General features: G+C 38.0%; 5 protein-coding genes across 10 annotated transcripts in view; 2 read left to right on the top strand and 3 right to left on the bottom strand.

The window, feature by feature from the left end:
* GPM6A (glycoprotein M6A) overlaps positions 1 to 19,604 on the bottom strand; it is a 194,926-nt gene extending 175,322 nt beyond the window's left edge. The window contains exon 1 of the mRNA XM_014055258.2: positions 19,468 to 19,604. Within this exon, the coding sequence (XP_013910733.1) occupies positions 19,468 to 19,471 (4 nt within the window). The 5' untranslated portion in view covers positions 19,472 to 19,604. The remainder of the gene's footprint in view (positions 1 to 19,467) is intronic.
* Positions 19,605 to 31,516: 11,912 nt separating this feature from the next.
* On the top strand, positions 31,517 to 98,772 carry WDR17 (WD repeat domain 17). 4 transcript variants are annotated; one of them, XM_014055268.2, is made up of 30 exons: positions 31,517 to 31,705; positions 44,068 to 44,196; positions 45,049 to 45,232; positions 46,220 to 46,450; positions 49,680 to 49,931; positions 50,480 to 50,602; positions 54,650 to 54,837; positions 56,278 to 56,446; positions 57,594 to 57,685; positions 62,016 to 62,098; positions 65,507 to 65,593; positions 67,900 to 68,064; positions 69,116 to 69,318; positions 69,417 to 69,566; positions 70,880 to 71,010; positions 72,249 to 72,374; positions 74,483 to 74,638; positions 75,614 to 75,678; positions 80,325 to 80,454; positions 81,062 to 81,153; positions 81,719 to 81,818; positions 84,697 to 84,836; positions 86,300 to 86,320; positions 90,092 to 90,203; positions 90,931 to 91,072; positions 91,189 to 91,291; positions 94,857 to 94,958; positions 95,927 to 96,025; positions 96,175 to 96,358; positions 97,893 to 98,772. In XM_014055268.2, exons 2-30 carry the CDS (start codon positions 44,074 to 44,076, stop codon positions 98,010 to 98,012), a joined length of 3,873 nt encoding a protein of 1,290 aa, XP_013910743.2. In that variant the 5' UTR covers positions 31,517 to 31,705; positions 44,068 to 44,073; the 3' UTR covers positions 98,013 to 98,772. The 4 variants fall into 4 exon arrangements, with proteins under 4 accessions (XP_013910743.2, XP_013910742.2, XP_087580692.1 ...); XM_014055267.2 differs by having other exon boundaries at positions 80,322 to 80,454; XM_087724567.1 differs by lacking the exon at positions 31,517 to 31,705 and adding an exon at positions 36,725 to 36,900 and having other exon boundaries at positions 80,322 to 80,454.
* Positions 98,773 to 100,667: 1,895 nt separating this feature from the next.
* On the bottom strand, positions 100,668 to 110,945 carry SPATA4 (spermatogenesis associated 4). The gene is made up of 7 exons (XM_014055265.2): positions 110,807 to 110,945; positions 109,221 to 109,387; positions 107,742 to 107,871; positions 107,243 to 107,361; positions 104,868 to 105,088; positions 103,469 to 103,585; positions 100,668 to 101,085 (listed from the first exon to the last, which is right to left on the bottom strand). Exons 2-7 carry the CDS (start codon positions 109,319 to 109,321, stop codon positions 100,907 to 100,909), a joined length of 867 nt encoding a protein of 288 aa, XP_013910740.2. The 5' UTR covers positions 109,322 to 109,387; positions 110,807 to 110,945; the 3' UTR covers positions 100,668 to 100,906.
* Positions 110,946 to 115,479: 4,534 nt separating this feature from the next.
* Positions 115,480 to 150,464, bottom strand: ASB5 (ankyrin repeat and SOCS box containing 5). 3 transcript variants are annotated; one of them, XM_014055260.2, is made up of 8 exons: positions 150,291 to 150,464; positions 142,971 to 143,264; positions 124,055 to 124,134; positions 120,753 to 120,860; positions 120,211 to 120,361; positions 119,983 to 120,117; positions 117,338 to 117,529; positions 115,480 to 116,884 (listed from the first exon to the last, which is right to left on the bottom strand). In XM_014055260.2, the coding sequence occupies exons 2-8, from the start codon at positions 143,164 to 143,166 to the stop codon at positions 116,757 to 116,759; spliced, it is 990 nt and encodes a 329-aa protein (XP_013910735.2). In that variant the 5' UTR covers positions 143,167 to 143,264; positions 150,291 to 150,464; the 3' UTR covers positions 115,480 to 116,756. The 3 variants fall into 3 exon arrangements, with proteins under 3 accessions (XP_013910735.2, XP_013910737.2, XP_013910739.2); XM_014055262.2 differs by lacking the exons at positions 142,971 to 143,264; positions 150,291 to 150,464 and adding an exon at positions 133,089 to 133,473; XM_014055264.2 differs by lacking the exons at positions 142,971 to 143,264; positions 150,291 to 150,464 and adding an exon at positions 127,841 to 127,977.
* An 877-nt stretch (positions 150,465 to 151,341) lies between these two features.
* Positions 151,342 to 158,593, top strand: SPCS3 (signal peptidase complex subunit 3). The gene is made up of 5 exons (XM_087724565.1): positions 151,342 to 151,762; positions 153,150 to 153,225; positions 154,464 to 154,538; positions 156,674 to 156,789; positions 158,182 to 158,593. Exons 1-5 carry the CDS (start codon positions 151,620 to 151,622, stop codon positions 158,312 to 158,314), a joined length of 543 nt encoding a protein of 180 aa, XP_087580691.1. The 5' UTR covers positions 151,342 to 151,619; the 3' UTR covers positions 158,315 to 158,593.
* The last annotated feature ends 116,071 nt before the right edge of the window (positions 158,594 to 274,664 follow it).

Here is a 274,664-nt window from a genome sequence, read left to right as displayed (position 1 = left end):
CACAAAAGACTAATGGGCACACCGCTAGTACCTCAGCCACATAGGATGTTACGAAACAGCCGACTAATCTGCATACATCAACTCCATCAACTAATCAAGATGTAACAACACAGCCAACCAACGCGCTTACAGCAACAAAGCCAGCACTCCACCCACCCCCCAATATTTATAGAAAGACGGCAGCTGCGATCACGCTTTGCTCGCACAAGCACGAAGCCGAAGGCCCCAGCCTGAAGATGGCGAGTGGGACCTCGTCGAAACATCACCAAGATACTCTCAATCTTACACGGGAAAAGACTCGAATACACCAAGACCTCCACATATATATGTGTGTGTGTTATAGTTACATTCCCATGCCTATTTATGCATAAAAATACTTAAACTCACATTTTCACTGCATACCTTATTCCACAATATTTGACCAGCTTTATTTAGATCCATTACATCCTTCCCTTTTTTCTCAGATTCACAATAATAAAACATACTCATTTTTTCTTTGATTTCATGTGGCAATTCAATTTCTGTATCATTTATTTTTCTTACATTTCAAGTTGCAAATGTCCATATGCCATAGTCACTGGACTTTACATATATTGAACTCTGCTTGCTATCATAGATTTAGTAAATTGATTCCTTCACAAAAATCTTGTAATAAAATACAGGAGATATAAATTGGTTTAGTAGTTTTAGTCTATCATGCCACTTGCTGCATTCTCTTCTAACAATTTTGCATATTAACAGAATAACAGAGTTGGAAGGGACATTGGAGGTCTTCTAATCCAAACCCTGCTCAAGCAGAAGACCTTATACCCGTGATGGTGAACCTATGGCATGCGTGCCACAGGTGGCAGGAGACATTTGTTAGGGCACACAAGGCATTGTTCTGCCAACTCCAGCATGCATGCATGCATGCACTGGCTAGATGACTTTAGCCTTCTTTTGAGACCATTTTTCCCCTCTGGAGGCTTTCCTGAAGCCTCTGGAGGGCGAAAAACCAGCCCTATGGCCAACCAGAAGTTCGGGAACAGACTTCTGGTTTGCTTGTATAGCCATTTTTCGCCCTCCGGAGCCTTCAGGAGGCTTCCCTGAAGTCTCTGGAGGTCAAAAAACAGCCCTACTAGCAAACTGAACTTCTGGTTTGTCCGTAGGGCCGTTTTTCGCCCTCTAGAGCCTTCAGGGAAGCCTCCTGAAGGCTCCGGAGGGCGAAAAATGGCCCTACAAGCAAATGGGAAGTCACCATTCCTGAACTTCTGGGTTCCCCGTAGGGCCATTTTTCACCCTCCTGGGCTTCTGGGAAGCCTCTGGAGCCTGGGCAGGGTGAAAGAAGTGCATCAAAAGTATGTGTGGGGGTGCTGGTTGTACATGCATGTGTGGAGGGAAGCATACACATGCACGCGCATGGCATTATGAGTTTGGCACACCCGTACATGACCCCCATCACTCCCTCCTCTTTTGGCACAAGAGCCAAAAAAGGTTAGCCATCACTGCCCTATACCGCCACAGCAACTGCAGATGTTTTGGTGTGTCTTTTTATTTGCTCACCCTTGGAGAGTTCCGTCCTCTTTTCTCCTCCTTTCCTGCCTGACTTTACAGGCACCCGCAGCTGCGGGCTGTGAAGGAGCACCGAGCCCTGTATTGATGGGGGGAGGAGGTGGGGGGAGAGAGAGGGAGGGAGGCATTTTGGCAAAATCTTTTGTGTCTCTCTTCTTTTGTTGGATTCATATTAATTGTCTTTTCTCATCTTCTAAAGAATTCCTTCCTTCCAGCCCCTCAGGAGAAATGGTTGTGCAGAAGCAGGGGCGGCCAAGAATAGGAGACGAAAAGTCCTAGACCCCGTCCTGAAGCCTCTGGAGAGAGAAAAGTAGCCCAACATTCAAACTGGAAGTTTGTTCCCGAACTTCCAGTTTGCGCGTTGGGTTGTTTTCAGCCCTCCGGAGGGGTGAAAAACGGCCAAAGATGAAGGCCAAAATCAGCTGGCCAGTGCATGCAGAGCAATGCCTCGTGTCCCCTAAGAAATGGCTCAGTGTGCCACCTGTGGCATGTGAGCCACAGGTTCGCCATCACGGATATAGGGTGGTGTTCTGTTTGAGGATCATTGAGCCAGCACTACCCAAAGAAATTTCTATGGTCATGTTGTCAGCCTAACATCACAGGGTGCTGTTATCTTTCCATTGAAGTAGTACCTATTGATCTACTTACATTTACATGCTTACAAACTGCTAGGTTGGCAGGAGTTAGGCTAAGGACAGAAAATCACCTTGCTGCATGGCATTCAGGTCTTGAACCTGGGCTGCCGACTTTCCAGCTGACAAGCCCAGTATCTTAACTGCTGATGCACTGCAGAATACCTTATTTGAGGCCGCCTTTCAAATATTAGAGGCAGCCCTTAAATAGTATAATTCAATACAAATATTGGAATACAAGTACAAGTGCAATCAAAATCCTTATTAAGTATCTCATTTGTGGTTCTTTTAAATTCAACTTTTATCCAGCATCCAAGAACTATTTATTCAGTCCTTAAGTTACCCTTCAATGAGTGCACTAGTCCCAATTCTTTATGTCCCATAGGTAAACTATCAGTTCCATTTAGATAGTCCCAGAGATTATCAAAAGCCTCTTTGCATCTCCTTTACCAATTCAATCTTCTAGCATAGCATTCAGGTAATTTAATTAATTACCTGAATTAAAATATTTAATTAAATGGCCTCCTCATTTCCATATTTAAATCTCCAGTAATCATGGGGTAGCTAAAAATAATCAAATGGATATCGTCACTGTCCTTCATATAGGTATTCCCAAATTCCTTATAATTTTTCCTTTCGTCAGCAGGTAGCATTCTCCACTTAAATTTCAGTTTACTAATCAATTGTCATTTTGGTTGTAGAACAGTTATAAAAGCAGAATAAGTTTTGCAAGTAAATAGTTCTAGCATTTTAAAATGCCTTCCCAATAGCATCTTCCCAATTTAGGAGTTCAATTTTCTGTATATTTCAAAATATATTATTTATTCCGCTGTACTTTTCATTTAATAATTATTATTTATTTTTCAGTGCACTACATATGTACAATGAGATTGGTTGATCTCCCTCAGTCTACCCCCATTAACCTTCCAAATTAGGTTAGAAATACCTATGCTAATTTCCGATTAGGTATTTTCTCAGAATGTCTCAAAATGCTTAGATGCCACTTTAACACATAGTTCTGAGAAAATAGTTCTAAATTGTTTCTTGGGGTTAGATTTAAAGTAAAAGAAAAATCCTCTCCCCCAGTTCGAGCACAGTTCACCTACTTCACTCCAGCACCAGTCTTAGTTGTTCTTTGGTTCTCCCAGCTTTGTGGCAGCCATCTTTAGGCTGTCTCTTCTTCTTGCTGTGGCTGAGAGGGAAAAACAATCCTGGGCCAGACAAAAGAGCTGTGACATTCCTTGACAACACAGAGTGCCCCTCTTTGCTTCACCACCCATACAGGGTGGCTTGGGCTCCAGTGGTGGGTTCTGGATCCCATCGCAACCGGTATTTTGCAACAGGGCTGGGTGTCCACCACGGGCACGCAAGCTGTGCACGCATGTGCACCCACCACCTGTGATGCTCCAGCTGCTCAGCAGAGCATTGCGCAGGCACCTTACGCTGTGCACATGTAGGTAAATAGCCCAGTTGGCTTAAATACCGGTAAGGAATGAGGGTGGGCGGGTGGGCCCTCCAAACCACTGTTCCGGTATGGTGGCTGCTGCTCCCAGCAGTCACCGGTACACCCGTACTGAGGCATACCTCCCGGAACCCACCACTTTTGGGGTCCCTCCAGAGCCCACAAACATGAATAATTCAGCACAGGGGATGCAAAGACCCATTCCCTGTGTCTGAAAAACACTGTGATATCAACCAGAAGCCCAGTTGTCTTATGACCTAGTTGAAATCCAGGTCATAAGTATTTAAATGTGCTTGGAATAAACAAATTAAATTACTTTTGCACTTCAGACTATGCTACTTAATATAGCAAAAACAAATTAGTTTATGAGTAACAAAATCTTAGCGTGGGATAAAGGGACCCCATGATGAAAAGCCAAAATAGATGAAATTCAACTTTTGTTTCCCCAACATGTTTTTCTTCATATAAACCCATTTATATTAAAGCACAATTGATTAAAACCAGACTGTGACTTTATAATTCTATCAAAGATTGCTGGCTAAATCTAGAATATCATGGATGGACCATTGACCTTAATAAGGCAAGGCAACTGTTAGCTCACACACGCACACAAATTTGAGAGTGAAGGTGATTTAGCAATTAAGAGAAACCCCAATTCTACTACACTTTCATCACCAGAGCTCATTGGATGATTCCCTTTAAACCCAACTTACCCTACAAGGTAATTGTGAGAAAAATGTTGGAGAAGAAAGTACTATGTAAACTAATTTGTTCCTGGACAGAAAATAAATCTAATAAATAACTAATTAAACTGAGCTAAAAGGGGAAAGGCCTGGCTGCTACCATCCATACAGGAAATCCAGATTATGTTTCTCTAGCCATCTCCTCTGCAACAAATGTGCGTTGAAACATATTATCCTTATTCAGTGAGAAAACAGACAATTAGTTGAGCAATGCTGATTGCATTTTGAATTATTGATGAAAAAGGATTTCCTTACTATGTTTCCCTGTACTTCTATTTTTTAGTATCTATAGATTTTGCATTATTAGTTTATAAGGAACTTTCTAATTATATCAGAGGTGGGTTTCAGCCAGTCTTATCTGGTACACGCATACCGGTTGAATTTAGCATGCCTTCCTATACCGGGCCACACTGCGCAATTACAGCCCTGGAGAGCGGAGTCTCTCAGGGAGAAGCCAGAGGCAGCGGGGCAGTCGGGTCCCTCGCCCTCAGAGGGAGGAAGGGCCAATTGGGAGAGGGCTTTGGTCCTGCTACCTCTGGCACACAGAACTTTATAGTCCCGCAGCAAAGATTCTGTCCCTCATCCCAGAGCCTTCGTAACGGCAGAAACTTGTTCTCACTCGCCCGGGTTTGTGCAGAGGCTTCCCTCTCCAGCCTGTAATTGTGCGTGGCATGCATGGGGGCATGGGCCGCAGCCAGAAGACAAGGAATGCGAGGGGGACAGCGGGGCATCGTCCTTCTGAAGAGGACCTATCTCCAATGAGGGCAGAACTGGTAGCATTGGTCTTGGGATGTTCTGCAGAGTCCCTCAGGGAAAAATGCCACTACCAGGTACTTTTAACATATATTTTGGTCCTATGACTGCAGAATGCTGCAAAAAAACATAAATACAGGCCAGTTGTTGAGTGTTTCAAATGTCATTGGAATACTCAACAAGGTAACCACAGTATGCATGTGTGTCTCTGTGTGTGAGAGAGAGACAGGCAGACACACACACACACACACAGAGAGAGAAACACACACACATACACAGAGGGAAGGAGGAGATAGAGACAGACAGACAGACAGACATAGAGAAAGAATGACAGAGGGAGACACAGAGGGAAGGAGGGAGAGAGAGAGACAAAGAGCCACACAGAGAGACAGACAGACAGACAAAGAGGGAGAAAGAAAGAACAAAAGAAAGAAAAAGAAAGTGGGAGAGAAGAAAGAAAGAAAAAGGGAGAGAGAGACAAAAGGAAGGAAGGAAGGAGAGAGAGAGAGAGAGAGAGAGAGAGAGAGAGAGAGAGAGAGAGAGAGAGAGGGAGGGAGGGAGGGAGGGAGAGAGAGAGAAATAACTTAGGACCACAGTTGAGGCCAAAATTTTGGTTGCTAAGCAAAAGCATTGTTAAGTGAGTTTCACATTTTCCAAGTTAGCCATGCCCACCTGGTCACATGACCGCCGAGCCAATCCCAAAAACAGGCCATACCTACAGAATAGGTTCTAAAAAAAATTGACCACTGAATTATATGCTTCTCTGTTGTGGTCCAGCAGGATCCGGTTGAGCTGCTGATGGACTCAGATAGCGAGGAACCATATGAGTCTGCCCTGGATGATGTGGAGGACCCTGGGCAGGGTTCAGACTCAGAGCAAGGACCAGAGAGACTGGTTGGCCACCAGAAGGTGCCTGAGGCATGGAGCAGTGGGGAGGATCAAAGGCAGTTTGTCCCTGATGCTTGATTGAGAAGGGCTGAGAAACGGAAGCAGCAACTCCGTAGGCAGACTCACAGAAGATGATTAAGCACAGGTGGTTGTTGATTGGCCCCTCCCAAGAGAGATTATAGGTGAGGCATAGGGAGGGGACTTTTGCAGGAAACAACTGTTGAAATTAGTAGTTAAGAAAATCTATCTGTATTCTAGTCATGTCTGTTCGTTTGGACTATCTGTGTTGCTTCGTTTGAATTATCTGGGTTGCTGCAGAGCTACTCTATTGAACGTGAGTTGCCTGGGCTCTCAGCCAAAGGAATCGTTATCTCAGTAATTGAACAGTGGCAAACAGCCAAGCCTGTGTTCTGATTTATTCACAGGCCGGGGAAGAGGGGGGGGTCAGAACACTTCTCTATGTTCAAGATTCCTTAGCTACATAGCTAGGTATTGTGTTCTAAGATTAGTACAATGTTTTCTTAACTTCTGTAACTATTTCTCTGTTTTCTTAGAGTTGGGATGGATGGTAAATCTTTGTTCTCAGAAGTTCACAAAGCACAGAAAACAATAGAAAGCATTTAGTTAACAATTGCATATGTTTATTGATTCAAACTTCCAATATAAATGTTGCTATCGCACACTTCTCCATTCCAGCACAAACATCTCAGGGATATCTTCAACAGATCATCACACTGTTTTCTCAGTGGAATAAACAGGAAGGTATGTGTCCTTATTGTGGCTGCTATCTATCCATTTCAGGAAGGCAATGTGCTCAGACTAATAGAGAAGATGAGCACTGAAAATCAACTCATGTTGACAAATGGAACACAATTATTGATCCTCAGTCATCATTTGTCACCCATTTGTGCCTTTTGTCCTGATATTACTCCTATTTGTGTAGTGCTTAAATGAAAATAAGTGAACTGGAAGAACAGGCCACAAAGTTACTCTTGTTTCTTGAATGATTACATTGCATAGTCAGTGTGGATAAGCCACCACTAAAGTTTGAGCAGAAATTCAAGGAGATTCTCTCACATGAATCATATTTATTTATATAGTTACTCTGGGAAGTTTAGTGTTTGAAACAATAAAACAGTTAAAACAAAAACAATAAGCAGCCAAGATAGTTAACCAAGTAAAGTTAAGAAATAGCACCCTTAACATATTCCAAGCCCCACCGTATAGTGAAGTTTTTAGAGCCTTGTGAAAGGCCAAGAGCGATGGAAGGATAGAAGATCTGTCTTTTACTTCCTGCCAATCAACACTCTTTGGCTGGTGGGATCTGCAACATGCCCAATTTGCTGGATCAAACTGGATGAGTGGCAGCCTGTTGTTATTAACATTTTTTACTGGGAAAACCTTCAGGAACGGTCTGCCAGAGAGCCTGTCATTTATTACCTTCTGGTTACCAACATTATGGCAATCTTAATTTATTCCCTAATTGGTAACATATCTTTGCACCTTCACTTCTGGGGTGAGGTCTCTGAAATTTCATTTAGAATATGATCTACAGCTGATATTTCCAAAAACTCCCAACATTCTAATTTCCTTTATCACATGAGTCTTATTATAATAATATAAATCTGGATTACAAAACCCTTAAATCCATATATGCCAGTCCTTTTTTGCATCTATGACATATGAAATTCACAAAGCAATTCATTGACAGTATTTACATACTTTCTATTGTTATTCTGATAGGCCTATTCTTAAAATGGAACATATACAGGTATATGAAACTAAATGAGAACAGCTCCACACAGGAACCAAACCCCTTTTTATCTGCTCACATATAAATAATACTACTTTCATTAAATGTCTCCACTCCAAAAGTACTGCTGTACCAGTTGTGGGAGTCAAAGATTTCACTACCAGTTCTGTGGGCATGGCATGGCTTGGTGGGCGTGGCAGGGAAAGGTTACTGCAAAATCCCAATTTCCTCCTGATCAGCTGTGACTTGGCAGCAGAGAATACAGGTGAAACTCGAAAAATTAGAATATCGTGCAAAAGTTCATTTATTTCAGTAATGCAACTTAAAAGATGAAACTAATATATGAGATAGACTCAATACATGCAAAGCAAGATAGTTTAAGCCGTGATTTGTCATAACTGTGATGATTATGGCTTACAGCTCATGAAAACCTCAAATCCACAATCTCAGAAAATTAGAATATTACATGCAATCAATAAAACAGGGATTGTACATAGAACAATATCAAACCTCTGAAAAGTATAAGCATGCATATGTACTCAGTACTTGGTTTGGGCCCCTTTTGCAGCAATTACTGCCTCAATGCAGTGTGGCATGGAAGCTATCAGCCTGTAGCACTGCTGAGGTGTTATGGAAGACCAGGATGCTTCAATAGCGGACTCAGTCCTTCTGCATTGTTCGGTCTCATGTCTCTCATCTTTCTCTTGGCAATGCCCCATAGATTCTCTATGGGGTTCAAGTCAGGCGAGTTTGCTGGCCAATCAAGCATAGTAATCCCATGGTCATTGAACAGGTTTTGGTGCTTCTGGCAGTGTGGGCAGGTGCCAAGTCCTGCTGGAAAATGAAGTCAGCATCCCTATAAAGCTCGTCTGCGGAAGAAAGCATGAAGTGCTCCAAAATCTCCTGGTAGACGGCTGCATTGACCCTGGACTTAATGAAGCACAATGGATCAACACCAGCAGATAACATGGCTCCCCAAATCAACACAGACTGTGGAAACTTCACATTCGACTTCAAGCATCTTGTAGTGTGCGCCTCTTCATTCTTCCTCCATACTCTGGGTCCTTGGTTTCCAAATGCAATGCAAAAGTTGCTCTCATCAGAAAAGAGGACTTTGGACCACTGAGCAACAGACCAGGTCTGTTTTTCTTTAGCCCACGTTGTTTGTTGTTCAGGAGCGGCTTGACAAGAGGAATACGACATTTGAAGCCCATGTCCAGGATCTGTCTGTGTGTGGTGGCTCTTGATGCACTGACTCCAGCCTCAGTCCACTCCTTGTGAAAGTCCCCAACACTTTTGAATGACCTTTTCCTGACAATCCTCTCCAGGCTGCGGTCATCCCTGATGCTTGTGCACCTTTTTTTTCCACACTTTTCCCTTCCACGTAACTTTCTATTAATGTGCTTTGATACAGCACTTTGGGAACATCCAACTTCTTTTGCAATTATCTTTTGAGGCTTTCACTACTTATGGAGGGTGTCAATGATGGTTTTCTGCACAACTGTCAGGTCAGCAGTCTTTCCCATGATTGTGATTCCTGCTGAACCAGACTGAGAGACCATTTAAAGCCTCAGGAACCCTTTGCAGGGGTTATGGCTTAATTAGCTGATTAGAATGGGACACTTTGAGCCTAGAATATTGCACCTTTTCACAATATTCTAATTTTCTGAGATTGTGGATTTGGGGTTTTCATGAACTGTAAGCCATAATCATCACAATTATGACAAATCACTGCTTGAACTATCTTGCTTTGCATGTAATGAGTCTATCTCATATATTAGTTTTATCTTTTAAGTTGCATTACTGAAATAAATGAACTTTTGCATGATATTCTAATTTTTTGAGTTTCACCTGTAGATGGGGGCGGGATCAGTTAGAGGTGGTATTTACTGGTTCTCTGAACTACTCAAAATGTCTGCTACCGATTCTCCAGAACTGGTCAGAACCTGTGGAATACCACCTCTGTGCTGTACCCAGGCATAAATATAACAAGAAAAACAGGGGCTTTTCATTTGAAATAAAATGGCTTTCAAAATATTATTTATTTAATTTCATTCATCTACCATCCCAGTTACATACTGTATACTTGGCAATCTACATTCATCATAAAAACATAAGAATAAAATGCTAACACGCAAAAAGGGTGCTGAGCAAGAGGCAGCTTATCTGGGCCAACAACCCAGCTTCCAAACGTTCTACCGAAAGCCTTCCTAATTTCAGCAGGGAGCTGCTCCACTGGGTCAAGACCAACACAGAGAAGGTCTACTTCCAGAACCTGGACTCACTGCTTTCATAAAGAAAGTTAATACATAGCAAATCATCCTGGCTTACATGCACAGAATGGGTTAGCGTTAGGGTTAGACACGTGAAAGGGAATATGCAATAGGAGATGAATCATCAAGGACTTTTAAGTAATGATAAATATTTTGTACTGTTCTTTGGAAAACTATTGTCAATCAATGCAATGTCTGTATCGCAGGTGTGCTTCCACTATAACTACTTTTGTCCAATAGCAGCCTTTTCTACAAACACAGTTTCAGAATAGTTGTCCAAGGAATCTCCTGATAGAGTGTACTATTAGCAAATTTTTCAAGAGGCAACTGGACTTTCTTTGGTTTTTCTTTGAAGACGTTTCATTTCTCATCCAAGAAGCTTCTTCAGCTTCAAAGGTTCAAAAAGTCTTCAAAGAAAAACCAGAAAGTCCAGTTGCCTTTTGAAAAAGCACCTTAGAGACAACCATGACCTGGATGACTGAGAATCTCCATAGATACTATTAGCAAACTTCCTATGATAGTTAAGAAATTTTCAGCAAAGTCTGCTTTTAGCTTGGGAATCAGTCCTCTGAAGCTGGGAAATATGTCACACAATCACTATTTTTTTATAAATGTATATTTTATTTGAAGTAAGATTTCTATTTTTTTATTCCAAAAACCTAACCAGTAGTGTCCACAGGGGATGGTGGGGGTGGGTGTCAAAACAAGTAAGATGGCGGTCACAGAATCATGATTGAACCCTTTTGCACATACACCAACATAACCAAGTGTAGAAAATGACATGGCTTCCCTATAATGCCAATAACTACCATATTCTATGGATTCTGTTTACCAGATCATGTAGCAATGACAAAAAATCATGATGCAAAATTAATTGAATCAGACCTGAAATAGATTTTTTTAAATGTTCCCTTAGTATTAATTTGTTATCTTTAAAGCAAAAAAAGAACATGACAAACTGTGTTTTTAAATCATGCAACTCCAGAATATGTAATTAGTAGGTAAATATATACTGCCCTCTACTGGCTGGAATGTATATATTTTTGCTTTATTATTACAACCAACATCTCACATCTATAGGAAAAATAAACTATTAAAAGAATTTCTAACCATTTTCTAGACTTATTTAATAACCACCTAGAAGTCAAATATAGGGAGAAGAGAACATGACTCACTATCTTTATCCTAAGAAGCCAGTTTTAAGTATTGTAGTATGCTTTATTAGATATACAGTATTTACTAACATCAGTTGGTTCATCTTGATTTCCATTTTCATTGGCTTAGTCAAATAAATTAAGTGGAATTTAGTGCTTGTTTCTGCTGTCTAAAATGGCCATCAGTAGAACTGTTTATTAAACTTGTATCTGTTTAACTGTTTATTAAACTTGTATGCCGCCCTATTCCCAATAGCAGTAGGCATGAAAAATGGAAAGTTGAGATTTTTACTCTTTCCTTTATTATTCACAGACTTTACAGTTGGTATCATTAGCAACAGCAATGATAGAAAACCATTACATTGCAATTGAATATGTTGAGGCCCTAGAAAATGCCCCTATTTATTAGTGATTTCTTTGCATTTATAAACGCAGCAAGTGGTAAGATTGAGGAAAGACACTTTTATAGTATTAAGGAACTGTATTTAATCTCAATTTTATCTCATCAGAAACAAACAGAAAATCTAGCAGAATTGGAATGTAGCAGAATTGGAATGAAACATCTTCAATAAATATGCTAAAAAGAGGACATATAAATAATGGAACTTCTTTATTCCAATTGTCTTTTTTCTCTGATGAGCCTTGCCTCCTGCCATAGGCTAACTAAATAAGACCTTGAAAGGCTAAAACAAGATAGGATCATGTAAACAGAACATAACATGCCTGTAGGTTACCCTGTGAAGTGAAATTTAAAAAAAAAGACTCCTAGAAAATCTCCTAAGGACATTTGATTTGATAAGTTAAACACAAAGAAGCCATGCTTTATCAGTAATGGTGCATGTTATATTTCCTATACTCTTGATTTTTAATTTTATTTTCAGCCAAAGTAATAAAAAATGATATTATTAATACTTGTGAAGATCTCATAATATTCATAATGAAATCTATAAAGTTATTGGAAAAAGTATAATACTATTAAGTAAAACACTATTAAGATTAATATATTACACGGGGAGAGGACATCTAAACTAGGGGTATCAAATTCAATCTCATTTAGGGCCACATCAAAATTGTTTTTGATCTTGGGGGATGGGGACATGGCCAGGGGGCATGGCCAGCATGACATCACTCGTGTCAGGGGGCACCTGTGGTGGCCCAAGTGCTCTGCCAGTGAAAATGGGCTTGCAAGCTCTGTTTCTGGCTGGGGCGGCCTCCTGCAACCCTCTGCCAGTGAAAATGGAGCTGGGGGGGGGGCACACATGGTCCTTGGGAGCTCCGTTTTTGGCTGTTATGGCCTTTGCAACCCTCTGCCAGCAAAAACGGAGCTTGGGGGGCCACAAGCACCCCTTGAGAACTCCATTTTCAGCTGGGATGGCCTCCTGCAGCCCTCTGCCAGTGAAATGGAGCTCTGGAGGACTTCATGCAGCCCACACAAGCTCCATTTTCACTGGCAGAAGCACCATGGGCCAGTCCTTCACTGTTTCCAGAGCACTCCCGCGGGCCAGATTCAAGCACCCCACGGGCCAGATCTAGCCTCCAGACCTAGAGTTTGATACTCCTGCTCTAAACAATATATTGCTGTGTTGTACAATAAATTCCCACCTATCATAGTTTATGAAAACCCGAGATCAAGATTAGTCACAAATCAAAGACATCAGAGTAACTGGCATTACCTTAACCATCAACCTTCAAAGAAGTAACCAATACCTTACAATGGGACTCCTCGGCCCTAATACATTTACTATAGTCTTTGTATGAGTCCCTATCTCCTACACATTGCAATAAATTTTATAGGTTAATCATACCAAACAAGACTTGAAACTTTATTCTGTGTAAAATAACTATAGACAAGACATAATGTCTCATTTTATGTAGACTTTTTTATGGTCATTCACTGTTTCTGCTGGAGGCAGTGTAAATCTTAGGTATAAGCGAAACAAGGACCTCAAAATCTGCCTTTAAACAAATTAGTTGTTGGGTTTTTGTTTTTTTTTGGCTTTTAGAATTTTATGTGTCTTTTTATTTGTATTCTATAAATAATCTATGAGAGAGATCAAACCAGCCAAATGATAAACATGTAACTGGTAAATGCATTCAAATCAAAATAATTTGTTTTTTTTCTTTAAATATCTTGCCATTAATTAATGAATAGGTATATACAGTACATTTACTATTTTTGTGGTGAACCCAAGACCTGTTTTGGCACACACCTTTCTGAAATCTTCTGGCATAATTTTCTGACAAGCTCTCTGGGCTTTACATTGTTAGGGCTCCACCAAGTCTAAATCAGGCACTGGATTGTTTTCTCCCAATTACTCTGAAAGCAGCTATTTCCCATTCCCAGTGATAGGATTTAGGTTGACTTCCAGGTGAACTTTTAATCCTAAAGGACGCATTCTTTTGCTGGCTTTTTGTTTTCTTGCAAATTCTCTCATGCTTTGGGTTTTTTTTTAAATAAATCTACTAGAATTAAAAGAAAGCTATGATCTAATCTGTAGTTTTTTAGACTGATTCATAACAAGATGGAATTGTTGTGAGGGCTGAAACTGGCAAATCATCAGCACTATAGCTGAGGTCAGGCAGAACCATTATCAAACATGGGACATGTTTTTTACATACAAAGCCGAAAAATGAGTGGCAAGAAGTCAATTACCATGTAAAAGTCAGAAACAGGTGGAAGATTTAAACTCTGCTACTGCTGTAAGTAGAGGGTTTGGCTGTTTATGTTGTAGAGCTTACGGTATCTGCAATAATTATAATTAAAAAACCTGATCTCTCTCTGAACAATGTTCTTCATTTACATTGCAAACTCCTAAATATGGTTTTAAATTTCTAGACAAAGTTTTAATAGTTAGCCCTGGGTGAAGCTCCCACTGATTAAGTCTGAGAAACAGAAGAGCAGAGTTGGAAGGGACCTTGGAGGTCTTCTAGTCCAGTGTTTTTCAACCTTTTTTGTGCAAAGGCACACTTTTTTCATGAAAAAAATCACGAGACACACCACCATTAGAAAATGTTAAAAAAATTTAACTCTGTGCCTATATTGACTATATATAAAGTAATTCTCCCATGGCACACCTTACACTATGTCATGGCACACTAGTGTGCCGCGGCACAGTGGTTGAAAAACACTGTTCTAGTCCAACCCCCTGCTCAGGCAGGAAAGCAATACCATTTCAGACAAATGGCTATCCAATCTCTTCTTGAAAACTTGGAGCATTCACAACTTCTCTAGGATTGTAACAGTAAAACCAGATCCAAGTCCCAATTCAAACATGGAACTCATTGTCAACTTTAAGTCACTTGCTTTCTCTAAATGCAAATGTTTTAAGTAGCTACTGCTTAAAATAATAATCAAATAGGCAGGACTTGCATAAACCCTTTAACCGCCAAAGATAACCTTAATTATTTGGAACCTAGCTTACCTTATTGTACAAATGCATCTACTACTACAATGCGTGACCCGTCAAAAGCGCGGACGGCAAAAGCGCGATCGACAAAATCGCGCCTTTGACGTCATCACAGCGCGACGAAAAAGATCGAAAAATTCAAATAAAAATTAATAAAAATTAAATTAAAGCAAGCCGATTCACATAAAGGTAAGGGTTAGGGTTAGGGTTAGGGTTAGGGTTAGGTTAAGGGTTAGGGTTAGCTTTAGAGCGTTAGCGTTAGCGTTAGGGTTAGGATAAGGGTTAGCGTTACGTTTTTCGTTACTTTAACGGTTAGGTTTAGGGTTAGGTTTAGGGTTAGGTTAAGAGTTAGGGTTAGGGTTAGGTTTAGGGTTAGGTTTGGGGGGGTTAGGGGAAGGTTTTAGCTTTATTTTTACATTTTTTCGATCTTTTTCGTCGCGCTGTGATGACGTCACAGCGCGCTTTTGTCGAGCGCGATTTTGTCCTACGCGCTTTTGTGGTGGAACCCTACAATGTGATCCACATATAGCCACAGACGTGAAGTATAAATAAGATGACGACTATACATCACTTTGAGGAGGCCATTTGAAAAGGAGAAATCTTGTTTAATGGATACAGCAAATGAAATACTTCTTCTATTACAGCAATGTTTCTCAACCTTGGTGACTTTAAGTCCTGTGGACCTCAACTCCCAGAATTCCCCAGCCAGCTATGCTATGCTGGCTCAGGGATTCTGGGAGTTGAAGTCCACAGGACTAAAGTCACCAAGGTTGAGAAACACTGTATTACAACATTAAATAAAAATACTACATTATTCCTATAACCAAAGGAGAAAACATATTTTCCTCATCATTCTTTGTTTAAGAAATCATAATTACACTGATTTATTGATTACATCAATTTATATAGTACTCAAGTTTTTTTTAAAGTTAGCTTAAGATTAATATACATAGCCTGTACATGACATGAGATAGGTAACTGAAAATTGTAATATCGTTATTTCAAAATATTACCTAGTAATTCGGAGAGAACACCACCAAAGGGAAGAAATTGGCCCTTTTTAGTGTACCTGTTCCCTGATTTAAATTTGCCTGTCCCATTAACTCCTGTGAAGAAAAACATCACATATAAGTAGTCCTCGACTTATGACCAGAATTGAGTCTAAAATGTATGTTACTAAGTGAGACGGTTCTTAAGTGAGTTCCACCCCATTTTGCAATCTTTCTTGCCACAGCTTTTAAGTGAACCACAGCACTTGTTAAGTTGGTAACATGGTTGTTAAGTGAATCTGGCTTACCCATAGACTTTGGTTGTCAGAAACTGGCTGGGAAGGTTACAAATAATGATCAAATAACCCCAGGAGACTGCAGCTGCCATAAATACAGGCCAGTTATCAAGCATCAAAATTTTGATCACGTTACTGTGATGACACTACAATCGTCATAAGTGTGAAAATTGTCATAAGTCACTTTTTTCAATGCTTTTGTGACTTTGAATGGTCGTAGGCTGAGGACTACCTGTAGTATACATAGTGGTTGAACTAGAAAATCTCCATGTTTCCTTCCAACCCTATGATTCCATGATTATTTACAATGTTTCCATGTTGTCACTAGCATTAACTCACATTAGTGATTTCCCAAGCCACTATAAAGTGGATAACATGAATCAGGAAATGAGATCATAGTCAAAAAACCTAATGAGGACCCTTTGAAGCAATCCAAGTTTATTCTGTTCACGCAGTAGATGATAAATTTACAAGTAAGACATGACAGCAGTAAAACTCTGCAAACCATGTTCCCTGGTTTATATTCAGTATTGCTTTTGATATAGATACTATAAATCTTACATGCCACATGAAATCTGGTCCTTAAAACTCTTTCAGTCACCTCTACAAATTATTATTCATGAATTATTCATAGATTTAAGCAGTTATTTATTCAAAGGAGAAGAAAAGCCTACGCCCTACATAATGAAGTATTGAGAAACACCTTCATCCATTCAAATCAATAGAGCAGCACGTTTCTGTAATACTAACCACATATTGGTTATCATATATTATAATATGTACTCTAGCAACAAGTATATGACAAGAAATAAACGAAGGAAAGAATTATAACTTGATAAATTGCAGTTGGTTTTTTATATCCCTTTCTTTTTTAAATGTGTTTCTGTTGCTGTTCTTTATGGAATCATCCAGAGTCCAGAGTTTATGAGAACTGTTACATGAGAAAAAGAGAGATTTTATTGTTTTATTTAGCAGTACTTGTTGCATTTCAGTAATACATTGTGACTAAGGAAATTCTTTGGAAGCAGTGAAGTGTTGCTGTGTTTCCAAAGATGGGTTGTTTATTAGTAGGAGAAAATCAAACCAAGACAAAAGACATTGTGAAACAGATATGCAAATTATTTCTCAAAACCAGCTCTGTTAATCTAAGCAAGCACTTTTTAATGTGAGAGATTCCAATTGTTACTAATACATTAGAAGCATAGAGCCATTCAAATCTAAATTAAAAGTTATTACCTAGCTAGCCCATTCGTACCCAAACTAAACAGAGCAACAGGCAGATTGTATGTAATCTATGTAAACAGAAAAATAAACTATCTATTCTATCAAAAATAATCAATCTATTGGTAATCTTCAATTTATAATCATTTTAGTGATTATTCAACGTTATAACAGCACTGAAAAAAGTGACACAACTGGCCCTCACACTTACAATCACTGCAGCATCAACAACAGTTGCTGTCCCAGATTAAGTAATTTGCCTTTGTGACTTCCCCAGCCACCTTCTGGCAAGCAAAATCAAGGGGAAAGTTGGATTCAATTAACAACTGTGTGATTCACTTAACAACTGCAGTGATTGGTTGTTTCATTGCTAAAATATTCTTATGTGACATTAGTTAAAGAATGTTTTTCAAGATCACTTTATACAATATATTTTTAAGAATACAAACCTCACAAATAAATGAGAAGGCATAAGCTTCACATGGTGAGAAAGCAGTAATTTGAGTAGCCCAACCTTTGGGCTATTATATTTATGAGAAAGAAGGATTAACTACTAATTATCGGCATTATTAACCATCATGAGGCAGACAATATAATATAATGGGGCAGAGAACATAATACCACTGTATAATATGCAGTTAACCAAGTGAAACATGAACGAAAAGGAAGAATAAAAGATGTATGTAGCAAGGTACATTCCTTGAGTTATGACCACAATTTAGCCCAAATTTATGTTGCTAAGTTAAACATTTGTTAAGTGAGTTTGCCCCATTTTATGACTTTTCTTGCCACAATTATTAAGTGAATCATTGCATTTGTTAAGTTAACAACATGGTTGTTAAGTGAATCTGGCTTCCCCATTGACTTTCCTTGTCAAAGTTGCAAATGCTGATCACATGATCTGAGGACACTACAACTTTCATAAGTATGAACCAGTTGTCAAGCATCTGAATTGTTATCATGTAACCATGGGGATGGTCCAATGGTCATGTGAAAAACAGTCATAAGTCACTTTTTTCAGTGTCCTTGTTAACTTTGAATGATCACTAAAGGAACTGTTGTAAGTTGAGGACTACTTGTACTAGGTATTAACTTCCATCAGCCTTGCTTCAGCCAAACTTTTCAAGTATTATTTTTAGACTGAGACGAACACAACTTTTGCTATGAAACAGAAATCAGAATACGGCACATGGGTTCATCTTCAAAATAAATTGGTTCCATTATAAAGGAAGTCAGTCATGTCAAACATTAAAAAAAAAACACCTGGTGAATCTTTTCCCAATATAAAGATGCCACAATTAACTAACTGTAACACTGACTACATTGAAAATGTGGAAGAGGATTTGCCAGTTATCTATACATGCATGTTTTACATTTGTTTCTTGTATTTCACTTTTCTTGTAAGAAGCTTTACATATTGGTGAATGAATGATCTCATTTGTTCAGTAACATCTAACTAACATATCATCCAAGTTAGTTCAACATAGGTTGTCCATTCTTTTTATTAGAGGTTTTAAAATTAAATAAACACCAAAGAAAACAGCAGATGTTATTTTTTTGTCAGGATTTAAAAAATACAAGGCATGAAATTTATTTAATGGGGACTTAAACTAAACACTGGTGCCAAAATTGCAACGGTGCCTGGGAGAAAAGGAATGTCTTAGCCTGAGGTCAGCCAAAATGACAACACGTGGGTGCCAGAAGAGCCTCCCTGGGGGGGCATTCCACAAACAAGACTCTGCAAAGCCAAGGGCTTCTCCCCGTTTACTTTCCTTGGCAAAAACACCAGGAACAGAACCTCCAAGGGCGTCCAAAACATCCACGCAAGTTCACAAGTAACTTTATCCGTACAACGAGCACAGATAAGCCGATCTGGTCCCCAATCCAAACTCTGGCAGGTGTTTCTCTCTCAAAAGCAACCCAAAAGCTTGCTTTAAACCTATTACTCTCCCGAGACCGAAATCCCGCCCTCCATTTCAGGGGCTCTCCTAAACCACCTCCCAACGCTCGGAAAGACGCGAGGTTCCGAATCCCCCCCCCAAAAAAAATTCCCTTAGAGGCGGGCTTCTGGGAAAGAAAGCAGAGCGCGACAACTCCCCCCCCCCCGTCTTCCCCAGTTCTAAAGAAAGGAGCGGGTGGCGCCCCGCAGCTGGGAGAGCTCTCCCGCAGGCGAACGGGAGCGGGGGCAAACCCCAGCCCTTGAATACACCATCAAGAGGGATTTTAGCAAGTCGGCTCCAACTCGGCTCAAAGTTTCCATGGAAGCGGACGGAACACGGCCCCAACTAAATGTTACAGCCTCGAACAGATCCCGAGTTGTCTTGCTTCTTCCCAACTTAACTCACCCATGCCGCTAGGCTTCGCTTTCTTCTCCGACGGCCGAGCCGAGAGATGCTGTCCCACAGAGAAGGAGCAGGAACTCTCCGCTACCCACCTCTAATAACCACCGCTTTCTCTACCAGTTCCACAGGCCGGGCGTCAGCAAAGCGGAGGCGGGTTCAGAAACCCCTCCTCCATTTGCCTCATCCCACTCGACCCGGGGCTGAGTCCCAGAGCGCTGGGGCGTCAAAAGGCGCCTTTCCCAGTCGAACGGGAAGGCACGTTCCGCTTACCCTCGACAGATGGCACTTGAACCCTGCACTCGTTTAGAAGTTGCGAGTGCGTCTTTATAAAGCCTGTTTAATAGTGCCACTTTTATTGCGCTAGAAGAACAGCAAGCGGCTATGGGTGCGAGGAGAGGCAACACGCGCCCCTTTCTTTACCCGCCTCGGCGAAGGGGCTGGGGGGGGGGAACCATGCAGCCGCGCCTCCCGTGTTTCTTACTCGCTTCTCAGGCCTCTGCAAAAGGAAAATAAGGCTGTGAGCGTTGCTTAGATTTGCTACTCCCCTCAGCCGGGGAACAGAGCAACCAATGCATGGATGGAAACAGCCACTTCCATCTTCTACCTGTTGACTTAAGTTCTTCTTTTGAACAGAGAAATATTCGGATCTTAACCCTCAGCAAATGGAGTTGGATCCTTCTTATGATGGTTTCTCTTTGAAAAGTTAAAGGCATAAATTTTCTCCCCAAATCACAAACACCTTAAATATCCACAAGCAGAGAAAATTGCTTTTTTTTCCTGCCCACTTTGAGGAGGGGGAGATAGTTTTGGGGAACTTCCAATGAAATACAGTACTTTTATGTTACATACTTGTTACATGTTCATGTCACATATGTATCTGAGATTAACTGATCTGTAAATTACTCTAGTTCTTTGATGCATTGAGCCATATAGTGCATACATTCACAGTAACACTAAATTATAATGTGGATGGCTAGTGTGGGAAGTTATCATCCAGCCCTCTCCCAGAAAAATGAAATATCCTAGGAAATAAAGGCAGAATATTTCTCTGGATGTGAAAAGAAGCATGTTTTAAAAGACAGAATAGTTGCCTGTAGCTTCTTGCCCACCCCCACTTTGTCAATAGGCCCATTAAGACTAGCCAGGCTAGCCCACTTTACATAATAAAGACTTCAGCAGCAGCTACAGAAAGGCATGATTGGCCTTTTACTCAACTCTCCACATGGCTTCTGAGAACTCATCTATGGATTCAAAACAGCCTAGAGAGTAGCCCCCTGCATGGCCCCATGGGAGTCTGACAACCAATCATTATACATTTCTTACACAGAAACAGGAAACAGAGAGGTGGGACTGGTCAGGGCTCAAGCCATGTGGCCCTGTCCAACAATAAACCATCTTTCCAAGCAGCCTCCATGTCTCCAGTGTCTTCTTCCCCACTTGGAGCTGAAACCAGAAGGACATTTCTTTCAACACTAGTTTATAATTTGTCAATGTATTTGACAAACTCACATAATTGGGTTATTTCAGTAAATCATTGATTCTTAATTTTATCACATAAATTGAATTTGATCTCTAAGTACAATTACAAATAGTATTTATTAGATTTTTATAACATTTCAGTTATAATCGACTCAAAGTAAATATACTACCATATAAGACCTGGAGTCTTATAAACCAAATCAGGAGATAATCAAGAGCATACATTGTGCATTGGTGTATTAAGTCAAAAATCTAGTTGATGGCATGTAAATGCTGTCCCCAATTGTACAGAATTTAAAGCAGGATTTGAAAACCAGGGTTTTGTGTGGTATACAGTAACAAATAAACTTAAAATGAACCTATCACATATTGTCAGAATCCAGAAGTATAGCTAAGATTGTGGCACTATTTGCAGCATCCCTATGGTCACTCATCAAAATTCAGGCACTTGGCAACTGACTCATTTATGATGGTTGCAGTGTTCCGTAGTCACATGATCATCTTTTATAACCTGACAAGCAAAGTCAATGGAGAAACCAGATTCATTTAACAATCGTGACTAACTTAACAACTGCAGGGATCCACTTAACAATTATGGCAAGAAAGCTTGTAAAACAGGGCAAAGGTCACTTAACAAATGTCTCACAGTAATTTTGGCTCAATTGTGGTTATAAGTCAAAAAGTACCTGTATTAGGTTATTAGATGGATATTTTGTGAATTAAGCTCACTAAACTCACTGCACTGAATTAAAGACCGTAAATATCTGTGATAAGTAGTCTAAGCTATTACTGCCTCTAATTACATAATTTTAAAAAATATGTTATTACAGCACTGTCATTTATTGCTATACCTTATAACAGTTATAATAAGTTATTGTTATGACTAACTGTGGTATACAACACTTTGGAAGGACAGGTTGTTATACATATTATCTACTGCAAAACTATCTATTGACTAATTAATAACATGCTGAGTGATAGGTCCTTTCAGATAATAATGAGAGACAATATAAATAAGATAAGATTAAACAGCCTCCACAAGGCTCTATCATGGCATCTGACCTATTTGACATATACATATCAGATATGCTGGTGAGAAAGGGACACAAATTTGGATACACTGATGAATTGGTCACAGCAGTAAAAGAAAAATATGAAAGTGGCTGACAATTTCCTGTCAAAAGATCTTAACATCTTGGGAAATTCTACACTGACTGCGGACTTACTCCTACCAGTAGCAAAATGGTAACTACATGCTTCCACCTTAACAACAAACTAGCATCTGAAGCTCTAAAAGTCTACTTAAACAACAACTTACTCCCCTATGATCATCCAAAGTACCTTGAAGTAACATTGGACCAGACTCTCATACAAGATACACCTAGAGCAGGAGTGTCAAACTCAAGGCCTGCGGGCCAGATCCAGCTCATGGGGTGCTTAGATCTGGCCCATGGGGCCATCCTAGAAATAGCAAAGGACTGGCCCGCAATGGTCCACTAGCACCACCCTGTTTTTGGCCTAGACAGCCTCCTGCAGCACTCTCCCAGCCAAAATGACCTAGGGTGGCTTCAAAGGCTCCCCTGGCCCGTTGCTGGCCAAAATGGACCCTTTGTGGGCCACATTCAACCCTCCGAGGTCTCCCCAGGCCTGTTACGGGCTAAAATGGAGTCTCTGTGGGCCACATCTGGCCCTCTGAGGCTCCGTTTGGGCCTCCGGAGGTCTCCCCAGGTCTGTTACAGTCCAAAATGGAGCCTCCAGAGGCCTGTTATACAGTCTTGAAATGGAGTATCCCAGGGTCCTTCTGACAAGCAAAGTCAATGGGGAATCCAGATTCATTTAACAACTGTGTGACTAACTTAATAACTTTAGTGATTTACTTAACAACTGTGGCAAGAAAGATCATAAAATGGAGTCAAATTCATTTAACAAATGTCTTGCTTTGCAGCAGAAATTTTAGGCTCAATTGTGGTCGTAGGTCGAAGACTACCTATATATCTCAATTCAATGTAATAATCAGAAAAATATTTCATTCAATATAAGTCATTCCATCCTATAAATGTCTATAATTCTACTCTATGTGCCAGCTAAGTAATGATAATGGGATTATTCTGCTTAATTATACACACCAGTGACGTGCGGTGAGGATTACGGTTGATGAGGCAAGAAGGCGGCAGCGGCGAGGAGCAACGTCCCCGCCGCTGTGTCCGACAGGCATCTCGCATTTATGTCCACCATAGACGAGAGACACCTCTGTCAGACACAGCGGCAGGGACGGAGGAGGCGGAGGGCGAGGCAACAGAACACAGCAGCGGCGAGAAGCAGCATCCTCGCTGCTGTCCCTGACAGAGGCATCTCGCATTTATGTCTGCCTCGCTAGAGCTGCAGTCGCAGGAGGAGAAGGATGCCGAGCTGCACAAGCACATCGAAACACTGCGGCGCAAGAACCAGGCGCTTATCCGCCGCTACCAGGAGATCAAGGAGGACCCATGCAAGGCCGAGCGGGAGGGCATAGCCGTGACAGGAGTGCAGAAGACCTGCTCGGCAGAGGCTGTCGGGCAGCTCAAGAGGCGCCGAGGAGAGCCAGAGGCCGCCCAGCCGGAGGAGTGGGAGGAGCGGCGGTGGCGAAACATTGAGCAGATGAACGAGGAGATGGAGAAGATTGCTGAGTACGAGCGAGGGCAGTGGGATGGACTGTTAGAGAAGAACCCGGTCCGCAACTTCCTGGATGACCCGCGGTGCAGCGGCGGCTTCTCTGAGGCAGGCTTTCACTGTACCTTTCCCTGATAGGTATGAGGGAGGAGGCGGGGGGCGAGGCAGCAGCCAGCGAAGAAAGGGGAGAGGAGGAGGAGGAAAGGGAGAGGGGAGCAGGATGGGGCTCCTGGTGGGGGGGAGAGGAGAAAGGGAAGGGGGGCATAGCAGGCAAAAGAAAGAAAGCGCCAGCCCGCCAGCAGAGGTGGGTAAAAGACCCGCTTCTGCTGGTGGGCTGCCCCTCTCTTCTCAAACAAGGCTGCCCTCCCTGCCTCTGCCCCTTCCCTCTCTTCTCAAACAAACTCTCTTTCAAATTGAGAGTTTGTTTGAGTGAAGTGAAGAAAGAAACACACGTACGCACACACACAAACACACAAATTACTCACAATAAAAAATTACTTACAAATTACAATAATTTTGAATTCCTCCCTCCACCCACATACCTTTTCCAGCTGTGTCACAGAGGATTTCAACTCTCCTCTTGTCTGCCATGATGAAAATGTGAAAATGTAAAAAGAAAAAGGCAAGACCTGCTGCTGCCAGAGCAGGAGGCGAGAGAACCATGTGCCACCTTTGCATAAGGAATTTTTCACCTTTTAACCCTTGCTTAACTCTGCTCAAGTGATCATAACGATAGTCTAAAGGAGGCAGGTGGTTCTCTCGCCTCCCCCTGCAGTTAAGCAGAGTCATCCACTGTGACTCTGGCAGCAACTACCTCTGCCTTTTTCCTTTTAATTTTTTTTTCTTTTCATCATGACAGTGGTGAGGCCCTGTTTCCCCTGCCTGCACGTTCCTAATACACACTATTGAAACTTTAAAATATTAATTCTGATTTTTATTCATTTTTAACCTACCATAAAATGGTGCCATTTTTTGCTGTACTGTATTTTTTAAGTTAATTGCCTTGCCTGTGAGTTTTACTACAGTAGTTAGTTCATATAGAAATTTCTCAGGCTATATCAGCAGATATAGAAAGTTCAGTGCTACTATCATCAGTCATCTGTGGAAAGAAATATTTTTCACACTATTTCATGTGTAGTCATCTGAGCACAGTTCATTTTGCTATGCATTGTCCATACACAGTAGATGAGCACAATGAAATTCCTAGAATTTATGCTGTATGTATTCTATAACATGCTCTAAAGCACAGTGATTCTAAATGATCTCTTGCCACAGTCTTGCTCCTGATGAAACTACTTATTTAAAAAAAAATCTGCATGCACACATGGGAAATATAATCTTACATCACATTTATCTTTCTTTCCTTAATATCTGCTGAATTGCTACTCAAATTTATATCTGTTTTATATACTGTATATATAATTTATGAGTTATCTTTTAGAGAAGTGATAGTGCTTGCTAACTATATCTCAATTCAATTTAATAAGAAAAATATACTATTCAATAGAAACTGTTAAAATTGGTGTCCACTGATACCAATATGTTTGTGATTATCTCATTACCATACTTACCTTGCTCTGCTCCACTGATTTTTTTAAACTTGCTTTTAAAAAGGTTGAAAAACTATATATAAAGGTAGCAGTTTTTAGCATCAATCAAGAATAGACATTCTAAAAAAATAAAAACAATGATGGATACAATTGAGTAAATTGCTGGGAAACATATCTATCTTCCTAGAAGAAAAGCTGTAATATGTCTTCCTGAAAATCCCGAGACTCCGTCAAACAAGCATTACCTAACTACAGCACAAACAGGCTTTTTTACAGGTAGCCCTTGTCTTATGACCATTCAGTGAGTGTTCAAAGTTACAGCAGCATTGAACTAAGGGACTTTGGACCAGTAACTTTGGACCAATTGCAAAGCTGTTGCAATGTCCCTGCAGTCGCCTGATCAAAATTTGGACACTTGATTGCTCACCCAGATTTAGGACTGCAATGGCACTTCAATTCCTCCTACTTGCCTATCTCTCCCCATCTCTTGGTCCCGTGCCCCTCTGTGCACCATTGCTTGACAGACATGCTGTGACTTGCATAAGGCAAGTCTTCCTCCCACTGCAACATGCAATCTCCTCCCTGCACACATCTGTCAGCTGATAAATTATAGCTGAGCATCACATGGAGAGGAGACAGCTGTATTTCACAACCCAATGAGGGTTCTGAAATGCAGTGAGTCATTTCTATTTCATCATGCAATCCTGGTAAGAGGTCATGCAGTGGGACTTTTATTTCCACAGTTGCAGCACAAAGCCTCTGTTTCCCATTAGCCTGTTCATTGTTTATGCTCAATCTGAGCCCAATTCAGAGCCCAGTTATAAAGGTCTAAAATTCAGAGTGTCTGAGTAACAACTGGGAAAGTATAATAACGCTGGTTGTGGAGGATTACCTCATAAATTTTTTCCTTGTTTACAGAAAGTTTGTGCTTTGTGTCTTCAAAGGCTAAATTATCATGTAAGCCATTTTACTAGTATATCCATGACATATCCTTCTTTAAAAGTAAAGGTTTCCCTCTCACATACGTGCTAGTTGTTCCCAACTCTAGAGGGCGGTGCTTATCTCCATTTCAAATCAAAGACCCAGTGCTGTCCAAAGGCATCTCCATGGGCATGTGGCATGACTAAACACCGAAGGCGCACAGAATGCTGTTACCTTCCCACCAAGGTGGTCCCTATTTTTCTACTTGCATTTTTTACATGCTTTCAAACTGCTAGGTTGGCAGAAGCTGGGACAAGTAACGGGAGCTCACTCCATTACGCAGCGCTAGGGATTCAAACTGCCAATCTTTGTGATTGACAAGCTCAGCATGTTAGCCACTGAGCTATTGCGTCCCTTCTTTACATTTGGTATACTCTTATGCTGATTTGAAGCTCAGTTTCTTTCTCTTTGCTCGTGTTGTTTTGCTTTTCTAAGCTGAAATTATATGAAGAATTAGGTACTGTATGTATATCTTCTTGTTCTAAATAGGGTGGCTCCTTTCCTGTATTTTTATATAGCCTTCCCTAACTGATACATTCCAGTTTGGTTAATTTACTGTCTCTCCAGCATAGTCAACAGCGACAAAAGAAACTATATGGTACTCCAAAACTTCCTTTTTAACATTTTGAGACCTGGAAGGGTTTTTTTTTTTAATGACTTCATTCAGGATACTTAACGGGGAATTAATGTATGCCTTGAGTAGAGAATGCATGATCACAAATGAATGTGACACTTAATAATTACAAATGTTCTTTTCCTTTCTGGTTCTGTTTGATGCTATTATCCAATATATATCACAGCAGTGAAAATGCAATAAAATACTGATTAAGGTAGCTATCTTCCTATTTCCTACACAATTCATTTCTGTCTAGATTAAACTATATAATCTTATCCTAAACTGTTGTACTTATTTAATTGATCGATTATGTGCCATCAAGTAGTGATACATAGATTTTATTATTGATGACTTCTTTCTAATCCATTCTTTCACATCTCCCAACAGTGCCATCCGTCATTGCCACAGTAACTGAGTCCATCTGCCTTGCTATTGCTTGTCATCCTCTTCTCTTTCTTCCACCTTTCCCAGCATTAGATTGCTTTTCAGACAGATTATTTAATAAATAATTTATTATTTAATAAAGTTGAATACATTATTATACATAGCAAAATATTCTATATTTCTATATAGTGATTTTGCTTCTTTCTCGTGGATTAACTTCATAAAAATTCTCTTTCTTATGAAGTATCATTGATTTTTTGATTCACTTTATAATGAATAGAGTATATGTGTAATTGTATAATAAACTCTCCTTCTTTCTCCCTGATAGGTATGTGGTGCACTTCATTGTATAGCTTTCAATTCAGTGTTTACCATATCCTGCTATAATTAAAACATTGGCAATTCTTCCCTAGTGCTTTCAGTTTTACTCTGTAAAAATTCTGCTGTTAATTTCCTGTTAGATACCTACTAAAGACATACTGTAGTTTTCTTTGTAGATCAATCTCAATGAAGTTATTTTCAATATATTATGCTTTTGAATATGTACATCTATTGAAATATTTTTGTATCTGAATATTCCATTTCAATTACTTTTATATAAACACAGTTTTGGCTCACTTACTTCTAATAGTGTGCTATAAATCCATTCAAAATATCCCTTAATTGTAGGAAAAGAGAACAGGCGACCTCTGCTGATCAAGTGATGGAGAATAACATCAAAATTCATAAAAGAGTTAGATTTATAATATTAAGTCATTGAACATTATACAAAGTTACTACAGATTTTTCAGGGTCAGTAATTAGTTATTGGCCAAATTGAATATACGTACGTACGTACATACGTACGTATGTATGTATATCCTTTAGTCTTTCCTTCCAATCCAACCAAAGGTGGGTTCATAACTTGTAACCGGTAGTAATTTGGCAGCCTAGGGAACTGGAACTGGCAGCGACCCAGGCCTGCCACATATCCCGAACTGGTTCTCTTGGCAGCACCATTGGTGCCACCAACTTGTTTTTGTCTTCTGAACATGCGCAGAGCAATTTTTGTTGCACTGTGAAAAGTGTGTGCATGTGCACAGCGCATCCCTGAGCAAACCGACAGTAGCGGCAGCTAGAACCCACCCCTACATCCAACCATCTCCTCCTATTTTCTGGAAGTGGGGGTGGGTATTCTATGTTCCAAACACTGAAAACAAAGAACAGAAATTGTTGCCATATTCCAAGCTGCCGTGGATCCTGCAGGAACAAACAAACAAATAATTCACTCCTACTACTTCCACTCGAGAGGACTGTCAACCAAATGGACTCTATTGCAGGAAAAGCAAAGACTCATCTTATTGCATCTTTACAGAAAATATAGGATTATATTACACATTGCCTATTTTTTGGCTTTCCACTTACATATCACATAAGCTATGAAACTGCTAATTTTTTACATATTTAAGTCCCATCATAGGCTACTCTTTTTATATTCCTTGCTATTTAATCTTTAAACTTTGCCCCAGTGTACAAACCACTGTGAATATATACTATATACACTATTGCACTCCAAGCATTTGGTGATAGGATTTCATTTTTCATTTCATTTCATTTTTTTTAAAGCATTTGTTTTTAATGAGCTGCACCTTCCTTCGAGACAGGTCAAGATAGCAAGCAAAAGCAAATAAACCTTGAAGGGAATTTTGAGAGTGTATCAGGATATCACATGCACTTTTAAGTTGCTGGGATGTAGGTAACAAATGTTGGATTGCAGTGCAGCCTATAGATTCCAGACTGCATAGAATTTTGTGAGAATGCTTGGGGCAAAATGGCTTTAGTTGCCAGTTTTGACATTCTGGCAAAAAATATACCCTCATTTCCAAAGTTCTTTGAGAATCACCTAGTGTGCTTGGAAGGACTTCATGCCCATTAAGTATATGCCTGTGAAGTAAACTTTACAAACTCCAGGACCAGACATTACCAAATTATACTGTACCCTGTTTTCCCGTACTGCTAGTGGGGAGTAAGGCTGGTAATGTATATTTTTGTTTTACTAGAAAGCAGCATGTGAAAGCTTCGTGTGAAGGAAGTCACAATGGGTAGCAGTGATCAATGTGTATGAGGCCATCTGATGACATTTATGTCACATAAAACATTGCAGATCAGAATCTAAAAGGAATACATTGCAAATAGCATTACTTAAAAAGCAAAATGAAAGAAAACAAAGCTGTGTGGGTATGAAAAGAAGAAAAGGGGTAATATAATAGGCCCAGTACTCTTCAACATCTTTATAAACGACTTAGATGAGGGAATAGAAGGGAAATTTGTGGATGATATTAAATTGGCAGGAATAGGCTCAAGATATAAACACATTTCATCAAGAAATAACGACTATTAAACGTACTAAATTAAAATTCACAATCCATTTTTTTATTTAGTTTCAAGACTGCACTTGCAAATGAGATAACTGGATAAACTGAGTTAAACCAAACAGGAATATCTTGGCTTAGCATATTGTGTAAATCTTATTTTAGTGTATCTTCTTTTTAGATTTAACACTTTTCATTCACATTATCCTCTTAGGATGCTCAAGCATATGCCTGCTCTGGACTTATTCTACAAAATCCAATACCAGTGAAGAGTATCTAACAACATTTCCTATAATCATTATGGGACATGCACCTTTATATAAGCTATATGAAATGGTATTTATTTATGACAATTGTGTCCCAGATTCCTTTAAGGAAGGGGTGTCAAACTCATGTCGTCATGGCGGCATCACATGACATATCATGCTTTCCCACCCCCTTTACTAGCCTGGGTGTGGGTGTGGCCAGCGTGTGACATATCCGGCCCATGGGCGGTGAGTTTGACAGCCATGTTGTAAGGAATTCAGCATAATATATATCAAGATTCTGTCTTTCCATTAATACTCTCAACAACTAGCTTGAGATATAATCATTTAGTTCCCTCAACCGATAAAACTATAAGATGTTTAACTATATTTGTTAAACAATCTAGTTGGCTGGATTTGTTCAAAACAACCACCTATAAATCATGTTCTACTAACTCCATGCTGAGTTCACACAATTTTTAAACTAAAGGCAGATAAGCTGTATTAAAGTCACATGTTATGTGAATTAGGCTAGCAGCCAATCTTTAGATGCTTAGTGATGTTGGTAGTCAAGTGGAATTTGAACATAGTCCTCCCTAATCCCAGTCTGATTATACTAACTCAATGTTTCCTCAACTTTTTATAATTGTGGATAACTAAAGATTCAGGAAAGGTGGGGATTATCCAAATCAATAACCCCTTTGTCTATCTATATCTTTAACAGTAATTTGTTAATGAAAATATATTTAAATAGAACTCTGAAAGAATTAAAGGATTAAAAGCCTAGTTTAGTCTCATTTTTTATTATTCATTATTTTACTTCCTATTCATGGTTCATTTTTCTTTATGAATTACTTGTGCACATGGGACTCATGGTTAGTAACCACACATCTGTCAATTTTCTGAGATTTAATGCTCGCGTCGCTATTTTTGTTATCACTTGACTTTTGGAGAATCCTTTTTCATATAGGGAAACCATCTGATTGTCAAGACACCTGGGAAATGAGGCAGCTTTCACTAATTGATTGTCAGTACATGGATAGAGGTAAGAACAGAGACAACTTTCAAGACTGTCACCAGCTTTGGTACACTTAGGGAGAAGAGGCTGCGAAAGTGTGCTGCCATGGCCATGAATGCAAGGACCAGGCCATCTAGGAAACCCAATAAATTGACCACACATCTTAGCAGGCTAAAGTCTGATTGGCTAATTTGTGATTTAGTGTCCTATAAAAATATAATCCACCACTGAAAATAATTACTATCATAGCTCAATGTGTGAATTAATCCGTCACAGCATCTACCCGACATGGCTTTTCTTGTGATTAAGAAGGATCAGACCTAGTTATTACTCGGATGAGCAAATAGCTGGAAAGCTGTTTGGGCTATAAACTAAAATAGTCTCAGAAAGCAGTCAGACAAACCGCATCTGGATCGTGCACCAAAACGTCACGATCTATTCACATAGGAACCAAGCGTGATTGGGAGGATTCTTATTAGAACTAACTCCAAGCAGGTGCACCTTTTTTTTTTCAACAATGATTTTCAAAAGAAAGGCAAGGTCAATTAAAACCGCGCAAACTGGAGGCCGGAGCCCAAAACATTAAATCCAGAAGCTCCGATACAACGCGTGCTCCCCTTAAGACCATCTTCCTTTCCGTTACTTCGGCGCTTTATTCCCACGCCCCGCCTCTGATGTCCATCAAGATGATGTCACCAGCCTCCTCCCGGTGAGAAGAAGCCGACAAGCGGCTAGGTAGAGGCGGGCTCAGAGCGTTGCCGGGGAAACGAGATAAGTTCTGTGCGACAGCTGCCTGTCCTTGGCAGGCCGCTTTTCTTCTTCGCGTGCAGGTTGAACCGGGATCCCCGGCGTGGCTGCCAATGCCTCCCTTCGGGCAGGTGGGAGCAGACCGGGAGTAGAAATAGAGCCACGGCGAGAAGAGGGAGACCCAGGTGCAGGAGAAAAGCGGAAACAAGCAGCCATTGGAGGTACCCAGAAAAGCTGGGGAGGGAGAGCGTATTTGGTTGCCCTTCTGCTGGTTCCTCTGGTCTGGAACCCAACTTGAGTGGTGAAACCTTCCTATCAATCATACTGGAGTTAGGAACTCCCTCATACCTATCAGGGAAAGGTACAGTCAAAGCATTTCATCCACAAGGGCTTACAACTTTTAGTGGGGTAGGGAGATTAAAATATGTATCATGTAATGGTGCTTGTGCAAAGATTTCTGTCAATGGATTTTGTCTGGTGGTATATCATCCCTTAGTGTTTTGGAGTATGCCAGGTTTGAAAAGAAATAAGAATGCATCTAAGATTTTTGTTGCATTAGTAAGAAGAGAAGTGTTGTGCTCAAAGGCTCAGCATACTTGAAGAGAACATGAAGTTAGGGCATTGTGTCAAGAAAATAGGAATCTCAACATAAATGAATTGTAGAATGTGTATTGGTGGTCTGTCAGGTTTAGGTTTTAATTTATAAAATACTTTTCACAGTATAACCTCTTTAAGATTTATTAAAATTGCTTGTATGCTGCTTACTATTCTAGTGACTTCTTAAGGTAGCTAACAAAATAATACTATAAAAGGTTGTGTCCTGGGTATTAATAGCATTAATAGTAACACTAAACAGATGCTACGATTGCTTAGATGCCACAACTAAAAGGAAAAGTCTTAATACTATACCTCATTATAATGTGTATATTTGTGTTAGTGCCTTTTAGTCGATATGGATTCCTGGTGACAACCCGTGCTAGTCCATGAAGTTTTCATGGCAAGATTTTTAGAAATTGTTTGCCATCATCATCTTAGTAGGGATGAGAATGACTGATTCAAGGACTCTCAACTGGCTTCATGGAGAAGAAAGGACAAGAATTTACATTCTGTAGCCTGGTGCCTTGAACACCATATATCAAACTATTTCTCAACATTATAATTAGACACATTTAAAAATATGTTAAAGGAAATGTAAAAAATGCCATGTTATAAAGCAGTTGTGAAAGAACATTTTTTATTATTACTATGTGATGAAACTTGCTCTGTTTTAAATGCAAACTTGCTCCATGTTTTTGCATGGAGATCAAGATTCAAATTCTTACATATTTTTTCTTGCAAAAGAAAAATAATGGATAAGAAGCTGTTTTCTGTTGGGAGTTACTGATGATTTCTACCTGTCTTGTTTTGGCAATGTGCTAGTTAAGTATCAAGTTATTTTTTTAATTGACAAAAGTGTCTAGCTGCATTTCAATTGAAGGCTGAGGATAGTTTAGAAAGTGGCATTAGCTACTAGTTGTCTACTGAACCAGGTTGTTTTGTTTATGATATGTAAGAGCTAAACAATTTGGAACTAGTATATATTGTATGATGATTTAAGATAATTGTATTAATTTTTTATTGTGTATGTCAAAAACTACAGAGTGCCATTTTGCAGTTGCTTGGGTAAGATTTTGGTAGCTTCTTTTCTGGTGTGATAGGCATCTGCAGGCAGAAAGGGAGGCAAGGAATAAAATATACATCAAAAGATCAAATTGCAAACTTGATTACTGGAGAATTTGTGTGAAATATTACAACTCAGATATGAAAGGACAGTTTGTCTTTTGGCATTTTGGTGATCAGAATATCTAGAATATTCTAGAATATATAGCATATACATAAATCATATACATATATCTAGAATATTCTATCCTTTAAAGTTTATTAAGTGCCTGATAAGTATTTTAGGTACTGCTGTAGACTTATGTCTTAACTACATAGTAGTGCCCTATATAGCAAATGTGCCAAAATTGTAGTTCTTATTTCTGAATGCTAATCTTCCTGCTAAATAATATTAGCCTGATTCCAGTCTTACAAAATATAACTACTTGATGAAGGAAAAACTATCCTAAATTAGGCTAAATTCTGCCTCATAAGAAAAAATCCTCCAGAGCAGAAAACATGGCATATAAGCAACATTTACACAAAATGTACTAGCCAATTTTGTCAGTTAGCTATCCAAAATCACATCCCAATCATACCTATTTGTTTTTCATTACAATCTTAGTTTCATTCAAGCAAAGTACATTCTGATAGGAATAGGGATGCTTTATTGTGGCTTTTGAAGCATGTGTTCTTTTTCATTTTTGGATTTGTTTACGTTTCCTTCTCTTAATATTAATTTGCAAAAGGTTCTGCACTGTAACAAGTCCTGAAGTAATGTAAACATTCTGAATTAGAAAAATTACATGACTGAAAATATTATTTGGAAATTTTATTCCATTGAAAGTTCAAACTTGTGAATTCCTAAGATTTAATTCAACACATTTGAGGAACACTAATTGGAAAGATTAGTCTAGAGTCGGGAACCACTAGCACATATGTGTGAGGAAATCCTTTAGCTTTACCTTAATTGGAAATAAATCACAGGCATATATCATTTGTTAGTTTTATATAGAGCTAATAGTCTTTAACTTTCATGTATAGGCTGCTAAAACTGTTATGATGGTATTAGCTGCTTGCTCTATATGTTCAAAAGCTGATTATAGACGATTAAGTTCTAAGATAACTTTCTACAGCCTATCTGCGGAAATATTGAACTTCAGTTTTAAAAAGGCATAATCTATACAATATAAAATGCTTGTAATTTGAAGATTATATATATATATATATATATATATATATATATATATATATATATATATATATGTAGGTATGTAGGTATGTATACCTATACATATATGTATATATGATTTAGGAGAAAAAATCAGTTATGATATGGGCAAGTTTGAGCTGGGAAATTGCTTTCTTTTCATCTTACCTGTTGGTATCATTGGGATCTCTGGTCATGTAGGGCAGAGATACAAAACATGGGATTCTGAGTTAAATGTTCTCAGATTCTATCACTATATTGATACTACTTAAAGAAGTAAGCAGCTAGCATTAATAGTGGATTAGATTTGTTATGTGTGTGTCTTACTTGGAAACAATTAGTTATATTCGGAAGCTAAACTATATACTACAAACAAATAATAAATTTTCCCATTCATTTGTCTTGGGATTTTGAATATGGGAAACAATTTAAATTTGCTCAGACTATGGTAGTGATTCTTTAAAAAGAAGTAAGAAGCTATGTACAGCAAGGGTGTCAAACTGGTGCCTCTTGGGCTGGATGCTTCATGCGCAGGCCATGCCCACCCTGGTTCGTCAAAGGCAAAAATTATTGCAATACATCACATGACACATTTGGCACCCGTGATTTAGAGCAAACTAAACAGAAATTGTGATATAATATTATATACTTAAAATATCAATACATGTATAATTTGCTTACAAGTTCAGTTGTTTATGCTCAGATCCTAAGAGTTTTTTTAGCAAGTAATTTCAGGAAAGTTCAAAAGTTAGAGGTCTAGTGTTTTTCAACGCTTTGAAACTTTTCAATGCGTCATTCCTTAGCAATGTTTTTAACCCAAATTTGTATTTAAGTTGGAACAAATCACTGTGTATCAGGAATGAACAAGAACAAACTTATTTACAAAGGTGTTGTTGTTGTTTTTTTGGTGAAGTTTAAACTTAGAACTTCAAGTGTTATCCCTTAAAACTGAGTTAGAGGGGAAGCAGACTTCCACTAAGGATAGCCCAATTCAAGAAGAACCCATTGTAATCCAATCTGTCACCATTCTGAAGACAAAGTGATCAAACCCAAAATGACAGATTGTATTCTCCTTCCTTGATCTGACAAAAAGCAGAAGCTGTGGCAATGCTTTTATGAACTGCTGAAAACAGTAGACTATATTAAAAATATACACTACTTTGCAATACTCAAGAAAACATTAGGTGGTTTCAATGGTTCATTGGATCAAGGAAAAAGAACATTGTATACCATTTTGAGTTGGATCACTTTGCTGGCCATTCATCCACCATTTTGTGATTTATAACAGGTCAGTTGTCTGTCATTTTGTTACAGGCAGCCCCATTTATACCCCGGGTTCTCTTGAAGTTGAATATTCTTAACCTGGGGACTTCCTGCTCCTTTTTCTGACTACCTTAATGTCTTTTCTATAATGCAAGGAAATTTATGCTACACCAGATTCACTGTTCCATTTTTCTGGTCTAGCCTACAGCAATTAGATTAAGTGAGTGTGAAATAGAAGTGCATACTAGCTTTGAACATGGAAAGAACCACTTCTATATTTTAAAATTATGCAAGTCAGGAGATGTAACAGAGTTTATCATTTCTATTCTCGAATCTATTTCCTAAATCCTTCATATCTGTAGTTTGCTTTCTTCTACCAATTCTCTTTCAACCAGGAAAGAATTTTTCATATCTGTAATAGGAAACTGGAGCCAGCTTCTTATAATGGGTTAAATTTTCAAAAAGAAACTTCATAAAGCCTGATACTGTGGTAAGGTTTCATGTAATGAGCTAAACATTTCTGCTGTGTTCTAGGTAACCTCTTATTTAGTTTTAAAGCTTATTGTATCTACAAGAAATTGAGCCCTTGGGAAAAACATTCTTATTTTTTGCAGTTCTAATTTTGCAAGCCTAATGGAAAAAATAATTTCAGAAACCAATTTAAGTGGAAAATTAGGGTTCTACAGCATCAATAGTATATTTTCTAGCTATAATTTTAGTAATTTTTATGGACAGTCTATTTCATATGTTATTTGGGTTTCTGAGTACTATGGCAGTAATTGTATCTATATTTCAACTAAATAAGATTTTAGTTTACTGTTGTCAATATAGTAGACACTGCATGAGATAAAAGAAGTGCTGCTCTTGAAGCCACAGTATTGTCCAATTCTAAAGCTGGCCAGCCGAGTTCATTGGGACTTGGCTGGAGTGTATACTCATGCTTACTTGGAAGTAGATCCATTGGGCTCAAAAGGACAAACATGGGCGGCGTTTTATACCATATAAAAGAAGTACTGTATTGTTATTTATAATTTAGTTTTCATATTCTAGTTTAAATGCGATATCTTGATATTTATATTATTTATATTTCTTACAAGCTTGAGGCTTGTTATAAAGCCGTTGATTTCACAGAACAGAGGAGTTATTTCTGTGTAGTGTCAGTGAATTTTCACACAGAAACCATGTTGCATTAGCATTATTCAAGTGCTTGGTAACCTAGTCAACATCTTTATTTTTACTATGGCTTGGATGACTTGTATTTCACATTGGTTTGATGAAGAAGATTGGTATGAAGAACAACAAAGAGTAAGGTGTTTTCTTCTCTTTTATTTTTTTCAATTGCTTTGCCTTTGGTCTCACTGCAGCTTTTTTGTTCTATTGTGTGTTCTGGGCACAATCTGCATTTTGCAATGCAGTCCCGTGATTGGATCAGAAATATTTGAGAACTAAAACCAGATCATTGTTTTGTTTTGTTTTTCATTGCAGTAGAGTACAAACCTCGGGAAATAGTTAAGAAATGGTTGTATTTTCTGTGGTTATATATCCTTAAGAATATTGTATATTTTTAAAATGCCTGTTTTATTTAGATCGATGAAATGATCCATAATGGCTAAGAAGTAAATAAGAACAGTTTACAGCTTAATGGATATTAAGCTTGTTTACAGAATTTTATTGATAGTATTCTGAAGGCTGCTGTATTCTTTAACAGTATTTTACTATAAGAAATAGTGTTGCTATGGCAATCTTTGTACAAAGGAAAACATTTAAAAGATAATGTACACTTTCATTTTATTATATTAAGTGATATTATCATTTTTATGAGTTTAAAATATGGTAAATGTTTTCAGATACTAAAGAGAAATTTGCATTTTGGTGCACTGGAGCATGTGTGATCGTGAGTTGCATATAATACTGCACACATTGTTGAAAGGTGTGTCTGAAGCCTCTTCTGTTAGTAACCTACCTCATACCTGTGTATGTATGTTGAACAAAATAAAAGCAGAAGTACTAGGGAACAATTTAGTAAATAATTGATTTCAGGGAAAATGCTTACCTTCTACTCATTAATGTTTTCATTAATTCTCTTCCTAGCATCTTTTCTTTGCAGAGCTTATGGAAGCTTTATCGAGATACTCCTGCTATCTTTCATTGAAATAGTGATGAAAGGGTTAGTTAACCTCAACAAGGTGGTATCATTATTTGATTTCAGTTCACCATCTGAGCAACTGAATTAATCAGATGGAGATATGAACAGGCAGAAAATATTCAGATTTTCTTCTCATTATAAACAATGTAATATATTCATCTGCTTCTATGTGCTGTGAACATAAATGGATATTACTCACTAAGGAATGGATGCCTAAACTTTATTTATAATACTACAAAGCTTTTTAATGTTGAATTTATATTTACAGACAAAGAAATAAGGGAGACTAGTATAGATCTATTTCAAGCTATTTAACTCTCATCAGCTAGTCATACCCTTTTGGGAAAGCCGAAAATAGAAGCAGTATCCTCCATCCCATATTTGGGAAGACCAGGTTACCCTGATAGACTGGTCTCCAGGCAGGGTGGAAGCTTTTTAATGTTGTTTGTCTTTTGATGCTCTTACGTTAAACATGTCATTTTTACTCAGATGATGAACTATTTTGTGAGAGCATGCAGAAATGTCTGTATAATATTTTTGACATGCCCTATATTTAGTTCCTAAATTAAAATTGTTTTTATGGGCTATTAATTGGCTACAGATTCTTAGATCCATTTTTGTTTTTCACTCTCCTCTGCTCACATGTTTTCCCTTTGAGGTAATTTTTTCATTTCATTTCATTTTACTTTATTTGTATGCCGCCCTTTTCCTTGAAAGGGACTCAGGGCGGCTCACAACTCAAGGGAGGGGAAAAACAGACAAAGTTACAAAACATAAAGACCATACACAGTTTAAAAAAAGCACAACAATCATACCATTCGAAGTGGGGCTGCAAGTCTTTAGCCCCAGGTCTGTCGGAACAGCCAGGTTTTAAGGGCTATGCGGAAGGCCTGGAGGATGGTGAGGGTACGAATCTCCACGGGGAGTTCGTTCCAGAGGGTCGGAGCAGCCACAGAGAAGGCCCTTCCAGACAAGATGCACAAACTATGAGTACCTTTATTTTAAGGTTACAATAACTGAATCTTGAAAGTCTGAAAGAACTTCTCTTCTCCTTTGCCTTTATTTTCCAAAGAACTAGGAAGGGTCCCTTCTTTGACACTTTCTCCATTCCCATTTCTAAGTCATCTCTTTTCAGACAATCGTCTAGGCTGTGGTCTTTATCCTGATTCCCAAGGTTATTCTCACAGCCCATTATACACACACACCCATCCCAACTGTTCCTTTCTGGGCAGAAGGAATAATTGTACGAACCAAAATAAAGAATAGCTATTAAGCTATGTATATAATAGTAGTTATCAAATGATGTAGACATGCATTCACAGAGTTAACAGGGATTGGCTGACATATGCATTGTACCTTTCTACAACTGTCTCTAATTTCTCACATTGTCTGGTCATCAGTTTCTATCCTTTACTGCTTCAATACCAACTTTTAAGTCTGAAACAAATTTATAGATTTAGAATGGTATAAAATTCTGTTCATCTTTTTTCTAAAACTCAGCAGTATTAGAATTAGAGTTAGAATTCTTCATTAGCCAAGCGTTATTGGGCACACAAGGAATGTGTCTCCAGTGCATAAGCTCTCAGTGCACATGCAAGCAATTGATAAATCATGATCATAATGATAAAGTATAACAGTGACAGTCATAGGATACTGAATAAACAACCAACATAAATCATACTAGGATACTAAATAAAACAATTAATATAAATTGTAAGATACAAGCAACAAAGTTATAATCATAAGAAGATGAGGAAATAGGTAATAGGAAAGATGAGAAGGATAATAGTAATGCAGCCCTACTAGGTAGTTTGACAGTGTTGTGGGAATTAATTGCTTAGCTGAGTGATGGTATGGGGGAAAAACTGCTTTTTGTCTAGTTGTTTTGGAGTACAATCCCTATAGCAGTGATGGCTAACCTTTTTGTCGTCCTGTGCCAAAAGAGTGTGTGCGCGCACACCCATAATGCAATGCAGCACACCCCCATGTGCCCTGCGACCCCCCCTACATGCACCCCGCCCCCACACATGTGCACGCAATCCCAGCCACCCGCACATGCACGTGCATCTCCCATGCATGCGCACGCAACTCCCACATGTGTCCTGTGCATGCACAGCAGAGACCTAAAAACCAGCTGGCTGGTGGGAGGCACACACACATGTGCAGTGGAGTTGAGCTGGGGTGATGGCTCTCAGGCTCGCAGAGAGGACTCTGCATGCCACCTATAGCATGCATGCCTTAGGTTCACCATCATGGGCCTATAGCATGATCTTGAGGGAAGAAGTTGAAAGTTTATGTCCGGGATGTGATGGATCTGTAGATATTTTCAGCCCTCTTTCTGACTCATTGAGTATACAGGTCCTCAATGGAAGGCAGGCTGGTAACAATGTTTTTTTATGCAGTTCTAACTACCCGTTGAAGTCTATGTCTTGTTTGGTTGCAGTGCCAAATCAGACAGTTATAGAGAGATGCAAATGACAGATTCAATAATTTCTTTGTAGAACTGTATCAGCATCTGGGTAGCCTGAGTTGGTGAAGGAAGAACATTCTTTGTTCTGCTTTTTGATGACATTTTGATGTTAGGTGTCCCTTTTAAGTCTTGAGAAATTATATAGAACCTAGAAATTTGAAGATCTCTACTGTTGATACTGTGTTGTCTAGTATTGCAAGAGGTGGTAGAATACAGTTTTGAGTGTGTTCAGTTCAAGATTGTTCTGGACGCACCACGAGGCTAACTGTTCAACTTCCTATCTGTATGCAGATTCAACATTGTCTTGAATGAGACCAATGGCTGTTGTATCATCTGCAAACTTCAGTACTTTAACAGAAGGATCCCTTTAGATGCAGTCCTTGGTATAGAGAGAGGAGAGAAGTGGCAAGAGCACACAGCAGAGTGTTAATTGTACAGGTATCTGGTATGATTTTTCAACCTGCTTCTTCCTCTCTGCTAGAAAGCTTATCATCCACTTACAAGTGTGGTCAGGCATGGCTAGCTGAATTAGTTTAGTTAGAAGAATATCTGGAATAATGATATTGAATGCTCAGCTGAAAAGGACCCTTGCATAGGTCCATGGAGATTCAATATTTGCCAGGTATGAGTTTGTGTAAGTTTTACTTACACTACATTAAAATAAAATTTTGTTGTTTGGAGGTAAAATTCAGGATTATTATTAATAATAAAAAAATTATAGAATTTAAATGCTTGGATCCTGATTAATTTTAAGAACATCTCTCCCATATAGTTTAAATGGCTTGGATCCCATATAATTTTCAGAACATTTCTCCCAAGAGACACAATGTGTCTGTTGTCTATTATGAACTAGGGGAAAAATCATGCTTTCTTTATTGGAAGATGAATAATTTGAGTCTGGAACAAGCTTTCTCTATGGTGGTTGCCACTAACAAATATTCACATAATAAGTTAAATATTGATGATCTTTCCAATGGCCTATTTTATAAAGCCCATATTTTACTGTTCTGCTGTTATTGCTTAATTCAGATAATGCCATCATATTATTTCCTATTTAGGGTAGTAAATGAATTTTGCATTCTTTTGTCTTGGAACACCATGTCTTGGAATATCATGATGTTGAACCTATGGCACGCGGGCCACAGGTGGCATGGGGAGCCATATTTGGTGGAACACTAGCCATCAGCTCCGGTGCACATGTGCACACCAACCAGTGGACTTGTGGCCTTCCAGAGGGCCAAGGGAGGCCATTTTCTTCGTCCCCAGGCTTCAGGAAAACCTCCGAAGACTGAGGAAGGCAAAAATAGGCTCAACGGGCCAACCGGAAGTTCGTTCCCAAACTTCCAGTTGGCTTGTTGGGCCTGTTTTTCGCCCTCCCCAGCCTCTGGAGGCTTTCCTGAAGCCTGGGGGGAGCGAAAACTGCCTTCCCCACTCCCCTGGAGGTCCTCCGGAAGCCAGAAATGGATTGGTTCCGAACTTCCGGTTGGCCCCTTGGGGCCGTTTTTCACCCTTCCCAGCCTCTGGAGGCTTTCCTGAAGCTTGGGGAGGGCAAAAAACAGCCGCAATGGGCCAACCAGAAAATGCTCCATTTCCACTTCCAGAGTGCCAAAGGAGACCGTTTTCGCCCTCCCCAGGCTTCAGGAAAGCCTCAGGAGTCTCGGGAGGGGTCGTGCATGCATGCGCACATGGGGGGGGGGTTAATCAAACATGCATATGCAGGTGGGCGGGGAGATTGAATTGGTGTGGGTATGCATGTGCATGCGATAGCGTGCACGTGCACAATTTTGGCACACCATAAGAAAAAGATTCGCCATCACTAACCTAGTAGATAAAAGGAAAATGGAAAGACTTAGCATCGTGAATTGGACTTTCATTATGGAAGAAAGAGGGGAAAATGGGATCCCTTTCCATATCACATCACAACCAAAATAAGAGGATGGCGTATCTACTAACTGGGTAATTTGTTAACGTGTCCTTAGGGAAGGAATATAAAGAAGTCTCACAGTGCTTGACTTTTTAGACTGAAGCACTGATTCTTTGTTAGGATGCAGCACTGTCAATTTAATTTCAATTTCCAGCTTGGAAGATGAGAACTTTACTATAGTTCTGTTTAAGTTCCTTTTGGTTTAATCCTTTGGATCAAGTGTGTTATACTGTAGTTTTAAGATATTTTCTTCATTGTGGTTATTCTAAGTTTAATAAGTTGGCTACGTTTAACAAGCTACACACACATCATATATATCTACACACACACACACACACACACACACACACACACACACACACACACAAAATAGTATACGCTGTGCAGAAATAACTATATTTTGAAGATTATTCACATTAAAAATAACCAGAGTAGTACACTTAATGAACTAACAACAGCTTATAACAGCAAATCAACAGTTAATATAAGATTGTATTCTTTCCCTTTGAGGCACAGCAGGCATTCTTACTAATGCTAATGCAATGGTGGTATATGAAGTTAGTGTATTTTGTAAATAAAGTAAAAATTGTCATTTTATAAAAGCACACATGCTTATCGAAAAGGTATGTCAGAGAACCAGTAATTACCAGGCTATTGATATTGCTTGCCTTCACAATACGTGCACTTTTCTTTAGCATCTTCTTTAATGTCAGCATTATTACAATTTATGCTAGAATCAATATCTTCAACAAGTAAGGTTCTTTTATTTTATAGTCAAACTGTGATAGCATAGCTGGAATCTGCAGAGTTTTAGAAAGGAAGTGGAAATCCTTAAATGGCTTACATAAAACAACTCTATGATTGTAGGAGTAATTTAGTCAATTAGCAATAAAATTTCATCATTCCAATTCATTTTATAAAAATATAATATCTACATAAGAAATTTGAAATAACTTGCAGTTTTATTACTTTTCTTTATTTGACAACTTAACATACTACTACTACTAATGCTGCCTATATTTCTCTCTCATTTCTCCCCCCCTTTTTCATTTTTATTTTCTTGGTATAAAAATGTCCTATCAGTTTTGTCTTTATGTGTTATGAGTATAGCAAAATACTTTCTTATTAATATATGCAATTCTGATGACACAAAATATTTATCTTGTCTGCTCACAGTTGGGAACCATAATGCACTACCTCTAAGGTTCTTTCTATGGTACCACACTAAATTAAGGATGTGTTGATTGTACATGCATTCTTTACTTGAAATTTCTGTGAACTTCAAGCCAAAAGTGGCCTTTATATTTTTATTTCATGTTAGGTGACCAAATCTAATAATGGATAAAATGAACTCAATACAGATAAGTAGTATATAAGAGTTCATATGGATGTATATTCTGTTCTTGCTTAGCAGCTGCTAAAATTTTCCTATGAAAGGGGTAATTACCTTTGCTTATGATTAGCATTGAGTTCTCCAGTGTTTTAATAAACAGTGTTCTTGCATGCATATATAAGGATTGATAGAAATTGATAGGACATTCATTTTTCAGTTTAAATGTAATAATAAAAACCTCAATGAAATAATTTTTTAAAATATCGTGTGTCAAAGCAAAGATGTACCTTTTGTATGAGCAGCTATTGGTGGAATGCATTTGTACAGTGGTTATCCCTGTTGTATTCAAAAGTTAGTCTTTAATTTGCCATTTCTATATTCACTCAAAGGCTTGATAATTATGAACATGATATGATATTGTCTATGAATATAATTTTCTTAGATCTTAAATCTGATTTATAGAAAAAGAGTAACTGAAGTATTTGTCTTGGAGTCATTTCCTGAAAATCCTTGTTTAATGCTTTCCAAATGTAAGTTTTACAATTTTCAGTGGGATTTACTCCAGACTTGTTTATTAGATTTCTCTTTTTATTTTTTAGGCAAAAATGGCACAGGTTAAACAAGTGGGTCTATTAGCAGCTGGCTGTCAACCATGGAATAAAGATGTATGTGCTGCTAGTGGGGATAGATTTGCCTATTGTGCAACCCTGGCCATTTATATATATCAGGTGAGAAGTATTTTAGATTTTCTTTCTTTCTTTTCTTTTCTTGCTGGTATATGAATATTTATTACACTGTTTTATAATGTTATATTTTTAAAAAATAACTTTTTAAAAATTATCAAATATCCTTGCTTATTTTTTCAATCCATATTATTTCTGTAGAAAATATAATAATAAACAATACCAATTTAAAATGCATCATATTTTAGTAAGCTCTCCTGAACCACATGACTGGTTCTGAAGAATGAATGTGAAACCTAAAATAGGTGAAGTAAAAGGGAGCTATTCCTTTCTATGTCTGTAATCTATATGGCTCAGGACCAAGGGTGGGCTGCTGGGGGTTCACACGGGTTTGGGCGATCCTCTAGCTAGGATTCTGCCCAGTTCAGCAAATCCCCAAATGCCACCCCTGGCTGGCCAAAACCACCCCACTCTTCCCATCCCGCCTCACTCTTCCGAGGAGTATCCATGCACCAGGTAGGGGGGAATAGGTCCAGCAGTGGTTCCAAAAGTCTAGAAATGTGCCTGTTTCTAGCCTCTGGAGCCCGGGGGAAACAGCCTGGAGAGGGCGAAAAACACCCCCACTCGGTGGTGCAGGAGGCCGACAAGGCCATGCCTACCATGGCTACGCCCACCCAGCAGTGGGACAGCATACTCATTGCTGCAATGTTTGAAGCCCAACCCTGTTCAGGACCACACTTTGAGTCTCTGAACAGATATTCCAGAAAGTGCCGAGAAAATAGAGAAAGGAATATTTTCCCAGCAAAATAGATACTATGATATTTAATTTTAATATAGCAAGATAAATATTTTATTTAAAAGTATTTAATCATTCTTTTTTATTTTTTTTAATTTTAGTTGGATCATCAATATAATGAATTCAAATTATGGGCAATTATGTCTGAACACAAGAAGACCATCACAGCTATTTCTTGGTGTCCCCATAACCAGGATCTGTTTGCAAGTGCAAGTGCTGAAAACCTAGTAATAATTTGGAATGTAACTGAACAAAAAATTGCTGCAAAATTACACAATACAAAAGGTATAATATTTATTTGCAGCAAAAGCAGTCTTGTACAATACACTATGGTTTTAATGCAAGGTTAACTCTTCTGATTGAAAGAAATTTGATTCAGCAAAAGAAAATCAAAAAAGGAATGAGAGAGCTTGACTGTTTTTCCCCCAGTAGGTCACTGAGCAGGAGGTACAGATGGCAGTTAGAAGTCAAGTAATTTATCTCTTAGCAAAAGCTAGGCTTGATCAGTCTGCATACGTAAAAAAGACATTCCATAAACAGACTGCATCTTTTGCATGCAACTTCCATTCAAAATAATATATTCAAGAACCTATCACTGCCCTGCTAATATAGTATTATTATTGTATGATAAAAAACAAGAGTCCCTCTTTTTTCCCCTGTGCTGACAAATAGTTATGTTCATTTTTGCTAGGATAATGCCAAATAAAACTATGTTTTCCATTATATGGTACAATATAATGTTTTATTTTATTACTCTGCTCTAGAAATATTCAACTATAATTGATTCCTGATTCTGAACTTTTTCATGTATTTTCTTATGATATGATTTGGCAGTAAAGTATAGATCTTTCCTTTGCCAGTCTATTTATACTATCTGTTTTGCATCCAACTCCTATAGAATTGTTATTTAAAGTTTAAGTAATGAAAACATCTTTTTTTTAATCTTTTCAAAATGTAAATATCTTCAAAACATAAATCTTGGAAATCTCAAGTTAAACTACATCTCAGAATTTATAGCAAAGCAGAAATAATTGTGAACTGGCATTTATTTAAAATCATAGACCTAATTTTCTTTGTGTTTTATTTAATAAAGCTGGCATGTTTTGACATATTTAAAAGACTGTTATCTTTAATTCTCTAAGAGAAGTTACTCTTTAGCTGTGTGAAAAAGAGGGTGCTTGATTTTGGAAAAGAAGTACATTAAATTGGATTTTTAGTTAAATTCAGTGGAGATTTGGAAGTATATTTATTGAGTATCTTTTTATATTTCAGATATTCCTGCATCTCTTAGTTGGTGCTGGAACATACGTGATGCTGTTGCATTTGCCTCCCATAGAGGTCCATTGTATATTTGGACATTTTCAGGGCCAGAGAGTGGTGTAACGGTACATAACGAAGCTCATAGTTTTATGTCAGATATTTGTCTGTTTAGATGGCATCCAAAGAAAAAAGGAAAGGTAGTGTTTGGTCATACTGATGGAAGTCTTTCTCTGTTTCAGCCAGGTAAGAAAATGTATGCCAAGACAAGAGTCAATTCATCTTCTGATTAAAACAAAGAAAACTGTTATTATGAGATAATGTATTAAATGGTTTCCTTTTTTCAAATTTTATTCCCTTCACTCAAAATCCCAATGCCATGCATCCTTACAGTCATTTCAGATTCAGATTAAGAAGTCACCATATTTCAATAGATTTCACAAAATATAGAATGCAAGTACCATATATGCTTACTGTCAACACAAAATATATACAAATAAAATGTACAAATACAAATTAATTAATTGGCTATTGATAGTGACAGTGATGATGTTGTGTGGTGTTGGAGAAGATTCTTGAGAGTCCTTTAGACTGCAAAGAGATTGAATTAGTTAATCCTAAAGGAAATCAATCCCAATGTCCTGTGGAAGGTAAAGCTGAAGCTCAAATACTTTGGCCACCTATGAGAAGAAAGGGCTCATTGGAAAAGACCCCAATGTTGGAAAAGATTGAAGGCAAAATGAGAAAGGGATGTCAAAGATTGAGATGATTAGATAGGGTCATCAACACAGTGCTCTTGATTTTAGATAGACTCGGGGAAACAATGGAGGGGAAACGAGGATGGGGAGCTGGTGTTTTATGGTCTGTGGGGTTGCAAAGAGTTGGACAATTTAGTGACTGAGCAGCAGAAACAACTGGCAGTGAAGCAAGAGAGCTAGTTTGGTATAGTGATTAAAGCACCAGGTTAGAATGCTAATCTTGCCTCAAACACAAAGCCAGCTGGGTGCCCTGGTTCAGTGATTGTCTCTCAGCCATAGAAAGAAGGCATGGTCAACAATATCTGAAAATCTTGCCAAGAAAACTGCAGTGTCGAATCCAGAAAGTTGTTAGCAGCCAACATTGACTCAAAGGCACACATGCATAAAAACATAAAACCCACTTGACAGGGAACTTAAATTCACCTTATATGATCATTTGAGTTGTGTGATTTCATATTATGCATTAGAATGATTTAAAGAGCCGTAGTGGCGCAGTCGTTAGAGTGCAGTACTTCTGCTGATCACCGACTGATAGCAGCTTGGCAGACCAAATCACACCAGGCTCAAGGTTGACTCAGCCTTCCATCCTTCTGAGGTCAATAAAATGAGGACCCAAATTGTTGGGACCAATATGCTGACTCTGTAAATCACTTAGAGAGGGCTGTAAAGCACTATGAAGTAGTCTATAAGTGTTATTACTACTGCTAAAAATAGTGCATATGATAACCTATATTCCATAACAACTTAATTTTAACTACCATATTTTTCAGAATATAAGACACAAAAAAGAGGGTGAAAATCTGGGTGCTATACACTGAATACAGCATTTTCGACCTCCTGAACCCCCCCCCTTTGCAAAATTTGTCATGCAGAGACTTTGCGAGGCTTGCAAAGTGCTCCTGGGGGCTAGGGAGGACAAAAATGAGCAAAAAATGGGCTGTTTTTGCTTGTTTCTGGCCCCCCAGCCCCCAGGAGCACTCTACAAGCCTCCCAAAGTCTCTGTGTACCCTTTTTATATTTTTCAAAAAACGGGCTGTTTTTTGTCATTTTTGTCCCTCCCCCATCCCCGAGGAGCACTCTACAAGCTTCCCAAAGCTCTGCATGCCTTTTGTATATGTGTGTGTGTGTGTATGTCCAAAACGAGGCATACAGAGGGTTTGGGGGGCCTACAGAGTGCAAAAAGTTTTTTTTAAATTACCTTTTCAAAAACATGGTGCATCTTATACTCCGGTGTGTCTTATAGTCTGAATAATATGGCATTTTCTCAGGCAACATTTTTTCTTTACTTATGTCAATATCTTTCAGTACTCTGAAATTGAGGAATGCTAACTAAAATCATCTGAATCTACTTGTTCTCATTCAGTACAAAACGTATGCTTTTCTATATTTAAGTTCTTACATATAATCTTTTTATAACGTAATTTTGTTTTAATGTATTTTATTTATTTAAAACATTTATTTAGCCACCCATCTTATAACCAACTTTGCTTGCTTCCAATCTAAATGTACAACATGCAAAACCACATCAAAACTATAAAACTATAAAATGTATTAAAACATTAAAATAGAGATGTGTGATCATATTTTTCTTTATTATTAAAGATAAGATGTCTTTTTTTAGATATAAAAAGGAAATAACTAGATTTGATAGGAAAAGTCACATATTCAAAGAGCACAGCATAATTTGGAATCATGTTATGTTAAAAATAGTAGATAGAAATGTAAATTATTTTGATACTACTATTTCAGGATTCAATTTCTAAATTGCTGTAATGAAGATTTGTAGGCAATGAAGCATCTGTTTAAGCATGATAGTCTCTTGAAGAGGAGAGGATTGCACATGAAAGTACCTGCTTCTTCCATTAACATCTGTGTACATATTGTATTGGGGATAGGAATTCCCCACATGTAGCAGGAAGAACACATTGCAAATATATAGTAAAATAAAATGAACAAATAAATAAATAGAATAAAATCATTCAAATCTAATATGCTGCTGCAGAATTGCATGTGTTAATGCGAGTCTATTTTAAGTAAGAGATTAGTTAAAAATAAAGTGAATGTACTTTCTCATTATGAACCCAGCATTACCAAGTATTATTTTGTCTATTCAAAATAAAAAAGACCTCTAAACCCTGTCATTGCTATAGTTTGTACCCGAGTCATTACTAAACAACAGATTCAAGGATGTCTTTTAATTATTAGTATTTAACATTTTATTCAACATGTTTACTTTATTTTAACTAATTAGACCTATAGCAACTACCAACAACTGAGGCATCCAAGAAAAAAAGGGCAGTAAGTTATTTTTGAAATACAAGTAGACTTCCACAATTGAGCCCAAAATTTTAGTTGCTAAGTGAGTTGTTAGGTGATTACACTGACCGTCCTAAATATGACTCGTAACTGCTGAATGTTGATCACGCAACCATGGAGATGCTGCAATCGTCATGTAAAAAATAGTCATTAGTCACTTTTTTCAGTGCCATTGTAACTATTGTAAGTTGACGAGTACCTATACTAAGTGTTCTATATTTTCAGCATGAAAGTTCATAATATTTACTTGATTAATATTCTGTCAGGACATGATTTGGAGGAAAAACCAATTCACTGTATAAGGAAAATTAGTTTACATATTTATATTTCAAATATTTGCAAGTGTAACCATTTGAACACAGTGATTTCTGTAAATGGATAAATTGCATTTTTTTTTCAAGGTTGTAAGCATCAGAAACATGTTCTGAGGCCAGAATCACTTGAAGGGACAGATGAGGAAGATCCTGTTACTGCTCTGGAATGGGACCCTCTGTCAACAGATTATCTTCTTGTTGCAAATTTGCATAATGGAATCCGTCTTGTTGATTCAGAATCTTACTCCTGTATCACGGCCTTTAATCTTCCTAGTGGAGCAGCATCTGTGCAATGCTTAGCTTGGGTCCCTAGTGCACCTGGAATGTTTATCACTGGAGGTAAAAAAAAAACATTTTTTATTTATATTATAGTAACATAGTAAGCAGGGCACACAACAGACTTGTTTAAGTCAAGGTTCAGGTAAGTTAAGTTTGTACTAAATTATCAAACTAATTGCATAATTAGTTATGTAAAGGCAAGGATAAAACTAATGTTTTAAAACAGTAATGATAGTTTTCTGACATCATTATCGCTTCCTTCAGAAAGAAAGAAAGAAGTTTTGCTTTCGTCTTTTTATCTTATCCTTAATCCAACTGTAGAAAACACAATCTGATGGGTTCAGAATGTTGGGTAAGACATTGGCATTAAGTGGACAATATGTAAATTTGGCAAGAACTTGCATTAGCAAGTTAATATTAATATTAGCATGCTAAATAATTAATATTAACACTGAGAGCAGAATTTTCCTACCATATTTTAATCCCTATTTCTGAAGTTCTGCTTAATGCTAATTAAAAATTCAATTAGATTTTGACTTTTGTTTTTAATTATTGCATTATGTATTATTTGATTAAAATTAAGTTAATCTGTTTTAAAAAAAATATAGATTCTCAGGTTGGTGTGTTGCGTGTCTGGAATGTATCACGAACAACACCAATAGATAATTTCAAGTTGAAGAAAACAGGTTTCCATGGCCTACATGTGCTTAATTCTCCTCCAAAGAAGGATAGTAAGTATACATATTTATTTTTGATTTGGATATATTCGTGTAAAGCTGTGTGCCAGATCAATGAACCTAACATTTAGCTCATAAGTGATTCTGTATGGCAACAAAATATGGACCAATTAATTTGTGATAGTTCTTTTGAACAGCCAGGACTTGCACATAACGCAGTTCCTAGAGCAAGGCATTATATATGTTCCTCTTGTAATGTATCAGTAAGATCGTTAAAATTAAATTTCTTATTACAGATGAGACATCCAAACTAAATCAAATGTAATCAAATGTAGAGAACACAGTTACAAAATAGAATGTTTAAAATAGAATAAGTCATATTGAGATAAATGATGTTGCACTTATTTACTATATCAATACTAATACTGCATGTGAGTTTTACAAATGGCAAAAACAGATTTTGCAGTGGTGACGATTACCTTTGAATCTTTATCTGCCAATAAAAAATGGAACATAAAATTTTTCAGTCTATCCTGAAATTGGGGTTAGAAGAATTGCTAATAGGTATGTCTAAATGAAAATTGTAGTATGACAGAATATTAGTACAGTCTGTATTCCCTTCTTAAGAATTGCAGAGCCTTTCTGCATGTACTATTTTATGAAATGTTTCACTCAGCTTTGTTGTTCGTACAACATTAAACTATAACATTAGAAAGCTATTGAACATAACATATCAAGATGCTTTCGGACAGCAATAACATTTATTGATCTCTGTGTACAGCATCATACATTTTGCTCCATCTTATCTCTGAAAGTTCTACCACACAAAAGAAAAAACAATGTTGCTTTGTTCCTTGTATTCCCACTTGCAATCCAATGACAGGTTATTTTGGGCAGCCAAAATCTTAGGGAGTTCTGCAGGTTCCAGAAACAAGACCAAGAACACATGCAAAACTATCAACAACATATTCAAAGGTATAAAATTCACAAGCAAAGAAAACAACAACAACCCAAAATCCTACCTGGATATCCTCATTATCAGAGACAGCAATGGCAAACTAGAAACTCAAGGTTATCATTAAACCACATCAGGGGTGGGTTTCAGCTGGCATTACTACCAGTTTTTTCGTGCAGGTGCTTGATATGTGCTGTGCGCGCATGCACAATTCAGTGGAAATTGGAAAACTAAAAAAAAAAGATGGTGTGACAGCAGCAACCGGTGAACCAGTTCAGGGGTGTGGCCAGCCTGGGTCGCTGCCAGTCTGTGACCCAGACCAGCATACCACTACCGGTTTGCCCGAACTTGGCTGAACTGTTAGGAACCCACCTGTGATACACATCAACCAGTGCCCACTACCAAAGTAACAATGCAATGTTCCACAAGAGGAGCTGGGTAAGAACACCATTCAACTGAGCACAAACCCACTGCAGCCACCCTGACCATTAGGAAGAGTAAACAGATCATTTATACAACAAAATGGATATTCACAAAACTTCATCAAAAAGTGCCTCAGCTCTCAACTCAATATAGCACAATCAACACAAGTTGTGAAAACAATAACACTGCCATATATCAAAAATATCTCAGAAACCATCAACAGACTATTATAACCACATGGCGTCAGCTTAGCACACAAACCAACTATAACCCTCAAAAAAATCCCAAGTAAACCAAAAGATCTAGCAGCCCCAGAAGAGTCATCTACAATTTACAGTGTAAAGACTACAACAGCCAATACATAGGACAAATAGGCAGAAGACAAATACAACTAGCAGAAGATTAAAACTCTTTAATTTCACAAGACATGGACAGGCTTAATCATGGTTTCAACTGGGAAACTGACCATCCTAGACCAAGCCAAGTCCAAAAAAGGCTACAGAATTCCTGGGATCCTGGCATTCTGGTAAATTGGTCATCAGCAAGCACATAGATATACAAGTGAAACTCAAAAACTCAAAAAATTAGAATATCGTGCAAAAGTTCATTTATTTCAGTAATGCAACTTAAAAGGTGAAACTAATATATGAGATAGACTCATTACATGCAAAGCAAGATAGTTCAAGCCATGATTTGTCATAATTGTGATGATTGTGGCTTACAGCTCTATCTCATATATTAGTTTCATCTTTTAAGTTGCATTCCTGAAATAATTGAACTTTTGCATGATATTCTAATTTTTTGAGTTCCACTTGTAAACAAAATCTATATAGGACAAGAAGCAATGGGTAGAAACTAATCAAGGGGAGAAGCAACCTAGAACTAAGGAGAAATTTCCTGACAGTTCGAACAATTAATCAGTGGAACAACTTGTCTCCATAAGTTGTGAATGCTACAACAGTGGAAGTTTTAAAGAAGAGATTGGATAACCATTTGTCTGAAGTGGTGTAGGAGTTCCTGCCTAACCTAAGCAGGGTGTTGGACTAGAATACCTCTAAGGTCTCTTCCAACTCTGTTATTCGGTTATATACCATTCAAAAAAGGGAATCATGAAGTCACAAATGGAAGAAAAAGACCACACCACCTCCTCACCAGCAATCAACACCAGATGGGCATAGATTAACACAAAGAAAGCAAAGAAGATCCCAATCAAGGACTGCCAAGCAAGCTAACAGTAAACAGCTCAACCAAAGTACTACCTAGACCACACCCACCAAGACTAATAGGGCAAGCCACTAGAATATAAAATGAGAGCAAAACCCACTCCTCATTACCACTGATGATATTACCTAGTTTGGTAATGCAATATCTGCAAAACAACCAAGCTCAGAGAGCACCAAGGACCCCTCAGAAAGAAGGAAGTTTTCCTCCTGCAAATGCAGATCTAATGTTTTATTTAGTGTCTGGAGATCCAAAGGAGCTGCCATATTCCTGACTTGCTCCTGGTTGTCTCCTGGACAACGGTGATGTCACCGGCTAACTCTTTCAATCTGGAAGCCTTTGGTTCTTCTGACATGAGTGCAAGCAAACCTGATCCTAAGAGGATTTCTGTTGTCATGTCTGTCCTTTGAACAGTTTCCCTATCCCCCAGATCTCGGCTGGATCTTTGCTGGGTTCTGTATGGGATTACATGTATTATATCATAGCTTAAGGGCATTATAATTTATTGCATCCTAGTTTGGTTTAAGGACTGTTTTGGATAGTTAGGAAATTAAACAGATAATCATTTTATAGCATCCTATGTCTCTTGTCATCCTATTTAGGATTTTTTTTTTTCAGTTTCAGTATTCCAAACTTTATCCTGCTGCTTTTAAATAAAACTGAGGGTATAGATTGGATGCAATTCATTATAAGAAGAAAAATCACAGAGATAATCTTTGAGAAACTGCAGAAATAAAAAAGATTACAAAGATACGCAGGATAATTCCATTATAACTCAAAGTGTTTAAGAAGGGAAACAAAACTAGTCAATCTTCCAAGATTCACCCACTAAAGCCCATCTGAATAAATACAGTTCCAATCAAAGTTGTGAATCTTGTTTCCTGACCTGGTCTGGTTGGAAAGGTTGATTTCTAGCTGAACGATTTGTATCTTTAAACGAGCAGCAGTTAAACCTATTGTTCTCTTAAACTAAATTAACTAGGAGAGGACTTCCCAGAAGCAACAAAAAATGCCTATAAGAAACTCGTAGGTATACTTCCAGCAATTGTATTTCTTGCCATCCAAAATGGTAAAATCCCCAGGCACATACTTTGCTGTATTGTGCTGCTACTTCAATTTATTGTGAAATAAATCTGAAACATACTAATGAGCTTCCCTCTCCTAATTATTCCCAGTGGCCAGATATTGCATCATTCTTTGTATTGGGTTACGTTTTTGGTGTTGCCTTGTCAACTACTTTTTCATCAACATTCTTTAATAATCTTTGTTTTGATGCATATCTGACATGATAACATGAGAATAGTGGAAAGACCATTGAGATCTTGCATTATTGCCATTACCCCAGGCCAAAAAGAATTTTTCAAAAGAAAGCCTCTTGTTTGCATGTTTTTAGCAAAAGATGTAGAGTGATTTATTGGTAATATTTTTTTATCTATAGTTAGCAGCAGATTTAATGAGAAGGAAGGAAAATTATCCTAATAATATTTTACCTTTTCATTCAGAATTCTTTTCACGGTCTCCTACCAAAAACCATCATACATCATCTACAAGTGAGGCTGTTCCATCTCCAAGTCTAACCCAAAATCAAGCATTTTCACTTCCTCCTGGACATGCTGTCTGCTGTTTTATGGATGGTGGAGTGGGGCTTTATAACATGGGAGCTAAGAAATGGGAATTTCTTCGAGATTTGGTATGTTTGATCTCTTACCTAAACAACAGATTCAGATCAGTTCAGCTGTGTTTTATGTAGTAATGTAATCTTATTCTAGAGATTATTTTTAGAACAGTATGCTCAATATAAGTTGTGCTTGTATACAGATCCCAGACCTCATCTGTTGTTTCTGTCACCAAAGTTCCATTTCCATGTTTGCATCTTCTACAATCATGCTATGAGAATCATTCATAGGCAATTCTTGGTAGCTCCTTGCTATAGCCATTACATGTTTGCATAGTAGCCGTTCTTTTAGATATGATTATCTAATAGAAAATATATTTGCTTATGTGAAACACTGTAATAAAATTACAGTCCAGTATATAGCACATATAATGACGCAGTGGCTCCGTGGCTAAGATGCTGAGCTTGTCGATCAGAAAGGTCAGTTGTTCAATGGTTAGAATCCCTAGCACTGTGTAACTGACTGAGCGCCTGTTACTTGTCCCAGCTTCTACCAACCTAGCAGTTCAAAAGCATGTAAAAATGTAAGTAGAAAAATAGGAACCACCTTTGAGGGAAGGTAACTGTGTTCCATGCGCCTTCAGCTGGCCACATGACAACGGAGATGTCTTTGGACAGTGCTGGCTCTTCGGTTTTGAAACGGAGATGAACACCGCCCCCTAGAGTAGGGAACAACTAGCAAGGGGAACCTTTACCTTTATATAGCATATAAAGAAAAACAATAGAAGAAATATATTTCCCCATTTTAGAGGCTTTTAAACAGTCAAGCACTAAGCAGAGTCATCCACTGTGACTCTGGCAGCAACTACCTCAGCCTTTTTCCTTTTACATTTTTTTTTCTTTTCATGATGACAGTGGTGAGGCCCTGCCTCCCGTGACTGCACATCACTGATTTCAGTGGACCAAATTTCTATTTGGACAGCCCCCTAAAATAGAGCAATGATTATTGAATCTGTAGTAGTCTCAAAATAAAAGTGTGTCAATTTTATTTTAAATTTAAATTTATATTATTTATATAATGTTCATATTATTTGGATCTTCAAAAGTACTTTATTTGTGCATATAGTTTTATCCGTGTGGAATAATCTGATGAAGGGCAGCCTAGAAATACAACTTCTGGTCACAAACACTTGACCACTTTTGACCACAACCAAATCGGATTCCAACCCAAAAAATCATAATTTTTTTTTCCGCAGCCAATTTCCCCTTCCGTGCCATTTTTTTTATAAGTGCCAATTTTCCAAAATTAAGTTCGGGTCACCACCAAATTGGGTTGTGATCAAAGTTATGGAAATAATTATGATCATGACCAGAGGTTCTACTATATGAGAATTAATAAATAGAGTTATGCTTTGAGGTGCATTTATTTTAAGAGATAAAACTAAGAGAAAAGAAAACAAATTCTATGATATAAAGTATGCAAGAAGTGTTCTAATGAGTTTATTTTTGTTCTAGGGTCATGTTGAAACCATCTTTGACTGTAAATTCAAACCTGATAACCCTGACCTTTTAGCTACAGCATCATTTGATGGGACAATAAAAGTATGGGATATAACTACTTTAACAGCTATCTGTACCTCCCCTGGCAATGAGGGAGTCATATATTCACTTTCATGGGCTCCAGGTGAGAATATTGAACCTTAAAATTTTTGGTACACAATTGAAAAGAAAATTCTCATTGGTTGTGGGAGATGATTTTTTTTTAAAAAAAGTGGGATAGCTGTGTTAATATTTTCCAGAAAAACAATGTATGTGCGGAGCTTTAATTACTAACTTAGCAATGTTACCAATATTCCCCAACATTAGACCTTCAAGAGATTCCCTTGAAATATTCCTAGCGGATTTTGTGAAAATGTTGATATTTAGCAACAGTTCAACGTATGTATATTATGGAAAGTATATTCCAATCTGTTAAATTCATTTTTGCTAAAGTTCACAATTGCATTCAGGCAGTTTAACTCTTCAGTCACTGCTTTCTAATAAGTGAATAAAATTATAACGACCTTTACATAGCAATGCTTTTGACAGAGCATGCTGCAAAAAGGAGATATCACAATAATTATGTTAACAGATTTAATTCATAGAAAATGTAGAATTCAATTTAGTATAGTATAGAATTTTAGTGTTCTTGAAGGTTTAGGATTTTTAATGGTTAGGGTTTAATTTACCATTAACTATATTTGCAATGTATTGTGAACATTAATAATAGTTCTTATGGATTACATGGGTAATCACAAAATATGGAGATGTGGTAAATTATTCAACTTGATTGCAAAAGAATACCAGTTTCATAAAATGTTAATAGATATGTATCTTGCTTACGAATAGAAGTTATTGTTCTAAGTAAACCTTGAAAGGCAAAACAATAGTCTTCCCCTTTCCTACTTACTAAATGGATTTTTGACCTTATTTTTTTTACAATGTGACATTTTTATTTGAAACTGAACATAGTACAACTTTCTAAATCTTGTATCAATACAAAGAGAAATTAAGTCAGTGACCACATGGATACATTTTCTCCAGAAGGAGCTATCCTTCAGAACTTACAATGGTATATCCATCACTTCTGTAACTGAGCACAACTTGCTAATAAACAATTAGAGGAAGGTTTTGTCAGGTAGAAGAATGTGGGTTAGAAGTGCCCTTTAAAACTTTCATTTCAAGAAAGTCTACTTTTCACAGTGTTGCTGACTAAAATACTGAAATAGGAATGTAAGGATAAATGTGTGTACAATGAATATTCTGTATTTTTATTACTTTATTCTATAAAGGAGACTTGAATTGTATAGCTGGTGCAACTTCAAGAAATGGTGGTTTCATCTGGGATGTGTCACGGGGCAAAATGATAGCTCGCTTCAGTGAAGTAAGTTCTTTATTTTGCTTGTTTTTACTAAAATTTATTCAAAAAATGATGTCAATTTATACACAGTGTACTAATAATCTATTAACTAAGTGTGAATAATTGAAGGTGTCTGTATTTCTCCCAAAAAGCCTAAATATTTTACTATGTCTTTTTAATGAAAGGATTCAAGCATTTCCTGTAAAAAGAAACAGAACTAAAGTAGCTTGTAGAGGTGTCTAGGATAACTCTGCGTGGCCCATCTCAGCGCAGCCATCTCAGTGCAGTTTTGAGTATCACTGTGTTTTGCTTGAATATTAAATATCCTGAGGCTTTACCCAATATTAGTACTTTTAAGATTTCTTTTAAGGAGTTGTGGTGGTGCAGTGGTTAGAATGCAGTACTGCAGGCTACTTCTGCAGACTGCTGGCTGCCTGCAGTTTGATAGTTCAAGTCTCACCGTCTCAAGGTTGACTCAGCCTTCCATTCTTCTGAGGTCGGTAAAATGGGGATCCAGATTTTGGGAAGGCAATATGCTGACTCTGTAAACCGCTTAGAGAGGGCTGTAAATCACTGGGAAGCAGTATATAAATGCTATTGCTAGTGCGATTGGTCTAATCTAATTATTTACTGGTATTCTATTTTATTTTGGCACATCTTTTCGGCTAGTTAAAAGATCCCATAATAACTACACTGGATATTAATTCCTACTTAGCTCTATTTTACTGTTCTATTTTATTTTTAGATTGCTGAATGTGAATGGAATGAGTTTTGATTGGCAATTTTTCCAAGGCCTCCCTGGCAGGCTAATATAAGGGTTGATTATTAACGTAATAGTTAAAGTGAAATTAAAAGGATTCCACATGGTATTAATGGTATTTTTTTCTGTGTAAAACTGTTGTCTGGTCTGATTAGCAAATTGGTACAGTATTTAGACAATGCTGAGAAGTAACTTGTAATTCAAAGAGGGAAATCTTTGAATAGCTTGTAGTTCAAAGAAACCTTCTGAATGCAAAGGTTTCTTTCAGGCCACTGAAACAAATAACCAGAGACTGCAGTTTGGCAAAGGAATTCAACTGATAAGAAAGAGGACAAAGAAAAAAGTGTAATTCACGAGAAGATGAAAAAGCAATTGATTAATTGCTACTGCTGGCTGTTTCCTAGCTACTACTGATTGTTCATTGCATGTGATAGAAGCATTGTATCTGTGGATTAGTTCAGTAACTTCAGGATGCATATATAGGTGATCTTTGATTTACAACTATAATTTGGATCAGACTTTTTATTGTGGTCATTAAGTGAGTCACATCTGATTTTACAACCTTTCTTTAGTGTGATTGTTAAGTGAATCACATAGGCATTAACTGACTTTGCTCATAACAACCCCCTGAGAAGGTTGCAAAGGGTGGTCACATGACCCAGGATGCTGCAACCCATCAGAAATACATGCCAGGTACCAAAGTGCCTGAATTTTGATCATGTGACTGGGGACAGTGCAACGGTTGTAAGTGTGAGACTGGTCATAAGTAAGTCACTTTTTAAAGTGTCATTGTAATGTCAAATGGTTGTTAAACAAATAGTTGTAAGTTGAGGACTATCTGTAAGGCAGCCAGTGAGCTCATTAAGACAAAGAGGAGCTTAGCAGGGCAGTTGCTTCATTCTTTCCCCCCACCCAAAAAAATATATGGTGGTGGTATTTGTTGGCCAGATAAAATTAATTTCCATTCTGAAAGAGTAAAGTAAAGAAATCAGAACCCAAACTGTTCATATGCCAGTATTCTTAAGGAAGGTAAGGCATTCTTAAAAGAGACACGGAATATTTATAGAGAGACAATACTCCAAGAAGTGTCACTAGGAATGGAAGAAAGCCAAGTAGGAGAAGTTTAAGTAATAGTCTAAGTCTTATCAAAAACTTTTAACTCTTTAATCACATTAAAAAATTGGGGGGAGGGTGTTTCTGGGGGTTCAATCTAGAGCAAGTCAGTAGAAGTAAACAGAAAGGGAAAGAAAAATATTATTTGTAGAGTAGTGCTAGAGATTATCACTTCTCTCCAAACCAGCCATTATGAAACTTTCAAGAAAGTCAGCACATCGTGGGACACTTCAGTTACCTTGGCTAACTCATCCAAGTTTTCAATTTGCCCTAAATTCCCCAGGGACTTTGCTGATTATTTCATTTTTCAGGCAAGACAAAGAGATAAGTCTCATGGATTTTATCCTAATCAGTAGGGAAACTGAAGTAACATCACAACACGTTGAGAAGTGACAATATCACCTTGAGATTCAGGCTACTATAGATTGTGAAAGAGCATAATATACTTGTTACATGTGCACTAGATTTCAGGGCAGTCAGTGTCAATGACTTTAGATAAATGTTAGGCAGGCTCAGTTGTATTGAAGTTCTCAAATCAAAGGGACAACACAAGACTGGGAACTTCCATTTCTTCTCTATGTTGTATTCCTTTTAATTCAATCAAAAGTTACCATCTACATATCCACAATGGTTTTCCAATATGTCCCTTCCTAATTTCTCATTGGAGTAATAAGCAGTTGTACTTCCAGAATCTGTCCAAGAAGTTTTTTAATATGTATGTTTCTAGTTAAAAAGACATGTAACTTCCTTTATCTTATGCCCGAATACAACATCTGCATATGTTATAAAGACTTAAATGTGTGTTTCCACCTATCTGCAAAAACCATTATTAAGTATCCATATTTATTTTTAGAATTTTTGAAATTATAGACAGAAAGTAGGTATTTACTGCATATTGCTTACATACTTGCACATTCCATTTTATATTTTGTTACTGGAATATAAAAACTTCTGTAAGAAATTGCCTCAGTTCAAGCTATCTGAACTTCCATATCAGTATGAATTGCAGATTTCTTCAATGATGGGCATCTAGCGTGTAATTCTACTTTTAACAGCACTTTATATACCCCAGAGTTGATTACACTCATAGGTAGAGTCTGTGAGAAAAAGTCTATAATTTAATTTGAATTTCATTGAGTAAGTTTTTTAAAGAGCATCTTGTACCTCTTAAGATGCAAACATCTTCCTAAATGACAGAGTCTATAATTAGGTACTTCATTCAGAATATAGTAAAGTGCCAAATTTTTGCAGTTTCAGCTAGCCATTTTTCTGGGTCTCATATTGGAAAGCCTAGATATATATATTTAAGACCCACCACTTCATCTCAGAATAAAATACTATTGTATTTAATCAGTAATTATATTTTAAATATTAATTTAAGAATTTGATAGTATTATGTATTGTATCTTACCTGACATACAAATTCCAAGTTTTGATAGGCAATTATGTGTTTAAAACTATTTTATTAAGAAATGTAATAAATGAATATGTAACAATATCCCATAATTATAACAATTTGGGATCTGTACATATAGTTGTGTTCTAATATTATTTATAAGATTATGTACAACTTTCAAAATAAGTGCTTTAGACTATATGAGAACTCAAGTAAAGCATATGTTCCAGTAATTGAAAAAGTGAGCTCTTTTTCCAAGTCCGTGTGGTGGCTTCAGATATTGCTTGTAATCTTCTCATGCCTTCTCATGCACAACTGATATGCTTCATTATTTTTTGCTTCTCATATTGAAATAGCTACACATGTGTTTGCATGCCTGTATAACTGGAAACAGCTTCCAAGGCAGCTGTGTTTCCCTGAAAAAAAGATGGAACTGTTTCCACATTTTAAAAAGAAGTGTTGTGTAAATGTACTTGGAAATGCTCCCTTTTAAGACTTTTCACCACACTAGTTAGTTAGTAATTCACTTAGTCTTTCATTCCATTCAATGACTAGTATTCTGTTTAGAAAACATAAATGTTAGAACATACCAGATTAAGGATGATGCAAATATTATAAAATTGGCAATAAAATAATAAACAGAAATGTCTAAAATATCAGTGTAATTGACTTTATAGACAATAAAACCACATTTGGCCACTTTTAAAGAAACAGAACCATACTAGTGAGCTAACAATTGTATATAAAATAAATCTGTATAAACCTACACAATTAATTAATAAGGGATTACAAAATATAACAGTGCCTTTCATTGAATGAACAGTAAAGTAAAACATTTGTAATTTCTTCAACTACCCCTTTACCACAAGAATAGAATCTAGAGAGAAAGGACTTTCCCAAATTTTCTGTCAAACATAGCTGGTGAGAAATGAGAAAGACATATCAGCATATCAAAATCAATATGGTAATAAAGATATTTCTAAGACAGGGGAGAATGTTCATAGATACATAGATAAATAATACAAAAAGGAATGAACTATTTCTTATTGATAGACATTTTACTTTTTTTTTTTTTTTTTTGGAAGCATGGGAAGAGTGGAATCTTCTGCATTGCATGGAGTCATAAAGATTCCAAAAGGATAGCAACCTGCAGTGGTGATGGATTCTGGTAAGTCTCATAACCTAGCAGTTTGAAAGCATGTAAAAATACAAGTAGGAAAATAGGGACCACCTTTGGTAGGAAGGTAACAGCGCTCCGTGCGCCTTCGGCGTTTAGTCATGCCAACCACATGACCATAGAGATGTCTTCAGACAGTGCTGGCTCTTCGACTTTGAAATGGAGATGAGCACCACCCCCTAGAGTCAGTAACAACTAGCACATATGTGCTAGTTTACCTTTATCTTTATGGCATTTTAGGAAATAAAAAAATGATAAGGCATTTCATAACCAGGAATATCAAGTTTTTCTTCCAAATTTGCATATAATGTTAAAGAATTTATTTGTATGTTTGTTTTATTAGACTTATACCTACTGCAATCTTACCATATGTCAGTACAGATATAATATCTCTAAAATAATTACCATATTTTTCGGAGTATAAGACGCACCGGAGTATAAGATGCACCAAAGTTTTGAAGAGGCAATTTTTTTAAAAAGTAGGTAGGTAGATAGAGGGATAGAGAGGGAGAGAAAGAGAGAGAAATAGAGTAGGTAGGTAGGAAGAGAGAGAGAGTAGTTAGGTAGGTAGGTAGATAAAGGGAGAGAGAGTGTGTTGGTAGGTAGGTAGAGGGATAGAGAGAAATAGAAAGAGAGAGAGAGAGAAATATAGTAGATAGGCAGAGAGGGAGTAGGTAGGTTGGTAGGTAGAGGGATAGAGAGAGAAATAGAGAGAGATAAAATACAGTAGGTAGGTAGGAAGAGAAGGTAGGTAGATAAAGATATATATATATAGAGAGAGAGAAATAGAGAGAGAGTGTGTATCAGGTAGGTAGGTAGGTAGGTAGAGGGATAGAGAGAGAGAAATAGAAAGAGAGTGAGAGAGAGAAATTAGGTAGGAAGAGAGAGTGAGAGAGTGAGTAGGTAGGCTGGTAGGTAGAGGGACAGAGAGAGAGAAATAGAGAGATAAAATACAATAGGTAGGAAGATAGAGTAGTTAGGTAGGTAGGTAGATAAAGGGAGAGAGAGAGAGAAATACAGTAGGTAGGTAGGGAGAGATAGTGTATGTGTAGGTAGGTAGCAGTGGTGGGTTTCAATTTTTTTTAGAACCTATTCTCTGGGTGTGGCCTATTTTGTGGGCATGGCTTGGCAGTCATGTGATTGTGCAGGTATGGACAACTTGACATCACTCATGCACACTCAGTCACATGACCACCACCCCCAAGCCATGTGGCAAAAAAATTTGGGACTCCTATGAAGGGTGGGGGAAGAGAGGGGAAAACCTTCCAAAAATAGACAACTGGAGGATTAAGGCCCGAAATTAGTGAGATTGGAGAAGGCAAGACAGAGGGGAATCCAGTAGAAAGCTATCACACGCTGGGGAAAGAACTTTGGGAGATTGGAGGAGGCAGGACAGGGGAATCCAGTAGAAAGCTATCACACTCTGGAGAAAGAACTTTGGGAGATCGGAAGAGGCAAGACAGAGGGGAATCCAGTAGAAAGCTATCACACGCTGGGGAAAGAACTTTGGGAGATCGGAGGAGGCAGGACAGAAAGGAATCCAGGAGAAAACTCTTGAGCTTGCCGCTGCTGTCTGGTGGATTGTGCCGCTGGACCTCTCCATGCTTCTTCGTTCACCACCTCCACTCCCAGGTATGGGACTTGACACCAAATTGGGCTGGGCTAGTGTAGAGGGGTGGGGTGAGCGAGCGACAGGGCCGGGGCAGGCGTTCCGGAAGTTACTTTCGGGTCCAGTGGTCGAACCTCCACTCACCGGATCGGTAAATTTCACCATCCGGTTCTCCCGAGCCAGTGCAAACTGGCAGAAACCCACCACTGGTAGGTAGGTAGAGGGATAGAGGGAGAGAAATAGAGAGATAGAGAAATACAGTAGGTAGGTGGGGAGAGAGATAGTAGGTAGGTTGGTAGATAGCGGGATAGAGAGATAGAAATAGAGAGAGAAAGAAATACAGTAGATAGGCTGGTGTTTCTGCTGGCACAGCACTTGATCAATGTAATTCTCATCAATCAGTTACAGAGCTTTCCAAAAGGAAAAAAAGTTTTCGTACTCTGCAAACCTCCCCAAAACGGCCAGTTTTCACGAAAATGGGCCCACCTTCTTTTCAAACAAAGGCATGAATAACCTTGGGAGGGCTTGCAGAGTGCTCCTGGGGGAGGGGGGGTAAACGAGCAAAAAAGGCCTGTTTTTTGCAAAAACTGGTCTGTATTTTGCCAAAAAAAATTGCATGCATAGCCTAGTGAAGGCTTATAGAGTGCTGCTGGGGGCTGGGAGGGCAAAAATGGGCCATTTTTTGCTCATTTCTCCCCCCTCCAGCCCCAGGAACTCTTTGAAAGCCTCCATAAGGGTATGCATGGCCATTTTGGTGAAGAGGCCGGGCTTCGGGAGGCAAAAAATGCTGTATTCAGTGTATAAGATGCACCCAGAATTTCAGCCTCTTATACTCCGAAAAATATAGGAGATTTTTCCCTTATGGAAAGGCAACACAGTGGGGGCTGATCAAATTTCTGAGGAAAGATTTTTTCAAAAGCAACTGAACCAACAGGAAATCTATTTGCTTCACTTCATGGAAGTAGGTTATCACAAGCTCTTTTTTGCACTGATCAGATATATCAAAACTGATTAGAGAAGATAATCTTGCAAGTATTCTTGTGCCAAGCAGCATAGGGATGTAAAGCCAAAACTATCTTTAGCTTTGGCTTTAAATTGCATCGAGAACCTAGAGATAAGCAGTAATAGTCTCATAATGGTGATAATGAATGTAATTCTGAATTCCATTTTTTACAAGACTGCAAAATAATGGCATTTTCTCTATTAATAGGCATGTATTGTGAAACAAAAAATATGAGGCATAGAATTTCAGCCCTTGCATGCCTTCGGATAAGTAGAATTGAAAGAAAATGAATGGCCCAAGTTGACCCAGTAAGCTTTCTTGGCTGAAGATGAACCTGGAACTCTCTGATTCTAAATCAACATTTTATATCCCCTGCATCTTTTATGAAGTTTATTGTATAGGCACTATTTCATAATATGATGCTCACTTTGGGATAAACTAGAGCTCCATTGCTAAATATCCTTGTCGCTTTAAAAAAAAAAGGCTATATTTTCTGATGAAATGCAGACTAATAAAAGATCATAATGCAGAATTGCATGTTACTTTGAAAAGACAATAATACAGATTTACCAATAATTAATACTACAGAGGAATGATTTCTATGTATTCACATATAAAATGCATCATAGGATTGTTTGGTTTGTTTCATGTGGTTGATAGAATAGACTTCTTTTGTTATATATTTCTAAAAATTGATAAAATTAAACATTGATTGGAGTAACTTTAGTTGCATATTCTGATAAAAACTCAATTGATGTCTGATATGTTTTTTCATGTTGTAATTCAGCATTATTCGGACAATTGATGGCAAAATTCTCCACAAATACAAACACCCAGCTGCAGTTTTTGGCTGTGACTGGAGTCAAAACAACAAGTGAGTTATTATTACATATAGTTCCTTATATATTAATGTCATAGCACTAAAGAGAACTAATACTAAAATCCCTGTCACTTATATAATATATTTGTTGGTTTAGCCTATTTTTTCTAGCATTGTAACATTGTCAGATAAGATCAACATAAACTTTGCTTTTTATTACCTTTTTTCCAGTGTTACCACTCTTCATTATTGTTTCATTAAGCATTACATGTTCCAGTTACTTAACAATTATGAACAAGCATTCTCTACATTTTACCATGTTCACATGTAGCATCAAGAGTTAAGGTTCATATTGATAAAAGTCGACTGAAGTATGCATGATATAATTATTTCAATTAATTAAAATAGTATTTGCTGACCTAGTTAATTTAATTTTATCTTTGTCTTATAAGGACTGGCAGTTAGTTATAACTGCTTGCTTAGCATCTCAGATTATGGGAACTTTCATTATAATACTTTTTTTTTAAAAATCAATGTAAAAAAATGGATGCCATGTGCTGTGACATCAGAATTTTGAAAGTATGCTTTGTTTCGCCACTTGAAAGCAGATTTGCAAGCAAATAAAATCAGCTATGCTGACAAAATTGTTCAAAATTATGTTTAGACTTTAGCAGCCTGATTTTTTCCTTTTTTCCTTTTGTTTTTTGGCATTGTTTGATATTCACAGTTTTGACAGAGGGTAAAGATGAAAAGAAATTTTCCTCTGATATTCTTTATTTTATTTATAAACATTTCTTAATTTTGTTCTTCATCCATGGCCAATTATAATATACAAAAATCATAAAACATAGTGTAAACACAAATAAGTATAGCAACAAATTTTTCCACTAAGGAAATTACTATTATTTTCAATTGCATGTGGCAAAAAAGGAGTTGCTGTCAACTATTGTTGAAAACTATGCTAACCAATGTTTGTGCTGGACTAGCCTACAGAAAAAAAGTCATTTAGAAATGCTAGACTTAATTTGGTTCGGATATAACAAAAAGGAAATAATGGGATATATAAGAAAAAACTGAAAAGTGTTTCTTTATAGAGGAGTTCCTCTGTGCTTTTATATATCAGAGCTTTCAAACTGAATTGGATTAGATAATAAATAGGGAAGCTTTTGAAAAAATAGTTTTCTTTATGTTTTCAACATTATTTTAGGGGGGGGGATTGTTTTAGCAATCAAGATCATATGCCAATAGTAAAACATTTTGTAACAATTTTTGGATTTTTCTTTCATATGTGCTGGCCCCAACAATATTGGAAAATGATTGATTGTGTGTGTGTGTGTGTGTGTGTGTGTGTGTAATAATTTGTATATTTGACTTATTAAAGCAAATAATGTTTCAAATGAATCTATATTTAATTTTATAAATAGTCATAGTACTTTTTCTCTATAAAGCTGAATAGCCTCAAGTGCGTATATTGTGCTGGAAGCTCAGAAGATCACTCTAAGCAATAAGAAATAGTAGGACTTCTCTGCTTCCAAAATATTTTGAGGAGGTACTTTGGAATAAATAGTGCAGTATCTCTTTAAAATACTTGCCTTTGTTTTTTGGGCTTTTCTACTTATCTAAAAAACAAATACAGCTCCTATAATGAGTTAGTTAATTAAAACTGCTATGTCTTTAAGGCACTCATTAAAATAGTGCAACTTTTTTCAAGGTTGCATGGAAACCTGAAAAAAGATGTGGCAACTTTAATTAGATGCTGCAGTTGTATACCCGTGCATCCTTAACCACTTCTAAAACATTTTAAAGCACTTATAGTCCCAGAAAATAAGTATTACAAAGACAATTGGACAAAAGCCATTTAAAATTATTTCCACACTGGTATACCCTTCTAGGAAAAATTATCAAAATGTCAGAAATGATTACTATGAGATAAACACAGTTTCTCTTCAATTTAGTCATCTTTTTTTTCTTTTATTTTTTAAATGCTTTAACTTGTGAGCCATCGAGAGTCATTGAGAGTTCAGTGGCATACAAACAAATCTCCCTTTTTATGACCCTCTAGGTGTGGTAAATAAAATGAATAAATAAAAGATAAAGTTGAATTTCTGTATTGTTATTATTTTATTTTATTCCACTTAATATAGGCTCCTTTATTTTTAAATATCCAAAAAATGATTTGCAACAATTCATGCTGTGAATAATCAAAATATCCCCCTTTCTATTTTCTGTCGTAAACTTGTATAATTGTCTATCCCACATCTCTTTTCATATCTGTTGCTAATACTTAGTAACCTTTATCTCAGCAATTTTAAAAGGTGAAATTCAAATATGATAATTGATTGCTGTGATTTTTCTTATAGAGATATGATAGCAACCGGATGTGAGGATAAAAATGTCCGTGTTTATTACCTAGCAACAAGTTCTGATCAGCCACTGAAAGTATTCAGTGGGCACACAGCAAAAGTATTTCATGTAAGATGGTCTCCCCTTAGGGAAGGAATACTTTGCAGTGGTTCTGATGATGGGTAAGTATATTTCCTTTAAATGTAGGTCACTACATAGAACTAAATGTTTGCCTATAATTATTGAAATTAGTGAAATAGTTACTTTAGATTTAGTAAAGAATGGAGTATTCATAAAATACTAAGCTGTTCTGAAAGACCATGGCTTATATTGTAGCCTCATCATGGTCATCCAGGAAACGAATATTTTTTACTACAGTGTCCCCTACAAGGCCTGTGATAGAATAAAATGTATAATGTAATGCATTAATATTTTTGCTATAGAAGCTATTTACAGAATTTCACTACCACAATCATTTATCTCACTAGCATAAAGATGAAATACAGTATCTGTGTGTGCGCGCACACATACATTCAAGCGTTTGGCTAAAATTTGAATATCAGGATAAATTCTGTGGAATTCAAATCTAGACTGCAACCAAACTGCTTTCATTAATAAAAAATGGGATTGGTGCCCGTTCTTTATATTGATACTGAATGAAACATATTAATATTTGCAGTAATGTTTTAATTATCTGAATTCTACACTATACAATAATTATTTGATGATTGACATAACTAGCCTATGTTATAAATCGGATATCTATGATCTATATGTAAGAGGCAAAAACTGGTTTCTCCAATGATTGCAAAGAAGCAAATCGTATTGTGATTTTGGCCTTTTTAATGCAGGTACCATGATTTCAAAGGATGATTTATTTATTTACATTTCATAGTACGCTGCCTATCCTAGCAACTTAGTATTCTATAGTAACGCAGCCAATTACAATTTGGTGCGGTATGATACAAGTTATTGGGAAGATGGATGTCATCAGCTGAATGCTTTTCACTCAGCATCTTTCAAGGCTACAAGAAATTGGCTGTTTGCCTCTAATTATGTCAAAATGAATGCTGGGGAAATGTTAGAAAGACATCTCTATAGTAAGATAAAACTCAGAAAACAGGGTGCTGTGACAAATTCTCATCAAGATTCTTCCATGCACCACAACTAGGTTTGTGGTTTTATCTGGAGATGATCAAAATATTGCAATAAAATGCCATCTTTTTTTTATAGCACTGTTCGAATATGGGATTACACACAAGATGCTTGTATAAATATTCTTAGTGGGCATACAGCACCAGTACGAGGATTGTTGTGGAATACAGAAATACCTTATCTATTGATATCAGGCAGTTGGGATTATACAATCAAAGTATGGGACACAAGAGATGGTACATGCCTGGACACTGTATATGATCATGGTGCAGATGTTTATGGTAACATGTTTGATTTTATGTTTTTGCACATTTTATATTCCTTTTGAAAATCCTATTTTAAAATATTGCATTGAAATTCCTTAATTCTTTTTCTTTAGGATTAACTTGTCATCCTAGCTGCCCCTTCACTATGGCCTCCTGTTCCCGAGACTCAACTGTGAGACTTTGGTCTTTAACACCTCTGATAAATCCTCTCCAATTATGCATCTTGGCAGACAGATCATGGGATGAGATAATTGGAAACATTGGTGGGTAAATGATAGCTGATTATATACAAAATGGTCATATTTCCACATACTTTTCTATGGCTTTTGTGAAAGGCTGTGGAATATCTCTAATACATTTATAATGGTATCTTGGTACTCATCATTATTTGGTTCTGGAAGGCACAATGAGTAGCAAAAATGATGAGTACCAAACACATTTTTCCCATAAGGAATAATGTAGTGAGTTACAAGGCAGCCAACACTGACAAGTTCTAGTGTGCATTGCGTACCAAGCAAATGTTGAATACCAGGACACCATTTTCACATCAAAATGTGTTGAGTTCCCAATTCGATGAGTTTCAAAACAGTTGAGTACCAAGGCATCACTGTATGTTCTTCAGGTCATACATGAGTTATATTCTCTTTTTTACTCTAAGCATCACACACAATTTCTATAGATATTGTATGTTCATTATCCCCCCAGGTCTTGCAGGTTGCTATAAGTATGTTGATAATTAAATGTGTTGATAAATTTGATACACATTTTATATCCATATTAGATATATACCCTTATTAGAGTGAACAACCATCTTGTTCTCACTGTTTGGAATTGATTTTCCTTTGAACTATTTTTAAAGTCAGATTTCCTGAAGTTTTAGAGACTTATTCTTCTCTTTAAGAAGTAGCAGTCCCTGATAGTTTTAAAGATAATGGTATTACTGGGATAATATAATGCTGTAAAATAATTAAATAACTATTTTTATATATTTATTTATATACAAAATTAAATATCTTTAAATTTTATTGCTTTATTGTTTGTGCTTAGGTATCAACAGGTACCAAATAAAAATACTATTTTAAATACACCTTATCATTAGTGTACAAATAAATAAGAACAAACAAATTTGACAAATTTCATACGAAGACATCTATTCATATCTCAGCTGACATTATAGTTTATTATGTTCATGAAGGTATACAACTTGTATCACAAATGATTTTGCATAATTAATGGTGAAACAGAATACGAATTCTTACTGAGTAAGAAACTGTACTCAGGAACTGACACCCATTAAACATTCTATTTTCTTGTGTGAAATAAGATTTGCAATACACAAATCATAATACCTGAAAGCAGATTTAATAGAAACAGACATAAGAAATGTTCAGGATAATTGCCCATACCACAGAACAATATAGATAGTGAAATATGTGATATGTTACTGTAGAGTACCTAGGTGAAGTTGAGATGGTAAGCAAACCAAGTTTGGCATATAATTGTCTTAATCTATAAGGTAATATATATATTGATATTATGTTCAATTCTCTTTTCAAAAATTATTGGTTTTCAATAGATCGTGCGGTTGAAATAGGCGCTCTTCCTTTGCTATGTGGGAAAGCATCTAGGGATATTAAACAAGAAATAGAGAAGCTAAACAGTAATCCTCGAGGAAGAAAACTAAGATGGTTTTCAGAATGTTTATCAGTAAGTATTAATTATTTTTTTTAAATGTATATATGCAAAATAAAATTTCCATTAATACTCTATTTACTGCATATAGATTAATATTGAATTTAGGTTCACTGAAATCAATTAGCGTAGTCAGAACATAGGAATATTGATTTAAGTGGGAATTAAATGCTGCAGATTTGAATCGTTCTAAAAATTAAACTCTTTATGTATAATATAAAAGCCCTTGTTTAAATTAGGCAAATAATCTGCAGTTTTCTTTGTTATTTTCTATCTGTTGAAAGATTTTATTATGAAATCTTGATATACCTGAAAAATTGAGAGGGAAATTTGAACTGTATAAAGACTTTATTATGGTTTTAGGCTAGAATAAACTGTACATAAATAATCCAAAGGCCATATTATGCAAGTTTCATAAATCAAAGTACAATGCCAGTAAACATTTTTCAATTATATAATTTATTGATTGATATCTTCCCTATATGACTTTTACTGAGCAGCTAGTTCTTATATTATCAGCATGCGCAGAAAAATTAGTTCCAACTTAAAATAATAAAATTTTATAGTGACAGAAATTGCAAAAGATCACAGGCACTTAGAAATAAAGAGCAACCTATAGAGCCTCTCTAAAGGCCCCACATGGAATTCAGTTTTGGTCGCCACGATGTAGAAAAGATGCGGAGATTCTAGAAAGAGTGCAGAGAAGAGCAACAAAGATGATTAGGGGACTGGAGACTAAAACATATGAAGAACGGTTGCAGGAACTAGGTATGTCTAGTTTAATAAAAAGAAGGACTAGGGGAGACATGATAGCAGTGTTCCAATATCTCAGGGGTTGCCACAAAGAAGAGGAAGTCAAACTATTCTCCAAGGCACCTGAGGGTAGAACAAGAAGCAACAGGTGGAAACTAATCAAGGAGAGAAGCAACTTAGAACTGAGGAGAAATTTCTTGACAGTTAGAACAATTAATCAGTGGAACAGCTTGCCTCCAGATGTTGTGAATGCCCCAACACTGGAAGTCTTTAAGAAGATGTTGGATAGCCTTTTGTCTGAAAGGGTATAGGGTTTCCTGCCTAGGCAGGGAAGACCTCCAAGGTCCCTTCCAACTCTGCTATTGTATTGTATTGTAAATACCATGAATCAGTCAATAAAATACTTTCCTGAGAGCACCTTGAAAAAGACCTTAATTGCAGACTGTATTCTAATATGGCATAAACAATATTTTCTTTTTTCTTTTTTTAAATAATTCTAGCCCCGAGGAGGCAGTAAAAACTTATGGGATCTGGTTGCAGTAATAAAGGGTCAAGATGACAGTTTGCTCCCACAGAATTATTGCAAAGGAATTATGCATATGAAACATTTGGTTAAATTTAGAATGGTAAGTTAAGTATTCAGACTGAATATCTTTGTATCATTTTTGGCAGTGCATATCTTTGTAGCCATAGTTTTTCGCGCAGACTTGCAAAAATGAATTTGCATTGCCATATGAGACTCCTTCCCTCTGTTTGTTGGGATTGGGGAGAGAGAGAAGACAAGGCAATAAATGGAATGTCACTGAGCAAAAAAAAAGTGGAATTTCAGCTAGTCCTTATTTCCTCCTATTTCCAATTATTTCCTCTCATTATTTTCTTTGATAGCAAAGGAGAACAAAACAGTAACTTAGGCAGCAAAAATGGCAAAATCTTTCCTTTGATCACTCATTGCGAATTAGAGTGATGCACTTTGGGGACTAGAATACTTTAGCTTCAGTCCTGTAGGGAGTAATCCAAGGGGCTGGGAACTCTTGCTAATTGGAGATTATCTGCCCTCACATCTCTAGAGAAAATGTTGAAAATTGTCTTCTCAATTAAACTGGGCAGAAGTTTAATTAACAACTTCATTGGCACTGTGGGGACCCAGAATGTAACACCAATTACAGACCGGTATAGCTTGATAGAAAGAAGGCTCATAGTTACTAAAAATGTCATACAAAAAAAAAATTTGCAAAAAATATTTATAACAAAATTATCTAAAACAGTATGGAAGGAAGAAACATTTGAAACCCATTCTTGGATATTAATTCCTCTCTCTTTTTATATATCTCTTCTTGCACTTGAGCCATTGAATGGCAGTGATTATAGAGCTAAATGTTTTTTAGGCTATATTTAGTTTAGCTTATGTTTTTCCTTAGTAGATTAAGCATGGCAGTTACAGATGATAATCAAATCCTTAGTGTACAAATGTCAAAATATATAACAACTCTTCTCAATTACTATGCAGATTTTATTACTTTAGTTATACAAGAATAGAAATGCCATGTTTATTTTTATTTTTCAGAAGAATTTTCATTGTAATGAAACTTTTTTTATTATAAAAACTACAGTATTGAGTTGAATTAATGCAAATTTTAAAAGAAATATTTTAAACCAACAGATCAAGGATTGGCTTTTTAAATATATGCTAGAAATTAAAGAAACCTTACCTTTTTGCATAATAATAATGTATCACCTTTTCATATATTTTAAAGTATTTACATCTGAAATATTTGGGATGTTTCTGCAAACACATCTGCAAACTGAGTTGAAACAAAGAGATGTACTTTTCTTCAGCATGACTTGCTCCAATGAATTCCAGTTAAGATTTGCTATAAATGTCCACAGAAAAAAAACATTAAAAGAAGACAGTTCCTGCAAATCAGAAATGTACTACCCACGAATATACAAGGAGCCACTGGTCATAAGGCGCACGTATTATCTTCCAGACAGCTGTCTTTGTGTAACTAAGTGATCTACCAGAAAAGATTTTGCTTAGAGGAACAAAAATAAGGTTCCTTTGAATCACAGATAGAAGCAGATTTATTTGGATACCCATTTATATTAAGCATTCATTCTCTCTCACACATCTTTCACACATAATCATAGGAGTATTAACTACTGTATGTGATGGGAATAATTATGTTAAATATGAAAGATTCTAGAGATAAGAAAAACCTAACTATATGACAGTTGGTCAATATTAAGAAAACAGCTATGCATGAAATGGAAAATACAGTTTCTTTCTAATTTGGTAAAAAATATAAAGTTCTACCGAACTGTTTCTTTGATTTAAAAAAAAAAACTACAAATATTTTTGGTTGTCTCCCACATCAGATCATATATAGAAAGATTCTGGAGTGATTTTTCAGGGTAGATAGGTTAAGAATGATAGGGCAAGACTCTCTCCAATTGTTTCCTCTTCCAGCTAATTTTCCCAGCACCTTGTCTTCTCTATCTGCTCTTATCCACCAAAACTGCTGATGTCCTACTTCTTCCTACATTTCTTTTCCTGAATTACTTCTATACTACCCATATTTGTATTTGTTCCCTGAACAAAACATCTTCATTTTGTTATGTATGTAAACCAAAGCACATGTATTTAAGCATGGCCTTCCGAAATATTTAAATGTTCAGAACAGTTCGTGCCTGCAACATGTCTTAGAAACAATTTATTTTGGTTTTAACTTTTTAGTCCAAAGCACAAGAACTTACAACTGTAAAGATGTCTAAATTTGGAGGAGGCATTGGTGTACCTAGCAAGGAGAAAAGGCTGAAAGAAGCAGCAGAGATACATCTGAGACTAGGTCAGATTCAGAGATACTGTGAACTTATGGTGGAGCTTGGAGAGGTAAACATCTGGACAATTTTACAGTACATAAATATATTATACTAATACTAATAATGTAAATCACTTTAAAAGAAAATATTGGAGAAAGGAGAGCAAAGGACATTGCAAATAGTCTAAGGAGTAAGTTTTAAAAACTGATTGGTGGGCAACCTCTCAATTATTTTTTTATATATAAATGGTCTTCTGTTTCTATTTTTTGCATTACTTTTAACCAGAAATATTTGAGTAAAATATGTCTCTGACTATGTATTATATGGTTACTCTTAATAATTTATGCAAAAAAGATCAATTCCATTCAATTATACTCTAAGCATATAATTCTTTGATGCTTCCAGAGAAAAAAATTATTGGATATTTGTCTCAAATACTGTCAATTTAGTATAGTTGCTAAGGTATTAGGCTACAAACTGGGAATTCTAGTCCTGCTTTAGGCACAAATCAAGCTGGGTGATTTTGGGCCAGCCACTCTAGGAAGGAACCCTAGGAAGGAGGTAATGCCAAACCACTTCTGAAATCTTGCCAAGAAAGCTGCAGAGACTTAGCCAGGCAATCATTAGGAGACACTAAATATTGTATGGACATTCCAAGACAGTTCAAATATTTTAAACTTTTATATTAATTGTTTCTAAAATATTACTTTTTCTATCTTTTTTATTATTAAAAAAGTGAAACTAACTATGTAATCATTATTAGAAGTAATAATCCATCAGGAAATTCCTAATTGTCAATCAGATTACCCCTTGAAGTAAACACAGTTTTTTTTTTTCAATTCTATCTTGGACAGTGAGAAATACCAATTTTTTACTGACTTTTGTTTTCCTATATAATTCTTCTATAAGTATAACTGAAAATTTAATGTTATATATTAGCTGTCCTGTTAGAAATAAATAACACAAGTAAAAGTAAAGACTATTAAACACACACACAGACACAATATGTGGCAGAAGTAATATTAGGCATAATGTATTGTTTCAGTGGGACAGAGCACTATCAGTTGCACCAGGAGTATCTATGAAATACTGGAAGAAATTAATGCAAAGGTAAGATTTTGTTTTTAAAAAGTACTGCATGTTACATTGACTGCCAAGTGTTGCAGCTGGAAGTGTAATGCTTAAACGTAGGGGTTCTTTTGCACAGTTAAATGTATACTTTTGCATAAGAAAATACATCACTTTTCACTAAGAATTATAAAGTACGCATTGTAATTTCTCACTTTTCCCATCCGCCTCTATAAACACACACACACACACACACACACACACACACACACACACTTTGATGAATGCTACTACAATGGTAGATCTAATTAAGAAAGAATATATGAAATGTTTGAAGGAAACATGGATGGTTAAGCCCTACATCCATACTAACTGAGAAACAGCTTGTTAACAACATTTCAACACAGTGAAGGGAAAACTGCTCTCAGAACCTCTGATCGAGCAACTACACATTATATCCTGATTGAAAAAGACCTGGAAGAACAATTGGAGGTGTAACCAACATTATCACCCCTACATTAAAGGTGAGGCATTGAACAGTAGATCAAGAACCTGAAGAGGTGGAAGGTACCCAGCCTGGACATGAGACACACCTGCTGGCTAAAGAAACTATAGCAATGCATGAACACCTAGCACCACAGATGTACCAGCTACTAACAGCAATCTCTACCATCCATAATGGGTAACACAAAGAAAAACTGCTGATCATGAAAGACCCCACTCCCCCCCCAAAGAAGACAGCATCATTCAATTATCAGAAAATAATCTGCCTCCCCATAAATTGATTGATTGATTTGATTTATTATATTTGTATGCCGCCCTTTTCCCCCGAAGGGGACTCAGGGCGGCTCACAATTCAAATCAGGGAAGGGGGTACAGACAAAAAATAAAACAAAACATAACAATGCATAATTTAAAAACACACAACAGTCATACCATTCGAGACGGGGGCAACAGCTCTTTAGCCCCAGGCCTGTCGGAACAGCCAGGTTTTAAGGGCTTTGCGGAAGGCCTGGAGGGTGGTGAGGGTTCGAATCTCCACGGGGAGTTCGTTCCAGAGGGTCGGGGCAGCCACAGAGAAGGCTCTCCTCCGGGTAGTCGCCAGTCGACACTGGCCGGCGGATGGAATTCGGAGGAGGCCTAATCTGTGGGATCTAATCGGTCTAGTGGAGGTGATTGGCAGCAGGCGGTCTCTCAAGTACCCAGGTCCAATACCATGAAGGGCTTTATAAGTGACGACTAGCGCCTTGAAGCATATCCGGAGACCAATAGGCAGCCAGTGCAGCTCGTGGAGGATAGGTGTTACGTGGGTGAACCGAGGTGCACCCACGATCGCTCGCGCGGCTGCATTCTGGACAAGCTGAAGTCTCCGAATGCTCTTCAAGGGCTGCCCCATGTAGAGCACGTTGCAGTAGTCCAGTCTAGAGGTCACAAGGGCACGAGTGACTGTTGTGAGGGCCTCCCGGTTCAGGTAGGGACACAACTGGTGCACCATGCGAACCTGGGCAAATGCCCCCCTGGTCACAGCCGACAAGTGGTGTTCAAGAGTCAGCTGTGGGTCCAGGAGGACTCCCAAGTTGCGAACCCTGTCTGAGGGGCATACTGTTTGACCCCCCCAGCCTGAGAGATGGAACACTTGGCCAATTAGTAGGAGGGAAACACACCAGCCACTCGGTCTTATCCGGATTGAGTACAATCTTGTTGACTCCCATCCAGTCCCTAACAGCCTCAAGGCACTGGCACATCACGTCAACCGCTTCACTGAGTTGGCACGGGGCGGACAGATACAGCTGCGTATCGTCCGCATACTGATGGTATTTTATCCCGTGCCGTCAAATGATCTCACCCAGCGGCTTTCTATAAAATAGAAAGTCCCAGCAGGCATTATAGTTGCCAAGCTACAGGACCAAAGAAGCATCTAATATGAGCTGAGCTCAGAAGGACATTGGGTATAATACTAGAGGCTCAAAACACCAGTTGTTCATTGATAGAACAGTTCTTCAAGATTCAAGGTCTGTATAACCAATCTGAGTACAGCCTTGATTCACGAGAAAGCCTAGCTCGGTACCACATCCATGGATCTGTGTATGCTTGGTATTATACAAAGTCAACGGAAAACTAAAGACCTTCGACAAGTATTCAATGACACTAAGGAAGGAAATGGAATTCAACTCAAGGTAGTTTCCAAAAGTGGCCATCCAGCGTGGCATACATCAAAATGATACACTGCCCCTGATGTTGTCGCATATATTTGAATGCTGTCAACCAGATAATCGCAAGGACTAGATATAGATCCAAGAGTGGAATTACCACCAGCCACCTCTACACGGATGATCTCAAGCTGTATGTTTATCAAGATGTGGAGGCTGTCGATGTGAAGCTCCTCACAATGAATAGTTTCCATCCTTAGTTCAAAACCCAGAGACTGTACACAATTGAATAGAAAGCACTGTCAAAGCAGTGTCCTTGAATAAACCTAGAGCATCCAGGAATACATCTGTAAGATGTCATCCAAAGATGAGCTGCTGTCAACAGTAGACATGGGAGGAAGAGCAATCAGAGGGGATGCTATGGCAAGAAAAGACACTGCATGGAATGTATGAGATTTGAAATTTGAAATTGAGTAATCCTACCAAAGACTGGAAAGGGCTGAGGCACTGATCACAACAGCAAAACAATATAGTCTTCCAGACTATATAGAACCGAGGGTGCAAACTATGCAGTGATGCTTCAGCGACAATTTAACACATAATGGTAGGATATGATGAAGACAAGAACATTATACACTGAATGGCACAACCAAGTAGCTGGCATTATGTACAGGAACATCTTCGCAATATATGGCTTAGATCAGGGGTCCCCAAACCTGGACCACTATCCACTACGCGGCCATGGCCCATTCAGAACCAGGCCATCAAAGCTGCAGGGGAGTGTGCACATGTCTGCAGCTCCACTTGCATTCTCAATGGGTGAGCACATGCACACAGCTTCGTTTGTGTGAGCAGTGGTCATGCATACAAGCAACAGGCATGCATGCCTGCCATTGGCACAAATAGAGTTGCTGCTCTTGCCTACCACTCACATGGAACTATCCCTTCTTCCCCCCAACTAGTCTGCAAAACTGGAAATGTTGGAGACTACTGGGCTAGACTCTCCCAAATCCAGATGGGAAATTCCACAGACTGTCTTGGAGAACAACATTAAGAACCGGTGGGATTTCTAAATCCATACCAATGGCCAATCAACTAGACATCATAGAAATAGATATGGAACATAACACAATGGTGGTGATAGATATGCCAAGTGACAGCAACATCATGAAGAAAGAATACAAGAAGCGGGAGAAAGGCCTGAAGGAGGAACTAGAGGGGATTTGGAAAGTGAACGTCAAAGTGGTCCCACAAGTGACAAGAGCTCTTGGTACTATAACTTCTAAGCTGGACGAGTGTCTTCAGCAGACCCCAGGAATAACACCGGAGCACTCACACCATGTCAAAATTTATTTTACAAAAAGAAAGCCAAAATGGAGAAACCATATTGAAAACCTAAGTATACTCTTATTGCTTCCATAGGTATTAAGAGGCTAAAAAGCAGCCTGTGGCTGATAATCAAGTGGCCTTGATCAATTGAATAGGCCAAAATTCCTGAAAAAGTTCTACAGAAAATGATTACTTCATGCTATTGCTGCTAAGGGTGGCTTTACAAGCTATTAAATCATAAGGTTTATTTAGTTTTTCACAAGGGCTTCTCCAATTTTTGTAAAATAAATGACATGGTATAATAAGTCATATGCTGCTGTTCTTCTGAGGTTGTATTTTTAAAAACTAATAAGAACCAGATGATTTTTAATGTGTCTGTAAAACCATAGAACTCAAAGACATTGTATTTTCTTTTTCACATGACTGTAAAAATGTTTGTGTGATTATAACGGAAAATTTTCACTGTTCAAAAAAAATTATACAGTTAGAAAAACAAAGGGTGACCTAAATGATAAAAAGATTGCAGGAGTTCTCTATGAAGAAATTGTCCAGTTTAGAACTTTTTAATTTATGGAAAAGAATTAAGCTGATGTAATAGAAGTTTATTTTTTTAAAAAAAAAAATACATGATTTGGAGAAAGTGAGATATAAATATATCTACTTAAAACATTACTATGTCAACATTATCTACTGAAGCTGATAATGATTCAAAATAGATACGGAATAGTCTTTTCATTCAGCTACTAGTTAAAATGTAGAATTCCATTTCTGAATAATGCATATAGTGACCACTACCAACTTAAATAATTTTAGAAAGGTAAAGTAACGGTTTAAGGATTAAATACATTTTACCTTTTGGTAGCAATGATTTATGGATTTCCTTATAAGTGTTGGACATGCAACTGAAACAGTAAAAGTAATTGATGATCTAATCTTGGGACAACAATGTGATTTGTCATTCAAAAGCAACTTGCAGTGGTCATATAAAATGTTTTTCACAAGCCTATGTTCTTTAAAACAACATTAGTGAAAATAATTTTTAATTAGAATTTCTGTGTTTTTTAAAATTATTTTGAAAAAGAATAGGACACATTTGAGAAGATAGGAAAGTTATAGCATATATAAAAACTTCAAGTTCTGCAAATGAATAGATTAATATTAAACATAACTAAAATGAAAATAAAAAAGTCATTTACTTTTGATTAGGAGAGCTGACCAATTAATTCAGGAAGAAAATGATGAAGTTATTCCATACTGCATAGCTATTGGTGATGTGAAGAAGCTTGTTACATTTTTCATTTCAAAAGGTCAACTTAAAGAAGCTCTATTAGTTGCACAGGTACTATTTCATGTGCTTATCATGGGCTAATAAATATTGTATATCTTACCACAAAATAAAACTTTAATGATACACTATTTACCTATAGATTCTAGCACTTTTCTTATAGGAAAACTCTAGCATACTGTATAAGAAAATACTGTATATGTATAAATTATCTAAATAATTGAAAAATAAGCTGAGTACAAAGCACAACTGAAATAATATTTATAAAAAATACTTAAGTCAGAACCTATTTGGTGTTAAAACTAATAGTAAAAAATTGATTTGCAAAAGTTAATTTTGCAAATTAATTATAAATAGTTAGTTATAGATAGAACTATCCTGTATTATTGTCACTGTGGAGTGGTGCATGTTTTAGCTATTTCATTATAAATATGGCAAGTGAAATAATGCTGATAAGTGGGGGCAAGATCTCAGAATGCCAAACTTTAAAATTCAGCATTTATTTGAGCTCCTATGTAGGCTATAAAACAAAACTTGAGAATTTGGGTTAACAATATTGTATTGTAGATAGTACTTCAGTGGAAGTAAATTGATGTCTCCCCACCTTTGATTGATAATGAATAATGTATCGTTTTGGTTCATACTATTTTATTGATTGCAGGCAGCATGTGAAGGAAATATAAAAGCATTTCAGGGTTCAGCAGCAGAAGAATCAGAACATTTTGAAGGGAATAGCATAGAAAATTACAATGAGTAAGTTTATACAGAAAATAGAAAATTCATTTTTCATATATTTTATCTTGGACATAGATTGAAAAACATTGTAGAATAATGGGTCAGTTAAAAACAAAACATTTCCTTACCCAGTCAGAATAGAATATTTATAAAACAATATTTTCAGTGTTAATGGTATGCTAATTGTCTTTATGTTTTGTTTTAGTTAAAGTTTAAAAAAATGTAAAAATAGCATATTTAAAAAATGTTTGTAGACTGACAGATTAAGACTTTATATGTGAATTAATTGGTCCAAAAATAAAATGAAATCCCTCCAGGTTGGAGCTGGAAAGAGCTTAAGTGGTTCAATTTTTATGAACCTGAGTTGATTTAATCTTTTACAGTTACCACATTGAGGATATTTGTGTACCACTGAATTTGGACAGACAGATAGATTTTGTTGATTTGGTTAAAGAGTTTAAGCTAAATGTTGGTGCAATCAGAAATAAATAATCAGTGGATTTAGGAAATTTTAAAGTGAAAAAACTTGTTACATCCTTGGTTATTTTCGATTGTAATTATTAAAATAATTTCTTTCCTATAGTCTTCTATATAAAGTCAGTAAAGAACTCGCTGAGTGGTATTTTCAGGATGGCTGTGCAGTGCTGGCTGCTTGTTGTCATTTAGCTGTTGAGAATATTGAGGTAAATGATTTTTTTGTTTTTCAGAAATATGTGTATACTTTCTACGTAAGAAGTAATGTTGTTGCTTTTAAATTGTTGTTACATCCCAAGGGTATTCAGGATGTGACCCATGGGTAATATAAAAGTATACATAGAAGATTAAACTCAGCTTGGTAGACACTATTTCCAAGTCACTTTTTGTAGGAATAAACACAAATCATCTCTCACTGATCAAGTTTACATATAGGATTTTCATTGTTGCACGATACTGCACTTGGATCACACTATTGTCAGATAAACATGTGCTTGTCATACAAATGTATGTAAAACCACAGACAGAAGCAAGGGGAGCAGAAACTGAGATATGGAGCATTTTGTAGGGAAGGTGCATTCTACTTTTGATGCTGTTAACTAATTAAAGATGCTTAGCATACACTCTGAAGATGAAAGTTTCACATCCATTAAAAAAATATTTAAAATGCAATCGTCTCCTAGTGGGTATTGATTGCCACCTCATTAAAAACAATCAAACAATGAGGAAATTTGGTGAAGCTGATCATCAGTATTATAAGAAGGTACTGAAATTTATTGTTTTGCACTGTTCTACATTATAAATTTTATTTATTCATAAATAAAGATATTTTTCTCTTCAGATAGCATTGGGAAAGATGCTAGTCTGAAAACCTCAGAAACTATTATGACTGTGCATAGACAACACTTTTCTAATGGATCTATAATCAGACTAGCAGTTACCCATCATGTTTTAAAATATGGGATCTTTTCTTTACATGTGAATCTTCTGACATTACTACATGATGGAATAACAAAAACTAGCTAGTGGTTAGGATTTGGGAGGAGAGACTCAGGAATGATAAATATCAGTGATGAACACAGTATAATAACTCATACTTTTATGTGGGCCATTATATAAGTGTGCTGGAAATATCTACATGTATTCTTTGCCTCATACTTACTTTAAGGGGAAAATATTTCCTATTTTGTATTTCCTAAAAAAACATCTGCACATTTCAAATTAATTTGAGTATTCCATGCCTTAATGTATAATTAACAAGTATGTATTAACCCTAAAATCATTCAAGGTAGTCATGTTTTTGCCAAAATTCAGAAATGAAAACCTTCCACTTCTGTTAAATATTCTTGCTTTTTAAAAAGTTTCCAGATCAATTCATTATATTAAAAACTTCATTTTAAAAAAATAGCCCAATGCAGTCTGTGTAGAAACCTATGGTGCTGAACATTTCATTCAGGGGATCCACAATTTTGCTGTACGTACAATTAATTTGAAATGAGTGCTTCTGGCTGTCATGCCAATAAAGTATTTATCTTAATGCTTTCTATGTGGAGGTTTGCTAGGATATTTCTATATTTCAGAAACACAGCATGTGTTCAGTATAATGGATTTATAATAGTCTGACATCTAAAAAAAGAACATACAAGTAGTATGTAACAGGAAATACACATTCAGCACCATATATAATTATTGTGGCAGCTACTTTATTCATGAAAGTATCTGAAGTTATACAGTTGCAATTAATGTTATTATTTCTGCCAGTAGTAGCAAGTGAAGTCACTGGAATAGCAGTTCTCAGATCTCCATAATGCTAGGTTAGAGATACATTTTTTTTACACTTCAGCTCTCAAATTTAAGTCACTGGTAGGCGCCATAAATGTATGTATTTCAGGAATTGAAAGTGTCTGGAGAATCCATATATACAGACTGTTCCTGAAACTGCCATGCACACAGATAAAATGTTTAGTTATGAATGGTTTGGGAATATTTCCTGCTCTTTAGTGATAATATTATTACCATTGTTGTTATTAGTGATGAATAGGATGATTTGATAAGGCCCATATGAGAAGATTTGTTAAGGCTGCTATGGTAAAAACCCATATTTAGAACTGGCACTAATATTTCACCTGAATATGTCCTGGATATATAGTCTGTAGTTCCTTCCCTTGAAATATCTTTTCTGATTTGACACTCTGTGGTCATCTTTATCTTCCTTCAGAAATTTTCATTATATTTGTTGTGTAGGTGGTGGATATAAATATGAAGCTTAAACATTTGCTAAATGTTGACGTCTTTGTGCAGGCCAACTGCTTTTCAAACCAAGTTCCTCATCTGAAAAGCAGCTGGTCTGAAAGCTGATACTTATAAAGTAAAAATTTTGTAATAGATCATGTGGAATACTTTTCAGCAGACCTTTATAAAGGATCATTGAGTGGAGAAACTGCTGTTAGGGGGAACAGTATCATTCATCCCAGTTGATAATCTCTGAAAATTGAGATGTTCACCAGTAATTCATATTTATTTGTTACAGCCCTGAGACTAGATATTAATAAGATATGGAATAAAATAAGTATTACATCCCTCTATACATATGTATATGAATATAAGAAAAAAAAATTATGGACCATAAATTCTGTAATGGATTCATGGCATATATTTTGCAGTAAATAATGGTGTATAGATATTTTACCTGCTTTTTATAATGTGCATGTCTTGACTGATGAGAAACCAACTTAAGGGGAAGGAAGCCCCCCCCCCCCAAAAAAAATTCCCTACTAGTGCTGATCTAGTCTTTCTGGCTGCCTTTCATCTTATAAAAGTCAGTTAAATAAAAGAAGTTCTTCACTCACTCTAGAAAGTCCGGATAATGACAGTAACTTGGCTCTAGCTATCTCTCCCATTGAAATGATTTATTCATGGTTTGTTTAGGTTGCTAGGCTATAAAGAAAAGATTTAGCCAAAATGTGTGGATCAGAATCAGTGATGCATGTTTTGTCACCCTAAAATGTGGGCTTGAAAATGAATGTTAATATGATGGTTACAATGAATCCTTGTTAGGCTTAATGGTTTTTTTTTTAATTGAGCAAGCTTGCCATGGCAAACCTGATTCGAGGAAATGAACTGGAGTTGGCAGTCAGTGTGGGCACTGTCTTAGGAGAATGTGCAGCTCAGGCAACTCATTATGCGCTTGAGTTACTGGCAAGAAAATGTATGACTATTCCAACATGGTAAGAACTGTTTAGTCCAAATTATTATTTTTTCTTTAGAAACTGGACATTTTACAGAATACAGAAGCCTTGTGTATTCAGAATTCACTTTTAAGAAATCTGTTTTTTATATCCTATGATTTAAGCTACAGTGTCCTTAGAACAGAGAAACATTGTATAAGATTAGCGAGAGATTGGCTATTTTCAAGCACATTGAAATAGTAACTAAAATACCAGTAGGAAGAAGTAAGTTTATTAGAATTCTAGGACTGTGCTCTGCTTGCATACTTGAAATATATTATAATCACATTTGTCTACTAGGTTTGTTTCCCTGTACTTCTAGAATTAATTCATATACACATATTTTGAGTTTATTATTCCTGTGGTGGTGTTAAAACATTAACATGATTTTCATGGAAGTAGAAAGTGCCTGTTCATAAATAGCTCATGTAATTCACTTGTAAGATTTTTCTACGTTCATTAAGAATATATTAGAAAAAAATCTATACAAATTTAAATAATCCACAAAAGTGGCCCACAATGAATATTTTATTTCCTACAGGATAGAAATAATCACTATTAATTGCTTTTCTTCCAGTGCAAATATAATTTGCATTTTTAATTTTTTCCTTGCCTCCCTCTGGTCTTTCATTTTTGTCTTATTTTAGCAGGGATTGTCATGGAGTAGCCAAGGGCAACATTAATTTGAGAAAGAGGGAATTAATCAGAAAGGTCGCTTATAGTAGGAAACAATATTTGTTTTTTGAATTCTTCTGCCTTGATCCTTTGGAGCGAGAATGTGGTACTATATAGAGCCACAGTTGCGTCAACATACCTGTAAGAAACACCCAGGAAACATAATACTTAGAAATATGAACTTTCATATGAGAAAATGTATTATATTTGCCAGTTGGCTATATCAGTTTGTACATACTGGCCTGACTTATCTAGTTATATGCCATTTCACATTATATATTTGGGTCAGAACCAAACTGATATCTCTTCATTGCTGTAAATATTTTATGATCCATTTGAGGCTTCTGCAATGAATTTTTCTTCCATTTTCTCTTTTCCAGGAGTTTCCAACTCCCATTTTATTTTGATTTCATGGGATTCTGCAACAGTGTAGGAAGTAGAGACTGTAAGGGAAGATAAAAATGGTCTATTTCCCATTCTGCTAGATCATGAATCTCCTTTTTAAAATGTCATTCAAAATGATAAGTATTTGGATCATAATCTGGACCAGAACTTTATGAAAAGACAATGTTTTCCTGTTTCACAGCTTAGTTTCCTTTCTTGGACATGTAATATTTTTAGTATTTTGGTCTCTAAGTTGGGAAATTTGATAATTTTTCTTTTTATATATAAGAGATAGTAAATTAACTTCAGTTCAGTTCAGCTGAACTGAAATTTAACTGAGTGGATGTCGATGTTAATATTTTAGTACTATTTTGTGTATTACAACTTGAATATCTTTATTATAGCTTTCCATCACCTGGATACAGGTACCTTTTTGTTTCTAGAGATAAATATTTTAATGTCTTTTGATTACATTAAAAATAACAGTAACCCATCAGACAGATATTGATTTTTCAACTTGAATATTGAATATTATTGGTATGAAATGTATAATAGATTAGTTGGTTTAGAAGGTATCATATAGATTCCAATGACAACTTTCATTGTGAGAAGATGAAGGACAAATCCCCTAACACATACCATTACCCATAAGGGGCATCATTAATATTTATACAATTTAATCATTGCAATTTTTGTAGCATAAAACTACTATAATTAAAAATACTCTTGCACTGTAAACATGTCAAACCTAGAATTGAGGATTCCAATAGTAATTCTGTATGTATGTGTGGTATATGGCTGTAGATATCTAAGAAAGCCAGTTTGGTGTAGTAGTCAAGGCATCAGGCTAGAAACTGAGAGACTGAATTAAAGTGCCAACTTGGCCCCACACTAACTAGGTGACCTTGAGCCAGTCGCTGTCTCTCAGCCCTAAGAATGCACTGACCAGGACTTGACCAGGCAGCCTCCAAGAATTAGATCCAATTGAATGAAAGAAAAAAAAATAGAAATATTAATATAAAAAAAAAATTGGGCTTTCATTATAGTGTCATTTATTTGTACAGAAAGTGTACAATATAGTATAAAATGCCTCAAGATCAAGGTTCAAAGGAATATGATAGACTTGAACATTGAGACCTATCCAACAAAATACAGTTCAATGATAGTTGCAAGACATATCCGGGTGTTCAAGTAGACTATAGCTTAAGCATAATCTATGAATCTAACGAAAGAGCCAATGCAGTTTTGGACCCCATCAGCAGAGATATACTGTCAGTATCTTGGGAAGTGATAGTATAGTTCTATGTTGTATTAATCAGACTGTGCCTAGAATATTGTATTTAGTTGTAGTCCCTATAGTACAAAAAGTATGCTGAAGAATTGGAAAGAGAATAGAGAAGAGCAACAAAGATGGTGAATAGCTTTAAGGCCAAAGACCAAAGAAACTTATTATAGTTAGTTAGAATAATCTTGGAGTATTGCAGACTAGAGTAAAGATATGTATTCTCCATAATTTTGGAGCATATGATAAGAACCAAAGGGCACAAAGTTTACCAATGGAGATCTAAACTTGAAAGAAGAAGGAATTTTCTGTCTGTCAAAGCTTTTAAACAGTGGCACAGCTTGTCTTCTGAAGTCATGGGTGCTCTATCAGTTGATTTGTTTTGTTTGTTTTGTTTGTTTGTAGTTTATTTATAGGCCGCCCTTTTCCCTGAGGGGACTCAGGGCGGCTTACAATCAAAAAAGGAAGGGGAGTGTAGGACAATACAAGAAAAGAAATGTGCACAAAGTAAATTAAACAATAAAACTCAACATTCACTCAGCATTCGGGAGGGGCAAAATAAGATTATCCCCAGGCCTGACGGGTTAGCCAGTTCTTGAGGGCTGTACGGAAGGCCTGGACGGTGGTGAGGGTACGAATCTCCACGGGGAGATTGTTCCATAGTGTCGGAGCCGCAACAGAGAAGGCTCTCCTCCGAGTAGTCGCCAGTCGGCACTGACTGGCGGATGGAATACGGAGGAGGCCAGCTCTATGCGATCTGATGGGACGCAGGGAGGTAATTGGCAGAAGGCGGTCTCTCAAATAGCCAGATCCACTACCATGGAGCGCTTTATAGGTGGTGAGTAAGACCTTGAAGTGCACCCGGAGACCAACAGGTAGCCAGTGCAGCTCGCGGAGGATCGGTGTTATGTGGGCGAACCGTGGTGCGCCCACGATCACTCGCGCGGCCGCATTCTGGACTAGCTGAAGTCTTCGGATGCTCTTCAAGGGCAGCCCCATGTAGAGCACATTACAGTATTCCAGCCTAGAGATCACAAGGGCTCGAGTGACTGTTGTGAGGGCCTCCCGATTCAGGTAGGGCCGCAACTGGCGCACCAGGCGAACCTGGGCAAATGCCCCCCTGGTCACAGCTGAGAGATGGTGGTCAAAAGTTAGCTGTGAATCCAGGAGGACTCCCAAGTTGCGGGCCCTTTCTGAGGGGTTTAAATTTTGTCCCCCCAGCCTGAGTGATGGTATGGTGATCAAATTTTTGGGAGGGAAACACAACAGCCACTCGGTCTTGTCTGGGTTGAGTATCAGCTTGTTCGCTCTCATCCAGTCTTTAACGGCTTCCAGTCCCCGGTTCATCACGTCCACCGCTTCATTGAGTTGGCACGGGGCGGACAGATACAACTGTGTATCGTCCGCATATTGGTGATATTTTATCCCGTGCCTTCGGATGATCTCGCCCAGCGGTTTCATGTAAATGTTAAATAGTAGGGGGGATAGGACCGACCCCTGCGGCACCCCATAAGTTAGGGGCCTCAGGGACGATCTCTGCCCCCCCACTAACACCGACTGCGACCTGTCCGAGAGATAGGAGGAGAACCACTGCAAGACAGTGCCGTTGAGATTTGATGGCGGGGAAAAGATTGGACAGCTATTTCTTCAGCATAGTATGAGAAGTCTTTCCCTGGCAGAACTTAGATTGGAAGACTTTTAGCATCCTTCCAACCTTCTGCTTCTATAATTCTAAGTTATTTATTTACATACAATACCTATTAGTATTTACTAATACTCCTAGGAATACAAAGAATGGCTTTGTATAAAAACAACACACTACCTAGTAACTTAAAGATTTCTATGTGTATTTTATGCATGAATCCCATCTAGTGTTTATTGTTTTCTGTGTAATTATTTGTGAACTGCCCAGAATTAATTTATATGCAGAAGAGGCCAGTGGAAATAATTATTGGTCATTTTGATTGAATTGTCTTTTATGATAACAGTCTGTTTGGCTTGTGTTTTATTGGTTACACAATGCACAATGTATAAATGGATTGCTTGCAGGAAAATGTCTGCAGTCATAAAATTCATGGTTCAAAAGCATGAATTCATTTTCCAAGAGGCCTTAAGAAGCTTCTTGTGTAAGGGTAAAATAAAGGTAAAATAAAATAAATTGCCTGTTTTGTAATGTTGAATATAAACTTAATTAAGCTAGCTTTTATGTATTCTCTATACTGAGATTTAAGTGAAGCATTCCTAAATAGAATAATGTTCTAACTTAGGATCAGAAAAAGGAATCATGCAAGTAGCTCAGTTATAGATATTAACAGAACAAACATTAAAGTTTATTTTTAAATGCAAGCTCTATTGTTGGGTTTGCATTTCTGTCTCTTCTATGCAAGAAAGAGAAGATACCTGCTTCCATACCAGAAAACATTTGGATAAAATGTTTTAGAACATAGTATGGTGAAATTATCCCAGGATTGCTGAAAAATTACATTTTAAACAAATAACAATTACTTGTGTTGATGTATATTAATATATTGTGCAATTGTAATTGCTCTAAGAGAAAGGGTTCACTTTCAAAAATGTAGAGGGGGAGTATGTTATCATAAGTCAATCTGAAGTTAATTCCTGGTCTCCTAGTTTAGATGATCATTTGAAGAGGATCTGCATGTGTTTTTAGCATGTTATAGTTTAATTTAATTATCTTCTAAACCAGAATTCTGGGAGTAGAAATCCACACATCTTAAAGTTGCCAAGTTTCAATAACATTGTTCTAAATTAATCATGCTTTCTTTATTTCAAAAATGTTGTTTCGCTTTTATTTGCAAATGAATAAAAAGAAGTACAAATAGTCTTATCTTTGAACTTTCTTCTTCATTTTTGCACATTATGAAATGCCTCATTTGAGTATATTGTTTCATAGGGATTTAGCAGGAGATCTTCTCAGAATGATTCCTGATAATGAACTACAATTAATAAAACTATGTGCTTTTTATCCTGGATGCACAGCAGAGATAAATGACCTACATGAAAAGGTACATTTAAGAGGCCAACTGTTTCTTAGCTATTTATGTGAGTAGCAGAAGAGGTTTTATGCTCATTAATTCCTAGTTATATTTGTTAGATGGTATTATAGAAAATAAGGGCATTAAGATTATACATTGCCCTGAATTACAAGGATAAAAGGTAATTAAGGGTGCATACGCACTATATTCATCAGTAACTCCTTAAAGAGGCTACAATAAGTATAATCTTTATTGTCATTGTACTTAAATACAACGAAATTTGTTGGAAATACACCGTCTCCTGAGCTTGAAAAATGAACCTGGGAAAATGTTTGATTTAAGGTGGCATTAGCAGGTGTGGAAACACGTTTTCTGCCCCTTTCCCTCTTCCTCTCTCAAATACACAAACACATGCACGCACACACGTACAAAAACTCTTTGTATATGGACTGCTACACAGTTCTGAATGTTACGTTCCCAAAGCCCTATTAAATTTTTGTTAGCGTGCAAATTGTACAGAGGTACAATAGTGGCTGAAGATATGAGCAATGCAGCCACACACTGCTCTTCTGCATGGTTGGCCCACATGCTCTTGGACCTCTGTGCTAGATGTTAGAGAAGGAAAATGGAGTTGCAAGAAAGAATTGCACTTTGTTTCAATTGTATCAGACTCACTTTGTGAACATGCACAATTCTACACCCTTCTCTGCTGATAATTGCATTAATTTTGTTTGTTTCTATTCACTATCATTTTCAGTGCAGATTACCAGATGTAGAAGAATGTATGCAATTAGCAGAGAAAGCTCAGACAGATGGAAATATATTTGAGTCAATAAAGTATTATTTGTTAACTGCAGAACCAGAAAAGGCACTTCCTATAGGGATTCAATATGTCAAAGGTAAGCCTTTAAAATAATTCTGAACCATTTTTAGAAAAAATACTAATGTGTTTTGTTATTTGTTCCTCTGTTCAACTTTTTAAGCATTTCCCCCCTTTTATACTGCTATTTAACAGAACAAATTAGTAGTTCAGATTGGACACTTGATGCAGTCTATCCTTTTTTGGATCTTCTCAGCTATATACGCACAGAAAAATTGTTGCTGCATAAAAGTAGTGAGTAAGTATTTTAATAATAAAATTGTGAAAATGAGTATTTTCAAATTTATCCATTGATTTTGCTTCATGGGATTTACAAATATACAAACATTCTACATCATTTGTGATCTTTAGATAACCAGGCCTGGAGTGGTATCTCTTCTTATCATTGCTTTTCTTCCCTTTCCTCCTCTGCATTAAGTGTCTCACACAAGAAAGTATTTCATTAATCTGACAAAGTAGACAGAATCTAAGAAAGCTAATGTAGCAGGAAAATTGGTTAGTCTTTAAAGTAACTTTCTTAAAAAGCAGGTGAATTTATTTTGTATTTGCAAAATACAATATGAATAATTCTTTGGAGGTTTCCTTTTCCAGATATGCCTTGTGTTATAAACAGGTGTAATACATTTTTATGCATACTTTATTTTAGCATTGTTAAACTATAAACAAGAATGGCTGTTTTACATTTCCAGATGGAGAAGAAAAACTTTAGATACTTCTAATCAAAATCAAAGTAAAATTCAGTTAGAACAAATAAAACATTTTTTTGCATTTTTGAAGTTTATTATATATTCATTTTGCTGCTTTTAGAACATTTTGAAAGGAAATCTTTTTTTTGACAAGCTTTATAAGGTGTGTTGTAAGGTAGTAAAATAGTACAATTATCTTAAACTCTATGCCCTCCAAATATTTAAAATTACAGTCCCATTACTACCAGCAGATACAGGCACCAACCATGCTTTCTACAGGGCATATAACTTGGACACATGGTTCTAAGGAAAGCAAACTGAATCTCTCCTTTACCTGATAAAATACCTGAACTAGTATTTTTCAAGCTTAGCAACTTTAAGATGTAATGACTTCAAGTCCCATAATTCCCAGTCATCGTGGGCAATTGGCGGGGGAGTTCTAGGAGTTAAAGTCCACACATCTTAAAATTGTTAAGATTGAGAAACACTCACTTAACACTCATTTAAACCAATTTTTTTTAATTATTAGGCAAGCAACTGTCTTAAAAAAAACCAAAATAGATTTTATTCAAATTAAATAACTTGTTAGCACCTCAGATTAACCAAGAAAATAGATCTAACATAATCAGCACTCTAATTACATGATTGTTTTTTAGTATATAATGATGGTAGAAAATACTCCAATTGTCACAACACAAAATTTCAAAGTACTCTGAAGACACCTAGAATTAATGTTGAGATAAAACAAATATAATGTTGAAGGTTTTTTTTTAAAAAAAACCTATACGAGCAAAATAAAATATATGTAGAAAGACATCTGTAATTTCTCTCACTATCAGCAGGATAATGCAGCATTGACATTTGCTTAAAAGTTAGCATTTCATTAAAAGCAAAAACAACAAAAATTGTTGTTTGTACAGTATCTGAATAATCCATAAAATACCATGATTGTAAATATCTACTGACATATGTTATTGTCATATCCTTTGATAAACTGTACCGTGCTTAATATCAGTTTCAAAAGAATGAAATGACCAGAATAATTTTATGACACTGTGTAATAAAGAGAAAGAATAACCTTATTAAACATATATGTGCAGTTGTGTATGTTTTCAAGCTTTTCAATTATTCTACTTTGAGTGTTCTTGACATCTCTGGCATATATAAACATATTCCTGTGATTTCTATGAAAACTGATACCTAAAAATGAAAAAATAATGTAACCAGATTTTAAAAAAGAATTAGAATTATTGTATTTTTCAGAGTATAAGGCGCACCTTTTTTCATTCTAAAGAGGGTAAACATCTGGGTGTGTCTTATACAGTGAATACAGTATTTTTCGCCTACTGACGCCCCGCCCCTTTGCAAAAATGGACGTGCAGAGGGTTTGGGAGGCTTGCAAAGTACTCCTGGGGGCTGAGGAGGGCAAAATGATCAAAAAATGGGCCATTTTTTGCTCATTTCCCCCACCCCCAACCCCTAGGAGCACTATACAAGCCTCCCAAGCTCTGCATGCCCCCCCTTTTTTTGTAAAAACAACGAGGCGTGCAGAGGATTTGGGAGGCCTGCAGAATGCAAAAACTTTTTTTTTTTTAATTACCTCTTCAAAATCATGGTGCATCTTATACTCTGGTGCATCTTATAGTTCGAAAAATATGGTACCTTTTAATCCACCTTAATCTCAATAACACAGAATACTGTAGTTTCTTTTTCTTATATTCTTTTTTTGCCTTCCAACTATTGTTTTTATGGCTAGTTTGCTAACAAATAGAACAGAACAGAACACAACACAATAGAACAGAACAGAATAGAATTCTTTATTGGCTAAATGTGATTGGGCACACAAGGAACAGTAAATGAACTGTATTAAGATGCAGAAAAGAAACAGTGAAAGGAACAAAGCAATACTGAGACAATAAATTACAACAAAACAAAACCAAACCACTAAGCAATACCAAGAAATAGAAAAGGAAAAAAATCCAGGTAGTAATACAAAACATGCCAATCTCTTATAGAAATCACTGTTTACAGAAGATATCTTATATAAATTGTTATCAAATAGCAAATTTAAAAAAAAACTAAAAACACTACTCGTTTTTAAAATACTGTAAACTCTATATTAAAAAAATCACCAAAACAGTAAGTTGCACATTTCCAAAGGCCATTATTCCAATATTTGGAATAATAACAGTGGTTTAATTTACTGAACTTGCAAAAAAAAGTCATTGGTCTTATATTTTATCAACCAAAAGTAGAACGAAAAATTATTATAATATACTTCTCTAAGGATCCTATTACATTCTTGGCAATTTCTTGGATCAACATGTAGGTGTTTTATTTCCTGGAGAACGTGCTGTAAGAAATCTTTGGGATTTATTATAGTGTAGATTGGATTTTAATATTGAGACTCATGAATATATGCGTAACTCTTTGCTAAAGAGAAAAGATGGTAAATGTTTTCTTCAAAGGTATGGGAGGAAGTCAGGGTAGCAATTTTAAATCAATTCTATATAATAACTACATTAAGTATTGTTTTCACCTTCAAATTCAATTTGGATCCCTAGTCCACAACAATGGCAACACTGATCCATATGATCTGGACTTGACAGTGAGTATCTTGTCAGAATAGCATTTCAAAGTACAGAAGTGTATGGGGAATTCCAAACTAATAAAGATGTTAATATAATGTTGAATTATGTCCTCAAACCTTGAGATCTGTCTTTGATAAATTATGTTTGTACCAGGTATGAGAGATTACTAAAAGCATTCTAAGAAATTAGGAAAGTGGTATCATTCCAGAAGTCAAATACATGGAAATGTCAAAGCTCATTTAAAAAGATGTCTTTAAGATAGCATAAAAATAGGTTAGTTTGGGGTTGTTAGTTTTCATTTGAAGAAAATATATTCTAATAACCTAACTAGATTTGTTTCTATGTGCTTAACTTTATTTATACCAGTAGTAACTTCATTTTTATGGCATATTTGATTTTATTCATTTGTCTGCTTTTAAAATATCTTTTTTTAATGTTCTGTACATCCCTTAAATTTCTAATGTGAATAAGACATATGCATGCATGCAATAGTAATTAGGAAAAGTAATGAAAATATTTTTTCCAGATTTAGAAATGAATTGTTAATATTATGTGGCTACATTGGGGCATTACTGGCTATTCGAAGACAATATACCAGCATTGTACCAGCTCTTTATGAGTATACAAGGTAATTCTTCTGTAATAACTTAATTAAAAGTCCTCCTAGGAATTATGAGAGCTCCATTTCTTTTTTTATTTTTAAAATATGTCATTCTAAATGTTCTAATTTTTCACATCTCTGTGGACAGTTTGTGACTGTCATTAGTATTAGATCAATGTACCTTCCCTTTGAAATGTATCTAGTTTTCCTAATGAAAAATACAGTTTGAGTAAAAGAATGACATTTGTTCAATAGTTGTTTTAAACCTTGTAGCAACGTTCCGACTGATGAATCCAACCAAAGCAAGCACAACTGAGACGATCCAATTTCTTAATACAAAACTTTATTGACTACATCACTTTAGTACCAAAAAGGACAAAACCAGATCTGACCATTTCCCTCATAAACCTACACAGTCAAAATTCAGGTTCTTCTCCCCACAATTAGATCAGGTCACATTGTTCAATGGAGTCTCCTGGTATTGTGAGAAAGTCTTTTGGCTCTGATAAACACCTGCCAAAACATGCTTGGTTCTCATGGCTGGCATCTTGACGTTTAGAATCTAAGTTCTAGCTACCCCTTCCCTCCCCCTCCCCATAGTTCATTGGCAAGTTAAGAAGCAATAATAGTTGCAACAGAAAAAAGGACCTTTTGAAGCTTGACACCTTGTTTGAATTATTATCAAACCCCTCACTTTTATATTAGATAGAAATTGAAACAAGATTATAGACAAACCTTCTTCAATTCTACTTTCCAGTATGTTGTATCTGAATTTCTTTATCTCAGCCTGAAATCACTAGATTGGGGAAAGTTGGAAAAAATTGTCATAGTTTAGGTTCTAAACATTTTACATTTAAACTGTGGACTATGACAAGTATTGATCCATATAGACTATATGTTGCTATCATGGATCATCCATATTAAATGTATACTGTTCCATATGGAATGGAGTGTAATCTATAGAACTAACTTGTGTTACTCTATATTTTTTCCAGTCAGCTTTTAAAAAGAAGAGACGTATGTGTACCTCTGAAAATTGAGCAACTCTCTGAGGAACTAGATGCTTGGAGAGCTTGTAGCCAATCATTAAACAAGTAGGTGTATGGTACTTTATTTAACATGGTGTGAATTTATGACATTTTGCTTTATGTGGAAAAATTGCATGGCATTTTAAAAATATTATTTTTCAATTGTGAAATTTTATGATTATTCTTACAAATACTAGCATGCCTACATTTTATAGGTCTTCTGATGAATTACTACAGATACCATCATCTGAATTGCAACAACAGATTTATGCAACAATGCTTTCACGAATTAAAGAAGAGCCTCTTCAAGTAACCATTGGAACAAATTACGTTTCTGGATCTAACCTTCCTGGTCATTCAGATATTCATATCTCTTGTTTGACAGGATTAAGAATACAGGTATTAGAACTGGAGTACATTCTGTAAGAACTTACAAGTATTAGTATTTCTGGTTATGTCCAACCATAACACAAATGGAAAGTCACTTACACTCTGGTGCTTCCCCATCTCCCTATTTGGCAGTGGTTAGAATGCAGTACTGCAGGCTACTTCTGCTGACTGCCCGCTGCCAGCAATTTGGCATTCAGCCTTCTATCTTTCTCAGGTCAGTAAAATGAGGACCCAGATTGTTGGGAGCAATATACTGACTTTGTAAATCATTTAGAGAGGGCTGTAAAGCACTGTCAAGAGGTATATAAGTCTGAGTGCTATTGCTATATTCTTTCAATAGAAGATTTTGAATCTCCTGCAAAGATAGTATCCTAGATAGCATAATTTTAGTGCCTGGAGGCAGTTGGGTCTAGATGAGGATAACCAGGCTGAAACACAACTGTTCATCCGGGCTGTGCATGGATGAATCATTTGATTTCAGGAATTTAGCAGCTTTTGTTCTTGGCAGAGTTATATTTCCTCAGACAGATCTGATATGCAGTTTGGATTTTTTTTGAGCAGGTGGCAATTGTGGAAACCCCTTATTTGCATTTCTACCTTTTCCTAGGAGGCTTTACTCAGTCACTCACACCTTAGTCACCTTGTAGATGGTCCACTGCAATGTATTCTGAATACAGCTGCTTTGGAGGCCACTCAGAAGATATAGTTGGTCAAAAATATGATGGGATGAGCAATGAGATGTGTACCTAATGCCCATGTAACATCTCTGATATATTAATTGTAGTGGTTATCTGTGAGTTTTGATCGGAATTCAAAGTGTTTGTTGGCATCTATTAAGCTTTACCTGATTTTTGTAGGACTTCTTGTTGCCAATTGTACCTCCTTCTCTGATAAATTCTGAAGTTCAGCATTCTTCAAGTTCCAATTGTTAAAAAATGTGTGACCTAAGAAATGCATCTTCTCTGTCATTGCCATTGCAATATTTCCCCTTAAATCTATATGAATCCTGTCAATTGCCTACCTGCTTCAAACATTACAGATAATTGTTATATAAGATTTTCTTGAAAAAGATGAAGGGAATCCTCTATATTTGAGGGTGATTGTTAGAAGAATAAGGTGCAATAGAAATCTCTTACTTGATTTCAGGAAACAAATATCTTGTCCCCTTGTTTCATTACAATGTATGATGATGCATGTGTTAGATTTCAATTAAAACACAGAATTTCAATTCTCTAAACAAAGCTTCATGAAATGAAATCTGCCCACCTTTCCTTCCTTCCCTTCTTCACTTGTTCACTCAAAATCTGCTCATAGTAGCAAGACTCTGAGGCATAAATACAGAAGGAAGTTATATGTGTTAGCATAAAAGATCATGTTTCTAGGCATAAACAAGAAATTATTTAATATCTAAACTTTTTTGCTTTACTAATTATTTCTCCTAAACTTGTAAAATATTTTATTTTTAAAGTTGTAAATGAATATATACTTATTTTTAATGTATTTTAATACAAAAAGTATAATTTTTGTATGTCTTATTTTATAGGGTCCTGTATTTTTCCTTGAAGATGGAAAGTCAACAATTTCATTAAATGATGCATTGATGTGGGCAAAAGTGAATCCTTTCTCTCCACTGGGGACAGGAATACGACTCAATCCATTCTGATAAAGAAATCTTTCTATCAATAATGATAGTTGCTTTTATTTTATTTGTGGAAAGATTTGAGGTTGATACTTGAACAGTTTTATAAACCTTGTGAATTATAACTTTAATTTTTTATATTAAAATAGATAACCCAAAGAGAATTTCATATATCATTGGCAGCCACGGGCTTTTAGAAGAAGATTGAAATTAGGTATCTGTGAACACTCTTGTGAAGCACATTGCTGGGTCATACAATAGCAATTTATGCTTTGAATTATTCCTTAGACGACACATGCAACCTATTTTAAATGAAGTGTATTTGTCTCCTCCTAGTGGAAATTAAGGGCATAGCCTAACAAGTACTGTTTTGGAAAAAAGATCCATTGAAACAAGTAGACATTTTACAGCTGTGATGCATGATGGATTGTGTTTTCATATTTATAATAAATTATTAATGTGTGTAAATTTAATAGTTGTATAGTAAATTGGTAAGCAGGTATTTTGGGATACTTAGCTTATACTGAGCATAAGAACGTTTTTAAAATATATTTTGAATATCTGGATTTGCATTTAACATTATTTATTTTAAAAGATTAAGCATATTTCTAAAATTTATTTTCCAATAGATCTCTTTTAAGTAAACTATTCATTGTATCAAAATAAACTATGTAAATTTACAAGGAATTAACTATTTTCATTTTAGTGTTTGTAAATATATGACATTTAAAGTTTCAGCATCTAAATAAATTAGGTTTGTTTTAAATAAAAGTTTTTTTCTGAACATATGTAATTAAGTTTCAGTTTATTATCACTATCTCTTCTTTAGGTTACAACTTCTACATGACCAATATGGTCAGGATATTGGGAGGAAGAGTACACTTTACCAAAGCATTCTGTCTGTGAAAGTGAAACACGATCTCTGCTAAAATAAGTTGCTTTTCCATAGTGGATGTGTGTGAAGCTCCTTCCTGAAATTAAATACTGAAAGATTTGTTTGTTTTGACCTTGCACTTCCCCTCCCCTGTGGTTGTAAGCCGCCCTGAGTCCCCTCAGGGAAAAGGGCGGCATATAAATCCCAATAAACCTAAACCTAAACCTAAACCCAGATACCTAACAGCAAGTAGATAAATGTGCTTTATTGCACATTGGATGTGTTTCTTTTCAGCTTCTATGTTGAACATACATGAACCATTGACTTTTACACATTGAAAAATATGCAAAAGTCAAAGGTTCATGTTTGTTCAGCACAGATACCAAAAAGAGTGGTTCAAGAATCAGCAATGACTAGCTTTAGTTAAACTTTCTTTAGTTCTAGATTTTACTTAGCAAGGCTAATGCCTCTGCTTTTCATCAGCATTCCCTAGAAAAATGTATTACGGTAATAATATGCAATGGTTATTTTGCTTTGTTATGTGTTCAGTTCATTAAACTTTTCAGTCAACAAGCCCTGTTTCTTGCTGTCTACAATTGATTTTTTTTGTCCTTTTGTTTCTAGAATTTTCTTCGTAGGAATTTAAGACTAATCTGTACAAAACAGTTTAATTGAATTTCTAGTTTTAGTTAAGATAAGGGGACCTTTAAAACATATTAAAAGAATAAATTTTACTTCTTTTAAACTTAGATCTTCAACATTTTGTAAAGTATGATATTTTGTTCTATATACAGACAGCTAGTTTAGTGTTGTGGTTAAAGGTGCTGGCCTAGAAACTAGGAGATGTGAGTTCTAGTCCTGTCTTTGGGACTAATTTTCATCCTCGTTTTTTCTTACTTCCCAAGACATTAAAAATGTTTCAGAGCATTTAGAAACTGAATAGTGGCAGAAAATTTGAACATTCGGTTTCCTGATTAACAATTTTAACTGACACCACAGAGTCAATTGTCTATTAAATTATGAAATGGACAGTTTCTCCACAAATATACACATGCATTAACAAGAAACACAGGTTTCTTGTTAATGCATGTGTAAATCTGATAGCCGCTAATTGTTTAATAAGTCTTCTCATTTCAGTCTTTTCATTTGGAGGCATTATATGAAACTATTATTTGTATTATATGAAGTAAATCATAAGATTTCCATGATAATGTAGTAAGTCTTCGGTTAGGAATTTAAGTTAGAAAAACAGCCCTACGGGCAAACTGGAAGTCTGTTCCTGAACTTCCAGGTTGCTTCTAAGGCCGTTTTTCACCCTACGGGGGGTGGGGGAGGCCATTTTCGGCCGCCCCAGGCTCTTAGAAAGCCTCTGGCACCTGGGGAGCACGGAAAACGTGTCCATCAGGTGCCAAAAGCAGGGGGAGGGTGGGAGTCACATGTGCATGCACACGGGAGTGGGTTGTGCACATAGAATTATGCCTGTGGGCACACGTACGACACCCCCCCGCTCACCACGCTTTTGGCACGTGATGAGGAAAAGGTTAGCCATCACTGCTCTAGCCCATTCAATCTAACATTCCATTGGTGAATTAATGTTGTACACTAATGTAACATACAAAAAATAATTTGACTGGTTCTAAAGTTCTGAAAGATTAATTCTAAGAAGCTTCCTTGGTTGATGATATTTTTTTACGATGACCAATTGATTTCCATCAATTTATAAGTGTACTCTAGAGTATATGTTTAGCTATATTGAACATTTTACATTGTTTCTAAACGATTAAGAAAACACTTGACAATGAGACTGGAGCTGATTCATTTTATTAAAATTATATTGACTAAGAGTTCTAGGTTCTGCATTACTGTATAATAAAAATTTACATTATAGCATGACAAGGAGGTAAACTTCCAGTAATGGATAAAATTATTTGAATTTGTTGTATTTTCTTATACCTGTGTAAATAACATGTTAGCAATATGTCTTTTATGTCAATATTAATTTTTGCTGGCTTATCTGTAAGGTTCATGTTCCTCAAAATAGGACTCATATTTGATTATAAATCTTCTTTTGTATTTCTAAATTTCTTTTCTGTAGTTCTTTAAAATGTGTACTTGAAACTTCAGTATTCATGTTCACATCAAATGCGAATTTCTCAGGTTGTTTCACTTGAATAGTTTTGAAATGAACATCTGTTTTACCTCTGATTTTTGTGGATGGTACATCTAAGAAAGTGGGAGGGGGATTTTAACCACACAATTTCATTAATAACATAAAAAACTGTTTTAGCTTCTAAAACATTTTTTAAAAATGTTAATTATTAAGATTCCTCTACCTGTGAATATTTGAGAAAATTAAATACTTGGGCACACATTTTCAGCAATATATCAGTTTCTAATTATTAACACGATCCATTTAAACTCAAAAATGGCTCATTGAAATATGCTAAATATTGTTAAAAAAATGAAAATGTAGGACATAATTTCAATAAATACATTCAAGTGCAGTTCACTCTAAGAACATTAGCAGGAGAGAATATAAAATGCAGTAAAATATTAATTTAAAAAACTGTCAGAAAACTAAGTTTCCATTTCAACCAAGTTTATTTCTGATTACTAATCAGTCCTAACAATCCAATTGCTGGTAAGACTGGGTAAACAATTTGATCTAAGAAGTGAGCAGTGCAACCTACTTTACTATACATAATGATAAATAGATATTAAGCATTAATTAGGAGAAGATTAGAGAACAAGAAACAAATAGAAATTCTATTTCCCTTGACTTTCAGTAAAGGATGAAAGGGAATGAATATTTACTCATAAATTCCTGGGAATCTCTTCTCCAACCTCCAAATAGTGTCATTTACTATCAATTGCTGGTGTCCAAGAATAAATAAATTTATAGGCAAGAATAAGATAAGCTTCTTTTTGGAAACTGGCATGAAGCAGTTGGCTAGTTGAAGTGAATTCAAGATCTGTCTGCTAATTTATATCCACACAGAGAGCTCACACTGAAAAAGCAATTTCTTCTTCCTCTTACCTGCCTGAAATTATCCTTCAAGGGGTTTGACACAACTAGAGGAAGTAACCCTTTTTATGTTTCATAAGAATGTACAAGGGGCAACATGCAAGAGAAAGCAGTAATTGCTTTGTCTCCTGCTTATATCTCCTGACATGAAACAAATAGGTTCAACCTGTGAGGTTGCCTGAAATGATATTCAGAAGACAATTCTGACATTTCACCCAATAGCAATAGCAATAGCAGTTAGACTTATATATCGCTTCATAGGGCTTTCAGCCCTCTCTAAGTGGTTTACAGAGTCAGCATATTGCCCCCACACTCTGGGTCCTCATTTTACCCACTTTGGAAAGATGGAAGGCTGAGTCAACCTTGAGCCGGTGAGATTTGAACCGCCGAACTGCAGTTTAGCAGTCAGCTGAAGTGGCTGCAGTACTGCACTCTAACCACTGCGCCACCTCGGCTCTATACTCTACAACTATTAACCTCCCTTTCCTTTTCTCCCTAATAATACAAACGATAGTGGCAGTTATGGAAGGTGCAGCTATATTTTTCTTCTGCTAGAGAAGCAAGAGATGAACTCAAAGAGGTTGCAGATGCTTTTTTGTGGTAAAAGCCATTGTCTCAAAACTACTTTTGCCTCTTCTACCTTCATAGTCATTATACATATGTTTGTATCCTGTTATAAGCAACAAGGACAACTTTGCTTTATAGGGAAAGTGGGAAAGTGACCAAGCAAAAAGGGCTTATCACATTTCCAGCTGATTATTGTTCTTTCACTGAATGGCTTGGTAGATGAGATATTGAGAGAATAAAGAAGGCTGATTACTAAGAGGCTCATTATTATGGGTAATTTGAGACCTGTATCTGCTTTCCAATAAGTCAGAGGCAGCCTTAAGATACTTTAATGAGAACAATCTTTTCTGCTCCACCTTTAGGGTATGCATAAATAGGTGTGTGGGCAGATGATCAGTTATGCAAACTCACTTCAGGAATCATTATGGAACCAACACTCCCTACTTTGATGCTGACAGAGGATGAGTAACCTAGAGGCAATAGTGGAACTCACTCTTCGTCAGCTTTCAATATTGCTCCAAGAAAAAAGTTCAAAAGAAACAAAATGGGGAAAATAAATGTGTAGACATTTCCTAAATGGCTGTCGGGGGGGGGAAAAAAGATGAAAAGCAACTAATTGTAAATTAAATAAAAATATGAAAGAAGAAGTATGACATGGTAGGAAAATAAACAGTCTAGAAAGGAAAAAAGGATATAAGTATAGAATGAAAAAAGACGGATAAATCACAGATTAGTATAGAGAAAGAAAGACAGAATTAAGAAATGTGGAGATGAATTATACAAAAACAAAAAATGAAGTATATTCTGCTCAAAGTTTTGTTACACTGTTAACAGAAGTTACAATTCGGTTAAATGTCTAAAAGGAAAAAAGACATAAGCTTGAATCAAACCATGTATATTCAGTAATAACTATTTCAATAGAACTTATTCCTTTAAAAGTATTTCTTAAGTTTATCTAATCCATTTGAATAGAACTGTAACCTTTGAGTTTCAGATCGGAAATAGAATGCTTACTATTTAGCGCAGGAATAGATTTTTCCTTTGGAAGCCTAGTTGTACCAAACGAACGAACCAAAATAGAAGAGTGATCAATGGCAAGTTGTCTCGGTGTTGGTTTAATACCAAACCGTGCTACAAAATAAACAGAATCATTTATCTTAAGCAACAAGTATGTTATTACATATTCCAGCTACACTGTATAAAAATTATATTTCTAAACCACCCATCTCCCTCATAAATTATTAAATTCTAATTATGATTATTAAAGAAAATATTTCATTAATGAGACAATTGAAAAAGATATAGCTGGAGATTTTGCAGACATTGATATTCTAAGAACTCATAAATCTATTAAAATTTAAAAATAAAGCAAGTCTAAAGTATATACACGGTGATAATATTTTTAGTTAAGATCTGCTCTTTTTAATGCACGAAGTTTAAAATAGAAAACAAAATTAATAAAATGAGATGATAGAAAGCAATCTAACAATGCAAATAAATAGTCAGCTGATCAATATTAAATATTTTCCATTTCAAATGTGGGCCTTCTCAAAACAAAACTAACAAACTAGAAAACCTGTACCCTGTTGTGTCATGGTTTCAGAAATATGTCATTACCTAAACTGAAAAAGAATGATCAACAGATGGTCCCCAAAAATAAGAGCAGGAGTGACTTCCAACTTCCCCACTGATTTTCTTTGTGGGTAGCTGACAGGGAGCATTGGAAATCTTCATGTTCCTCCCTCCCTCCCCTTGCCAAGAGGCTGGTAAGTAGCTGCTGCCAGGTAAGGTTGGAGTAAGGGAATGCATGAGTGGCCAGTGTGCTGCAGGTTCAAAGAGACTGGTGGTGTATGCATCATTTCTCTATTGGCTTTTTCCCTGCAAGATTGGAAGATGGTAAGGAGTATCAACAATCATATCAGTTCCTTCTCAGTTCTCACTGACTTGTGGAAAGCTATCAGGAAATCATCAAAATCATGTGACCACAGCCAAGTGCAGCCGTACAGTGTCAAAGGGGAACCAGCAAAAAATATCCCCAAATTTTATTCTCTCAAGACTAATGGGTCCCAGTGTTCTGTAAGTTGGCCTATTTGAGGTATTTCTTGAAAATATTTTGCTTTATGTAGAGTTTCAAAGAATTGAAGCTTACTAAGTTTCAAACAGACACAAGAGTTTTTGTAGTATATAGATGAAAGGCAAACCGGATCTCCTGCAACAGGTAGCCCTGTAACTCTCTGAGTTCTTATCAAATTGATTCGGGATAAAGGGCAAGCCATGGAAAGTCCTTTTAAGGTAAGTTTGAAAAGTGCAGCTAACTTTATTGTTTTTTTTAAAATACATGTATTCCTATTAAGTTATGCTGACGGAAATATTCTTATGTTATTCAAAAAGATGCTCTCAAAAAGATACTTACATGGATGTTGTTCTCTCTCTATTAACCTTCGCTGCCTATGTATATCAAGGATGGCATTTATTTTTTGTTTATTTCTATAAATATCAGGTTCTGCCATTATTTCTGACAGACCGATATTGTTTTTAATAGCCCTTGAAGCAGTTGATCTAGCAACTAGTGGTAAATTGTCCTGGTAAATACGATCAGTAAAATCAATCTGTTCATCTTGAATATGTTTTATACTACAAGAGAAAAAGAAAACATATTACAGTTTCTTTCGCTAATGAAGCAATAAGGCAATGCTGGGTTGTCTGTGTGCTTATATATACAGGTGAAACTCAAAAAATTAGAATATTGTGCAAAAGTTCATTTATTTCAGTAATGCAACTTAAAAGGTGAAACTAATATATGAGATAGACGCATTACATGCAAAGCAAGATAGTTCAAGCCGTGATTTGTCATAATTGTGATGATTATGGCTTACAGCTCATGAAAATCCCAAACCCACAATCTCAATAAATTAGAATATTACATGCAATAAAACAAGGATTGTACATAGAACAATATTGGACCTCTGAAAAGTATAAGCATGCATATGTACTCAGTATTTGGTTTGGGCCCCTTTTGCAGCAATTACTGCCTCAATGCGGTGTGGCATGGAAGCTATCAACCTGTGACACTGCTGAGGTGTTATGGAAGACCAGGATGCTTCAATAGCGGCCTTCAGCTCTTCTGCATTGTTCAGTCTCAGTCTCTCATCTTTCTCTTGGCAATGCACCATAGATTCTCTATGGGGTTCAGGTCAGGCAAGTTTGCTGACCAATCAAGCACAGTAATCCCACGTCAATCCCACCTGGTCATTGGACCAGGTTTTGGTGCTTTTGGCAGTTGCCAAAGTCCTGCTTGGGCAGCTGCCAAGTCCTGCTGGAAAATGAACTCAGCATCCCCATAAAGCTCGTCTGCAAAGGAAGCATGAAATGCTCCAAATCTCCTGGTAGATGGCTGCGTTGACCCTGGACTTAATGAAGCACAGTGGACCAATACCAGCAGATGATATGGCTCCCCAAATCAACAGAGACTGTGGAAACTTCACCCTGGACTTCAACCATCTTGCAGTGTGTGCCTCTCCATTCCTCCTCCATACTCTGGGTCCTTGGTTTCCAAATGAGACGCAAAAATTGCTCTCCTCAGAAAAGAGGACTTTGGACCACTGAGCAACAGACCAGGTCTGTTTTTCTTTAGCCCAGGTAAGACGCCTCTGACATTTGAGCTGAGGTGGCGCAGTGGTTAAATGGAGCACTGCAGGCTACTTCAGCTGACTGCAGTTCTGCCGTTCGGCTGTTCAAATCTCACCGGCTCAGGGTTGACTCAGCCTTCCATCCTTCCAAGGTGGGTAAAATGAGGACCCGGATTGTTGTTGGGGGCAATATGCTGACTCTGTAAACCACTTAGAGAGGGCTGAAAGCCCTATGAAGTGGTATATAAGTCTAACTGCTATTGTTATTGCTATTGTTGTTCAGGAGCAACTTGACAAGAGGAATATGACATTTGAAGCCCATGTCCAGGATCCATCTGTGTGTGGTGGCTTTTGATGCACTGACTCCAGCCTCAGTCCACTCCTTGTGAAAGTCCCCCATACTTTTGAATGGCCTTTTCCTGACAATCCTCTCCAGGCTGCGGTCATCCCTGGTGCTTGTGCACCTTTTTCTTCCACACTTTTTCCTTCCACATAACTTTCTATTAATGTGCTTTGGGAACATCCAACTTCTTTTGCAATTACCTTTTGAGGCTTTCCCTCCTTATGGAGGGTGTCAATGATGGTTTTCTGCACAACTGTCAGGTCAACACTCTTTCCCATGATTGTGATTCCTACTGAACCAGACTGAGAGACCATTTAAAGGCTCAGGAACCCTTTGCAGGTGTTATGGCTTAATTAGCTGATTAGAGTGGGACACTTTGAGCCTAGAATATTGCACCTTTTCACAATATTCTAATTTTCTGAGATTGTGGATTTGGGGTTTTCATGAGCTGTAAGCCATAATCATCGCAATTATGACAAATCACGGCTTGAACTATCTCGCTTTGCATGTAATGAGTCTATCTCATATATTAGTTACACCTTTTAAGTTGCATTACTGAAATAAATGAACTTTTGCACAATATTCTAATTTTTTGAGTTTCACCTGTATATTTTTAAACTGAAACTCAAAATAACTTGAAATTCTATAGATTCACAAATCAATGATGACATTTATTTGGTTTTTCCCCCCTTCCCATCTAATTTAGTTTTTCCTGGAAAAAAGTATAGTAGTTGATTATCTTGTCTTCTATGTTATTTAATGCTAACATTTAGGTATTAACATACAAATTTCAAATATAGCACTGAAGAAACATACCGACTGTTTGTCAGCATTGTATAAATATCTTGTACAAATATTTCTGCAGCTCCTGGTTTACAATGAATTGTCCCATCTATTAGCTCTCGTACAGGCTTCAGGTTTCTTTTTGTAAAAAACTTTAACAAAGGATAAAAATACATGAATTCATTTTCTTATCCTCAGTTATTTATCACAAAGGGATAAACAATTTATTTTACATAATGTAACAATTGCCATCAGTATAGATTACAATGCCTGACATAATATCTATGTAACAGAACTGGAAAGACACCATTATTAAACATATAAATATGTAGTACTTCCCTGGAGTCGCTATAAATACCATTATTATATTCCACTTGAAAAACAATAGCATAGTAGTAATTTGTCAATTACTACTGACTGTATACTGATTAATTGCCAGTAGTCTAAACAAGAAATAAGAAACCTGTCTTTTATTGTAACTTTTAAATACATTAAAAATGATAGAAGATTCATAATTGCATTTATTATTCACCTTTTCCAGCATTGCCCAGTTACTGAGTTTGATACTTAGGGAGGTTCCATTTACAAAGGAATGCATATGAATGTCTTCTGGGAAGTACCGAGAGAATATTTCAGCAATAAGGTAGCCATTTGAAAAATCCCTATTTGAAATAAAATTAAAGAATTGAATGAAAGACTAATTTTTGTAAGATTTGTCTTAATTTAATTATGTCATTCCCTAACTGTAGATTCTTACTTAAAAAGGATGATTGTTTTTGGTGACTTGTTCAATTTTTATACTTATTTATACTTTCTTTTTCTAAAGGAAATTAACCTTGACTGTTCTTTGGAAGGACAGATACTGAAGCTGAAACTCAAATACTTTAGCCACCAAATGAGAAGAGAGGAGTTTTTGGAAAAGACTGATGTTTGGGAAAGATTGAAGGCAACAGAAGAAGGGGATGGTAGAGAATGAATAGTTATTGTAGATAGTTTCATTAATGCAGTGGGCATGAGTTTGGGCAGGCTTGGTGAGACAGTGAGGGTAAAGAGGCCTGGTATGCTTTGGTCCAGGAGGTTACAAAGAGTCGAACATGGCTGAACAATAGCAAAATACTTCCTTTTAGAAAAAGGACTAATAAAAATCATTTCCCATTGTAGTCCTCATATCTCAGATAAATAAAACAATTTATTTTGTTATACAACACCAAATTCAAATTTCCCTTCCTGAAAAAGGACCAGAAAGCAAGAATTAAATGATAATAATCATAAGATATAACCAATTTCCATTTTTTTCCTTCCTATCATTTTCTTACAAGTACAAGGTCCATTTTTTCCAGATCAATTGAGTTTTGATCCAATGTTTATAATAGGAACTGACCAACTGGCTCGGTATCTAAGCCCTTTCTGTGTCTCCTAAAAGTTCACCCTTTGTCTTTGGAGTTAAGACCTGCATTCATCAGGAATCAGTTCAATACAGGTACAGGGTTTAATCTGAAGGAAAAAGTTCTGGAGTCAGTTTTTCAATAACTGCATAATGGTTTCAATAAATGTACAAATTGCCTTCAAACACCACAAGTCTCAGGTCACACATTTTAAAGAAAACTTGCTTTTTAAAATAGCCAAATTTTAGAAATTCGATAACTAGCGAAATAAATTTCCAAGTAAACAACTTAAAAAGTCACTATGGTTCATTCAAATAAGAACACAAGGACACTATATGCAAGGATAAATCTATGTGTTTCTTTGTAAAAAAGAGAAAGTATATTGGGGTCAGAGCACAACTATGGGGCATATGTGAATTTTGTTGAGATTCTTTGGCTATTTCTAACAACCCTATTAGCCATTTTGGATTTTTTTAAAAAAAAACAACCTGGCATTTAAAATATATTTTCTATTTCCTCAGTATGCCAAGTACCATCAGATTCTTGGCCATCTGATCAAGAGCAAGGCAAGTCTTCAGGAGGAAGAAAAATAATGCCAATCCTCTTCCTGAATTTATTTGTCTTACCTACGGAAGTTCCTTGGTGAAAAAGTGAGGTCAAGACTCTGAAGCCATCGCAGTACTATCAGGGGCAATCCAGTACGCCCTGGACATGTGGAGTATGACATGAAGGCAAGATAATTCTTCCAAACTGAGGACTTCTTAAGTTCTTAATATTTTTTCCACTTGTTCACCTGTCACATTTGTCATTAAAACACCACAAGAATTAAGACACTATTACAGCTACCTACTTTATCTTATCAATTTTGTCACATTACTTAAAACACTTATAAGCTATAAACTCTCCTTAAATTGGGCAGCATTGATTCCCAAGGTTTTTTTTATTTAGACATTGTCTTGCATATGAAATTATATCTTCCTCAGCAAATATTTAAAGAAAATAGTATCTCTCTACTTAGCACTACCACTCCTTATAGTGATTCTGAGAATTACAATTGCAATATAGCTGATCATTATCACAGTACTCTAGAGAGGACCAGGCGGCCATTCCTGGTGTGACTAGAAATACTTCCTTGATACCCACTAGACTTCTTTACCCCGTTAAAAAATTTTTTTAGAAAATCATAAAAAATTGAAATACTGTAAAAATAAGACAAGATTAAACTAGTGTGTGGTTTTTAATTTTTTCTTCTTTCCTTCTGATAGATATTCATCTATAGAGCTCAGTCATTCCAAAATAAAAATGGTGAGTGGCTACAGCACAGGGCTTTGTTTGAATATTCGTCCAATTGCTTAGCAAAAATATAAAAGATTAAAATGTGATGATAGAAAATGTCCTGAATGTTAAAAAGAACCTTGGGAATAACCTTGCTAATTTATGTACAATAAAAGGGGAAAAATAGAGAAAAATAATAGAAGAAAGAATGTTTTGAGATAGGAGTGGCAATGGGAAAGAATAAATATGAGAAACATTTTTATTTAGAAATTATGGGTTTGTTCATTCTGTCTAAAATTGAGAGCTGAGACATTTTACTCTCTTCTGTATTCCCTAAACCAATGACTATATTTCATTTGGAGAACAGTGAATTATGGATCCCTCCAACATGTGAAAATAGCTGCAGCAATGAATTCAGCAAGTTGCATATATGTATTAGATCACAATAGAAAAAGCTGCTACAGTAGCAGGAGTTGCTAGCCAATTCTGTGAGCCCTTCCTTTATGAAATGCTAGTTTATGATTAGAATATCACTGGATATTTTCAGCTCTTTAAACAACTAAAGAGTTAAGTGCCTTTCACCTGTAAGTTACCTGATCTATTATTATGTACTTTATTGTTATTATTCCTTTCAAAATCACTCCAAGAATTTCCTAGACTTATCACATCCATTGAAAGTTTGCAACATTCTCCAAATTGTAAAAGCCCACCAAGCAAAGCTTAACAGACCTTTGTTGAACCCCTAAATCTTGCTAGACCAAGATCTACTTATCATTTGCAAATCCTACTGCTGTAGATTAAGCTAGAGACCTTAGTAGGAAAAAACAACAACAACCCGGGAAAAGGCGATAGTAAATCAGGTCCATCCCAGAACTCGAGCTGGATTATTTGAAATTGGCTTTCTCCCCTCTCCCTGTAAGAAAATTCAACTTCGCACCCCGATTCAGCCGCTTCTTCCTTTCGACTCCTGTTCTGAACTACCCCATTCTCGGTCTCCAATCTCGGTCTTTCCATCTACACGCGCAATTTCAGCTCTTACTTGTGAAGGGCCTCAGGCTCCTCGGTTGCCGCGTCTTTGATTGCCATAACAACCATCACCAGAGCAACCTCTGGAGCGAAAGTCCCACCCACCAACGCTAAAAAAAATTCAGAAGGCCAAGTACGCATGCGTTTCAATGACGACTGGGCAAGTATGTACCGTTTTGAACCGTAAACTTTAGTCGTTGCTCTCTTTTTCGTAGCAGTGGGTTCGTTTTCGATGTCATGTTGTACTAAATCAGGAAGTCGTTTACCAGGAGTGCAAAGTTAAACGAACCAACCCACCCACCCCTACCGCTTAACACAGACAAACTTCCCGGTCACTTGTGTTCCAGTTATCTTTTCTTGAGGTTGCGTGTTTCTTTTTATTTTCCAAATCTAAAAAGCGACTTTTCCGACTCCGAGTCAGTGGTCGCCTGGCCGTCTCATTTTTTTTGATCTGACAATGCTCCGCTTCCCCTCCTTTTCTGTATGTAGGAATAACCTGTTCCCAGTCAACGTGATAGTTGTACAGACTGTTCAAACTCCGTTTCTGCATTGTCTCGAAATGCCGAAAGCGAAATACTTCCCGTGAAGAGGAAAGACAAAATTGGCTCTGGGATTCATTTTTAAAATCAGTTTCAGGGAAATTGAAAGCAGAATTGTTTCTGTGACGCTTTGCTTTTGTTTTAAGTTGGGGAACTAATTTGATAAGTAATATGATACAAAAAGTTTCATTGTACATTTTAAATTGATAAAGCACTAAAGTTATCTGAATTTTACTGCCCTCCGAAGTTTTGCCCATTCACGTGACTTCGGCAAAATATTTGCTCTTGAACATACAAATTTCCAGCTCTGGTGCTTGTAGGAATTATTTTAAAAAAATATTTTATACGGGTGTGCCTGTCTGTCTTGACTCAGGGTGAAAAAAGCCTTTCTTTGACAATACAAAGGGTGTGGAATTATGCATACTATTGGAGGTTTTTTGAGACTTGCAAAAAAGAAAAAGCTGCATAAAGCTTCTTGAAAACCAGTTTCTAATTGATGGGAACAAAAATTGTCAAATTTCAAACCAATCTGCTTGGGGGGAGGGGGTTGGACTAGATGACCTATATCCCTACAAGGTCCCTTTCAGATCTGTTAATTTGTATCTGTATCAGACTAAAAGGTCATAGATACAGCAGGTGAAATTTTTTTTTTAGAAAATATTCCTGAAGTTGGAATAGATACAAACCATCTGTCCAAAGGTTCAAACTTGGCCACATTTTGTTTGTATTGTTGGAAGGTGGCTTCCCAGAGTTTAATGAAATTTTTAACCATTGCTGAAATGTTCTTGTCCTAAGGGATAAACTGTTGGAAAGTTATAGCATTATATTAGTTTAAAAACATGCAATTTTATCTGAATATTATATTTCATCTGACATTAAAGTGCGGCACTGATGTAATTAATTTTTGGGTTGAAGAGAAACTGTTGTTTTTGTTTTAATGGGAGATAATAGGCTTAATGGGTGGCATTACACATTAGTCTCAGAGCAGTGATAGCTAACTTTTTGTCCTTGCGTACTGAAAGCATGTGACAAACCCCACCCCCATACATACACCCATAATGCAGAACTCTCCCTGGAGGTCCTGCCCCCTTGAGCATGCCTGCTAGGCCCGTTTTGGGCCTAGTAGGCCTCTCTGAATCCTCCTGGAACTAAGCACGGAGGAGGGTCCCCCCATGGCCCATTTTTGGTTTCAAGAGGCCAAAAATTGGGTGCCAGGTAAAGTGCTCCACCCCCACCCACCCCGTGTTCTCCCGTTCCCCCGTGCATGTGAGTGTGACCCCCACACGCATGCACGCACGTCTCCCACATGCTGGCCGGCAGGAGATGCAGTGGAGCTGAGGTGGGCGACGGCTCATGTGTCCATAGAGAGGGCTCTGCGTGCCATCTGTGGCATGCGTGCCATAGGTTCGCCATCACGGCCATAGAGCATGAATGAACCACACACCCTTTGGCCTTAATAAATTTAGAGGAGAAGTTTGAAAATGAACAAAAATCATAGGTATGGAAAATAAAAATAGAAAGTACATCCAGATAACATTAACAATAGCTGTCAGGCTACAGGTCAGAATCCATTCTGTCTTAAGCAAAATATTTCAATAAATGTGGATTGGATGGCATAATGATAGATGGTGGTTCAGAATACATAATTCAAGTATGCTAATCAGTAGTTCTTAGAGAATTAACTCAGTAGAACTTAGAGAGAGCTATGGGACAGTCCTGGATCTTATATTCTTCAATATTTTCATTAATTATTTGGAGAAATATGTGTCAGCCTCTACTTTCCTTGCCTGCTATCGGCTGCCATAGAAACAGGGAGCGGGGGAGCTTGAGATATTTGGGAGGGGGAAATTACTGGTGATGGAGGAGTTATGAAGAAGGGAGTTTAGTTCTCACCATCTTCTGTGCATGCTGGTGACTGATGTTTGGACTTGGTCAAGGCCAACCCTCTCACATACCAACTTGATGAGGCTGTTTGAAAATGCACCCCACATGACACCTTAGGGAGTTGCAGATTGGACATTGGGTTGCGGAATTGGAGGGAGAGTGCTGGGTAACGTTTGATATGTACATGTTCACGCCTTTTTGGCTCAGATCTTGCTTTCCTTTTTGCTGCTTTCAATTCATATCTAGTAAAAGTTACTTTATTTCTATTCAAGTTGAGGTTTTTCTTGCTTGGATATTGAAGGAGGCATGCCTGACAATATGCTTTTAACTGGAGATGACACAAAATAGAGTGGAATAGCTCATAGACTGCTGGAGAGTAGCTACTGCACAGAAATCCAATCCAAAACGATCTTGCTAGGAAGTATGGGCTGACATATGCAAAGCTCTTCATATAGGAAACATAAATCAAATGTAGATGTATAAGATGGAACACTAAAATTTTAAAGATTTCCCATCCAGTCATGACCGACTGAAGGGTGCAGTGCTTATCTGATTCTCAGCCGAGGGAACCTCTATTGTCTGAGAGACGTTTCTATCATCATGTGGCCAGCATGAAAATATGGAATGCAGTAACCTTCCCAATGAACTGGTACCTATTTATCTACCGACCAGGGATGTGCAGTCAGGGGAGGCGGGGCCTCACCAGTGTCATGATGAAAAGAAAAAAATTAAAAGGAAAAAGGCTAAGGTAGTTGCTGACAGTCGCAGTGGATGACTGCTTAGTGCTAACTGCAGGGTAGGCGAGAGAACTACGTGCATTTGAAATCCAGTGGCATCAAATCTGTTTTGTACTATTTATTTATTTGTTTGTTTGTTTAATTTATTTATTTATTTATTTATTTAATCTTTTATAATAATCTTATTATTTATAAGTGCCCATATTTTATTTCTGTGCATTTTAAAGTAATATGCAAACATTTATGATATTCTTTTGTAGTGACTAAAGTAGTAGTAGTTAAATCCCTGTTTTGTCCTGAAATTTCCTTGGTGACCCCAGGACAATTAGGGGCTAGATGACAAAAGAAAAACAAACACATTTACAATAGTAGATCTTCATAAAGTATGTATGCCAGAGATGTCTGAAAATAAAATGACACTTATTTGTTTAACCATCTTTCAAGTTTTATATATGTGTTTCTGTTTTAGAGAAAAAATAAAATAAAATGTACTTAACACATAGTCATTCATCTTTACTCAGTATATATCAAACAATAATTAAACTAAACAATAGATTTTATGCAAAATTTACACGTTCTAGACATTCTCCCCTATTCCCATTATCTACATTATTACTTACATAGCATTTCATGAAATTTTTAAAGACAGGCATACATTGTAGGATCATTCCATTCCAGCTCTCAAAAGACCAAAAATCTAAAAAGCAGTAGCTACTCTCATTCTTTCAACTGCAGTAGGAACATAAAGAAAGTAGCTTCTGTGGGAACAGCAGTATTTGAATAGGCAACCTGCTACTAAGAGCTGCATATTATTTCTTTACAAATGAAGTAACTGAAATTTTTTCAACTAAACTTAATTCTTACAGAAAATGATGATCTTTATTAGGCCAAAAGTTTGGGCATATAGCAGAAAATGGGCACACCTAGAACAAAAATTGAATGATCTGATTTCATTTAAATTTAAAGGTAGCCTTCTAGATATGAATGTTACTTAATGGCTGTTCAAAGTTACGACAGACCTCCTCCCTCCCAAAGCTACTTATGACCCCTTTTAGAAGTTATGGCCATTGCAGCCCCTGTGGTCATTCATCCTTACACCCAACCTCAGGGATATTGCAGTACATCCCCCCGACTCTTTCCCCCACCATCCCATCCCACCCACTCGGACCACACAGGCTTTAGGCCTCTTCTTCACACAACCATCATCCATTGCACACTTAGCTTTTGAAGATCTCCAGATGTCAGGCTATCGAGATCACATTAAGAAACAAAATGGAGTGGTTTGTCCCTTGCTCATGGCTTTGTAAAAGCAGTGGAGAAAATGATGGGCACTTCCGGGAGGCATGGCCCACCTTCTTTCCCCCACATGAGAAACATGGAGATCTTCAGGGGACAGCAAGCAGAGCATAAGATGATTTATTCGGGGGGGGGGGCCTTTGGGACGGGCAGGCAGGCCTGGGCATATGCTAGACCTCCAAAGACTACTCCCACTTCTGCTTAACAACCCAAGTGTTGATTTAATGGCCCTGTCTGGGAGGACAGAGGGTGGCAGTTGTTAAGCAAGACCATTTCCCTTAATGGCCATCACCACTTGCTGGTATAATGGGCAGCTGTATCTCAAGGATTATTGTATTGCAATTAAATTATTAAATGAAATTAGTATAATCATCTCCCAATCTTATGCTTAATAGCCTCTCATTTCAGTTGCAGTTTAAGAAGAAGAAAAAAAAGTCTAGAACTGCATCTAAACCTTGGAAAGCTCCTTGTGACCTGGGATCACAAGTTGGGGAATTTATACAGAGAAGAAATATGGAAACGATTAGAGGCATTAATTTATTTGAAATCCCGCTTCTCTTTCTCTCCACTGCCATTCCTATATTTTTAAGAAAGAAGATATTCAAACAGAATTTATAATTTGCAGTGCAATATAGTCTCCTGAAAATAGCAATAGCCCTTAGACTTATATATTGCTTCACAGTGCTTTACAGTCCTCTCTAAACAGTTTTACAGAGTCAGCATATTGTCCCCAACAATCTGGGTCCACATTTTACTGATCTTGGAAGGGTGGAAGGCTGAATCAACCTTGAGCCACTTAGAATCAAACTCCTGGAGTGAACAGTGAGTTAACCTATGATACCGCATTCTAACCACTGCACCACCACAGATCTTAGACTGAACAAAAGTAAATTTTGAATGGAGTGACTAATCAGTAAGGACTATATTGTAAAAACAAAAAAATACAACATTTTCAAAATATTAGGTCTGTGTAAGTCCTTCCTAAAACATGCTTCGGAACAGGCTAAGGAGTGCACAAAGCCCGACTTTTTAAATTGCTAAGATAGTTGTGGAGAAAGTTGCTGCCTCCTCTGTCTGCATTTGTGTGCATCTATAGCCACTGCATAAGTGGAAATGGTTGAAAGCAGCTTCTTAAATATTTGGTTGCTATAATCATTTAAAAAAGGCCTTCACACATATTACTTTGCATTCAAGATTACTTTTTTCAAAGGATTTGTATAGCTCTGTAAAATATGAACACATTTATGTTTCATTTTAGTAGTACTTCAAGCAATTCCAAATTATGTTTGGCATGATTTTAAATTTTAATGAGCAGGCAAGCTTGTTTAGGCTGCTCCCTATCATTTAATTTTCATGTGTAACATGTTGTAGAATATTTCTTTAAGTTCTGATTCGATTCACTATTTTATTGGTACTGTAAGAAATTTTTCAAGATGTTTGGCAGTTGAAGTTGTGGTACAAGATGCAATCTAGACTTTCCTATATAATTTCGGATTCGTAGTCGACACAGCTGGCAAAGAGAACATGGAGTAACTGCAATTGAATAAAAATGACATTAGGTATCATTAGATAGTATTCTCAAGAACTTACATTTTATACTTATTACATTATATATTTTTATCATATTCAAACAGACATTTTAGTTGAATAAATTTCTTGGGTGCACTGACATGCATCTAAGAGATATGTAGTACATATGTATATTTTTCACAAATAAAATTAAGGAATGTTTGCAAAGTTCAACAAAACCTTGAATGATTTGGGAAAGAAAATAGATTTATGGTTAAAAAAAAAAGTATTTCCAGAGAAAGTGAAGCTTACAACCTGCTGTAGTCAGAGAGGAGGATGAAAAATTCTTCTCCCCTCATTCTAAATCTAATATATGTGCTTCCTCAGCACTGAGAAAGAGAAAAATAAGCAGCTTGGGCTTGATACTGTCATCCAAAACCCAATAGCAACACAGAAAGAAAAAAATACAAACTTTACCTTCATGTAACAGCAGTATTTTTTCCACCAAGCTGCTTGAAACAGCGACATCTACAGGTCGTTCAAATTCAGAATTTTTGGCATTTATATCTGCTCCAAAGTCAAGAAGTATGTTTACTATTTCAGTATTAGGTAGCCTTGCAGCTGCATGCAATGGAGTTTCCAAAAACTTTCCTTTTTGAACATTTGCCCCTAGGGATTTATAATAAGAGCACATTTTACATTAACCTAAAGATATTTTAACAAAGAATCATAATCAAATCACAGTTTTGTTTCTCAGAAATAAACATTTGTTAGAAATTTATTTCATTTATATTCTCTTTCCACATCAGTGAGTATTAAAGACAGTTAATATAACTTGGAAATAATAGTAAAACTAATTAAAGTATAAAAGCCCAGTAAAATAGATGCATATTAGTTGCTTTTCTAAAGCAGAAACTAAAGAGAGCTTTGCCAAAGTCAGATAATACATTAAATATCTTGGGAAAACTGCATTAGTAAACCTCCTGTATGTCAGAGAAATGAGTCTAGCTAGTGGGGACATCTTTAGAAGTGTGTGTCTTATAGGTATTACCAGTCACATAGTTTCGTATCAGAGGTACTTACTTCAAGAATCTAGGTATACATCACATCAGACTAGATTACATTAGACTAATATATCTAGCATTTAGATATATAATGATGAGTAGAATGTGTGCATATGCAGTGGTGAGATGAGGGATTGAAGAAATCTATTGATGGAAGTGGGGAACCAATCACAAAAATAATGGGTTCAGGAAGATATGGAAGGGGACACATTGGTGATAGGCCCCACTTCTGGACCTGTGGTCTTGATGTTTAGAACACTGGTAACCTTAACTTCTTGCTGCTGTTAGTAAATAATAGGTCTGACTGTAGATACTGTTCATCCATAACTTGATGAATAAAGAAAGTAAATTGGTGTGTATATTTCTAGAACCTGGTTGGGTTAAGGTAGCAATGTCATTCTTTTGGAGATATGGCCCAACCCACATTAAGAATACATGTTCAATTCTCATATTACAATGATATCTTGTTGTTGATAAATAATTTTAATAAGGGAATAATTGAAAATTGGTATATATATGTAGCGACTATTTAGAATATTTTGTTGAAAAATGAAGGAATAAGATTTCTGTTTGAATGTATGATGTACAAGGATAATAATGAACATAAGCATACCCGATAGTTGATTGGTGGAATTATGCATAATTGAAAATAGTGATATACAAATATAAATGGTTGGTAAAAAAAAAAAATCTATTACATGGGATTACATAAAGATATACTGTTATCAAATAGACAATCAAGAATGTAAGGGAATCATGATTTACTGGAAAAAAAATAATACTAATTGTAACTGAACATATACTGTACAATGAATGTGAGGTATTTAGTTATACTAGATGAAAAATCTGAGATGGTAAATATTATTCGAGAATATGGATGTTAAAACACCTGTAACCAAACAACATGCTTTATGTGATGATGTTTTTTTTTGTTTTCTTTGTTTTGTTTTTTTATTGTTGTGTGTATGTGTTGTTTATGTAATAAAAATAAAATATATATATATAAAAAAAGAATACATGTTCAGTTCCTAATTTGTTAACTGGTCACCTTGAACTTAGATTGTTGGATATCAATTAACTTAGATACTGCTGCTGCTGCCAGACTGCCAGACAAAGGCATTCTTCGGCTATGAAAGATTTTGTTCCTGTTTTTTTTTTAAACTCTTATGTTTGTTTTGGTTTTTGCCTTGATATTTTATTTATCACACTAGCTGGCAGCATTTATATACTTGATTACATTTTAAAAAATAAATAGGATCAGACCTGACATTAGATGGGAGATCAGCATGAATTCATTCCCAAGAGTGTATACTAAACTGGGAAGTAAAGAAAACATCCCAAAAATATATTGATAAATCACTTGGAAATTATTACTGAGGAAGTTCTTGTGCATGTTCCTGCAATCTCCAAGAAACGAATTGAAGGAAGACTTTGCTTTTTTGTTATAGAAATAAAATATAATCAGTCAGTCAATGTATAGCCTGAGCTGATTTTGCAGAGGTATAACAATCCTAGCCAGAGTAATCAGACAGAACAATGCAAGTTTATAAATAAATAATCAATGAATCTTAAAGAAAAATGACACTCCGTTAATAAGAATTAAGTTATAAAAGTATGGGTCTTTAAAACAAGGGACCTCACTATATTTTTGTAGATATAATATAGATAGTGATCCATGTATTGCTGAGTTGCATATATAACCTAATTGAAAAGTGGCTAAATTTGAAATACACAGTATATTTGATATCATAGGGATTAATTATAACAAGTATCATTGGAAACATATTAAAATAATACATTTTTATCATCTTTGTAAATTAATGACTTCCAGAAATCTTCTGATAATGTTGATCATAATGAGAAATAAGTAATATTTTTTTTCAGGAATAAACTACACTTAAAATAATGTTCTTTTTTGTTTATCTTAAATCAATGCAGAGCTACTTTAAAAATGTGTTGGTTTTATTTATAGCAAATAAACACTGTAAGAGGTATAGTGAAAGCCTGGTTGAGTTCAAGAAGAAATAAAATAAAAATACATCAAACAATATATATTACCTGAATGCAGAAGTTTGTGAACACATTGTTTCTGCTGTGAAAAGCAAGCCACATATAGAGGTGTTCCTAGGTGAGGAACATCTAGATCAACTTCTATGCCCCAAGAAATCAGCAATTCTAGACAATCACTGTGACCTTAAGAAAGCATAATGTAATTAATCCCTAAAACAAAATCTTAAATATTTTAATGGCTGATACATTTTGTAATGTACCTATTCTAAGGCTTACCTCTACTGGCTGCTTCATGAGTTGGTGAAGGAAAACATCTCTCCCATTGAATTGTTGCACCATATTCCAATAGAAGTTGTACACAAGATGCACTTCCTCTTGAGCAGGCATTAAATAAGGGTGTTATCCCATCAATAGTTGTGGCATTCACCTAAAATATTGGTTACATTTATTGGTGGGGATAAAATACATGTTTACAAATTATACTTTGTATCTATTGCTCTCTTGCATCCAAATGTGGTTTGGAGATACGAAAAGGCCAGGGTTTGCAGGGTAACATTTTGATAACATTGCATAATTTTCTCACTTCAAGATGTACCAAACATCTAGGTATTGTACCTCTTTTCCTATGCTCAAACAATTCAGAATGCAATTAAGTAAAGTAAACTGATGTATGTAATTTTAGTAAAATGTCATTTTAGTAAAAACAAATAGTAATAATTCGGACTTTCAGTAGGTATGAAACATTTTACCTAATGTTTCTAAGAAAAGCTTTCTAGCTTTTAACCACAGTTTAAAGTAATATCAGTGTGATCACTTACATTTGCTCCTGCTTCGAGAAGTATCCGAGCACATCCTACATGATCTCCAAGGCATGCCTCGTGCAATGGTGTCACTTGATCAATAGTTAAAGCATCTACATTGTATCCCTAAGCAGAAAACAAAAAATTAACATTCAAAACAAGTCTCCCAACTATTCAGTTTCTTAATGAAAGATAAATTATATAACAAGAAGTCTTTATTCAATATTTGTGTAACATATATATTTAACAATTTTTCAAGAACAGGGGTGTCAAATTCAATTTCATTGAAGGCCGCATCAGGGTTGTGGTTGACCTTGGGGGGCCGGGCAGGTTTGGCTGACTTGGTGGGTGTGACCAGCTTGATGCCACTCCCCAAATTGCTGAATGTTTCCTCTTACATTGGATAGACCGGGACGAAGTGGCATGGGCTGGTTCCTTATATTTTCCAGGCTGGTCCTGTGGGCCAGATCCGACATCATGGGCCACATCCGGCCTGCGGGCCTAGTGTTTGACACCCCTGTTCAAGAGGAATGTAATTATGAAAAAAAAATCATACTTCAAGACATTTTGGGGTTTGATTAAATACTGGAAACCACAGTATAAAAACCATGTTGTTTACCAGCTAATTGCAATTACTATTTTTACAGTCATTTGGCTTACTCTTTGTTTTTTGTCCCATGCCAGATTTCAGAAAAAATCTGATAGAGGTTCAAAGCAAATCTGTCTTTTAATATGTGGAAACAGAATCAGTCACACAGAATCCAATTGCTTTGTCTGTCAAAAAGACAGTCTGGGTTGTGTTACAACATGATTTATTTAACCACAGATTATAGGAGAAATCAATGATTCATTTCAGGATTCTCAAACTTTTTTCTGAGCTCATTTATTTGTGGCTTCCCCTCATTGTCACTGATAGCTGAACACAAGCAATTTTACCATTTGCATTACTTATTAACTAAATTGTATCGTATAAAAACTAGAAATGCTCTGAGGCCCACACTCAGACCACTTCTAGTTTCTAGAAGTTATAGAAACAGATTCTACTTCATGTATAATGCCAAGTCATAAATGTTGACTTATAAATCTGAGTCCACAGATTGTGCTAAGCCAAAAGTAAACTACCTTAGGACTATACGTGAACCCAGCCATACTGTCATTTCTGGCTTGCTCAATAAATCATGGTGTATATGAATGCAAATAGCCAAAGATCATGATTCTGCATTGCTAAAATCTAATTCACAGCAACAAAGAAAGATTCAGCAGGGATTCTCAAACTCTTGGCTATGACTCCTAGAAAAAAACGGCAAATATGAAGGGAGTTGTAAGTTTTTGGATGACCAGGATGATTGAAAGATAGTTGAGCAAGGAGTACAACATCTAAGAGATCTGATTCCCAGAAAAGATAGGAGGCAAGGAATTTGTGTCAAATATAGCACATGACTGACAGGGAGAAGCAGCTCATCCCAAGTGGGAGCCCATTGTTAGAATTAGGAAGAGAGTGCACTACCAAGCTCACCTCTAGGTATCTCTAATTAAAACACCTCAAGGTGATGCAGCACTGGAAGCCAAATGGCTTACTCAAGACCAAGGTTTCAGCAGCCGCCTTCCCCACATCCAGCTGGTTCAGACATGGGGAGGACCTCAGATCCCATCGTATTGACTCAGCTGGCTGGAGGGCTTGGCCTGTGGAACCTCTAGAACTGCAATGTATAAAACCCAAAACTACTGCAGAAATGGTAATTCTGGAAACAGATATCAGTGTTGTTGATGATAATGTAGTTAGCGGCATCATTACTCATGGAGGTAATTACATACATTTTTGACATCAGGGGAGTTCCCAGCACTGCAAATTTGGAGATCCTCTGAAATATAGAAAATTCTAAAGTTTTACTGCCATGGGCACTTAAGAGTTTTTCAAGCTTTTAGCTATCTTAAACATGAAAAGATGGCAGTCCATACTTTTTGAATATTTTTTGAGTTGGCTTGTGGCATGGGGATATGCATGCTGAAATTGTTTTAAGTCACCTTAAAGATTTTCCCATGCAGAAATATGGGATGTAACTTTAATAAGAAAAATAAAAATACAGTGAAAAATCTGTTCCACAATTTAAACTAGCCATAAATTGCACAGAATATCTACAGCAAATATTTAGTATATGAAGCGCAGTGTCTGGGTATTAAAAGATTCAGTAGTAGAAGGCAGAGGGGTAAGTAGCATATCCTTCCTCATCAATTTTAACTACTTCAACTAGAAAGCAATTCTTGGATAAATTGGAGTAATGAGCAGTTCTGGGTTATGTAGCCTGCAGAATCATATTAGAGAGTCAGCCAACCTGAGACCACATTGTGGTTAAGATAATCTTATCTGTAACCACATCATGATTCTGGTTACCTACAGCCTTGTACCTGTTGTGTGTGTGGTTGTTATTTAAAAATCATGTTGGGTGGTTATGCCCTGCGAATGTAGCTAACATACTGATTTTAGAACAGGGATACGTATAAATATCTATTACAAAACAAAGCTCATGTGTACAGTTATCATAGAACCTGTAACAACAATATGAATTAGATGATTTTATCACCTAAGCCTAGATAGCAGTTACTTGATTAGTTTTTATATTGTAAAATTGATAGTGTTCAGAACCCTAAAACACTATGCCTGGATATTTATTACTTCATTAAAGTTGGCGCTTGGAGGCAATGTATCTACCATATTTTTCGGACTATAGGACACACCGGAGTATAAAACACACCATGATTTTGAACAAATAAATTAAAAAAAAGTTTTTGCGCTCTGCAAGCCTCCCAAATCCTCTGAAGGTCTCGTTTTTTGCAAAAAAAAGAAAAGAAAAAGGGTGGGGGGCATGCAGAGCTTTGGGAGGTTTGTAGAGTGCTCCTGGGTGCTAGTGCAGAGCAAAAACAATCCATTTTTTGCTCATTTTTGCCCTCCTCCAGCTCCCAGGAGTACTTTGCAAGCCTCCCAAATCCTCTGCACATCCATTTTTGCAAAGGGGGCAGGGTTTCGGTGGACCAAAAATTCTGTATTCAGTATACAAGACGCAATTAGATTTTCACCCTCTTTTTTTGGGGGGGGGGGAAAGGTGCATCTTATACTCCAAAAAATATGGTAATCCTGATCACTGTCATATTTACTGTGGCGAGATTCTTGGAACTGTATAAACAAGTAAAGAAACCACAGAAACCAATACTTGTGATTAATGAAGAGTGAAGTAATATCTTTATCATGTTTAACAAAGCAGTAAAATGCTTTTACAGTTAACAGAATGAACATTGATTTTAGTTACATTTTCACATTTTACCTGTGCAATTAATGTTTTGAGAGAAAGAAGGCGCCCTTGGCTTGCTGCTTCATGCAGGGGTGAGCGGTCTGCCCAAGAGCCTATGGAACAATATCATGGCATAGTTTAAATTAAATAACTTTCATTAATATAAAAGAACTAATACAAACTATGTACCATACATAACTATGTGAATCACATTAAATGAACAAGCCTGTTCCTTGCTCTCCTCAGTTCATTCATTAATCGAATGTGTAGGTTATTAAGTGCACATGGGATACCTCAGAGGTGGGGAAGATCATGGGAGGCCCTAGTGCAGGAACAAGACCACTTGCCTCTGGTCACCCATCTACTGAAATACCTCATGCTCCTCTTCCCATCATTTGGGGTTCCCACAGCTGCTTGGAGCTTCTCCACACAAATGTCTTCATCATCAATCACTCACTTACTTTTCGAAGGTCTCCAGAGCTCCAGAACTTGCTGAGCCACATGGCAGAAAAGGCCTTTTTTTCAGATGCTGGCAAAGCTGTTTTCCTTAAATCTCGTATTCTTAACACACACTCACATTTGTTCAGAGGATGGTATCGTCTATAAGAACACAAAATCCATTGCATCTCTGAAGGCCTTGTCAGGTCCCAGCCTGGGCAGTGCGCAGGCACCCTCTGTACACTGCTGGGCAGTTTGAATGAACTGTTTCGGGGATTGTAGTGCAAAGGCAGCAGAAACAATCAATTCAGAGCATTTTTCATGCTAGTTTTGACTGCGAGGTGGATGGGCAGCTGTAGCAGGAGAGTGAAACGAAGCAGCTGCACTGTCACTGGGGATGGCTGAGCACCTCACAATGACCCAGTTGAGGGCAGTTGTAGAGCACCATGCCTGGGAGCTCTGTGCCGTCTGTTCTCACTCACCTCCTGCAGTGTCTTGGGTACCAGAGCCTTGGGCGTACTCCCTGGTCTGGTGGGTGGGTTCCCCCACAACTGCCAGTATTGCCAGAAAAGTCCTCTTACTCTGGGTAAACCCCTACAGCCTGTAGGTGCCTACCTGTCCAATTGATCTTCCCCAGGGCGCACCTGGCAAGTGTGGGTTTGCTGGTGCACCAAGCTCTCCATCCATCTCCATGGTGGCCAGCATTTGAGAAAAAGACAGCTGCTTTTTTGTCATGTGGCCCAGTCTTTCCTGGAGCTCTAGATATCTTCGAAAGTGAGGGACCAGTATCAGGTTTGGGAGGAGCACGTGGAACCCAGTGGGCTACCAAAGCAGACTGTGGAGACTGATGGGACAGGATAGAGGGAGTGAAGAGGTGGGGGTATGTTGTAGTGCCTCTGTGGTTGGTTGCAAGGGCAAATGATGCCCTTGATGCTGCAACGCACATAACTTAGGGACTTTGGAAGGTTATCATAATTTTGAACTGTCACTGTCATAACTCAAGGACGATATCAAAGCTCTCATTGTCACGACCTTTAACTGGTTGAAACAGTGCATCATAGGGCAACAATGTTTGAACCAAGTACTTCAAAGGACTAATTTACAGACTATATATAAAATCTGGGATCTGTGACTCCCTAGGGAATAACATTTGAGAATATTTGAGGTACATTGTCCAAACATTGTTGTCCTGCTTCAGTGCTACTAACTGCTGCTGTGCTGCTGACCTGCTGCTGTGCTCACATCATTTTCATTTTCATTATTCCATTTCCCAACCAGTTTTGCAATCCTTCAATCCTTGCTCCATCTAGCAAAAGCTACTTATTTGCCTGCTAAAAAAGAAAGGGAAGAGGAGGGGAAGGGGAAGGAAGGATTTCTGATGCTCCCTGCCAGATCCCCACAAGAAAACTCAATGAAGGAGCCAGTGGGAAATTGGAAGTTGCTCCTGCTCCCACTGCTTTTTTGCGCAATCATTCTGTTTCTTTTTTTAGGAAATGAAGTATCTCTGAAACAATGATCCAATGGGCCATGGGGTTGTCTAGTTCTTACTAAATCTAAATCTCAACCCTCAGTATACATCTGGTGAATCATTCTCTGAATAGAAAAAAATGCTAATGGTATTCACTTTTTTTCATTTATCCACACATGGAAATGCTTTCAAGTTGTTAACCTAAGAATGAATGAAATATTAGAACTGAGCTGCAAGTTCCATTAGCTGCAAGTCAATTAATGGAAATCACTTAATATAGTGCTGTAGCCAGGGGGAAATGGCGCCTATTTCTTTTACCATATCAAAATACCGGTGTGTTATTCAGCTCTTGCCCTATTGCGCAAACTAAGCAATTCAATGCATGGGTTCAAAACATATTGCTAAACAGCTGAAGAGAAATCCACAAATACATATGAGCTTTCCAGTGTTCACTCCCTGCAGTAAATAAACTTTCTGATTTAAATTAGATGTACATGTGTACATAGTATTTGATTTTAGCACTGCACAAAATTCTACCACAGTAAAAGGAACAATATACTATTTATATCAGAAAATGAAATGTAAGCCACATATCTTGCAACAAATTATTGTGTGAGCAACAGACCCCAAGATGTATGGTTGCTATTTACAACTTCCTTCATCCATCTTCTGCAGAGAATTCATTACACTTTTGTGCCAATTTGTTTTGCTGCCAAATTAGCTTTAAGAGCTGCAGCATTGGGGAAAGTGTACCAAGCATATAAAGTGCCTGATTAGTATCCCTAAGGCATTCCGAGTTTGCACTGGTACTATTAATTTTGTTAAAAGCAGAATACTGCAGTCAAAATCTTTCCTACTGTTTTCATTTCATTTCATTGTTTTCATTTTCTCTTGCAAGACATATTGATTCACGTCCTTGCTAACTTTCTGTTTCCTCCCATGCCTCCCTTTAAATGTACATGCTATGCTTCTTAGAAAATTGTGGCATGTGCCATTATTGTAAAGCCATGACATTCATTATCTCAATGTCAGGATAGAATCCAAAACACTACACTGAACTAAGCCTCCATGTCCAGGGTCTCTATTGTAGCTATACTAAGAGCAAAGACATCTCACTTCAAAAATACTCCCTGTGGGTCTCCTTTTCCTATTTATTAAAACTAAAGGTTATCTCCCATATTTTATATTGGATTTTAATCTACCTTGCAGTACTTTGTTATGTTTACATTTACAAAGAAAAAGGGATTGTAAAATGTTCATATACTTCATTTGAAAATACAGTAAGTTACTTCTTAGAGGAATGATTTATCCTGCATTCCCTCCCCCTTCTTCCATTTAATTTCTGCAGGCTATTGGAAAAATATGAATATAAAGCTAGACTCTTAATATTTTAAAACACCATACATAAGACGCCAAAATAATCATGATTTCTATACTTCTAAGACAAAGTGCAACAAGAGACAGATTTCATCAGTTATGTGATGAATTCTTGTAGTTTAATGATTGGTGGCAGAATTGTAAGTACGCTAGAAGTAATAGATGTGATTTTTATATACAAAAGCCTTTCAGTACCATACTTGACTTTATCAAGTTTTCACAGCATGTCATGCACTGTATAATAATGGAAAGAGAATCAAGTTCCAATTTAATCTAGCTCTTTAAATTTAAGGAGAACATATTAAAGGTTAGTTGGAGAAAAAAATACAATCGCTAACATTTCCTTATTTTTTTTTTTCTCAGTGACTGAAATGCAAAGTACTAGTGGCTATATTTAGATTCTGCATTGCAAGTCATATGGTATCTAATTTACCAGGAACAAGAGCTACAGTTCTGTAAATATTTCAGAGATCAAAGTTAAAATGCTACCATAAACAGATAAAAATAAGGAAAGTTTTAAACACTGTATACAGTACCTAAATCTCCATCTCCCCATGGCATTTCCAGCCAATTTTGACTATAAATCCTGCTCATTTTAAATAAGAAACACTGTCTCTTTAGCTGACTCTTGTTAATAACACATCAGCCATATTTGGAAAGAGCTTCTTGCACTCAGTACAAAATGAACTTTCACCTGTAAAGACACTGCAGAAAACAAATATCCAAAAACCTAAGTTTAATAATATTTCAGCTTTCATTGCCAAGTCCTGTATAGTAGAAATGCTATTTGCAACATTGCATCATTTAAAATATATACAGTATTTCATTTTATAAACTATGTGATCTAAACTATAATGATTTGAATTTGGCTATGAATTCAAATATCTTCTGTGAATTTATTAAATAAATTTTGAACAATAATCTCAAACTCATTTACATCTTTAAAAGAGAAAGATGTATTTTATTTTATACAACTTTGTAATAAAACAACTAATCATTACAGAAGTTAAATGTTTAATTAAATTTAAATGTTGCAATATCATGTTATGAACTCATAGACTAGATCTCTAACATGTATTGTAAAAATGGTCACATGTAATTGGAGAATAAACTCAATTTCCTAAAAAATGTCACTTGGATAAAAGTATTTCTGAAAAATTCCATGCCCTCATATTATTACACAAACAACCATTTACAGTATTATCTTTAAATATTTTGTAAGAAGTTACTCTTAATTTCCTGATTTATACATAAGATATAATTTTTCTATACTTCAGAGATTGATTTAAGGCTTTGTGGTAACTTAAATGTTCTGTCAATGAAACATTACTTGTTTGAATAGACTTTTTTGACTAAAATATCTGAATCAGTCTAAGAAAGGAGAGAGAAGGGCATCTTCCCTACAATCCCTAAAAATGGAAATGTATTAAGCATTTTAACAAAATTTAAGAGCTTACAAAACTTTTTTTCTTTTTTGCTTTAAATGATCTGACACTTCATCTGAACACAGATGAGTTAGTTTACAATAACAAAATGGACATACTGCTTACAATCTTCAAGTTTTCATAGTAAAACCTCACTTCTCAACTAGAGTAACTCTTGCTTCTCTTTTTCAGAGTTCTCCTTCCCAGGGAAATATTTAAAAAATATTTGGTGACTAGAACTTAATTGTAGTGTAGATCTTATTACAGACCTACAAAATAATAGCCCTGACATATTTGGGAAGTTTTGCAACAGCATAAAGAATACATTATGAATGTGATAGAATTATGATTTTTCAATGGACTTTCAGAATGTTATTGACTAATCATTCAGTCTCTTTTTGATTGATTGAATGTATGTTAAAAGAGAAAACATTACAAAAACACTCTGGGAAATACTCCCGTCCTACCCAGACAACATTTTAAAGATACAGAAAATGATTTATGCTAATATTTAAATACATTTTGACCACATAAAGTAATACTGATTAATGTATCTATTATGTTGACAAAGAGCAGGTCAGAAACACAATGCATATACATATTATGTATCAATGTTTCAGGTAAGCATCTGGGATTGCACTGTCTTTCCAAAATTGAAGGATATAGAAACATAACAGGAAGCTGACAGCAGAAAAAGTCCCAGTGGTTCACTGAGACTGCCTTTTTTGTTTTCTTTTTAATTTATGCATTTATTATTTTTAATTATTATTTATTTATATTTTTTGGATCATCATACAATCACCCAGATGTTCAGACTGGATCTGGCATTTTTGTCTACTATCGAGTTCTTTCCAAGGACCTCGGATAGGCAGATCTGGATGTCTGATGGTGTTGCGATATTGTCACAGGATGGAAGCTGTTCCGAGTAAAGCCACCTTTTGCAATTGACTGGTGAATTTTGTCAATGTTGATGGTGCTCAAATGGTGCTCCAGTTGTTTTGGGATTGCATCCAAGATGCCCACTACCATTGGAATTACACCATTGCTCGCTTTTGCCACAGTTGTATTTCTTTTTGCAGTTCTTTGTACTTTGTTATCTTCTCTGGTTCTTTCTTTCTATTCTGCTGTCTCCAGGTACTGTTCCATCCACTAGCCAAACTATTTCATCTTTGGTTCTAGCACTATACCCTCTCTGGCGCTGGATGGGATTGCATTGCCACAAACAGACCCAGTGCAAAATCTGGGGGTCCGCCTGGATTCAGAATTCCTGTTCAAGGAGAAGGTGGCAGTTGTGGCTAAGAAGGCCTTCATACCCTGTGCCGCTTGCATCCACTCTTTACAACATTCTCCAGAAAGGGAAAGTTAGAATCTGTACAGCAGTAATTTAGATAATGGAAGGTCTGCTGATGATCACTCTGTCCTTCAAAACCAGGGAAACAATACTCCTTCAAAGAAACCAATACAATCACATAAGCCTATCAACTAGTAACCTTATTAGCTACGTAATAATCCAGAGAGACCAGACTAACAAACTGGTGTCTGAATTTACAATTGGAAGGATATTGTCCACTTCATCATAAATGTGTACTAGGCTGAAGCGATGAGAGCATGTAAGCAGGATCAACAAAAGTCAGGAAAAGTTCCCTCAGAGAAAGGAACCAAGTATTTAAGCAAACAACTGGACAAAAATTGGGCCTCAGCATATAGGAATGCCCTCCCCAAATCGCACCAACAGCTAACAAACAAAGGAGCACATGAAAGGCCCCTCATGACCACGAAGCAAAGATTTGGAAGGATAAAAGGGGTCCTGAAGCCTGCCCAGTTTTTAAAGTCATTTTTGAATCCAGACTTCCATCCCTGGCAACCTAGTGAGGAATGTTGGGTAAAGTGGATGAGCACAAGTGTGTGTAAGAACAAATATACATTAACCAGTAAAGTTGCTGTTATTTTAAATTCACTCCGAGTCTCTGTGTATTCTAAAGAACCATTTGTTTCTCAGTATTCAGTTGAAAATGATTTAAATATGGCAATTTTCCAGGGCTGTGAGTGTGTAAGTGAATGCCCATAAACTGAACTTGAGAGGACATGTGTGTAACAAGTCACAAAACCAAATTGAATCTAAATAACATCCCAACAATGCAACTCATTTGAATCTTTCTAGTGAAAGTCCTAGTACAATTCCAAGTGAATCCAAATGATTTTAACTGCCCAAATAATGTGAGTGTTCCTTACTTAGCCCTGTAGAAGATCCCGAGACCAATATTTCCCCAATAGGGAATGGATCACTATAAACAGAGCCCCTGAGCAGTTATAAAAAGTGGAATAAGAATAGAGAAATAAACATTTTGTCCACTTTATCCCCATGATGTAGGCCCAAACATGGATACTTGTGTTTGGTTGGATTCACTTTTTGTCTTTCTGATGCTCATCTCTTGGAGCTCTTCAGAAAACCAAGGTGTAGCCCAACATTGGCATAAAAACAAATACAACCTTAAACAAAAATAAACAATATCCCCACTTTGACATAGATCTTTCTCAATCTCCCACAAGGGCCTTCCTGGACAGTCAGCCCTTAATTGTTTTCTGGAAGATCATACTGTAAGATTGGATACTATTCTCACCTCAGGTTAAACTATCTCAAAGTAGGAAGAATTAAGAATGAGCTTCCCTAGTCTCTCTTCTGCTTGACTAAGATAGATCATTTTAATTGTTCCAGCCTAGTCCCAGAAGACAACAAATATCAACTAAGGTTAGAAATGATTTGACTGACAGAAGTTTCAGAATAACATCCTCCATCTTTAAATCAACTGCTCTAAAGTAATGATGAGATCTAGCATATGTTTAAATGTGCAGTGATCCAGGCAGTGGTTACCAGGAAAGCAATTAATTTCTAAGCCTTCCAGGTGCTACCTTTGAGAATGGAGGTTGAAGTTCTACTAGATACTACTAGTATTGGGGATTCCAATACCAATCCAGAGACAAAACCTGGGGTCTCAGTAAGGGGCTATGCTGAAAAGCAGGTTGGACTGTACTGTACATAACCAAGATCTCCATCTAACAAACTACAGTTTGAGTAATCCCTCCAAAACAAAGATTGCAAATTGGGACCAAATTGTATTTTGCAATCATGATTTAACATTGGAGGAGTGGGGGAAGAATCTCTGCATTTAGCTTTTCCCCAACCATTAAACTATGATTGAAGGAAATGTCAGTGTCTTTACATTTCCTTATTTAGTTTATGCACTCTAAATGATCAATTTACTAAAATGAATGAATATAAAGTATTAAAATGAAAACATGTTTTTCTACCATTTATTAATCTTAATCAGTGATAATGTAAAATATTAAAAATGACTTCTTTTGAGATGAAAAAATTACAACGCAATTCTATAAATATCAGTTAACAAGTAATTTGAGCTCAGTGGCATTCTAGGTGAATTTGTGCAATTTTAAACATTCTTCGGATGAAAAGGAGTACCCATATTAATGTCTTAAATACAAAATAAATGTGATCTCTAAATTAAATATACTTCTATTCTGGATAGTAAAAGGAGTATCTTCTATACATAGTTTTTACTTTAAAGACAAAAAAGTAGTGGCAATACCTGATTATTTTAAGGACGGTTTCTATCAAGAAAATGGCATAATGGAAAGTATTAAATCTGTTTTCCTTTGCAGGTTAATATTTCTCTGGATCAAAATCTGCTTTTAAAATATAATCATTCAGCTATATGATTAACATATCTGGTTTTAATCCAAAATGAACAAAGTCTGTAATAATCTTTATATTTGAACAATGACTATACAATTTCAGAATATCTTAAATCAGATCAGTTGAATTGTGAAATACAAGGAGGTAGATTTGTTGTTGTTGTTAAATATGTACGCAATAAGCAGTGCAAGATGTATTGTTTATAAGAGGTTTCACAACTCCATGTTGTAAGACTATTTTACAGAACAGCTTAGATATTGACTCATTTCTGCAATTATATTTACCTGCAGTCCTTCTTTTCATTTGCACATAAGATATATTTATTACTATATTTGTATTTACATGTAAACATTCTCCTTCCTTCTTCCCTTTAAATATTACTTAGCAATCTTACTTAGCTATATTATATATTAATGCACATGGACATACATAAACACACACAAATATGCATTTTGCCTATCGCAAAACCATCTCATACAAAATGCACATGGCTTGTTTTTAAATAGTCTACTAAAATTGCACATTTGTCCTAACATATACAATAAAAATTCATATTTACATTGAAATTTTACTTGAGTCTTAACAAAAAGTGGACATGCCAGTAAACACTAGTGTCCTACAAGCTGCTAAAACAATGAGATTACTAACCTTGACTGGTGAGAATGCCCCAGTTAGCCTTCCGTTTCACAGGACGCTCCTCTGTGCATTCTAGGTTTCTCTTTGAGAGATTCTGTTTAATGCTGCGTCTCTCAACAGCAGCATCTGTGGACATTTTTTTTAAACTCCTGCCAAGGCCTGTGTCATCAACACTATTCCCTGCAGAACATTCATATCTGCTAACTAATTTCTTTCTTCCTTGACATTCTGGCTGTACTTATTTTAGAACAGCTTCCCGTAGAACAGTCACTACAGTTAAACCCATTCAGCAACATTTACTAACAGAACAGGCAGCTAGAGTGAGGGAAAGAAAAGATTGCATTGGCATGTTCTATTTATAAAGTAAGAAAGAATCAGCTTAGCTATGACATGGGTCTGTTTACATTATTTAAATGGAAGACACTCTTGGATTTTTATTCAAAGCTGTGCTAGAAACACTGTCCCATGATGACCCTAATAAAGACCTATCTAATCCCAAATATCCTTTGAAAAAAATGGGATTAACACCCCACCCCCCCCATCTAAATACATGTTTGTATACAGTATACAGATACTGAGCTTCTAACTGTCCCTTAACACTTGGTTATGCCAGCAAGGCTGGGGACCCCAGGAGGAAGCTGAACTTGTAATGTAGCTCTGCTATTATTAACATCTCTTTACCTATCATTTTCTGTTTGTTCTGTTTTTATAGTTTTAATATTTTTATAATTAATAATAAACATTTTTGTATTTATTTGGTTTTAGCTTTGTTATACTATCCAGAGTTGCTTTTGATGAAATGAGCATCTAGGATGAATGGATAAATGTATGTATGTATGTATGTATGTATGTGTGTGTGTGTATGTGTGTGTGCGTGCATGCATGCATGCATGCATTCATGCATGGACTTATGGATGGATGGACGGACAGATGAAGGTAGGTATGGCAGAAGAATAGATCTACTATCTTTTCCTTGAACTTGTTGCTGTTGGAAACAACTGGTATGTAAATTTTCTGAGTATTGTATGGTTTTCAACCTATCTCAAATATTACATATATTTTAAATATATTTTAAAACATATGCTTATCCTGAATGACCGGAGGGACTTAAAGGATATATGCATATTTGTAATCCCAACATTAGAATAGACTAATTCAGATTAAGTGAAATGATTTATATACTACAATCCCAAATTTTCTAATTTCCCAACCGAATGTCAGCTTCACTGTTCTACTGCTAACTGACTTTAGATGAGGGTGAAGTAAAACAGTAATTAGGTGCAGAGGAAGCTCAGAAACTGGGCTGCTTGACTGACATATTCTACTTGCCTGAGCCAGCCAATCAGTAGAACTCTTTGCCTGCTGTCCACCTTGTATGACTTAACAACCACTTCTGTCTTACTTAGCAAAACCACATGTGTGTGTAGCATGGGTGCTCTTTGTAAGAAAATTGATTCTCTTGAAAATAAGTGTAAAATATATTTTACCATGTATTTAAAAATTTAAAAAAATGTTTTCTGGAATAGGTAGAGAGACTTCAAATGTTAAATTCAAGTCTACATTCCAACAGCCAGAGCCAAAGGTCAATATGGTGTTTAAGAAAGAAAAGCAGACATATGTTTAAAATTAAGGAATATGGCATCTCTGAAATGCATCATAGCCTAGGAATTTTCCATAGCAGAATTCTTTTGTAGTTCCTTCTCATAAACACTGCCTTCTATTTTTTTATTACAGCATATAGGGGCGACACTTATTTTTATTATATTTAGAACAACCAGGACTCAGAAATAATGAGTAATCTACTTTAAATAACTCTGAGGTCTACTAATAGATTCCAATCTACCTCTTGCTCTCCATTCTTCTCAAATACACCCATAATGCTTATTTATGAATAGTATGTGGCATAGATTTGCACTATATGTAGGGCTTGAGACAAATTACTTGTTTGTTTAAAGCATTTATACTGAACAGTTACACATTAATAGACAAATTTAAATATCTAATTTACTATCAGACCAGTCAGCCCCATGAAACCAGGACAGTCTGGGGTAATATAGCTATGGTTGTTTCCATAGGTTTTCACTGAAAAACCTTTTTTTGCCTCCAAACATGGAGGAAGCAAGAAATATAAAATATGGGAAATATCTTATATCACTTATACAAAAAAAGGAAAGAAAAAAACTAAACAGCAATTTAAACTCAGGCATCCATTTAATCTGGGGAGCATTAGGACATTTAATATATGTGGCCAGATGATACCCTCCGGGGGATAACCTGGCATAATAATTGTCTGATGGAAAGTCTTAGGCTATCCTAATCATCTTATCACAGTATAATCTCCAAGACACAAACTGGCACCAAAATGGTACATTTAAAATAGTGTATGCTTTATTAGAAAACACAGCAGCAGGAAAAAAATACAGATGGGTGACGTATGAGCCATGGTGGTGCAGTGGTTAGAGTTCAGTACTACAGGCTACTTTTGCTGACTGCTGGTTACTTGTAATTTGGCAGTTCAAATCTCACCAGGCTCAAGGTTGACTCAGCCTTCCATCCTTTCAAGGTGGGTAAAATGACGACCCAAATTGTTGGGGGCAATATGCTGACTCTGTAAACCGCTTAGAGAGGGCTGTAAAGCACTGTAAAGCGGTATATAAGTCTAAGGGCTATTGCTATTTGCAGAAAGGGTTTGAAGTTCATTAGCAGCAGACGTAAAGGGACTATAGATAGTTTCCTCAAGAATGGAGATGGAGTTTCTGGAAAAATAGTTGTGAGATGAATCATAGGAAGCTTTGCACACATCCAAAATTATCTAACATAAATTAACACTCTTTCCCATTGGCTCCTTACTACCTATGGAAGCCAGAGTAGGTTGAATTTATTCAGCCACTCCATCTTTGAGTGGGCTGGTTTTCTTCCCACTACTATGTTGCTCTCCGAAAGACTGAAGAGAAATATCTAGCAGGGTCCTCTTTCCTGTTTTACTTGAGGGAAGAGGAAGGAGATACATTTTCTCAAGCTGTACAACCAACTACATCTCTTGGGCTTCCTTCCTAGAAGTAGAACATGCGAAGATACCATCATTTGTGTTTGTGTGTGTTTGTGTGTGTGAGTGTGTGTGTATACACATTGATTTAATAGACTTGCTTCTAGAGACTTGCTTATACAGAGGTGGCCATTACAATCACGCTTAAAATCTTAAGTGAGGCAACAAAAAAAGAAAATAGAACTAAGGAGAAAAAACAAAAGCAAAAATTCTTCTGTATAAAGTCTCAGTGTTAAGATAAAACTGACAACAGCTAGCTATAATTTTAAAGCTATCATACTGCCAACAATTGGTCTCACCATGATGAGAAAGGAAAAAAGCTAATGGGTTTGCTTAACAAACCAAGTGTTTGCTTTACAATAGCAGTATTCACTTAACAACCACCACGAAAAAGATTATAAAATTGGGTGCCATCATGTGTTGACCTGCTTTATGTCTGTCATTATTATACCACTGAAGCTACGTTCGATTTGATTTGAATGATTTGAGGGAATCTATTGACCATCTTGCAGCCTATTCTATTTCACAGGGTAAAAATATGAAAGGAGGATAAAACTGGAGAGTAACTGTTAAAACTGTAGTTGCAGTACAATATGCTCTAGGGATCAGCCTCACAGCTGTGTGGGCTGCCTGAGCACCTTGACTTCATCTGTAGAGCTTTTGGTGTCCTTCTTGCCATGGTTAGATCACATCCTGATTACTATGGGATTATCTGGTGCTACTACCCACTACGGAAGCTAGACCTGTTAGTTTGAGCCACATGCAGCTACTGATGGATCTGGATTTCAGAGAGAACTGGGGTTGTTCCTGTTGGTCTGTTGCATGATCTATCCAAGGCCTTAATGGTGGCTTGGAATGGGGGAGGGCAGTGGAGGCTTTTGATCATATCCTTATGGGATTACTTTTCCCTCTCGTGGAACAGATCCCTCCCTGTAATTTACAGAAGCGATACAATAGACATCTAGAGCAGTAGTTGAAGCGATACAATAGACATCTAGAGCATTGCTGGTGATCTACAAGGGATGAACTTAACCATACATGGGTTATTGCCGTGATTAAGGCTTTCACCTACCTCAGAGTGTTAACAATGGCGAAGTGCCATTTTCTGCCCTTATTACATTGATGGCTAGCTGTCCTACACTCCTGTTTGACACAGTCTCTCTTGGCTAAAGGAACTCAGAGAGCCCTTTGTAGGGCTATGTGTAAGAACCTGTTAAAGTTTGCTCACAATTGGTTGCCAGCCTTGTTATAGCTCCAAAGCTATAATGAGTAAAGTATATAATAATAATAATAATAATAATAATAATAATAATAATAATAATAACAACAACAACAACAACAACAACAACAACTCCGCCGTTGCCGGTCCCAAGCCCGGATGAGAAAGGAGGAGGGTTGGGGTCAGGTTGGCAACTGGCCCCATAAAAAACCCCGCCAACCCATCATACAATATGGTGAAAGAAACGAATAAAATTTTTATACCGCATTGGTCGTCGCGCGGGTTAACAAGGGCCGTGGCGGATGTTGGGGTCCCTGGACATCCGTCAACAAATGGGCTACAAGTGGACCAGCCAACAAAATGACAAAAATATAGTGCAGATGAAAACCGTGCCATAATGGCCTATTACTACAACTCAGAGCCAGAAAAAAAGAGGTTATTTAAAGCGAATGTATGAATTATGGAAAGAACAATATCCAGATTCAAATGTTAGTGAAAATACCAGGACTTAAAAATCGAAATTCAACTATTATGGCACAAACCAGCAGTGGTAATTCCAGTGGTAATTGGCACACTGGGTGCTATTCCAAAAGCACTGGAATTACATTTAAAACAGTTAAAAATTGACAAAATCACCATCAGTCAAATGCAAAAAGCCGCACTGCATGGATCTGCACGCATATTACGAAAATATGTTACAACGTCCTAGGCCCCTGGGTGAGGCCCGACTAGTAACCAATGCCAAATCCGGCGAAACAACTGGCCGCTGTGATACAATTGTATAATAATAATAACAACAAAAAACAACAATAATAATAGCAGCACCCAGTGTGCCGATTATCCATGGCATAAACCAGCAGTGGTAATTCCAGTGGTAATCGGCACACTGGGTGCTATTCCAAAAGTACTGGAATTACATTTAAAACAGTTAAAAATTGACAAAATCACCATCAGTCAAATGCAAAAAGCTGCACTGCTTGGATCTGCATGCATATTACGAAAATATGTCACGACATCCTAGGCCCCTGGGTGGGGCCCAACTAGTAACCAATGCCAAATCCAGCGAAACAACTGGCCACTGTGATACAATTCTGTTGTTGTGATGATAATAATAATAATAACAACAACAACAACAACGATGACAGCCATTTATTTTGTGAGAAAGATAACTAAATAATATGAAATATAAATAAAAAATATGCACAGTTTGGACTTGGGGAATGGTGGCATATAAATACAATAAATAAAGGATACAATAATAAAATCAAGAAAATAACCCCCTATTGAAAGGAAGAGATAGTTATCCAGAGATTATATCAAAACACATTTCTTAGGCATTTGGACTAGATACATCATTTTGCATGCATACTGTATGCTAGTTTAGTAGCTCAACAGTTCATCATAATGCTAAATAAAAAATATGCTGAATCCTTAGTATCATATATATTGAGTTGAGTAGTCTATATGGCATTCCTTTCATAGCCATCAAAACTTATTGTACTTAGAAAGCCTGGGTGAGTCGCTATTGTTTTTATTAATAGAACTCTGTTCCTTCTGGAATGTGAATTGAGAAAACATGTACTATTTTCATTCTCCAAGCAACTGTTGTTGAGTGACATTATCAGTTGCAATTATTAAATGGTACACTATGAAAACATTTAGAGCTGAAGGGTCAGATAATTGGGCATGACCATAAAAGGGAAAATGGTAGAGAGGGCAAACCTGATCCTTTATCAGCACACTTCAATACTTTAATATTTCTAAATCCCTGTGACAAAAAAATACCTAGATTTAATCAAGACTTTTAAGTTTCCACTTTTTTAAAAAAATAAACAATTAGTCTGAATTTCCAAGCCTTCTCTGGCATATCTCCTCTGTCATTTATTTTCCTGATAAGGAATAGTTGGGGAAAAAAACTTGAGCAGAGTTTATTTTTCCTTCCTGCCTATATTTCAAATCAGTACATGAACAAAAAACTGTAAATAAAAGAAAGGGAACAGAAAAAAAATTGCACTAGAGCACTGCTAGAGGAAAATAAAGCTTGGGAATATAGAAGTACATGTGTAATCTTAAAAAATATAGAAAACTGTAAAACTTCCATATTCAATATTTATGCCTAGAAAGATTAATAGCATGCAATTTATAGAAATAATTATAAATTATTCTTATAAAAGATTTGAGGGATCACACAAGGAATTCCATATATATCATACAAGGAACTCCATATGTCCATATTTTCTCACTAAGTATGTTCAAGAAAACACAGCTTATATGTCTTTGTATGTGGACATTGAGTTTTGTAAAGATTCATTTGTATTCACTATTATATGATACTTGTTAATACACATTGTTTATAACATGTGATATTAATATATTTATGAACTTGTGACCAATTCATTTATATGATGTATTTCCAAAAGATTTCCCACCAATAATCAAATTGGGAGGTCTGCTCTTCACTTTTAGTTTTCATATTGTTGTTAAGCCACTTCATTTACTAGCTAACATAATAAACATGTGCATGACTTAAATTTTACACTACGTAAGTTGTTTGAACTGCAAGGTCTTACATCTGCCAATTTTTCAAATTTTTTCACTCTAGGACCCACACAATATTTTCCTATCCATCACAAAAATCTTCAGGTATGAAATGAATTAAGTTCACTTCCATACTTAGTCAAAATAATGCATCTTTAGGGCTTTCTTAAAGGTCACCGGAGATTCTTAGACCTCTTACTGCAGCAGTCCCCAACCTTTTTGACAGCAAGGACCAGTTTTCTGGAAGACAATTTTTTCATGGACTGGAGTGGTGGGGGTTTTACTTCTGCTTGCTTGCACGCAGTTCATTTCCAGCTGTGTGGCCTGATTCCTAACAGGCCAAGGACCGGTACCAGCCCGAGGGACCCATCTTACAATATTTTGGTTGAGTACTTACAGAAGTTCAAACAGCAACTCTAAGCAGCTCTTCCCCAAAGTCCCCCAAAAGTCTTAATGAGTAGTAGTGATCATGTAGAACAAAGTACTCTCTGGGCTGCTTTGGATGGAGGCTTCTAAGGGTGTTCAAGATAATTATTTATATTATGCTGCAAAGCTAACTGGGAACCAATCCAATCATTTTAATAGTGGAATAATCAGTCTTAGTCACTCTAGAGATCAACCAGTTTAATTGACTAGTTTATAATAAACTAGCATTAAAACTCATTGTAAGAAAACATACCTGAGACATATCTCAGCTGAACTTAATAGGAATATACTTTTTCAAGTATTCACACTATAGAGTGGCATTGTTGTATAAGAACAGTGATGGTGGACAAGATTTATTTTGCTTGTTTTTAGCAGATAAGCGCAACACATTTAAGTGGTATCATAAGGCATTCAGTAGTTTTGTAAAATAGAAGAGTATGGGGAAGGAATCACTTGAGATATCAATTATGCAATTAATATGTTTACATTTAATTGATATAATTGAACTTAGTATATAGGACTATCAGATCTGGGATGCAAAACTCCAGATGGTCACTAGATGGCAATACATAATAGGTGGCATATTTGCCACCTAATTCTGGTACTCCTATTATTAGGTTGGAGAAAATACCAGGATCAAAAGTCAGAGTTGAACGGAACCTCAGAGGCCCTCTAATCCAACATAGTGCTCAGTACAGATCCACTAAGCATTTCAGACAGTCACCAACATCTTTTCAAAGTTATCAAGCAATAAGGAACACAGCACCATGAAACACAGCTCCATGAAACAACTTATTTGATTGGTTAACAGTTCTTAACATTAGAAAGCTCTCTAATATCTAACCTGAATTTATTTCCCCTTAATTCCAACATATTCCTCTCAATCTTTTGCAGGCTAAACATATCCAATTCCTCAAGCTGCTCTTCACGTTACTTTGTGCCAACCTCCTCAGCAGACATTCTTGGTCACCTTCCTATTGTGAATCAAATATTAGCAGATCCCTTTGTTTCTTCTTTCACCTTCTGACAAATGAAGTTGTCAGTAAGGGAATACAGGAATTATTGGACCTCTGCCTCTTCACAGTTAGATTTCCAGCTGGAATTTGGAAACCTTTCATTGTTGTCATCATATGCCTTCTTTGAAAGTGGGGTCATCTATTAAAGAAAAGCCATATCTTCTGCTTGCCCAAACCATCTATAATAAACTTACAGAAAAATTTACTTTTGTTTCTCTAGGAGTATCTAGATGGAGTCTGATATGAGTTTTATTCTGTTCATCAATTTGATCCAGTTCAAACCTTTTGGGAAAACTGAATCAACTTGATTCACTGCTTCAGTTTGATATGACATTCTGTTTTGCTTCAGAAATAACATTTAATTTGACATTAAATTAAAGCATTTTCAAATTGAATGAGAATTTTCCTATAGTCTTATAAATAATATTTCCTGCCTCGTAAAAATATTTTTGCATGCTATGGAGAAATTTGTATTTTTAAAGGTAAAGTGTTGATTATAAAACAGGCATATACATAGAAATACTCTTACAACATTGATGACCAATTGTGCATGTATTGTGTACAAAGCAATAGTCCAAGAATTAAAATAGGATTCATTCTTCTGATAATATATTATTAATGGGAGACACATAGTTTCAGAGCAACCATGAGTAGAATCTGGGATATATGATAGAAAATTTCTCCCCAAATTGACATTCGTCTTAGGAATTTTTTCATAAAGGTTAAACATTCATAAATTCATTATATTCTACCAAAAGATATGTTCTCAACATTTTAGCATTTGCCCATACTGTTAATTATTGCTGTCAGTTCCCAGGCAACACTTGTTCATAAGAACCTGCATTAAGTTACATATAAATTATAATCTTGCTAATTTAATCGTTTTGCTACATACTTGTCAGATCTTTTTGAATATTAGAATATATATTTAAAATATTTATGATTTGCTGTGTTTTTAAATTTTAACACAACAGACAAAATAACTGTATATATCCATTGAATTGACTCCTCAATTCAAAGGCTTGTACGGGGAGTTTATTTGGCAATAATAAGAAAGCCCTGACATCCCCCCCCCCCCAAGATGTATAGACTACAATGCAGCCTATGAGATTTCCTCGTAGTCTCCCATCCAAGAACCTACATACAGTTATGGGAGAAGAGACTGTCAAAAAGTCAGCTATAAATCTAGTATAAAACTATATGGCTATTTATTAGAATGAAATAATTGGCTATTCTAAATTCAGCACTTACTAATAATTCTGAAAGATTGCAGTATTGCTTGCTATATATATAGAAGTAAGACTTGAGGTGGATATTAACTGAAAAGATGATTAATTAAATTTTGGAAATTTTATTAATGCCAATTATTAGTATATTTTATAGAAAATTAATAAATATATATTTACAATACACAAAGAATAGAAATAGTAGATTCTATCAGTTTCATTTAAGTTCTTTCCTATTAAATGGTCTGCTATACATGAGGAGCAGAACACTGCATGAAGACAACTGATACTTCTGAGTGTAAAAACAAATGTAGGAATGCAGATAACAAAAATCGATATGGATAGTATGGAGAACAAATGCTTAACAAGGTATTTTTATAAACCTGGCAGATCAGTAACAACAAATAATAGAAAGAAGCATACCTTGTCCTTGAGGAGTTCCATAAAACTCAGCAGCTATTCTCGCTGCCTCTTTACGATTCCCCTTTACAATATAGAAATGACTGAGTATTGCAAGACTGATTTTTACAAAAAGTTTAAAGCAGAAAAGTGAAAGTATTGTAAAGTAGACATTGGATAGTTGCTGGGCAAAAGGCCGATTTTCCTCTACAACAGTCATTGCTGCACAAGTGTCTTTGTCAGTGTTTAGAAACAGCTCTGAAATATGTTGCTAAGATCATATGGCTCCAGCCAGACACTCCTAGGGAACAGCTGGTCCTGAGGAAAGAAAATATCAGCTGGTCATGATGTGTGCAGCTCAAAATATGAGGATTATTTATACTGTAAAGAGCATTGAGTTCAGTAGCACTCCCACTAGCTTGGTGGTATTCAACTGAAGAATACATACAAACAGCTTCAAGAAATCAATTATAAGGGGCTGGTTTAAAAGGATAAGTGCAAGTACATCAGCTTTTGTGCTGTTGAAGAATGGATCTCAAATTGTATTATTTACATTATATAACGTCAGAAGGAAGAGCAGCCAAAAATGTACCATTCTCAGTTCAGCTAGCATTCAATTCTCTTTCTCAAGATATTCTAGCTCCCGTTGTTCTTTTTAAGTATCCTGTATCCATGAGAACTTCTGCTTCATTGATCAGCTATACACATTTGAATAGCATAAAGCATATTAAAATGCCCCTTATGAGCTGTCACTGTTGTTTTAAATCTTTGGCCTAGATGAGAATGTTCTCAATGAGTTACTCATACAGATACAAGTATACCTACTCTGATACAGGATTGTCTATTCTTATATTGCTGTGCATAGTCATGGTTTTTCTCCATGGTCTTAATTTTACTCACCAGAATTTTAGACAGGATTCCTTAATACCCTCAAAGGATGGTATGGCAGTTGATGCTGAATAGATCTTTTTTTTGGCTACATTCTACTGCTTATTTTATTATAATTTTAAAATGTATATGGGATCCTTCAAAATGAAATTTTCCTTGCAACTTAAGCTGCTGAAAATTCCAATAACAAAGGTTATTGCACAGTAAAAGATTAAGGAAAAATTAAATAAAAGAAGACCAAACTAATGACAAAAGATATAGTTACCAGCTTCAGAACTAATAATAAAGCTATTGTGGTGGATATTTTCTGCCTTTGGGATTGACTATCAACAGTTAATGAATCAGCAGTTAAGAAATATGCAGCAGATTAGCCCTTAGTTTCCAAGGCCTAGCAATGAAGGCCTTGGAAAAGATCAATATGTCAAGAGGTACCTATACCTACGAAGATCGGGATCATCCAGGCAATGTTTTTTGTGTAATGCTATATGGAGGCAAAAGTTAAGACTTTGGAAAACAAGACAAAAACAGTATGGCACTTCTGCAGACTCATGAGGATTCATACTGAGAGCCAGTTTGATCTAGTGGTTAAGGCACTGAAAGCAGGAAACCATGACTTCATGTCCAATTTAGCTATGAAAGCCAGTTGGGTGACTGCGCCAGCCACTCTTTCGCAGCCCAACTCACCTCCCAGATGGTTGTGGGGAAATGAGGAGAATGAAAGAGTATTCAATGTTTACTGCCTTGAGTTACTTTTATAAAAATAAATAAATACATACATGCTACAAATCTCTAAAATAGTGGGAAGAGCACTGTAGCAGAGATAGATGGCCACATGGTGAATTTTGGCCATGGAAAATTCTCTGGAAAAGGAGAGATAATGAGATTTGCCCACATGTAGCTTCTAAAGTAGCCTGTATGGATAAGATTTGTTGAATTTCATTTCTTAATTGCTTTTAAAAGTTTCCCCTTAACTGCTTTTTAGACACTTGGAGCCTTTGAAATGGCAAGTTCTAGAACACCAGGGGAGTTTCCTTCAATCCTTACTGAAAGTAATTTTAAATAAATGGTTAATAAAAATTTTTTAAAAATTATGTTAGAATGAACAAAAGGGTATTTAGAATGCTGATTTTAGGTTATAAATGAACTAAGACTCCAGATGAATTTGAAATAATTATAAAATAAATTAAGTAGTAATTGATTATAAGAATCTTCTAATGAAAAAATGATATTGTTTTGAATTCTTTAAAAAAAACATAAGATGGGGCTTTGAAGTTGGATACTAGAAGGAACCAGAAGGAACTAAAGAGTATAATTAAATTTTACTTACTAATATAGAATGGAGTAGATCAGTTGTATTAGAGGATATTTGTGAATATGGACCTATGTGTTAATTTTAAAAATGTCTGCCACTACATATACTGTAGATTGTGTTTAAAAGATATTATGGAAAAGGAACATGTTTTATTGGACAACACTGAAACTGATCTGAAAGCAGATATAAAAGTGACAGGTACAAGAATGATACAGAAAAAGACCATGGGATAATTTCCCCCAGCCAACTTCCTGTGGCTAACTCACCATGGCCAACTCGTCGCAGCCAATTCACCACAGCCATTTCACCTGGGACAACTCGCTGAGGGACAATTTAACAATTCTATTAAATTATAAAATAAAACATTTTAAATTTTGCCATTCACATTTCATTCTGTCCCTCCTTTTGCAGCCTTTTTAAAATGATTCTATTCCACCATTTCTTTGATATTAATGTAACTCTTGTCCCGCAGAGACTTGACCATGGCAAGTTGGCTGCAACAAATTGTCATAGACCCGGAAAAAGATGCTACAATGGATATACACATGAAATTTGCTGATAACTTAATAATCGAAATAGATTTATTCTCATAATTGCAAATACAAGCAAGATATGGAAAAGATAAGCGAGAGTTTTAATATGGGAAGCAGAGCTGATACTCATGGGAACAGAAGAAAAAATGATCAAGAAGTTATTTAGCTATCTATTACAAATTAGATTGGAAGAAGAAGAGGTTAAGGAAATAATGATAGCATAGGCAAAAAAATTTGGTTACATGATCAAGTTAGAAAAATGGCAACAACTACGGGAAAGGAATTATAAATTAACTATGTCAACAGCATATAAAGAAAATTTGTATAAAATGTTTTACAGATGGCACATGCCACTTTAAAGATTAGCAAAGATGTTTAAAGATAAATCACCAAAATGTTGGATATGTCAATAACTTCCAGGCTAGTACTATCACATGTGGTGGACATGTTCAAAAGCAAGGAATTATTGGATTGAAATAAGAACATGGTTAGACAAAATGTTACATTAAAGTATAGAGTTAAGACCACAGGCATTTTTATTGGGTATCTTAGCAAAGAAATATAAGGAAGAAGATACATATTTGATTATACATGTAACAACGGCAGCAAGAATTGTATTTGCACAATTGTTAGAAGTGTAAAAAAACACCAGACATTTTTTATCATACGTGGTGGACATACAATGAGGCCAAAAGATAATGGAAAATGATTCAATCATGGTTGGAACAAATGGTGGGAGATCAAATTTTGTTTAAACCAGAATTTTTTCTCCTAGGCATAATACCGGAGGGGTTTAAGAAAAATGTACTCTATCTAATTATACATGTACTAACTGCAGCACGCATAACTTTTGCGCAGTATTGGAAAAAAGAAAATACACCATCAGGGCTAGATACAATCAGAAAAGTGTTGGCCTGTGCGGAAGCAGATAGGCTCACTCTTGAACTTAAAAATAAAGGGGAATCAGAATATTTTGAAGTCTGGAACATATTTTATGATTGGTATAAGACAAGGTGACAAGACTGGAACAAACTGTATATATTGTGATTGGACAGAAGGATAGATAATGCACTAAATAGGCTAATAGTTAATGGCTGAGACTAATGGTGTATAATGCGAATGTATGGTCACTTCGACTCTGCGGTACTGCATTGTTTTAAATGTAAAAATAATAAAAAATATATTTTAAAAAAAGAATTGTATTTGCACAAAATTGGAAAGCAGATAAGATCCCTTTGGAAGGAAAGATAATTTTAAAAATTGGACTGTGAAGAATTGAATAGGTTAACTCAGAGAATAAAGGATATAGAGGAATCAGTATACTTCAAGACGTGGAGAAGATTTTATGATTGGTTAGAGAAAGAATATGAATAAGATAGAAAAGGAGACAAGAGAGAGGAATAGAAACTCAGACAACAAACTATTAAATGAAAAAGGGTGGAAGAGGGGGAAACTAAAAAAGTAGTAAAGTACTAATATATAAGTATATATTCAAAGAATGAGACACAGATAAAAAAACAAATTGGAAAATATAATAAGGAAAAGGGAATGTAAAATGGCAAATATAAAGTCAGAACCGGGTTTGCTGGAATACCATCCCAAAAATACACCAGATGGAAGAGGAAAATAGGCAACCACAACAATAGAAGAGAAAAGGAAGAAAGAGGAGAGGAAAGAGAAAGAAGAAAGAGGAAAGGAGAGGAAAATTGGGAGGGAAAGGAAGAGGCGGAGAGAAGGTATGAAGGGGAAAAGTTAGAGAGGAGTAGGGGAGAGGAAGGAGAAGGAAAGGGAAAGGAGAGGAGGAAAGAAGAAAGTAGAGAAGGGAAGGAGAAAAGGAAAGTAGGGAGGCAATAAAACAAAATAGGTGTATGGGATGGTAAGCAAAGCAATCCCGATGATATATTTTAATTTTTTATATGGAAAAATGAATGTTTAAAAGTGTTAAAATGTGATAAGAATAATAACTATGAGAATGTATACTTGTAAATGTGTGTATGAGACTAAAAATAAAAAAACTTTAAAAATAATAATAAATGAAATAATTTACAAATAAACCCCAAAAGTGATCTGGATAACTCTCCTATATTGGATTTACAAAAGTCTTGCTAAAGCTTTGAAGCGTTTTGTGGGAAGAGACAAAGAAAAAATGAAAACAAATAAATTCTAGAACAATAGTTGAAAGATGAAAGTTCAAGATTGTTAAAAGGCAATGTTGGTTTATATGATCAAGATTAAAATAGGTATGTTAACTCTGATAATCCTTATATATAGTATAAAGAGAATTTATAGTGTATTTGCATGATACACAGCTTTTTTGAGGTAAGAAACTTGTTTTAAGGGAAATCCACTTCAGTGGTTGACGGGTAAATGATGCTTCCAGTGGTGGATTACCATTTTTTTTTACTACTGGTTCAGGCACCCTCCTGGGCGCACTCACGCTCACAATGCTTCTGTGTATGCACGGAAGCGTCTAGGCCCGTGGGCGGAGCCTCCTGCCACCGCTACTATTGGTTTGGCCAAACTGGGAGCAACCCACCTCTGGATAGTTTCAATGTCTCTGATTTCATTCCCCTTTATCCCAAGCTGTCCTTTATTTGACATATGTTTGCATAATTCTGTCTTGGGGCAAGAGTTGCCAAGCATTCCAGCAATATCAGATCAGACAGGTGACTTATCTATACAGATAATGCTCGACTTCCAACAGTTTGTTGAGTGACCAAAGTTGCGGCACTAAAAGTGTAACTTACGATCATTTTTTACACTTTTAACTATTGCAGCATCACCATGGTCATGTGATCAAAATTCAGACACTTGGCAACTGACTCATATTTATGACTGTTGCAGTGTCTCAGGGCCATGTGATTACCTTTTGCGACTTTCTGACAAGCAAAGTCAATGGGGAAGCCAGATTCACTTAACCATGTTACTAAATAACTATAATGATTCACTTAACAATTGTTAACAAGAAAGGTTGTCAAATGGGACAAAACTCACTTAACAAATGTCTTGCTTAGCAACATAAATGTTGGACTCAATTGTAATCACACATTGAGGGCTACCTGTATGTGACGAAGGAAACAGGCTTTTAATCAGATCAAGGTCATAGAAGAAATAAATTTAGACTCTTAGCTACCCTTAGCTAAAAAAAGCATGACACCAATTGTATTTTGGACTTTTCTGCTAATTTCATGGTGGGAAAGAAGCAGCTGAAACATGGGAGAATAAGTTAAAGACAACAATAAAATTGTCTCACGTTAAGACTGTAGTGGAAAGGATAATTAATATTCACCAGAATGAAGAGGAAATTGCTCCAAGAAGAAAACTAACTGAAATACCACAAGGAGAATTAGCCAATCATTTATTCTGAAACTCATGGATATGTTTTCTCTAAAGATATTCTAATGTTCATCCCTCTTCCTACAAACTTTGGAAAAGTCTTCTTGAAAGTTTGGACTGAATTATTCCTTACAGATACAGAAAAGGCACTATTGTGTTCTTGGACACTCCGCTGCTAGCAAAGGAGGAACACTTTTTTTTCTTGCAGAATTACCTCATAAACATAATTTGTTGCAGAATCACACACCCAGATATGTTGTGACTATAGCCCTAAGAATGTACAAGTCAGCTGTCATCAATATCGTATGTCTATTGTTCCACTCAGTTTCCATCTGTCACTGGCTGGGTAGCAAAGAAATTGTTCACTGGTGTATCATGCCACATGGAATTTTCTGAGAGCTTTCTTTCCCCCTAGCATTAGTTTCCTCTCTACATGTAAAAAACGTTGGACTATTTTCTTTTTTAGTGGACTTCAGTTGTACTTCCTGCTCTGTACTCTGGTCTACCAGCTATTATCAGTGTGTATGTGTAATTATGTTTGTTATAGTTGTCTTTTTAGTAAAAGACAATTCCTTTGAGATGTTATTGAAACAGATTTTCCAGTAGTTTTCCAGTAGTGGTCAATATGTAATCATAGTCAGATCTTCAAAACCTATAGCTAAGAACTATTGCTTTAAAATATAAATAAGAAGCCAAAGAACTGTGTCTTTGTTGGCAAAACTTTAGGTACGTTAAGATAATCTGAGCTGTCGAGATCAACAGGAGATGGCAATTAATAGTTTTCTGCACTTCTTTGCTACCATCTGGTGTTTATTTGGAGCTTTTCTGGGCAACTTCTAAACCAGTTTAGTGAGATTGACAGGTGTTTCCCTTTAAAGCATATGAAAGGTTGAGAAAAATTAGAGTAAAATACAAAATCCATTTTATATGAGCCATGGTCACCCAGTGGTTAGAGAGTGCTGTACTGCAGGCTACTTCTGCTGATTGCCAGCTGCTGGCAGTTCAAATCTCACCAGACTCAAGGTTGACTCAGCTCTCCATCCTTCTGAAGTGGGTGAAATGACCCAAATTGTTGGGGGAAATATGCTGACTCTGTAAATTGCTTAGAGAGGGCTGTAAAGCAGTATATACGTCTGAGTGCTATTGCTACTATAACTTTATATATGCTTTATATTTGTGAGATATATAACCCCCCCCCAAAAAAAAATCTTTCAGCTCATGGAGTTTTTCTCCCCCAAAAGTATTTAGGATTACATCTATAGTCTTAACACTTACTTTGGCAAGCATAAAGGTAGCACCACCGGTTCCTGGAAAACTATTTGCTTCCTTACTCGATTTCCATAGTTACTTTTGACACCATGAGAAACGACAGTATTAATGCATTGCAGTACTGTATTAAAAATATATATATTTTTAAAAGGAATATAAAGTTCCATTATTTAGTAAGCTTGCAACCGAACTCTCCACACCGAAGTTGGATTTCTTTTCTCTTTAAAACGCATTTTATTGTGCTGAGAAAGATAAGTAGCTGCGTTCCCTGTCGAAAACTTGCCATTTCAATGTCAGCATGTTTAACTGGGTTACTGCAGCAGTGAACATAGCCGGGAGGGGGGGGAGCTCAACCACAACTTCACAGTAAGCTCCTCCTCGCTATTTTAGATTGAGGCAGGTCCTCCCCAATAAGCTGCGCCCAGTGTCTTTCCAGGAGCATCCCAGAAATAAACGAAAGCAAGGCAGTTAAGAGCCTTTTGCGTCGCAAGGGGGTGAACTTTCCGCTACGACCCTGCTCGTGGCAACAACCCTTTCCGAGGGAGAGAAAGAGGCCGTTCACGGGCGGTGCAGACGGTGTAGAGAAACTCCGCCTTCTCCAACCAGCGCCTTCCCAAATGAGTTAGGGTAAATAAAAATAGTCTCCAATGAGCCTTAATGCGTTTGGAGTTTTTAGTTTTCTTAGCAATCATTCCGAAATGACTTGACATTGTTTCCCCAATGCTGTTAAGAACTCCATAGCAGCGAAGCAAGCGATCTCAAAAATAAACCTGGGGCTGTATCAAGGGCAAATACCCTGGATTTCCCTATCTGGCAAAAGCTTCCTTACTCAATTCGGCGTTCGCGCAGGTCGCGTCTGGGGTCACCTAACTCAGCTTGAAAGCAGTATTTCGCTTCAGGCGGACTTCCGGTCACTCTTAACTTTGCTATCTCTATGGAGGAAATGGAGCGAAAGATGGATGCTGAGGCTCATGGGACTTGTAGGCAGTGGAATCGAGAGGGGAATTTCCGCCTATGGGCGGGCTGAGGCGGACGAGTGCTCGTTGGGCCCTCCTCTCGCGGGGTGGTTGGGCGGGTTCGTTACCAGGCAAGGTGCTACGTTTGGCCTCCCTTTCTCTTCAATCGCAGGCAGCGGCAGTCCCAGCGGCAGCCTTTTCCTTTCAGATTCAGGTCCTCGTGCCTCTGCCTAACTCGAGCCTGCCTGCCTCCCTTTCCGTTACTCCGGAGCTGAGGCCTGTCCTTCCCGGAGGGCAAGAAGCAGCAGCAGCAGCAACGGGCAATTAATTGCTAGCTCGTACGCGTGTGTGTCGTGAGGGCTGGAGGGACGGCGGGGAGATGAACACCGTCCTAACTCGAGCCAACTCGCTCTTCGCCTTCTCGCTGAGCGTGATGGCGGCGCTGACCTTCGGCTGCTTCATCACCACCGCTTTCAAAGAGCGCTCCGTGCCCGTCAGCATCGCCGTCTCCCGTGTCATGCTGTGAGTGTGTGGATGAGGGCGGGCAGCGGCACAGGCGGCCCTTCTCTGTCCCCAGAGACGGAGATCAGCAGCCCTTGTTCCCGCGTGAAGAGGGGGAAATGGAGGAAAAACACAATCAGATGCGCGTTTCTGCTCCTCAGAATTCTTTAGGGCGTTTGTGAGTCTTTGTGGAACCATGATGCTTCGGCTGCTCCGGCTGCTCCAGCTGTCATAGAGTGACCTGAGTTTTCCGGCTGCTGAGTTGCATTGTGGAGTAACGCCCCCCCCCCGCCTTTGTTTAATCCGTTTTCTAAATTTCTGTCCTTGCCCGGTGCTTGCTTTTAATATAAAGCCTTTATATAGTCTCTCAGGAGTTGATGGAGAATAATACTGAGAACAGCCTCTCCTCCTGGTTGGTTGTTGACTTACATATTATTCCACTCCTTTAATCTATAGCTGCTTAGTTCACATTTAAAGGAACTCTATATATTGCCCTTGCAAACTTCTCTAGCTCTTTATTTCCTGTCAGTTAGGTCTTTAATCTAATTTTTCTTCAGATTGTCAGTTTCAGAAGTGTGGCCTTTCCTTCCTGTTCTGTCATTTCCTTTTTCTTTAAGCCAATGAATGAACAACACGAACCCTCCAGTGCTGTAATCTGCCTTCTGGCAAGCTCCCTTGAGAGAGTATGCACAGAAAGGCAATTCAGTTTAAACATCAGTTGCTGTTTATATTGACAGCTTATTGGCTAAGCATATCCCAGTTTCTAAGAAGTTAGAAAAGTGTAGGATGAGTGTTATTTTGTAATATATTGCTGCACTAGCAAAATAAATCCTATTTAGATACACTTTTCTGAAAATTTCAGTAGACACCCTTTGAACTATGGATTTCAGATCTCATATATATATAACATGGTTAAAGTGTGTCATGCTAATCACTGCATGAATGAAACAATGGAAATACAGAGAAAATACATTTATGATCTTTTCTTATAGTGAGCCATTTGGGTGAAAAATGTAAAAATATGTCCAGATTCTGATTGTATAGTAATAGTAAAAATTGTAAGTGCTAAGAAAACTAAATTATACGCTTGGCTATCACAGATATTAAATTCACATTTACTTGGCATGTTTTGAATAGGTTTTTTTTTAAACAGCTGCTTAATTTAATGTTGATTCCCAGTTAACTAGCAATTTACATTGTGTTGATTATACTGGATATTTATAATTGCTTGTTGATTATAAGAAATATTTAAGATATTTTACAAAAGCAAAAATTATTTTTGCCTACAAATCTACAAATAAATGTCACGCTTCTTAGGGTTATTTAACAGAATAAATTACATCTAAAAGAGACTGTTAGAAAGGAATACATGAATAATATTGAATAATACTTTTATTTTATTTCATAGAAAAAATGTAGAAGATTTCACTGGACCAGGCGAAAGAAGTGACCTTGGAATCATTACTTTTGACATTAGTGCAGATATCCTTTATGGCAAATGTTAGCATTAAGAGAATAGAATGTCTTATTAGCTTGAATAGAACAGGTAAACTGACATAAACTCTACCTCCTTCATTTGTAGCAAGCAGTGCGAGGGACACATCCTCCAAAATTGACAGATGTGAATATTAATGTGTGAACAAAACTCTATAATGTTTTTAATTTCAAATGTGATGGTCCATTCAGATGCTTATGAAGTTTCAAATTGGTTGTACTTGAAATCTTATATTGAGTTTTCCGCAATATGTAATAATGGGAACTGAACTCTTGGATTTTGTTTTCTCATTTATAAGAAAAAGTGGAAGCAATAGTTAAGCATAATTCTTTGAAGTCATAACCATAGAACTGAATACAGCAAAGATGCAGTAGTAGTAGATTTATTTCTATGCAAGTTTAGTGAACAATATAACATCAATATTCATTTCTTTGGCTATTGTTTTGACACTTTTTCCTGATGAATATTCTTACACTGCATACTTCCTGCATTTGACTGTCTGCTAACAAAGTTCAATGAACAAAGTAACAAAGTTTTGCACATGGCAACTTGAAAGTTCAGCAACATAATAGCATTGTTATTAATCATGTTTGGAAAAAAGGAGGAAAAATAGTCAGTTGCATTCATTGTAAATAGCAAATAATGCAAAAAAAAAAAAAGGAAATAGCACAGAATTTAAAAAGCAGAAAAATTGAAAAATAATAATCTTAATACCAACTAGATAACAGTCTTTTTTCTTAAGTACATAATGATTCTCATGCTTTCCCCCTTTTCCTCCAACTAGGTCTAATCAATGGCAGGAACAGATCTACTTGCTGTTTCATTGAATAATACCAGTCTCTATGGCATTGAGGTTTTTTTTTTTTAAAAAAAGCTAAGTACAGGATACTAGGGTGCTCAAAACACTATGTAATGAAATTATCTTTTTCAGTTCCCAAATCAAAGTAAACTTGTGGACTGTATGTTCTGAACTCGTTGAGAATATTTTGTATACTTCTTGTGAGCACTTTCTCTTTTTTCATTTATACTCTTACCAGCTTGTAACCAGCAGGGCTTTAGGGCTTGTTGAAATGCTTTGAGTTTGAATAATGTTCTGGCTTGCCAATCTGTATGTATAGTTTTTTCTTTCTTTAAATAGCAGCTTGGCTTGTTGAGATTTGTACTGAATGTGAATGTTTGAAAAGAATCATATTCTGAAACAGCATATGTTCCTTACCTTTTTCACATCTGCAAAGTATATTTGATTGGAACGTGAAACAGTTATTTCTATATTTATCAGCAGAATATTCAACAAAAAACAATGTAAGTGTGCATTTAACAATGTATAAATGGGAAATCATACTAGATTTCATGCTATTAGAATTACTGATCTGCATAACAGTAATACATGGACAGATATTTTACATTCTCCTCAATCATTAAAATAAAATGTAAAATATATTCTGGCAATAATTAAAAAGCAGCAGTTGATTACATTTTGAGGTTGTTCTTTGATAGACAATTACGTATAATGCATTGCAATTTGCACCATTTCATTTCCCTGAATTAATTATTTATTTATTTAGGAGAATTTATATGGCTGCTCACTCACTGTCAGTGACTCTGAGTGGCTTACAAAAATAGACTATAAAATGTGTATAAAAGTTTATCCATATTCTGAAAATTAATTTACCTGACAGTTCTAGCTTGAATACTGTTTGAAAAATTTTCTTAATAGAAAGGAAGCAATTTGGATTTCATGTATTGGCATTACAATACCATCTAACTTCTGTTTCCAAAATTTAACTCTATCTTAATCAGAAAGGACAGCAACATTTTATATGATAGAGATTAGCCATTTAATCCTTCAAATGAGAGGGCCCCAAGGGATCACCACAGCCAACCATCCTCTCTGCGTCCCCTTGCACTGCTACCACTACCAGTCTGCCATGTTAGAAAGTTTGGAGACTTCTGTGTGTGTGTGTGTATATGTATGTATGTATGTATGTATGTATGTATGTATGTATGTGTGTGTGTGTGTGTGTGTGTGTGTATATATATATATATATATATATATATATATATATATATATATATATATATATATATATATATATATATTACAATCTGTAGTTCACCATGACTTATTAAGGAGATGAGTGACATATCAATTTAATAAATTAATTAATACCTAATCTTTCTGTTTATAATATTATGGCTTGAATCATGATACTATCCATAGCATCATTGCAACTATTTATAATTTTTCTTCATTTATTACAATTTTCCCATGACACTGTTTCCTTTCTTTATTAAAAATACCTTTCGTTAGAAAAAAGTTTCTAATATGATACTTCCATACTTTTGTACATTTTGCCAGATACTGCTGTATTTGCATAGTAAACGTGTAAACATTTATTTAATTTCATTTTCTGAATAATATTGTAAGCAACTTTGAGTAAGGTACACCTACTGTAATAATGTTTTTCATAGTGCTTACTTTTATACTAATATCTCAAAACAAATAGGCTTTAGCATTAAGCATTTAGTTTATTTCTTTATTGATTTTTTATGATGCTTCCAGAGAAATTATATAGAAAAAAGTATGGCTACTGTTGTTATATGTAGGTTCAACCAAATCTGTATATCCAGAGAAAGACAGTATATAACAATGTATATAACATAACAATGTATGCTAGATGAAACATTTTTAATCTCTTTGGTGATGCTATAGTTTTGCTGAAATAAGCAGTAGTTGCTTTTTGGCTCAGAAAAACAGTTCTAATTCTAGAAACTCTTAAGATAATATTTTCAAGTATTACTTCCAAGCTTTTAATGGTCCTAGAAAATGCTGCATTTCAAGAGTGCAAGAGTAACCTGCAAATTGCATGTGGCCTCCTTTTTTTAAATGACAATTTTATTGATTTTCATGTAGAAGACGCACATAAAATCAGAACTTATAAAAAGTATTAAAACAATTGAAGGTAAACCATGCATATAACAGGTATAAAATAATGATCCTGCAAAGAAAAGCAAGTAAGTGAGAAAACAATACATTAGTAATAAGATTTTTAGCAGTGCATTTTTTTCTTCTTTTTAAAGGTTTTATGTACCTATTTTTAATCATCATTATTTAGAATATGTCCCTTCAGCTCTCAATTGCCTGTGAATATGTGAATAGGAAGCCCTTCAAAAAAAACCTTTTCTGCCTCTGTTTCAGTGGTTGCATACAGCTTGATATTAAACATATTTGTTTAATTTACCTGAAATTACTTTAAATGTTGCAGAAAAGATTTAAAAATTGCAGATTAATGTTCTACTTCCAAGTGTACTGCATTGTACTTACTAGCTGACTTTATTTAAAATTGTACTGTGAACAAAATCATCAAATGATGCTTTCTTAACATATATATTTTATATTGGTTTTGTTGATAATAACTTTTTAGTTTTTATTGTAGGCATTGAATCAAGTTGTCCTTTGGGACAAAATTATCTTGAGAGGAGATAGCCCAAAGCTGCTTTTGAAAGATATGAAATCAAAATATTTTTTCTTTGATGATGGAAATGGCCTCAAGTGAGTAAATTTCCCCTTATATTATTTATTGATATATATCCCAGAATAAAACTATAAGCAGTCATACAGTCTTCAACAGTATATTTCTATTACATCTGAGCCTCTTCAGCAGAATATATGTAATCCTCTAACAACAACAATTGGGACTGGAATTTTCATTGCTAATCAATGCACTTGTAAAGAGCATCATCATGTGATAGTATCACTTAACAATGCCACTTTTGGCAGTCCCCATTGCTGTGGTTAAGCAAGGATCACAAGTCATTAAGCAAGGACCTCCTTGATACTTCCTGCCAGCTTCTAACAAATGAAGTCAATGGATAAGCTGGCATAGCTGGGCCCCATGGGAATGACTGCTGCTTCTTGTGGGAAGGTGCACAGATAACTGCCACAGTGCTGCAGACTCATGTAATTCATAGCCAGCTTTTCAGCAGATAAAGTGTAGGAGAGCAACTTACAAGAGTAATTTCCTACCAGCTTCCCCATTAATTTTTCTTGTGGGAAGCTGGCAGGAAAGTCACAAAATGGTAATCGTGACCATGGGACACTGCAACTGTCAAAAGTGCAAGTTGGTTGCCAAGCACCTGGATTGCAATCACATAACAGTTGTTGTGCTGGAATGCCTAGAACTTTGAGGACTGGTCATAAGTACCATTGTTCAGCACTGTCATAACTTCGGACAGTTATTGAATGAGTGGTCATAAACTGAGGGCTATTTGTAAATAGATACTTTTTCTTTTGAAATAACTCACTATATTGACCATCTATTTATAAATGCTGAAGTATCTATTGAATCTAATATAATTTACAGAAGTTATCTTTATGTATTTTATAGACTTGCTTATGAATATTAAACTGACTATAAGTCTTGAATGTCTAGTGAGTTCCCCCGCATTACATGACCACAATAAAGAGATGAAAGTTTCATTGTTTCTCAATATGAAAACTGAACATTACAGTTCACAATCAAATTCTTATTGATTGGAATTAATTATTTTTTATGATGACATGCATATAAGGCTATGTAAAGCATTTAAAGGCATGTTTCATGAATTGTAAAGACACAAACAAGGTGCTTCTCAAAGGTCTGACACAGGTTGAGTTGCTTCAAGGACATTCCTGGGTATATGTACTTGTTTGTATACAGGCAGAAGCCTCTGAGTGAATGTGCATGCATGTGCATGAATAAATTAAGACCCTGGAATCAGCCATACCAAGTGTTCTAGAAACATTGATGCCTCAATATTTTGAGGGGCCCTTACACAAATGCCGTGTCATGACACACATCCTTTAAATGATTTGCAGAGCAGTTATGCATCATTTTACTTACTGTAGCTTTTCTTGTAGCTTAAAGTAATTAAATGTTTTTTTTTAACTCTGTTCTAATTGCAGGGGCAACAGGAATGTCACTTTGACTCTCTCATGGAATGTCGTACCAAATGCAGGAATCCTACCTCTCGTAACAGGAGCAGGACACATATCTGTTCCGTTTCCAGATACTTATAAAACGGCCAAAAGCTATTAAATTATTGGGCTGTACCTTGAGTAACATATTTTTATACTTGTACATTATAAATTTTATCAATTTTTAGTCTCTTGCCCGCTGCAATTCAAAGGTACTGTACTTAATTTCTTTAGGCTTAGCTGAGAGGGAGGGACATTTTGTCAGATTTGTTTTCAGTTAAAAAAGATAAAATTCCAATCTCGAGGAAAGGTGGTTGTTTAAATTTGAGCAAATGGTTTTGTGTTTACTATTGGGAGAAAAATACCTTTCTTATGAATAAACTTTTTGAAATCAGAAACAGTTTGGTTTTGGTATAGTATGAGTTATTTTTTCTTCCATTCTTCTATCTATCCATCCTTATTTGAAATTTCAGTATTGCCACCATGGCATATTGTTATGCAGAAACAAATTTTGAGTAACTAGTCAAACTGAGCATTTACTGAAACTCATTCCTTTATAAAAAAAGCTTTTATAAATGAAATGGAACATGAATAAACTTTCTTAAAATGATGCAGCATCCTTTTTAAAAGAAAAAAAAATACGTTACACTTTTTAGGAGTTGTATTCCGGATTGATATTGCTACAAAAAATTCAGGTGGCGTATTTTTGTGGAATCAATTTTGAATCTTAGGGCAAAGATTAAAGTAGCTTTCACAAAAGCTGTAGTGGTTGAGATTAGAGTAGATACACCATATATCATTTAATTTAAAAATAAAATTCCAATTCTTAGATAAAACTGAGCAAAAATTTAACTCGTGCAGTATTGACTATGTAAAATATTTTTATTTTGTTAAAAAATCTTATACTTTCCATTTTTTTATTTGTTTCATTCTTGTTTTGCTCTTCAAAGCATTGATCAAACTATGTATTCTGATTCCTAATTTATTTGGATAGTATTTTTAATTCATCCCTATTGACAAATGAGATATTTAAAAACTACACATTTTCTCTTACATTACAACTACACACATTCTCTTACTTACATTATACTCCACCTAACACACTTCATGTAACCCACACAATTAATTAAATCATAACATATCCCAATCTTAATATAGAATCAGAGGCTTGTAGAATCTCTTGTACCCACGTGTAGCTGATAGATCAGAATAAACAATATTTTCTGCATACATGCATAGATGAAGGACAAAGTATGAGTAAATTCTGAAAAGTATTTTTTCTGAACCATTTCAACACTTGCCATGATCTAACCTTTAGATTTTTCTAAGGCACTGTTGCTTATTGTTTCTAAGGAAAACCTTTTGGTTGCATAGAATCATTTTATTTCACTTCAGATGCTTCCAAGTGCCTGCTTTCCTTTTATACAGCATTTTTGTACTATAATATGCTATTCATTCTTTTAAACATTTTGTCCTTATATCACTGCATCTTTATATTACAATGAGCATGAACAAAAGTCTTAATGTAATTAAGTACAGGTTACTTACTATAAGTGGCCTAATTAGTTTTAATGTTTTAGCTTACATATATAAGGGAGATTAAAAACATGGATGGAAGGTTACTAAGAACCCTGTTTAAGAACAGTTTATGCCGTGTCTAGGCATATAAGGCAAAAAGGCAAAAAAAAACCTTCTATAAAATCAGTTCATTCAAATAGTTCTTATTGGTGCCCCATAATTCACAATATTGTGGCCCTCAGAAATACATAGAGTAGCAGCTCATTACATAGGATTGCATCATAATCCTATGTAAGATGATTCAACCTCCGTAATTTTCTATTGAGCAGGTTTATATATCTAAAATATTTATTATTCTGCAGATGGAACTGATATTCACATTTCAAATACACAATATTAGTTCTATTTTGGTATTGACAAAAACACATTTAATTACAGGTTTGGTGAGGATTTTTCTTCTGTCCATTCATTCTTCTGATATAATGGATAAAACACATTTGTTAACTACAAGAGACTTGTATGTCAAGATGGAAGGGTAAGCAATGCTAGGTTTCTCTGAAGATTTAAGTGAAAGTATGGGTACTCTGGGTGTACAAAGAGAAAAGGTGTCATTTATTTTTATTGATAAGTGGACTAGAAAATGAATAAATAAAAACAAATGGACTGTAGACTGAATGCAAGATGGTTTTGTGTAGCTTCTGATTATGGTTACTGACAATATGTATATATATCAGTGTTGAATATTAGGTTCTAAGTATGTTGGCTACATTGAGTAACTTTTTGTGCATTCTATATAAGACTACAGTTTATTAATTGGGATATAGTTACAATAATGAACAACTGGATTAGTGATAAAAGTACAAGATATAAAAATAAATAGATCATATAGAAAGAGTAGGATAGATGTAAACTAATTTGTAGCAAATACTAATCAAACTGATAGGTTAATAGTTGGCAGAGTTTGTTTTATTTCTTTCCATATACATGGAAATTTCATTATTTATATAACCACGAGTAATTTGTCTTATTGCAGAAAGCAAGCTGATAGAATGCATCAGTAAGAAAAGATTGAAAGTATTTCTGTTGGAATGTATCTTCCTTCTGTATTTTTTCCCTGGCTGTAATTGGTTGAACCTTTTATTTCCTGTGTTGCAACAGGGAGGGTTCTTTTTAATGATTTCATTTTATTTTTTTCTGAGAATTCTCTTCTTCTAAAATATTTTGAAAGAGCAAAGCCTATCTTGTGGAAACAACTTTGCCTTAGTTAAGATTCCAGACACTCTATATCCTGGAGAAATTAACTTTAAAATATGTTATACATATGCTGTCCAATTTTTGCTGAAGATAAACTGATATTTCCACTTTTGTCTTAATTATTTTTTCCCTAAGAAAATGTAATGTTTACCCACTAAAATGTTGTTAAGTGTTTTTGGCTTTCTTATAGAGTTAGCCAGATCTTTATTGGCATATCTTCATCAGATCAAATGGCCTTTTTTAAATTGGCTTTTGAGATTTAGTTTGAACAATTTACCACCCATGCATTAATTACTTGTATATTGCCAAATCAGCCACAAAAGTATAGCAGTTTCCAGTAACAATCAGCAATGAAAACAACCACAGGAGAAAATCAAAATTAAAACATCCAAAATAAAATATAACTGATATACTAACCAATTTGTAAAAAATACACAAGATGATTATTCTAATACTAATTGAATAATAAAAATAAAAGTGAGTAGAATGGATAAATAATGAAATAAAATAACTATAGTTATAATAAAATAAAGTTGTCAACAGCAGTCTTATAATGGGTTTGAAGCTATCAAAGGGTACATCACTATATGTTTAAATTATTTTTCAATTCCATTTTTCAATTTTCTTTCCTTTAAGAATTTTTGCCTATTTTTTTAATATTTACAATCACAATCATGAGGTTTTGATTGTAGAATTCCACTTGTATCGTTTAACTGGATGTTAAAGATAAATGTAGCACAATCTGTTGGGTGCAGCAACTACCAGTATGAAAATTCTAGGAGCTGGGAGCAGAGGGCATAATGAAGGCACCTCACTCCATTCTGGATGCTCTTTCACAGTAGAACTATAGGAATATAGACTTTCTCAGCTATTTATTTATTTTCTAATTGTTTTAGATGGTGATAACTTTTTCATCTGTTCTTCATTGCTTCTATTTGAAACAAGATATGCAAAGCATACAGAGCATGGTATTCCCCGCCCCCCCCCCCAATTCCTTAATTGCAGCTTCACTCTGTTGGAGGTGACTGCAAGGGAGGTAGGGGATTTAAAATGGAGCAGTCAGCAGCTTTCCAATCCATTGTCAAGTTGTTGATAGCTTCATTGATTCAGCTGCCTTGACATTTTTTTTCTGGATCTTTTTCCTCTGGTCCTGTTCTGTACATGTGTGTGTCTGTGCTTGTGCGTGTGTGTGCGTGTATAATTACAGAGTCCCAAGCACTTTAAACAATTCTTTCCGCTAGATAATTCTGCTAGATAAGAAGGTAAGGAAAACATGCATGGCGTCTTTTCAACCCCTGTACCAGCAGTGACCAGTGATCATCTACATTGGTGTTGCCTTATTGGGGAGGGGACGACATATAAAATAAATATTTTTTCTTCTATGTGGTGAAATAACAGTATGAGTTGTAATTGTCTACATACAGGCCGTGGCTATGAATTGAGGGAGTTAGAATGGAGTTGTTAGTGACATTTAAAGTAGCTGCCCAAGTGCCCAACCCATAGAGTTGTGTTTGATGAAATTGTTCGTATTCAGGTAAAATGACTGGTCTGTAATCTCTGCTTTACTGGCAGGCAAGTTTACAGATATTGACATTTTGGCACCTGACGTACCTTATTTCAACAGCTGTGGCGGGTGGGTTTCAAAACTTTTTATTATCTATTCTGTGGGTGTGGCCTATTTTGTGGCTGTGGCCTGGTGGTCATGTGACTGGGTGGGCATGGCCAACTTGATGTCACTCACCAGGAGATATCATGGATTGGATAAAATGTAGTGAAGTTCACTTAACACTCTTGCTTAGCACCAACATTTTGGGCTCAATTGTAGTCATAAGTCAAGGACTATCTCTGCCTTCCTCTGCAGGGCAGTCTTGTCTTAGTAAACTCCTCCTTTCTGGCAATTTTCCTCTCTGTTAGAGGCACCAAAATAATCCAGTCAATGTAAGGTTTCCTGCTGCAGCAGGGGGTTGGACTAGATGACCTCTGAGTAGCCTTCTAACCCTAATTGTTGAACTGTTTTTCTTTCCTTCCTTCTTTCTTTCTTCCCTTCTTTCTTTCCCTTCCTTCCTTCCTTCCCTCCTTCCATCCATCCATCCATCCATCTGTGGGAAGCAACCCCCCCCCAAATAACTTCTGAATGTCACTTACAAATCTCCTTCTGAGCAGCTTTTCAATTTAAAGCAGGACTCTAAAGTTTGCAGCTTTAAGACTTGTGGACCTCATTTCCCAGAATTCCACAGACAGGCATGCTCAGTTCCGATTTAAATCAACAGCATTTGTTTTTCTCCTTTGCTGAATCTCCCGGCTGAAAAGTGAGTTTCTTTCTTTCTTTCTTTCTTTCTTTCTTTCTTTCTTTCTTTCTTTCTTTCTTTCTTTCTTTCTTTCTTTCTTTCTCTTTCTCCCTTCCCTTCCTTTCTCCCTCCCTCCCTCTCTCTGTCTCTTACTTTTTAAAGCTTTTTTTCCCCCGGGCCTGTTCAGGCAAGGCCCGGGAAAAAAACTTTTAAAAAAATGCTTCTGACGAAGCTTCTGACGGGAGAACAGGTTTGGGGTCATGGCTAAGCCACCATTACTACTGGTCCTATCCGGTACGCCAGATTTTCACTACATCTTCTGGTATACTGGACTGTACAGGGAGGAACCCATTTCTGAGCTGTGGTGAGGATAACATGAAAACGAGCAGTGGTGGCATAGTAGTTAGAAGGCAGTATTGTAAGCTAACTCTGCTCACACTGCCAGGAGTTCAATTCCTTTGATCTGAACAGACAGCAAAGAACAGACAAAGAAGAGAACAATAAACAAAGCAACGTTGCCATTCCATACACTGCAGGAATAGCGGAAAAGCTCAGGAGGATCTTCAGACAGCACAATATATATGCATACTTCAAACTCAAGAATACACTAAGGCAGAAGCTTCTCCACCCCAAGGATAAAACACTCAGACACAAACTGAGCAAATGGTATATGCAGTACAATGCAGTGAGTCATGTGCAGATCTGTATATTGGGGAAGCAAAGCAACCACTTCATAAACGCATGGCACAACGTAAGAACAAACTCATCAGGACAAGGTTCAGCAGTCCATCTGTATTTAAAAGAGAAAGGCCACTTGTTTGAAGACAACAAACTCTACATTTTGAACAGAGAGAACCGCTGGTTTGAAAAGGGGTCAAAGAGTCCATCTATGTCAAAATTGAACAGCCCTTTCTCAACACAGTCCTTTCAAGAGTTCCAAGAAGTCATTTGCACTATTCACATGACCCTGATGGCACAGATAAAGCTTCAGATGGCCTCAACAACTCTCTAAAAGGATGCAACTGACCAAATGTCTGCAAGGAGTATAAATCCTTCCATTCCCCATGATCCAGGTAGACTCAAAGAAGCTTCTTGGATGAGAAGTTAAACACCTTAAAAGAAAAACAAGAAAGTCCAGTTGCCTCTTGAGAAAGCACTTTTAGAACAACTATGACCTGGATGGTAGAATCGTCATAGACATTTACACAGCTAGAATTTTGCAATGCTAACTCCTAAACAAAATATAACCATTAGGTGGCATCATTGCATTGCTAAATAAGAAAAGCAGGCAAGGCTTATTTCTGGACAAATTTCTTCCTCTTCTAAAGTTGGTGCATTGTTTATTGGGTTGTTTACAGATAAATATCCTTATGATCTGCTCTGGAATCTTCCTAGGTATCATGTCAGACTGACAATCTCTTGTTGCTGGATCTTGTACCCCTCCCCTTTTTTGATAGAGACATTTTGTTTTTTCCAATTGTTTGGCATTTCTTTAATTGCCAATTCTATGATAATACTAGAGATCTCGGCAGATGATCAGATTTATTTTTATTGCCTTGGGATGCCATTTATCTGACATTGGAGTTTTAAACTAATTAGAGAGGTTTACTTTAACCATGTTTTTTATCAATCTTTAATCCTGCTCACCAAACTTTTATGGCTCATAAAATATTTTTGTTGAAAAAGACAACTGAAATAAAAATTAAGTAGCTTTCTTTCTTTTTTAGCTGTTACCATTGGGCAATCCTCAAGGAGCAGATTGTATACTAATTATTTTACTTTTATTTTGAGTCTTTCCAACCCAATGAAATGTTGGGAAAGAATTATGTAAAACCTTGGCTACTTTAAGAGGTGTGACTCATGTTGGCTGGGGAATTCTGGGAACTGAAGAAGCTTCTTGAATGAGAAGGAAAATGTTTTCAAGGAAACCAGTTGCCTTTTGGAAAAGCACCTTTGGGACAATTAAGGAAAAAAAATGCTCAAAGAGAAGCTTCTAGACAGTGTCTTAGAATGTTATTGAATCCTATATTTTAAGATTCTTTCTCACTTTCTTCCCAGCCCTGTGACTCAGTGTAGAGCTGTTTGTAAGAAAATAGAAACAATTTAGACTTTTCCTTAGATATTTGTTCTTCTTAGCATCCTTTGCTAATCTCATCATCATCTGAGTTTTTACTTTCATGACACCAGATTTCTATGGTAAATATCTGTAGCCTTTCTTCGTGACCTACTCTTTGTTTAATTTCTTATATTTCTTATTTCTTAATTTCTTATTTCTTATTTCTGCTATCAGACTTTCCATAGGGATTTAAGATAACCATATTTGTGTCTTCCACATGAGGTTTCCCCTTTTTGGATGCTTTTAGTATCCAATTAGAATTCCATAACTGATTTAATTTTACTAACTCTCTTGTTTTTCCTCCCATTATTTTCTGCTGCAACACAACCAAACTTAAAATTCTTTGGGTGTGTTAAAATTTATATTTTTAGTGTCCAAGAAATATTGCCTATGATTTATCTTTTCCTATTAAGTTCTATTAAGAACTCCAGCATTGCACAACTATTTGATTTGAAGTAGATATGTTTAAGAGTTACTTTGAGGTAAGATGGATGACTGATACATTTTATAAGTAAATAAATAATAAATAAATATGTCTGAGCTGCTGTGTTTCCCGGAAAACAAGACAGGGTCTTATTTTCTTTTGACCCACGAAATAAGTACTTGGCCTTGTTTTCAGGAAGGTCTTATTATTTTTGAGGTGCAGGAGACGGTGTCATGGTCATCTCATAGCTGCGGATGTGTTGCAATATTTTCAGGGAGGGCTTATTTTTGAAGGAGGGCTCATTTTAGCACATGCGCTCAAAAGCCTGATTGAGCTTATTATCCTGGGAGGTCTTATTTTTGGGAAAATAGGTCAGTGATTACATAATAGAAAAATGATTTTTTAAAACCACATTTTTCTCTTCTCATGCCTTTTATTACTGTTTTTGGAACACATATAGTTTTCTTACATCAGGTGCTTTCAATATGGCAGTCATGCAAAAATAACAGGACAAATTAAAAATAGAGAATTAAATCTTCATGTTTGATGCACCATTTATTTAAATAGTTCAAAGTAATTAAAAGTGAAAGCAAAATCGTATATTATTTGCAAACTTGTTCATTAAATTTCTAGGTTTCACCAGTAGATGTCAGCCCATTTGTCAGATCCTTAAAAGTGATACTGCCATTCACTTGGGAGGAAGGGAGCCTCAAAGTTAAATCATTAGCTACATCTGAAACAACTGAGCTTTACAACTTTACAACTGCTTTCCTGTCATCAGGAGACTGAAGGTCCCAACATCTCTGGAGGGATGTTTATGGTAGCCATGTGGGATATATAACTTTGATGTCTTAACTAGAGATAGCAGTGGGAACTGTGCTTTATTGACTCCCAGGGCAGAAGAGTTAAGGAAGCATCTTCACTTGTGTATTGGTCAGAATCTGTGTTCGGACAAAGGGGAGGGGTCATTATCAGCTTAATCCCATTTGCATGGCCCAAAGGTTTTCAGATGCTGCTTTGCTTCTAATGGTTTCCATCCTGCTTGATTAAAGGTTCCTTTTGAAAAAATCCATTTCAAGAGTGTTTACTTTCTCAAGTTAGGAGCCATTACATAAAGCAGAATCTTTCTGCAAAATGGTCAACCAGGAGAGAAACATTTTTACTCTACTGAGAGGACCCAACAAACCATGTCTGAGCATAACAGTGAACAAGGGGAAACTGACTGCTGGAGGGAGATGGAAACACCTCCACAACCAGAGACCTATTCCTTGTATCCTGGCGGAGAGAATGCAGTGAGCTTGGAGGACCCCAGAAAGCCCTGTTGGTCAATCGGAATAGGGATGAAAGAAGGCTGGGAAGGGAAGACCAGGGGAGTCACTCTTACCCAAGGTAGATGAAAACCAGGGTGGAAATTGGAGTTAGAAGCCCCCTCTGGCCAGGAGGAGCTAAATGAAGCTGTGCTGAGAGAGGATCCTCTGAAGAGGCATGTAACCCAGTTGGTGATGGAACATCCGGGGGGAGCCAGACCGGCAACCGAGAAGTGTTGGAAGAGCGGCAAATGGGGGTGATGCCAGGGGAACTAAGCCCCCCTCTGGTTCCTTCTGATCAAGCTGATGGCACAGCACCAACAGCTAGGAACCCAGAAAACCCTACCCCCCAATTGGCTCATGGGTTGGGGGCCACTCCGAAGCAACCCTGAAACCTGCAGTTAGAAAGGAAAACTCCTTCCCTGGGGGTAAAATTTGATGGGAACCTGAAAAAATTGGGATTCTTTGTGGCACACATGCTCACCTACATGCAAGAATATGGGTGTGATTTTCGAACCCAAGGAGCCCGAGGGCGAGTGGTCAGCCTAGCCCTGGAAGGAGCTGCTGCCAGATGGACGGTGACTTTACATGATGGCGATGCACCAGAACTGCAGGACTTTAATCAGTTCATGATGGCCCTGTGGTGATGGTTCGAGGCACCCCTCGCAGACTGCAAAGCACATGACCACATTAAAGTTGTGAAGCAGGGACACTGGCCAGTGGCAGAGTATACCAAAGAATTCCGAAAGCTGACATGTCATGTGAACTGGCCAGACGATAACCTGGTAAGCTGGTTCAAGGATGGGCTGAGTGATGAACTCTACAATGTTTGTGTGGCCCGAGGTGCCCCAAACCACCTACATGAGTGGTATCTCATGGCTGAAGAGGCAGAGATTGACATGGCCAGAAATCAGTACCGAGCAGAACGAATGTGGAAGAAATCCCCACCCCAATGGAAACAAGAACCTTTTAAACCTCAAACGACACCTTCTCCAAAATCCTTAGTCTGTTTCAAGTGTGGAAAAGAGGGGCACCGAGCTGCAGAATGCCATTCTCAGGCACTAGCTAAGAAACTAGATCCCACTGGGTGGTTGTGGCCAACTTGATGTTACTCACCAGGAGATGTCATGGATTGGGTAAAATGTGATGAAGCTCACTTAATAACGCTCTTGCTTAGCACCAAAACTTTGGGCTCAATTGTAGTCAAAAGTCAAGGACTATATCTGCCTTCCTCTGCAGGGCAGTCTTGTCCTAATAAACTCCTCCTCCTTTCTGGCAATTTTCCTCTATGTTAGAGGCACCAAAATAATCGAGACAGTGTAAGTTTTCCTGCTGCAACAGGCGGTTGGACTAGATGACCTCTGAGTAGACTTCTAGCCCTAAATTGCTGTGCTGCTTTCCTTCCTTCCTTCCTTCCTTCCTTCCTTCCTTCCTTCCTTCCTTCCTTCCTTCCTTCCTTCCTTCCTCCTCCCTCCCTCCCCTTCCCTCCCTCCCTCCCTCCCTTCTTTCTTTCTTTCTTTCTTTTACTTTCTGTTTCTTTCTTCCTTCCCTTCCTTCCTTCCTCTCTCCCTCCCCTCCTCTCTATCTTACTTTTTAAAGCTTTTTTTCCCCCTTGCCTGAACCGGCAGGAGAAAAAAACTTTTTAAAAAAAGTTTCTGATGAAGCTTCTGATGGAAGAACAGGTTCGGGGGTGTGATCAAGCCATCATTATTACTACCAGTCCTATCCAGTATGCCAGATTTTCACTACCTCTTCTGGTGTACTGGGTTGTACAGGGAGAAACCCACCTCTGGTGCCTTGACTGTAGACCAATTAGAATTCTCAGGCTTCTAAGATGGAAATTCTCAGGGAATTTGAAAAACATATACCAGAAGAAGACATGACAACTCATTTTCATTCTGTTGCCAAGAAAAGTATATGGATGGATACATGTAGACATCAGAAGTTGAGCTTAGTTCAAGGGATTTTACTTTTCTCTAGAGGGCATTCCTAAACCATGGTATAGTGCCTTATCCTGAGTTATTCTGATTCCTTTTTCAAGGTGAACATTCAGTTAACTGGCTAGACCTAATTGGGCCGCAAGGATCACGTCAAGCTCTGACTTTGGTATTTTAATTCATAATGTCCTAAGTACCAGAATGACTGAAAGATCATGCAATGGCCAACAGAATAAATTTATTCCATGAAAGTAAATGAAAGGGTTTTTTTAACGTATGTTAGCATAAACCTATTCTCCACCCCATTTCCTGCTCTGTTTCTATTTTGTTCTTTTAATCTGAAAAAAGGTTTTTTTTAAACTTTACGATCTTACCTTTTTATTTTGATCAAGTGTTATCATTTCTGTTTTGTGTCTGTGTCCTCTTTTTCCTATTTTTTTTCTTTCCTCTATCCTTCTCTTATTCAACCTTGTCCTTCTTTTATTCTCTGTTTTCTCTTAGATTCTTTCCTTATTATTTTATATGCCATTGTTTATTATGTTTACTCCTTATTTTCCCTCATGTTTTCTTTTCTATTCACTTTTCTATACTTTCTCTCCATTTCAATCTTTCCTTTCCGTCAATACTTATTCCTTTATTTAAACATTCTTGTTATCTTTGAGATATGAAGGGGAAGAAATAATAATGGGAGAGAGAAGGTGTTAGATACCAGAAACATTGGTAATGGTTTACACCAAGGTCCTCTGTTCCGGCGGGAACAGAGTTTCAATCTGATTGGTCAAAGGGTCTGACAGCTCCCTATAAAAGGGCTGCTGTCAGACTAAACCTTCGCTGGATTGTACAGACTTGACTTGTGGTAATAAAGAGCTGTTTGTTACTCTGAAACCTGAGTGTGCCTTCATTCACTCGACCTAGCAGAAGGGAAGAAGGAAGGGAAAACATTGTCTCCTAGAAATTCTGAAAGGTTGTATTCTATGCCTTAAAGGGGATCAGATTGAAGATATTTGTAATAAGTGGTCTTTGCATTACTTAACAATGTAAAACAAAAGTAGGTATCTAACTTCAGTCTAATGGAATTTGGGAGTCAATGGAAATGAGATAATTTCAATCAGACTATATTAATAACATATTTTAGAATACTTATTCTTCTCTTATGTTTTTCATTCATGCAAAGAAGGGAAATGGGGCAGGATAAGATGCTGAGGAAAAGCAGAAGAAAACAATAGTAGTGAGTCATATTTAGGAGTCTGTTGAATAGTTTCCCATTATACCAGACCTTTAATGTGAAATAAAATTGCAAGAAAACTGAAGGCAATTATTTTTAATTAGAGTTATATTGCCCAAAACAAATCCTTTCTTTTCAAATGGGCAGACTAGAGTTCCTGCCTTTATGCTGTTCACTTGAATTATTATAGAGATAACACTACATTTTCCTGTAGATAGGAATCATGGTTCTGTTTTCTAAGCAGTCATAATTAATTTTTAAAACCTTAGGAGACAATTTTCTAGGTTCACCTCCTTTTCTCCAAGTTTAGATTTATCAGGATGCTCCCAGCTCTTCTCCACACTTTTCTTTTTCTTCCAGCATTAGCTTTTTTGGGGCCTCTGTGATCACCATGACATTTCCAAAATGGCTCCAATAATTCATGCAGCATACTTTCAGGACAGCAAGGCAAGGCAAACAAGGCAAAAATAATGATTCACTGAACATTTTAGTTTCAAATTTAAGAAACTGTTTCCTAGCAGTAGATTTATTGTGAATATTTGTTTTTTTTCTTTTTTCTTCCTTTTTTAGCACAGTATTCCTTTGATGAAGAAATTGCTATGACATTTTTATGAAAAAAAAAACATTTTGGTGAAAATATGTAGGGTCCAAATTATGTCCCTGTAAGTTCATTCATTGTCTAATATTTGCTCTCTTTTGGCTTCTCATGCTTCCCTTAGATCTGGAAGGGAATCTTTATAAAACCCATTTTGCGTTCCACTAGGTAAAATTGCCAACCCACCTTCTCTATTCTCAAGGTTGATGCTGAATTTTGATTTTTTTTCAAAAACTAAATTTCTTTTATAAATGAATTTCATTGGATATCCCATTTATTCTATCAAGATGAAGATTTTTACCATGAGAATACTCGAATCAAATACTGAATAATGTTATTACATGATTATTACAGTGCATTCAGATGCGCTTCATTTTTGTCAATTTTGTTATGCTGCAGCCTGACTCTACTGTTGTTGAAATTAATTTTTCCTCATTAATCTACACACACTACTGCATATTGACAAAGTGAAAACAGAAGTTTAGAAATGTCTGTAAATTTATTTACAAGAAAAAACTGAAATATCACTTTGGCATAAATATTCAGACCTTTTATTCAGTACTTTGTTGAAGCACCTTTGGCAGCAATTACAGCCTCAGTCTTTTGGGATATGACACAACAAATTTTGTGTTTCCCCCTAGTCTGCGGAATTTTCTGCCCTTCCTCCTTGCAAATCCTCTCAAGCTCAGTCAGGTTGGATGGCGACCATTGATGGACAGCCATTTTCAGGTCCCTCCAGAGGCATTGAATAGGGTTCACCCCTCAGAGAGGGTCCGTAACTTGGGTGTCCTCCTGGATTCTCAGCTGACATTAGAACACCACCTGTCGGCTGTGACCAGGGGGGCTTTTGCCCAGGTTCGCCTGGTGCACCAGTTGCGGCCCTACCTGGACCAGGAGGCACTTCAAATGGTCACTCATGCTCTCGTCACCTCTAGGCTTGATTACTGTAATGCGCTTTACTTGGGACTGCCCCTGAAGAGTGTTCGGAGACTACAATTGGTCCAGAATGCGGCCACATTAGCGATATCGGGTGTACCTAGGTACACCCATGTTACACCCATCCTCCGCGAGCTGCACTGGCTTCCCATTGGTCTCCAAATGCGCTTCAAAGTGCTGGTCATTACCTTTAAAGCCCTACATGGTTTGGGACCTGGATATCTACCGGACCGCCTCCTGCCACATACCTCCCAATGACCTATAAGATCCCACAGGCTGGGCCTCCTTTGGGTTCCGTCGACTGGGCAATGCCGATTGGCGACTACTCGGGGGAGGTCTTTCTCTGTAGCTACCCCAGCCCTGTGGAATGATCTACTCGCAGAGATCCGGACCCTTCTCCCTCTCTTGGCCTTCCGTAAAGCCACTAAAACCTGGTTGTTCTGGCAGGCCTGGGGCTGTTGACCCCAAAATACGGTCCAGCCCCACTTAGAACGGAGTGTATGGTGTGTCTTTTAAATCTATCTTTTCTTTTCTTCTATTCTTTTTTGATTTATTTTGTATTGTAAGCCGCCTGGAGTCCTACGGGATTGGGCGGCATATAAATGTTATTAAACTTTAAACTTTAAACTTAAACATTCAAGTCAGGGCTCTGGCTAGGTCAGTCTAGGACAGTGATGGCAAATCTTTTCAGCTCTGAATGCCCAAAACGGAATACACATGCATATGTTTATGCCGGAGTGCCATAAACCCAAAGACCAACTGGCCCGCATACATATGCCTGTTTTTTGTCCATTTTTGGCTGTTTTCAGACTGTTTTTAGCCCATAAAATAGCCTGAAAATGGCCTGGAAAATGGCTGGAAAATGCCCCAGAAAAGACCTGGAAAAGGCCCGGAAACCGGCTTGAAAAACTGCCTGTTTTTTGGCCTATTTTATGGTGCTCTGGCACCCGTGAAGACCAGCTGGCCAGTGTGCATGTGCACACCAGAAACCAGAAGAGCAGCTGGTGACAGCACGCATGCCCACATAGAGGTCTCTGCGTGCCAGCTCTGGCACACGTGTCATAGGTTCGCCATCACGGGTCTAGGACATTCACAGAGTGGTCCCAAGTCACTCCTGTGTTGTCTTGGCTTTGTGTTTAGGATTGTTGTCATGATGGAAAGTGAACCTTTGGCCCAGTCTGAGGTCCTGAGTGCTATGGAAAAGGTTTTCATTGAGAATATCCATGTACTTTGCTCCATTCAGGTTTCCTTCAACGCTGACCAATCTTCCAGTCTCTGCTGCTGGAAAACACACCAACAGCACGATGCTGCAACCACCATGCTTCACTTTGGAATGATATTGCACAGATGATGAGCAGTGCTGGGTTTCCTGCATATGTAATGATTAGAATTGAAGGCAAATAGTTGGTTTCATCAGACCAGAGAATCTTGTTTCTCACAGTCTGAGAGTCCTTCAGGTGCTTTTTTGCAAACTCCAAGCAGATTCTTGTGTGTTTTGCACTGAAGAAAGGCTTCCATCTGGACCATAAAGCCCAGATCGGTGGAGGGCTGCAGTGATGGTCCTGGAACTTTGGGCCATCTCTACACAGGATCTCTGAAGCTCAGTCATGACCATCAAGTTCTTGGTTATGTCTCTTACTAAGGTCCTTCTCTATTGATTGCTCAGTTTGTTAGGTCATGCCAAACTTCTGTGAATTATGGAGATTGCTGTGCTCTTAGGAAATCTTCAGTGCAGCAGGAATTTTATTGTACCTTTCGGTGCCTTCCAAGAATCCTGCTATAAAGTTAGGATTATAAAGGTATAAATTTGAATATGGAAATGTAATATTTAATTAATTATATCTAAACATAAATTATTTTACTTTTATTGATACATATGCTTTCTATTTATTGTGTATTAGATAATCCCATCTTCTTATATATAATGCCCCAGTACTATTTTAAATGTTTTAATTTCTCAGTTACATATAAATTATTTGCACTGATTTGGTCTCTCTTTTTTCAAATAATGGCACAATAATGCTATGGATTAATCAAGCTATGTGAAGTTAATTCACTGATTCCTAAGGGTAATTATCCTCACAAATGACCCTTTACCCACATGGAGTAATAACTGCCTGTTCTCACAAACCACATTTAGATTCTTGAAATATTTGTTCAGTTCAGGGGTCTTAGTTACTTTGAGTTATGAGTTCCTGAGTCTCCAAAGGGCCAGTTTTCATTGTCATTATTCATGTGATGGTTTTCACACAGAGAAGAATTGAACAGAAATTCTTATACAGTTATGAGTGTTTGCTTGCATGTATATACATCATAAATCTTTAAGTCAACACTTATTCCTTAAGGGATTTTGGCAGCATGTAGAAGTTTCTATGAGGAACATAGAAAACTTCCATTTAAAACGGAAACATGTTTCAAGCACACATGTTTAAAGTATTTAGTTGTATTCAGTTGTATTTGTACAATATAATTTTTGTTCTCTTATTTAGTTCACCTATTGCCCTATAATATAATAATAATTTATATTATACCTATTACGACAACCTGGAAACTATAATAAAAGCAGAACTCGGACTAAGACAAGGAAATAATAGCTGCTGATAAAGGAGCACTTTATCTCAGGAAATATGGTATATCCTTCTCTGGTTAAACAGAAGCTGAATACTTATTGGCCAAATATGCTCTAACTACATCATATATTGCAAATCTGGGCAAATCCAGGCCATCAAATCACCATAAAACAGAAAAAGCCATGTTAATAAAGCCACTTTATTAATAATGGTGGCAGCAGTTAAGAATCTACATAGTTTAAAGTTCATGTTTCATTACACGTGCAGAAGGAGAAGAAGGAGAAGAGGAAGAACAACAGATTTTCAAAAAGCCTTTGTAATTCTCTTTTCTCCTTGGGTTTCTGTGTATCTTATATTTAGTTTAATTTCATAACCATTTTCTGCAGGCTGATTCTATTTATTATAGAAAAATAGTATGCAGTGGCAAGTTCAAGGATGAACAAGCAATGCCTAAATTTGGAACCCAGGTTAGTGGTGGGATCAAATAATTTTACAATCAGTTCTCTGCTCTAATGACCGGCTGGCTGGGTGTGGCTGAGTGGCCATGGTGGGTGTGGTCAGGAGGTGTGACAGTACTCAGCCTACTGCAGCACTCTGCCAGCCAAAATGGGACACAGTGGTTAATCACAAAATGCGGGCTTTGCTTTGTGATATCCAGATCCGGCGAGCAAGGGGTGTGAACTGCACAGAAAATACACTGACTTTTAGCTACACACCTTCCTCGCAAACAGCAAATTTTGAAGCTGAAGGTTACAAAAGGAATGCTGGGAAACTTTGTATTTTAAAGAATATATTGATTCAGTGTGTGGCTGCCATGAAAAATGTAAACTTGAATATCATTAGGAAATTAGTTGAAATAAGACTGAACACACTATATAACTTGATAGAAATGATAGCATTATCATTTGTTCCATCCTGATTACCATATTTTAAAAATATTATATTTATATAATATATATAAATAGGATCAATGCATAAAAGAATAATCAAATTCATTTAAGAAGTGAATTAATTTTCCTTTCCTATAATACTAAAACCTGGTCATCTAAATGAGATTCAGAATAAATAAAGGAAGTATTTTCCAAACAGCACAGCTTAGATTTTCAAATATGCATGATGAAATCAATTTAAATATATTTAAAATAAGATTATAAAGACTATTAGCTCTATGCCAGTGTTGGATGAAATAGAACCCTTAATAATTTGGGAAGAACATAACAAAGATAATATAATTGCATTTATCTGCTGTTTGTAAGCTTCCCACAAATATCTTATTAATCACTATGAGATCTTCCAAGTCAGGACTTATAGTGAGTTAAACATTCCTGTGAGTGGCTCTATGACTAGGACAACACTGTGGTAATATCAATAGACAGGATATGGGTTATAGCTGATTAAAATCTCCCCAGGAAAATGAAAGATCCTTGAATTGTCCACTTGTGCATTTGAGAATTGCTCCTCATAAGAAAATCACAGGAATTAAGTTTCTTATGGTCAATTGTGAATTGGGTGGCTTGGAGATGAGGATTATTAACACACCCTGAACTACTGAGAAACTTTTACAGACCTATGGCTCACAAAATTCTCATTTATTTAAACACCTTTGGATTTAACTTAATTTATAATCTAAGAGAGAAATTTCAAAAGGCAGGAAAAAAAATCAAAGACTCTTGGTGAGTTGCTTTCCTTTGAGAATTAAGAAGAAGAAAAAGGTTTATCTTAGAGCATATCTTTAATTTAAAAGAATCGTAATTCAAGAAAGTTTTAAACAGATAAAGGAAACAGTAATTTTGGAAAAGTGGATAATGAATATTTTTGTGTTAGAAGTATATTTGAATATAGTAAAATTAGTTAGAAAAACAGACCACCAATATGCTGATAGTTTATTATTAGGAATAGTAAATAATTGGTGGATTTTACAAAATAAGAATATAAAGGTAAGATAAGGCTAAGCTATAAGGCTAACTTTGGAGAGCTAATTTATACTGAAGGGTTAAAGACAGGAAAGCAAAACAGGAAAAAAAAGGGAAAACTTTGCCTTTTACTTTCAGCATGGTAATTGCCATATTTTCATTTCCTTATGGCAACCACAAGAAAAGCTGTAATGTTAGGAAAAGGAGAGAGAGTTTCACAAGAACAACTTGCATATAAAAGATTTCACCAGATTTATTGCAGAAAATGTTTGAGGAATTTAGCAAAAGAATTGACTGCAATAGTTGCCAATTGTTTGGATTAAAAAAAGAAGATAGAAAGATTTGGCACTACTCACTATGGAGGAATGTTTGGTGAATTGCAGATCTAGCTGAAATAGATAAATTGGCCTCTTTGATTAGAAAAATATCTATATTTATTGGTGACTGGAATTTTTTGCATACAAATGAAAAAATAAACTTCTGATTTATGGTTTTGATAATTACACAAAAAAGAATTATGATGTAACTTTAGACATAGAGGTTAAATATAATTGTACTTATAATTGCTGGGAAGAATATGAAAAACCACATCTTTATGGCTATGTATCTTTCTTTATAGATTGTCCTTTTTAAATTTTCTTCTATTTTCTTATTGCACATTTAGCTTTTTAATTTCTTTCTTTGTATTTAACTTCTTTTCTATTTAGTTTCTAATCACTCTTATTATTGTTCTTAATTTTTTAAATAAAAATTTATAGGCTATTGTGAGAACAAATTGTTGGCCTTTTAACTAAATCCAGCCTGAGGTTTTATGTTGCTAATCTTTATGTAAGCATAATATATTAGTTTCTCAATATATTTGTTTACTGATTACAAGCACCTTATATGTTCCTTGTTTTATGAACATATTTATAAAAAGTGTAAGTAACTTAGGTATAAAGCTGTTCTTTCTTGATTTGAAATAGTGTGCTTTGTGGCTGAAATTTGGACCAGCATCTGGTTTTGACTGATTAAATAAACTCATTGGTATTAATGTACATAAATTTGCAGGATGGAATTTTCCTTTAAAGTTAAGCCAGATACATAATAACTGCCAATGTACATAAAATAAATATGATAATATTAAGGAGTCTTTGGTGCAATGATTTCCAAAAAGTTTGGGTCAATGGGACTGAGTTTTGTAACTAGGTTACTTTCTAACTATAAATGTTTTTAAACTATAAATGGAACAAATATTTAGTCTATAAATCTGGTGATTTGTCTTTAATGTCAGTGCCAAAATCCTTGATAATTGATTAAATGCCTGTTTTGGAATGATCATTAGTCAATTTTAGTACATTTTGGAAGAAATTCTACCCTTTGGAGGCTCTGTACTTGGAATGCATGGGTTATATTGCTACATATTCATATAGGAAACATAAGGTGGTGTCCAAGCAGCTAATTCAACTGAAAATTAGATAAATAATATCCAGTTGTTAAAAGCATATAGAAAAGAATACAACATTTGTACATACAGTAGCTACCAAAATCCTACTGAACAAACTATTCAGTGCTCTGCATGCTTATAACCAGAACGTTCAGCTGTCACATTGCTCTTTAGATGTTGTTATGAAAGACGTCATTTCTTCATAAACTTAATCTTCTATTATTCTTTTGTGGCTCATAACTAAGGTGACCAGATTTTCAGATTGGTAAAGAGGGACACCGTTGACGGGGGGGGGGGGGGGGGGCTTGATTAAAAATTTTATACGGAGCAACAAAAATTTTCATACAATGCAAAAATAGTATTGTAATGTTTTTTTTATTTCAACATAACTACAATTTACAAATATAAATTGTAACTGTTGCCAAACATCCAAATTTTGATCACGTGACCATGAGGATGCTGCAACAGTCGCTAAGTGTGAAAATGGTCACTAAGTGTGAAAAATGGTCATCAGTCACTTTTTTCAATGCCATTGTAACTTTGGTCACTAAGCCCATTATACCACCTTTCTTGCCACAGTTCTTAAGTGAATAAATGCAGCTGATAAGTTAGTAGCATAAGTGAATCTGGTTTCCCCATTTGACTTTGTCAAAAGGTGATTATATGACCCCAGAACACTGAAACCATCATAAATACGAATCTGTTGCCAAACATCAAAATTTTGATCGTGTGACCATGAGGATGCTGCAACGGTCGCTAAGTGTGAAAATGGTCGCTAAGTGGTCATCAGTCACTTTTTTCAATGCCATTGTAACTTTGGTCACTATACCACCTTTCTTGCCACAGTTCTTAAGTGAATCTTAAGTGAAGATGTTATATCTTAAGTGAATCTTAAATCTTAAGTGAAGATGTTATACAGTAGAACCTCTGGTCACGAACACTTCTGACCGAAATATTCACATTCTCCCCGCTGCTGATTTCCCCTTCTGCACCATTTTTTTTGTAAGTGCCAAATTTCCAAAATTAGGTTTGATTCATGACCAAATCAGTTTGCGACCAAAGTTATGGAACAAATTATGGTTGTGACCAGAGGTTCTACTGTATTCATGCCTTTATATACTCTATATCACCTCAAAATGTTGCACAGCCTTCGTAAGTTTCTAATACAGATAAAATTAAATACAACATCAAAACCATAAAAAAGTAAAATTAACCTGGCTGGAAAATCCTATGCCTGTCTTGCTATTATTACTGACACACTTGCTGCAGGATTTGATGGCTAAAAGAAAAAATATATTGTTAAAGTGTGTATTATGTTCACTCCCATGTCTTGTCTGCTGCATTGATTTTGAATTTATTAAAAGAGCTTATTTTACATCAAATCCCTGTCATATTATTCTCCTATGTTCAATAAACCCTAAGAGACAACATACTATACATGAAATTCCTGTAACTGTATATTTAGTAAATTGTGGAGCTGAGTTTATCCAATTAACTCAATTTTTGGACTTGAGTAATCACATACAATAAAGGAAATAAAACTATTTAGACAGAAGTGTAGTTGGCTATTTGTGATTAAGGGTGTCATGCAGAAACAATTATAGTTTTGATCAAGAAAATACCCTAAAAAAACCCTTTTGTTCTTTTGGGTTTTTTTTAAATGATTTTTCCATGGCACATCATAGTGTTACACATATTGTTTTGAATAAAAAAAACAGCAGCTGCACATTTTTAAAAACCTACATTATTTTAAAATGCATTAAAAAATAAAAGAAAAAAACCCAGCACACTTACCAGCAGGCAGAAACTCCAAGTCAATCCAAAATGATATAGATGTTAATACAAAGAATTGAGCAAATTGAAACTTTCCCACCATTTTGGAGCAATCCTCCAATCTCCGTGCCCCTCCCCTCCGGAAAATCCAGGAAGTAACACTGGCGACCTCTCTAGCCATTTCCTGCAGCTCTATGGTACTAGATCATTTTTTTCTTATAAAATGAGGTAAACGCGGCGCAGCGCGGGGGGGATCCGTTTTGTTGCTTTAACGTTTTAATATCTTCAATGAAAGTACTGAGTGAAAGTACATGTATTGTTGTGTCTATTGTCTGTATACCCCCCCCCTTTATTTTATGTAAGCCACCCTGAGTCCCCTCAGGGAAAAGGGCGGCCTATAAGCATTAATAAATACCAAAAAATACTGAGACAGAGAGAGGGGGGGATTACACAGGGTGTCTTTTGTCTTGCCCTGGTTAGTATTTCTTAAGCAAATCCACTGGGCTTTCAACACGAAGCCAGAAAATTGGGACTGTTTTAAAATGTGGAGGGACATGGGAAAAATTGTTATAAAGCGTGCTTGCCATGCTGAAATCGGTACGTCTGGTCACCTTATTTATGGATCCTAAATTCCAAAATATCTGGACAACATCAGATTGCTTATCTGTAACCGTGGTTTCTTGAATGAATTGTATTACATCTGATTATCATTTGGAGCAGCACTTCCCAAATTTTTCCTTCATTACCCAAAACCACCTTGGAAAATCCATTTTGCCCAATGTAGGTAAAACACTTAAGTCAATTTAAATATTTCTGATGTGATTGGGTAATGGGTTCATATGTCATTACCTAAAGAAAAACCCGCTTTCATCCAATTGGGCAGTTTACTGATTTTGGAATCGTTAGTTTAAGAGCGTTGGGTAAACCCAACTTATATTAGAGAATGAAAACAGCAAACATACCAGCTCTACATCTGGTAGACTGCTTTTTCTCTTCTCCTTTTTCAAAACCACATAAACAAAGCCTGAAACCTGCTTTAGCTGACATAACAATTTTAGATATTAGCTATGTTATACAGGTAGTCCTCAACTTCTGACCACAATGGAACCCAAAATTTGTCGCTAAGTGACACATGTTAGTGAGTTTTGCCCTATTTTCTTGCAACAGTTGTTAAGTGAATCACTGCAATTGTTAAGTTAATAACACGTTTATTAAATGACAAAGTCCACATTGATTTTGTCAGAAAATTGCAAAAAGTGATCACATGACCTGGGACACTAAAACTCATAAATATGAGTCAATTGTGTCTGAATTTTGATGACATAACCATGGGGATGCTGCAACAGTCATTAAGTGAGAAAAATTGTCATGTCACTTTTTTTAGTGCCATTGTACCTTTGAATGATCACTAAACAAACTAAGTCAAAAAACACCTGTATAACAAGGCCAAAATATAGTTGCCTGATTTTGAACACATTAGCTGTGTTTGTATTATGTACTTAAGGTAAAGATAAAGGTTCTGCACATGCGTGCTAGTCATTTCCAGCTCTAAGAGTGGTGCTCATCTCCGTTTCAAAACTGAAGAGCCAGCACTGTCCGAAGACGTCTCCGTGGTCCTGTGGCCAGCATGACTAAATGCCAAAGGTGCATGGAATGCTGTTACCTTTCCCCCAAAGGTGGTCCCTGTGTTTCTACTTGAATTTTTTATGTGCTTTCGAGCTCCTAGATTGGCAGAAGCTGGGACAAGTAACGGGAGTTCATTATGTGGTGCTAGGGATTTGAACTGTTGAACTTCTGACCTTCTGATCGACAAGTGTGTCTTAGCCACTGTGCATAGCCATGCTTAATTGATCTAATTTTCTTGATTCATGTGTGACATGCTGAATTAGAAATTAACCAAGAACTGGAATAATATGTATATTTATGTTAAGGTAAAATTTGATTGGTTATATTGTTATTCACTAGGTCAAACTCAATTTTATTGAGGGCTTCATTAGCTTTGTGTTTTATCTCGGGGGTCCAGGGTGGGCATGGCCAGCTCAACGTCACTCATGTCAGGGGTCCCTTTGGTGGCCCGGCGCTCTGCCAGTGAAAACGGGCTCCCGAGCTCCATTTTTGACTGCAATGGCATCCTGCAACCCTCTGCCAGCAAAAATGGAGCTCGGGAAGGCTGCATGCAGCCCGCCCCCCCAAAAGCTGCATTTTCACTGGCAGAGGCACCACAGGCCAGTTCTTCATTGTTTCCAGGATGGCCCCACAAGCCCAATCTAAGAACTCTGTGGACTGGATGCAGCCAGTGGGCCTAGAGTTTGACACCCTGCACTATGTTGTACAAAGCCCATTTTGTTGCAGGCACAGCAAATGCAGTTAGTTTATGGTGCTACATGTGTTTCCCAAACCATGTCTTGCTTCTCTCTCTGCCCTAAGCAATAGCAAATGTATTTCCTTGCCACACAGCAGGCTGGGCAGTCCCTATCAAAGCCAATTTTAGTCAAGAGGACACCTGCCAGGCTTTTTCTATCTTGTTGCCTAGCACTTGGAGGTACTACAGCTGGAAGAAAAAGGGTAGGCAACAGATGTGGGTGTCTTGCGCACTCTTCCCAGGGTCTCACCAGCCTAGAGAGAGATACATTGTCTTTGAAGGTCTTGGGGATGGGAAGCAGAGGTGGTATTCTGCCAGTCTGCCCCAGTTCCGGCGAACAGGTAGTGGTGGCAGCGGGTGGCTCCACCCACCCGTCCAGACACTATCACAGACACTATGCGCAGAAGCACCGCACGTGAGTGAAGCAAGTGCGCACACGCGCACACTCCCGGTTCTGAACCAGTAGCGAAGATAAGAGGAAACCAGTCAATGGTTTACCAGAATATAAAATTTCCAGATGACCCAGGATTAACAAAATAAAGATTATTCTAACACTTTTACAATCACTATCTGCTTTTCACAGCAACATAAATCTGCAGGTAAAGCAACTCTTAAAGTCACAGGATTTTATTTTTTTCCATTTTTGTTGACCTGGAGCCTTTCTGCTTCATATCCCATGCTTAGAATTAAGGAACAAAATGGTTGGGCAGCTGTATCAAAAGGAATTCTTCCTGAGGAAATATTTGTCACAGAAAACATTAGCTGCATTTCTTGGATACAGTAGTTGATCTTGGCCAAATGAAGCATGGGACTGCCATATAGCTTGCAATGCCATACTGTGGTTTGTCTTGTTTAGGAGGGTGGGACGGACATATTGTGGTTTATAATTCACAGTTCATCATATGCAAACTCAGCTAATTGTGGTTTACATTAAACCATAAAAAACCTGGCTAGTTTTTACTAACTTCCTTTTAAAAAACATTTTTTTTTAATTTAAAAAGTTTACCAAACTAGTTTATAAAACCCTGGCAAAATAATCAGATGATTCAAAAAGATATGGCAGACCATAAATTTGGACAGTTTGAAGAAGGAATTGGACATCTACATTATCAATAAAGCCATCAAAGAATTGCAGTCATAAAATGGCATTGTATGCTGTGTTCTAGATGAAGAATCAGATTACTCATGAGAAAAACATGAGTGGAATCAAAAGATTTGACTCAACCGGCTTTTGATTTAATCCTTGAGCCTGTTTTATGTTCAGTGCAGCCATTTAAGCCAATGGACATTCTTTCATTTTTTTAAAAAGCATATTGTATGAGGTTCTGATTCACCCAGGATTCCTTTTCAGGTAAGATCAAGTCCTCCTTGGTTGATGCAAATTATAGCTTTCAGACAATTAACAGGAAGAGGCATAATTAGATTAGCTCTGAACAATTTAACAGCCCTCTGGGGTTATTTTAGACCTCTTTTGCCTAGCAGGATTATGTTAAGGTTTCTGTACTTAGCTTCTTAAAAATTATAATTTAGTCACACAATTTCCATAAGCAACACCACTCCTCCTTCCTTTTTAAAAATATTTTTTATTAAGAAAGTATTCAACAGAATTAAAACAATGCAAATTGTGAACAAGAGAAAAAAGGGTAAAAGTAATAAGAACATTTTTCTTTTCTATTTCTTTTTTACAAAGTAATAAGTGGTCTTCTAAACGTGTTTTAAAGACAAAGTAGCTCCCTGCATGTTCTGCTCCGGGCAATGAGGGTTCTGCTCGGGCAGCCAGTTAACTCCACGCTTGGGAATATTTTTCAGATCAAGTTTATTGTCAGGAATCCTTAATAACAAAACTTACAGTTCAGTAATGAGGTTCTTCTGACTTTCCCTGATCTTTCCCTTTACGTAGTATAAAAAGACATTAATCCCTCTAACCCATGCTGCTGGTACAAAGCTGCTTCTGGTAGTGCTGACAGGGATTCAGTGAGTGCGAAGTAACAAACAATTTCCCGGGAAAAATACCCACTGCCCAATCAGGGAGCCCAGATATGGTCACATGATATGGGACTACATTTCCCACAAGGTAGTTGCATTTCCCATGAGATAGCTGCTTAAAGGAGACAGCTTCTAATTTTTAAATTAACTATATACTGTTGGGACAGCACACTCCCCACCTGGAATTATAAATTCCACTATCAACTAGCCTTTAACTAAAAATAAACAAAGGCATGGCATAAAAATGCAAACTGACTGCCTAACTAACTGAGATACACAAGGCATAGCATCAGAACAGTGCAAACAATCATGTAAACACAAAGCATGCAAAGTTTGAGGTTCGAACTTCTAGTTCAGTCTTTTAGTTCATCATTACAGGGTGGGGCTTGTTGCACAAGTCCCATAGGCCATGAGTTCCCGTGGACAGGGTGGGGCTTGTTGCACAAGTCCCATAGGCCATGAGTTCCCGTGGACACAAGTCCCTTAGGCCACAAGTTCCAGTACATGTATTTAGGAATGAAGTTCCCTGCTGGTTCTGGCCAGTCACCTGTCTTCTGGGTCAGTAAGGTGGCTGGGGTGAGGGCAGTTGGTATCTCAGGATCCAAAAACTCTGGAACCAAGGCTTGAGAATTGATGATGGTTGCACCCTCTACCACGAGGGTGGTGAAGATGATTACTGCTAAGCCCAACATGAGAGGCTTCCGTCTGGAGAGTTGTTTGAAGCGAGTCGATTCTTGGGACTGGTTGACGGGTAGTTGTGGTGCTAGTTTCACCCTTCCCATGATGAGACTGATGTGGACGTTGTTCTCCCCACCGTAGACGATGTGAACGTTGTTCTCCCCACCGTAGATGATGTGAACGTTGTTCTCCCCACCGTAGACAATGTGAACGTTGCTCTCCCCACCGTAGATCTTGATGTATACTACAGTTGTTACCGCCTTCGTTGTGGCGATAGGCAAGGTGGGAACATACTTGCGCTGGATAGGAACGCCTTGGAGACAACTCAGGGATTCTTGCCATACTGGCCGTTCTTGCTTCTGTTGGTTGTGCTGTTCGTTGCTGTACCACATGAAACATAGACAACTTTGATGGTTTTCTCTGACACAGAATAAGTTGAACATCTGCTGGATGTTGTCAGCTTCCTTTCTGGGCTGAATGAGCATGCTGAGTCGACTGTTGGTGAGGTTGGGACTTTTGAAGAGCACTTTATTCAGAGAGAGACCTTGGGATTGCACGCTGGTATCGAAAGGTGCTCGAATCTGGTCTGGCTCTTGTGGCTGGCACTTTCTAAAGGATGGTGGGTGCCAGGATTCTTCATCAAGTTGCCTTGGTATGCAAAGAGGTATTGGAGCCATCCAAATCTTGGTGGCCTCCTGTAGGAATTCCTTGACCATGAACCTCAGAAATTCTTTGTTGGTCTGGAACACTGTTGCTCCTAAAACTGGCTCAATCGATGAGGTTGTGAAGACGTTTGTCTGGGTTGGTACCTGCGGCCGATCGACACACACCATCCCAAAGATGCCCCTTCCAAGTTCTGTCTCGAGGGCGGATGGGGAGTCCTTTGGATCTTTGACCACTTGTTGAGGGGTGAAAGCGTTGGGGGAGTCTGTTCCTGGCAAGAGCAGGATTTCGGCTTTGGGATCTAGAACAGGAGAGTGACTACTCATGTGCTTCAGGTGAGGTGGGATGCTTGCTACCTCTGGTGTCGCCATCTGACTGCGATCATCTGGTGGGTTGTCCCATTCTAGTAACGGTGGCAGTGGGAGCTGAGCACTGCCATCTAATGCTTCTCTGCAGAATCCATTGACTTCCCTCCTCACCATGCACTGGGACCCGGTGCCTGTTGATGGCATGACGTGCGTTTCTTCATTTTGGACATTGATGAGACTGTCGAGTATTGAGTCTCGTGATCCAGATTGAGATTTTCCACCTTGTTCCTGTTGTGGTGGACTTGGGTCATCCATGTAGGCCTTCACATGCTTGTGCTGGTTATCTTTTTCCAGCTTCCTAGGACTGCAATCGAGGGAGGAACAGTTAGCCTTCATCTGTAGAACTTTGGCCTGTATTAGTTTTTCTTTCGCTTCCCGCTTGCGCTGAAGGTATTCCAGTTGAGCCTTAACTTTGGCACTTTCTGCTTCTGCTGCTGCCTTCTCTGCTTCCATGGTTGCCAACTTTTCCTTCAGCAGCTACTTTTCCTTTGCTGTCTCTAGTTCTATCTCAGCCATCACAGCTTCTATTAGTGCCTCTCCAGCTGTAGATATCCGTGACCTGTGGCTGTAACGGGAAGGTTGCTGTGAGACGCTGCTACCTGCCTTTGATCGGAAAGATGAGGCCTCTCTGGAGGCGTGGGAGGAAGCTGCGTGTGACTGTTGAGATGTCGTGTGTGAATGATGAGACTTCACTGATGCGGTCTTCTCTCCCTGTGTAACTTTTGGACTAGATGAGGATGTCCTCTTAGAAGCATGAGAGGGGGCTGCATCTGACCACTGAGATGGTGCTCGCGAACGATGAGACACTTCAGATCTGGCGTTTGTTTCTGATGTGTCTTTAGGGTGGGATGAGGACGCTCTCCTGGAAGCATGAGAGTGAGCTACATGTGACTGTCGAAATGCTTTAAACTCATACTTCTCATATGGGGCTGTCTCCCTCTTCAGATTGGATTGTATAAGGTCTTTGCTGCGTTGGATCTGCTTATTGCGCTCTTTGTTTAACATCTGAATGCACGACAATTTCTTCTGGAATGCTTCATCATCATTTAATTGTAATTGGATACCAGTGTGGCGGATTCCATAAATTTTCCATAGTTGGTAGATTTTGTCCATATCTTTATATAAAGAACGAAGGCGTTTCGGGGGTAAATCGTCTTCGAGTTTGTCGCAGAGATGCTGCAACTGCTTCCAGCTACTTTCCTGCTTTCGATAAACCCTGTCCCATTCCTTCAAGAGGTATGGCCGCTTAATCTGCGTAATGTGCTGTCTTAGGTCATAGTCTATTTGACGTGTTTCTGCCTTTTCTGATACTAGGACATTTGACCCTCCTGCCATGGTTAGAAAGCCATGGTTAGAAAGCCAGCCACTAGAGTGCGTTGAGGAGCTTTGGAGATGCAGGTGCATTCACATGCCAGCCACTAGAGTGCGTTGAGAGGCTTTGGAGATGCAGGCGCAGTTCACCTGCCAGCCACTAGAGTGCGTTGAGAAGCTTTGGAGATGCAGGCACAGTTCACCTGAAAGCCACTAGAGTGCGTTGAGAAGCTTTGGAGATGCAGGCACAGTTCACCTGCCAGCCACTAGAGTGCGTTGAGAAGCTTTGGTGGTGCAGGCACAGTTCACCTGCCAGCCACTAGAGTGCGTTGAGAAGCTTTGGTGGCACAGTTCAACTGCCAGCCACTAGAGTGCGTTGAGAAGCTTTGGAGATGCAGGTGCCGTTCACCTGCCAGCCACTAGAGTCCGTTGAGAAGCTTTGAAGATGCAGGCACAGTTCACCTGCCAGCCACTAGAGTGCGTTGAGAAGCTTTGGAGATGCAGGCACAGTTCACCTGCCACCCACAGGAGTGCGTTGAGGAGCTTTGGTGGTGCAGGCACAGTTCACCTGCTAGCCACTAGAGTGCGTTGAGAAGCTTTGGTGGTGCAGGCACAGTTCACCAGCCAGCCACTAGAGTGTGTTGAGAAGCTTTGGTGGTACAGGCACAGTTCACCTGCCAGCCACTAGAGTGCGTTGAGAAGCTTTGGAGATGCAGGCGCAGTTCACCTGCCAGCCACTAGAGTGCGTTGAGAAGCTTTGGTGGTGCAGGCACAGTTCACCTGCCAGCCACTAGACTGCGTTGAGAAGCTTTGGTGGTGCAGGCGCAGTTCACCTGCCAGCCACTAGAGTGCGTTGAGAAGCTTTGGTGGTGCAGGCACAGTTCACCTGCCAGCCACTAGAGTGCGTTGAGAAGCTTTGGTGGTGCAGGCGCAGTTCAACTGCCAGCCACTAGAGTGCGTTGAGAAGCTTTGGAGATGCAGACGCAGTTCACCTGCCAGCCACTAGAGTGCCTTGAGAAGCTTTGGAGATCCAGGTACAGTTCACCTGCCAGCCAATAGAATGCGTTGCTAGTGTTGGCTTAAGGGTGATGGGATTAAGGCATGATAGTAGTATTAGCCCTTTACCCAACTCACCACATGGCATCTGAGAACTCAACCAAACTTGAGACTCAAAACACAGCCTAGAGAGTTGCCCCTGCACGGCATTTTCTTACACCGGAACAGGAAACAGAGAGGTGGGGCAGAACAGAGAGTATAAATCCAGGAACTTTCCGCATTTCGTCCTCTCTTCTTCTTCATCCAACATTGAAGCATGTGATCACCTTTTCTGTTCAGGACTCAAGCCATGTGGTCCAGTCCATCATTAAACCAATTTTGCAAGCAGCCTCCATGTCTCCAGTATCTTTTTCCCCACTTGGAGCCGAACCCAGAAGGACAGCTGTTATTATGGCCTGGAAACACCTTTCCAAAAAGATTGGCTATTCAGCTTGTGAAAGGGTGCCACTGGGCCAGCTGATGGCATAGGTGATTGAGGTCATCTGTAAGACAAACATACAGAAGAAGATCTTTATTCATTCATTAGAGCCATGGTGACACAGTGGTTAGAGTGCAGTACTGCAGGCTACTTCAGCTGATTGCCTGTTGACTGCAATTTGGCAGTTGGAATCCCATCAGGCTCAAGCCTTCCATCCTTCCGAGGTCAGTAAAATGAGCAGCCAGATTGTTGGAGACAATATGCTGACTCTGTAAACCACTTAGACAAGGCTGTAAAGCACTGTGAAATGGTAGATATGTACGTCTAAGTGCTATTGCTATTGCTATCTTTGCATCAGCCCTACCACGTATTATTATTTCCTGCCCTGTCCACCCCACTACTGAAACAGAATGGCTTGAAACCTCTTACCTTGGACAGCTGTTGTTTGACACTGTCCAAGATGAAATGGTTGCCACTCAGCTAGCCAGTGGCACAGCTCATTCAATTCATCTGAAAGACAAAAGAAACAAGGATTTTAGTCATTCCTAACATATTCTTTTACTTTGTTATGATTGCTGGAAAACATTCACCTTCAAAAAGGGAAGATGAACCACTAAAGGGGTCCCATCCTGCCAGCTGAGTGCAGAGTTCATTTACGTCCTCTGTAAGACACAACAAAAAGCAAGTCCATTAGTCCATCATCTCTGGAACAGCCCAAATAATATTTTTATCCAGGGTTATTCTTACCTTGGGACTGGCTACTAGCGTATGGCTGCCACCCAGCTAGCAGGGCACACAAGTTGTCTATATCTGTAAGAGACACAAAAAAGGAGCTAAGTCATTAGTACTTCATCCCCTGAGATGCTTTAGAGATGGCTCAACCCATTGGTTTTCTTCTGATTTCCTTTCCACCATGGCTTCCGTGGCTTTTCTTTTACAGCCCATCCCCAAATCTTCTACTCTCCACAGCTCTCGTCTTAATGAAACTATTTCCCTCTGACTAAGTCTTCTGGAGAAACAGCCCAAATAATATTTTTATCTAGGGTTATTCTTACCTTGGGCCTGGCTACAAGTGAATGGCTGCCACTCAGCTAGCAGCTCACACAAGTTCTCTATATCTGTAAGAGACACAAAAAAGGAGCTAGGTCATTAGTACTTCATCCCTTGAGATGCTTTAGACATGGCTCAACCCATTGGTTTTCTTCTGATTTCCTTTTCACCACGGCTTCCGTGGCTTTTCTTTTACAGCCCATCCCCAAATCTTCTACTCTCCACAGCTCTCGTCTTAATGAAACTATTTCCCTCTGACTAAGTCTTCTGGAGAAACAGCCCAAATAATATTTTTATCTAGGGTTATTCTTACCTTGGGACTGGCTACAAGCGAATGGCTGCCACCCAGCTAGCAGCTCACATAAGTTGTCTATATCTGTAAGAGACACAAAAAAGGAGCTAGGTCATTAGTACTTCATCCCCTGAGATGCTTTAGACATGGCTCAACCCATTGGTTTTCTTCTGATTTCCTTTCCACCATGGCTTCCGTGGCTTTTCTTTTACAGCCCATCCCCAAATCTTCTACTCTCCGCAGCTCTCGTCTTAATGAAACTATTTCCCTCTGACTAAGTCTTCTGGAGAAACAAGGGATTCCTTCAATGGGTGAGATGGTCCAATTCCTACCTGTCATATTGGAAGAATTGACTTTCCAAAACTACGAGTAGTACTGGCACTATCTCCTATCGAGTCAGCGTCCGGTAAAAAGTGGTCAGTAAAAGTAGAATCATTTAAAAGTATTTACTCCTGTCCCTACGGTAACCCTGGACATTCTGAGATGCAAAGAGAATTTTCAGAGTAGAAGCTGATGATGAAACGTGATGTCACCACAGAAGCCAAGGAGCACATCAGCAATTTCTATCAAGTGCTAAGCCTGGGAGGAAAGAAAATGCCCAGTCCTTCTCCTGACTACCCACCTTCCCTGGTAGCCAATCATCACTTTCAGAGATGTGGGAAATAGCTTTCATTTGGGCAGTAGATGACTTCTTTCTTCTTGAATAAAGTCTTCCTGAATGGCCCAAAGTTAGCAATCCTCAGTCTGTTCCAGCTGTGCGGGAACAAGGAGCTGTTAACCCCATAGCTGTAATGTTTTTAAACCTTCTTCATGGCTAAAGTGCTATAAAGAGTTTATACCAGGGAAGAGATGTATAAAAGTCAACATCAGGGATCAGTTTCGCTGTCATGCAGGACAGGCCTAAGTGATAAAGTCAGTCCAACATCCATTGATGGTTTGGTGATTATATCACTGCCCTACATTTCAGGACTATCACAAAAAAATATGGAACCCAAAATGTTTGGCTTTCTAGGTCCACTCCTATGTAGATCTTTGGATGTTGGCAAAATCCAAAGCCTTGCTAGATGGCCTTCCAGCCAGCTATGCCCACGATAGAATATAAATTGTGATGCTAAAGGCACAGTTGCCCATCTGCTGTAATTCAAATCCTGTTTCTATGAAGACTAGGAAGGAGGACAAGCAGAGCTCTGGTTGATTCTGGGTGGACTGGTGAAGGCTAAACATCAACTATCCCTGAAAAATTGAGATGACGGGATAATCAGGAAGATACTAGATTATGCAGGAATGGATAGATTGATATTGAGAATTAAACAGAAAGAAGTAGAATGTTATCAAACATGGAATTTATTTCACCAATGGTTGGAAAAACGGGGTAGAGATTAAGAATGTAAATTTGTATTGTTAAACAAACCACCCAGACAACATGAAGTTTATTAAGCACTAACAAATGTATTTAATAGAAAATCAATAAAATAAAAATAGTAATAATAATAACCTATCCCTGAAAAATCTCAGGGAAGCATATTGTGTAGTGATGACGGCCAAAAACACCTGACACCACCTTGGAAGTGTGCAGTAAATACCTGCTACAAAATGACGATGATGGCAACCGAGGGATGGCTGTCAGATAAGAGATGACATTGCATTGTTAGAGATCCCTAACACCCACTTTATGATCTGATTGAGAGGAGGTTTTGAAGTATTTCTAGCAGGACTATCAGATTCTACAACAGCTTTGTTCCCTAGACCACCTGTCTGGTAAACTCGTAAGATTTGTTTTTCTTACCATAAATATGTATACATCTGAACTAGACTATGTTGTTTCTCTGTGTCATATATGTGGGTATATGGATAATTTTGTATTTATCCTGTTATTGGAGGTGGTTATCCTTTGAGACCTGTATGCAACAAAATTTCATTTTTAATGTATGCTGATTAGTGTACATTCAAAGTGACAATTAAGTTTTTTATTCTATTCTATTCTATTTTATTCTATTCATTCCAATAGCCTATCCTATCCTGTCCTGTCTTATCATATCCTATTCTTCATTCCAATATCTATCCTATCCTTCATTCCAATATCTATTCTATTCTATTCTACTCTATTCTAGTCTAGTCTAGTCTATTATTCATTCCAATATTTATTTTATTAATAGCAGTAGACTTAGCAGTAGACTTATATACCGCTTCATAGGCCTTTCAGGCCTCTCTAAGCGGTTTACAGAGAGTCAGCATATTGCCCCCAACAATCTGGGTCCTCATTTTACCCACCTCGGAAGGATGGAAGGCTGAGTCAACCCTGAGCCGGTGAGATTTGAACCGCTGACCTGCTGATCTAGCAGTAGCCTGCAGTGCTGCATTTAACCACTGCGCCACCATATTCTATTCCTGTTCTGTTCTAGTCTATTTATTCTATTCTATTCTTCATTCCAATATCTATTCTATTCTATTCTATTCATTCCAATAGCCTATCCTATCCTGTCCTGTCTTATCATATCCTATTCTTCATTCCAATATCTATCCTATCCTTCATTCCAATATATATTCTATTCTACTCTTTCTAGTCTAGTCTAGTCTATTATTCATTCCAATATTTATTCTATTCTATTCCTTTCTGTTCTAGTCTATTTTATTCTATTCTATTCTTCATTCCAATATCTATTCTATTCTATTCTATTCATTCCAATAGCCTATCCTATCCTGTCCTATCTTATCATATCCTATTCTTCATTCCAATATCTATCCTGTCCTATCCTTCATTCCAATATCTATTCTATTCTATTATTATTCATTCCAATATTTATTCTATTCTATTCCTGTTCTGTTCTGTTCTATTCTGTTCTATTCTATTCTATTCTTCATTCCAATATTCTATTCTATCCTTCATTCCAATTTCTATTTTATTCATTCCAATAGCCTATCCTATCCTGTCTTATCATATCCTATTCTTCATTCCAATATCTATCCTATCCTTCATTCCAATATCTATTCTATTCTATTCTATTATTATTCATTCCAATATTTATTCTATTCTATTCCTGTTCTGTTCTATTCTATTCTTCATTCCAATATCCTATTCTATTTTATCCTATCCTATCTTTCATTCCAATATCTATTCTATTCTATTCTTCATTCCAATATTTATTCTATTCTATTCCTGTTCTGTTCTGTTCTATTTTATTTTATTCTATTCTATTCTTCATTCCAATATCTATTCTATTCTATTTATTCTATTCATTCCAATAGCCTATCCTATCCTGTCCTGTCTTATCATATCCTATTATTCATTCCAATATCTATCCTATCCTATCTTTCATTCCAATATCTATTCTATTCTATTATTCATTCCAATATTTCTTCTGTTCTATTCCTGTTCTGTTCTATTTTATTTTATTTTATTCTATTCTTCATTCCAATATCCTATCCTATTCTATTCTATCCTTCATTCCAATATCTATTCTATTCTATTCTATTCTATTCTTCATTCCAATATTTATTCTATTCTATTCCTGTTCTGTTCTATTTTATTCTATTCTATTCTTCATTCCAATATCCTATTCTATCCTTTCCGATCCTTCATTCCAATATCTATTCTATTCTATTCTTTTTATTCTATTCATTCCAATAGCCTATCCTATCCTGTCCTGTCTTATCATATCCTATTATTCATTCCAATATCTATCCTATCCTATCTTTCATTCCAATATCTATTCTATTCTATTATTCATTCCAATATTTCTTCTGTTCTATTCCTGTTCTGTTCTGTTCTATTCTATTCTATTCTATTCTATTCTATTCTATCCTTCATTCCAATATCTATTCTATTCTATCCTATCCTATTCTTCATTTCAATATCTATTCTATTCTATTCTATTCGTGAAATTGAATCTGATCAGAGGGCATATTTGGATGGAGACCATAGCATACCACACCAGTGATGGGGTGCTAAGATATACGACAATTAATAGCTGGAGCAGGAAGGGTTGGACAGCGAGTAACAGCACACAGTTATAACCAATTGGCTGAAGAGAGCCAGCCACTGAATGCGGGAATCTGAGCTGTAATTGGTTGCTGTGAGAGTAAAGGGGGAGTTTCCTTGTTTCCCGCCATTTTCCTTTGTGCTGTGTGTGGTCTGTGATTTACCTCATGATGTTCCTGTTGTATTGATTTTCCTGATGATGCTTCTGTTTGTCTCCTGTAAATATATTTATTTACATAAAATTGCCAATTTGTCTCAATGACTCTGACTCCATTTGAACACCGGTTGTGCAATTCCCTGACAAATCTGATCAGAGGACATATTTGGATGGAGACCATATCACACCACACCAGTCAGGAGGTCCTCACTGTTAAGCTTCCCCTGCAAAGGCTCTTTGCTGCCAATTCACAGCTTTCCCACCTCATGATCCATTCCACACATGAACGTGTCACCTGAACAGGTATATCCCTTAAGAAATCTAACTAAAACTGAAAAGCTACCCACCCAAAGCACCAACTGAACTTTGTCTTCATGAAGCCAAAGCTACAGATACAGAGATGAGGATTGATTAGAATGTCTTTTGAACAGTACATCAACTGCATCTCATCTTTTGAGATGGAAAAACCCAAAAGGTTAAAGGAACCTGCACATGTTGTGGTCCAAGGGAACCAGCTGTGCAACTTGTCCCATATTCACAATAGCCCCATAGTTTGTGACAAGGAAGGGATGGATGAGGAGAGCATAGGTGACAGAAGAACAGATGTTCCCATAAACATCAGCCACTTGTTTGATCAGGCAAAACTAAAAGGTGTATTGGCATCATTTTTGAAACCTTTTACCCAATATTAGGAGTACAGACTAGATAAAACAGATTTTACAGAAGTTGTGAGTGCTCCATCACTGGAGGTTTTTTAAGAAAAGATTGGACAACCACTTGGACAACCATTTAAATATGACCCAGCAGTGTGCAGCAGCTGCCAAAAAAGCCAACACAGTTCTAGGCTACATAAACAGAGGGATAGAATCAAGATCACATGAAGTCTTAATACCACTTTATAAGGCCTTGGTTAGGCCACACTTGGAATACTGCATTCAGTTTTGGTCGCCACGATGTAGAAAAGATGTGGAGATCCTAGAAAGAGTGCAGAGAAGAGAAACAAAGATGATTAGGGCACTGGAGACTAAAACATATGAAGAACGGTTGCAGGGACTGGGTATGTCTAGTTTAATGAAAAGAAGGACTAGGGGAGACATGATAGCAATGTTCCAATATCTCAGGGGTTGCCACAAAGAAGAGGGAGTCAAATTGTTCTCCAAGGCACCTGAGGATAGAACAAGAAGCAATGGGTGGAAACTAATCAAGGAGAGAAGCAACTTAGAACTGACAGTTAGAACAATCAATCTGTGGAACAGCTTGCCTCCAGAAGTTGTGAATGTCCCAACACTGGAAGTCTTTAAATAGATGTTGGATAGCCATTTGTCTGGAAAGGTATAGGGTTTCCTGCCTAGGCAGGGGGTTGGACTAGAAGACCTCCAAGGTCCTTTCCAACTCTGCTATTGTATTGTATTGTTTAATGAAAAGAAGGACTAGAGGAGACATGATAGCAGTGTTCCAATATCTCAGGGGCTGACGCAAAGAAGAGGGAGTCAAGCTATTCTCCAAGGCACCTGAGGGCAGGGCAAGAAGGAATGGGTGGAAACTAATCAAGGAGAGAAGCAACTTAGAACTGAGGAGAAATTTCCTGACAGTTAGAACAGTTAGAACAATTTATCAGTGGAATGATTTGCCTCCAGAAGTTGTGAATGCTCCAACACTGGAAGTTTTTAAGAAGATGTTGGATAGTCATTTGTCTGAAATCGTATAGGGTTTCCTGTCTAGGCAGGGGGTTGGACTAGAAGACCTCCAAGGTCCCTTCCAACTCTGTTATTCTATTCTATTCTATTGTCTGGAATGATATGAGGTCTCCTGCTCAGCAGGAAGTTGGACTATTGAAGACCTCCATGGTCCCTTCCAACTCTGTTATTCTATTCTATTCTATTGTCTGGAATGATATAAGGTCTCCTGCTCAGCAGGAAGTTGGACTAGAAGACCTCCAAGGTCCTTTCCAACTCTGCTATTGTATTGTATTGTTTAATGAAAAGAAGGACTAGAGGAGACATGATAGCAGTGTTCCAATATCTCAGGGGCTGACGCAAAGAAGAGGGAGTCAAGCTATTCTCCAAGGCACCTGAGGGCAGGGCAAGAAGGAATGGGTGGAAACTAATCAAGGAGAGAAGCAACTTAGAACTGAGGAGAAATTTCCTGACAGTTAGAACAGTTAGAACAATTTATCAGTGGAATGATTTGCCTCCAGAAGTTGTGAATGCTCCAACACTGGAAGTTTTTAAGAAGATGTTGGATAGTCATTTGTCTGAAATCGTATAGGGTTTCCTGTCTAGGCAGGGGGTTGGACTAGAAGACCTCCAAAGTCCCTTCCAACTCTGTTATTCTATTCTATTCTATTGTCTGGAATGATATAAGGTCTCCTGCTCAGCAGGAAGTTGGACTATTGAAGTCCTCCATGGTCCCTTCCAACTCTGTTATTCTATTCTATTCTATTGTCTGGAATGATATAAGGTCTCCTGCTCAGCAGGAAGTTGGACTAGAAGACCTCCAAGGTCCTTTCCAACTCTGCTATTGTATTGTATTGTTTAATGAAAAGAAGGACTAGAGGAGACATGATAGCAGTGTTCCAATATCTCAGGGGCTGATGCAAAGAAGAGGGAGTCAAGCTATTCTCCAAAGCACCTGAGGGCAGGGCAAGAAGGAATGGGTGGAAACTAATCAAGGAGAGAAGCAACTTAGAACTGAGGAGAAATTTCCTGACAGAACAGTTAGAACAATTTATCAGTGGAATGATTTGCCTCCAGAAGTTGTGAATGCTCCAACACTGGAAGTTTTTAAGAAGATGTTGGATAGTCATTTGTCTGAAATCGTATAGGGTTTCCTGTCTAGGCAGGGGGTTGGACTAGAAGACCTCCAAGGTCCCTTCCAACTCTGTTATTCTATTCTATTCTATTGTCTGGAATGATATAAGGTCTCCTGCTCAGCAGGAAGTTGGACTATTGAAGACCTCCAAGGTCCCTTCCAATTCTGCTCTTCTGTTGTTGTTGCTGTTGTTGTTATTGAAAGAAAAAGAAAATTATTAGCCTAGAAACCTGTTGACCCTTACTTAAATTTGCCTGGGTATGGACTTTGATTTAAGATATTTTGTATCTGATTATTATGTTTCATTTATCTCCCAACCCTTACCTTTAGCCTAATGATGAAATTCAGCAGAAACTTTGTATTTAGGGAGTGTCATGGGATCACCTTTTGCAATCTGACAAGCAAAGTGAATATGGCAAGAAAAGTCATAAAATGGAGTAATAGTCACTTAACAAATGTTTCACATAGCAACTTAAATTTTGGGCTCAATCGTGGTTGTAACTCAAGGACTACCTGTAAAAGTTATCTGTCATTTTTTCCAAGGCTATCGTAACTTTGAATCATTGTTAAAAGATCAATCTTCTGCCAAGATTGTCAGCTGTAAATATTTCAATGATGGCGGCGTATGAAAAGAGCTCGGATGGCATCTCGATTCCATGCTTGCTCACATGCATGTTCATATTGTGAGTTTTCATTTGGGATTTCGGAGCCAAGGGCACAGAGGAAAAGCTGCTTTTGTTTCATAAATAAGGATCAAGAGATATGGTTTAGTAACAAATTTTCATATGCCCTGGAACTACAGCTACCAGATTCAGGCTGCAGAAATCCAGCTAGCAATAAGGAGTTAATACATTCTGACCTGTTTCTCTGTCATTCAGTGGCTGTTCAGATGTTTGCAGTTTAAATTTCATATTTTTACCAGGAACCATCACATATCTGCTCATTTCTTTCAGTCATTGGCTACCAAAATTACAAAACACTTAGAGCAAAGGACAACATAAAGTCATTGAGTTCCATAAGGGGCCATTTGTTAGGGTTTATGGATCCTAAATTCCAAAATATCTGGACAACATCAGATTGCTTATCTGTAACCGTGGTTTCTTGAATGAATTGTATTACATCTGATTATCATTTGGAGCAGCACTTCCCAAATTTTTCCTTCATTACCCAAAACCACCTTGGAAAATCCATTTTGCCCAATGTAGGTAAAACACTTAAGTCAATTTAAATATTTCTGATGTGATTGGGTAATGGGTTCATATGTCATTACCTAAAGAAAAACCCGCTTTCATCCAATTGGGTAGTTTACCGATTTTGGAATCGTTAGTTTAAGAGCGTTGGGTAAACCCAACTTATATTAGAGAATGAAAACAGCAAACATATCAGCTCTACATCTGGTAGACTGCTTTTTCTCTTCTCCTTTTTCAAAACCACATAAACAAAGGCTGAAACCTGCTTTAGCTGACATAACAATTTTAGATATTAGCTATGTTATATAGGTAGTCCTCAACTTCTGACCACAACGGAACCCAAATTTTGTCGCTAAGTGACACATGTTAGTGAGTTTTGCCCTATTTTCTTCCAACAGTTGTTAAGTGAATCACTGCAATTGTTAAGTTAATAACACGTTTGTTAAATGACAAAGTCCACATTGATTTTGTCAGAAAATTGCAAAAAGTGATCACATGACCTGGGACACTAAAACTCATAAATATGAGTCAATTGTGTCTGAATTTTGATGACATAACCATGGAGATGCTGCAACAGTCATTAAGTGAGAAAAATTGTCATGTCACTTTTTTTAGTGCCATTGTACCTTTGAATGATCACTAAACAAACTAAGTCAAAAAACACCTGTATAACAAGGCCAAAATGTAGTTGCCTGATTTTGAACACATTAGCTGTGTTTGTATTATGTACTTAAGGTAAAGATAAAGGTTCTGCACATACGTGCTAGTCATTTCCAGCTCTAAGGGCGGTGCTCATCTCCGTTTCAAAGCTGAAGAGCCAGCACTGTCCGAAGACGTCTCCGTGGTCCTGTGGCCAGCATGACTAAATGCCAAAGGTGCATGGAATGCTGTTACCTTTCCGCCAAAGGTGATCACTGTGTTTCTACTTGCATTTTTTATGTGCTTTCGAGCTTCTAGGTTGGCAGAAGCTGGGACAAGTAACGGGAGTTCATTACGTGGTGCTAGCGATTTGAACTGTTGAACTGCCGACCTTCTGATCGACAAGCTCAGTGTCTTGGGGCTGACAGCCCTCTGGGGTTATTTTAGACCTCTTTTGCCTGGAAGGATTATGTTAAGGTTTCTGTACTTAGCTTCTTGAAAATTATAATTTAGTCACACAATTTCCATAAGCAACACCACTCCTCCTTCCTTTTTAAAAATATTTTTTATTAAGAAAGTATTCAACAGAATTAAAACAATGCAAATTGTGAACAAGAGAAAAAAGGGTTAAAGTAATAAGAACATTTTTCTTTTCTATTTCTTTTTTACAAAGTAATAAGTGGTCTTCTAAACGTGTTTTAAAGACAAAGTAGCTCCCTGCATGTTCTGCTCCGGGCAATGAGGGTTCTGCTCGGGCAGCCAGTTAACTCCACGCTTGGGAATATTTTTCAGATCAAGTTTATTGTCAGGAATCCTTAATAACAAAACTTACAGTTCAGTAATGAGGTTCTTCTGACTTTCCCTGATCTTTCCCTTTACGTAGTATAAAAAGACATTAATGCCTCTAACCCATGCTGCTGGTACAAAGCTGCTTCTGCTAGTGCTGACAGGGATTCAGTGAGTGCGAAGTAACAAACAATTTCCCGGGCAAAATACCCACTGCCCAATCAGGGAGCCCAGATATGGTCACATGATATGGGACTACATTTCCCACAAGGTAGTTGCATTTCCCATGAGATAGCTGCTTAAAGGAGACAGCTTCTAATTTTTAAATTAACTATATACTGTTGGGACAGCACACTCCCCACCTGGAATTATAAATTCCACTATCAACTAGCCTTTAACTAAAAATAAACAAAGGCATGGCATAAAAATGCAAACTGACTGCCTAACTAACTGAGATACACAAGGCATAGCATCAGAACAGTGCAAACAATCATGTAAACACAAAGCATGCAAAGTTTGAGGTTCGAACTTCTAGTTCAGTCTTTTAGTTCATCGTTACAGGGTGGGGCTTGTTGCACAAGTCCCATAGGCCATGAGTTCCCGTGGACAGGGTGGGGCTTGTTGCACAAGTCCCATAGGCCATGAGTTCCCGTGGACACAAGTCCCTTAGGCCACAAGTTCCAGTACATGTATTTAGGAATGAAGTTCCCTGCTGGTTCTGGCCAGTCACCTGTCTTCTGGGTCAGTAAGGTGGCTGGGGTGAGGGCAGTTGGTATCTCAGGATCCAAAAACTCTGGAACCAAGGCTTGAGAATTGATGATGGTTGCACCCTCTACCACGAGGGTGGTGAAGATGATTACTGCTAAGCCCAACATGAGAGGCTTCCGTCTGGAGAGTTGTTTGAAGCGAGTCGATTCTTGGGACTGGTTGACGGGTAGTTGTGGTGCTAGTTTCACCCTTCCCATGATGAGACTGATGTGGACGTTGTTCTCCCCACTGTAGACGATGTGAACGTTGTTCTCTCCACCGTAGATGATGTGAACGTTGTTTTCCCCACCGTAGACAATGTGAACGTTGCTCTCCCCACCGTAGATCTTGATGTATACTACAGTTGTTACCGCCTTCGTTGTGGCGATAGGCAAGGTGGGAACATACTTGCGCTGGATAGGAACGCCTTGGAGACAACTCAGGGATTCTTGCCATACTGGCCGTTCTTGCTTCTGTTGGTTGTGCTGTTCGTTGCTGGACCACATGAAACATAGACAACTTTGATGGTTTTCTCTGACACAGAATAAGTTGAACATCTGCTGGATGTTGTCAGCTTCCTTTCTGGGCTGAATGAGCATGCTGAGTCGACTGTTGGTGAGGTTGGGACTTTTGAAGAGCACTTTATTCAGAGAGAGACCTTGGGATTGCACGCTGGTATCGAAAGGTGCTCGAATCTGGTCTGGCTCTTGTGGCTGGCACTTTCTAAAGGATGGTGGGTTGCCTTGGTATGCAAAGAGGTATTGGAGCCATCCAAATCTTGGTGGCCTCCTGTAGGAATTCCTTGACCATGAACCTCAGAAATTCTTTGTTGGTCTGGAACACTGTTGCTCCTAAAACTGACTCAATCGATGAGGTTGTGAAGATGTTTGTCTGGGTTGGTACCTGCGGGCGATCGACACACACCATCCCAAAGATGCCCCTTCCAAGTTCTGTCTCGAGGGCGGATGGGGAGTCCTTTGGACCTTTGACCACTTGTTGAAGGGTGAAAGCGTTGGGGGAGTCTGTTCCTGGCAAGAGCAGGATTTCGGCTTTGGGATCTAGAACAGGAGAGTGACTACTCATGTGCTTCAGGTGAGGTGGGATGCTTGCTACCTCTGGTGTCGCCATCTAACTGCGATCATCTGGTGGGTTGTCCCATTCTAGTAACGGTGGCAGTGGGAGCTGAGCACTGCCATCTAATGCTTCTCTGCAGAATCCATTGACTTCCCTCATCACCATGCACTGGGACCCGGTGCCTGTTGATGGCATGACGTGCGTTTCTTCATTTTGGACATTGATGAGACTGTCGAGTATTGAGTCTCGTGATCCAGATCGAGATTTTCCACCTTGTTCCTGTTGTGGTGGACTTGGGTCATCCATGTAGGCCTTCACATGCTTGTGCTGGTTATCTTTTTCCAGCTTCCTAGGACTGCAGTCGAGGGAGGAACAGTTAGCCTTCATCTGTAGAACTTTGGCCCATATTAGTTTTTCTTTCGCTTCCCGCTTGCGCTGAAGGTATTCCAGTTGAGCCTTAACTTTGGCACTTTGTGCTTCTGCTGCTGCCTTCTCTGCTTCCATGGTTGCCAACTTTTCCTTCAGCAGCTGCTTTTCCTTTGCTGTCTCTAGTTCTATCTCTGTCATCCCAGCTTCTATTAGTGCCTCTCCAGCTGTAGATATCCGTGACCTGTGGCTGTAACGGGAAGGTTGCTGTGAGACGCTACTACCTGCCTTTGATCGGAAAGATGAGGCCTCTCTGGAGGCGTGGGAGGAAGCTGCGTGTGACTGTTGAGATGTCGTGTGTGAATGATGAGACTTCACTGATGCGGTCTTCTCTCCCTGTGTAACTTTTGGACTAGATGAGGATGTCCTCTTAGAAGCATGAGAGGGGGCTGCATCTGACCACTGAGATGGTGCTCGCGAACGATGAGACACTTCAGATCTGGCGTTTGTTTCTGATGTGTCTTTAGGGTGGGATGAGGACGTTCTCCTGGAAGCATGAGAGTGAGCTACATATGACTGTCGAAATGCTTTAGACTCAGACTTCTCATATGGGTCCGTCTCCCTCTTCAGATTGGATTGTATAAGGTCTTTGCTGCGTTGGATCTGCTTTTTGCGCTCTTTGTTTAACATCTGAATGCACGACATTTTCTTCTGGAATGCTTCATCATCATTTAATTGTAATTGGATACCAGTGAGGCGGATTCCATAAATTTTCCATAGTTGGTAGATTTTGTCCATATCTTTATATAAAGAACGAAGACGTTTTGGGGGTAAATCGTCTTCAAGTTTGTCGCAGAGATGCTGCAACTGCTTCCACCTACTTTCCTGCTTTCGATAAACCCTGTCCCATTCCATCAAGAGGTATGGCCGCTTAATCTGCGTAATGTGCTGTCTTAGGTCATAGTCTATTTGACGTGTTTCTGCCTTTTCTGATACTAGGACATTTGACCCTCAGGCCATGGTTAGAAAGGTTCACCGGACAGCCACTAGAGTGCATTGAGGAGCTTTGGAGATGCAGGCGCAGTTCACCTGCCAGCCACTAGAGTGCGTTGAGAAGCTTTGGAGATGCAGGCACAGTTCACCTGCCAGCCACTAGAGTGCGTTGAGAAGCTTTGGTGGTGCAGGCACAGTTCACCTGCCAGCCACTAGAGTGCGTTGAGAAGCTTTGGTGGTGCAGGCATAGTTCACCTGCCAGCCACTAGAGTGCGTTGAGAAGCTTTGGTGGTGCAGGCACAGTTCACCTGCCAGCCACTAGAGTGCGTTGAGAAGCTTTGGTGGTGCAGGCACAGTTCACCTGCCAGCCACTAGAGTGCGTTGAGAAGCTTTGAAGATGCAGGCACAGTTCACTAGCCAGCCACTAGAGTGCGTTGAGAAGCTTTGGAGATGCAGGCGCAGTTCACCTGCCAGCCACTAGAGTGCGTTGAGAAATTTGGAGATGCAGGCGCAGTTCACCTGCCAGCCGCTAGAGTGCGTTGAGAAGTTTGGAGATGCAGGCGCAGTTCACCTGCCAGCCACTAGAGTGCGTTGAGAAGCTTTGGAGATGCAGGCGCCATTCACCTGCCAGCCACTAGTGTGCATTGAGAAATTTGGAGATGCAGGCGCAGTTCACCTGCCAGCCACTAGAGTGCGTTGAGAAGCTTTGGAGATGCAGGCACAGTTCACCTGCCAGCCACTGGAGTGCGTTGAGAAGCTTTGGTGGTGCAGGCACAGTTCACCTGCCAGCCACTAGAGTGCGTTGAGAAGCTTTGGAGATGCAGGCACAGTTCACGTGCCAGCCACTAGAGTGCGTTGAGAAGCTTTGGTGGTGCAGCCACAGTTCACCTGCCAGACACTAGAGTGCGTTGAGAGGCTTTGGAGATGCAGACGCAGTTCACCTGCCAGCCACTAGAGTGCGTTGAGAGGCTTTGGAGATGCAGACGCAGTTCACCTGCCAGCCACTAGAGTGCCTTGAGAAGCTTTGGAGATCCAGATACAATTCAGCTTGTGAAAGGGTGCCACTGGGCCAGCTGATGGCATAGGTAATTGAGGTCATCTGTAAGACATACATACAGAAGAAGATCTTTATTCATTCATTAGAGCCATGGTGACACAGTGGTTAGAGTGCAGTACTGCAAGCTACTTCAGCTGATTGCCTGTTGACTGCAATTTGGCATTTGGAATCCCATCAGGCTCAAGCCTTCCATCCTTCCGAGGTCAGTAAAATGAGCCGCCAGATTGTTGGAGACAATATGCTGACTTTGTAAACCACTTAGACAAGGCTGTAAAGCACTGTGAAATGGTAGATATGTACGTCTAAGTGCTATTGCTATTGCTATCTTTGCATCAGCCCTACCATGTATTATTATTTCCTGCCCTGTCCACCCCACTACTGAAACAGAATGGCTTGAAACGTCTTACCTTGGACAGCTGTTGTTTGACACTGTCCAAGATGAAATGGTTGCCACTCAGCTAGCCAGTGGCACAGCTCATTCAATTCATCTGAAAGACAAAAGAAACAAGGATTTTAGTCATTCCTAATATATTCTTTTACTTTGTTATGATTGCTGGTAAACATTCACCTTCAAAAAGGGAAGATGAACCACTAAAGGGGTGCCATCCTGCCAGCTGAGTGCAGAGTTCATTTACGTCCTCTGTAAGACACAACAAAGAGCAAGTCCATTAGTCCATCATCTCTGGAACAGCCCAAATAATATTTTTATCCAGGGTTATTCTTACCTTGGGACTGGCTACTTGCGTATGGCTGCCACCCAGCTAGCAGGGCACACAAGTTGTCTATATCTGTAAGAGACACAAAAAAGGAGCTAGGTCATTAGTACTTCATCCCCTGAGATGCTTTAGACATGGCTCAACCCATTGGTTTTCTTCTGATTTCCTTTCCACCATGGCTCCCGTGGCTTTTCTTTTACAGCCCATCCCCAAATCTTCTACTCTCTGCAGATCTCGTCTTAATGAAACTATTTCCCTCTGACTAAGTCTTCTGGAGAAACAGCCCAAATAATATTTTTATCTAGGGTTATTCTTACCTTGGGACTGGCTACAAGCGAATGGCTGCCACCCAGCTAGCAGCTCACATACGTTGTCTATATCTGTAAGAGACACAAAAAAGGAGCTAGGTCATTAGTACTTCATCCCCTGAGATGCTTTAGACATGGCTCAACCCATTGGTTTTCTTCTGATTTCCTTTCCACCATGACTTCCGTGGCTTTTCTTTTAAAGCCCATCCCCAAATCTTCTACTCTCCGCAGCTCTCGTCTTAATGAAACTATTTCCCTCTGACTAAGTCTTCTGGAGAAACAAGGGATTCCTTCAATGGGTGAGATGGCCCAATTCCTACCTGTCATATTGGAAGAATTGACTTTCCAAAACTACGAGTAGTACTGGCACTATCTCCTATCGAGTCAGCGTCCGGTAAAAAGTGGTCAGTAAAAGTAGAATCATTTAAAAGTGTTTACTCCTGTCCCTACGGTAACTCTGGACATTCTGAGATGCAAAGAGAATTTTCAGAGTAGAAGCTGATGATGAAACGTGATGTCACCACAGAAGCCAAGGAGCACATCAGCAATTTCTATCAAGAGCTAAGCCTGGGAGGAAAGAAAATGCCCAGTCCTTCTCCTGACTACCCACCTTCCCTGGTAGCCAATCATCACTTTCAGAGATGTGGGAAATAGCTTTCATTTGGGCAGTAGATGACTTCTTTCTTCTTGAATAAAGTTTTCCTGAATGGCCCAAAGTTAGCAATCCTCAGTCTGTTCCAGCTGTGCGGGAACAAGGAGCTGTTAACCCCATAGCTGTAATGTTTTTAAACCTTCTTCATGGCTAAAGTGCTATAAAGAGTTTATACCAGGGAAGAGATGTATAAAAGTCAACATCAGGGATCAGTTTCGCTGTCATGCAGGACAGGCCTAAGTGATAAAGTCAGTCCAACATCCATTGATGGTTTGGTGATTATATCACTGCCCTACATTTCAGGACTATCACAAAAAAATATGGAACCCAAAATGTTTGGCTTTCTAGGTCCACTCCTATGTAGATCTTTGGATGTTGGCAAAATCCAAAGCCTTGCTAGATGGCCTTCCAGCCAGCTATGCCCACGATAGAATATAAATTGTGATGCTAAAGGCACAGTTGCCCATCTGCTGTAATTCAAATCCTGTTTCTATGAAGACTAGGAAGGAGGACAAGCAGAGCTCTGGTTGATTCTGGGTGGACTGGTGAAGGCTAAACATCAACTATCCCTGAAAAATTGAGATGACGGGATAATCAGGAAGATACTAGATTATGCAGGAATGGATAGATTGATATTGAGAATTAAACAGAAAGAAGTAGAATGTTATCAAACATGGAATTTATTTCACCAAGGGTTGGAAAAACGGGGTAGAGATTAAGAATGTAAATTTGTATTGTTAAACAAACCACCCAGACAACATGAAGTTTATTAAGCACTAACAAATGTATTTAATAGAAAATCAATAAAATAAAAATACTAATAACAATAACCTATCCCTGAAAAATCTCAGGGAAGCATATTGTGTAGTGATGACGGCCAAAAACACCTGACACCACCTTGGAAGTGTGCAGTAAATACCTGCTACAAAATGACGATGATGGCAACTGAGGGATGGCTGTCAGATAAGAGATGACATTGCATTGTTAGAGTTCCCTAACACCCACTTTATGATCTGATTGAGAGGAGGTTTTGAAGTATTTCTAGCAGGACTATCAGATTCTACAACAGCTTTGTTCCCTAGACCACCTGTCTGGTAAACTCGTAAGATTTGTTTTTCTTACCATAAATATGTATACATCTGAACTAGACTATGTTGTTTCTCTGTGTCATATATGTGGGTATATGGATAATTTTGTATTTATCCTGTTATTGGAGGTGGTTATCCTTTGAGACCTGTATGCAACAAAATTTCATTTTTAATGTATGCTGATTAGTGTACATTCAAAGTGACAATTAAGTTTTTTATTCTATTCTATTCTATTTTATTCTATTCATTCCAATAGCCTATCCTATCCTGTCCTGTCTTATCATATCCTATTCTTCATTCCAATATCTATCCAATCCTTCATTCCAATATCTATTCTATTCTATTCTATTCTATTCTATTCTATTCTATTCTATTCTACTCTATTGTAGTCTAGTCTAGTCTATTATTCATTCCAATATTTATTCTATTCTATTCCTGTTCTGCTCTAGTCTATTTTATTCTATTCTATTCTTCATTCCAATATCCTATTCTATCCTTTCCTATCCTTCATTCCAATATCTATTCTATTCTATTCATTCCAATAGCCTATCCTATCCTGTCCTATCTTATCATATCCTATTCTTCATTCCAATATCTATCCTATCCTATCCTTCATTCTATATCTATTCTATTCTATTATTATTCATTCCAATATTTATTCTATTCTATTCCTGTTCTGTTCTATTCTATTCTATTCTATTCTATTCTTCATTCCAATATCCTATTCTATCCTATCTTTCATTCCAACATCTAGTCTATTCTATCCTATCCTTCATTCCAATATCTATTTTATTCTATTCTATTCTTCATTCCAATATTTATTCTATTCTATTCCTGTTCTGTTCTATTTTATTCTATTCTATTCTTCATTCCAATATCCTATTCTATCCTTCATTCCAATATCTATTTTATTCATTCCAATAGCCTATCCTATCCTGTCTTATCATATCCTATTCTTCATTCCAATATCTATCATATCCTATCCTTCATTCCAATATCTATTCTATTCTATTCTATTATTATTCATTCCAATATTTATTCTATTCTATTCCTGTTCTGTAGTGTTGTATAGTAAAAGTTAGTCCTCGCTGTTACGAATGACAGCTCGGCAGCAGCCAGGCACATCTTAGCCAATCAGACGTGCCTGTCAGTTGCCGGGCGAGTCTGAGGAACTATAAAAGGCAGACTCGTTCAAACTGTCAGTTGTTCAGCACCAGAGCAACGAACACTCCAGTCCAGCTGGAGCTGCTTCTCTGCCTCTCTCTCTACACAGATCATCCTTCTGTTGCTACATTGTTAAACCAGCACCCTGCCTGGTTGTTACCTGTTACTGTTACAAGTTGTGTTAAAATAAATTGGTTACAGAGTTACCGGACACGAGCCTCTGTCTCATTCCTGAAGATATAATATGTTCTATTCTATTCTTCATTCCAATATCCTATTCTATTTTATCCTATCCTATCTTTCATTCCAATATCTATTCTATTCTATTCTTCATTCCAATATTTATTCTATTCTATTCCTGTTCTGTTCTATTTTATTTTATTTTATTCTATTCTTCATTCCAATATCTATTCTATTCTATTCTATTTATTCTATTCATTCCAATAGCCTATCCTATCCTGTCCTGTCTTATCATATCCTATTATTCATTCCAATATCTATCCTATCCTATCTTTCATTCCAATATCTATTCTATTCTATTATTCATTCCAATATTTCTTCTGTTCTATTCCTGTTCTGTTCTGTTCTATTCTATTTTATTCTATTCTATTCTTCATTCCAATATCCTATCCTATTCTATTCTATCCTTCATTCCAATATCTATTCTATCCTATCCTATTCTTCATTTCAATATCTATTCTATTCTATTCTATTCGTGAAATTGAATCTGATCAGAGGGCATATTTGGATGGAGACCATAGCATACCACACCAGTGATGGGGTGCTAAGATATACGACAATTAATAGCTGGAGCAGGAAGGGTTGGACAGCGAGTAACAGCACACAGTTATAACCAATTGGCTGAAGAGAGCCAGCCACTGAATGCGGGAATCTGAGCTGTAATTGGTTGCTGTGAGAGTAAAGGGGGAGTTTCCTTGTTTCCCGCCATTTTCCTGTGTGCTGTGTGTGGTCTGTGATTTACCTCATGATGTTCCTGTCGCGTTGATTTTCCTGATGATGCTTCTGTTTGTCTTCTGTAAATATATTTATTTACATAAAATTGCCAATTTGTGTCAATGACTCTGACTCCATTTGAACACCGGTTGCGCAATTCCCTGACAAATCTGATCAGCGGACATATTTGGATGGAGACCATATCACACCACACCAGTCAGGAGGTCCTCACTGTTAAGCTTCCCCTGCAAAGGCTCTTTGCTGCCAATTCACAGCTTTCCCACCTCATGATCCATTCCACACATGAACGTGTCACCTGAACAGGTAAATCCCTTAAGAAATCTAACTAAAACTGAAAAGCTACCCACCCAAAGCACCAACTGAACTTTGTCTTCATGAAGCCAAAGCTACAGATACAGAGATGAGGATTGATTAGAATGTCTTTTGAACAGTACATCAACTGCATCTCATCTTTTGAGATGGAAAAACCCAAAAGGTTAAAGGAACCTGCACATGTTGTGGTCCAAGGGAACCAGCTGTGCAACTTGTCCCGTATTCATAATAGCCCCATAGTTTGTGACGAGGAAGGGATGGATGAGGAGAGCATAGGTGACAGAAGAACAGATGTTCCCATAAACATCAGCCACTTGTTTGATCAGGCAAAACTAAAAGGTGTATTGGCATCATTTTTGAAACCTTTTACCCAATATTAGGAGTACAGACTAGATAAAACAGATTTTACAGAAGTTGTGAGTGCTCCATCACTGGAGGTTTTTTAAGAAAAGATTGGACAACCACTTGGACAACCATTTAAATATGAGCCAGCAGTGTGCAGCAGCTGCCAAAAAAGCCAACACAGTTCTAGGCTACATAAACAGAGGGATAGAATCAAGATCACATGAAGTCTTAATACCACTTTATAAGGCCTTGGTTAGGCCACACTTGGAATACTGCATTCAGTTTTGGTCGCCACGATGTAGAAAAGATGTGGAGATCCTAGAAAGAGTGCAGAGAAGAGAAACAAAGATGATTAGGGCACTGGAGACTAAAACATATGAAGAACGGTTGCAGGGACTGGGTATGTCTAGTTTAATGAAAAGAAGGACTAGGGGAGACATGATAGCAGTGTTCCAATATCTCAGGGGTTGCCACAAAGAAGAGGGAGTCAAATTGTTCTCCAAGGCACCTGAGGATAGAACAAGAAGCAATGGGTGGAAACTAATCAAGGAGAGAAGCAACTTAGAACTGACAGTTAGAACAATCAATCTGTGGAACAGCTTGCCTCCAGAAGTTGTGAATGCCCCAACACTGGAAGTCTTTAAATAGATGTTGGATAGCCATTTGTCTGGAAAGGTATAGGGTTTCCTGCCTAGGCAGGGGGTTGGACTAGAAGACCTCCAAGGTCCTTTCCAACTCTGCTATTGTATTGTATTGTTTAATGAAAAGAAGGACTAGAGGAGACATGATTGCAGTGTTCCAATATCTCAGGGGCTGATGCAAAGAAGAGGGAGTCAAGCTATTCTCCAAGGCACCTGAGGGCAGGGCAAGAAGGAATGGGTGGAAACTAATCAAGGAGAGAAGCAACTTAGAACTGAGGAGAAATTTCCTGACAGTTAGAACAATTTATCAGTGGAATGATTTGCCTCCAGAAGTTGTGAATGCTCCAACACTGGAAGTTTTTAAGAAGATGTTGGATAGTCATTTGTCTGAAATCGTATAGGGTTTCCTGTCTAGGCAGGGGGTTGGACTAGAAGACCTCCAAGGTCCCTTCCAACTCTGTTATTCTATTCTATTCTATTGTCTGGAATGATATAAGGTCTCCTGCTCAGCAGGAAGTTGGACTATTGAAGACCTCCAAGGTCCCTTCCAACTCTGTTATTCTATTCTATTCTATTGTCTGGAATGATATAAGGTCTCCTGCTCAGCAGGAAGTTGGACTATTGAAGACCTCCAAGGTCCCTTCCAACTCTGTTATTCTATTCTATTCTATTGTCTGGAATGATATAAGGTCTCCTGCTCAGCAGGAAGTTGGACTAGAAGACCTCCAAGGTCCTTTCCAACTCTGCTATTGTATTGTATTGTTTAATGAAAAGAAGGACTAGAGGAGACATGATAGCAGTGTTCCAATATCTCAGGGGCTGACGCAAAGAAGAGGGAGTCAAGCTATTCTCCAAGGCACCTGAGGGCAGGGCAAGAAGGAATGGGTGGAAACTAATCAAGGGGAGAAGCAACTTAGAACTGAGGAGAAATTTCCTGACAGTTAGAACAATTTATCAGTGGAATGATTTGCCTCCAGAAGTTGTGAATGCTCCAACACTGGAAGTTTTTAAGAAGATGTTGGATAGTCATTTGTCTGAAATCGTATAGGGTTTCCTGTCTAGGCAGGGGGTTGGACTAGAAGACCTCCAAGGTCCCTTCCAACTCTGTTATTCTATTCTATTCTATTGTCTGGAATGGTATAAGGTCTCCTGCTCAGCAGGAAGTTGGACTATTGAAGACCTCCAAGGTCCCTTCCAATTCTGCTCTTCTGTTGTTGTTGCTGTTGTTGTTATTGAGAGAAAAAGAAAATTATTAGCCTAGAAACCTGTTGACCCTTACTTAAATTTGCCTGGGTATGGACTTTGATTTAAGATATTTTGTATCTGATTATTATGTTTCATTTATCTCCCAACCCTTACCTTTAGCCTAATGATGAAATTCAGCAGAAACTTTGTATTTAGGGAGTGTCATGGGATCACCTTTTGCAATCTGACAAGCAAAGTGAATATGGCAAGAAAAGTCATAAAATGGAGTAATAGTCACTTAACAAATGTTTCACATAGCAACTTAAATTTTGGGCTCAATCGTGGTTGTAACTCAAGGACTACCTGTAAAAGTTATCTGTCATTTTTTCCAAGGCTATCGTAACTTTGAATCATTGTTAAAAGATCAATCTTCTGCCAAGATTGTCAGCTGTAAATATTTCAATGATGGTGGCGTATGAAAAGAGCTCGGATGGCATCTCGATTCCATGCTTGCTCACATGCATGTTCATATTGTGAGTTTTCATTTGGGATTTCGGAGCCAAGGGCACAGAGGAAAAGCTGCTTTTGTTTCATAAATAAGGATCAAGAGATATGGTTTAGTAACAAATTTTCATATGCCCTGGAACTACAGCTACCAGATTCAGGCTGCAGAAATCCAGCTAGCAATAAGGAGTTAATACATTCTGACCTGTTTCTCTGTCATCCAGTGGCTGTTCAGATGTTTGCAGTTTAAATTTCATATTTTTAAGAGGAACCATCACATATCTGCTCATTTCTTTCAGTCATTGGCTACCAAAATTACAAAACACTTAGAGCAAAGGACAACATAAAGTCATTGAGTTCCATAAGGGGCCATTTGTTAGGGTTTATGGATCCTAAATTCCAAAATATCTGGACAACATCAGATTGCTTATCTGTAACCGTGGTTTCTTGAATGAATTGTATTACATCTGATTATCATTTGGAGCAGCACTTCCCAAATTTTTCCTTCATTACCCAAAACCACCTTGGAAAATCCATTTTGCCCAATGTAGGTAAAACACTTAAGTCAATTTAAATATTTCTGATGTGATTGGGTAATGGGTTCATATGTCATTACCTAAAGAAAAACCCGCTTTCATCCAATTGGGTAGTTTACCGATTTTGGAATCGTTAGTTTAAGAGCGTTGGGTAAACCCAACTTATATTAGAGAATGAAAACAGCAAACATATCAGCTCTACATCTGGTAGACTGCTTTTTCTCTTCTCCTTTTTCAAAACCACATAAACAAAGGCTGAAACCTGCTTTAGCTGACATAACAATTTTATAGCTATGTTATATAGGTAGTCCTAAACTTCTGACCACAATGGAACCCAAATTTTGTCGCTAAGTGACACATGTTAGTGAGTTTTGCCCTATTTTCTTCCAACAGTTGTTAAATGAATCACTGCAATTGTTAAGTTAATAACACGTTTGTTAAATGACAAAGTCCACATTGATTTTGTCAGAAAATTGCAAAAAGTGATCACATGACCTGGGACACTAACACTCATAAATATGAGTCAATTGTGTCTGAATTTTGATGACATAACCATGGAGATGCTGCAACAGTCATTAAGTGAGAAAAATTGTCATGTCACTTTTTTTAGTGCCATTGTACCTTTGAATGATCACTAAACAAACTAAGTCAAAAAACACCTGTATAACAAGGCCAAAATGTAGTTGCCTGATTTTGAACACATTAGCTGTGTTTGTATTATGTACTTAAGGTAAAGATAAAGGTTCTGCACATGCGTGCTAGTCATTTCCAGCTCTAAGGGCGGTGCTCATCTCCGTTTCAAAGCTGAAGAGCCAGCACTGTCCGAAGACGTCTCCGTGGTCCTGTGGCCAGCATGACTAAATGCCAAAGGTGCATGAAATGCTGTTACCTTTCCAACAAAGGTGGTCCTTGTGTTTCTATTTGCATTTTTTATGTGCTTTCGAGCTCCTAGATTGGCAGAAGCTGGGACAAGTAACGGGAGTTCATTACGCGGTGCAAGGGATTTAAACTGTTGAACTGCCGACCTTCTGATCGACAAGCTCAGTGTCTTGGGGCTGACAGCCCTCTGGGGTTATTTTAGACCTCTTTTGCCTGGCAGGATTATGTTAAGGTTTCTGTACTTAGCTTCTTGAAAATTATAATTTAGTCACACAATTTCCATAAGCAACACCACTCCTCCTTCCTTTTTAAAAATAGTTTTTATTAAGAAAGTATTCAACAGAATTAAAACAATGCAAATTGTGAACAAGAGAAAAAAGGGTAAAAGTAATAAGAACATTTTTCTTTTCTATTTCTTTTTTACAAAGTGGTCTTCTAAACGTGTTTTAAAGACAAAGTAGCTCCCTGCATGTTCTGCTCCGGGCAATGAGGGTTCTGCTCGGGCAGCCAGTTAACTCCATGCTTGGGAATATTTTTCAGATCAAGTTTATTGTCAGGAATCCTTAATAACAAAACTTACAGTTCAGTAATGAGGTTCTTCTGACTTTCCCTGATCTTTCACTTCACGTAGTGTAAAAAGACATTAATTCCTCTAGCCCATGCTGCTGGTACAAAGCTGCTTCTGCTAGTGCTGACAGGGATTCAGTGAGTGCGAAGTAACAAACAATTTCCCGGGCAAAATACCCACTGCCCAATCAGGGAGCCCAGATATGGTCACATGATATGGGACTACATTTCCCACAAGGTAGTTGCATTTCCCATGAGATAGCTGCTTAAAGGAGACAGCTTCTAATTTTTAAATTAACTATATACTGTTGGGACAGCACACTCCCCACCTGGAATTATAAATTCCACTATCAACTAGCCTTTAACTAAAAATAAACAAAGGCATGGCATAAAAATGCAAACTGACTGCCTAACTAACTGAGATACACAAGGCATAGCATCAGAACAGTGCAAACAATCATGTAAACACAAAACATGCAAAGTTTGAGGTTCGAACTTCTAGTTCAGTCTTTTAGTTCATCGTTACAGGGTGGGGCTTGTTGCACAAGTCCCATAGGCCATGAGTTCCCGTGGACAGGGTGGGGCTTGTTGCACAAGTCCCATAGGCCATGAGTTCCCGTGGACACAAGTCCCTTAGGCCACAGGTTCCAGTACATGTATTTAGGAATGAAGTTCCCTGCTGGTTCTGGCCAGTCACCTGTCTTCTGGGTCAGTAAGGTGGCTGGGGTGAGGGCAGTTGGTATCTCAGGATCCAAAAACTCTGGAACCAAGGCTTGAGAATTGATGATGGTTGCACCCTCTACCACGAGGGTGGTGAAGATGATTACTGCTAAGCCCAACATGAGAGGCTTCCGTCTGGAGAGTTGTTTGAAGCGAGTCGATTCTTGGGACTGGTTGATGGGTAGTTGTGGTGCTAGTTTCACCCTTCCCATGATGAGACTGATGTGGACGTTGTTCTCCCCACCGTAGACGATGTGAACGTTGTTCTCCCCACCGTAGATGATATGAACGTTGTTCTCCCCACCGTAGACAATGTGAACGTTGCTCTCCCCACCGTAGATCTTGATGTATACTACAGTTGTTACCGCCTTCGTTGTGGCGATAGGCAAGGTGGGAACATACTTGCGCTGGATAGGAACACCTTGGAGACAACTCAGGGATTCTTGCCATACTGGCCGTTCTTGCTTCTGTTGGTTGTGCTGTTCGTTGCTGGACCACATGAAACATAGACAACTTTGATGGTTTTCTCTGACACAGAATAAGTTGAACATCTGCTGGATGTTGTCAGCTTCCTTTCTGGGCTGAATGAGCATGCTGAGTCGACTGTTGGTGAGGTTGGGACTTTTGAAGAGCACTTTATTCAGAGAGAGACCTTGGGATTGCACGCTGGTATCGAAAGGTGCTCGAATCTGGTCTGGCTCTTGTGGCTGGCACTTTCTAAAGGATGGTGGGTTGCCTTGGTATGCAAAGAGGTATTGGAGCCATCCAAATCTTGGTGGCCTCCTGTAGGAATTCCTTGACCATGAACCTCAGAAATTCTTTGTTGGTCTGGAACACTGTTGCTCCTAAAACTGGCTCAATCGATGAGGTTGTGAAGATGTTTGTCTGGGTTGGTACCTGCGGGCGATCGACACACACCATCCCAAAGATGCCCCTTCCAAGTTCTGTCTCGAGGGCGGATGGGGAGTCCTTTGGACCTTTGACCACTTGTTGAGGGGTGAAAGCGTTGGGGGAGTCTGTTCCTGGCAAGAGCAGGATTTCGGCTTTGGGATCTAGAACAGGAGAGTGACTACTCATGTGCTTCAGGTGAGGTGGGATGCTTGCTACCTCTGGTGTCGCCATCTGACTGCGATCATCTGGTGGGTTGTCCCATTCTAGTAACGGTGGCAGTGGGAGCTGAGCACTGCCATCTAATGCTTCTCTGCAGAATCCATTGACTTCCCTCATCACCATGCACTGGGACCCGGTGCCTGTTGATGGCATGACGTGCGTTTCTTCATTTTGGACATTGATGAGACTGTCGAGTATTGAGTCTCGTGATCCAGATCGAGATTTTCCACCTTGTTCCTGTTGTGGTGGACTTGGGTCATCCATGTAGGCCTTCACATGCTTGTGCTGGTTATCTTTTTCCAGCTTCCTAGGACTGCAGTCGAGGGAGGAACAGTTAGCCTTCATCTGTAGAACTTTGGCCCGTATTAGTTTTTCTTTCGCTTCCCGCTTGCGCTGAAGGTATTCCAGTTGAGCCTTAACTTTGGCACTTTGTGCTTCTGCTGCTGCCTTCTCTGCTTCCATGGTTGCCAACTTTTCCTTCAGCAGCTGCTTTTCCTTTGCTGTCTCTAGTTCTATCTCTGCCATCCCAGCTTCTATTAGTGCCTCTCCAGCTGTAGATTGGAATTGGAATTGGAATTGGAATTGATTTTATTTGTAGGCCGCCCTTTTCCCTGAGGGGACTCAGGGCGGCTCACAGAAACCAGGGAAAGGGGAATACAATACAATACAATACTAAGACAACAACACATAATAAAATAATACGCAACATGCATACAACATTCGGGCGGGGTAATGGTCCTTATCCCCAGGCCTGACGGGCGAGCCAGTTCTTCAAGGCTGTGCGGAAGGCCTGGACGGTGGTGAGGGTACGGATCTCTACGGGGAGCTCGTTCCAAAGGGTCGGGGCCGCTACTGAGAAGGCCCTCCTCCTTGTGGTTGCCAGCCGACATTGGCTGGCCGATGGAATGCGGAGGAGGCCTAACCTATGAGATCTTATAGGCCGTAGGGAGGTAATTGGCAGAAGGCGGTCTCTCAAGTATCCAGATCCGTGACCTGTGGCTGTAACGGGAAGGTTGCTGTGAGACGCTACTACCTGCCTTTGATCGGAAAGATGAGGCCTCTCTGGAGGCGTGGGAGGAAGCTGCGTGTGACTGTTGAGATGTCGTGTGTGAATGATGAGACTTCACTGATGCGGTCTTCTCTCCCTGTGTAACTTTTGGACTAGATGAGGATGTCCTCTTAGAAGCATGAGAGGGGGCTGCATCTGACCACTGAGATGGTGCTCGCGAACGATGAGACACTTCAGATCTGGCGTTTGTTTCTGATGTGTCTTTAGGGTGGGATGAGGACGTTCTCCTGGAAGCATGAGAGTGAGCTACATATGACTGTCGAAATGCTTTAGACTCAGACTTCTCATATGGGTCCGTCTCCCTCTTCAGATTGGATTGTATAAGGTCTTTGCTGCGTTGGATCTGCTTTTTGCGCTCTTTGTTTAACATCTGAATGCACGACATTTTCTTCTGGAATGCTTCATCATCATTTAATTGTAATTGGATACCAGTGAGGCGGATTCCATAAATTTTCCATAGTTGGTACATTTTGTCCATATCTTTATATAAAGAACGAAGACGTTTTGGGGGTAAATCGTCTTCAAGTTTGTCGCAGAGATGCTGCAACTGCTTCCAGCTACTTTCCTGCTTTCGATAAACCCTGTCCCATTCCTTCAAGAGGTATGGCCGCTTAATCTGCGTAATGTGCTGTCTTAGGTCATAGTCTATTTGACGTGTTTCTGCCTTTTCTGATACTAGGACATTTGACCCTCCGGCCATGGTTAGAAAGGTTCACCTGCCAGTCACTAGAGTGCATTGAGGAGCTTTGGAGATGCAGGCACAGTTCACCTGAAAGCCACTAGAGTGCGTTGAGAAGCTTTGGAGATGCAGGCACAGTTCACCTGCCAGCCACTAGAGTGCGTTGAGAAGCTTTGGAGATGCAGGCACAGTTCACCTGAAAGCCACTAGAGTGCGTTGAGAAGCTTTGGAGATGCAGGCACAGTTCACCTGCCAGCCACTAGAGTGCGTTGAGAAGCTTTGGTGGTGCAGGCATAGTTCACCTGCCAGCCACTAGAGTACGTTGAGAAGCTTTGGTGGTGCAGGCACAGTTCACCTGCCAGCCACTAGAGTGCGTTGAGAAGCTTTGGTGGTGCAGGCACAGTTCACCTGCCAGCCACTAGAGTGCGTTGAGAAGCTTTGAAGATGCAGGCACAGTTCACCAGCCAGCCACTAGAGTGCGTTGAGAAGCTTTGGAGATGCAGGCGCCGTTCACCTGCCAGCCATTAGAGTGCGTTGAGAAATTTGGAGATGCAGGCGCAGTTCACCTGCCAGCCACTAGAGTGCGTTGAGAAGTTTGGAGATGCAGGCGCCGTTCACCTGCCAGCCACTAGTGTGCATTGAGAAATTTGGAGATGCAGGCGCACTTCACCTGCCAGCCACTAGAGTGCGTTGAGAAGCTTTGGAGATGCAGGCACAGTTCACCTGCCAGCAACTGGAGTGCGTTGAGAAGCTTTGGTGGTGCAGGCACAGTTCACCTGCCAGCCACTAGAGTGCGTTGAGAAGCTTTGGAGATGCAGGCACAGTTCACCTGCCAGCCACTAGAGTGCGTTGAGAAGCTTTGGTGGTGCAGGCACAGTTCACCTGCCAGACACTAGAGTGCGTTGAGAGGCTTTGGAGATGCAGACGCAGTTCACCTGCCAGCCACTAGAGTGCGTTGAGAGGCTTTGGAGATGCAGACGCAGTTCACCTGCCAGCCACTAGAGTGCCTTGAGAAGCTTTGGAGATCCAGGTACAATTCAGCTTGTGAAAGAGTGCCACTGGGCCAGCTGATGGCATAGGTGATTGAGGTCATCTGTAAGACATACATACAGAAGAAGATCTTTATTCATTCATTAGAGCCATGGTGACACAGTGGTTAGAGTGCAGTACTGCAAGCTACTTCAGCTGATTGCCTGTTGACTGCAATTTGGCATTTGGAATCCCATCAGGCTCAAGCCTTCCATCCTTCCGAGGTCAGTAAAATGAGCCGCCAGATTGTTGGAGACAATATGCTGACTCTGTAAACCACTTAGACAAGGTTGTAAAGCACTGTGAAATGGTAGATATGTACGTCTAAGTGCTATTGCTATTGCTATCTTTGCATCAGCCCTACCATGTATTATTATTTCCTGCCCTGTCCACCCCACTACTGAAACAGAATGGCTTGAAACGTCTTACCTTGGACAGCTGTTGTTTGACACTGTCCAAGATGAAATGGTTGCCACTCAGCTAGCCAGTGGCACAGCTCATTCAAATCATCTGAAAGACAAAAGAAACAAGGATTTTAGTCATTCCTAATATATTCTTTTACTTTGTTATGATTGCTGGAAAACATTCACCTTCAAAAAGGGAAGATGAACCACTAAAGGGGTGCCATCCTGCCAGCTGAGTGCAGAGTTCATTTACGTCCTCTGTAAGACACAACAAAAAGCAAGTCCATTAGTCCATCTTCTCTGGAACAGCCCAAATAATATTTTTATCCAGGGTTATTCTTACCTTGGGACTGGCTACTAGCGTATGGCTGCCACCCAGCTAGCAGGGCACACAAGTTGTCTATATCTGTAAGAGACACAAAAAAGGAGCTAAGTCATTAGTACTTCATCCCCTGAGATGCTTTAGAGATGGCTCAACCCATTGGTTTTCTTCTGATTTCCTTTTCACCACGGCTTCCGTGGCTTTTCTTTTACAGCCCATCCCCAAATCTTCTACTCTCCGCAGCTCTCGTCTTAATGAAACTATTTCCCTCTGACTAAGTCTTCTGGAGAAACAGCCCAAATAATATTTTTATCTAGGGTTATTCTTACCTTGGGACTGGCTACAAGCGAATGGCTGCCACTCAGCTAGCAGCTCACACAAGTTGTCTATATCTGTAAGAGACACAAAAAAGGAGCTAGGTCATTAGTACTTCATCCCTTGAGATGCTTTAGACATGGCTCAACCGATTGGTTTTCTTCTGATTTCCTTTCCACCATGGCTTCCGTGGCTTTTCTTTTACAGCCCATCCCCAAATCTTCTACTCTCCACAGCTCTCGTCTTAATGAAACTATTTCCCTCTGACTAAGTCTTCTGGAGAAACAGCCCAAATAATATTTTCATCTAGGGTTATTCTTACCTTGGGCCTGGCTACAAGTGAATGGCTGCCACTCAGCTAGCAGCTCACACAAGTTCTCTATATCTGTAAGAGACACAAAAAAGGAGCTAGGTCATTAGTACTTCATCCCCTGAGATGCTTTAGACATGGCTCAACCCATTGGTTTTCTTCTGATTTCCTTTCCACCACGGCTTCCGTGGCTTTTCTTTTACAGCCCATCCCCAAATCTTCTACTCTCCGCAGCTCTCGTCTTAATGAAACTATTTCCCTCTGACTAAGTCTTCTGGAGAAACAAGGGATTCCTTCAATGGGTGAGATGGCCCAATTCCTACCTGTCATATTGGAAGAATTGACTTTCCAAAACTACGAGTAGTACTGGCACTATCTCCTATCGAGTCAGCGTCCGGTAAAAAGTGGTCAGTAAAAGTAGAATCATTTAAAAGTGTTTACTCCTGTCCCTACGGTAACTCTGGACATTCTGAGATGCAAAGAGAATTTTCAGAGTAGAAGCTGATGATGAAACGTGATGTCACCACAGAAGCCAAGGAGCACATCAGCAATTTCTATCAAGAGCTAAGCCTGGGAGGAAAGAAAATGCCCAGTCCTTCTCCTGACTACCCACCTTCCCTGGTAGCCAATCATCACTTTCAGAGATGTGGGAAATAGCTTTCATTTGGGCAGTAGATGACTTCTTTCTTCTTGAATAAAGTTTTCCTGAATGGCCCAAAGTTAGCAATCCTCAGTCTGTTCCAGCTGTGCGGGAACAAGGAGCTGTTAACCCCATAGCTGTAATGTTTTTAAACCTTCTTCATGGCTAAAGTGCTATAAAGAGTTTATACCAGGGAAGAGATGTATAAAAGTCAACATCAGGGATCAGTTTCGCTGTCATGCAGGACAGGCCTAAGTGATAAAGTCAGTCCAACATCCATTGATGGTTTGGTGATTATATCACTGCCCTACATTTCAGGACTATCACAAAAAAATATGGAACCCAAAATGTTTGGCTTTCTAGGTCCACTCCTATGTAGATCTTTGGATGTTGGCAAAATCCAAAGCCTTGCTAGATGGCCTTCCAGCCAGCTATGCCCACGATAGAATATAAATTGTGATGCTAAAGGCACAGTTGCCCATCTGCTGTAATTCAAATCCTGTTTCTATGAAGACTAGGAAGGAGGACAAGCAGAGCTCTGGTTGATTCTGGGTGGACTGGTGAAGGCTAAACATCAACTATCCCTGAAAAATTGAGATGACGGGATAATCAGGAAGATACTAGATTATGCAGGAATGGATAGATTGATATTGAGAATTAAACAGAAGAAGTAGAATGTTATCAAACATGGAATTTATTTCACCAATGGTTGGAAAAACGGGGTAGAGATTAAGAATGTAAATTTGTATTGTTAAACAAACCACCCAGACAACATGAAGTTTATTAAGCACTAACAAATGTATTTAATAGAAAATCAATAAAATAAAAATAGTAATAATAATAACCTATCCCTGAAAAATCTCAGGGAAGCATATTGTGTAGTGATGACGGCCAAAAACACCTGACACCACCTTGGAAGTGTGCAGTAAATACCTGCTACAAAATGACGATGATGGCAACCGAGGGATGGCTGTCAGATAAGAGATGATATTGCATTGTTAGAGATCCCTAACACCCACTTTATGATCTGATTCTGTGAGAGGAGGTTTTGAAGTATTTCTAGCAGGACTATCAGATTCTACAACAGCTTTGTTCCCTAGACCACCTGTCTGGTAAACTCATAAGATTTGTTTTTCTTACCATAAATATGTATACATCTGAACTAGACTATGTTGTTTCTCTGTGTCATATATGTGGGTATATGGATAATTTTGTATTTATCCTGTTATTGGAGGTGGTTATCCTTTGAGACCTGTATGCAACAAAATTTCATTTTTAATGTATGCTGATTAGTGTACATTCAAAGTGACAATTAAGTTTTTTATTCTATTCTATTCTATTTTATTCTATTCATTCCAATAGCCTATCCTATCCTGTCCTGTCTTATCATATCCTATTCTTCATTCCAATATCTATCCTATCCTTCATTCCAATATCTATTCTATTCTATTCTACTCTACTCTATTGTAGTCTAGTCTAGTCTATTATTCATTCCAATATTTATGCTATTCTATTCCTGTTCTGTTCTAGTCTATTTTATTCTATTCTATTCTTCATTCCAATATCCTATTCTATCCTTTCCTATCCTTCATTCCAATATCTATTCTATTCTATTCATTCCAATAGCCTATCCTATCCTGTCCTATCTTATCATATCCTATTCTTCATTCCAATATCTATCCTATCCTATCCTTCATTCCAATATCTATTCTATTCTATTATTATTCATTCCAATATTTATTCTATTCTATTCCTGTTCTGTTCTATTCTGTTCTATTCTATTCTTCATTCCAATATCCTATTCTATCCTATCTTTCATTCCAACATCTAGTCTATTCTATCCTATCCTTCATTCCAATATCTATTTTATTCTATTCTATTCTTCATTCCAATATTTATTCTATTCTATTCCTGTTCTGTTCTATTTTATTCTATTCTATTCTTCATTCCAATATCCTATTCTATCCTTCATTCCAATATCTATTTTATTCATTCCAATAGCCTATCCTATCCTGTCTTATCATATCCTATTCTTCATTCCAATATCTATCCTATCCTATCATTCATTCCAATATCTATTCTATTCTATTCTATTATTATTCATTCCAATATTTATTCTATTCTATTCCTGTTCTGTTCTATTCTATTCTTCATTCCAATATCCTATTCTATTTTATCCTATCCTATCTTTCATTCCAATATCTATTCTATTCTATTCTTCATTCCAATATTTATTCTATTCTATTCCTGTTCTGTTCTATTTTATTTTATTTTATTCTATTCTTCATTCCAATATCTATTCTATTCTATTCTATTTATTCTATTCATTCCAATAGCCTATCCTATCCTGTCCTGTCTTATCATATCCTATTATTCATTCCAATATCTATCCTATCCTATCTTTCATTCCAATATCTATTCTATTCTATTATTCATTCCAATATTTCTTCTGTTCTATTCCTGTTCTGTTCTGTTCTATTCTATTTTATTCTATTCTATTCTTCATTCCAATATCCTATCCTATTCTATTCTATCCTTCATTCCAATATCTATTCTATCCTATCCTATTCTTCATTTCAATATCTATTCTATTCTATTCTATTCTATTTGTGAAATTGAATTTGATCAGAGGGCATATTTGGATGGAGACCTTAGCATGCCACACCAGTGAGGGGGTGCTAAGATATACAACAATTAATAGCTGGAGCAGGAAGGGTTGGACAGCGAGTAACAGCACACAGTTATAACCAATTGGCTGAAGGGAGCCAGCCACTGAATGCGGGAATCTGAGCTGTAATTGGTTGCTGTGAGAGTAAAGGGGGAGTTTCCTTGTTTCCCGCCATTTTCCTATGTGCTGTGTGTGAGACATGATAGCAATGTTCCAATATCTCAGGGGTTGCCACAAAGAAGAGGGAGTCAAATTGTTCTCCAAGGCACCTGAGGATAGAACAAGAAGCAATGGCTGGAAACTAATCAAGGAGAGAAGCAACTTAGAACTGACAGTTAGAACAATCAATCTGTGGAACAGCTTGCCTCCAGAAGTTGTGAATGCCCCAACACTGGAAGTCTTTAAATAGATGTTGGATAGCCATTTGTCTGGAAAGGTATAGGGTTTCCTGCCTAGGCAGGGGGTTGGACTAGAAGACCTCCAAGGTCCTTTCCAACTCTGCTATTGTATTGTATTGTTTAATGAAAAGAAGGACTAGAGGAGACATGATAGCAGTGTTCCAATATCTCAGGGGCTGACGCAAAGAAGAGGGAGTCAAGCTATTCTCCAAGGCACCTGAGGGCAGGGCAAGAAGGAATGGGTGGAAACTAATCAAGGAGAGAAGCAACTTAGAACTGAGGAGAAATTTCCTGACAGTTAGAACAATTTATCAGTGGAATGATTTGCCTCCAGAAGTTGTGAATGCTCCAACACTGGAAGTTTTTAAGAAGATGTTGGATAGTCATTTGTCTGAAATCGTATAGGGTTTCCTGTCTAGGCAGGGGGTTGGACTAGAAGACCTCCAAGGTCCCTTCCAACTCTGTTATTCTATTCTATTCTATTGTCTGGAATGATATAAGGTCTCCTGCTCAGCAGGAAGTTGGACTAGAAGACCTCCAAGGTCCTTTCCAATTCTGCTCTTCTGTTGTTGTTGCTGTTGTTGTTATTGAGAGAAAAAGAAAATTATTAGCCTAGAAACCTGTTGACCCTTACTTAAATTTGCCTGGGTATGGACTTTGATTTAAGATATTTGGTATCTGATTATTATGTTTCATTTATCTCCCAACCCTTACCTTTAGTCTAATGATGAAATTCAGCAGAAACTTTGTATTTAGGGAGTGTCATGGGATCACCTTTTGCAATCTGACAAGCAAAGTGAATATGGCAAGAAAAGTCATAAAATGGAGTAATAGTCACTTAACAAATGTTTCACATAGCAACTTAAATTTTGGGCTCAATCGTGGTTGTAACTCAAGGACTACCTGTAAAAGTTATCTGTCATTTTTTCCAAGGCTATCGTAACTTTGAATCATGGTTAAAAGATCAATCTTCTGCCAAGAATATTTCAATGATGGTGGCGTATGAAAAGAGCTCGGATGGCATCTCGATTCCATGCTTGCTCACATGCATGTTCATATTGTGAGTTTTCATTTGGGATTTCGGAGCCAAGGGCACAGAGGAAAAGCTGCTTTTGTTTCATAAATAAGGATCAAGAGATATGGTTTAGTAACAAATTTTCATATGCCCTGGAACTACAGCTACCAGATTCAGGCTGCAGAAATCCAGCTAGCAATAAGGAGTTAATACATTCTGACCTGTTTCTCTGTCATCCAGTGGCTGTTCAGATGTTTGCAGTTTAAATTTCATATTTTTACCAGGAACCATCACATATCTGCTCATTTCTTTCAGTCATTGGCTACCAAAATTACAAAACACTTAGAGCAAAGGACAACATAAAGTCATTGAGTTCCATAAGGGGCCATTTGTTAGGGTTTATGGATCCTAAATTCCAAAATATCTGGACAACATCAGATTGCTTATCTGTAACCGTGGTTTCTTGAATGAATTGTATTACATCTGATTATCATTTGGAGCAGCACTTCCCAAATTTTTCCTTCATTACCCAAAACCACCTTGGAAAATCCATTTTGCCCAATGTAGGTAAAACACTTAAGTCAATTTAAATATTTCTGATGTGATTGGGTAATGGGTTCATATGTCATTACCTAAAGAAAAACCCGCTTTCATCCAATTGGGTAGTTTACCGATTTTGGAATCGTTAGTTTAAGAGCGTTGGGTAAACCCAAAAGAAGAGGGAGTCAAATTGTTCTCCAAGGCACCTGAGGATAGAACAAGAAGCAATGGGTGGAAACTAATCAAGGAGAGAAGCAACTTAGAACTGACAGTTAGAACAATCAATCTGTGGAACAGCTTGCCTCCAGAAGTTGTGAATGCCCCAACACTGGAAGTCTTTAAATAGATGTTGGATAGCCATTTGTCTGGAAAGGTATAGGGTTTCCTGCCTAAGCAGGGGGTTGGACTAGAAGACCTCCAAGGTCCTTTCCAACTCTGCTATTGTATTGTATTGTTTAATGAAAAGAAGGACTAGAGGAGACATGATAGCAGTGTTCCAATATCTCAGGGGCTGACGCAAAGAAGAGGGAGCCAAGCTATTCTCCAAGGCACCTGAGGGCAGGGCAAGAAGGAATGGGTGGAAACTAATCAAGGAGAGAAGCAACTTAGAACTGAGGAGAAATTTCCTGACAGTTAGAACAGTTAGAACAATTTATCAGTGGAATGATTTGCCTCCAGAAGTTGTGAATGCTCCAACACTGGAAGTTTTTAAGAAGATGTTGGATAGTCATTTGTCTGAAATTGTATAGGGTTTCCTGTCTAGGCAGGGGGTTGGACTAGAAGACCTCCGAGGTCCCTTCCAACTCTGTTATTCTATTCTATTCTATTCTATTGTCTGGAATGATATAAGGTCTCCTGCTCAGCAGGAAGTTGGACTATTGAAGACCTCCAAGGTCCCTTCCAATTCTTCTGTTGTTGTTGTTGCTGTTGTTGTTATTGAGAGAAAAAGAAAATTATTAGCCTAGAAACCTGTTGACCCTTACTTAAATTTGCCTGGGTATGGACTTTGATTTAAGATGTTTTGTATCTGATTATTATGTTTCATTTATCTCCCCACCCTTACCTTTAGTCTAATGATGAAATTCAGCAGAAACTTTGTATTTAGGAAGTGTCATGGGATCACCTTTTGCAATCTGACAAGCAAAGTGAATATGGCAAGAAAAGTCATAAAATGGAGTAAAAGTCACTTAACAAATGTTTCACTTAGCAACTTAAATTTTGGGCTCAATCATGGTTGTAACTCAAGGACTACCTGTACAAGTTATCTGTCATTTTTTCCAAGGCTATCGTAACTTTGAATCATTGTTAAAAGATCAATCTTCTGCCAAGATTGTCAGCTGTAAATATTTCAATGATGGTGGCGTATGAAAAGAGCTCGGATGGCATCTCTATTCCATGCTTGCTCACATGCATGTTCATATTGTGAGTTTTCATTTGGGATTTTGGAGCCAAGGGCACAGAGGAAAAGCTGCTTTTGTTTCATAAATAAGGATCAAGAGATATGGTTTAGTAACAAATTTTCATATGCCCTGGAACTAGAGCTACCAGATTCAGGCTGCAGAAATCCAGCTAGCAGTAAGGAGTTAATACATTCTGACCTTTTTTCTCTGTCATCCAGTGGTTGTTCAGATGTTTGCAGTTTAAATTTCATATTTTTACCAGGAACCATCACATATCTGCTCATTTCTTTCAGTCATTGGCTACCAAAATTACAAAACACTTAGAGCAAAGGACAACATAAAGTCATTGAGTTCCATAAGGGGCCATTTGTTAGGGTTTATGGATCCTAAATTCCAAAATATCTGGACAACATCAGATTGCTTATCTGTAACTGTGGTTTCTTGAATGAATTGTATTACATCTGATTATAATTTGGAGCAGCACTTCCCAAATTTTTCCTTCATTACCCAAAACCACCTTGGAAAATCCATTTTGCCCAATGTAGGTTAAACACTTAAGTCAATTTAAATATTTCTGATGTGATTGGGTAATGGGTTCATGTGTCATTACCTAAAGAAAAACCCGCTTCATCCAATTTCATCCAATCGTGGTTGTAACTCGAGGACTACCTGTCCAAGTTATCGGTCATTTTTTCCAAGGCTATCGTAACTTTGAATCATTGTTAAATGATTGTAAATTGAGGACTACATGTATTTTACCTTCTCTAAGGTTACAACATAATTTTCTACTTTCCATAATCTACCTTTCTAATCATAAAATCCATAAATCAGGTTTTTCTCCTTTTTTCCTCTGGGAAAACACATAGAAGGGTTTTCCATTCATTAACAATTGTAATTGTTAATCTAAGCAAACAGTTTTGCCATCTCTGCTAGTTCCAACATCTTCATTCCTCTCTTGTGAATATTTCAGACTTTCTTTTTTGCACATATTACACATCAGGCAGCAGTGATCATATATAAAAATGGCACTTCTCTAATTGTCCATTAGCCCCACCCAAAAAACGTCTGATTTCAGCTGAACATTCATCTTTAAAACTTTTAGTATTGCATTGCCCCAACATTTTCTGCTTCTTTCACAAGACTACCAGACATGATAAAATGACCATGTTGGCCACCTTTCCAATATAAATTTGAAGTATTTATTTATATATTCTTGATATTTTTCTTGTAACTATATACCAATGGTACGTTATTTTATAAACATTCTCTTTTAAATTATAATGTAGTATGAATTTCAATCTTTTTAACCACATGTTTTCCAACCATCTCAACATTACATTATCACAAAAGTTCTTAGCCCATTTTATCATGCCAGCTTTCAATTGTTCTTTGTTTCATATTTCATGTACAAAAATGTGTACGTTTTAATCAAGTACATAATCAGCTTCAAATTCTGTCTTCTGCTGCTCAGTTCCAGATGCCCTATTATCTGCTTTAAATCTTTCTTTTTAACTGTCTATACAAAAACCATATCCTCTGCAACCAGTTGCTCTTTTGGTTTCATCTTTGGTTCTTGCATCTTCCAACAGGTTAACTATCGTAGTTCTCTTTCCTGCTGTTTCCTCCTCCTGAAAAAGAGGTGTCCGTGCCTTTAAACCAGGATATTCAAGAGGGGCATCTTTTTATTTTGGGAGGCTTCTGATGTTGCCAGGAGTTTTTCTTTTTTTAAAGAGCGAGAAATAGCAAGTTGTCATAAAACCATGCCGAAGGAATATCTTTAAATTAAGCAGCATTCTAGAGGGGAGAAAATCTTTCTCCTGCAAGGCCAAAGGAAAAAAAAACTGCAGAAATTAACAGCTCTCTCAACAACATGTTTTTTAAAAATAAAAAATGAAAGGTATGTATAATGCCATGATTGTCCAAAGTTCCTAGGTAAAAGGTTGCAAATTAAAAAACAAATGAAATTAAGATTCACATGACAGATGCCATTGACTTTTCTCTTTAGCTGCCATTCCTCTATAATCTATGCAGTTCTTCTGTTTTCCGAAATGCCTATGGCAAATTCAGAAAATTAATCTTATACAAACGCATCACAATCCGATTAGGATTTGGCTCCTTAATAAGTAAAAGTTAATATGTAAAGAAAAGTATCAAGGAAGTCTGCTCATATGCAAAGTATATTCCTATAAAGCAGCTTTCCCACAATATGTGATTTGCCTGTTTTGGACTATTCTTCCCATTAATGTTTACCATAATCTTTGAGAGCCAGTTGGTGAACTGATCAGGCATCAGACTAAAACTCAGGAAACTGTGAGTGGGTGATTTTTGGCCAGTCTCTCTTTCTCAGCTGTAGAAAGCAGGCAAGTGATTAGTGCAAGCTGCCAGAAGGACCCAGGACTGATTCAAAGGCATATATAATGATGGGTACATAATATATAAATAAATATAAATATATAATACAAAATGTATTATAAATATATTATATAAATAACATCTGGGGCATTACTGAACTACCACTGACATTGACAAAATCATCCCCAGTCAATTGCAAAAGGCAGCTTTACTTGGTACAGATAAAAGGTATCCTGCAACGATACCTTTAATCCTATTCATCAATATCTTCCTGTCCCAGGTCCTTGGGAAAGAGTTAACAGGTAGACAAAAATGCCAAATCCAGTTTGAACATCTGACTGTGTGACAAGCATAATGATGACAATGATGACAAAAATCACCATCAGTCAATTGCAAAAGACAGCTTAATATGGAACAGCTTACATCCTGTGACAGTTCCTTCCGTCAAGCGACATCTACTTATCCCAGGTTCTTGAGAAGGGCTCATTAGTAAGGTGACCAGATTTTCAGATTGGAAAAGAGGGACACCTTTGATCGGGGGGGGGGGGGGTTGATTAAAAATTTTATACTGAGCAAAAAATTTTTCATACAACACAAAAATAGTATTGTAATGTTTTTTTTTATTTCAACATAACTACAATTTACAAATATAAATTGTAACTGTTGCCAAACATCCAAATTTTGATCACGTGACCATGAGGATGCTGCAACGGTCTCTAAGTGTGAAAATGGTCACTAAATGTGAAGAATGGTCATCAGTCACTTTTTTCAATGCCATTGTAACTTTGGTCACTATATCACCTTTCTTGCCACAGTTCTTAAGTGAATAAATGCAGCTGATAAGTTAGTAACATAAGTGAATCTGGTTTCCCCATCTGACTTTGTCAAAAGGTGATTATATGACCTCAGGACACTGAAACCATCATAAATACGAATCTGTTGCCAAACATCAAAATTTTGATCGCGTGACCATGAGGATGCTGCAATGGTCGCTAAGTGTGAAAATGGTCGCTAAGTGTGAAATATGGTCATCAGTCACTTTTTTCAATCCCATTGTAACTTTGGTCACTAAATATTTTCCCCCTCCTTGAGACACCTCACTTCTTCCTTCATGCCTCTTGCTTATCTACCTTCACCTTATCCATCTTCTGCTCTTTCCTTCTCTTCCTTCCTTTCTCCTTCCATCCTCTCTTCTTTCCTCACTCCCTTCCTCCTTTTCTCTTCCTTCCTCCTTCCATTCTTTCAACTTCCTTTCTTTTGCCTATCTATCTTCTCTGTCTTTCGGCTCTTTCCATTTCTCTCTTCCTCTTCGCTTCTGTTCCTTCCTCCTTCCATCCTTTCACCTTCCCTCCTTCCTATTTCTTCCTTCCTTCTGCCTATCTACCTTCACCTTCTCTGTCTTTCTGCTCTTTCCCTGTCTTCCCCTTTCCTCCCTCCCTTCTTTCCTTTCTAGTTCCATCTTTTCTTCTTTCCTCTCTCCCTCCCTTTTTCTTTCTTCCTTCCTCCTTCCTCTTGCCTATCAACTTCATCCTCCTTGTCTTTCTGCTCTTCCCCTCTCTTCCCCTTTTCTTCCCACCTCCTTCCCTCTTTTCTCCCTCCCTTCTTCTTTTTCTTCCTTTCTTCTTCCATCTTCCTCCTTTTTTCTCCTTCCTTCCATCTTTTCTCCTTCCATCTTCTCCCCCCTCCCTTCTTCTTTTCCTTCCCCCCTCCCTCCCTCCTTCCTCTCCTTCCCACTCTCTCCTTGGGAGGGGTTGGGGGAGGCAGCAGAGACCAAATAAAGTCAGAAAATCTTATTAAAACTTTCCTATTTGTTGGATTGCCTTGCTGCGAACTTATAAACCAAATCAGGGGAACATTTTGCAACCGAGGATGCTGCAAGGAGAGGCAGCCCTGCCCCAGTTTTGCAAGGAATGAGAAACGGTGCTTTAAACCGAAGCAACTGCAATCAGAACTGCAGACAGGGAAAGAAAGAAAGAAAGAAAGAAAGAAAGAAAGAAAGAAAGAAAGAAAGAAAGAACCTTGTAGCACAAAACCCACCTTTGCATGGTTGTGAGAACATAAACAAAACAAAAAAAAGCACAGCGTCCCTCCGCCCTCTGAATGGGACTCAGCGTGACTCCGAGCCGGGCGGGGAGATAAGCACCTTCATTTGCATTCTCTGCGACCATGATGCTTTGCAAGGAACATTTCCCCGGGCTTTTTGCAGATTTTTCCTTTCGTGCTTAAAAAAAAAGAATGGGACTTCTTTAAAACGCCACAGGGCTTTCAGCCTAACAAAAATGCAACCTCTTCCTTCGTCCTTCTCCTCCTCCGTCACTAACAGCTGGGGGCTCAGAAATCGGAGTGAAAAGGCAGTCCTCCATCTCTTCCCTCTTCCCGGATTCACTCCGAAGTTTTAAATCTCCCTTCTGTGCATAAACACTCCCTCCCTCCCTTCCTTCCTTTCTTTCTTTCTTTCTTTCTTTCTTTCTTTCTTTCTTTCTTTCTTTCTTTCTTTCTTTCTTTCTTTCTTTCTCTCTCTCTCTCTCTCTCTCTCTTTCTCTCTCTCTCTTTCTCTCTCTCTCTTTCTCTCTCTCTCTCTCTCTGTATCTGTTTGTCTCTCACTCTCTGTGTGGCTCTTTGCCTCTCTCTCCCTCCCTCCCTCTCTCTCTCTGTCTCTCTCTCTGTCATTCTCTGTGTGTGTCTGTCTCTCTCTCTGTCTCTCCTCCCTCCCTGTGTGTGTGTGTATGTGTGTGTGTGATCCCTGCCACTGCGGATGGGCTCCGGACTAGTGGAGCCTCCTCTTCCTCCTTTTTAACCAAGCGATCTTCAGCTGCTGCACAATCCCAAGGTTTGCTAAATCCGGCGCGGCTTCAAAGAAAGAAGGTGTGCGAGAAAGGCCCCCCCCCCATCCCCGCTGCCTGAACATTTGAATGAAGGAGGCTGCAGGCTCCTTTGTCCTCGGCTATGCAATTTTCTTTCGTTCTCTGCTGCCCAAACGAGTGAATGAGGCAGGGGGAGAATGAAAGAAGATTGCATCCCTTCTGTCTCCCCGTTGCTCAGAAAAGCAACTGTGGGAAGGTCCTTTGGTGGTGGCAGGCATCCTAGAATCTGCCTGCTAGCAAAGGACCTTCCCAGAGTTGCTTTTCTGAGCAACGGGGAGACAGAAGGGACAAAATACCGGCCGGCTGGGACGAGTATACACAATGATGACAGACCAAGATTCCTCCATGATCCCCAGGAAGAGGCAGAGAAGCAAAAAGCAGCCACAGCATCAGCGGGCGGAGAGAGGAAAGGAAGCTGCAGCCGAAGGAGGAGATGCTCGGTATGGTTCCCTGCTAGAAGCCGCCAAGGGTTGCGTCCACCGCTCGTGGCTTCCAGGCGCCGTTTGGCAACGGGAGGCCAGCAACCACCGCAGCAGCAACATATTCCCTTGGCAAAGGCAGACGCAACTCCCCGGCGGCTGGTCTGCGCGCGTGCACACACACATGGCCCCACACACTCCCTTCCCTTCCACGGCTGGCTCCCTTCTCTAAAGGCTCCGCTTCGCGGGCGCCAGTACTGTCCCCCACTTTCCTTCTCTCTCCATTGTGCTCCAAGCTCCGCCTACCACACAACACTGTGACCTTTCCTCTGACAGAAATGTAAATTTTTAGGGAAGGAAGCACAGAGTGATAGTCTCGGCCAATCGGACCTTCCTGGCCGCCTTTGCCGTTTCCAGCCTTGGTGCAGGGGTAAATGCGGTGCCCTTGCGGTGGCTCCTCCCCCGCCCTTCCCCCACCTTCAGCCCCCCCTGGCCTGGGGGTGGGTGTCTCCCGGGGGAGCCCGGCTTGTTTCTCCCGCACAGGAGTTGTCGGCCAGCGCGGATGTGCTTTGTTTGCGGCAGGCATGCGGTGCTCTTGCTCCACTGGGCTCCTGGTTCCCTCCCATCAGCCCCGTTCAGACAAGCTCTTTGGCTGCGCCCACGTTTGCTTTGATAGAAATCACTGCAGCCCCAAGTGCGCCGATCTCAGCGTTTTTCGCATCGGGGGTGCTGCAAGAAGAGGGAGTGAGTGAAGACCTTTTCTAGCCGGCGCAAAGGACTTCCCAAGACTTGCTTTGCAGCAATCCAGACTCACTCCCTCCCTCTTGCAGCCCGCCCCATGCGAATTCCCCCCCTCCCCGCATCTTCTCCTGGGTTTCTCTCTCAGGGTAGGGAGGTCGCGGGCTGGTAGTAGCCGCCGCAGTCTGGCTTTCCCTCCCCCCGCCCCGCCTCCTCCACTAGCCTTTGTTCCTCCACAGTAGGGTGGCTGGGGGGAGGAGACAGCCTGCCCGCCCAACTCCGCAAAGGGGGAGAAGGAGAGGAGGGCCGTCTCCTCCCCCCAGCCGCTCTACTGTGGAGGGACAAAGGCTAGTGGAGGAGGCGGGGCGGGGGGGAAGCCAGACTCCCTAGGGAAGGCCTTCCATTGTTAAAGGCCACCGCCGCTCACCCGAAACGGCGAAGCCTCCTGATTCCCACCGGTTACTCACCAGTGAAGCAGCAAAAGCAAACGGCGAAGGCGAAATGAAATGGAGACTCGGCGGCGTGCTTAAGCGGACTCCAGCCAATCAGTGAGCTGGCTGGGATGCCACGTGCTTAAAGTTTTCCATCCCAGCCAGCTCACTGATTGGCTGGAGTCCAGGCCAATCAGTGAGCAGCAGGCTGGGCTGGCTTAGATTTTTAGTGTAGAATGGAATAGATGGGGGAACGGAACGAGCGAGCTAGCGGCAGCTGATGGGCGGGGGAGCCAGTGAGCGCCAAAATAAAGCGGGGTTTTTTGAGAACTGGGCGGGATGTGGGAAAAATGATGAAAACGCGTGCCTCTCCTGCCAGATGCGGGACGTCTGGTCACCCTACTCATAACGCAGACAATCTAAAATGGCTTTCAACTGGCTTTCAAGAGTATTTTTTTTTTACTTCAATGTTTTATTTTGTGTTCAATCTTTATTCCTTAATTTTAAGTAGAGGGAAGGTTGTTAAGATCACCTTTATCACCTTTATCTTACATCATTGTGTGAAGTGCCACATATAAAGCACTTAATTGATTTTACAAGGAAAAAGAAGTAGGAGAAGAATTTCATGGATTTATATCAATTATGAGGGGTCTTGGTGCTTTCTGAGCTTGCCTGTTTTCTGCAGACATTTCATTACTCAAACTACCATAGGTAACAATATCATGAGCACTCAACCCTGAGCTACACATATTTTCCTTTATTATATCAATTATCACAAGTGAAATTAACACTCATAAATGTTTCAGGGATCTTGCCCTTGATTCTGCTCAGTTTATTGGACAGTTATTATTAATAACACAGCTTCATTAACATTAGCCGTAAGCTTATGGGGAAGTTTTGGCTATGGACTATTAGGTGCTGCTCCTTCCCCTCCATTGGATATTGGATATTATGATAAAGACTATGGGCAATTGTTGTAAGGCTTTTTTCTTTTTGATTATTTATTTTTTAAATTGTATTATTAGTGTGCATGCCCTTTGGGAATATTTAATATGTGGTTTTTGTATTTTGTATTTTTGAAATGGTTTATTCTTTTTATTACTATTATTAAAATTATTATATATTATATAAATAGGTTGAAATTTGAGTTGTTACACTGGCATCCAGTTCTGTGAATAGCTTGCAACAATGTAAGTACTTGCTTACATTTCCACAGTAGAATTAAATTGGAGACTGGAGCTGGGACCTGGAAAACTTCTAGACTTTATTTTATCAAAGCAAGTAAAAGCTTTGGTGTATACAGAGGGTGTAATTTATTTATCTGTTTATCTAATTTCTAAACAGCCCATCTAATCTAAGTGACTCTGAGCAGTTTGCAATAATTGAACTGAAAAGAACATAACTTTTCTCTACCTCAGAAAAGTGATGTTTTTTCAATGGCAAACCTATAAACGTAGAGGTACTAATGCTGTATTCTGTCATTAGAAAAGGATATAGGGACCCGAAGTGGCGCAGTGGTTAGGGTGCAGTACTGCAGGCCACTTCAGCTGACTGTTATCTGCAGTTCAGCGGTTCTAATCTCACCGGCTCAAGGTTGACTCAGCCTTCCATCCTTCCGAGGTGGGTGAAATGAGGACCCAGGCTGTGGGGATGATATGCTGACTCTGTAAACCGCTTAGAGAGGGCTGAAAGCCCTATGAAGCAGTATATAAGTCTAACTGCTATTGCTATTGCTATATCATCAGTCCTGGAATAAGATTTATAGTATGTGATAGGTTTTATTTCTTTGCATATTCATAATCTTTAGTAATTTACAGATTTGCTGTTGTATAGGATCTATTGGCTAACTAACTGGTCCTTTAAGAAAAAGAGGTAAATGTTTTAATAGCTTTTTTTTAAAAAAATCTGAAAATTTGACTCTTTTGTGAATTTTTAATCAGGGTTTTTCCCATGCCCAACAGCTGGGAACTATCTAAAATACATCAGTGCAAAACAAATTGTGGAGCAGACTGCTTGGGATTAAGAATGGGGCTGGTTTTCAAGATAGTTTCAACTACATGTCCCATTTCGCATATAATTAAAAAGGAAAGATATCTATCTATCATCTATCTATCCATCCATCCATCCATCCATCCATCCATCCATCCATCCATCCATCTATCTATCTATCTATCTATCTATCTATCTATAACATATAACCTAGGACTGATAATTAGAGATGCATATGATCCCACTTGCTAATTGTTTATTTTTTAAGGAAGAGACACATGAAACATTCAATAGGCTAAGGGTTTTGCAGAAGACAGGTCATTCATTTTGCATTATGGGTCATTTTACAGGAATAAATTTATTGTCAATATCTAAAAGAATAATTTATTCAAATAATCATCTTCATTATGACTTACTTCAATTCCAATCAAGGAACAGATCCCAAAGAGAGAGAAAGAGAAAGAGAAGGAGGGAGGGAGAGAAAGAGAGAGAGAATACTATACCATACTTCACTGGCATAGCATAATGAAAGAATAGCAAAGCCAGCACAGGAGTCCAGAGGTCCTTGTTCCCGCTTATTAATTTAGGCTATAAAAACATCTTCCCAAGCAGTGGTGTGATTAAAATTTGTTTACTACTGGTTCTGTGGCCGTGGCTGTGTGGGCATGGCAGGGGAAGTATACTGTAAAATCTCCATTCCCACCCCACTCCAGGTGAAGGTTACTGCAAAATCTCCATTTCTTCCCAATCAGCTGGGACTCGGAAGGCTGAGAATAGATGGGGGCAGGGCCAGTCAGAGATGGTAATTACCGGTTCTCCGAACTACTCAAAATTTCCATTCCCGGTTCTCCAGAACTGGTCAGAACCTGCTGAATACCACCTCTGCTCCCAAGACTTTTCCAATTTTAATTATGTAAATAATTGTATATATAAATAATTGTATATATAAATATGTTACATATAATTTATGTATACATTAATCATCTCTTAAACAGATGATGATCATAATCATTTTAAAACTACAATAAATAATGCAACAATAGACATAATGATAATTTGACTTTTTGTGTATTTTTGTGACTTGTGACTGATTGTGTTCATTTTATAGATATAAAGTGTTGAACAAGTGTGAGAAAACTCTGTATTTAATCTGTGCATGAAATGCATGGGAAAGCAGAAGTTGCTTAAAGAGCAGTGGAAAAGCATTTTGTGTGGGTAGGGATTTTTTCCCCCTAGAGTCCAAGTAGTAAGTCTATTAGATATTTCCTGCTATTATTTTGACTTGTAAATACTATTATTGTGCTTTGGAAAGTGTACTGTAGTGTACTGACAGATTTATAATTTATTTAAGATGAAGACTTTGACAAGTAATAAACAATAACATATTGATACTTATTGAATGTGCTATGGGTAGATGTTTTGGATTCCACTTTTTCTTCAACACTTTCTTCAGTGACAAATCATACACTGGGATTTTCTTAAATATATGTTTCTGGCAGAGAAGTTATTAAATGTCAATTCATATTCTCTTATAACAATAATTGGCATTCGGCTTTGTTGATATATCTTGCTTTTGAATTTTGTCCAGTATACAAGTGCAGATGTTTTTGTTTTAAAATTCAATTGTTTCTTTGGCTCCTGCAAATGTATGTCCTGAAATGCAGAATCTGAAACATAGTGTATGATGTGATATTTACAGCAGGAAGTCTCTGATTGAAAAATAAGAAGTTGCGAACCAACCTAACTATAAAGAGGACCTCCCATGCAGAAGACACGTGCGGTGAATATTTCTTTTACTTTAGGAATTCATCTGAATTGCAGTATCTCTCTAGAATTTAACAATAAAGCTAGTAATAATTTACATCTTTCTTTAAAGTTCTGCTTCAAATGTTTAGCAAACTTCTATGACTTTAATACATTAACTTTATTTGAGAATTGAACAGTGTGATTTGGGATAGGTGGATTTATACACCTTGTTTATCAGAATGTCACAGACATCAGTGGGTTATTGCTTTGTGATTTAAAAGAAAGCCATATGCATCATGTTTCAAAACCTCTTCTGTAGGTGTGGCCTGCTTTGTGGGAGTGGCTTGGCAGCCATATGACTGGGTGGGAGTGGCTTGGCAGTCATATGACTGGGTGGGAGTGGCTTGGTAGTCATGTGACCAGGTGGGAGTGGCCAACACGATGTCACTGAATTCTTTGTCCCAATGGATGAACTACAATAAGATTAAAATAAGTACACAAAACAATAAAAGAGCTACTTACAGAAGGAAGATCACTGTCCTTGCCATTCTTCAATATCACTGACTCCAATGAATGGCCTGCACAAAGAAGAGACACAGAAATGAACTCTTCCATTGCATGCACTGCATTAGGATGAAACCAGCACACAAAACAATAAAGACAGCTACTTACAAAGGGAAGATTACCGCCTTGCTGGTCTTCTGCACCACCAGGACTTCTTAAAGCTGCCCTGCCGCTATGTCCAATATAGAGGTGTCCCGCCTCTATGTCGGACATAGCGACAGGGCGGCTTTTGCCCGCTTTCAAGAAAGCTTTCTTGAAAGCGGCTTTTGCCCGCTTTCTTGAAAGCGAGAAAAAGCCGCCCTGCCTCTATGTCAGACATAGCACCGGGGCAGCCAAAAGCCACTTACTAGAAAGAAAAAAAGTGCCAGCCCACCAGCAGAGACGGGTAAAAGACCCACCTCTGCTGGCGGGCTTCCCCGACACAGAGAAAGAAAGCTGGCAGGCTGTCCTCCCTGCCTCTTCCTCTGAGTGAAGAAAAGCACACACACACACACAAACACACACACACACACAAATTACTTACAATTACTTACAAATTACATTAATTTTGATTACATTATTACAGGAAATTACATTAATTTCCTCCCCCTCCCTCCGACCAACATACCTTTTCCAGCTGTTTCACAATCACAGATGATTTCAACTCTGCTCTTGTTTGCCATGATGAAAATGTAAAAATATAAAAAGAAAAAGGCAAGAGCTGCTGAGGTCAGGCTGGGCTAGCTGCTGCCAGAGTCCCCAATGGATGACTCTACTTAACTGTTTAAAAAAGCCTCTAAAAAAAACGCACTCTACAGGAGGAGGCGAGAGAACCACGTGCCTCATCTACATAAGGAATTTTTCAGCTTTTAACCCTTGCTGAACTCTGTTTGAGTGATCATAAAGATAGACTAAATGAGGCACGTGGTTCTCCCGCCTCCTCCTGTAGAGGGCACTTTTTTAGAGGCTTTTTTAAACAGTTAAGCACTAAGCAGAGTCATCCACTGTGACTCTGGCAGCAACTACCTCAGCCTTTTTCCTTTTACATTTTTTTCTTTTCATGATGGCAGTGGTGGGGCTCTGCCTCCCCTGCCTCCCCTGACTGCACATCACTGCACCATGCGGCTAGTTGTTCAACCTCCCATCTGTATGCAGATCCATCATTGTCTCGAATGAGACCAATCACTGTTGTATCAAACTTCAGTAGTTTAACAAATGGATAATTTGAAATGCAGTCATTGGTAAATATAGAGAAGAGAAGTGGAAAGAACACACAGCCCTGGGGGCTCTTGTGGTAATTGTACAAGTATCTGATGTGATTTTGCCTAGCTTCACCTACTGATTCCTGTCTGCTAGGAAACTTGTGATCCATTTTCAAGTGTGTTCAGGTACCACTAACTGATTTAGTATCTATTTTACTATAACATATTTAATCAAAATATTTTGATATGCTCAATAGTAGTAACTGTGAGAGGGATCTTGGAATCCTAGTGGACAACCATTTAAATATGAGCCAGCAGTGTGCAGCAGCGGCCAAAAAAGCCAACACAGTTCTAGGCTACATAAACAGAGGGATAGAATCAAAATCACGTGAAGTGTTAATACCACTTTATAATGCCTTGGTAAGCCACACTTGGAATACTGCATTCAGTTTTGGTTGCCACGATGTAGAAAAGATGTGGAGACTCTAGAAAGAGTGCAGAGAAGAGCAACAAAGATGATTAGGGGACTGGAGACTACAACATATGAAGAACGGTTGCAGGGACTGGGTATGTCTAGTTTAATGAAAAGAAGGACTAGGGGAGACATGATAGCAGTGTTCCAATATCTCAGGGGTTGCCACAAAGAAGAGGGAGTCAAACTATTCTTCAAAGCACCTGAGGGTAAAACAAGAAGCAATGGGTGGAAACTAATCAAGGAGAGAAGCAACTTAGAACTGAGGAGAAATTTCCTGACAGAACAATTAATCAATGGAACATCTTGCCTCCAGAAGATGTGAATGCCCCAACACTGGAAGTCTTTAAGAAGATGTTGGATAGCCATTTGTCTGAAATGGTATAGGATGTCCTGCCTAGGCAGGGGGTTTGACTAGAAGACCTCCAAGGTCCCTTCCAACTCTGCTATTGTATTGTATTGTATGTTGGGCTATGACTTATAATAAAGTACAAGTGAAATTGAAAAGGATTTTTGAGCTTTTTCAAACATTACTAGGAGACCCTATAGGGAGAAGTACCAATCAGGATACTGACCAATAAGGAAACAAGATAACTCCAAGGCAGACATGGGTGTCATTCATTTCATGAAAAACATGCAGGCTCTGAAGTGCAACATACCAGCTTTGATATATAAGATGTGTCAAGGCTTTCATAGTTATTCCAACAAACTGACACGCCACTTTACTGTGGAAAGAGAGATAAGCACTGTACATCCATGAATCTACTGCCTCTGTCTTAGGCATTCATTCTATAAGGATTTAATAATAAATTGGTACCATAACAAGAATTCTATACTTACCAGAGGTTTCAAGGTAATATGAAAATACCCATGCAAACCCACGTGATGAAATAATTATAACACAGTATGATTAATACAGACTAAATTCTTATTCAAAATCACCATGATGTTAACACAAACATTTCTTAGTTTTCTGGAAGTGTTTGTGACATTTGTTGCAATCTACTGTGAAACACCACATCCAAGTGTCAACCCTTTAAAAAATTCTTGAGAAGGAAGCTAGGCTTCATTCTTCCTTGAACTGTTGAATAGATTTAACGTCAATAAAAGTAGAAACAATAAGTTGTTAACAGCTAAAGCTGTGTACTTCTAGACAGAAATTGCTGCTGAGAGGATTCACACTTCTGTGAGTTTGAAGAATATGGAAGGCAATAATTTTATTACCAGCACAGTTAGTGCTATACCAGTCAAATCCCCTGCTCAAACAGGAGACCCTATACCATTTCTGACAAGTGGCTGTCCAGTCTCTTCTTGAAAACTTCCAGTGATGAAGCTCCTGCAACTTCTGAAGGCAAGCTATTCCATTGGTTGATTGTTCTCACTGTCAGAAAATTTCTCCTTATGTCTAGGTTAAATCTCTCTCTCAGGTCCCTGCCAGGAAGCTGCCATTGTGAAGGGGAAGGGGTTGTTTTGTGGGCTTGGATGCTTTGAATACTTTCACTTTTGTTGTAATTGTGTAGGAATTAGGGAGGGGAATTGAGTCAACAATATGGACATCTTCCCAGCCAATTCCATCCTGTTACCAAGGTCGCAGCATCCTGAGGATCAGCCATTATCCCCTTCCCGCTTCAGAGTTCTCATAACAAATTCATGGCATTATATTGGCTACTGGTAGATTGGAGAATTGGGGTAGGGATGAATGAGGGACAATTAGTGCTTCATACGGGAGTTTTCAGATTCCACCTGACTTCTCTGCAAACACTTTCTACCAGTAAAAGTTCCTTTTGAAATACCACTTGTTTCAAGAGTCATGCTTTCCTGAGAAGATAGCTGAGGCAGGTTACACTCTACTTGATCAGTTACCATCCATTGTTCCTTGTCTGGCAAATGGGTTCTTTGGAAAATAGGTTGACACCTTTCCTCTGTGACAACCCCTCAAATATTGGAACCAGTGACGTGCGGTGAGGTTTATGGCTGGTGAGGCACTGACACAGGGGTTTCAATTTTTTTTAGACTTGTGGACTTCAATTCCCAGAATTCCACAGCCAGGCATGCTCAGTTCTGATTTAAAGTGATAGCATTTGTTTTTCTCCTTTGCAAAAAAGTTTCCTTCATTCTTTTTCTTCTCCCTCCCCCTCCTTCCTCCCTCTCTCAAACAGACATACGCACACAGAGAAGTTGGATTGGACTGTCTCTCATACCTCCTTCCCTCTCTCACTCACTCTCTCTCAAACAAACACAAACACAGAAGTTGGATTGGAGCTGATCCAAGCCTTTGATTGCAGGTGGAGCTACGTTGCCTTTTCAAACTTGTAATCAGTGAAGCTGGGCTTATATAGTTTTATCCAGTTGTGTGTGTGTGCGTGTATGTATGTGTTTGAAAAGGCAACGTGGCTCTGGCTGCAATCAAACTACACTTGGGGAGGGACGTACACTTGAGGATGAAGTTTGAATTCCTCCCCCTCTCTCTGACCCACACATACCTTTTCCAGCTGTTTCAGAGAGGATTTCAACTCTGCTCTTGCCTGTCATCATGAAAAGAAAAAAATGTAAAAGGAAAAAGGCAAGAGCTGAGGTCAGGCTGAGCTAGTTGCTGCCAGAGTCACCATGGATGACTCTGCTTAACTGTTTAAAAAAGCCTCTAAAAAGTGCCCTCTATAGGAGGAGACAGGAGAACGACGTGCCTCACCTACGTCAGGAATTTTTAGGCTTTTAACCCTTGCTTAACTCTGCTCGAGTGATCATAAAACACCTAAAGTCAGACTAGATGAGGCACGTTGTTCTCCTGCCTCCTCCTGCATTGGGTGCTTTTTTAGAGGCTTTTTTAAACAGTTAAGCACTAAGCAGAGTCATCCATGGTGACTCTGGCAGCAACTAGCTCAGCCTGACCTCAGCTCTTGCCTTTTTCCTTTTACATTTTTTTTCTTTTCATGATGACAGTGGTGAGGCTCTGCCTCCCCTGCCTCCCCTGACTGCATGTCCCTGCTCTTCTCCAACAGAGAAGATGCCTCACCATATTGCATTGTGCAAGTTGGAGAGTTTTGGGAGACTGAGCTCTTGGCAGTGTAATGTCAGGCTTCACAGCTAGCTCCTGAAAAAAGTTTTATTCTATAAACTAGGCAACATTTATCTTAAAGAACAAAGCATATCCACTGTGAGTTAAAAAGAGAAGAACTCCATATTCAGTACAAGGAAAACACAGCTGTACCTGTCAACCTTGGAGGCCTAAGCAAGCAGATTGGATCTTTCTATATAGACCCTTGAACATTTGTGACTCATAAACATCTTGATTCATAAAAATACATATAAATATATGAATCTGTCTTATAAACTTTGGTCCATTTAACTTAATATTATTATTGATAGTGATTGATAGGGGTTAAAGCATTGTAAGATTTAACAGCTAATCTTAGTTTAAACAACTGCATCAGCTGTTCTGATATATAATTTTATTAAGAGTTTTGATTATAATAGTAAAACCTACAAACTACCATTAAAAGGAAAAAAAGGAAAAAATAAAAGGAAAAAAGAAAGAGAATGAAGAAAAATAAGAATATAATAAAGAGAAAAGAGATTTATAAAGAAGTGACTTTTAGTCTTTATCACAAGTACAAAGCACATTTAGTGATTCTCCTCACCCCCATAAGATTACAACAATTATCTCTTCATCACATATCCCTTCACTTCACTATAAACAAATCCATAAACAACCATCTTTTCAGCCCTGTTGTCAGCAGAAAGCAATAAAGGGGTGCCAGAAGTAACGTTTTCTTTCTATCTTGATCAAATAAATAACTTTATATTCCTTCCTTTTACTTCTAATAATCTTTAGTTTATTCAAATATTATCACATGAATTGGTCTTCATTTCTTCTTCGTACTGTTAAACAAGACTCTTTTTTTAAATTCAAAAAGAAAAATGGTCTCTTTTGGTTTATCATATGTATTTCTCTTTTGGATTTTAAAACATTAGCCAATTTCTTTTGTAGATTGAGAGAAACATCTTTCCAAATGATTTATACTTTTGATATCACCTCTATTTCATCAGATAAAAATTGTTCTATACCTGTCATTTCTTGAATAATATACAGTATTTGGGACATAGTCTATCTATAGAAGCAGACATTATTACTGACATTGATAATATTCTGGCTCCTCATATCTAACTATTTTACAAAAGTTTGCCTCAGTATTTTCATGGAAGAAAGAAAGAAGAAAGGAAGGAAGGAAGGAAGGAAGGAAGGAAGGAAGGAAGGAAGGAAGGACTTTAAAAGGCCATGCACTTTGGTAACCAATAGTAACAGATATTTCATTTGAATTGTGTTTTTTTCCCTATCTTATGTTCTGTCACCAAATAGTCAGACATTCAAGCAACTATTCTTTTTTGGGGGACATTTAATATAGTCTCTTTTCTGATCACCAACCCATGGCAGGGAGTAGGTTTTGAGTATCCTATCCTCATTTTGGTAACTTACCAAATTAGCTATTTACCATATTCAGTCAACTGCAATTCTATCAATTACACAAACCAATTTCTCCAGTGAATTAATAAAAATCCACTCTAATTAGCTTCAGTTTCTGCTAATAAAACTGATGTTTGGTGAAAACTGTTCATATTGTGTTTTATACTTATATAAATTGATGGACCTTTCCAGTGGTGGGTTGTGGATCCCGCTCAAACCGGTACAGTTGGAATGGGCCTGGCAGCATCCACATGGATGGGTGCAATGCGCGCATGCATCTTACCGCCTCTGCGAGCCTCTGCAACGCTCCAGCTGCTCAGCGGAGCATCGTGCAGGTGCTGTATGCGCCATGCATGTGTGCGGAAGCACGGAAGCCTTAAAAAAAGGTAAGGAGCTCAAGCAGGCAGGTGGGCCCTCTGAAGCACCATACCGGAATGGTATGCAATGCTCCAGGAAGGCTCCGGTATGCCCGTACCAGGGCGTACTACCTGCAACCCACCACTGGACCTTTCCCAAACTGAATCCTAAAAACAAAACTGATAATACTATAAAATATATTGCGCTTGATTGCATACAATAGTGTAATTGTTTAAACTAGCACCCAAATAACCAGTTGGGAGCACGAGCAGAATTTTGAGGGAAAGTAGTATCAGGTGGGCTAAATAACATATGTGTTACATATTTAATAAACAAGGAAGTTGAAACTCCAATAGGTTAGAACACCTGTATAATTTTAATCCCTTAATACTTGAATGAATGTCTTATTTTCTGTCACATGGGCCTTCAACGTGCTAGCCACACATTCCTTGGCACAAAACAAATATCCTAAGTTCTTCAAATAATTAAATTAAAAGAATGTCCAAGTTTATTCTTGTCATTGGTGTATGTTTTACACAATTCAAGAATTATCAAGGGTATAACTCTGGAAAGAATCAGAGGAAAGGGTAAAATAAATACATGAAGTACACAAAAAGAATGTAAGAATTGTCCTCAAAATATTAAAAAGAGAATGAAACAATATTAAAAATAAGTTGTTAACAATAGTATATTAATATAATTAATTGCACATTAAAAATAAATTAAGAGTTTATTCATTTAAATAATTTATATGGCTACTCTTCTGATTATAGTGACTCTAGGCAGTTAAAACTCAGCAGTTAAAAACAGTAGCTCATGATACCTGAGATAAATAATACATTTCAATCCAAAAATAATTTTAATAACAGAAATCTCCTCACCTCAGGCTCAAATGCTTGAGGAAACAGCCTTCAGGCTCAAGGCCTTCAGAACCTTGAGCCTTAAGAGCCTGACAGCTAGCAAGGTTGGGGACATTGGATCTCCAAGGGAATACTATTCTTCCAGACAGGCACTGCCATTAGAAGGCATGACTCACAGGTCCAATAAGATGACTTTGTTTAATAGAGGGTTACAAGACCCTGCAAACTACCCACACACTACTATATTCTGGATCATCAAAGGCTACTGAGAGATCAAGAAGAGCCAGAATGGCACTGCCTCCCTTTGGAACCTGCCAGAATCTACAAGATTTATCAATTGCCATGTCAGTCCTATAACCAGGCTTGAATCATTATGAAAAGGGACTGACTGGAACCAATCACTTGTCATTTCCTGCAAAACCTGTTCCTAACAGATATGCATGCTTAGTTGTGTGTTGTGGCCCAGCAGGAGCTGTTGGAGCTGCCACCAGACTCCGACAGCGAGGGGCCCAATGAGTCGGCTCTGGAGGATGTGGAGGACCCTAGACAGGGTTCCGACTCCGAGCAGGGCACAGAGAGGTTGGTTGGCCACCAGGAGGCGCCTGAGCCTTGGACCAGTGGGGAGGAGACAAGGGAGAGTGAGCCGGACGCCAGTAGTAAGTTGTTCCTGGATGCACGGCACTGAAGAGCTAATAGGCATCAGGAACAGTTGCGCAGTTACAGGAGGTAATTGCACTCAGCTGGTGATCATTAGGCTCCTCTCCAGACTATAAAAAGACTACTTGTGCACACACCCTTCTTGCAGAAGTCAACACAGGAATGAATGTTGCAGAACATTGTTATGAGCTTGGCAGGCTGGATTGCTGTCAAGCCTTATCTGTGTTTATTGCTGCCCAAGCTTGTCTGTGCTGGTTTGCTGCCAAGGACCTGTCTGTCTGTTAATTAAATGCCGTAACTTATCTTTGGCTCAGAGTGTGCTTTGGTGTGGAACAAGGGGGGTCAGAACAGTTGTTTATATTAAATTAATTGTGTTAAATTACTAGTACTTTAACCCTAATCCTAACCCTATCAGAATATTATCTGTGTTCTGATTAATTAACCTCTTCTTTCTAATTAATCAGAGGTGGTATTCAGCAGGTTGTGACCAGTTCTGTAGAACTAGTAGCGGAAATTTTGAGTAGTTCAGAGAACAGGTGAGTACCACTTCTGACTGGCCCCACCCCCATCTATTCTCTGCCTCCTGAGTCCCAGCTGATCAGGAGGAAATGGGGAGTTTGCAGTAACCTTCCCCTTGAGTGGGAAGGGAATGGAGATTTTACAGTATCCTTCCCCTGCCATGCCCACCAAGCCATGCCCACAGAACCGGTAGTAAAAAAAATTGAATCCCAGCACTATAATTAATGATTTGCTTTTCACTCCAAAAGATAATAAATAAGTGTTCTTGTGGATATTCAGACTCTTCACATTTATGATATAGGTCAGGTTAGTCTACCCAATCCCAGGTCAGTTATAACAAGATTCCCTTAAGTTTTGTAAGTGAACTCATTCTTTGAACATCCATAGGTAGATACTGTGTTTCATAAATTGCATCTCCCTGTAAGTCAAAGACCATTTGTGAACATGTGTTTAATATCTCCTAGTGTTTTTTTACTATTGGCTAGTTGTCTAAGTGCTGAAATTCAGTATTATTTGGACTGCTATTGGCTGTTATTTCCTGTTCTGTATAATGTAGATTAACAAATGTTTAATGTTTACTTTATTTTCAAAATAGCCCCATATTTTTCTATTTCCTTTTTTCTATACTTCTTAATACTTACTTTTTATCTGAGTCTAGAGGTTTTTGGGGTGTATGTTTCTGGCAAAATCCCAAGGAGAGTTTTATTTTGATCTGCTTCTTAGTCTTTTTGAATCACTTTATTGGGCACCAAGCTGTAAGATAGGTGGTTGGTTTTTAAAGAGGAACAACTGCTGAGACTTTACCAATTGGACATCAGTAGGTTTGTTGTTGTTTCCTTATTTTAAAGCTGTTGCCTATTCCAAATGAATATAATAGGCTTAAAAACATGTGGAAATTTATGAATTTATAATCAAGGACCAAAACCAAACAAAATATGTTATATCTTATAAAACACTATGACTAAAATATATTGAAAGTCAAAATTAAAACTGCTAAAGTCACATTATTAAAGGTTGAATAATAATGCAGACATAAAAGAATTTGCTGATCCTTTTAGAGATCTTTTAAATAGCAAAAAAGAGAGAATATGCTCTTCCTCTAAACTACAATCACTATGAATTAGTAGAGGCATTTTTAAATATATTAGCTTGAATATCTGTGTCAAAAACAGTACAGAAACTTTATAAAATTTATTTTATTTCCTTTGTGAATGGCAAAATTTTACAAAAATGTTGTTAAATCTTACTTCCAACAGCAGGGACAATAAGCTATTAACCTGAATGAGTGTAGGGATTTTTCTTATCCAGGCAAGCATAGTTTACATGGTAAAAGGAACCTTCAGAGAGCTGAAACATACATTAAATCATAAAGAGAGAAGATGGCAAGAAAGTAAAAGGCAGTACAGAGAGAGCTGCTAAACCCAATCTTTGTACCCATCTTCATGAAACTGTATCCCAGCCTACCAAAAACATAACTGTAAAAGACAGAGTCAAAATAAAAATTAAAATAAACATATATCGGCATACCAGGACCTCTGGGGCCAGTGCGGAGCCACCAGGAGGACCTCTGCTTCCTCTGTGATGACCTTGCGGAGCACCTGTGGTAGGATTGGTAGGGACAGAAAAGCATATAAGAGACCCTTGGGCCACTTGCAATGGAGGGCGTTGGTCTCCTCCACCCGGGGAGAGTAGAATCAGGAGAAGAAACCAGGGCTGTGTGTTCTCAGTGTCCCTGAGCTGCCTGGGGCTTGACACCCAGTTGGGTGACAGCTTTGGCCTTGTGAAGAATAGATTTGAAGGTGGGCTTGAAGAGCTTAGAGAAAGCAGAGGATGAGGAGAGATCCTCATCCTATGAGAGTTCCTGCTCATCCTGATCTTGCCCCTCCCAGGTGGACACCTCACTGACCACCAATGATTCTAGGGAGGGGTGCCTTGCTCTGCGAGTGCCTTCCCCAGTACTGCTCTTCCTAGTCCTAGATGTAGAGGCCTGCGCAGACGTGCAATCCTTCTGTTGCAGCCCTTCAGCTATTCCCTGAGATATAACTCGGGCAATGACCTCCTGCATCTCCATTGAAAGCTGTAGGCCACAGTCCTTTGACCTGCACTGGGTTTTGGAGGCCAAGGAGGATGGGCCAGGTTGGGATGCATTAGATTGAATGTCCATTTCATACTGACTGACTCCTGGACTGTCTGGTTCTGACCCTGAGGAAGGAACAGGTGAAGCCATAACAACTACAGAATTGTCAGGGGACAAATCCTGTGGTTCAATTTCCTCCTCTATGCCCAGTGGAGGTGGCACAGAAGGAGAGAGAGACAGGGGCCTCCTCTCCTGTGTGGTAGTTCGCTGGCTAGGACCCCTGACTGGTGTTGGGCCTTCAGAATTTGTTTTTCTATAGCACGCTGGCAGCGCTCAGCGTCCTTTTCAGCAACCTTTGAAGAATGATTCCTATTCTTCTTTGCTGCCTTTCCTCTGCCTGCCTTCCTGCCCCTCACTGCAGCAGCTATGGAGCTGGAGGCTCTAGAGGGACCCGATCTACCCTGTATGGAGATGGAAGGGCCAGGCTGCTCAGAATCTCCCTGTACCTCTGACATGATGATAGGGTCAGTAAATGAGGCGGTCATCATAGTCCAAGGATGTTGGTGGACAGAAGCTGCTTGCGCCAAAGGAAGGCTATCTGGCTAGGCAGATCAGCCCCTTGCTAGGAGGGGATGGACAATGACCACGTGGTGGCCAAACCTTTGTAGCTGCCACACCACGAGGCAAAGTTCCTAGAGATGAGTTGCAGCAACCTTCTGGAGACCTGAAAAGGGCAGCTAACCACTTGGTGGCAATCTGCTTGAGTGGACTGCGGCAATAATGACAAGGCAGCAAAATGCGCAAAGTGGCTGTTTTAAAATGGCCACCGCACACATTGGGGGTGATTTCAAAATGGCGGCCATCAGTAAATGGCACAAAAAAACTCAAATAAATGGCAGCTGAGTCGGTGGCAGTAGTACAATGTCAAAAATGGTAGCCATCAGTAAACGGTGCCAAAAAAACTCACAGAAACGGCGGCTGAGATGGTGGCAGTGGCAACAGCAGTTCCAAAGCTTAGACACCAGTCTTCACTGACAACAAGAGGCACTGAACAGCTGATAGTTAATTAACCATTTCCCTCCGACCTGTGAGGTGAGGAAGGCAGACATCCCCCAACAGATCGCTCCTACCTCGAACTGACAGTTCAGGAGAAATTCAAATACAAGGAAAAAAATGCAAAGTTAAACAAACAAACAAACAAACAAACCAAACAAACTAAACTAAACTAAACTAAACTAAACTAAACTAAACTAAACTAAACTAAACTAAACTAAACTAAACTAAACTAAACTAAACTAAACTAAACTATGCTAATTGGAGAGTCCAAGCCTGAATTAAATAGCTGGAGCTCACATAACCATGTCCTGTTGGGCAGACTGAGTTGAAAAAACTGGCCTCGAGGAACAGGAGGTGTGTTTAAACAAAATTCAAACTCAGTCCTAGGGCAAGCAGTCTAATTTAACCCATGCTTGGACTCTCCAAGCAGCGCACAGGAAAATGGTAAGACAACAAGTGTTTGATCTTGATAAATATAAACCACCGGAATCTGATGAATTACATCCCAGAGTTGTGAAGGAGCTAGCAGATGTCATCTCAGAGCCATTGTATTATATCTTTAAAAAATCCTGGAGCACCCAGGAAATACCTGAGGATTGGAAAACAGCTGATATGATTCCTATCATCAAAAAAAGGGGAACAGAGACAGGAAACCACAGACCAATCAGTCTAACATCAATACCTGGGAAGATACTGGAAAAGATCATCAAAAAACAGATCTGCTAATATCTAGAAACAAATAAAGTTACCATTAGATGCCAGTATGAGTTTGTTAAAAACAGATCATACCAAACCAATCTTATTTCATTCTTTGCTAAAGTCACTAAATTAGTAGACCAGCGAAATGAAATGGACATAATTTACTTAGATTTCAGTAAGGCATTTGACAAAGTAGGCCACAACCTGCTTCTTGGTAAGCTATAAAAAAGTGGGATAAATAGCATCACTGCCAAATGGATTTATAACTGGCCAACAAACCATATTCAATTAGAAGGTCTTAATGGTACTCCATCTACATGGAAGGAAGGAAGAAATGGTGTACCACAAGGTTCTGTCTTAGGCCCAATACTCTTCAATATTTTCATAAATGATTTGGATGAGGGAATAGAAGGGGAACTCATCAAATTTTCAAATGATACTAAACTGGTAGGAATAGCAAACACTCTAGATCAGGGGTGACAAACACGAGTCACCACGGCTTTGTCATGTGATGTATTGTAACTTTTTTTCTCCTTTCCTAAACCAGGCATGGGCATGGCCAGCGTGTGATGCATCTGCCCCAAGGGCCATGAGATTGACACCCCTGCTCTAGATGATAGGCTTATGATACAGATGGATCTCAACAGACTTGAACACTGAGTCCAATCAACATAAAGAAAAGTAAGGTCTTGCACTTAGGCAAGAAAAACGAAAACCATACAGATTAGGTGAAACCTGGCTTAATAGCAGTAATCATGAAAGGGATCTTGGAGTCCTGGTGGACAATCAACTAAATATGAGCCAACAGTGTGTGACAGCAGCCAAAAAAGCCAATGCAATCTTAAATTGCCTTAACAGAGGGATTAAATCAAGATCACATGAGGTACTAGTACCACTCTATAAAGCCTTAGTAAGGTCATACCTAAAATAATGCATCCAGTTACCACACTATATGAAATATGTTGAGACTCTAGAAAGAGTGTAGTGAACAGCAACAAAGATTATTAGGGCCTGGAGACTAAAACATTTGCAAGAACTGGGCATAGCTAGTCTAGTGAAGAGAAGGACCCGGGTGACATGGAAGCAGTGTTCCAATCAGGGACGTGCAATCAGGGGAGGCAGTGGAGGTAGGGCCTCACCACTGTCATAATGAAAAAGAAAAAGAAATTTAAAAGGAAAAAGGCTGAGGTAGTTGCTGCCAGAGTCACAGTGGATGACTCTGCTTAGTGCTTAACTGCAGGAGGAGGCGAGAGAACCACATGCCTCCTTTACTCTATCTTTATGATCACTTGAGCAAAGTTAAGCAAGGGTTAAAAGGCGAAAAATTCCTTATGCAAAGGAGGCACGTGGTTCTCTCACCTCCTCCTGCAGAGGGCACTTTTTAAAGAGGTTTTTTTTAACAGTTAAGCAGAGCCGAGGTGGCGCAGTGGTTAAATGCAGCACTGCAGGCTACTTCAGCTGACTGCAGTTCTGCAGTTCGGCTGTTCAAATCTCACCGGCTCAGGGTTGACTCAGCCTTCCATCCTTCCGAGGTGGGTAAAATGAGGATCCGGATTGTTGTTGGGGGCAATATGCTGACTCTGTAAACTGCTTAGAGAGGGCTGAAAGCCCTATGAAGCGGTATATAAGTCTAACTGCTATTGCTATTGCTATCCATTGGGGACTCTGGCAGCAGCAGCTTTTGCCTTTTTCTTTTTACATTTTTTACATTTTAATCATGGCAGTCAAGAGGAAAGTTGAAATCCTCTGTGACACAGCTGGAAAAGGTATGTGGGTCGAACGGAGGGAGGGGGGAGGAATTCAAAATTATTGTAATTTGTAAGTAATTTTTTATTGTGAGTAATTTGTGTGTGTGTGTGTGCGTGTGTTTCTTTCTTCACTTCACTCAAACAAACTTTTGTTTGAGAAGAGACAGAAGGGGGAGAGGCAGGGAGGGCAGCCTTGTTTGAGAAGAGAGGGGCAGCCTTGTTTGAGAAGAGAGGGGCATCCCGCCAGCAGAGGCTAGTCTTTTACCCACCTCTGCTGGCGGGCTGGCGCTTTCTTTCTTTTGCCTGCTGTGCCCCCCCTTCCCTTTCTCCTCTCCCCCACACCGGGAGCCCCGTCCTGCTCCCCTCTCCCTTTCCTCCTTCTCCTCTCCCCCTTCTTCGCCGGCTGCCACCTCGCCCCCCGCCTCCTCCATCCCCACCGCTGTGTCCGACAGAGGCGTCTCGCATCTATGGCAGACATAAACACAAGATGCCTCTGTCAGGGACAGCGGTGGGGATGCTGCTTCTCGCTGCCGCCACACTCCGCAGCCTTGCCCCCCGCCTCGCCCCTGCCTCCTCCATCCCCACCGCTCTGTCCAACAGAGGCGTCTCGCATCTATGGTGGACATAAACGCGAGATGCCTCTGTTGGGGACAGCAGTGGGGATGCTGCTTCCTTCTGCCGCCGCACTCTGCCACCTTGCCCCCCGCCTCCTCCGTCCCCGCCGCTGTGTCTGACAGAGGCGTCTCGCATCTATAGCGGACATAAACACAAGATGCCTCTGTCAGGGACAGCGGTGGGGACGCTGGTTCTCGCTGCCGCCACACTCCGCAGCCTTGCCCCCCACCTCGCCCCTGCCTCCTCCATCCCCACCGCTCTGTCCAACAGAGGCGTCTCGCATCTATGGTGGACATAAATGCAAGACACCTCTGTTGGGGACAGCAGCGGGGATGCTGCTTCCTTCTGCCGCCGCACTCCGCCACCTGGCCCCCCGCCTCCTCCGTCCCCGCCGCTGTGTCTGACAGAGGCGTCTTGCATCCATTGCAGATATAAACACGAGATGCCTCTGTCGGGGACAGCAGTGGGGATGCTGCTTCAAGCCGCTGCCGCGCTCTTGCCTCACCAACCGTAAACCTCACCGCACGTAACTGATGATCACCAAATACATGATTGATAAATACTTTTTGTCACCTGAACAGCCAACTACCGCAATCCAATTGGTAAAAAGAAATGAGTTGATACATTTTACCATTAAAGGTCAGTTCTTCAAAATATTTCCCTCCAATTTTATCGGAATTTTTTGGGAATAAATATAATACTTTTAGTAAAATATTGATTTTTATAGTAGCTTTTCTTCCTGTTAATGACAATTTCAGATCTTTCCATTTCTCCAAATCTAGTTTAATTTGTCCCATCAGCTTCATATAATTGTCCTCTTTAATTGTTGCACATTTTGCTGTTAAATTATATTCCTAGGTACTTCACTTTTTAAACACTCTTTTTGTGTATCTGTGAGATTAACTAAAATCTTTGTCTTATCTATATTTTCAGTCCTGCAACTTTCCCATATTTTTCTGTCTTTCTGATTAACTTTGGTCCAGTTTCTAATGGGTCTTTTAACATAAAAGCCAAGTCATCTGCAAATGCCTGTAACTTATATTTCTCTTTTTAAAATTTCCATTCCTTTTATTTCTTCATCTTGTTGAATGTTTCTGGCTAAGACTTCCAAAATCAGTATAATAGTGGACATCCCTGTCTGATGCCTTTTTTAATGTCAAAGTTTATAGAGTAGATTGTTTGTGATATATTGCTTTAATCGTATTAATAAATATCTCCCCAAAGTCCACTTATTTTAACTGTAATAGCATAAATTTCCAATAATATTGTCAAATGATTTCTGTGCATCTAGAAAAATTAACACCATTTGTTTTCCAGGGTGTGTTTCATAATACTCCAATGTATTTAAAATCATTCTCATGTTATTTTTAATCTGTCTCTTTGGCAACTTATAAGTCTTTGGAAGTTATTTTACCAAGAGTTAGACAATAAAAACAGAAGTTAGAAATGCAGGGACATAAAAAGGATAAATGTTAAAATGGAAATTTTATACAATAGACAAGCCAAATATTATTGTTATTATAGTATCAATGTTATTGTGATGACTGTTATTGTAAGCATTTTGATTATAATTGCCTAAAAACAACTGTATCCAGACAACACACTGTTTGATTGAAATGGAATTTTTGCATGTTATTCAAATAAAGTAAATAAAACATAAAGAAATATAAAGAAAAAAAACCCTGAAAGGCGAGATTAGGGACAGATAATTATGGAGAAAAACTATCTATGCATCACTAAGAGTTGACACCGACTTGATGGCACTCAGTCAATCAATCAACCAACCAACATAAGGTTAAAAAAAACCTTGATTTTTTGAAAACTAATTTGTTGAAACTTAAAGAAACATTTACAGTTCCTCTGGGCACTATCTGGCCCTCTCCTCAAACTATCTTTTATCTGTCTACATGCTAACCTGCTCATAGAAACAAATGCATTTACATGCAAGTTTTTGACATTTAAGGCTACTATATTACACTTTATACTACTCAAGTGACCTTTTATTTCTCAAAGGTAGATGGCAGTGTTCAAATATAACAAAGAAGAGACAAGCTAATTAAAGCAATATATTTTGCCACTTTAGCAGGAGTACAGGAAGATATAGTAACTTATCCTCTTTTTCCATCTAAATCATATATTTAATTTTTTCTTGTTTTTTTTTTAATCAGGACACAAAAGCCAAAGAATAATGAAGCACTTAAAAGAGGCATAATGCAAATTATTAATGTAAATTATTCATGTGGAATCTCTAGTCATCAGTGCACTTTAATAATAACTGATTTATCCATTATATGACAAGCTTGCTTCCATAAGAACATAGGAAAAAGCTTTTTATTCTGAAGAGAGAGAAGAGGTGGGGACTTTTTTCACTCCTTTTCACTTATTTGTATTCATGCTACCACTTCTAATGTGGAGGTTTAAATAACATTTCAAAACTGGTATCTCTTAATAAATCTGCTCTCCAGGAAATTATCTTACTGTAAAGCCATTCAAGTTATCACATAACACTTGTGATAAAAATTTCATAAGCTAATTATGGCAATAGCAATAGCAGTTAGACTTATATACCGCTTCATAGGGCTTTCAGCCCTCTCTAAGCAGTTTACAGAGTCAGCATATCGCCCCCACAGTCTGGGTCCTCATTTCACCCACCTTGGAAGGATGGAAGGCTGAGTCAACCTTGAGCCGGTGAGATTTGAACAGCCAAACTGCAGAACTGCAGTCAGCTGAAGTAGCCTGCAGTACTGCATTTAACCACTGCGCCACCTCGGCTCTTTTTAATTATTTTCTGTTTGAAAAAAATTGCATACTTTCTTTGGTGTTCTCTGAACTCAGAAAGATCTACACCTAAATGTCATGACTGCTGCCGGTGTTTCATTATAGGTTTCAGCAAAGTTTCACCAAACCAATGGTCCAGAAATTGGAGTTGTCTCATCACATTTGTAATCTGGCCAGGTTTCAGTTATGTGGGGTTGGTTGGTGGCTTGGTGCTTTTTTGGGGCAGTTCCATTGATTGGTGATTGCCTATGGTGTTATTTTTGTAGTCCTGTTCTGGTTGGTCTGCCTTGTCAATCTGATATGAATGGCTTGGATCCTGCATCTGATTGGTTAAAATTATCCCCAATGCAACTGCTCTCTTTATCTGAGTGCTGGTCGTCCAGGAATTCTCTGCCTTTTCTGCATTTGTTTGACTGTATTTCTGTATTATTCCAGTTAAAGAGGTCAGGGATGGCTGTTAGGTATTCTTGATCTTCCTTCTTTCATGCAGTTATGTGCTCCTTGACTCTTTGCTGTGATTGATGTCTTGTTTGTCCTAACTAGTGTTGGTGGTAATCTTGACAGAAGAACAAATTACCTCCATAAGCTACAAAGAATGAGATAAAGAGACCCCAATGTAACCAAGTTCTAGAGATGCCCTAAAATCCACAAGGCAGCTTCTTGTGTGCCATTGTTGGACTACTCAACATTGCAATATACTCTCTCTGCCACTTTTTTTCACCTTGATTAAAATCCTTTTCAATATATACCAATATGTAATATTACCAATATGTAATATTATAAATGCAGATAGAAATGGATCTATATTAAGGCATTACAATGCTGTTGCTTCCCTTTTTAAATTTTCCCTACTGCTTTACTAATGAAAAGGGAGCTTGTATTTTCCACGACTGATAGGCACTGAACTGATGTTGACATCAAGCATCACTTATGGCTCCATTAACTGTTTCTTAGTGATGAACACAGGCAGCTCAAGGTGTAGTAGACTGAAGCTTTTTTGCCTTGGTGCCCACTGTTACATTGACTACAGTTGAACTATATCTGCCATTGCTTGATGATTTACCAGCATAAAAAGATCCTTTGATCATTCTTTATTATTAGTTTCAGTTTACCCGAATAGTTTGGTTTTACTGGCAAATCTAAGCGGCTTATTGCTTATCTTTCCCAATATCATTTATGAACAAATTAAAAATAGTCTATCTCAACACAAATTCTTATGGGACTTCTCTTCCTTGAGAAAAGTACTAATTGATTGCTATGTCTTACTTTCCTATTTTTTACTAGCTTGCAATCCATAAAAACAAGTGATCTCATCCCATTATTAAGCTATTATTAAGCATTATTAATGTCAAGCCAGCCTCCCTCAGCAACCAAGATAGAAACCACTTAACTCCATTTTGCAGAATTAAGAGTACTTTTACTGGTTATGAAAAGGTAGCAGCTAAGTAAAGCAAGGTCTGAGGCAAAAGCACGTGAAATCATACATATCAATATTTGTCCAACTTCCTCCCCCTGGTAACCCCCACCCCATTATCCAATCTGCAAATCTCTCAGGTGTCACGTGGGTTTTATCTCCAAGGAGCATCATCAGGTTGGTATGCAGGATGGTTGGCCTTGACCAACTCTAAACACCAGTCTTCAGCATGCGCAGTAGATGGTGAGAACAAAACTCCCTTTTTACAATCTCTCCTGTACCAAATATCCCCCTTCCAAATACCAGGCCTCCCTTCCCATTTTAATGGCTGAAAACAAATAGCAAAGCAGAGGCTGACATCCGACCCTTCTTCAGGAAAAAAAACAATAGAAAAGATAACATAAAATATGTACATTTCAGATATAATCAAGGCTTATCAGGGTACATGGCATAGAACCTCTGTAAAAGAGCCCTAACATGAGATTTATCCACCCATTCAGTCTGGGAGGGGGGAAATGCTTCCAGGACACTAGATACTGAATTTGATTCCTATGTTTCCTGGAGTCCAAGATTTCTTTAACTTCAAAATGCTGCTCACTCTCAATAAAAAGAGGAGCAGGGGGTGTAGGTAGAGGCACACGAAAGGAAGAAGTGTGCTCTGGCTTCAACAGGTTCACATGAAACACAGGATAAATCTGCTTAAGATGCTTTGGCAACTCCAATCGTACAGAAACAGGATTAATGATTTTCACAATAGGGAAAGGACCGACATACTTGGGTCTCAGTTTTTTCAATTTTTGGATGGTTTGCAGAAACTTAGTGGATAAAAACACATGATCCCCACTTTTTACTCCTTTGGTTTCACCCTCTTTTTATCAGCCTGTTTCTTGTGCGCCGGGTGAGCAGCCTCCAATGCCTTGCAGGTCATGGACCAAAATTGGCGAAGTTGATCACTCCACTCGGAGAGGGACAAAATTTGTGGTTTCTCTCGAGGTAACTCAGGAATTGGTACAAAGTCCTGCCCAAACACAATTCTAAAAGGGGTCAAGCCAGTACTGCTGTGCACAGAGTTGTTGTACGCCACCTCAGCATGTAGTAACAGTTCAGCCCAGTTATCTTGCTGATAGTTGATGAAACACCGAAGATACTGTTTCAAAACAGAATTAGTCCATTCACAAACCCCATTAGTTTGTGGATGGTGGGCGGAGTTTAGTCCCTGGGCGGAAACTTCAGAAACTCCTTCCAAAAGAGGGAGGTGAATTGGACCCCCTATCAAAAATTATGGGTTTAGGCACTCCATGTTATCAGTACACATGTGAAATAAATAACTTAGCCAATGACTTAGCTGATGGGATTTTGGAACAGGGCACAAAATGAACTTGTTTGGAAAACAGGTCGGTCATTACCCAAATCACGGTACATTGATATCTCCTTCCATGGAGCCTCAGGGCGGGCCACACTTTGGAGAAGGTCCTGGGGTTTCCCTGGTGGTCGTTTTGCGGCTGCACAAATGGGACAACTGGCTATGTAGGACTCAATGTCTTTTTTCAACGAAGGCCACCAAAATTGCCTCTTAATCAGATGCAAAGTCTTTACAAACACTTTTGTAAAGCCATTCTTGAATCATGGGCCGGTTGAAGAACAATAGTCTTCAGGTTAGCAGGAACATACAATTTAGCCCCTACCCAAGCCAGTCCATCTTTCATGGTACATTCATTTGAATGTTCTTTGAACCAGTCATTGGACTCAAGGCCTTCCTTGAGTTTGTACATGAGGTCCATAGTGACCTATAAATTCGCTGTGCCTTGGCTTCTAGTAACTACCAGGGCAGATAGACTTTTTGCTGGGATCACTGGGTGAACCACGCTCAGCTTAGAGCTGTTGTACTGGGGAAGCCTAGACAAGGCATCGGCCATGAAGTCCCCCCTCCCCGGAATGTACTTGAGGGTAAAGTTGAAATGGTTGAAGTGTTGTGCCCAACGCACCTGTTTAGGAGATAGCTTATGTGGGGTCTTCAATGCTTCCAAATTTTTATGATCAGTCCATACTTCAAAAGGGTGTTTCGCCCCTTCTATGAAATGTCACCAGGTCACCAAAGACCATCTGACTGCAAAAGCTTCCTTTTCCCATATAGCCCATCTCCTCTCCGTCTCTGTTAGTTTACGTGAAGTGTAAGCACATGGCTGCAATTTTCCATCAGCGTTCATTTGAAGTAATACTGCCCCACTGCCACATCACTGGTGTCTGCTTGAATGGTAAATGGTGCCTCCATATCCAGGTGTTTCAGAACAGGCTCAGCTGCAAAGAGTCGCTTTAATTTTTTGAAAGTGGTTTGATACTCCACAGTCCAATTCAAAGGCTTACCCAGTCTGGGCTTGGCCTCCCCATTTGACTTTAGGAGATTTGTAATGGGCAGAGGGATGCTGGCGAATGAGGGACTAAATTGATGATAGAAATTCACAAATTCCAAAAAACTTTGTAATTGTTTGTGGGTGTGAGGAGGTGCCCACTCAGTGATAGCCTGGACTTTCGCCGGGTCCATCTCGATGTCATTGTGGGAGATGCGGTAGCCAAGGTAGTCGATCTTCTCTTGATGAAATTCACATTTAGACAATGTGGCATAAAGTTCGGTGGCCCGGAGTTTCTTGAGTACTGATCGCACTAAAGTCACATGTTCATCATGTGTTTCCATGTAGATAAGGATGTCGTCAAGGTAGACCACCATGCTTTTGTACTGGTGTTCGTGTAAAACTTTGTTTCTTAATTGCATGAAAACTGCTGGCGCCCCCTGTAGACCAAATGGGAGTACTCTGAATTGAAAACATCCCAGAGGACAGTTGAAAACAGTTTTCCATTCATCCCCCTCTTTGATTCTGACTCTGTAGTACGCCTCTCTTAGGTCCAATTTCGTGAAGATCTTCCCTTTACCCAATTGGGCCAACATATCCTTCATCAGCGGGAGGGTGTATACATTTTCCACGCACACACTGTTGAGATTTTTGTAGTTAATACAGAGACAAAAGGAGCCATCTTTCTTTTCTCTAAACAACTGGCCTATCAGGTTCTATAAAGCCCCTCTTCAAATTTTTGTCAGTAAACTTCCATAATTTCTCCATTTCACGTGGGGTCATCGAGTAAATCTGGGGTTTTGGAAGTTTTACTCCTGGGAGGATCTCAATGCTACAATCCATCGCATGGTGGGGGAGGGGTAATTTATCAGAAGATTTTTCACTGAAAATGTCCTTTCGGTCCCAATATTCTTTTGGAATTTTCTACTCCCCCTCAATTTTTTTCCTGCACTGCAGCCACAAGGGTAGATTCAGCATTGGCTATGTTGGAAATCCTCCCCCCTCCCTCTGGGGGTTTTAGAGGATTGGATGTGCAACCACCCTTTCTTCCAGTTGATGTGTGGGTTCCATTTACATAACCAGGGTAAGCCCAGTATGAGGGACCGGTCCAACCCAGGTGCAACAATGAAACTTAAAGTTTCTTGGTGATCCCCCATCCACATGTCTATTGGTTCAGTCACAAAATGGGCAGGAGCCGCACCAGCTACCGACTCATCCAGCTGACAAAAAGCAATGGGGACTTTCAAAGTTCTCAGTTTTAAGCCTATTTTTTCCACTACTTCCATGCTAATAATGCAACATGTGCATCCAGAGTCTAAAAGGAACAGCATTTTTGCTTGGGCACCAGTAGAGGGCACTTTAAGTTCTACTGGGATGGTCATGGGGCCCGATCAGGAACAGACAGTCGTCATCGGAAAACAGTTAAAATGCAGCAAGGAGTTAAAGTAGGTCACATTCAAACAGCCAATCAACTTTAAGCAATAAATGTAAAAAGTGAAAGTTAATACTCAGGCAGGCTTAGAAAATGAAATCCTGAAATGAAGATGGATGCTCTGACTTTCTGATGACTCCAAAATGGAATTGGAATATTCAAGACTCCCCTTCCCAGATGGGTCCAGGGATATCCAAAAATCACCTGGGTCATTCATAAATACTCCCATTTGAATCCAAGGAGCAGCACTGCCAGGGAACCAGCTCTGGCAGCAAAACCAGCAGATCGTCATCAGGAAAAAATCATACTGTTCAGCAGCCATCTTGGGGAGGGGGTGTCCAGAAAGTTCTTCTTTTGTAGACAAAGGGGAATGTGTTGGTGCTAACTCATAATTTCCAATTTGCATTTATATAAATGTAATGATATTATGGTCACTCTTGCCTATTCATTATGCATGTAAACATTTGCATGTAATTTTTATCAGCTTTTAATAAGTTTAAATGAGTTTTGGTAACATTTAAGGATCCACTCTAGTTCTGGAAATATTCTCCATGGTGAACTTGAATGGTATTCATTAAATCTTCAATTTTCTGAGTTTTTTCCCCCCAAGTCATTAGTTCCTGACAAATGAATGAGAGGTTCTATTTCTCCTTTTCAGGAAAAAAGAATAAACTTTGAGAGCTGGTGAAGCATAAGCTGTTTTTAATCTGTAAATACTATTGTACCACTGTGCCATAGAGAAGACAGTAGGGTTTCAGTTTCATTTGTGTTGTCATATTGATGGATTAGCAAATATTATTCATGGGTTGCATGCCAAATGACGCCTTTTGAATTTGAGTCCAAGGAAAACAGCAGGAATCCCACCTGATGAAAGGCCTAAAGGAGTTGTTAATTCTGGCTATTTTAGAGAAGTAATAGGTGACTGCAAAACTGAAACATATCAAAATATGCAACCATTCCTTTCAAAATAGCTTGCTTATTAGATTGAGTGTAATGGAGGAAATAAAAGACTTTCATTGCATCCTGGACATCTCAGAAACATTTCTGTAGATAAACCCTTTGAAAGACTGCTATGTACAAAAGAAACCGAATAGTAATATGAATGGCAATTTACAATACAGACAAAGAAACCCTCTCTTTCCCCTTGTTCCACAATTATTGAAACTTACTTTCTGTAGTTTAGTAAGATAAATTAGTTCTTGGTAATTTCTATACAGCCTTATGATTAAATGCAGACCACGACAAGCACATTTGCTGGCAAAACTGTAATGATAAAGTGCAAGACTTTTTATTTTGACATTACAGTGTATTTCTGCCTTAATCATAAGTATAAGTATTCACTGTATTGCCAGTTCTGATTAAAAACAATAAGAAACTATTGCCTTTATAGAATAGCTTTTGTATAGTATTAAAAAGCAGTTGTGGGTCTTTATTAGTACTTGGATCCAAGCATGAGAGAAAGGGATTAACAATTTTCCCCTATGACATTTTCTTGATCCAGTCCCTTAATCTCCAGCTGCTAATAGCAGCAGGGAGAAAACAATATAGGCACAATATGCCTCTTAGAACTGGAAGAAAGAGGATAAGAATTCTTTTTTCTAAACTAACTTAAAGAAGTAAATGGTAAAGAAGTTTCCCAGCCCCCCCTTGCGCCCCTCCCCCCAAATATTCTCTCTCACATAATTCAGGAAAAACCCTGATCAGAACTTTCTTCAACAAAGGAAGAAAGATGATTACAGGAGAAGTGGATAGAAACTCTCTTCCTACGTATGTCAATTAATGCTTAATTAATGGGCTGCTGTTAAGGTTTCAGGAAAATTCTGTCTCCTAATTTGTCTTGCTCCCAAGGATGTGTTTTGTACCATAGAATTCATTATTTTTGCAGACTATTATGTAATTGATTCTGGAACAACAATGAGCTAAGGGAAATGACTGAGGAAATAGGAGTTCCTTCTCCAGTGCCTGCACTAAAAGAACCAGGAGATGAGTAGCTGCTGCAGTTCAGTTCAGTGCTGAGAACTACAGAGTATAATCAGTCCCAAGTAGCATTAATGTCTGTCCTTCCTGAGGCAAATTAACAGAGAGGTTATTGAGGTCAAATATTACACTAGGTCTAAACTAGGTCTAAACTAAATACAAAGCAGAGGTTTTAATCTTCCAAGGGCAACCTGCAACTTTCCTGCAACTCCATTAGGCATCCAAAGATACCTCATCACCTCAGTCTTTCTTCTGGCAAATTTCCAAACTGAGTGAGAGCTAGCCACATTTTAATTTCCAAGAATGTTTATTTGAAACCCAAATCCATATTTGGAAATAAAAGTAACGTTAAAGGCATTTAGATCCCCAAAAGCTAGCTTGTATGTATCCGAATTTACAATCCAAATGTTGGAGATGTGATTGTGTTGACGCTACGCATTGTCATGTATGGTGGACTTGTAAAAAAGTTAAAGCATTTTGGATAAAAATATGGTGGATTATTCAAAATATTCTTAAAGGATAAAGTTTACTCCTCAGTTGTTCTTGCTAGGTATAATTACAGACTGTACAGTTATAGAGACTAATTTGATTCTGAACTTAATAACGGCAGCAAGATTGTTGGTGGCGCAATACTGGAAGAAGGAAGAATTGCCTACTATTCAAGAATGGATGTTAAAAGTAGTAAATTTAGCAGAGATGGCCAAAATCTCAGCATATTTGAAGGACTATTCAGATGAGAAATATAAGTTGGAATGGAGAAGATGGATTGATTACATTCAAAATAAATATTGGACTAAGAAATTTCAATTAGCTTATGAATGACTAAGGAATGTTATAATTTATCTAAATTTAGTTTAATAAAAGGGGAGTTAAAGTACAAGAGAGGTAGGATGCTATAGTTAGTTAGCTTATGTTAGTGTATGATTGTTAAATGTTTATACCTTGTATTTTGCTCTGGGAAGTTGGGGGTAAGGAGGGCTGGAGGGGGGAGTGTTGGGGTAGGGGGAGGGAAGGGGAAATATTTGTAAAATTTATTAAAACTTTTCAATAAAACAAATCTCAGAAATAAAATAATATTCCGGCAGATCACTGAGCTTGACAGGCAGCAATGGGCATAATGCATAGATGCCTGCAGATTCCATCTTAGGGACTCAGAATTCAAACTATAAAAGAGGAAGAGGAGGAGGGAGAGGAAGCAATCCAAGTGTTTATCCTGCTTTACCTGTGCTCTTTCATCTGTCTTCCAGAATTTTTTAAAGTTTCATACAGTATCCAGAATTGCATTTAGAACATAGAACAGGGGTTTCAAATTCAAATTCATTGACCGCCACATAAGCATTATGGTTGCCCTCAAAGGGTCAGTTGCATGCAAGATTATGACAACTCACAGCAGCCAGGTGGGTGTAGCTGGGTAGGCATGACTCGGTGGTTACATCCGGGTCTCCGTGATTAGGTGGGCATGGTTGGGTGAGCATGGCTGGGATGCCAGTCAATAATAATCAATTATTTTCACACAATTATACTTCTTTCTAAAAACAAGCATTGTTTTTTTAAAAACAAAGCTTAACAAAGCTCTATCAGGAAGCTAATTAAAGTGATCCTTCTGAAACATGATAGATTCTGTTGGGTGCTAGGAGTGGTTATTATTGTAACTTAAGAATGAAGACAGAGGCTCTGGTTCGGTAACGCTGTAACCAATTTAATATAACAGTAACTATTAACAAAGTATCTAAGGAAGACGGCTGTGAGCACGGTAGAAACAATTGTAACAAAGATTAGACTGGTAGTCTGTGGAGAAGAAGCAGCGAAGCAGTTCCAGGTAGACTGGCATGTTCGGCTGCTCAGTTGAAGAATCAGTTGACAGTTGGAAGAGCCTGCCTTTTATAGGCAGCTTGGCAACTGACAGGCGCGTCTGATTGGCTAAGACGCGCCTGGCTGCTACCGAGCTGTCATTCGTAACTGCGAGGACTTTCTTTCAGTATACAACAGTTATATCAGCCTTTTGGGAATTCTGTTTGGGCTCCATTTAGCCACCAGTAATAGGAGGTGACACAGGAATTTTCACGCTTGATCCCAAAGATGGCTTCTGTCTGTTTGTCAGTCTTGGATGTCTCTCTATTTACTTAGGAGGAAAGACTAGATGACCAATAAAGACTGAAATGTGATTCTGATCAGGTAGGATATAAACTCAAGTTTTAGCTTATATCTTGGTGAAAATGGAAGTGAATCACTGTTACTTCTCTCTTATTAACAAGCTTTAACAAGCTTTTGGTCAAAAGCCTTGTTTAGAGTGCCAGTCCCTTTCTGTTGAGAGTGCAACAGTTAGATTTCTGACCTGACTTCAATGAGTGGATTACAAAGCATTTTGCCAAAATGTCACTCAAATTTACCAACAAATTGATTTGTCATGGGTAGAGTGATGATTCATTGTCACATTATCTGGAATTCTTTAGATCTGTAGACCCTAGAAGATAAATGAGGGGAAGGTTCTGGGTTGTACACAGTCATTTATGGGTGCAATCCTTCATGCAACCCTATCTTGAAGGTGGCTATGATGTTATGGTTATTGCTGGAAAGTATTTTCCAGATTTCAAATAGGATTTAGCCTGAGTACAGATCAGTGATAGCATTGGTTGATCTTGGTGTGCTACCTAGATGGAGTTAATGTAATCATCCTGATCATTTTAGATGGTTTGGCAATTTTTGGTACCAGTTTTGTGGTATCTTTCTGGACTGTCTGCAAGTGTTTGGGATTAGAGGTGCTCTTTCTACAGTGGTTATTTTCTTATTTACATATTCAGACAGTGCAATGATGAAGGAGAAATTATCCATGAGGTTACTCTTTTGTGATGTAAAATAGAATTCAATCTGATTGCCCATGAAATTTATGGAAGCCACTGGAAACCATCTTTTCATTTGGGAATACAATTTACAATTTGGTTCATCTTGATATCAACTGAATTTTTGGAAGAGGGTAGGATTGTATCCTCCTATGCTTACTGGTATAAATTGTAAAAGAAAAACCGTGGATGAAGGATCAATGTGTTGCTTTGACAACCTTATCAATGCAGATATACAAGTACAGTATCATGGATAGGGTTAGCAGAATTATCTAAGAGATAAGGAATAGCCCTCTGAATGATGGCATCATCAAAAAGTATTAGAAAAATCCAGACTATTAAATAGCACAGCTGACAAATAAATTATGGAAGTTTTAATCCTAACACCAAGACAGTATCAGTTTATAAAGGGTTCAGTCAATAGTGAAACTCTAGTAATGAGTTTTAGATCAATTCTTCATCATTACCATAGTTTGGCTTCTTTGATAGAGAAGCACACATTCCCCAGTGATTATTTTAAGAAGGCATGGGAAAGTAGAAATTGCAGGGCAGGCAGAATAGAGGCCTTTGTAATCAAATTTAGTTGCATTCCATTGTTTCCCCCCCCCCATAATTCAGTCACTATTAATATATACCCCTATGTGATACTGAAATTAGAATCTCTTTAGGCTAAGACACAGGAACCTGAAGTGATTGGCAGGACTCAAACTTGAAGAATAATTGAAAGATGTAAGTTTTTTTTTTAAAAAACTTGTTTATACCAACAAGTTTATACTTGTTTATATCCGTCCGTCCATCCATCCATCCATCCATCCATCCATCTCTATCTATCTATCTATCTATCTATCTATCTATCTATCTATCTATCTATCTATCTATCTATCTATCTATCTATCTATCTATCTATTGTCTCCATCCCAACACTTTTCAGTGATATTACATAGTTTCTAGCCAAAATCCCTAAAGCCATCAGGAAGTTACAGTGCAGCTTCCAAATGAATATAGGTGTTCATCTTAGAGATGCAGCCAACATTAGTAGACATAACGTGGGGGGAGACATAATAGAGGTTTTTCAGGGTAAAAAGAGAGGATACATAGAATATAAGTGCATGAATAACTCCCGCCTGAGGTGGGACAGGAAATGCTATCTCAACTTTAAATTAAAGTATATATTATCTGAGGCCAAGGAATTTATTGCAGGATGTTCATCAGAAACTCCCACCAGCATCTCTTTTACAATAGTAAGATTCTATTTGCTCTCCCCATTCAGCTGCTGAAGAAGTCATATCCTTCTCCTGATTGCAAGGCCAGCCTTGTTGGGAAGAATTACAATAATTGACTAATTCTTATAAGTACAGTATTTTGCCTTATTTTCTACAGATTGATTCAATGATCATAAAGTCCATGTCTATGAAGCATGTGCTGTGTACCACTCTTGCCTGAAGAATGTATATCCTTTAAAAGAAAAGGTTTAGAATGACACGAAGAACAGCTCCGCTTCTGAAACATAAGCTTAATAGACTAGGCCATGCTTTCTTGTAGCTATGACAACACAGCATTGCCTTTTCTTTTTCTTTCCAAGTTTTATTTCAATATTTTGCCTACCAGAACAAAAAATTGCCTTGGTTCCTAGTATAATTAAAATGGAATGAAAGAATTTTTAGGCAACTGTCCCAATAAGCATACATTAATAGTAGTAGTAATAGAAGTTGTTTTGAGAAACTACTTTTCAATTAATCAATCGAGGTGCAATCGAATTTAAAACCAAGTGTGAGTAGCTCACAGTATAATAAAACGACAAAACCAAAATACAATGTAAGTAAAATACAAAACAAAGACAGATGTGATCCAGTTCCTTGATACAAAATTACTGGAAAAACCACATCCAACAAGAGGCTTCATTCATCTTAACACAAGATCTGGGAGAACCACCAGGTCTTTAAGGTCATATAGAATACAGAATTTGGTACCAGTAGAGATATCTTTTCGTTTTAACTCTAGTGGATGGAATGCAAAGAAGCTTTAAGCATTGGGATGCTAAGCACAGTTGTCTGCGTATTAGATATTTGTAGACATTATATAAGTAATATTGGTAAGATGCAGTGGGGTTGGGTGTTCTTGGCCTTTGATAAATATTTTTTCATTGAATTCATTCACATCATCCAGAAATTGCTGCTTATGAGAATGATAGGCAGAATATATTGCTTTTCAGCCAATGTTGAAAGAATTGGCCTGATTAGGATAGGCAAACAATGGAACTGTCAGCTCTTCAAGGTAAACACTGTAGACAATTATGCCATGTATGTCAGTACTACTTTAACTGTAAACTATAAAACAGAATCTTGCAAGTATTAATCTAAGATTCATGTATCCTTTATTTTTATAAATATATCAAAGAGGTAAACAGACCTAATACTCCTTCCTCCTTCTATTTTCCCACAATAACAACAACCCTCTGAGTTAGGTTGGACTGATAAAAATGAGTGGCACAAAATTACCCAGCTGGATTTTATGTTTAAGATAGAATTAGAACTACAATTTCCTAGTTTTTAGCTCAGTGCTTTAACCACTATACCAAACTGGAATATTATCTTCTCCTTTATCTTTGTGTGAACTAGGGATAGGCCTGACATGTTTACCACATTACTTTCTTGGGGTGGGTTCCGTTTCCTTTTATCTGACTATAATAAGTATATTATGTCCACAGTATTTTGCTGATCTACTAATTTAGTCACTATGTTGAAGAATGAATTAAGATAGGTTTGGCATGATCTGTTTTTAACAAACTCATGCTGGCTACTAGTTATAACTTTATTTGCTTCCAATTATTCACAGATCTGTTTTTTTAAATTATCTTTTCCAGGATCTTCCCACGTATTGATGTTAAGAGTGATTGGTCTGTAGTTTTTTACCTTTCTTGAAAATGGGAATCACATCAGCCCTTTTCCAATTCCCAGGTACTTTCCCGGTGCTCCAGGATCTTTGAAAGATATGGTACAGTGGTTCTGACATAACATCTGCTAGGTCCTTTAGAACTCTGGGATGTAATCTGTCAGGTCCCGATGATTTATATACATCAAGATCAGATAGGTGTTCTCATATCATTTTCTTGCTTATTTTAATTTTTATTTCGGGTTTGTCTTTTACAGTAGGTTTTTTTGGTAGGTAGAGCTATAGTTTCTTTTTTCATGAAGATTTTAGTGAAGAATGAGTTAAGCAGCTCTGCTTTTTTCCTACTGCCAGTTACTTCCTTGCCTTCTATCTTCTCTGTTTAGTGGACGTACTGTTTCATTGGCTTTTTTTCCTTGTTATTAATATGTTGAAAGAAACTTTTTTTAATTATCTTTTACTTTTGTAGCAAGCCTTAGTTTGTTCTAAGCCTTTGCTTTCCTGACTTTATCTTTGCATGTTCTGGCTATCTGCTGATGATCAGCCTTAGTTATAAGTCCCTCTTTCCATTTTTTGTGCTTGTCCTTTTTGTTTTTCAGTTTGTCAGAAAGATCTTTGTGCAGCCATGCTGGTTTCTTGTTGAATTTCTTGTTTTTCTTTTTCAGTGGTATTGTGCTGGACTGGGCTTTTATGACACATTTTTCAGAGTTTCCCATACTTCTTGAGTTACTTTCCCCTTTAGCATTTTCATTCATGGAATCTTTCGTACGCTCTCTCTCAGTTTGTTAAAATCAGCTTTTAAAGTTTAAGACAGTTTAATTGGTTTTTTTTTCTACAGTGTCTGCATTATATTGAATTCCAGTATGACATAGTCACTTTCACCCAAAGTTCTGGAAACTTCTACTCCCTCTATCACTTCTTTACTATTAGTAAGAATTATGTCCAGTATAGCTTTACTTTTAGTTCCCTCCTCTACCTTTTAGATGATAAAGCTGTTAGTTAGGAATCTATTTGATCTCCCACTTGCTACAGAGTTGGTCTCCCAGTTGCTATCTGGAAAGTTAAAGTATCTCATTACTACTGTGGTATGCTTCCTACATACATTTGTTAACTGGTTGGCAAAGAGTTCCTCTATTTCTTCTGATTGGTTGGGTGGCCTGGAATATACGCCTATGGCAATGATCCATGTAATCTGTGTGATGGATGGAATGGGATGGGATGTATAAGTTATCTCTTGGCAGCTATGCAGAAATTGTCTGTCATATGCTGGGCCTTAACAGTGTCATATTGTAGATATTTTAAAAACCCAAATAAATATTGCTGAATTATATTACTTGCATTTTTAAAATCAGCATTTATTGCATAGAATACTTCCCCAGGAAGATAGTGGACTCAAGGCGGGTCCATGAATGTAGAGTTGAAGATTACAGCTAAGAACAAAAAGCCAAAAAGTAGATCAGCTTCTTTGACCCTTTCTGGTGAAAGGGAGGATGTGAGATCGCCCCTGTTGTTCTCTATACATTTGTTTCTTATGAGAAGACTGAAAGGCAGCAGTTTTCACAGGATGGGAAAACTTGGATATGAGGGAATTTATCATCTTCTCCCACCCTTAGTCAGAAATTTGAAAGGACACAAAGTTTGTCCTTCCTTTGCTAATGACTTTAGGAAATTGCCTATTAAGTGCTTTAAAGAAGTTTAAATGATACAGTTGAAAACAGTCTGACTGCTTTCAATCCTTAATATAAGAAAAAGAAACTGTATCTTTATAAACAGTATGGATTGAAAATAAAGACAGGGTTTTAGCTATAGAAAGTTTTAAATGGACCAAGAGCCCAGAAAATGTTGGAATATTTGATTTTAAATATTAACTTTGAAATTATGTTTTAAAAAATAGATGCATTTTGATGAATTTTCAACATTGGAGTTATAACAAGATGAACACCTTATAGTGGCATTCAGAGATATTTTTGAGGAATTTTACTGGAACCTTGACTCAATAACACTGTGTATTCTTATAAACAATCTGTTCCCAGAATAATCTGTTACAGAAAATGATTTGGAGTAAAACTTATCTGACTTAAATATGGAGAATAATGTGAAAAAGAATTTCTTACTAGGTGGAGATATATTTTGTCCCTGTCTCTATCATTTCTATCACTATCAACTTTACCTCTATCATCTCACTATCATCTCTCTCTCTCTCTCTCTCCCCCTCCCTCTCTCTCTTTCTTCCTCTCTCTCATCTATCTATCTACCTACCCAACCATCCATCCACCATCCATCCTCCCATCTATCATCCATCCACCCACCCACCCACCCATATATCTGTCTATATATGTCCATGTCCCTTGTCTATCTGTCTGTCTATCTTTGTTTCTTTCTTTCATCTATCATCTATCTATTATCTCATGAAACTTTAAAAATTAAGAATAAAATTAAAATACCAATCCTAGAGAGCAATTGGAACAATTTCTTCTTGCTGCATTTACAAAAGAGTTTGTTAAAGTTTTGCAGAAATTTGAGACAAGGGTCAATAATTATTTGAATTGATTAATGAACAACACTCATCTCATCTATCCTATATAACACATGAAAAAGCTTTTGCAATATGAAATAAGAAATGAAAAAAGATAGAAGACATAAAGACAATACATGAAGATCAGTATGGATTGGCAATTATGGAATCTTTAACCCATGCCTATGCCATGCCTAAGTCTATAACTAAGCTTAAACACTTTCTGTCTATTTATTTTGACTTTTGTTTTGCTTGATTTTTGGAAAGATTTTACCACCTTTTGAAGGTTTTATTTATAATTCACTTGGGTGTCCACTTTTGGTAATACATTGGTTCCAAAATTTGTGCTTTTGCTTGTCCATTTAAAAATTCTTCAATTCAACTACTATGTATGGTAACACTGAAAGTTACAATGAGAAATTTACTATGCAATCCTCTCAGTAGATGAATTGAATCTGATGAGAAATAGCATCCACTTCAGTTAAGTTTATTTTGGCACCAAATTCAACAAAATATATGTCCATTTAATGACTGTCGGATGTGGAAAACCCAAAATAGCCAATACTAATCAAACACTTTCCCTGTGTAAAAGTGTTTTTTTTTTCTTTTAATACAATGATTACAAAAACGTAGACATTTGAAGCAAAGCCAACATAGCAATTAAAAGTAATAGCAATATCAGAACAATCTTTTACACAAGGATTGAATTCCACAGTTTTCTTCTCCTTATATTTTGTTCTATTAATTATGACTAATGGAGCAAAATATAAATAGATAATTGAGAATATGGATATTAAATAGAACATTCATGGAGAAAATGTGCTTTCAGAGAAAAAAATATTTCCCTCAAATTATTTTGATATGGATTTTTCTTTAATATAGTTTTCCCTGAAAAGTGAAAAGAGGAAACAGAAGACCAATATGAACAAGGTGATTTGGGATGACATTTGTATAATGAAATGAAAGGAGACCCATGCTTATAAAAATATATCATTATCTTTTTATACAGAAGAGTCAACTATTGTTACGTAAGTAAATCTTTATTGCGGTCAAAGACCAGCAATACACATTAGTTTTTACAATATGTTAAAAAGTATTGACATTAAAGGTGGAAAATAACATACATGTTCTCAGATTGTTCAGGTCACTCCCTGGTTTACCTCTGTGCAACGCTGCTAAGTATAGTAGTAAATACAATGGTCTAAGGATTGTTAGAGATATGTCCAGATAATTGGTACAAGATGACAACTATGCTTCTGTAGCCAATTTTTTCTTATGGACATTGCAGCAGCACAGAACTTTGCCACTGCATGCGGGGCAACCGGGTTAGTGTCCTGGAGGAGAAAGCCTAGATAAAAATTGTCTGCCTTCCCTGGCAATCTCTCTAATAAGGGGAGAATATGTGCAGAACTACAAGCTCTGTATAGCTCGCAGTGTAAAAGAATATGTGAATTATCTTCCGCTTCTCCTTTACCACATATACCAACCCATTCTGCTATAGGTGTTCTCTTATACCTGCCCTGGAGAAGTGCTGAAGGAAGAATGTTAAATCTGGCTCTGAAGAAAGCTATTCTTTGTTTTGGGAAGATCAGGTCATTTAGATATCTTGCCGATTCCCACACACCCTGTTTGATTCTGTCCCTACTGTGGAGAGGCAACCTATTTAGTTCTTCTTGGAACTCCATGTCCCTCATTCTATTAATTACTACTTGCTTTTCTTGATCAAAGCCTAGGGACATTAAGAATAACGGTGAGAGCCCATAAGAGCCCAGCTTGTGATCAATTGTCTGTTTCTAGGGGAGGGGAAATTGTCAGTCAACACTAGTGGGGACAGTCCCTCTGGAAAGAAATGCATTTTAAGCCAATGAATGATCATCATCTTCCAGGCTCTTACTTGAATTTGAGGCATGCCTGTCTCAATTCTCAACTGGGCATTTGGAGTTCCATTGGGTGCAGCTAAGATGGCTAACAGGAATTTGGTTTGTATGGTTTATAGTAAGTCTTTCTTTGCAAGGATTCCTGTTTGTGCCCCATATAGAATTTGTGCCAATGTTTTGTCCTCAAAAAGTTTTAAGGCAGCAGGTGCTAATTGACCTCCACCTGTATAAAATAAATGTTTAATTGCATTTGAGGATCTATTGGCTACTTGCAATGTGTGATCCAGGTGTGACTTCCATGTCCCTTGTGAGTGGAAAACCACCCCAAGGTATCTAAATGTTCTAACCTGTTCCTTCTATTTTCCATGTCCTTCTATTTTCTAGGAGTATTGGCTTGGTCTTTTAGCAAAAACTAAATTTTTTGATTTATCAAAATTAAGGACCAGCTTGTTTTGCCTGCAATAGCCGAGTGTTGCCCTAATTGCTGTCTTTAGTCCTACAGGGGTTTGTGAAATGATAGCAGCAGCAGCAGCAGCAGGAGCAGCAGCATATAAGAGAATTGGCAGTTTGTGTTGTCAACTGTTGTTGAAATCAGGGGTGTCAAATCTTGGCAATTTTAAAACTTATGGACTTCAACTCCCAGAATTCCCTAGCCAGTCATGGAAGTTGAAGTCCACAAGTCTTAAAATTGTCAGGGTTGGATACTCCTTGTTTAAATCATGATTGCAAAATGTTTCCATTGAAGTCAGTTAAATGGAAATTGACAAATATTTTAAAATGCACAGACATTTTCACAGGTTTTCTGCTTCTGAATAACTTCAATAATTTCTTTGAAGCCTGATCTGAAATATCACTGAAATTTCTATTTCTCAATAAAATCAGAGATGGTATTCAGCCAGTTCTGACAGGTTCTAGAGAACCGGTAATGGAGATTTTGAGTAATTCGGAGAACCGGCAAATAGGCTGGCTCCGCCCCCACTGCCTTCCAGCCTCTCAGCTGATCTTCTTTTGTTGCCCTGAAAAGGGGAATGGAGTCACAGAACGGGAATGAGGATTTTTCAGTAACTTTCCCCTGCCACATCCACAAAGCCACACCCACAAAGCAATGCCACACCCACAAAGCAACACCCACAGAACCGGTAGTAAAATTTTTGAATCCCATAACTGAGTAAAATGTTATTACTTTTTAAAATATAATTTCTGCTGATGACCATTACTAGGTCAATAATGTTCCTGATTGTTAAAAACAACCATAAATTTGTGAGATGTACAAAAGTTGATCCAGCATCCCTTCTCCTTCCTTTAAAATTGCACAGTAGCTAATCTTATTCTGAAGCAAGACATGGAGTTTAGTTGTTTGCTGATACTTTCCAAAAAGGCTACTTTGAAATATAATTAAAAAATCAAGCAGATTTCCATTTGTTCTGTCTCGCATCCAATATTCTAAATGCTACAGCATTTTTATAAATATACTTTTCATTTAAACAAACTATGTTAAAAGGGATTTGATATATATTTACTATGATTTAAAAGAACAGGGTAGGACAGCTTTATGTTAAATTATGCAAATGTAATCTAACAAAAACAATAGTTTACATTTCTGTTAGTAGAAATAGCTTAATTGCTATTGAAGTTTCTGTGCTTTTCTTTTTCCTTTTTTCAAGTTATTTGGCACAGTGTTTGCTGTCAAAGGCCCCTTGCCTAATCTTATTCTACTCTAGCTGCTCCTATACTGCTGAGCCAATATCCAAGGCCAGCAACGTTAGTGATAAGACTGGCTCTCTCACTCAGATCATCTACCATCAGTTTGGCAGATCAAATCTCACCAGGCTCAAGGTTGACTCAGCCTTCCATCCTTCTGAGATTGGTAAAATCAGGACCCAGATTGTTGGGGGCAATATGCTGACTCTGTAAATCACTTAGAGAGGGCTGTAAAGAAATCAGATGGAAAAGTGAACAAGCCAGCCCATCCTATGCAGTCAAATAGGCCACCTGCTCAAATCCTTTTATCATGGTTTGCCAAATGGTTATATTCTCTCATAGTCAACAGTTGCTGTTGTTTCTTTTCATAATCAATAAGCTATCCTTAATTTAGAATATCATGCTCTTCCCAACCATTTCACCTCTCAATAAGCACACTTTTGGTTTCTGCCTAAAGTGGATGCTCCACTTGGTTTTCCACTCACTGTCCATTCTACCACAAAGCCTCCTTTACTTTCATTGTTTTTAAAAATATCTTTAAGTCACAATATCTTGCTATGTGGTTTCTATGAAACTGATCTACTGATCTACTGATTTTTTCTTGCTATACAAGAGACTTACAAAAAGTTTAGAGGCTAAAAAAAGGCTGTTTAATTATAGGAGGATGGGATGATGGAAGGATAGCTGGAGTCTGTATTAGTGTCAAAAAAGATAATTTGAAATGGGAGAAATATGAATTCTTGTGTGCAACCATCTATGAAAATAAAGAGTGGCATGAAGAGTAGTGGGACGGGAACAGTGATGTAAAAACAAATGGTAGACTCAAGTAAAACAATCCACATAGAAGCCAGCAAATTAGGTTTCTCTTCCCTGCACTGATGGAAAAGGCAAGAAGCAGGGCAATGACCAAATGGACTAGTCATGATCTGAACTGGATAAGTCCCATTGCCAGTAAATTCACACCTGGACTGGATATTCCCAAGTTGGTTTAAGAAATGAAAGAAATAGCAGAAGAAACAAACAGAACTGCCCAGAACTTTGTAGCATGCTTTCTTTCTACGTGAACTTTCTAAAAGGATGAAAACACAAATAAGAATATATCTAGAAAATGAAAGGCAAAGGAAAATCAAGGAAGTCA

This window comes from Thamnophis sirtalis, unplaced genomic scaffold (genome assembly GCF_051295495.1).
Source record: "Thamnophis sirtalis isolate CommonGarterSnake01/CBP01778 unplaced genomic scaffold, rThaSir2_p1.2 scaffold_10, whole genome shotgun sequence".
In the NCBI taxonomy this organism is placed as follows: Eukaryota; Metazoa; Chordata; class Lepidosauria; order Squamata; family Natricidae; genus Thamnophis; species Thamnophis sirtalis.
This window is presented reverse-complemented; position numbering and strand designations above follow the sequence as displayed.

Bases quoted from the DNA above. Each gene is read 5' to 3' on its own strand.
- WDR17 (XM_087724567.1), top strand. From the start codon at position 36,835: ATGGCTTGGATGACTTGTATTTCACATTGGTTTGATGAAGAAGATTGG. The intron at 54,838-56,277 runs GTATGTTTGATC...TTTTTGTTCTAG, and splicing joins GGGAATTTCTTCGAGATTTG to GGTCATGTTGAAACCATCTT. The intron at 56,447-57,593 runs GTGAGAATATTG...TATTCTATAAAG, and splicing joins TTCACTTTCATGGGCTCCAG to GAGACTTGAATTGTATAGCT.
- SPATA4 (XM_014055265.2), bottom strand. From the start codon at position 109,321: ATGTCATACTCCACATGTCCAGGGCGTACTGGATTGCCCCTGATAGTA. The intron at 105,089-107,242 runs GTATGTTTCTTC...TTTCTCTTGTAG, and splicing joins ACAATGCTGACAAACAGTCG to TATAAAACATATTCAAGATG. The intron at 103,586-104,867 runs GTAAGTATCTTT...TTTATTTTGTAG, and splicing joins AGAGAGAGAACAACATCCAT to CACGGTTTGGTATTAAACCA.
- ASB5 (XM_014055260.2), bottom strand. From the start codon at position 143,166: ATGACTGTTGTAGAGGAAAATCGGCCTTTTGCCCAGCAACTATCCAAT. The intron at 124,135-142,970 runs GTATGCTTCTTT...ATTGTTCCATAG, and splicing joins TGGAACTCCTCAAGGACAAG to GCTCTTGGGCAGACCGCTCA. The intron at 120,861-124,054 runs GTAAAATGTGAA...TTTTCTGCTTAG, and splicing joins TCAAAACATTAATTGCACAG to GGATACAATGTAGATGCTTT.
- SPCS3 (XM_087724565.1), top strand. From the start codon at position 151,620: ATGAACACCGTCCTAACTCGAGCCAACTCGCTCTTCGCCTTCTCGCTG. The intron at 151,763-153,149 runs GTGAGTGTGTGG...TTTATTTCATAG, and splicing joins GCCGTCTCCCGTGTCATGCT to AAAAAATGTAGAAGATTTCA. The intron at 156,790-158,181 runs GTGAGTAAATTT...TTCTAATTGCAG, and splicing joins GATGATGGAAATGGCCTCAA to GGGCAACAGGAATGTCACTT.